Source organism: Panthera onca, chromosome A1 (assembly GCF_046562875.1).
Source record: "Panthera onca isolate mPanOnc1 chromosome A1, mPanOnc1 haplotype 2, whole genome shotgun sequence".
Taxonomy (NCBI): Eukaryota; Metazoa; Chordata; class Mammalia; order Carnivora; family Felidae; genus Panthera; species Panthera onca.
This window is the reverse complement of record NC_138339.1, coordinates 117,723,452-117,968,095: the sequence shown is the minus strand read 5'-3', so window position 1 is coordinate 117,968,095 and position 244,644 is coordinate 117,723,452. Positions and strand designations below refer to the sequence as shown.

Sequence of the window (244,644 nt, the reverse complement as noted above, 5' to 3'; positions counted from 1 at the left end):
CTCCAAAAGATGAAAGGGGAAGGTGTTTATCCATAGATTCCCCATTATTCAAGGGTGGTCCACACTTCTGGATCATGCATATGTGGGTGTATAGCAAGCTCCTGAGGGTATCCCATAGAGCAGCATCAGGGAAGCAGCAGGGCAGGAGGCAAGAGATGTATGGCAGGGTCCTGAGCAAAGACACTTCCAGGTAGCATATACCCGAATCTGAAAAATTTCTTAGACTAAGAGATGAGCCTAACAATATTCCAAGTGGCTCCCCAGAGGTGTCCAAGGTAAAACAATTATCAACAGTTTGGTGCGGGCACTTGGCTGGCTCAGTCAGTAGAGCACGTGACTCCTGGTTGTGACTCTGAGCCCCACACTGGGCGTGGAGCCTAGTCAGACAAACAAACAAACACAAAAACCAGTTTGTTGTACATCTGTCCAGACACGTTTTTTTTTTTTTTTTTGAGAATACCATTCATTCATTAATAAACCATTCAAAAACATTTATTAAACAACCACGTGCCAGTCACTGTGTTAGGTTTGAGGGAAAGAGCAGTGACAAGACACATAAGTGCCTTGCTTTCTTGGAGCTTGTCTGTTTGGGGAATCAGGCATTAAATCATTAAAGCATAATTACCAAATTACGATTGTGATAACTGCTATGAAGGACAAGTACAGGATGATAAACTCTCTAGTCATGAGAATCAAGGAAGGCTTCCCTGAGGAAGTGGCATTTAAGCTAAAACTTGCAGAGGAGGGGGTAAAAAAGCAAAGGGTGGGGGAGAGTAAGTAGGAAGAGAGGAAGAGTGTAACTAGAAACTGAATCACAGAGAAAGAAGAGCACAACAAATACCTCATGGCAGAAAAACTTGAACTCCTCAGTAAAGAGAGAAAGCCAGTGGGACTGGTGTGTGTGAGTGAAGGAGAGATGTGGGGTAAGTTGAGGCAGGAGAGGTAGGCAGGAGCCAGATTACACCAGAAAAGGGATTTGGGTATTACCTAAAGTCAGTGGGAACCTACTAAAAGGTTGTGAACAGGGTAGCAGTATGATCAGATTGGCTTTCTTTCTTTCTTTCTTTTTTTTTTTTTTTCACATAAATGGACATATACTTGTAAATATAAGCAGCAAGAAAACTCCTAAACATATCACACAGGTATTTTAAAAGTACAGCCTGTACGCATTATGTAACAGTATAAATATAAAAAGGAGTGTTGATGGGATGGGAGCAGTGGAGGTGGTGGCCTGAGCCTGGAGTCTGGGAAGGCAGGCATCATTCACCTTTCTGTTTATTTTGGGGAACTACTTGTTCATCTGATTTGACGCCAAGGTAGTATTTGGGTAAGCCAGGATGAAATCCCCATTTAAAAGTCTCCCCTTTCTTCAAAAGCTTCTAAAGTTTCTACCGAGATAACCCCATGGGTGGTTTAGGGGACCACCTACAGGGTTTGATTTGAGAGGTGCTAAACGACCACTCCTGCTCAGTGTAAACTTTGTCTGTCCTTCACTAGTGCCTGACATTTTCCCATCACGTTGCTATTCTGCTGAATCATCAACTGCCAGATAAGCTAACGCAGAACAGCCTACTGGATCTATCCCGCCTTCCTGGAATGGAACTGGGTTTTTGAGTTTTGTCAGGGCTGGGAGGGTTTGAAGTTACTTGAGACCACTGACTATGTAGTCGCATAGAGGAGCCATGAGACTGGACAGGTTATATCATTTTGGCTTAGGGTGGATCTGAGATCAGCTGATACGTACAGTCTGGACATATGTATAGATGTGTATGGATTTAAACAGTAAAGATGTACCAGTATACTTGCGGCATGCACATAACTTTATAGGCCCTGGGATTGGGCCAACCTGAGTTCAGATCGTAAGCTCTGCAATCTTGGCAAAGTTACAGCACCTATCTCATTGGGTGGTTGGGAGGATTTAATGAGCAATCTGTTTGAAGGCTTAGCGCTGGTCCATGGCATACAGCAAGTGCTTCATAAAAGTTACTGTTAAGATTATATGTATGTTTATGCAAGTATGTGTGTACATGTGCTTGTAGGTGCAGGTACGGACATCTAAGGGAGGTGGAGTGTTTAAGAACAAGAGAGGGAAGGAGGGAAAATGTTGCCCACCCCTGCAGCAGGAGTTCTGGCACTGGAGCAGACCTTTCTAGAGGGTGAGGCCACTGTGAGGCAGCTCACAGAGCAGAGGGCCCAGCTTTACCAAGTGGGAAAAAGAGCAAGGAACAAGGGTGTCAGACTACAAGGGGCTTCCTGATGAGCACAGAACCTATAAAAGTGGAAATTATTGAAGGAGACAGGCAACAGAATGGGATTTGATGTCACTGAAGCCCAAAAAACCTTCATAAAAGAGAGATGAAAAAAGACTCGAAAATGGTCTCTGAAATTGACACGTACTCAAATCTGGTGTCTGTGCTCAGAAGACATGTGACTTTGCTCCATCCTAAAGCCCCCTCCTGTTTTGAGCTCCATGCATCTTTGCTTTTTCAGAAATAACATGGAAGAACTTTGTAAAACATGTAATCCTTCGCCATCCGTTCTCAGGCCTCTTGGTCCCCTCTTAAGATTTTCCCATGGAGTTGTGGCTAAGTGCTTTCCGCATAGTAAAGAACTGTCATCCTTAAGTTGAGAGAGAAGATATAGTCTTAAAAAAAAACAAACACCAGTTTCTTCTCTCAGCTCTACCTAACTTACTGGGCAACTTCAAGGAATCTCTTGATCTCTGTGGGCATAGCTGTCTCACCTGCAAAAGCAGTTGATTGGTCAGTTTGGGTCATTATCTTTTGACTTCCTGCCATCTCAGATGAGGTTTAGCTCCCTTCAACCATCTCTCCTCCCCTTAAAGCTGTATCACCATATGACATGGTAGTAAAAAGCACAGAACACCTGTCTCTTGCTAGCTGTGACTCCTGGAATGAGTTATTTAACCTCTCTGTGTCTCAGTTTCCTCTTTTGCAAATGAGGGTAAAGAAGAGTATAGTGAATTACCAGGTTGCTAAAAGGATTAAATGAGTTAATACAGGTAAAGGTAGAACAGTGCTTAGTGAAGATAAGGGCTACTGTGGTGTTCAGTAATATTATTATTATTATTATTATTATTATGTACTTTATTGAATACCTCTGTGACTTTATTATTGGTAAATCAAGAAACAAAAATATAAGTATTATGTGGTGCTGCGAAAAGATCCCAATAGGCACTGGCAGGGAGAGAGTCTGGAACCATTGCTTTTCCTTTTTCAAAGCCTTTCTGTGCATTGATTTTTCAAAGAGGTGTATGTACTACCATAACGCGATTTTTTAAAAAAAATTTATTTAAAGAGATTGAGCAAAAAGACCACTGAAGTCCGTCTCACATCCACACATTCAAGTACTGACTCTGGTTTTTAAGGAGCAGTACTTTTTAGGTGACTGGCTTATCTTTGTTATAGCTGCCATTAATATGTTTGACCTTTTCAGCAAATCCTTATAAAGGTTTAAAATAAACACAATCACCCCGGCATGTTTATAACTGAGCTGTGTTTCAACTTCTTGGATAAGAGAGACAATGAGAAAAGTGAAAATATAAACTGTAAATACTTAGCCTTGGGGGCTGGCTTATATTTTGTCCCCTGCAATCTTTTCCCAGAAATCAACTCAGTTACATGAAGGAAGGATCAGTCAGCAGAGTGAAGTCAGAAATTGCTGCTAGCTGCCAGGCGGTGAAAGGGTTAACAAAGGCTGAGTAAGGCGATCCTTGAAATGAGTAAGACTCAGAGTTGTTAAAGTTTTCAAAGCGTGGCAGCCGCTCTTGGGGGAAAGGAAGCCAGTTGGAGGAAGCCTGGCCAAGCAGAGGATCAGAGGATTGTGCTGAGCTGCACACAGCTGGGGTTACAAGCTCAAGGTTAGTGGCCCCCCGCACGTCTCCCCAGAGCTGACATCTTTGGAGAGTTGTCTCAGGAGGGCACGGCGCCATCTCTCATCCCCGTAAGTCATGTCTGCTTCCCTTACTGGTGGGGCCACCCACCCTCCGGCCAAACCTCCTGGGCATTGTGCTCACCCAAAATTTGGCACTTGTGAGGGACAGGTGACCTCTTCCGGGGAGACTTATCTCAACTGGAGACTTCTTTTCAGACATTTAAAAGGAAATTGTTACTGGAGTAAGGATGTTTTCAGACCACACACGCACACCTGTATACACTGCTCTGTCTGGATTTTTGCAGGTTGTGACCACAATCCAGAATTCCTATCTGCTTCAGGTGGAACTGAGAACAATTGTCCAAGAAACTAAACAGGCTGTGTGACGTCGTCTTGTGGGTGGAATATCGTCTCTGAGGCTAGAATAATCAGGGAAGAAAGAAGGGAGGGAGGGAGGGAGAAAAAAAGGAAGAAAGGGAAGGAGGGAGTGAGAGAAGGAGAAAAAAAGAAAAAAAGCTTCCAAGCACCCTGGCCTGTACTTAAGGCAAACAATTTGAAAATGCGTTTCTAGTAAGAATTTTTCTTGTGCAGTGCTAGAACAAAATAATGGGGGAAGGTGCCCTGTGAAGGAAATAATTCTACATCTGCAGGAGGTTCAGATAAACTTATCTACACAACTTGTCTGCATGTGCTGCAGATAACAGATAAAAGTAGGGGAAGAAGGAGGAATAGATAGCTTCACAGAAATTGTGTTCCATGGGGGTCTTGCTGTGGGAACTGAAATTGACTGTCTGCGGGTGGGGGGGGGGGTGGAGAAGGACCCCCTTCGAGGCCGAGAAGGCTCTTCTGCAGGGCTGTTTTGTCTCTGCTCTTGTTTGCACGCCGCCAAGAGGCAATGAGTAAGTAGTCGGTCACCATGCTGAATGCTCCCGCAGATCCTTCAGCAGGCAGGAGTTGAGCCTTATACCTGCTAGCACTGAATCAGAATGAGTCATTTGAAACTTGGGTGCTGGAACAAAGTGCTTGCAAACTGCCTTATGAGACACTGCCTCCATGTAGGTGGGATATACCTCTCTGAGCAGTCACATTTTTTTCCTCTCTTCCTTTCTCATTCAAACAGGCAGGAATTCTGAAGCTCCCGATAGGATAGACCCGGATCTGCCCCCTCGGCTCAGCTCACCCTACCATGCGGACTTTGCCCCTCCAGGTCAAGAGTGGAGTGTTAAAATAAAATGGATGATTTGACGTTACTTGATCTTCTGGAGTGTCCCGTGTGCTTTGAAAAGCTCGATGTCACGGCCAAAGTCCTCCCTTGCCAGCACACCTTCTGCAAACCATGTCTCCAGAGGATTTTCAAGGCCCACAAGGAGCTGAGGTGCCCGGAATGCAGGACCCTGGTGTTTTGCAGCATCGAGGCACTGCCGGCCAACCTGCTGCTCGTGCGTCTTCTAGACGGTGTGCGCTCGGGGCAGAGCTTGGGGAGAGGGGGCTCCTTCCGCAGGCCTGGCGTGCTGACCGCGCAGGACGGCAGGAGAGGCAAGAGTAACCCCAGAGCTCTACAGTCCAGCTCTTTCCGGCTGGTGCCTAATATCAGAATCCACATGGATGGGGTAAGAGAGATCATATTTGTTCATTTCGTGTCCATTTGGAGGTTGGGTCTGTGTATACCAGCAGTTAGGGAACATCTTCCTTTCTTTAGTTACATTTCAAAGAGGTCTGCCAGTGATTCCCCAGAGGTAAGTTTCTGTGGGCAGTGGCCATTTTACGGAAACTCGGTGGAATCCTGAGCCTATCTAATCCATCCAGGAATTCTTAGAATTGTTAAAAGTCTCCCAGGTTGTCTCCCTTGTCTAGAAGGTAACAGTACAAAGAAAGCCTTCGTGATTATTCTTCATCTTTCACTTCTGCTGTTTGAAGCCAAACCAGAGGATGGGGAAAAGAGAGAAAACAAATCCAGCTGCTTTTTGCTTTTGAGATCTTGGAGGAGTTTGCAAATGTCAGGTTTTGTTTCAGTTCTACCCATCTCCCATCTTCCCACCCCAAGTCCTAAAGCGCTATTATGACAGTGCTCATTCATGATCCGTTCAAAGCTATTCTGATACTTGATGCCCAAAGACTGTGCAGGAGGAAAGCGTGTCTGTGGGTGGACTGACTGACAGGAAGGCTGGGCTGTGAAGTAGAACCCATGTGTACAGGAGCCCTACAGGTGTCTTCATTTACAAAATGAATCAAACATACATAAAATGCACCTGAAAGGCTGCCATAAAACCAAAGGACCCGGTAGTGGCACGCAGGAGATCACACTAATGCTTTTGGTATCTGGATAATGCGAATCACTCTGGCCAACCATGCAAATGGATCCTGAGGACTGTGTCTGACCTGGCTGCAAACCTTTTGTGGGAGGCTGTGTTAAGGGCACATCTCGAGAGGATGATGCAGTCCTTGTGAGTCCAGCGAGATTTTGTGCACTGTCACCCCACGAGTCATCATGTCAAAGTAGACACGGGAAGCTGCGACCTGGGTCGCTGGCATACTTAGAAAGTCAAGGCTGCATTCTGTGAAGTTCTTACCTAAAGCTAACTTCTTTAAAGATGACAGCAGAGTCTCTCAACTCCATTGTGAAGAGTAACAGTGGGTGGGAGGGTCTTCTGCGCATTCCTTTCCGCACAGCAGAATAGGCTTATGATGTGCATTCAGGACACTTTTCTAAACTATTCCTTCCAGGGCCTCACCCCTCTTTCCAGTCACTGCACCTCCAAGTTGCCCATGCAGCAAGGGAAAGTGGAAACAGTCAAAAAGGAGAGCAGGAAGACGTGGGCATTGGTGTGAGTTCTTCACTTCAGACTTTTTATTGCCATTGTGCTTGTATGTGTGACCACATTCCAGAATAGGGCTTGGCGCCCTCCTTTCAGGCTTCCCATTAGCCCAAGGTCTAGTCATCAATCAGAATCCACACACCTGGAGAAGGCAGGGTGGGGGTAGGGCAGCAAACTTATCTCAAGTGTCTTGTTTGTAGAGAGTAGGGCTCTATCTGGGGTCAGCAAATCCCCCTGTGAATTCCTAAGACCCAGCAGCCTGTTTCCTCCCCGACCCAGCAAAGTCTGACTTGCCTCCCGGTGGAGTATCATCACTCACTAAGAAAGCATTGCCAGACCGGCAGGAGGCAAGTCTCTAACATCTTCATATATTTTCATTCATGTTTTCATCTTTTTCGATGTGGCTATGTTGCTAAGAAAAGGTGCAGCAAATGTATCCCCAGCTACCAAGTTTTGGAACACAGAAGATTCCCAGGCCCCTCCTAGCATAGGGAGCTGTGTGATTGAGAGCTGATAATATGTAAGAGACAGCTGGTAAGATACTGCATGTCCCTGGAACTCTTTCACAAGGACTTGTAACATCAGACGAAGGTGCCAGTGACGGGGTTGTGCCCATCATCCAAGCTGCACCGGACCAAGTCCTGTCGTGAGGCTGAAACACAGAAGAAGGCTGTTGAAGGCTACTGCTTTCAGGCAGGCCCTGGGTTGGTAAAGATGTTTCTGCAAGAGAGCGGTGCTGGCAGCCTCCCTCAGCCACCCCCGTTCCCTTCATTTTCCAAGCCATCCTTACTTGAAGTGGTTCATCTCCTCCCTTTTGCCTCTCTCACCGGGACTATGAACAAACCCGTTCCTGGATGTAAATATGGCTGTCATTCTGCAACCTGTCTCTGCTTCCACGAATGTAGCTATCTTTCCCGTAAGGGCAAAAGCAGGCATGCACCCCTCAGTTCAGAGAATTGAGTATTGTCTGGGACGCTGCAGTGCCCTGAGAGTCAGAGGAGGCACTCGTATCCTCGGTCTAATCCTTACCAAGTTACTTACCCTCCCTGCCTCCTCAGTTTACCCAATTTAGTCAACAGCTAATAATACTTGCTACCCACCTTCCTCTGGGATGGTGTGAAAATTATCTTTGCAACATACTCTTATTGCCTTAGAAAACATATGCCGTGTGAATGCAAAGCATCATCATTATCATTAATTTAAACCTGCTGTATGACTTTGGACAAGCCACTTAAGATTGCTGGGTCTCAATTTAAAATTCTATAAAATAGGAAAATGTATTGTAAAAACAGAGAGCCATTGTGAGGCTTAACTAATTGGTGTTTACCTAGCACTTTGGGATCCTCAGATGAAAGGCATTTGGAAGATCATTATCATAGTAAACATTATTATTGACTGTTTATTGTGCCCTGTTGTGCATGAGGAATTCTACAAAACGCAGAAGGAGTGATAGCCCTTGCAGGAGAGTGTAATAGGTATTATTACTGAACTTGAGTCTGTGATGAGTCCAGCCCAGGATAATACTAAGTATAAAGTACTGCCCTAAGAGGGCATAAATAACCTGTTGTCCCAGGGTACCATTTTGTAAAACACCTCTTCCAGAGAACCCGATGTTAACCTGGCCCTCTGAAAGAGTTCATTTAACCTCCTGCCTGTGAGTTTGTTAAGCCCGAAGACTGTTGTGCTCACCTAGGCTCATCTAATAAACGGGCTCATCGAGAATTTTTTGTTGGCTCAAAGAGGCCGGGTGCTCCCTGTGCCAGCCAGCATGCCAGGGTGGAGCCAACAGTCACACCTCATGGTGCCAGCCCAAGAGAGAAAAAATAGTCCATTGTGCCTACCTGCCTGAAACCCTCCCAAGCCTACTGGGTAAAAAGAAAGCTTGGGAAATGGCTGTAGATTTCTACAGCGTGCAATTATTTCAAACCAACAGGTGAGATCGAAAGACTCTTGGACGGCCCCTGGCTGTGCAAATCCCACAGGTTCTTACTCCTTCCCTTACAGCAGTCAAGCCAAAGGATTTTGGCAAGTATTCCAGAAGATTACAGGTTCCTGAATAATTGATCTCTCCTCCTCGCTGTGTTAATTTTTAGAAATATTTCTGAATTAAGACAGGCAGTAAAGCAGCGAAGCTTGCGAACTTAGGTTTGAAAAATAGAAGAATTCAAATCCTGCTTGTGCTGCTCAGTTGTTGTATACTGTGGGTGAGTCACTTAAACTTGAGGGCCTCCAAGTCCCGATCTGTGAATTGGAGGTAACAGTAGTACCTACTTCAGAGGGTTGTTGCAAGAAAGAAATGAAATGATTCATGCCAATTAGCTCTCAGCACAGGGACTGGCTCATAATAAGTGCTCAGTAAATGTTGTTGTTATTGAAGTGACTTAATATTTTTTACTCTAAATGGCACATCCTCTTTCACTGGCTTGTTAATGGAGTGTCATCCAAAGATGGCCCTTGGTACCCTGATTTCCAGCCTGTTTGATTTTTCTCCAAATGACCTATGGCTGTGATTCAGATGTGTGATTCTCCCCAACTTGTGCTGGCTCGACAGCACATTTCCAAGACTCTAAAGGAGGCAGGAACTGATTCAAGAAGGTAACTTGCTAGCAAACTTCACTTCCCCAAATAACAAGCTCAAATGAACACATATGCAGGGCAAGAACCTTCCACTTCCCGGCATCTCCAACTTCTTCATTAACTTCTCTCTCTGTTTTTTATTCTCCTGTCTCTTTATCCCCAACACAAATGTTGCTGCCCCAGGTCTTGCAAGGCTGGACTTTCTCCCTTCTTTGTTACACATCATGCCAACCACATACATTTCTGTCTCACTTGCCCCAGCTCAGCGAGAACACACTTGCCACCTCCAGCACACAGACCAGGTGACTGTGTCCTGGAAACCTTTTCAGCTGGTGTTGCAAGCCCCCGAGGGGGTGGGGAATCAGGTCAGAAAACACATGAGGGAATTGAGGCTGAGTAGAAACCAGAAGGCATCCAAGTCCTTTCCTGGGTCTCAGCTGCTGTGTCCTGTGACACAGACAGTGCTTTCTGCTGAGTTTGCAAGGGGAGTGAGACTGTCTGAAGCCCCTGAAAACAGCAAGCAGATGCCACCTGGGTCAGCCAGGACCACATGTGACAGGTGGAGGAACACATAAAGGCAGGAGCTGAGGTTGAGAAGTCAGAAGACCCAGATGGTTCTCCACCTTCACACACATTTTGCAAATCTTTCAAAAAACCATATGGCACCAAATTGGCTCTGCCCTCAACCTCTCTCTGTGTACCTCCTTCCGAGTCACAATCCCTTCCCTTTTATTGCTTACCATAATGTTAAGGATATGTCGTCAGATGGAGCTGGGTTTGTGCTGGGATTCAATTATTTGCCTTAGGCAGGGTCACTTAACCTCTCTTACCCTCAGTTTCCATATTTGTACGGTGGAGATAATAATGGCATGCGTATATCATCAGGCTCTTGTAAGATTAAAATGAGATAATGTATGTAAAAAGCTTAGCACAGATGCCTGGCACATCACAGATGCTAATAAATGTTAGCAACAGAAAATAACAAAACAATAACTGTAAAGGAGACAGTCTGCTGGCATGGGATCTGGAGTTCTTTGCACTCACACTTAAACATGCATGAAGCAAAAGGGAGAGCAAAAGGAAAGGGAGTTTTCAAAAAGACAGAACTACAGTGATGGAAAATAATTCTCAGTGGTTGGCAGAGGTTATGGTGTGAGAGAGGATGTGACTATAAAGGGATAGCACAAGAGAGTTTGGTTGGGTGAGGGAACCGTTGTGTACCCAGACAGCAGTGGCAGCTATAGGAGTCTATATATCTGTTAAAATTCATAGGCATATATACCAGGAGAAAAAAAGTCTGTTTTGCTGCCTAATGATGTTTAAAATATTTTTCAAAACAGAAAGGGAGCTAGCTCTTGTACGCTTCTTTTAGTCTCTGCCTGACTTCACCTAGCCCACTCTGATTTCCTTTCATCTCTTTATATATTGGGCTAGTGCTGGTTTTGAGAAGGACTTTGCCATCATTTGAATGATCAGGAAAATTCCTGCCGGTGGGCTTCTCTGTGTTTCAGTGAGCCATTCTATTACCTCTTTCAGGTTTTCTTATCAGTTAAAGCTGTTTGGCCCAAGCGTGGACAAACCCAACAGCTCAGTCCCCACAGGATGGCCCGAGCAAAGGGGTGGGGCAGCTCTCCTTATGCAACCTCAATTATCCACCTCACCTAAGGGATTAGCCAATGCCTATTTTTCTGTTGTTTTCCTTTCCTCTTAGGAAAGGTTGCCTGCCCACATGTCCCTTCATAGGATAAAGAGAGATTATGAGCACAGAGAGTGCTTATTCAGCCCTTTTACTCACAAAAAGCATCCTCATCTGTCCCATTCCAGATGCCACTACATAGCTTTAGGCTTACGTGGGACCAGCTCAAATACAGCTCTTCTCGATTTCCTTGTCTTCTCTCTTTCTCATTAAAAAAAAAAAAAAATCATGCATATATATTAGAGAAGTCTTTCATAAGGTATATTCTGCAAACTACGAAGGGATGTTCCACAGAGCTCCAGGGTCAAACAAACCTAAGCTTAAAACATAGCCGAACATTGCTTCTATGCGACAACACTTCTCAGAATTTTTAGCAAGCTAATGAATTGTGAGTCTCTAAGTGGTAAATTACAGTAAGAAATGCTCCCCAGATTTCTGTGGTAGTGGCATGCCCCTCTCCTCCCTTTTATTACTACCTTGGATAATATTGATTGTCCATGCAACAAATTTTAGAAAATGTCTCATATTAATGCAAAGGCAGCTGAGCCCCCAAAGAGAACCCCTATGGCAGTTAGGACTACTAACTCTTTCCAAGAAGAGTTTTAGGCAAGTCCTTGCCATTAGAAGATATTTTAGGAGTGCTATTTAAAACTCACCATCACCACCTTCTATACTGTTTATTTAGCTCCTATTGATGTCCAGCTATAAGTACTATGGGAACACAGCAAAGTCAAGATTCTCACCTTCCCAGTGCTTACTCTCTAGGTGTAAAACCAACTAGTCTGTATACATGTAAATACGCTTACGTATACATGTACACACATATATATCCCCGATTTAATGATATTACCCATTAGAAGATACGTTATCATTTTAGTTATATCTCCTAAGGGAAAAAGGAAACAGTACCATGTTAGATGTTCATTTTAAGATACATCCAATTTTAGAAATGTTAAGATATGAAAAAAGGAGTGTCTTACTGTCTGATTTAATTTATATAAAATTCTAGAAATGGCAAAACTATCAACTATAGTGATTTGGGGGATGATGCAGATGTTTTGTATGATGGTGTATAGGTTTGTCTAAATTCATCAAACTGTACTTAAAAATGTACTTAAAAAAGAGTGCATTTTTTTTCTGTATAAATTATAACCCAGTAAAGTCAATTAAGATACAGAAGTCTTAGACTCAAGAAATGATGGCTTTTGAAAATGTCAGGCAGTGAGGTGGTTCATTCTGAAGGAAATGAAGTTTAGCCAATAAGAAGAATCTTCCTAGGAAAAAAATAGGTGTTTTAATCATCAAGAAAAACATGGCCAAGGGGTGAAAAGGCAGCATCTGTTCTGCGCATGTGGGTACTAGGAAAGGCAGGATGGGACAGGGATATCTCAAATAGAATCAAAGTTGGAGGAGAGAGAGAAGGAAACAGATGGAGAAGAGACCAGGTGAGTGGATCCCTAGCCTCAAACCACCACTGAGAAGACACATGTCGGGGACTCTGTACTAGTCTCCCCGCAGCCACACCGGTTCCATGTCATTTCACAGCCTATGGGCTGTATCTGCCTAATGGATTCAGTGCAGCCGGACAATGCTCCAAGGGGATGGCTGAGCTTACTGGCCAAGTGAGGAGCAGCCTCCACTTCACTGATAGAGACAAAGCCATTTTTTTCCCGTAGACATGTTTGGGGTACCCGATACCCCTATCAGGTAGGAATGCCAGCCCGCGCATACAAAGGAAGTGGTAGAACACAGGCAAGGAAAGACAGACAAGCCCATTTGTCATGAGCAGCTTCCTGCAACTTGCGTCTTTTTCAGCCCCAGGGTCAAACAACTCCAGATCCCCACGCTCAGAGGCCAGGACATTTAACAGACTGCTCCTAAGTGCCTGCTCTGTACCAGGCTCAGTCTTGAAAGCTCACACCATCGAAACCTCATACCGGAGGTGCTCATGGACTCAGACCGCAGGACTCAAATAGTAGCTGAGTTCCCCTCCCATCTCTGTCACTGCTCCAGTCTTTCACGCAAGGGACAAGGAGAACGAGCGACTTGTTTTATGTCTCCATACTGTGCTCAGAGCACCCAGCCTACAGCCTGACCCATATTAGGAACCCCCGGATATTTTGTGGATGAGTGAATAAATAAATAAATACATTCACGTCTATGGTAGAGCTCATGAAATCACGAAATAACTCCTAATGATGCAGAAATGAATTCTTCATGGATCAAGCCATTAGAGAGCTATGTGAGGAATGAGCAGCACATTATATTAGGCGTAAAGTCATGCAGTGACTGAAACCTCGTAGAGGTGAATCACTTCATGAAATACGTTTTTGGGTGACAGACAGCACTGTCCAGAAAACAGTGTCCAAGTTCAAAACCACTTGGCTCCATAAGAGACTGTTAAAAACTGAGAACAAACTGAGGGTGGATGGGGGGTGGGAGGGAGGGCAGGGTAGGTGATGGGTATTGAGGAGGGCACCTTTTGGGATGAGCACTGGGTGTTGTATGGAAACCAATTTGACAGTAAATTTCATATATTAAAAAATTAAAAAAAAATAATAAAAAAAATAAAAAAAAAATAAAAACCACTTGGCTCATGAATTGCTAACCCTGAGAACATAGGAAATGCCACTCCACATATGGCTAAACTTTCATGTCAGATATCACAAATTTTATGTGCTCCTTTGATCTTGGGAGAAACGTTATCTGGAGTTCATTGACACTGAGTCACAGAGATACCAGTGACAGAAAGGCAGAGCCTCTAAAAGACTTTGTCACTGTAGTTATGACCTGAATTGACCTGGCCCCCAATATGAAGGGAAGGCAGCATTTCAAGTAGGAACATGGCCCTTGTACCTTTCATGCTGCTAAACCTACATCGTGCATATATGAAACATGCATAAGATTTACCATTTCCGTCATTTTAGGTGTGCTACCATTAATACATTGATAATTAATACATTATTGTGCAACCGTTGCCACTGTTGGTCTCCAGAAGTCGTTCATCATTCTTTACTGAAATGTACCGATTAAGTGGTAACTCTACGTTGCCCTCAGTACGTATTTATGTATTTTTTTTTTTTAACTTCTTTCTCAGGACACCTGGGTGGCTCAGTTGGTTAAGCATCTGACTCTTGGTTTCGGCTCAGGTCGTGATCTCACAGTTCATGAGGTTGAGCCCTGCATGGGGCTGTGCGCTGACAGCACAGAGCCTGCTTGGGATTCTCTCTCCCTCTCCTTCTCTCTCTCAAAATAAATAAATAAACTTAAAAAAAAAAAAAAACAAAAAACTTCTTTGCAAGTAAGAGAAATAGGCATTTTAGTATCATTTTTAAAATATGTATTTCAATTTTCTGTTGCTTCTGACCTTAGTCTTCCAATAAAAATAAGTAAATAAGACAGTGCTGTGATTCAGGACAACGGCTCTCTACTCATGTACTGGCTGTGTGCTTCTGGACAAGTTACTTAGTGACTCCAGGCATCGTTGCTATAAAACAGAAACAGTCAGCTCACTTCACAGGGTTATCGGGAGGATTTAACAAGGTGATATCTATAATGTGCTTAGCCAGGGTCTGGACAAAGAAAGGTTCTAGTAAAGGTTAACTGTCCGCTTGCACTCTCTTTTAAAGTACTACCACACTTCCTGCATTTGGACTGCTTTTTTACTGCATGTAAACACAGAGCAACAGCAATCAGGGAATCACTTGGAGGATAAATCAAGATCCTTCGTGTAAAGTTCTTAGCACAGGACATGACACATGGTAAACCCAGTGACAGTGAATATGAGGAACTGTTGTTACTGTTTCCCATTCATTCGACAGACACGTACGGAATGCTTTTATGAATACGACTCTTGGCTGGGCTCTAGTGATGAACAGAAATAAATAAGATATGATCCTTGTCCTCAAAGAACTTAAGATCTTTTGAGAGAGCCATGCAAAGTAATCATTATGATGCAGTTAATAAATCTTAAAGGACTTATTATGGGTCAGACACTCGGTGAAGCATTTTGACTTAACAGAATCTCACTCTGTTCGCTATCTATAAGGCAGTGAGATGGGTGCTACTGTTGTCTCTATTTTCTCATAAGAGATCTGTGCTCAGTACAAGTTCGTGTAAGACAAAAAAAAAAAAGGGTAGAAAATGGTTACAGATAAAAATTTACAGCATCCTCTCTTTGGTTTGGGGGCAGTTATGGAGGTTGCAGATGGTCTAATCCTAAGTGCCCAAGCATTTACAGAAACCCATGACACTGAGGATTACAACCCTCAGAATAAGTGAGAGGCACATACACTGGGTGGTGAGTTCTGGCGTCACAGTCCTGATGCTGCTGGTTTTGGAAAATGGGCCTGTCAGCCATCATTCACAGACACAGCATAGAAAGCCAAGAGAAGCGCTGGGAGAACGTGGACTATTCACCATTACCCTTCCCCGAGAGGCTAATGGGAAAACTTTAGCCTGGAGATCAGGAGAAATAAGGCACATACTCCTGGGGTGCCTGAAACAGATCACCCAAGCTCAGGGCTTCAGCCAAACTACCAGTGTTAGAGAAGACAAGAATGAAACTGTCTGGCAGTCAGGAAACCTGGCCCATGTGGCCACTGCAGCCCATCCTTAGGTCTCAGTGTAGCTGGCCATAGGTTGCTCCTCAAGTCCCCAGAGTCCCCAGTGCTGTCGTCCCCTGGCCTCCACAGCACGCATCAGACTATATGGCGTTTTCCACTCACTTCTCTTTCCTACTGGACCATAAGCCCCATGTGGTTAAGGAGGTATGTTGTCTCCTCTGTAGCTCGCACAGTGCATGAAATGCAAACAGCATTCAGTAAGTATTTAATTACTGAATGCATACTGCTTGCCATGTTGCAAGAAACTGCAATTAGATTCAGCAGCTTCGTGGCTGAGGAGCTCCTGGTGTCTTCCCCTGAGGCTAGAGGAGAGGGGATATACCAGCCATTTTGTCCCCAGGATCCTCTCCAGCCCCTGACTCATTGACAAGGGTGTTTCTTGATGTCAAGCCAGGTGTGTTAGGAATGGCACATAGGTGCTTTCAGGGGTTTCAGAGGTAATTGGGAGGTGAAAAAAGAAGTCCAGCCAGGATGGAGCCAGGTAGGAACACCAACGGAAGGATGTGCCACAAACCTCTGAGCAAGTTGCCCTGGTTTTACAGAATTAAAGATGATATTGGTGCATATAGTATTTTAACTGGTTGCCAAGGCAATGCAGCAGAATCAGTGGGCATGGGGCAGGAATAGAACTCTGCAGAGCTGTGTTCAGGAGGGATGTTTGTGATATTAACAAGCTGCGTGGAGCTGAGAAAGGCAAGGCTGCAATAAATCTTATCTGGGACGTTTGCTTAATAAACAAGAATGGCAGAGAAAAGGAGGGGCAGAGGAGAAATCTTCCCTTGCTGGCTCTCTGGAGAAGCAGGAAAGACAGTCTTCTGGATTTCAAATTTCTCCTTGGACTGGTAAATTCCCATAGATGAGGAAAATCCAAGTAGATTGGTTCCATGCAATTGGTTCCATGGGAGGGGGAATAGGGTGATTGAAGAATGGAAGGAGATGGCCATGTTCTCTTCCTCTTGAGAGATCCTAAAAGGATCCAGGATCCAGGAGCCTGCATTTTAACAGAAAGAACATGTCCCATCCCCTCCTTTGGTATTAGAGAATTTCTGATTAAATATCTTTTTATTGTTTTATTTTTGTTTTCTGAAGATTTTGAAACACTAGGATTTTTTTTTTCATTATCGTAAAACATGTTCTGGGTTTCCTAACTTGGCCATTCTAGCTGCTATCCCACGGCCTAGCGAATCCAGCAGACTTCATCGTGTGGAGTGACTATCCTGATTGCTTGGGCAAGGAGTGATGGACCAGGGAGGAGAGAAGCCAGAGAGGAGGTGGAAATAGATACTAGCGCCTTAATAACAACATCCATCACATCATTTACACCATGTGCCAGACACTGTGCGAAATAAACATGGTTTTCCTTGAATCCTCCTAACAACCCATGCAAGTCAGTGGTATTTTCCCACTTAATAGATGAGGAAACTGTTAGGAAGTGTAAGAAACAGGATATGAACCAGGTCTGCCTGCATCCAAGGACTGGGCTCTTAACCAGATCAGTCCAGGTGACCAAGACTGGTTGCCCAAGTATGGCTGTTCCCTTGGAGCTCCACACAGCTTTGCACTCTCTACCACAGCTGGTTGGCACCTGTTGGCACCAAAAGTACCATTCTAATGTTGCTGATAAGCTTTCAGAGCATGATGTAATCTGTGGCCAACCCAGTTCCACGTTAATGATATGCTGTGTCTTAACTGGGTGCTGCTTGGTCAGAAATTTAAGGTTTTAAGTGGTAGATATGAGTTAAGGTGAACAGAGACGGAAATGAGAGGGAGGGAATGGAGTCAGAGAAAAGAGGAGGGTAGAGAAGAGAAAGGCAGAAAAGTTTGCATCTGTGATCTACACTGGGGCAACAAAAACCAACGAGGGAGAAGGAGAAAAGGGAGGAAAGCTGATCAAGGGACCACATGCACAAGGGCAGAATACTTGGAGAGATATGTTATCAGGAGTTAGGACAAGCTCTGATCCAGAACCGGTCTGCTTTGCCTAGAAATGCAAACAGAGTCAGAACAAATATTTATGTTCTGTTCCTTTTGGAAACCTGTCATCTGGATTGGCAAAATGGTCCTAGGTGGGGACAAATAGAGCCTGAAATTCAGGAAAGTCAGCTTCTAATCCTGCCTTAGCTGAAAACCAACCATGTGACATGAAATGTACCTGAGCGCTTAACGTGTGAGAAATTACTGTACTTACAGGAAAAGTCCCAGATTCTTTAAATCTCAAGATTCTAGCGTCTCAAATTTAAAACTTATCCTTTTTATATTTTACAGATTATACAAACGATACACAAGAATCAGAATTTAAAGAAATAAAATATAAAGGTTTTCAGAAAAATAGGTACAGTTTTTGAGGTACCGTCTTCAGGGGCTGTGCTAAATACTTTACCCGCAAAGGCTTTTAAATCCACAGAGCAACAGATAAGGAAACTGAGGCTCAGAAATACTGAGTAGCTTGCCCACAGTTACTCACATAGATTAAGTGCACGCCCACATTCTTGACCACTCTTGACATTATACTGGTTAATCGTGCAGCAACAGTAACTCTCCCTCTCTTGCTCAAGGAGTATATCTAGAACATACTTCTGTAACTTATTAACGTGGCTTTTATAAGTTTCTCCAAGTCATGTTACCTTTGTAAATGTTGTCACTCTAGAACTACATAGTACCAGCCACATGTACAAGGATTGAGTGAGCCCTCTGATTCCTTTAATATTCTAGAATCACATGCCTGAAAGAGATCTTAAAAGTCCTCCGAGCCAACCATTTCTCCTATGCTTCAGTCCTCTCTTGGACTTCCCACATAACCGGTGCATTTAAATCTCCAGTATGGGAGAGTTTTCTGTGCCTGAACCCACTCTTATTACCCCAACCTCTAGGCAGCAGTATTAGAAAAGTCTTCCTGCAATTGAGTCAACAAGACACAGCTATCCTTTCTTTGGATAGGGGGACCAAAGGTCATTGAAGGCAACTTAGAAAATGTGCATTTTATTCTTATGTCTTATTTTCTCCAGGCTGAAGTACTTCACTTAGTTCACCTGGTGAGCAGGTTTTAAGTCACCTGGTGAGCTGGTCTTAACCCAGGGGGTAAGATCCAAGAAGAGGATCAGGGGCTATGAAGTCATAATAGTTGATTGAAAATCCCAGCTCTACCTCTTGTTAGTTGTGTGACCTTGTGCAAGTCATTTAATCCCCCTTAGCCCTGATCTCTTCCTCTGAAAATGGGGTAACAGTACCTGCCATATGCGTTCGTTCTGAAGATTAAATGAGATAGTACATGTGACACATTCAAGGACTGATCCATAAATGCATACTTAAGACATGTTAATAATTTTTATTATTCTTCACTATTATTATTGCCAGTCTCTCTGCATCGGTACCCATCTTATTTCACGGAGGGCACCTGCTCCAGAGTCCAGTTGCTGTCTGTTTAAACTGCCCACAAAGAAACGTAACAGAGTTTCGTCCTATGAAAGATCTCCAAATTAACTCCACACTAGCTTTCAGGTAGCTTCAGGAACAACTGCCACACTCCTCAAGAGTCTCTCTTGGGATCTCTTCCTGGTAGAGAGCCTCTAGCTATAACAAGCCTTGCTACAACAACAGTATTATAGGAACGTTACTCTTAAAAACACCGTAGAAAATACCTTTTTCATCATGCTCTAAGTTGTGGAGGGCACATTTAACCTTTCTGTGGTGCATGGTAGGTTACTGGTATAAAATAAACTCAATAAAAGGAAGAAATTGTGCACTGAAATAATAATACCACTAGTATTAACTCATTACATAAATATATATTGAGTGCTTAACTAGGTACCAGACACTACACTAGGCACTACAATATAACCATAAGCAAGACAGACCTATAATATACACTCTTCCGGGGTAGAGAAAAAGAACCAAGACCCCCATGGTCTTAGGTCCCCCCAGAATCAGACGCTATCATGAACACTGAGTGCTTACAGATTATTTGGGAAGTATAATGACATTGGCAGGAGAGTGGGGATATCATACAAAGGAGGGATGGTGGCTGGTGTTATGAAGCCATTTATCACAGAGGATGACTAGAGCTCAATCCTTCAGGAAAGCTCTGGGAAACAGTGTAAAACTCAGACCCCAGAATCATCCTGGCCAACAGATGAAAGACCTGGGGTATTGTTGCCCATGTGCCTGTCACTCATTGGCTAAGAACTCATGGGCCAAAATAGTTTCTAGAAGCTCAAGGGAAGGCTTCCTACAAAATTGTAGATGTTGACCATTGGAAGTGAGGCTGGATTACACAGAAATGGTAAAGGGATCTGAAAAGATGAGGGTAGAGTACCATCAGCATCATGCACACACACCAAATTACCAAAATACTCACAAATTGTGATCAGTTTACTGAATAAACTAACTCTACACAAAGGTATAAAATAAAGGGTGAAAGGGAAGGCTTCTGACCAGAGTAGTCAAAGAATGCCTTGTTAAGAGGAGGCATTTTTGCTGAGACCTGAAGAATGAGAGGAAGACAGTTCCATGAAGGGCAGAGAATTGGGGTACAGCTCTGGAGAACATCTTGAGCTCTGTTCCCAGAGGGCAGAGGGAGCTTAGTGAGTCTAGGGAACTGACTGGAGACCCAGATGGCTACAGGAGAAGGTCTAGAGGACCAAGGTGCTGTGGTGATAAAAGAGATTGGATCCTACTGGCAATCAGAAAGATCAAAGATGGGAAGTAATTTGACCTGATTTTCAGTTTAATATTTACTTTGGCTCCTGTGTGAGAAATTAACATCTGCGGGACAAGAATGGTAGCAGAAGACCAATTCTAGTCTTCTCGATGGGTGGCCCGGACTAAGATGGTGGCAGTGATGGAGAGAAGTGGATGGATATGAGAGCAAATCTGGACGTAGAAACAGGAGAACTTGCTGCAATCTGGACTCTAAGCGTCATTAACTTTTACTGTGCTAATAAGCACTTCCATTTGACTCTTGCAACCGCTGCATGAGGTATTACCTTCATTCCCATTTTACAGATGGGAAGACCGAGGTTCAGAAAGATTAATTTGCTGGAGGTCACACCAAGAATAAGAAACAAAGGTGGATGCAGCCAAAGCTGATGCTCTTAAAGAGCTCTCTGGTAGCACTAAAACAGAGAGGTGGGGTCAGCTGCATGTCCCCTTCTCGGAATGTGCACATCACCATTCACTTCACTGGCAGCACTTGTAGGATGTCTATGAGGCAGAGGAACAATCATAGGCATTAAAAACAGAAGACATGGGTTTGAATCCCAGCTCTCTCACTTTCTGACTATCATAATAACTCTTGGCCTCAGTTTCCTTCCCAATAAAGTCACATTAACACCTACTTCAAATGGTTATTCTTGAGATTAAGTGGTACGTTGTAAAGCTCAATCAGTAGGGTATCCCAGCATCAATTCAGACCGTGTCCCCAGGTGCCCCCACCTGGGAGCAGAACTGGGGCCACGTCAGGCTCCCTCCCTTAGGAGTTGGTTCAGAAGACTTGACTGTGCAGACTCGGGGATGGGTTCCTTCAAAGGGGAACTCATCTAAGCAAATTTCTCCCACAACTCTGTCTGCGGCCTGACCTAGACTGGGTACTGCATAAAGGCACTCCTGAACCAAGTTCATCTCAGGCTTTTTTGAAAAATGCCACCTTATAAGGGATCATAAAGCATAGATGCTGAGAGCTACCAAGGACTGTAAAAAACATCTAGTCCAATGTCTCACATAAACGTGGAGTCTAAGGCTTAGTGAGAGGAGTAGACTTTCCAAGACCTCACATTTGCCAGTAAATAGGCACAAGGACCAGAGTCCAGGTCTCCTGAATCTCAGTCCGAGCACCTTGTATTTTACCAAACTGCCTTGCATCTTGCCGTGTCATTGTAATTAGTTTGCTGGGCTTGGGTCAGAGGCCTCCAAACCAGATTTCAGCATAAAGAATATTTTTAGAAACATGAACACATTCAGATCATGTCTAGTGTTTTGCAGCGTGGCCTCTTCAGGGCACTTTCAGACCTCTGGCGCCCACTGCAATTTGGTTTGAGAAGCAAATAACCATTTACGTAGCCTCACAGTTTATGCCAATTTTAAGCCTCAAAAAGGCAGTTTCCAAAGACTCAGGGGATAGAAAAAGGGAGACGCAATACAGAGAGACAGAGAATAAAACTAAGTGGCAATGAAAACATGTTTCAAATGAAAAGCAAAAGGTCTGAAAACGGTACATGTGGAATTGGCAGCAAATGCCTCCGACCTCACGGACACCGTTATGTAAAAATCACTTTTGTCAGCAACCTTTTGCCTAATCCCAACTCTTTTAGTGTTGCTTTTTAACATTCAAAATTATTTCCAAAGAATGGAAGTGATTACTGGGTCACAGGGGATGATATTTGTGAGGCTCCCTTACATAATATTAATTTGCTTTCATCTGTGTTCACAAAACTCTTTCAATCACAAGTCACAGAAACCCACCTCAAACCAGCTCAACTACAAGTGTGGATGTGTTAGCTCAAAGAATGGGAACCAAAGGGCCTCTTAAAGACCCAGATTGTCCTGTCAGATCACTTTCCTCTGTCTTGATTCCACCTCTTTCTACATATTGGCATCATTCACTCCAAGTGCAAAGGCCATTTTCCATGATGCACATAGAAGAAGGTGCATCCTCCCAGGTACGTAGTGACAAACAATAGAATCTACTGCAAAAACAGATTTAAGAGACAGGATTTGTTTAAAAAAAAAAAAAGAGGATATGAAGTAGTTCAAAGAACTTCTAGGAGGGCCGCAAAGCCTGATTTGAGGCCACCTTGCCAGGAACAATGCCCCCCCAGTGATCAAAGGCTGACCTCCAGGGCTGACTTGACTGGCCCTGAACACTGAGGCCCTTCCCAGCCCTGCTCCTAATACTGCAGCTGGAGGTCACCCTGGCTTTAGCAAACTCTGCCACCGTCCCACAGAGTGGAGGCAAATCTACCCTGGTCCCCTCTTCATGTCACAAGCTCCCACTTCAAATTCAAGTCAGGTCTCTGCAACTGACAAAGCCTAAACCCCCGAGTCCAAGCCATACCGATAAAGCAGGCATCTTCACTTCTCAATTTTGAGGCAGTTTCTGCCACCCACCAAGATTTATAAGGTAGGCGTCTTCCCAAACATAGAAAGGGGGTTCAGATACAGGCATTCAAAGGAATCACAAATACGTACTATAAGAAACATAGCAACAGCTCAGATTTACATTGCTCCACCCCTACAATGCCAGGACAGAAGGAAGGTCTCTTTCAGCGCCACCTAGATCAGTGCCTAGCAATTAGTAAATATGTGCCTGTTTGAAATGACCCAGAAGCTTTAACAAATAAAGCCTGATTCCAAATCCTAAGACTCCTTTGTGTCTGATGCTGACGAGACTAAGATGGAATTAAAGTCATCTGTTCTCTTCATTTCCCTGTGTCTGAAAGATTTGTTCCCTGACCTTTAGTTTAAGATGGCCAGGTTGACCTACCTCACTTGGTCTAACTTTTATGGCTGTTTAATTTCTTCTTTGGAGGTAGGGGGAAGGGACATAGTATTTCTGACAAATGGAAATCTGGCATTTTTACCAATGGCAGTCTACTGAAATAGAAAATGAGACTCTTACCTAGGAAGAATATTAACAGGATGTAAAATTGCTATTGGCACTTCAAGATACATTAGCAGGGTCAAAACTGGGATCAAAAAGAACTCAATAGGCAAGGCAGATGGCACATACAATTCTCAGTTTCATTGAAAACAGGGCAGGAAGTTAAAATGCAATCCCTCAAAGAGCTTTCACAGGTAGTGTGATATTTGATAGCAGCAAGCAACTGATGGAAATTTTTATACAGATGCTGAAATTAGCTTTGCTAACACATATTCCTGTGGTGAGCACTACCCAACCTTGACTCTTGCAAAGTTGCCCACAGAGATAAAATGAAGAGGGCTAACTGATAACATTTTCTGAAGACAAGAGGATTTTTCAGGGACCACTGCATTCCTGCCTCTATCCTCCCCTCTCCCCCGTCATGTCAGTTCAAAAGAGTTTGTAGTGGGGAAAAGTCCCGAGGGGGTCATCTTTAGATGTCACTTGTGACAGTTTGCCTAATTTGGTAGTAAACATAAGAACATATTGAGTCATGAGAATTTTCTCATTTCTCAGTAAAGCACATTCTTCGACTCCTCTCCAGACTACTCCTGACTCTGGCCTGGGGAAGGGGAGAGAGCCCACGAGAGAGAACATTGCAGAGGCAGATGCCGTCATGCTCAGTATTCTAGGTGCAGACAGGGAACTATTTCAGGATTCTCTGGAATGAAAGGACTCCAATTTCTGAAATATAGGAAATAATCATTGTGATTGGTGGTGACAAGAATTTTTTTTTTAGCTTTGATCTAAAAATAGAAGGAGTCTGGGCATCCACTTGGGCACATGCACTGTAACCACAGTGGTTTTGTCATTTTAAGTGAAGTTGCTGACTGAGGCTGTCAATTCAGCAAGAAAGAGAAGTTGGCCAAGCCAGAGTCGTTAACCTCAAGTGTCGAATTTTATTGATACTGTTTAGACCAATGTATCCAAGGAAATTTCCTCTGCATCAGCCCAGTTTATCAGCTGTATGTATGAGGGCCTTTTCAGTTGTAATTTGAAAAATTCCTTGCCAAACTAACTTGAAAAAAAAAAAAATGGGAGATGGTTTCGTGGAGATGTGACAAGTGGATCTTAGGCATGGCAGTATCTAGGAGTTCACAGTCATCTGAATTCTGTATGTAACTCTCTGGCTCTCACCTCTGCCTACTGCAGCTTTCTTCATTCTCAGGAAAGTTCTTTCCTGGAGAAAGATATTGGCAGCCAAAGTCTATGTCATTCTTAAAGCTCTTAATCTTAGACAAATTGAGGGTTTCTTCTTCCATGACAGCTCTATCAAGGAGACTCCAATTAGCTTACCTTGGTCTCCAGTGCTTCTCTAAGAGCGATTGAGGTGAATAGGATAGAAGGAATACTCTGATTGGTCAGGACTAGGTCACATGGCCAACTCTGAAGCCAGAGGGCAGAACAGGGTCAGCCCACCTAAACACCTCAGGGACTGAGCAGAATTACTAGGGAGTAAAGGAGAGTTAGTTCACGAGAGAAGAGAGTCTGTGCAGACCAATGTCTCAGTAAGAATACATTTAAATCCTGGGTACATTTTTAGGTTATTAACTTTTTATGCACAGAAGTTAAAAGCAAAAAGAACCAAAATTCAAAGTAACCCACCAACACCTTATTATTTCCCCGAACTTTCTCATTTTCCATCCAGCCTCTTCACCACTGCACAAATCAGTCTATCAAAATCCTGCTCAAACTTTCTAAGGTCCTGTTCCAATGCTGCCTCTTTAGAAAATCTTCTCAGTTGGTCCCGTGAGACTCTGTCTCCCTGCTCTGTTCCTGTATGAACTGGCACTACCTTGCCCTGCCTTCATATGTATTATATATGCATGGTTTTGCCTTATGCCCTCTGCCCCCCGCACTCAGAGGATACTTTTTTATTTTTTCAGAAAGAGAGAGGGTGCAAGTGAGCAAAGGGCAGAGAGACAGAGAGAGAGAGAGAGAGAGAGAGAGAGAGAGAGAGAGAGAGAATTCCAGGAGGGGCAGAAGGGGAGGAGAGGGGGAGAGAAAGAGAGAGAGAAGAGGGGCTCACCCAAAGCAGGCTCATTCTTGCCTGGAGTGGGGCTCAAGCTCACCCAATGGGGGACTCAAATTCATGAACCATGAGATCATGACATGAACCAAAGTCAGATGCTTAATGACTGAGCTACCCAGGTGCCCCAGAAAATTCTTTAAAAAGAAACAGAAATAAGGGGGCAAGTGAAGGAGGAAAAAAAGAGGCTGAGTATTTCTTGTCTGTTTCTCCTCCTGGACTCAGTTCTTAGTGGGGCAATGATTCTGCGTTGTTCAACTCTTCCTTTTTTTATAGCTTGCACAAAATAAATACTGAGTACATGGATGAATGGATGGAGGGAGGGAGGGAGGGAGGGAGGGATGGGTGGAGGGACGGATGGCTGGAGGGAAGGATGGAAGGAGGGAGGGAAGGAGGGAGGGAGGGAGGGAGGGATAAGTGGAAGACTCTTGGGGTTAATCGTAGGCTGGCATAAGCCTTCCCACTGTACTAATAAGAAAGAGTTCCAAAGAATGAAGGGATTAAGATCAGCTGAGTGAGCAACCAAAAATTGTATAGTACCAAGTGTCGTAACCACACTGAGACAAATAGGACATAATGCATTTAAATTATTGCAAAAGAGAATTTGTTTTAACATGACAAACTACCCTCCTGTCAGGCTGATTAAATACGAGAACCCCTCCTACCATCACTTGTAATTACTTTCCAAGTTTCCTGACAACAGGGACTGGAGTAAATATTATCAAGTGACCTGTAACCATGTCCCTCACCCCCAGTTCTTTGATCCCTTGGAGTTCCCCCTAACTGTTGGGGTTTTTTTTGGTTTTGTTTGTTTGTTTGTTTGTTTTTATTGCAGCATCTCTGTATCACCAGAACATCCAAAAAGTGCAGTTTCGGTTAAGTTCTGCTTACAGAAAAAGAAGTAAGCAGATTGTAGAGACTTGCCCTTGTCAGTTTTGACTGTGGATCCTTGAGTGATCCACGTCAGGGCTCCACGTAGTTTCCATGAAAAATGCTTCAGTAGAAAAACACATTTTTTTGTAGGTTCTGAGAACAATTAAACGAAGTAGTAAACTCGGTTTTGAGGGTTTGTTATTTGTGTGACAAGGCCGTTCAGAAAGCAAAAATTAGAAGACCCTGTTTCAGCCATTTGCAGCTTTTCAGTTTTTCTCCTAGAAATAGCACTGCCCTGTTTTTTCCGTGGTGTTTACCCTCAGGCTATATCTGATTCTGTAAGTGGCCATCAAATGAAGATTGATGTGAGTTCACTGTTTATCTGGGGCTATATTAGCCCCATGGTCAACAGTCAGTTCACACACTGTGTTTCAAATCACTGTAAAGCTGTCCCGAGCAATCATCATTTTACTATCTAGAGCCATCATCATTTTGGATGAGGGTGATGGCAGTCTTCTGTGAAACTAAGACAAGAAAAAGAAAGTTGAAGTTCAGTTGTAATCATTTCAACAAACATTGCCTTTTGCACAGAAAGCAGTAGACTGTGCATTGTGGGGCTTTTAAAGCTGAAAAGAACTAATACAGTCAGTGTTTACATGAACTACGCTAAGTGTCATTCATCCTTTCAACAAATATTTATTTATCAGCCGCCACCATATGGCAGACAGATTGCTAGGCTGGGGGGGTTGGTGGGGAGGAGATACAGTGGAGAAAAGTGTAGATGCAATTAGTTACCTCTGTTACAGAGCGTGCAGTCTGGAGTTAGGTAGTGAAACACACAAATGAATATATAATTTTAAGGTGTGATTTAAGGTGTAATTGGTCATAAGAAAGAAAAGTCTTGAAAGCTGTGGCTTACTCTAGGGGAGGGATATTTGGACAATATTTGAGGAGGAAGACATAATTAAAATGAGGATCAGAGACCATAAAAGGTACTTCCTGAGGAAGTAAAGGCTGAGTAGGGATGAGCCAATTGAAGAGGTGGGCAAGGGTATTTGAAACAAAGAGAATAGCTTGTGCAGCTGAGGAGGGGATAATGAACTGGTAGAGGACAGGACCCAGGCCTTGTAAAGAAGGGGAAAGGAGTCACAGGGGAGGGAAGAAAGCAGCAGGGACCCAGTCAGATTTTAAGGACCATGGGAAGCCACTGACATTTTAGATAAGAACAGTATGATCCAGTTTACATTTTCTCAAGATCATTCTGGCTGCCTTGGTGAGAAGGACTGGCTGAGGGCAAAATGGAAATAGGGAGACCTATTAGGAGAACATGGTATAGGGAGATGGGGTGGCAGCAGAGACAGAGAGCAGTGACATCTTTGAGATCCATTTTAGAGACTTGGCTCCCTCAGCTGTAGTCAAGAAGTCATATCATGAGGTTGTGAGAATCAAGGAAGACCATGTATGTGATGAGTTTATAATGATGCTTGACACATTGTAAGTGTTCAGTAAATGTTAGCTATTGTCATTATTTTGACCAATGGGAATGCTTTGACTAAAAATTCCCTTTTCTGTTAAGAACCATCTAGACAGGGGTTCTAGTTTATGAGAATTAAAATATACATTCTATGTCCAGCACTGTACCAAACACTTGGAGGAACCCAAGAAAGATGAAATAGGGTTCCGACACTGAGAACAATCTAAATTTTATAGGTGGGAATGAAGAGATGTAAGACAGAAACTCATGACACAAACAGGAGTAATTATAAGTAGACCCTTCAAGGGAATAAGAACCATTTAGCTTTTACACTTTAGGTTAAAACCTGCCAACAAGAGCAATGATAATGAAATAGAAGTCCAGATATAAGTTGAATACTGTTTAAGGTTCTGACTTAGGCAGCTGCTTCAAAACAAGAGTTTTATTGGAGACAAGGCTCCCGGTGTTTAAGTAAACTCTAAATAGATATCAGTTGACTCTCCTAATTTGCCCTTTTAGCACTCCTGCCCAAGTTAGTTAGTGACCAGTGGCTGGGCACTGAAAGCCGTCTGTTAGCTCTATCAGTGGAACAAGGTGCCTTAAGTTAAAGTCATTCCACAGAAGTGCCAAAAATAAAGTAATATTTATTTTACTACGTGCCAAGTGCCAGACCCCATAGGTAGGCACTATTCCTCTGCTTTGTGGGGGAAGAAGCTGAGGTTTATTGAGTTTAAGGGATGTTCCTGTGGTTTCAGAGATTAAAAGTGGCAGAAGGGGGATTTGAACACAGGTCTATCTAATGCCAGGGTGCAGAATGACCACTCTGTAGGATTATCTGCTGACTACTTTGTAGCGCTCTCTCTCTCTCTCTCTCTCTCTCGCTCTCTCTCATAGTCAACAATGAGGACACTTAGGAGCTGAATTTGTGGTGAATTATTTCCCTAGAAATGGACTTCTCAACTTTAATTTCAGGGGATCTGTGAATTCTTGACATCTTACAAAAAACCATAAGGATGTGTGCCTCTGTGATATTTCCTGAGCAAGAGACCATACATAGCCTTCTTCAGATTGTCCAAAAGTTCATGACCCTACAAAATGTTAACATTTTTCCTCATCTATCAAAATTTAAGATGTATGTACTCATTAATTTAATAATTTCACTTGTGGAACACTAGCAAAATGCTTAACAATATTTGTGCACACATTCTCAAACATTGCATCGTTGTTTCTAAAAGAAAACACTGGAAACAACCCCAAATCCCATAGGTAGGGACATAACAAAACAACGATACATTATAGATATTATAGCCATTTTGAAAAACAAGGTAGCTCTACATATACTAATAAAACATGTCCATAAACTACAACTAAATGAGAAAAATGAGTTGCAGAACATATCTACATGTGTTATATATGTATATTTGTTTAAAATTATGTTTCATATGTGTTTGTGCATGTATGCAGGTTTGTATATGCATAGCACTAAATCTATAACATCATTTTCCAATATAAATACTATGTGAGCTACACATCTAATTTAAAAATTTTAGTAGCCACGTTAAATAAGACAAAGGTGATAGTAATCCTAAAAATATTTTTCATTTGGTCCAGTATATCAAAATATTATCATTTGACCAAGTAATCAGTATAAAAATTATTGAGATAATTTACATTCTTTCTTCCTAAGTTTTTTTTTTAATCCAGTGTGCAGTTTTCACTTACAGCACATTATAATTTAACTATCTCCATTTTAAGCCCTTTATACTCACATGTGGCTAGTGGCTTCCATATTAGATAGAGAAAACCTTGAAGCTTATTTGCCAGACTATAGATGGAAGTTATCTTGATCAAGAAGTAGGATTCAAGAGAGAGCAAAAAAGGGGAGCTGTATTTTCTTTATACATTTTATAGTGCCGATATTTCTTTATAGGGAAGAAAATTTTCTTTTTTACATATATTTTATATAACTGTCAGGAGGAACATATAGGTACATGAATTTGCTTCTCAGGTCTAATCAGATAACCCACCCAGGCTAATAATATGAAGGATTCATTAGCAAGGGTATGTAAATATGTGTACATCTATACCTATACCTATACATATGCATACACATATACATATATACATCTCCAAAAAAATAAATCAAGCTATCAAGTGTTTATTAAAAATTTACAGTGTGAAAAGAATCACACTGAGAGCTAGACCCCATGGAGGTTATGAAGAAGCAGAAGGCAGAATTCCTGCCTTTGAATTTAGAATTTTGATGGAAGAAAGGCCTATTTATGGAAAAATTAGAGAAAAAACTCAAGGCTGAATGTCATCATCAAGTAGGTCTGACAGTGCAATGGGAATTCAAAGAAAGGGGGTTTGGTGGGAGGTGGGAGGAAAGGAAGAAAGGGAGAAGGGAGAGGAGAAACAAAAGATATTCACTATGTGCATCCTGGGGCAGGTTGAGTCCAGGTTCCCCTGTGTCACTGAGTGGTGATGGAAAAGGCACAGAGGGCAGATTCCAACACTTCCTGACTGTCTACCTGTGGATGGAGTAGCTACAGAAGAGAGAGAGCAAAGCAGGTTAGAGTAAAGGAGACCCAAGCCATTCATTGATAAAGTGGACCAAGTACTTCAGACTGGGGGTGGTCAGTACACAGTCTAACATTGTTGTGTGGTTCCTAGGATTCTCAATGACCAAGGTCACGTGGTGGCATTGCACATCATGAGCATATATGCTGTTATTCTCTCCCCATCCCTTTAATCTGAACATTTTCCACTTTACCAAGAAATTTTTTTTAACATTTATTCATTCTTGAGAGACAGAGAGACAGAGTATGAGTGGGGGATGGGCAGAGAGAGAGAGAGAGAGAGAGGGAGACATAGAATCCGAAGTAGGCTCCAGGCTCCGAGCTGTCAGCATAGAGCCCGACGTGGGGCTCGAACCACAAACTGTGAGATCATGACCTGAGCCAAAATCCGACGCCCAACCGACTGAGCCACCCAGGTGCCCCATCCACTTTACCAAGAAAGAAGAGATTCCAGTGCAAAAGAAATCTGCTCATATTGCCAAATAATAATAATAATGGCTAACTGTGACCTAGCCCTTACTCACCTTGGCCTTACATGCATTAACTCATTTAATCCTCACAGAAACCCTTGGCAGATGTACCATCATTATGCCATTTTAGGTTTTAGGAAACTTAGACTCAGGAACACTAAGTGGCTTGGTTGCCCAAATTCCTACTGCCAGCAAGAGCTGGAGCCGGTATTTGATAAAATCTACACCCAAACCAGTCCTCCTCACCACTCTGCTATATCTGCTTTCCTTTTCTATTGGGTATTCACTGTCTCCCGTCTTACCCTAATAAAATGAAAAGACAGTATAAGAAAAATAAATATTCTTTCAGTTTTCTCTGCCCACTGGAAACTACTTGAGTTCAGAGCTTTGAGAACTTTTTTTTTTTAGAGAGGGAAGTGAACTTTATAGACTTGATGTATATCAGATGTTCTAATAATTAATGAACACCCAGTTTTGAATGACAGGACTAGAAATACAATTTTATCTCCATACTATTCTCAGAGCATTTGGGAAAAAAGGGGGGAGGGGCAACCTCTTTATGTAGCTTTTTTGAGTCATTTTTTGAGCCATAAGTAATATTAATGGGACCTGGTTCCAAGGACTTCTAAACCTCAACAGCCTCTAGCCTAGAGGTTTCCTTTGCATTGGGCTGGTTCTCCTTAGGCCAGGGCTCTGTTTTCTCTTGTAAGAACTGAGAAATCCAGCCCTAAACAATCTGTGAATATTACCTGCATGGCTGCGTCTGAACTTGACAGCTCTGCAAGAAGCCATATTTGTTCCATCTACAAACTGAGCCCTTGGGCTTGGAAACTTTTCCTACCTGCCAAAAGCTGATGAGCAGGCTTTATTGGTTTGTAAGTAAATGAAGCAATAAGCCAGTAAGCAATAGTCTGCCTCTCTCCTTCACCATGGATCCAGGCATGAGAAGGTGACTGTGTAGTCACAGGAGATGGTTGAGGGAAGAGGAGGAAGGACCATCACATACAGTTCTCCTCACATGTGTCATTTCACCTTCACAGTGACTGTACAAGGTGGGGGTTATTATTTCCACTTGACTAGTATAGACAGTGGAGCTTGGAAGACATAGGTTATTTTTCCAAAGTCTCCTACCTGGCAAATGTCCCCAGAACCTGTTTATTCCTCAATACTGTGCTGTTTTCTAGGACAAGGGAGGCCAAGCAGGAAGACAAAGCATCCAAGCCAAAGTCAGAATGAAAGAAACTCAGTCATTCTATCAGTCCACAAGGCCTGCTGTGGCCAGCTATGTGCTAGGTGTTATGGTGGGTGCCAGGAAGAAAACTGCATGGTCCTAGCTGACTCCAGCAGTGATAAACAAGACTGCCAACTCTGGAATGGCCAGACTAAGATCAGTCCCGAAGGTTAGGACTTAAGATGAAACATCAGGCTTGAAATAGTCAAGAAGTAATAATAATAATGATAATGGGTAACAATTTTGAGCATTTACCAAGCTCAGAGCATTGTATATAGACCAGCTCATTTAGTCCCACAAAAATTGTATGAGGTTGATGGCATTATCATCCTCATTTTATTTTTTGGTTCTTAAGAGAGAGAGCACAAGCTGGGAAGGGGCAGAGAGAGGGGAACAGAGGATCCAAAGTAGACTGCTCTGACAGCAGCAAGCCCAATGTCAGGCTCGAACTCAGGAACCGGGAGATCATGACCTCAGCTGAATCAGACACTCAACTTAGCCATTCAGGTGCCCCTATCATCCTCATTTTAAAGAGGGCCTGGGGCCAAGGTCACCCAACTAGAAGTGGAAAAGGTCTGTCTTCACAGAATACATTTCTTTGATTCAGAACCAAATAGATTTTGTTCAAATCCTTACTGTACCACTCATTATCTGATGACTCTGAGAATGTTATTTAACTTATCTTGCATCAATCCATCTAGAAAATAAAATAAAATAAACCTAATAATACAAAAAGTTGGTTAAACATCCAACTTTTTACTTCAGCTCAGGTCATGATCTCATGGTTCACGAGTTCAAGCCCTGCGTTGGGCTCTGCACTGAGAGCAGGGAGCCTGCTTGGGATTCTGTCTCCTCTTTCTGTCCTCCTCCCCCACTTGTTCTTTCTCTCTCTCTCTCTTTCTCACTCTCTCTCAAAAATAAACTTCAAAAAGAGGAAGGGAGGGAGGAAGGAAAAGAAAGAAACAAAAGAAAAAGGAAAGGAAAGGAAAGAAAAAAGAAAGAAAACAGAATGATCATGTTAATTATATAAACTAGGTAGAGAGGACAAAGTGTATTTTTGCATCCCATCAGAATAGCAGAGGCTCTGTTTCTATTTGTCTTCAGGACAAATTGGTTTGCTGCCTCCTAAAGAAGTGAGCGCAGAGCAAAGTCATTAGAAAGATACAGAACCCACCCCCACCCCACCCTACCACCATCATTACCACTACCCACCGTGATACTTGGCCTGCTCCCTGTAGATTAGGTTCCAGAGTGCCATTCACATGGCAATCACTAGTGATGGCCTAGAGCCACAGGAGGGGCAATGGACTGGACACGAAGTCCTCTCCCAACCTGAGCACTGCCTCAAGGGCTGGGTGTCACAGGAAGCACAAGTATCTGCTGGGCCATGTCACCCCCACAGGTAGGCATCTTCTCTGCAATTTCTCCTACATTCTTTGCACCTTTGCACCTTTGCAGGATATTACGGCATGTATTATCTTTACCACTAATGGTATACCATCATGGAAGCTACTTGGTCTATTTGATAGAGGGTTGTTGAGGCCAAAGTGAGTTTGGACTGGTAATGTATGTTAGTCTAGTCCTAGTTTGAGCTGTAAGGGGGTAGGACTTTGTCCTGTTTGTTGCCTTATTCATACCACCAGGCACACAGTTAGGCATGCAGGATACAAGAGGAACCAAGTATGAACCCTGCCCTTAAGGGTCTCATGGTTTGCTGGAGTGAGACAGACATGTAAACATGCAAGCAAAATGCATTGTAATGAGGGCTGTGATTTGAGAAGTACAAGGCCCCAAGGAGAGACACCTGATTTTGTGCTTAGGCGTCAAGAAAGGCCTTCTGGAGTGAATAACCTCTCAACTGGAACTTGAAAGAGTGGTAAGAGTGGAGGAACAGCATGTGCAAAAGTTCTGAAATGAGAGAACTCAGAACATCAGAGGAAGAAAGAAGAACAATGAAGCTAAAGAAGTTGACATTGGCCTTTAAGACATATTAAGGAGTGCCAACTCTATCTTGGGGGCAATGAGGAGACTGCTAAGGAATTCTGATCAAAAAAAGTGATATGACCATTTAGGAATTGGACATTTTTCAATATTATCTTCCACACCATCCAAGAAAGAAAGTGGATATGAAAGCATTTGAGATTCTCTCCAAAATAAGTCTTTCAAATCTCTTTCAAACTTTTCGTTACGTGTGTAGTAGTTGTTGAAGTGTCTGAAAATAGATGCATCATTTTGAGAAAGATGAGAAATTGCTGAAATCTCTAGAGACCCATATAGGAGGAAAGAGATGCCACTTTTATTATGTCATAAAAATAACTCAGCTTCTCTAGGTCTTTCTGCAAGGATACTTGACTCATTTAACCCAACTCAGTTTGTTCTTTGTTTTTGTTTGGGTTGTTTTTGTTTGTTTGGTTTTGACTTTAAGACAAAATTGTGTTCTCCTAAATACTTCAGCAAGAGATATACACACTGTGGTAGATATACTACCACATTTTCTACTTAAGGCTTATATGTAGCAATTATGAAAGTTTTGAAGTAGTGAAGACAGAAATAATTGCAAAAGAATACGTATTTTTATGCTATGTAACAAATTCCTACACCTTAGAGGCATAAAAAATACACACTTACCTCACCATTTCAGTGAGTCAGCTGATCCACAACCAGCTGGATCCTTTGCAATGAAGGGGTTGGCCAGGGCTGGGTTCTCATCTGGAGGCTTGACTGAGGAAGGATCTACTTACAAGCTCACAGAGGTTGTTGTCTGAATTCATTTCCTTGGCTCTAAGAATAAGGGCCCAGGCTTCTTGCTGGCTGTTGGCCAAAGACTGCCTTTAGCTCCTACATAGTAACCACCCCTGGCTCCTTGCCATACGGACCCATTAACATGGCTACTTACTTCTGTAAAACCAGCAAAAGAGAGAATCTGTAGCAAGATGGAAAGTTGTGCAAAGCAATCACAGTTGGCACTTTTTATCACCTTTGCCATGTTCTCTTAGAAGTAAGTCACAGATCCCACCTGCACTCAAAGGAAGGAGATTACACAAAGGCATGAACACCCATGTTCATGGTGCAAGACCACAGGGTCATTTTCAAGTCTGTCTGCCACAGATGGATAAGGGAAGGAAGGAAAAAGAGCAAGGAGAAGAAAAGAAAATGGAAGGATAAGAAAAATGTATCTATGTATATGTAATATTTATTAACTATGAATTATGTGCAAGGTACTATGCCAGTTATCTTTAGGCATTTTGTAATTTAATCTTCCTCTGAACCCTGTGTGGTACGTGTTACTATTATCTCTGTTTTACAAAAAAGAAAACTAGAGTTCAGAGAAGTGAGTTTCTCAAGTTCACATAGTGTAAAAAGTAGAGCCAGAATTCATACTCATTTCTATTAGATTCCACAGCCTCAGCTTGTAACTACTATAAGAGAGCAGGGAGAGATTTAAAGAAGATAAAAGAGAGAATGGAGAAATAAGAGAGAACATAGTTTCCAAACAAATGCAAATTTGTTCCTAAAAGAGTTGGCAATCAGTAAGGAAACCTGTAGGTCTACAATACTGGCTTGGTTTCAGCAGGAAGCAGCCAATTAGAAAAACATTCTCTTGAGCTAAAGCCAGTGGGCCTATAGATGGAGTCTCATGCTTCTGCACCCTTTGCTGACCCACCTGAGTTTTTCAGAATCTAGAACTAAACACTACAGCCAAGCTGTACCCAGGACCTCGGAAATGCCTGGCTTATCCAGGCAGCAACTATATCCGTATTCTGCCAAATGTCTGCAGGAGCACATCTGGGCCCAGGCGACTGAGCGGGGCCTGGGCTTGTTTTTCACGGCTCATTTGCAATGTCCCGTTCTATTCCTGGACACTCCGTCCTTCCCAACTGACACTGGAGTCAGTTTCCCAATAGCCACTTTAACTAGATGGCTCCAAAAGTGCTGCTCAGGGTCAAGCCCTTGGAAACTAGCATGTTCCCACACTTGCTCTAAGAAGAATGGCTGAACATGGCCTACCCCTGATGCACCTCTTAGTGTCTTAAAGGGGTGGCAGCTGCAGGCACCACGGGAACCCTCCTCATTCAATACAAGGTGACTCACTGTAGTGTAGTGCAAAGGAAGGGCTTAGAAATTGGATCCCTCTTGTACCAATTCAGAGCAGGCAGTTTGGCTAATCCCAGCCCCCATCCTGGCTGTCTGGGTTATATGACTTGACAAAGCCCTCCGGCTGGTTCCCACCTGCCCAGAGCAAGATGAGTAAAACCACTGATCTCATGTTTTAAGGTCAACCCTGCCGGAGTCCCATCAAGCCATAAACTTACTTTAAATTCAAACCTTATGCAAAGCCCTAGACCCTTGGTGGAGAGTCAGAGGCAACAGAGAACATGCATTCTCCTACCTGGGACGGCACGTGGCCCTGCGATTTGCAAGTTGTGGGCTGTACATTGATCCCTGCTCTGTGCCTCACACCCCTTATCTGAAAGTGGGGATAATAAAAGACCAACCTCACAGACTTTTGTGAGGCTTACATGAGCTACTGCATTAGAAGACAGGACTAGTTGACCAATAAATGTAATTTGTAAGAGGCTGTCAGTAAGGAATGAATGGTGTTGATTTTTTTAAATGTTCAACGTCTGCAACAAACAGCATGCATAAATACATAATTATGCAGCTCTAGTAAGATAGTAAAAGGTCACACACACACCAGTAAAGACTCTTGCTTTGCACTTGGTGATTTTTAGTGTATATTTGTGGAACATGAATTGACCTGGAATATTAAGCAACTACAACAGATAAGCCACTCTTATAATGCCACATGGAAGGAGATCATTAATAAATGCAGGATGCTGCAGAGGAAGGAGGCCAGTCTTATCCTCAGACTCCACCACTTACTTATCAGCTATGTGACCCGCAGCAGCTTTCTTCCGTCTGAATCGCAAATTTCTTCGCCTGTAAAATAACAGTAATACCTGCCTCATAGAATGCTTGTGAGGATTGAATGAGATATTCAATCTAGATATATATTGGCCCAGTTCCTGACCCACAGTAAGCACTTACTTAATAAATGATGGCTCTCGTTAGCTGTCTTACAGACTCATGGACTTAAGGAGGGAAAACAAAAAGGGATTTTCTGAAATGCACTTGCCTAAAGGCCAAAATCGCTAAGTGCTTAGAAACAACCTTGCATTCCCCAAATTGGGACAAAGAATGCCTCATTCATGTGCCTGAATGGGAATGTAAAGAGTCATGTTCTAACTGGAAAAGTCAGTGAGAAATAGAAGATATTAGTCACTGATTGATAGAATATCTGAGCCGGATAGAATCTTAGACCAAATTAGCCAGAAGTGATGTAGCCACTGTCACCCAGTTAGCCAAAGCAAGCCTAGAACATGAAACAGAATCTCACATGCCCAAGCTATCTACTTTGCAGCCAGGCTCTCTAGCCAGTTCCCTCCATGGTTCTCCAAGTTAAAGGCCATTTGAAACCATCCAGAACTGACCCACTATGTGATGCTGGGCAAGTTCTGTCATCTCAATTAGTGCTTTATAACCAAGCATGTTGGAACAGAAAGTCCCTCTAAGGCTTGCTCACCCACTCACCACTTGCGTGAGTCTGGCTCCTACCTCTCTTTGTCTGTACGCACACTAGGCAAAGTAAGAACTTGTTAGAGTGAAATACATTCATGTGATAACACCTGCAAGTGACCTAGGCCAACCCACACCCTCATCTTATTTACACATGAGAGAAATGGGGTTTGGTAAAGGTCTGGGCTGGGCAATTAGAGGCAATGGCTGGGTGAGCTGGGGCCAGAACTCAAGTCTTCTGATTGCCGGCCTGGGGCTCTTTTTTTTTTTTTTTTTTTTTTTTTAGGTCAAACTGTCTCCTGCACTTGCAGAAAAGACAATGTAGCTAATGGGTGCCCATCACCTGCACTTTGTTGTGACCTGTACGCCTACCATTTCTCCACAGCCTAAGAGGGAGGGAACTGACAACTACCGTCCACCAGCTATACACAGCTGATGCCTTGCTTGCATTCAATTCTCACTACACGCCTACAATCATAAAAGCTGGTATTTACTGATTACTTACTATGTGCTGGGTGCTGTTCTAGGGACTTTACATGTATTTGCACAAGGTACCCGGCCAAGGATGTACACTGGAGGCTGAATGCAGCATACATGTACTAAGCCCTGAAATGGGACCACATCAGCCTTGTGGTAGGAGTGCCTCTTTGTGTGACTCATCTGCCCAACGAGATGTCCTTTCCAAAGATACACAGAGGCACACAGGGAGGTATGGTGGAAGTCTTGACGGCATCCTCATGTGGCTGCTCCTGTTGCCATTCACTTGCTGATCTGTCATAGCTAGACAGTGGTAGAGGCAGGATTTCAATCCAGGTATTCTGACTCTAATCCCACAAATGGCCTTTTGAGAGCAGCTTGAGATAAGCTTTAATATTACATATACCTTGAGGACAGAAATTCCGTATGCCTTATTCACTGACGTCGTCCTAGTATCCAGAACAGGGTCAGTGCACACAGGCACTAGTAAATTTTGTTAACTAACCAACCCCCTCAATGGCTTGCTTAAGGTCACGCAGATAGTAGGAGATAACTGCTGGGATTTGAATGCAAACCACTCTGACTTGAAAGCTCTTGTTCAGGGGCGCCTGGGTGGCTCAGTCGGTTGATTGTCTGATTTCAGCTCAGGTCATGATCTGCTGTTTGTGGGTTCAAACCCTGCATCGGGTTCTATACTGACAGCTCAGAGCCTGGAGCCTGCTTCAGATTCTGTGTCTCCCTCTCTCTTTGCCTCTTTCTCTATCAAAAATAAATAAACATTAAAATTTTTTAGAAAAAAAGCTCTTTTTCTTTCCAAAATAACATTCTGTCAGTGTTAGCCATTTGTTGAACTTATTGATCTCTAATTATGTGCTCAGGAATCTGGGGCTACAAAGATGAATAAGGTTTAGTTCCTACTCTCAAAAAGATGGGATAGCAATTGTCTGCAAGAATCCATATTCCTGGAATCATATTCCCTTATTTGTTCACACACCACAAGTCCAAATGATAGAAGCCCATGGTACATTTTAAGCCAAGAGTGCCTGTCCTGTCTGCCAAACCCAGGATTATAAAAGTGGCCCACCAAGGTCCGCTGGCCTCGTTTATTGCCTTGCATACACCATTTGCTGGGTGTATTCATAGAACACTGTTGTGGAGAGAATAATTTAAATCTGTGCAAACTTGGATAGTCAGATCCCTATGCTAGCTTCTCTAGATTCCTTTGAAGTGATGGCCACAGGCCAGTTTTTATAAGGACCTCCATGCCTTCCTACCTTCTCCCCTGTCTAAAGGTTTACAAAAAGTGAGAAACTTAAGTTAGAAAACTCAGCTGGGAAAGTTGCTCCTAAAAGCAGAGGCCAGGTTCTGATGAGAAACATTAATTCAGGGTTTAACTCATTTTCCTTCCTGGTTTTGTTTCTATAATATTTAGGAGGCAGGAGGTAGTTCGAAGAGAAGCGTGTTTAAAACAAAAATCTCCAAATTCATTCGCCGAATTCCACGGTACTGTGTGAGCAATCTCTTAATAATCCTACATCAATAGGAGAGAAGTTGTAACTAGTTCACTTCATGTAATTATAGGGCAGCTTTCTGCCAGGCTTTAAAGATAGACTTTGAAATGTTGCTTTTTTCATTTGCCTCCTGCTGTGTGTGGGGAGTGGCTGAGGCTCCTGGGACACAGGCCAGAGCTAAATGGGGGCCAACTAGAGAGGGAGGCACCAAGCTTTGGTTCCTGTTTTCCTGCGCTCACGCTGCTGGGAACACAAATATCTTACCAAAATGGTCTCCTGTGGGAAGCTCAGGGCCTAGAACTACTACCTAAATCCTCTCATCTTGAGATCAGATAAGAATTGAGAAAGCCAAGGTCCCAATAAGCTTACGGCAAGATGTACAGCAGAAAGCTTCAGATTTCCTACTAGACAGTAGTTCTCCAAGTATGGTCCCTGACCAGCAGCATGAGTACCGCCTGGGAGCTGGTTAGAAATGCAAGTTATTGAAGCCGGCCCCACAAAAAACCTAATTCTGGGGACAGGCCCCAGCGATCTGTGCTGCAAAAAGGCTTGATGCACCCGAAAATTTGGGAACTGCTTCTAGGGGCATGATGTTGAAGAGCATTATCCTACTTAGCTTTGTCCAGGTGAGAGTCCTAACTTTTAAAGAGAGATTTATTCAAACGATGCATATCTAAACACTAAGACCTCTGGAGTTGAGCAGAGAGCGATTTAGATTCAGGCTCTTCCACTCAGGAGCCATGGAGCCCTGGACAAGTTATTGAACCTCTCTGAGCAGCAATGTGCTAGCAGCTGGTTAACGAACAGCTCTCTGTGGGAAGTAGAGTGTTTGCCCATCGCCATGGTGTGAATACTCCCATCTTGGCTAATTTCAGGCTACCTGCGTGATGGTCAGTCAAGTCAAAAAATTCATGAAAATTGAACAGTGAGCTCTACCCATGTGAGCTGCTGTCAGCACACCACTGTCTCTAGGACTCAGTTTCTTCATCTGTCATAGGGATGAAATGTCATATTTACCTCATAGGGTTGTTGGAATGTGGAAGTGGAAACATAATGACATTGGGCTTTTCTTGAGCACTTACCATGTGCTAAGCACTGAATATGCACTATCTCATAACCATGAGATAGCAGCTCTTATTCCTAACATTTTATTTATGGGGAAACAGCTGAAGTCACATGTCCAAAGGGACAAAGCCACCAAGTGGGAGAGTCTCAGCTTGATTCCAGAGCCTATGGGTGAGAGACATGTGCACAGACTTCTTAGCACAGTGATTGGCACCGGGCATCACTCAGTAAGTGGTAGCTATTTGATAGAAATGAACTTCCTGAATGCCCCTATTCTTTCGGAAGGAAGGATCAAGAGTTCATGCTAAATGTATTTTCTCAGTCACAGAAGCCACATTCATTTTCTTCCGAGAGGAAGCACCAGTGTCTTAGTTCATTTGGGCCACTCTAACAAATACCACACACAAAGTAGGTGGCTTATAAGTAGCAGAAATGTATTTCTCACAGTTATGAGTGCTGGCAAGTCCAAGATCAAGGCACCAGCAGGGTCAAGTTCTGCTGAGAGCCATCTTCTTGGTTCAAAAACAGTGTCTTCTCACATGATGGAAGAGCTAGGCATCTCTGTGGGGTCTCTTTTATAAAAATACTAACCCCGTTTTTAAAGGCTCCACCCTTATGACCTAAGCACCTCCCTAACGCCCCACCTCCTAAGAACATAATCTTTGGGGGTCAGGATTTGAATATAGGAATTTGGGGGGACACACAATATTCAGACCATGTCAGCCAGTTTGCCTGATGGGAGAACCGGCTGTTGATTATTCATAAAACAGAGGATGAGCGCCTAATAGTCACAGAGAATACAGCAACTCAGACTCATCTTGATAGAGGTATAAGCTCCTCTTCCTGTCCCCATATCAATTTGATATATGTTTTTTTCCAAGTTTTATCTGTGCCTATATACCAACATATGTACACATACTCATAGGTAGTTTCTTACTGAGACATAGTAGCACGTTTTTTTTACAATTTGCTTTTCTTGTTAACATAAGAATACATCATGGACATCTTTCTGATGGCAGTCCACAGTGATATATCTCATTCTCTTAAATCTGCTTAGCGTTCCACAGTAGTAACACACCATCATTTATCTAAACAATCCTGCACTTGACAATCTTTTATATAGATTCCTGCAAAGATCTGTAGGAGAAATTTCTAAAACTACCATTCCTGAGTCAAAAAGAAAATACAGTTTAAATCTTGATGAATATACCCAAATTGCCTTCTCAAAGTAAAATTTTAAGCTCCCAACATTCAAGAAGGGAAGTGTCTTGTTTGTCCATCCTCTCATGGACATTGGCATTCCTCTGATGATTTTTTAAAACTTTTCATTATGAAAATGTGTACACATAAAATATAGAGGAGTCGATAGTACTGAATCACTGTGTACCCATCATGTGGCTTCCACAACAATGAACATAGGGCCAATCTTATTTCATCTAAACCTCACTCACCTTCTCCCTCAAAGTTAAATTGAGACAAAGCCCATGTGTTCTTCTCTTTGATCTATAAACAACTCAGTGAGCACCTTTAAAAGGTAGGGACTCTACCTGTTTTGGTTTTTTTTTTTAACATTTATTTATTTTTGAGACAGAGAGCATGAACAGGGGAGGGTCAGAGAAAGAGGGAGGCACAGAATCTGAAACAGGCTCCAGGCTCTGAGCTGTCAGCACAGAGCCCGACGCGGGGCTCGAACCCATGGACCGCGAGATCATGACCTGAGCTGAAGTCGGATGCTTAACCGACTGAGCCACCCAGGCACCCCTCTACCTGTTTTTTTTTTTTTGAGAGAGAGAAAGAGAGTGCACACCCGCCAACTGGGGAGAGGTGCAGAGGGGGACAAAGAGAGAAAGAGAACCTCCAGCACGTTCCACACTCAGCCCAGAGCCCCACGTGGAGTTCAATTCCAAGACCCTGGGATCATGACCTGAGCTGAAATCAAGAGTCAGACACTCAATGGACTGAGCCACCCAGGCACCCCAGAACTCTATTTTTTTAAACTTAGCCTCAGTACCATTATTGCATCTAAAAATTCATTGATACCATCAAAGATCCAGTTGGTTTTCAAATTTTCCCAATTAGCTCATGATTTTTTAATAATTGGTTTGTTTGAATCAAGATCCACCAAGGTCCATATGTTGCATTTGGTTGATATGCCTCTTAAGTGTCTTAATCTGTAGGTTTCAAACACACACATACCCTCTTCTTTTTTTTCTTGTAATATATGAGAGGAATTGGGTCATCTTGTCATGTAGTTTCCCATTTTGTGAATTTTTCTTGTTGTATCCCTCTGGTCTCATTTAATATGTTCTTCAATCCTCTCTATTTCCTATAACTGATCATTAGATCTAGAGTTACGCTGTCCAATATACGAGTCACAAGTCACATGCGGCCATTTTACTTTAACTTTAAATTAATTAAAGTAAATAAAACCTAAAGTCCAGTTTCTCAGTCACATTAGCCACATGACAAGTGCTAAGTAACCACATATGGCTAGTGGCTACTGTATTAGTACAGAATAGCACATTTCCATCATCACAGAAAGTTCTATTAGACAGAATGCTTCTAAAGGCATCATGGGATTCTATGGTGACTGGTAAATTATGTTTTTTCTCATATATGCTTAAGAGCAAAGATGAACACCCTGGAGTCTGCATTACTAGGCAGTCTCAGGTAATATAAGGGAAGTATCTTATGTGTGCCAGACTCTACTCCGCCTGTTTTAAGTGGCAGCTGGCTGTGTTTTCAGAAGATGATTAGATGTTTATAATGAGTGCCTCAGGTATGTATGAGATTCTGTGGTGTCAGAGGTCAGCAGCTCCCCGGCATGCAAGCAGCCTTGATCCTTTCCCGCCTCCTTGGAGGGAAATTGAGGGTATCAGTGCAAATCTATGAGGGCTTAGTCTTGCAATTATTTCAAGACACGCTGGTTCCTGGATATTCCTAAACATTTCTCCTTTGTCAGAGGTGCAGGTGCTTCTGGCTGGAGCCTTCTTTCTGAATTGTGCCTTTGTCTTGGCATGTGGGTAATGAGCATATCCCATAGCATACCAGACAGGTTTCTTAACTTGCTTCTGTGATATTTTGCAGTCTAGAGGGGCCATGGGGATGTAGGGGAGGTCAGCTGCAACTGACAATGGAGAAATCTGACTGGCTGTGCATTTTAGCAGGGGCCTCCACAGGTATCCAATAAAACATTAACAAAACTATGAGGACATGGATGCTTCTGAGTCCATAGGAGATAGTATAGAAAACAAAGCATTTAGTGAGGGTTAGGAGACCATCATTCATGGATTCATTCATTCTGGAAGTACTCATTGGGCCAGACTTGGCACTTGACACTAGGATCAGTGGTGAGCTAGATTAAAGTTTCTGCCCTCATAAAATCTCCAGACTGCTGAAGAAGACAGATCAGTACTTTAACACCCCCTGACAGATACCATGATCAAGATGCTAGAGAGTGTCATAAAACATAAAACTGGGAGAGATCCCTGACCCTGCCATGAATGTGGAGGGACATGAAGTTGAAGCTGAGACCTAGAAGACAAGTAGGAATTGGACAGAAGGAGAGGGTGGAGTGCAGGAAGAATGTTCTGGGAAGAACTTAAGAGGTGAGCATGCATGAGGCACTGGCAGAAGACAAAGTATGGTTTGGCTGCAGCAGGCAGTGTGAGAGGAGAATGGCCAGAGTCAAGAGTAGAGAGATAATCCGTGGACTGATGAATGGAAAAGATGTTATACACACACACACACACACACACACACACACACACACACAGGAATATTATTCAGCCATAAAAAGGAATTAAATCTTGGCATTTGTAATGACATGGATGGATCTAGAGAGTATAACGCTAAGTGAAATAAGTTAGTCAGAAAAGACAAATACCATATGATTTCACTTATATGAGGAATTTTTTTTAATTTTTTTTTAACGTTTTATTTATTTTTGAGACAGAGAGAGACACAGCATGAACGGGGGAGGGGCAGAGAGAGAGGGAGACACAGAATCGGAAGCAGGCTCCAGGCTCTGAGCCATCAGCCCAAAGCCCGACGCGGGGCTCGAACTCACGGACTGTGAGATCGTGACCTGAGCCGAAGTCGGAAGCCCAACCGACTGAGCCACCCAGGCGCCCCTATGAGGAATTTTTTTTAATTTATATTTTATTTTATTTTATTTTATTTCAATATATGAAGTTTATTGTCAAATTGGTTTCCATACAACACCCAGTGCTCATCCCAAAAGGTGCCCTCCTCAATACCCATCACCCACCCTCCCCTCCCTCCCACCCCCCACCAACCCTCAGTTTGTTCTCAGTTTTTAAGAGTCTCTTATGTTTGGCTCTCTTCCACTCTAACCTCTTTTTTTTTTTTCCTTCCCCTCCCCCATGGGTTTCTGTTAAGTTTCTCAGGATTCTAATATGAGGAATTTAAGAAACAAAACAAACAAGCAAATGGAATAAAATAAGGGAGAGAGAAGGCAAGAAACAGACAAGTATAGAGAACAAAATGATGCTTACCAGAGGCTAATATCATGGAAGGGTGGGTTAAGTAGGTGATGAGGATTAAGGAGTGCACTTGTCATGATGAGCACAGGGTGATGTGTGGATCTGTTGAATTACTGTATTATATACCTGAAACTAATATGTATGTTAACTAACTGGAATTATAATAAAAACTTAAACAAAAAGAGTAGATAGCTAAGAACTGAGTAAATCCCACAATGTAAGTCATATCTTCCTGTGCCTCGGTTTATTCCTCCACCAAACAGGCATAATAATGACCATCCAATGTTGTGGGTAGAGCCCAATGACATAGCAAATGCAAAAGTATTTTCCAAACTATATCCTAAAATCCCAGTTATAGAAAGACAAGAGGTTCTAATATAGTCCAATTTCACCTCTGGAGCATGGGTGAATTAGGGAGCTGTGTAATAGTGTTGGAACAAGCTACTGCTGGTTCACAAAATGCAATAATGCACGTCTTAAGTCCTCCCAACTTCATATTCAGTAACGTCAGGTTGGTAGCCAAGGTAGGAGTATTTACACCATGAAAACTGGCAAACGCTGCACATCAGAGCCTTTTGCTTGCTTTTGAGAGCTGGTTTACCAGCACACCACTCAGTGAAGGTGAAAGTAATGAAATGAATAAGAACCTGCCCAGCAATTACCAAGGAATGTCCATCCACAACAAAAAAAATAGTTATGAAAGAGTGACTCTTTTCATACTTTCTGCTACCTACAACAGGCCTACCCAACACCAGCCCTTAGGAAAGAGAACGGGAGAGCCACTCCTTCATGCCAACCCATTCCCAGACGTGACCAAGGAGTATCAGTGACACCCAGGTCACAGAAGTGAGATTGGAGCCTCTCAGATCAACAGCTGCTGAGAGCTGCTTTCTTTGGCTCATGTGGCCAATGATAAATTGGATTTCAATGTTCTGAATAGGCGGAAAAAGATATCTCCTTGCTCCCCTCTGCTCCCTTTCCTGGAGCTGCCAGCTGGTATTTCTTGTCACTCATCATGGTTGCTTGCAGTGGAGATTATACACTTGGTGAAGAGAACATGTGGGAAAGAAAGAGTCTTCAACAGTGGGAGGGTCTAAGGCAGGTATCTGCTGGAAAAACCGGGACATGGATATAGCTCAAAGCACATTTGAAACAATGGGACCTTTCTAAAGGGTGACCTAGAAAAATACTATATTTATCTGTGGATATCTGAGGCTAACACACTTGCACACTCCCAATCCTGGAGAAATAACTAGCTGAGCATGTTAGCAATTTACCTGAGGACCAGAGATGGCAAAAGACGAAGTTGGAATCAGTTCAAATGACATGGTGTAGCATATTATTTATTTGTTTGTTTCATTTATATATTCAACAAATACTTATTGGGCTTTCTGGGTGCTCTGAGAATGTAAACTCTATGCCACAAAGGCAGAGAGTGCGCCTATCTTATATACTGTAGGCGTGTCCATACATTTCTGTTGGAGGAATGCATGGATGGCATCACTTTGCCAGTAGTCACGGGTATAGAGATGAACAAGCCATAGGCCCTGATGCTACAGAGTTCAATGTCTGGAGCACAGACAGACAAGGAAACCAGCAATTACACCACAGGGTGAAGAGTGCTGTGACAGGGGGACTGGCAGGGTTGCTGGGTGCAATGGCTCACAAGAAAAGGAGACCCAACTCAGCCTTGGGGGAGGAGACAGTGAAGGCTTTCTGAAAACAGAGATACAAAACCAAAGATTTTGGCACCTATCTGGATATGACTTTATGGGAAAAAAAGAAAACTTTTCCCGTAATTTGCAGTATCTTGTATTCCTAGGAGGACTACAGGCTCTATCTTAGAATGAAAAATGATTGCAAATAACTTCCAGAATACTTCTGTAGCTTAATCATCAGAGACATCTTTGATTTCTCAGGGACTTTCGAAAAGTTTTCCTAAATTCTGGATTTCTACTTAAATGACCCTGTGCCCAGTGCGAGAGATGACATGAAGGTCTCCAGCGTCACTCACTCCCCACATGGGGACCAGCTCCATAGGCAGGCAGGTACTTCTTCTCCCAGGTCATGTCTGTCCCAGTGGTATAAATGAGAGGAATGCTCTAAATTTTCATTTGACAGAGGCAGACAAACTACAGATTTGCAGAAGGTCCTTATGATGAAAATCTTGACTTCAAGGACAGCTGAACTGAAAGAAAAGATTTCTAACCTCCCAGAGCTTGCTGTTTTCAACAGGGGTCATGCGGGCTTTTTTCTTTGGTATCACCAAATTAAAGGGCTAATAGGTGTAAATACACACGCACACACACACACACAACATGCAAGTCTTATGGGATTGAGATGAACTAAAAAGCAAACTGAAATCAAGATGTAACTTGTGACAGTAGAGGGCAAGCACAGCCACCTCAGTGTTTGTCTTCAAAGTCCTTTTCGCCGAGGGTCTGGGAGCACTCCGCATCACTTCATGCCTCACCACAACAGCCTATCCTGCTAGTGGCACCTTGACTTCACTGGCAAACCTAAGAAGGACCACGTACACGGATGTAGAGAGATCAGTAGCATAATAAATCACGTTTTTTCCATGACTCATATGTCAACAGTTAACAACATTTTGCTCATTTGGTTTGGTCTCATACATCACCTTTATTTCTGGAATGTTTTAAAGATGTCCCTGGAGCTTTGACCATTCACCTTAGTATCCTATTGCGTTTAGAGTGAGAAGGAATAGTAAGAATTACTGTCTTTGCTTTGAAGTTGAGGAAACTGAGGCTCAGAGAGGTTCAGGGCGTCACTCACGGACACAAATTTATAAGTTATGTATCACGTTCTAGGCATTACCTCCAGCCCCCAACCATATTGCCTTGTCATGAGAAATGTCTGCTGTTGCCTGGGTCATACTGTCCCTGGCCATTCCTCCTTCAGCTGCAGAAATCTTCACGTGGAGGTGGAAGAGAGAAAAGGCTTGGGAGAAGAAGCCAGTGTACATGTAACCAGAGCTTTTTACTATTTTTTCCTAAGCCAGGGAAGGTAGTGATGGTGGGACAGTCATTTGAATCATCTTTCCTCCCTGTGCATGTTGGATTTGGCTCAGACTCTCAGAGCATATGGAAAGAGACTCATTCACCACGTGCCACACCAATTGGAAAAGCTCACTATGGAAATGAGGATAATGGAAGGGAGCAGAATCGCCTCCCAGGATGTGAGAAAACTAACCCCCCACCCTTGTCTCTTAGGCTCCCATGTACCTCTGGAGCCTCCTCACAGGTGCCTATGCCCTCCTAGAAGAAGAGATTACAATGGAAATGCTTTGATTCCCTGAAGAATTCAGTGCTATCCCATTGAACAGCTCTGGGACCTGGCACCCAGCCCATTTCAAAAACAATCCCAAGCTATTTACTAAGAACCAGCTTATGTTAGGAGTCAGGGATATAGCTATGAACATGTCTGGGATTACCTCCTATGATAGGGGAATGAGATCACCCCAAAGCAATCTCAAAGAAATATTTGCAGGGAAAAATGAAAGCATGCTAAGGGTGACCCTAAAATGGGGCTAAGAATTGTGAATGGTTCTTTCTCTGTCCCCTGGCATAGACTCCTGCCTCTTGCACTTTTTCCTGCTCTAAGACCCTTGATAATCCAGAAAAGAGGCAGGAAGAACCAAGGGAAAGAAGCTTGGCATACTTGATTGATATTTGATTGATAGAAGAAGGCAGGAATGCCATGCCCACTGATTAAAAGTAGCAAGAGATAGATAACAAAGGAAACTGTCAAGCTGCAGTGTCCCAGCTCTGTACCTAGGACTGGAAGAAGAGAGGTCTGGGACAAAGGACTAAAGGAAGATGATATAAAGAGAAAGCTATATGACAAAAGTCACAGAAGAGAATGGACTTTTAGATGGAGATACAGGGCCACTAAAAAGAACCTTCCTTACATTGGTTCCTTTCCCATCTCTCATCACCCTATTCTTTTCCTCCATAACACTTACTCCAAATTGTAATTATATCTTTACTTATAAATTTAATCTTTGTTTCTACAACTAGACAATACCTGGCATAGTTGTCCCTCAAAAATCCATTTACTGAAAGACTGAGTGACTGACAAGTAGGACTGGAAAAGTCAGGCCAGAAGATGTAACAACAAGCTTATTACTCCTCTCTCCTCCTTTGGGCGAAAAATCCTTATTTATTGAACACTTACTATTTGCCAAGCATCCTACGAGTACTTTATGTGATTTATTTCATTAGTCCTCCTAGCAAACCCATGAGGAAGTGTGTTCATAGGTCCCCAAGACCCCCCTCAGATTCAGTGATTCACTAGAAGGCCTCACAGAATTCAGCAAGCTGTTACAGTCACAGTTAACAGTTTATGGCAGTGATAGAATACAGATTAAAGTCCGAATCAAACACACACACACACACACACACACACACACACACAGGGCAGAGTCCAGAAAGGACCAGTCACAAACTTTCGGTTGTCCTCTCCCCGAAGAGTTGCACAGACAACACTTAACTTCACTCAGCGACAATGCATGACAGCACCCGTGAAGTAGTGCCAACCAGGGAAGCTCCCCCAAGACTTGACGTCTGGGGTTTTTATTGGAAGCCAGTCAGGTAGGCATGACCGACCTCCTGTGTGGGTGACTTTAGTCTCCAGCTTCTCCAGAGGTCAAGGTTCTACCAGCACATGGCTCCAGGCTCCCACCATAAATCACATTATTAGTTTAGACTCTCTGGTGTGACCCAAGGCCCCCAGTATACAAAGTCTCTCTTAAACAGGCAGGATATTCCTAGGGCTTAGAGGCTATCTCCCACGTCAGCTGCCAAACGTTTTGCTGGAACAGGCAGGGTTTGAATACCCTAGACTTGCTGTGTACTGCACACAGAGGTATGGTATTAGTCCTAATTTGTGGATGATCTAAACCAAGGATCATGAAGGCTAAGTGATCTGGTCAAAGTAACAAAAGCCACAATGCAAAAAGACATCCTACTTGAATGTAACATCTATGTTCTGTTGTGCCCTCGTGTCTCCCTTAAAGAAATAAAGTTCTCTATGAAGAAAAGTAACTCACATAGAGTATCTCATAAGCCTGGCCTCAAATATGAATGCCCAGATTCAGGGATTTCCACTTAGGAAGAGCATAATACTGTGAACCTTCTGGTGATCTCAAGTCCCCAACTAGCAGATGGTCTTGATCCTATTGGGCACTGGCATGTTCTCCCTTCTCACCAGAGGAGACAAAACGTGTGCACAAGGGCCAACCAGCACTTTCTAACATACACTCCAATGCCCAAAATCTGCTCCAAAAGGATGATCATGGTGAGGGAGGGTGGTAGGGTGGCCCAACTGGCTAAGCAGCAACTAGGAAGTTAAGATCGAGGACAGTCAGTTGACTCTTTTCTCACCAGTAGAGTAAAATCACATTTATCTTATCCATCATTCCCACGGCCTGTTCTGCTAATCCGGCAGAGTGGTCCAGATGCAAATGCAAAATCACATTAGCAGATAAAGCTTCTGAGAAGCCAGTCAGCAAAGAAATCTATGTGACTTTGTTTAACTCAGTGTTTCCTGAACTTGAGTATAGAACACTTTTTCGAGCATGTGTAGGACCAAATTATTAAAATTCAGGACAATTTGGAAAATATGGCCCAAATTCTCTTTTTTTTTTTGTTTCCCAGCTTATGCCAATAAACCTACTTTCAAATTGTTATTATCAGTCATATTGATTCACCTGGCACATACCCATTTCTTCCAGGAATGACAATTTCTGGATATTTCTTGATTAGTTCACAAATTCATTCATTCTTCAAGCATTTATCAAATACCTGCTTGTATCCAGGTCTCAGAGACAGAGATACAGAGGTGCTTTACACACACATTCTGAACTCTTCAGCAGAGAATTCGTAGCCTAGTGAATAATAACTTGAGCCAAAGGCCAGGATGGTTTTTCTTGGCTCCACTCTCCAGTGATGGGCGATCTCATAACCAGCTCAGGAAGGTAAGCACTTAGCTCCGCATGTTGATTTTGGCCCCACCTGATTCCAGGAATAGAGGGAAGCAGGCCAAACCCTTTCTAAACCAGTGGGGAGTGTCACCAGTGCACAGTGAAGAGCTCAGTACATAGTAGCAGATGGAGTTCTCATCCCGACTCGGCCTTTTCCTTTCTACTGTGGTGATTCTGTTGCACTTGGGCTCCTTTTCTCTGACCCTGTTACCAGTCCACATGACTCCTTCCGTATTTTCAAATTGGAAATAAGCTCAGAGCTCAATGGCAACAATGTGGTACTGCATTACAGTACCACAGCAGCTCATCCTGCTGTTTCTGGATTCTACTATTTGGCTATTTCATTGTTATGCAGTCTTATTGTTTCCGGGTTTTTAATATGTCCTAGTCCGGACTTGTACAGTGTCAGGTGTCAGAAAGCAAGTCCCAAGTAGTTTAAGTAATAAACAAAACATTGCAGATAAGTAAGTTGATCTTATTTAACTAAGTATCCTTCAAGCACAGCTGGACCTAGGCATTCAAATTTTATTGTCAAGTCTCTTGTCTGTCTAGTTCTCTTATCTATCCATATCTCTATTTCTGCTGCCTCCTGTGTCTTCATTCAGGAAGATGTGTCTTTTGGTCGGGAAATATCACCACTAGTACTCCAAGGCTTACCTCCTCAAGGCACATGATTCAAGAGAGCATCTATATATCAAACCTCTGAGAAGATTATAGTTGGCCCTGTTTGTGGCAGATGACTGCTCTGTACAAAGCACTATGCTAGGGGGATTTGGGTTCCCTGGCTGGCCTGGGCCACATAGCCCTGTGTGTGTGATATGACCAGAGTGAATGCTATGCCATTCAGAAGATGAGAGCAAACAGGTGGTTCCTCAAAGAAGGAATGCTCGCCATAATTTTATTACTAACATTCATTACTACAACATACTTTTTTTAAAATATAATTTATCATCAAGTTAGCTAGCATGCAGTGTATATGGTGTGCTCTTGCCTTCGGGAGTAGATTCCCGTGATTCATCACTTCCATACAACACCCCGTGCTCATCCGAACAAGTTCCCTCCTCCTTTTACTACTAATGTCTCTGCATGACCGTGTTTCCGTGTTTCCTTGTTTCTTGGTTCCATGTATTATTCCTCCATCAAAAGCATGGCCCTCATGGCTCTCAGGCCCTACTGCGTTGACAAATGAATAGACAAATTACAGGACCATAGAAGTCGTGAGCCTTTTGAATCTCAGAGAAGGAAAGCTTTGGGGGTACATGCGAGCTTCCATTGGATCATCTGGCTTTCTGAAAATCACCAGGAAAAAGGGTTTGGTAATGGCTTGGCTTTGAGACCTCCACACCCACTTTATCCCCATTCCCCTCCCACCCACACCTGTAGAGACAGAAAACAATTGTGGGTGATAAAACCCATTACCAACAATGTGACGGGTGATAGCTGATGTGGAACGCAGAGTCATTTTCCCCTGAGAGAACAGTTGAGAACCGGATAGAATCAACCAGCTGAGTCTCTTCAGGTGCTTAACTTTTATGTGAGGGCTCTGGAGTTCAATAATTCATGCTAATGCAGCCAGCAGCAAGCAAATTGCATTCACACTCTATTCAGATTTTGATTATAAAACAGAGACCCAAATGAGTTTTATGATGGAAAAACATACTTGGTGACTTCAGCTGGATGAAAGAGCATGAGGATGATAGAAACACCAGGCCTTGAGGTCAAAAGAGCCTAAGTCAGTCTTGGGGCTGCCACACGCTGGCTGTGTGACCTTGCGCGATAACACTGAATGTCTCAGAACTTCTGTTTCTTCATCAGTACAATGGGGTGACACCACCGACTTCATAGGATTTTGAGATGATGTAAATGACAATACATGAAGAGTGCAGTAAAGCGGTAATGTGAGACAAATTTCTGTGGCCTGCCAGTACCACAATAAACGTTAATTTCCTTCCTTTCTTCAAATTCTCTCCTTCTGTCTGCACCTACCCGCCCCACCGACCTTTTTTCAGCAGGAAGTCCGTAGTTCCTATAAGTGTGAATGTAGAACTGAGAATGCCAGGGGAGGTTGAAGAGTAAGAAGACGTTAAGAATGGATTGACAGTTCGCTCCCACAAAGATGAAGGTGGCCAGGCAACTAGAACTATCTCAGGGTTTCAACGTACATACATCTTCAAAAAGATGTAAGCACTCTGTGCAATTTCAGTTTTAATATACTTGCTTACTAATCATTAAAATATGTAGCCACTTGCACTGGAGTATCTTCCAGAAAAGAAAGAAAAAAGGCAGCTTAGCCATTTACAAAGCCTACATCAAAACTCCATTGCTCCCGTTTTAGTCAGAATAAGATGTAACTCAGACCAGGGCATCAAACTTGGATGCTGGGGAGCTTGATAACAAAGTAGCTACTCGAATCACACTCCAAGAGATTCTGGTCAAATAGATCAGGGATGTGGTCCAGGAGTCTGATACAGGTGAACCACAAACTTCATTTTGAAAAACACTGGCTTGGGCTCTTCGGGACAGATAAACTCGACCTCAGATCCTGAACCCACCACTTCCTACCTTCACGAACTTGGGCAACTTTGTAACTTCTGATACATGGGAGTCTAATCACAGGTTGGCATGAGATTAAATAAGATATATTGAGATATATTGTGGAGTACTGAGCACAACGCCTGGCCCGTAGGAAGGAGCACTCAATAAATGTTAATTATTGACACTATCATGATTATGCAAAGTCAAAGAAAAGGGCTTCGGTTCTTTATTTTCTTAATTTTTTTCATTCTTCCTCCCTTTTCTTTTACAAATCCATACTAACAGTGCATTAAGCAAGACGGAAGTTTATTTAGCTTCCAGATGAAAGTCTGGAAGTCAAAGTAGTTCAAGACTTGTGTGACAGCTCTGCAACCCAGACTACTTCCTTCCCTCTTTCAGTGTGACCCTCATCCTCACTGTTCAAGATGGCAGCTGGAACTCCAGCAGTCATGTCTGCATTCCACATGGCAAAGTGGAGGAAAGGAAAGAGAAAATCGATCTCTCTCAGTAACGACACTTCCTAAAATTCACTTTTACCCCATTGGCGAAAACTTAGCTGTCCGGAGAGGCTGGCAAATGTGATCGGCGTTCCAGGTGGCCATGTACCCCCCAAAATGTGATTTATTTTACAATGGAAAATTGGGAGAAAAAATATGGAGGGACAACTGTTGTTCCCTGCTATACCCAGCCCGGGGAGTCTAACAGATTCAAATCATTCTTCAGAAATCCTCTGCTCTCATTCTGCTTCCATCTGCTTATTTCTCAGATAAGAAACTTCTCCAAAGAGGTAGTTGCATAATCTGTGGATCCTACTCAGCTTGGCTTATTTTCTTCCTAAATTGCTCTCATACCTTTTACTTTTCATTCCCCAGTTTCATTCATTTTATTTCTTTTTTTTTTTTTTCTTTTTTTTTTTTTTTTAATTTTTTTTTCAACGTTTTTTATTTATTTTTGGACAGAGAGAGACAGAGCATGAACGGGGGAGGGGCAGAGAGAGAGGGAGACACAGAATCGGAAACAGGCTCCAGGCTCCGAGCCATCAGCCCAGAGCCTGACGCGGGGCTCGAACTCACGGACCGCGAGATCGTGACCTGGCTGAAGTCGGACGCTTAACCGACTGCGCCACCCAGGCGCCCCTCATTCATTTTATTTCTACTATCCAATTTTTTTCAATTTTCTTTTTTACATAATCTCCATACCCAACATGGGGCTCAAACTCACAACCCAGAGATCAAGAGCCAAATGGTCTATTGTCTAAGCTAGCCAGGCACCCCTCTACTGTTCAATTTTAATAGACAATACAATTATTTCATTGTAGACTAGTTAGAAAGCATGGCTAAGCACTTAGAAAAACAATTTTTTAACTTTCAAAAATATCACTGCTTAGAAATAATCACTCTTAAAATGCTGGTCTGGCCATCCAGCATTTTCTCAAGGTAAAAATATATGTATGTGTTTACAAGGAAAGCCTAGTTTTCATTTATAATGAAAACATAACTGTTTTTAACCTCTTCTATTAAATTTAGTATATATCAGGAGTAATTCTCATATAGATTCTCTCATCAATTTTAATGACTGCAGGGTTTTCCACTGTGTGGGTGTATCATAATTTATTCAACCAGTTCCGTTTATAATCTCCATAACGCTGTGCTAAACCTCCTAGCCCACGCATCTTTGCTCACATGTCCCCAAGTTTCCCGAGGATGAGCTGTGTTCCTGTGGTTTTCTTTTTCCCTAGGCTCCCTTTACTGTATCCAGGGACCAGCAGAAAAGCACTTCTCTATCATCCCGTCAGCAAGGGACTATTCAGATCTTGTCTCTACCCCTAAACTGCTTGAAATTCCTTTTCAAGTAACATTGCGGTCTCGGAAGTTTCCTGGAGAACTGGAACACTGCCTGCTTACACCCCCTTATGAGTAGCAAGACCACCCCCCGAGAAAGGGGACTACATCACCCCACTGCTGAGGAAAGCACAAAGTAAAATACAATGCAGGTGACCCTGAAGGGCTATTAAACATGTTATTAGAACCTTTAGTTTGCCAAACTGACTCCAAGCCAGATGAGAGTGAGGTGTTTCTCTGTGTAGAAACCAGTTTCAATTAGAAAAAAATGCACTTCACTAAAATAATTATTTGGATAGACAAGTAAGTTGACAGTTCTTTAGCTGATTTTTTTTAAAGTGCTGACTGATCTCTGACTAAATGTTTCTTTGTCTCAATGCTCCCTAATGATGCAAGCCCTCACAAGGTTTACACTTTCTAGACAAGGCTGAGGACAAATCATGCTGCAATCACTCTCATATAGCACTTTGTCTCTCTCTCTTTTTTAAAGCTTGGTTTTAGTAATTTCCACACCCAACATAGGGCTCAGACTCACAACCCTGAGATCAAGAATCTCATGTTTCTGGGGCACTTGGGTAGCTCAGTAGGTTAAGCGTCTGACTTTGGCTCAGGTCATGATCTCACGGCTCGTGGGTTCGAGCCCCCCAAAGGGCTCTGTGCTGACAGCTCGGAGCCTGCAGCCTGCTTGGGATTCTGTGTCTCCCTCTCTCTCTGCCCCTCCCCTGCTCACACTCTATCTCTCTCTCTTTCAAAAATAAATATGTAAAAAAAAAAAAAAATCTCATGCTTCTCCAAATGAGGCAGCCAGATGCCCTTCATACAGCACTTTGTATTTTCAGGGACTTCTCACCTCTGTTGTCTCCCCGTCAACACTGAGGAGTAGGTAGAACTGATATTATTAACCTTTCCCTACAGACGATGATTATAAAAGATGCCATTTAGGGACGCCTAGGTGGCTCAGTCAGTTGAGAGTCTGACTTGAGCTCAGGTCATGATCTCATGGTTCTTGAGTTTGAGCCCCGCATCGAGCTCTGTGCTGACAGATCAGAGCCTGGAGCCTGCTTCGGGTTCTATGTCTCCCTCTCTCTGCCCCCCCCCCCCACTCACGCTCTGTCTCTCTCTGCCTCTCAAAAATAAAGAAATGTAATTAAAAAAATTTATAAGAGATGCCATTTATGGAGTATGCACTATGTATCAAGCAATATGCTAAATACATTGTGAATATTATGTAGTCCCCACAACTGCCCTGATAAAGCACATATTCTATTATCCCATTTTATAAATGGATAGATTTATGAATGATTAAATGACTTGATCATGGTCACATGACAGGAAAGAGGTCAAGCCAGAATTCAAAATCAATATTCAGGCCCCAGAAAGAGTCAATGACTCACTCAAGTTCACAGAGTTGTGGCCAAAATCCTGTTCCCTGCAGAGTGATTAAGAACAGGGCCTCTAAAGTCAGATAGTCTGCGTTCAGACCCACTATCTGCCTTTTCCCAGCTGTGTCCCCTTAGGCAAGGTACTAACCCACTCTGTGCCTCAGGTGCCCTACTTAGATATGGACTAATAAGAATGTCTATCTCAAAGGTTAAAGAAGATGATCTACATCCAGCACTTAGCACATAGGGAGTGCTCAGTAATCAGTTAATAATGCTATACATACTTCTGTCCCTCCAGTCTGTAAGCTAAGTACATATTTCACTGGTCTGTGCCACTGCAGGTGCCAAGAGCAAAGGCCTTATGCAACTACCGAGGACAGAATCCTGGTGACCTGAGGTTTAATAAGGGAGATGTCATCCTTCTGCGGAGACAGCTGGATGAGAACTGGTACCAGGGGGAGATCAATGGAATCAGTGGGATCTTCCCAGCCAGCTCCGTGGAAGTCATCAAGCAGCTGCCCCAGCCACCCCCGCTCTGCCGGGCCCTCTACAATTTTGACCTACGAGACAAAGACAAGAGTGAGAGCCAGGACTGCCTGAGCTTCCTCAAGGTACAATTCTAGGCAGCCGTGGAGGTCACCAGCAACCACACAGATACTGTGCCACAACCTGGAGTTTTTAACACTTGCTAATTTTTAAAACATATATATTTTACACAGAAATGTTTATATATGAGTGTGTGTGTGTGTGTGCATATGTATGTAAAGTATGTGTGTGTATAATTCAAAACTGAATGGAAGTTGCCAGAGAAATCTACTAAAGAGTTTGATGCAAATCCTTAAACCTTTTCTATTGCAATTACAAAAATAGGTATTCACACATTCATTCATTCATTCATTCATTCATTCTAGTCACTCTTGAACACCTCTTTGCAGGCCCTGGAGATGCAGCCTGAACAAGTCCCAGTCTCTGCCCATAGGCAGAGTAGTGGGACAGACAGATATGTGGACAACAGCTTACAAATACATTTTGACAGTGTGCTGTGCAAAACTACAAATCTTACCTCTTTACCCTTTTATCTAAGGACATTCTTGCTGACCAAGTTCTGAGCATCTAATTTTACTCTTTACAACATTCTATTTTATACTAAACATTGTATTCAAAACATTCCAAGCACATTCAATAACATAATTATACCTTTATATGTAACTAACCTCTTACAAGTTGTATTTTCCAAGCACATTAATTAAGATTTTTTTCTGCCTTTTTTTTTATCAGATAATTCTTCACATGTGCAAGTAACAACACTTCTACTAAAGTCTAGACTGCTTTAATTCTCTGTATTCGGTATTTATGATTCCTTAAACAGTCAAATTCTCTCACAGAAGCCAAAGTTGAGGTGATTTTCACTCTTCGCTGCTTACGAGAAGTACATCAATACTAGAAGTGTCACTGGTATAGTAGCTCAGGAAAGGTCTTTTCTTTTGCAAAACATTTTTATTCCACCACTACCAGAAATGAGATTTGCTGCAGATTGCCTCAGTCTCGATAACCTCACTGTACCCCATATTTTGAAATACTGATCATTGTTACCTTGGCACCTCAGAGTGAGTCCTCTTTTTTAAGTGTATTTATTTATTTTGTGAGAGAGAGGGAGACAGAGTGTGCGCACACACGCAGGAGACGGACAGAGAGAGACAATCCCAGTCAGCGTGCCAGCCCAGTGAGGGGCTTGATTCCACGACCCATGAGATCAAGACCTGAGCCGAAATCAAGAGTCCGACACTCAACACTGAGCCCCCTCAGCATGAGCCCCTTAAAGAAGGCCATTCTGTAGCCCAAGCTGCAAAGTCTGTGTTTCAATCACACTTAGAGGAAGGGGAGTTCAATCCCACAGACATTTATTGAGTATTTACTTTGGGCCAGGCATTAAACGCCGAGCCCTGGGGACACTGCCGGAAGAAGGCAGAGGCAGGAAGCGTCATCTTCCTTTTTTGCCCCTTTGTGGGACTTTGCAAACTGGGACACTTACTCCACCTGCTTGTTCATTCATTGAGCTCATCCATGTGCCAAGCTGCCTGCTGGATTAAAGTGATGAATCATTGTTCCTACCTTCAGAGAGCTGACAGACTAGTGGAAAGAACAGACATGGGAATGGAAAATTATGATAAAGGAACCAGAAGAGAAGATTTGATCCATTCTGGAAGCTATGAAAGGCTTAGGCTACACTGGGAAATTTCATGGTCTTCCTAAACTCAGCGTGTCTAAATTAAACCAAAAATCTTCCCTCCCAAAGCTGCTCTTTTCCTAGTGTTTTTCTATCTCAGTAAATTATACAATTTACTCACACAGTGACTTATTCATGCATGCACACATTCATTTAGAAATTTATTGAATGACTACTAAATGGGAACCACTGTATTGGGTGCTAGGGACACAGAAAGGAACAGAACAGACACAGGCCCTGAACACATGGAGTTTATAGTCTGAGGGGGTAGACAGGCATTAAAGAAATCATAACCTATAAATGGATAATTGTAAATTGTGATAGGGGCAGAGAAAGGTAAGAAAAGGTATAATACAGTAATGAACTTAGATTCTGATTCATCTAAATTGCTGAGGGGCATGGATCAGAAGGCCAGAGCAATCAGTGGATGGATATTCAGATTTGGATTGATGAACATGTATGGATATGGAAAGGTGTTCCTGATATGGTATACAGAGTAAAGTGTGTATTACATGACTCCTTTTGTATGAAATATAAGGAAAGGCAGAATGAGTGTATATGCTAGGAGTCAGAATAGTGCTTACTTCTTGCTAGGCAATAGGAAAGGGCACAAAGGAGCCTTGTGGGTGCTGGAAATGTTCTATATCTCTTGATCTGGATGGGGGTTTCGTGGGTATAGTTAGTGTTAACATTCATCAAGCTTTACCTCTAAACTTTATGAACTTTATTGTATATATGTATGTATGTTTTCATCAAAGTTTTTAAAAATCAATGTATATATATATGTACACTTGGGTATGTTTTATCCTCAGAGAGAAGACTCCGGCTGGGAAATGTGCTAATCAGGATGTTAACAATGAGTGTATATATACTGTGGTAGAATTCTTTGTTTCGCATACTATATTTTCAAATGTTTCTACAAATCTTCATATAACCTTTTTTAAATGTTTATTTATTTATCTCGGAGAGGGGAGGGACAGAGAGAGAAGGAGAGAGAGAATCCCAAGCAGCATCTGTGCTATCAGCACAGAGCCCAATGCAGGGCTCGATCCCGCAAACCGTGAGGTTGTGACCTGAGTCAAAATCAAGAGTTGGATGCTTAACCAACTGAACCACCCAGGTACCCCATAACCTTTTATAATAGGAAAATTTTGAATAAAAAGCCACCTCACATTTTATACATTAAAAATTGAATAGGTTCTGAAAATTCTTCAAAATTAGAATGAAATTTGTTCTTGATTTTGCTAAGCTAAAGATCTGTCTCCCTGTGGCTCCCATATTGATTTCTCCATCTGATTAATATAAATGAAAGCTCAGAATCTGCTGGTGATTGAAAATTAGAAACATTTCCAAATTTTCTATTGGATTCCACTGGTCCTCCAAATTATTTCTACTCCTCCTGTGGTCTTGGTGGCCCAATACTTATGCCCTTTATGGAAGAAGATTTTACAAATAAATTATGAAAGAGTTACGTTTCTTGTACCTTACACCATCTGGGATTCCAAACTGCTCTCCACTAAAAGCTTTCACCACCTGAAAACTGAGAGCAAATGCTGACCATGAGACTTTCTCTCTTTCAGGACGATATCATCACCGTGATCAGCCGAGTGGATGAGAACTGGGCAGAAGGCAAGTTAGGAGATAAAGTCGGCATCTTCCCAATCTTGTTTGTAGAGGTACGTGAGTATCAAGTCTACATCTGATTCACGCCCACTCAGAAGTATATATGTGCCACCGGGATGCCTGAGAGAAATTCCTTTTTGATATGAGGTTTATTTCAGAAGTAACTAAAGTCTCCAAGGAAAAGATTCCAGAAGATAACATTCAGTTCTGGCAAGTGTGTGGTGAAATGGACCTTTTTATTCTGATGGGAGTGTAAATAGTGCAGTGTCTCATACCCAAACTCAAAGAAACCCATGTCAATAACACTAAAAACCTACATCTCCTCTGATTCAGCAGTTGCATCAATCTGACAGTTTATTGTAAAGAAATATTCAAACAAGTACACAAAGATATATGTGTTCACCATGGCGTTGTGTGTAATGGTGAAAAGCCAGAAGTAATCTAAACATCCGACAATAAGGATTTCGTTGTTTTAAATTACGGTGAGGAAAAAATATATATACCCATTAAACATAATGTTAAAGAAAATTCAGTATTTTTGAGTATTTGGTATATTATGAAAAGACGTTTATAATGTGTTATTAAGTAAAGTTTAATGGGCATAGAGTTTCAGATTTAGAAAGTGAAGAAGTCCTAGAGATCTGTTTCACAACAATATGAACATACTCAACACTACTGAATTGTACACTTTACAATGGCTGTTATGGTAAATTTTCTGTTACATGTTTTTTGCCACAATTAACAAATGGAGCTATATTAAACTAGCTTCATAAATACGTGTGTATATAAATGGACAGGGGGTGGAACGATATGTACAAAACTGTTAACAGTGGTGATCACCAGATAGTGAGATTCTAGATAATTTTCATTTTCTTCTGCTGCCCTGTATTTTGTAAATCTTCTGAAATAAGCATATATTACTTCTGGAGGTTTTTTAAGCTCCCTTAAAAAAGAAGAGCACATACTAGACCCTATCTGCCTATTTCTCAAGTATAATACTATAACCTGGAGTTCCCAACCTCTCTAGCCTTGAGCCTCACCCTAGCTTGAGGCAGGTCATTACAAATTTAAGAGAGGCTTCATTGTTTAACTGCATTAATTGGATGCTTACCAGGCATAAAGCATTAAAAGTGAGCACTGGGGAGCTATGAAAGAAGGAAAAGGCATGTTTTCCACCCTCTAGGAAGGCAGGGTGAAAATAGAATGGGGCAGAGTTGGAGAAAAAGGGCCAGTTCTTTCATTCATAAGAGCCAAAGCAGATTCTAAGCTTTCAAGGCTGTCTATAGCTCTTCTAACTTGATGCTGAAGGGATGAAAAATAGAAAGGAAGGATAGAGGAAGGGTCCACAGAGTCTGGTCGTCTTATCATCTCTAGTCAACAGTATCCTCATTACTAGTCCTTTTATCTTGCTGAGGCCCCTTTCAGGTACACACACCCAATTCTCTCTACCTGTTCAAATTTCACTCATTTTACAAGGCTCAACTAGAAACCTGCTTTCTCCATAAAATTTCTGACCACTAGTTGAACACTCAGTTGTCTCTTTCTTCTCCAAACACCTGAGGGGTGTATTGCTTATTCCTCACAGGCTAGCCTGACACAGAAAGGCTCTCTGTAAAAAAAAAAAAAAAAAAAAAAAAAAAAAAAAAAAAGCTTAAAAAGTGAATGAAGAGAAAAAAGGTAGAAAAAAGTGAATGAAGAGAAAAAAATTAGAAAACAAACCATTCAGGATAAAGAAATTGTGGTTTATATACACAATGGAGTACTATGTGGCAATGAGAAAGAATGAAATCTTTTATAGCAACGTGGATGGAACTGGAGGGTGTTATGCTAAGTGAAGTAAGCCATACAGAGAAAGACAGATACCATATGGTTTCACTCTTATGTGGATCCTGAGAAACTTAACAGGAACCCATGGGGGAGGGGAAGGAAAAAAAAAAAGAGGTTAGAGTGGGAGAGAGCCAAAGCATAAGAGACTCTTAAAAACTGAAAAACTGAGGGTTGATGGGGGGTGGGAGGGAGGGGAGGGTGGGTGATGGGTATTGAGGAGGGCACCTTTTGGGATGAGCACTGGGTGTTGTATGGAAACCAATTTGACAATAAATTTCATATATTAAAAAAAAAAAAAAGAAAAGAAAAGAAACCATTCAGTGTGACCCTGTCCTGTACACATATATTCAATCATTCAACTAATGTTTCACTGAGTACCTGCTAAGTCAGGTCCTATGCTAAGTTCTAAAGATACAAAGAGATAATGGGTTCCTACTTGCAGGGACTATAAACTCAGACATTAATCAAGTAATTTTTAAGTGTGATGAATGATGCAAAGAATCAAAGGGAGGGAAATAAATGGGGGGAGGAGGGAATGATGTACAACTGACCTGGGAAAGAGGTCAGTGAATACCTTGTATGCCAAGATCACCCAGATGGATAGGAGTTATGTAGGTAAGCACGGAGAGAAGAGTGTTTTAGGGAGTGGAGGTAACATATACCAAAGTCTGACAGGTTGAGGAAGTGTAGTGTATCCACAGGACCAAAAGAATACTAGAGCTGGAGCTTAGAAAGTAAGACAGTAACCTGACACGCCAGGGAAGTGAGTGGGAGACAGGTCACTGAGGGCTTTATAAATCATCCTGTATTCGTCAGGATGAACTAGGTTATGCTATGGTAATAAATAGCCCCAAACTGCCAGTGACTTAGCAAGGAAAAACTTACTTCTCACCCACATTACATGTTTGGCACGGAACAGTGAGAAGCTGTGCTCACATAGTCACTCTAGAAACCCACACTGAGGCTGGGCCACCTTGTAGTTGCCATCTGGAGCACATGGACTTCCCCAGTCTTCATAGCAGGGGAGGAGTAAGGAGGATTGAGTTGTGCATCAGCAAATGCCTCAGCTCAAAACTGACACTTGTCACTCCACTCATGGCCCGTGGGCCTGAACCAGTCCCCTAGCCCCTCCTGTCTTCAAGGCAGCTGAGAAGTACAGGGGAGCACGAGGAACATCTGATAAGTATGGTGGTCTGTGCCACATGGTAAGAAGTTTGGGCTTGATCCAGAAGTCAGTAGACACCACTGGAAGATTCTAAGGGACACAGTAACTCCATCAGACCTGGGTTTCTTTTTGTTGTTGTTGTATATTTATTTTTGAGAGAAAGACTGGGGGACGGGCAGAGAGAGAGGGAGACACAGAATCCGAAGCAGGCTCCAGGCTCTGAGCTGTCAGCACACAGCCCGACACGGGGCTCGAACTCACAGACCTCCAGACCATGACCTGAGCCAAAGTCAGATGCTTAACCCACTGAGCCACCCAGGTGCCCCCAGACTTGGATTTCTTAAAGTCTGCTCTTCCGGCTATAGTAAGAAGAATAATTTGAGGAGGAGAGAGGAAAAAGCAGGAAGACCAGTTAGGAGGCTGGCTCATGGCTCCGTTGGAAGATGACTGTGGCTTGGGCCAGGAAATTGGAAACAAGTAGACAGATTCAAACACCATTTAGGAGGTAGATCCACAGGGCTTGGAGGTTGACAAAAGTGAGGAACAGGGGAGAGGGAGTGGTCAAGAATGCATGCCCCACTTTCTGCTTTATGTGCCTAGGTTAGTGGTGGAGCCGCTACCAAAGAGGGACAATTACAGAGATGGGGAGACGGTGGTTAAATTTCCAAGGACAGACATCAGCTACAATCAATACCAAATTGGATACATAGGAGGTGCTTACATTTTTGCATTTTAGAGCTTGCGTGGTCCCCTGCATAATTTCAAGAAGCTTCTCCATAGCTCTGGGGGGAAAAAAGCACCATTGATTTTATTACCCATTTTTGGTACTCTTTTTTCGAAAACTTCTACATTTAATGATTATTCATTTGGACACTCTTCCCACCCCTTCACCTCTAAAATTAGTGATTACGAGAACCCTCAAGATTATCATCAAACTAGCCATTGCTTCGTTTGTTCTCCTAATTGCTAGGAGGGGAAAAAGATAATCAAGTGGTTGCTCTAATCTGGAAACCTGATTTTCAAAAATTACTTGAAATCTAAATTGAGCTTTTTAAAGCAGTACTTAAATTTTGACTCCAGTCATTTCATTAAGACTAGCACTTGCTAAGAACTCTTTAAACAAGTTTTGAATTATCAGTGCCATGCAAAGCAACTGAAAAAAAAGGAAGGCTTTCTGGTAAGAGTGGCATGGGTTGGTTTTTTTTTTCTTTTCTGCATAAACAGGATTTTTCTTGTTAATGCATCACTTGATTTATTGAATTACACCTGAATAAAAAGGTGGTAAAACAAATGCTGAGCTTATACCCATTCTTGTCAGGACTTCTCCAGTGAGGCCTGCCTGGGTTATGTGAACCTTGCTCAGCCCAATGAACCTCAAGGATATTGTTTCAAATGAGTGGGTACAAATTTAAGAGATGTGCAGTCTTTCCCCAACCGCGCTATTAATCACGTTGGCAGAACACAGGCAGACCAAGAGTCACACAAAGCCTTTTGTCAGTGTTGCTGATGAAAACACTGAAGGTGTTGCTCACCAGGGGAAAAAGAACAATTAGGAAGCAGGAGAAAAAAATTAATTGATTTCATTCTAGCTGTGAATGACCATAAAGAACTTTACTCATTCAACTCAAAGAGTATATGTTGCCCTCTTACTAAATCAACAATGGAGGGATAGGTGCTCTGGGTAATGTAGACATTGTCCCGAGCCCACACTGCCATCAGAGCTTGCCGACACAACTTCTGTAACTTCCTAGGTAGTCTCCCTACTTCTATGCTGGTACTTCTGAACAAAAAAAAAATAAAAACAAATACAGAAAAGTCTAAACTTTTATGTATTTGTTTTTATTTGCATATGGCAAAATTTACTCTTTTTGGGTCCACTTCTATACATTTTGGTAAATGCATCCAGTATACCCACATGACCATCAAGATATAGAATAGTTCCAGGGTGCCTGAGTGGTTCAGTCGGTTAAGCGTCCAACTTCAGCTCAGGTCATGGTCTCACACAGTTCATGAGTTGAGCCCCGAATTGGGCTGTCTGCTGTCAGTGCGGAACCTGCTTCGGATCCTCTCTGTCTCCCTGTCTCTCTCTGCACCCCACCTCTCTCAAAAATAAATAAACATTAAAAAAAAAGATCTAGAATAGTTCCAACATCCCCAAAAGGTGCAACAACATGCTGACTCTTTGTAGTCAGCCCCTTCCTGACTCCCAATAGCAGGCAATCACTGATCTGGTTTCTGCTCCTATAGTTTTCCTTTTCCTGAATGTCATAGCAATGGAATCCTGCAAAATGTAGCCTTGGAGTCTGGCGTCTTTCACTTATCACAAAGCATTGGAGATTCATCCATGTAGTTAGGTATATCAGCAGCTCTTCCCTTTTAATTGCTAAGCCGCATTCCACTGCATGGATGTGCCAGAGTCTGTTTGTCCGTGCACCAGGTGAAAGACAATGCGTTGTTTCTAGTTGTCGGCAGCTACGAGTGAAGCTGCCATAAACATTTGCATACCGATTTTTGAGCAGGCATAAGTTTTCCTGTCTCTTCAGTAATTACCTAGGAGTGAGATGGCTGGGTCAGATGCCAAGTGTGGGTTTAGCTTTGTAAGAAACTGCCAAAGCGGGGCGCCTGGGTGGCGTAGTTGGTTAAGCGTCCGACTTCAGCCAGGTCACGATCTCGCGGTCCGTGAGTTCGAGCCCCGCGTCAGGCTCTGGGCTGATGGCTCGGAGCCTGGAGCCTGTTTCCGACTCTGTGTCTCCCTCTCTCTCTGCCCCTCCCTCGTTCATGCTCTGTCTCTCTCTGTCCCAAAAATAAATAAAAAACGTTGAAAAAAAATTAAAAAAAAAAAAAAAAAAAAGAAACTGCCAAAGCAAAGCATGAGCTTTTAAAAGCAGAAATCAGATTGTGTCACTCCTCTACCTAATCCTGCCAAAGGCTTCCTTTACACTTAGAATAAACTTGAGCCTCCCAGGACCTTTGTGACCCTGCCCCTGCCTGTCTCTGTGGTCTCTTTACCACCTGCTCCTCACTCCATTCCAGCTTCTGTTTCTTGCTTTTTTCTCAGACTGTTTTTCCCCCTCCTTAGGATCTTTTTACTTGATTATAATCCCTCTGCCTGGCATGTTCTTACCCCCATCTTTACACAGCTAGTTCCTTCTTTTTTTTTTTTTTTTTTTTTTTCATTGGGTGAGGGGTGTTTATTTTTTTTTTTTATTTTATTTTATTTTATTTTTTAATATATGAAATTTACTGTCAAATTGGTTTCCATACAACACCCAGTGCTCATCCCAAAAGGTGCCCTCCTCAATACCCATCACCCACCCTGCCCTCCCTCCCACCCCCCATCAACCCTCAGTTTGTTCTCAGTTTTTAACAGTCTCTAATGCTTTGGCTCTCTCCCACTCTAACCTCTTTTTTTTTTTTTTTTTTTTTTTTTTCCTTCCCCTCCCCCATGGGTTTCTGTTATGTTTCTCAGGATCCACATAAGAGTGAAACCATATGGTATCTGTCTTTCTCTGTATGGCTTATTTCACTTAGCATCACACTCTCCAGTTCCATCCATGTTGCTACAAAAGGCCATATTTCATTTTTTCTCATTGCCACGTAGTATTCCATTGTGTATATAAACCACAATTTCTTTATCCATTCATCAGTTGATGGACATTTAGGCTCTTTCCATAATTTGGCTATTGTTGAGAGTGCCGCTATAAACATTGGGGTACAGGTGCCCCTATGCATCAGTACTCCTGTATCCCTTGGATAAATTCCTAGCAGTGCTATTGCTGGGTCATAGGGTAGGTCTATTTTTAATTTTCTGAGGAACCTCCACACTGCTTTCCAGAGCGGCTGCACCAATTTGCATTCCCACCAACAGTGCAAGAGGGTTCCTGTTTCTCCACATCCTCTCCAGCATCTATAGTCTCCTGATTTCTTCATTTTGGCCACTCTGACTGGCGTGAGGTGGTATCTGAGTGTGGTTTTGATTTGTATTTCCCTGATAAGGAGCGACGTTGAACATCTTTTCATGTGCCTGTTGGCCATCCGGATGTCTTCTTTAGAGAAGTGTCTATTCATGTTTTCTGCCCATTTCTTCACTGGGTTATTTGTTTTTCGGGTGTGGAGTTTGATGAGCTCTTTATAGATTTTGGATACTAGCCCTTTGTCCGATGTGTCATTTGCAAATATCTTTTCCCATTCCGTTGGTTGCCTTTTAGTTTTGTTGGTTGTTTCCTTTGCTGTGCAGAAGCTTTTTATCTTCATAAGGTCCCAGTAATTCACTTTTGCTTTTAATTCCCTTGCCTTTGGGGATGTGCCGAGTAAGAGATTGCTACGGCTGAGGTCAGAGAGGTCTTTTCCTGCTTTCTCCTCTAAGGTTTTGATGGTTTCCTGTCTCACATTCAGGTCCTTTATCCATTTTGAGTTTATTTTTGTGAATGGTGTGAGAAAGTGGTCTAGTTTCAACCTTCTGCACAGCTAGTTCCTTCTTGTCATCTGTGTCTCGGTTAAATGCCACCTTCTCAGGGGGACTTCCTTGACCCACCCCACCCCCCCATCTAAAGTAGGCGCCTCCCCCAACCCGTCTTTATCACGTCAAAGCACTTACTTCTGTCTGATATTTTCTTGTTTGGTTGTCTGTTTGCTGGCTGTGCCATTTATAAGTCACCCCTTCGGGCCACAGCCCTTTTATCTTTAAAGTGGGCATAATAGGGGCACCTGGGTGGCTCAGTCAGTTAAGCATCTGACTTCAGCCATGCTCATGATTTCATGGTCTGTGAGTTCAAGCTCTGCGTTGGGCTCTGTGCTGATAGCTCAGAGCCTGGAGCCTGACTCAGATTCTGTGTCTTCCTCTATCTCTGCCCCTCCCCAACTTGGGCTCTGTCTCTCTGTCTCTCTCTCTCAAAGATAAACATACATACATACATACATACATACATACATAAGATGGACATAATAGGGGCACCTGGGTGGCTCATTAAGTTAAGTGTCCAACTTCAGCTCAGATCATGATCTCACAGCTTGTAAATTCGAGCCCCCCATCAGCCTCTGAGTGGGCTCTGTACGGGCAGCTCGGAGCCTGGAGCCTGCTTCAGATTCTGTGTCTCCATTTCTCTCTCTGCCCCTCCCCCACTCACGCTCTGTCTCTCTCTCTCCTTCAAAAATAAATAAATATTTTTAAAAATTTTTTAAATAAATAAAATAAACTGGACATAGTAATGCCCCTTCCCCTACTCAATGATTCTTTTGCACAGTATTACAAGCTTTGTGAGGTAGAAATTGTATCTTCTTTAAAAACTTTCTATCTTGGGGGACGCCTGGGGTGGCTCAATCAGTTGAACATCTGACTTAGGCTCAGGTCATGATCTCATGGTTTGTGAGTTTAAGCCCACATGGGGCCGGCTGCTGTCAGCACACAGCCCACTTTGGATCCTCTGTCCCTTTCTCTCTGCCCCTCCCCTCCCCTTCTCTTTCCCTCTCTCTCAAAAATGAATAAACATTTAAAAATAAAATAAAATTTTCTATCTTGGCTATGTTAATCATCTGCATATTGTCATTAAAACCTTCTTAAATGGGAAAATTCCCTTTTATCTTTATAGTTGAATCTGTAAAGTGGAATGAGACACATGGCTTTGGAGGACAACTCTGTCCATGTATTCCAGCCTTCCAAAGGAATTGAACCCAAAATATAACACAGCTGGTGGCTGTGCTAGACCTAGCTGGTACTAGATTGTCAGAGCTGGTTTTTATATTTTCAGAAATTTTGCTAGCTAGTTGTTAAACCATTGGTAGGTATTTGCACCGTAGAAATTGGGAAACTCTACAAATCAGGGCTTGCACTTATGTTTTTTCTTCTCTTTTCTTTTCTTTCTCCATACACCAGCATATTAGAGACTAAGAGTCATGGAACAAGAGAGAAATGTGAGGAGTTAAAAGTGTTTAAAGAAAGTAGTAAAAGTAGCATAAAGATTCAAAGTCCCAAATACATTTACATTATGGTTCAAATGCTTATAAGATGAGAAAACTTGACCAAGTCCATCCATGTGTGATTCCACAAGCACTCACTGAGCATCCGCTGTGGGACAGGGCCGAGACGAACATGTATGAGCTCGCTGCCATCAGGTAGCTAACAGTCCAGTGGGGGAAGGAAAAGATTGCAGTGTGTTGTGTCAAGTGCCATGGTGGAAAAGTATAGAAGCTGCAGCCCACGCAGTGGCATTCAGGAGTGGCTGAAGGAGGAAAAGGGGAGGGTGTGCCTGGGAGAAATGGGTAAAGGAAGAGTGCTCCCGATCAGGAAAGAGTATCATGACTTATTTTTAACCCCTGGAGACCTCAGTGAGGAAGGAGAGCAATATCTACTTTGCAAGAGACTTGTCAAAATTTCTTGATGCAGCCAAGTAGCTGGGACATATCGATAAAAGGAGGAAGCTGACCAAAGAGTGATGGCTGAGGTGGCGGCATCCGAACTCGCTTCAGACTAGCCTGGGTAGGACTTAGCTGCTCACACCAGATCAGGAAGACTAACCTCTCATGGACCTTCTGTGTTTTCAGCCCAACCTCACTGCAAGACACCTCCTAGAGAAGAACAAAGGCCGTCAATCGGTCCGCACAAAGAACCTGTCTCTGGTACCCTCATCCTCCCGAGGCAAAGCAACCACCACGTCCACCCTCCGCAGGGGCCCTGGGTCCAGGAGGAAGGGGCCCGGGCAGTTCTCCATCACAACAGCTTTGAACACTCTCAACAGGATGGTCCATTCTCCCTCGGGGCGCCATATGGTGGAGATCAGCACCCCAGTGCTCATCAGCTCCAGCAACCCCTCTGTGATCACCCAGCACATGGAAAAAGGAGATGTTCCTCCCAGCTCTGTGGGGCAGGTAGGAAACAAACCCCTGGGATAAGGGCACTTTGGAGTCAGGCAGGTGATGTCATGTCATAAACAGTATTGGATATTTAGTACCTGCTGAGCATCCATAATGCACTAATAACAACTAATGTGTATATTATATGTCAGAGCTGTAGACACATGATTCCATGTCATCCTTGAACCAGCCTCTTGAGTTAGGTACTATTACTGTTCTCTCCATTTTATAGATAAGAAAACTGAGGCCAAGAGGAGTTAAACAACTTGCGAGATCTTCACAGACACTGTGCTTTCCCATGATGAAAGCCATGACATAGTTCCCGTCCCATAAAGAACTTCTCTCCCAGGAGACAATAGCACCCATTTCCTAGAGAGAGTTTTGGCATCATGATTAGAGATTCACTGTTCCATTCTATCCTCTGACAATGTCTTAGGCATCATGTGGAAAGGAAGGAAAAGAGGGAAAGAGAAATTGTGGGTTACTGGGTGTTTTCAGGACTGGCTACATAATTTGCAGGGCCCAGTGAAATGTGAAAATGCAGGCCCCTTGCTCAAAAATGACTAAGAATTTCAAGGGGCCCCTGGGTGGCTCAGTTGGTTGAGGGTCCGACTTCAGCTCAGGTCATGGTCTTTCTGTTCGAGAGTTCGAGCCCCACGTCAGGCTCTGTGCTAACAAACAGCTCGGAGCCTGGAGCCTGCTTCACATTCTGTATCTCTCTCTCTCTCTCCCCCTCCCCTGCTCATGCTCTGCCTCTCTCTGTCTCTCAAAAATAAATAAATGTTAAAAAAAATTTTTTAAAGAATTTTGATACATCAACAGCAGAGCATTAAACCGAGTGAAGAGCCCTTCTCAATACAGAGCCCCATGTGACTATACGTGTCACATGGACACACACACACACACACACACACACACACATAGCCAGCCCTGCGTGTTGTTATATGGAGTACCTAATAAGATAATACAGGAAAGTGCTCAGTGCCAGTGCTTGGCACATGCTAAGCCCCCAGTAAGCATTAGCTGTTAATACTATTATTATTCAGCCCAATCACTGAATTGCCAAATGAAGAGAGATACACCAAGGGGCGATTGTGGCAATCCAGAAACAGAAGTACTTCTAACAGCATGTGGCTATTTAGGTTGGAGGGTACTTTGAAAGATGAAGGACTGGAGGTATGAGGCAAAGTAATTAAGAACAACTGCATGTTGGGGATTCTGCTGAAAACACTCTTTGGAACCGGGCAGGTGGCAGCTTGAAAGGACAAACTTCAACTTGCACTGATGTATTTTTTTAAAGCTGTAAATCTTGTTTTTAAACATGAATCTCTACCTTGGGATTAAAGGACTTAATTGGACTCTAATCCCTTTTTAACAAGACAAGGAGGAGGAGAAAGTCAAGGGCTTCTCAAAGACCTGTATGCTGGTCGAAAATGAAAACAATCACCATCAACAACATTTTCTATCTCATACCACTGTCTGGATCTCCAAGAGGCTGATTCTTCACGTGCCTCAGCCCACCACCTGCACTACATGCCCACACACACACATGCACACACACGCACACACACATACACATTTTCCCCTCCACATACTCTCTCCTTACATAAAAAACTATAACGTTCCCTTCCTACACACACATTCCAAATGCTTTTTTACAAGTACATACACGCTTTGTGCTCAGAGTTCTCCCTCCACCACACACACGCGTGTGCACACACACACACACACACACACACTCTCTCTCTCTCTCTACAATGAGGGGCCTAGTGACTCACAATTAAGCCAAAGACTAACAGAATTTTTCTAAAGCCGTTTTTATATATAAAGAGAGATAGGTAGATATTTATAAAGTACAGCCCACACTCAGAAGATCTAAGCAACCTCACTCAGCTGTAAGTTGGTTTCCCAAGAGATTTAGCCAAGAGTCATTTTTCATGTGCCTTTTAAATTCTTTCCAGTCATTTACCTCATCCATAGAGAGGCTAGAGCAGAGTGGAGAATCCTAGCAGGATTTAAAGTAAATAGTATTTTTTTTAATTTAATTAAAAAATATAAAGTAAAATAGTGTTTCTTCCTAGTTTTCACAGAGGTGAGAATTCCAAAATTTGGCATTTGCATATCCTATTCCCAGGGAACCTTTGCACGGTATTGATAATAGCCTTTCTCAATTCAGATGGCCGTGGATTTTAAGTGTTTCTACATGTTTGCCCAAGTGTTGTCAAAAATGCTCTTAAAATACTTCATTTACAAGCTACATCTAAAGATGGGTAAAACATTGAGCAAATGACAAGTTCTTTTGCTTCCTTTTTCCTCTAACATCCTTGAGAGCTGAGGTTGGATCTAACTTTTCAGGTTTCCCCTCTATTCCCCATCCCAGCACCCTGCACAGTGTCTACTCTGTAATAGGCACTCAGTAAATCAGGAAATCAAGACTTTTGACTTAAACATCTGGGCAGATAGTGGTGATGTATACTCAGACAGGAAAGCCTGGAGGAGGAATAATTTCCTGTAGAGATCTCACAGGTCAGTGTAACTTTTTCAACCAATAAACATCTGTTGGGTGCTTACAGTGTGCTCGTAACCATAGTGACTACTGGGGATTCTACTACCAAAACAACAGGAACAATAGTCATCTTGAACACTTACTGAGACTAATATGATTGATGGATAGAGAAATAGAGAGATAGGATGATATACTCTGATAGCAAAGTCTTTATTTGCTAGTCTCCTAAGTCCTGCCCTCTATCCTGAAAGATGATAAGAGCCTTTGTAAGGGAGATATTATCACTACTTTAGGTAGTTACTAAAGTACTTTAGTACTTCACTACTTTAAGGTAATTAAGCCGCCCCCCCAAAAAAATAGTTTTTCCGTAGTTCACGTAATTAGTAAACAATCAGAGTCTGGATTAACCCTAGAATTGTGTGATGCTGGAACATACGCTCTTGTCACTACACTATGCCATCAACAGAGACCTCATCAAGCAACAGTGTTATGTCAGTGCAGTTCATATCGGGTGTCTGTAGCCTCTATTCTTTCAGACTTGTCACCTGACTCCCTTTAGACGCCGAGGCCCTCCAGCATTCTCTTCCCTGCCCACCCCCTTCTCCAGTAAAGAATTTGCCCGGGGCGCCTGGGTGGCTCAGTCGGTTAAGCGGCCGACTTCGGCTCAGGTCATGATCTCACAGTTTGTGAGTTCGAGCCCCGCGTCAGGCTCTGTGCTGGCAGCTCAGAGCCTGGAGCCTGCTTCAGATTCTGTGTCCCTCTCTCACTCTGCCCCTCCCCTGCTCAGGCTCTGTCTCTCTCTCTCTGTGTCAAAAATAAATAAACATTAAAAAAATTTAAAAAAAAAAAAAAAAAAAGAATTTGCCCTAAGTCTTTTACATCTAAACGTTTTTGTTTACTATCATTTTGTTCCTTTATGAACTACCAACTGTGTCCAGCCATTGTGTATGCTGATGAGGTACCAAGAGTAAACTCTCACCATCAAGGAACGCCCTCTGGCAGGGACACAAAAAAATAAATGATTGCCTATAGTGGAGTGAGGGCTTCCTAACATGGGTTGAGGACCTGCTGGCACCCGCACTGACTTAAGCAGTACAGAGACTCAGAATTTAACCACACAGAACTGTAGACTGAGAAAGTCATTTCCTTTCCAATTTTCCCCAAGCCCATTGATGATATCGAGAAGGTCCCAATTTGGTACTGACACTTGACAGTCTGCCTTGGTAAGGAAGAGAGAGCAAGGCCTGGGGCCCAGGGCTTCTGGCAAGTTCTTGCCCATCTCTGAACTGAACAACACTGTATGTTTTTATTATGTGGTCTGATGGTTATCTTCCATATAAGTGGTATCAGTTTTATGTTCACAGCGGTATATGAAAAGAGAAGCCAGAGTAAGGAATTTTGTTTTCCTGTTGTCTTTGTGTCTTCTCACCTGTGGGAAACCACCTGACACATTTGGCTAGAACATCAGGAAATGGCCTCAAAGATGAACTTTGCACTAAATACAACTGTACTCGTAAATAATTCAGGATTAGACCTGAAGAGGCTGAGTAGATTCCCTGGGAAATTGTGGTGAGAAGGTTAAGTAGGAGGATTGGAACTCATGTAGGTGGCCTCTGGGAGAGTCCTGAAGATGATCTCTCGAGGTCTACACTGAGAAGGGACGCCTTAGAAGGAGTAAGTCAAGTGCATGGGGCACGCATTAGAAAGATGTCCTTGAGCAGTTGAAGTCACAACTGCCAGGCCCACCCTAGAGATTCTAAAATTCACTTGTTCACGATGTGGAGGCTGCCTGCCCACTGTCTCCCACACTCACAGAACAATGAGGCATTCTTGTTTTCTCTAATGCTGGGCTTCCTAAGAGGTTCTGCTCCCTCAGTATACCCCCTATCTCCTACCCTCACCTGCCACCCCCCTACTAATCCCCTAAACCCCCACCTTCAGCCTGCCCCTCCTCTTGTATCACAGATGCAGGTTAGTGGAACTGCTAAACAACTAGAAAGCCTGTCATCATTCCAGAGTTTTGTCTTTCCCTCACCTCTTACATCAGTTAGTCAGCAAGCTCATTTTCCCACCTGAATTGTCATGGGTTCTGTCCATTCCATCCCAGTACCTTACTTTTGGTCCTCATCTCTTGCCGAGACTGTTGCTTCAGCCTCCTTCTTGGTCTCACAGAGCTCATGCTCAATCACTACACCTCACCCCACCCACCCCTTCACCCCCATGCATTCTTCCAGCCATGGCCTCTATCACAATGTCTTGAAAGCCCAAATCCATGAAGCTGCTTCTCTTGCCCAAACTGCCAGTGGTTCCCTATAGTCCACAGAAGAAGTGATACCTGCCGTTTATTGAATGGCCACTAAATGCCAGCATCTATACTGATAACTTACAGACATTATGACTAGCCTCACAACTGTTCGTAGTAGGCACTGGTATGCCCATTTTACCAAATAGGAAAACTCGGGGACAGAAAGATTAGGTAACTTGTCCAAAGTCTCAAAGTTAGAAACAGAGTCAGGATTTGAGGACAGACTAAAGTTTATTTATTTACTTTGAGAGACAGAGAAAGAGAGCATGAGCAGAGGAGGGGACAGAGAGAAATAATCCCAAGCAGGCTCTGTACTGTCAGCACAGAGTCCAATGAAGGGCTCGAACTCATACACTGTGAGATAATGACCTGATCCAGACACTCAACCGACCCAGGCGGCCTGATCTACTTGACATTTTTAAGCACAGTACATCTATTCTAGGCCACCTCTCTGCTTTTTGTCCTTGTACCCAGCATGGTGCCTGCATTATTATGAGCAATGAACAAAAGGCTGTTTCTCTTGGAATTTATTTTTGGTGCATTCACCTGTCACAATCATATCCACACCCCAAGCCCTATATGCATATCATTTCTGCAAGGAACCTTTTGCCAGTTCTCCCCTGCAAAATTAATATCTCCCCTTGTGTTCACAGCACATTGTTTTTACTCAAGTTATAACACATTCTTCTTTGTATTGTCAATACCCCACATATATCTTCTCACCAAGCTCACGAATATTGAATACTTCCTAAGGGAGGAGATGGTGTTTTATTCATTTATGTTACTGTTCACTTTCCAAAACCCCATCAAAGGTTTCTAATAACATGTTTTGCCTCAAGAATTAAAAACAAAGTCAGAGACCTCTGACTTTTTAAAATAATTACCACATTAAAAAATTTTTTTTTAAAAACAGAAGGTGCCTGGGTGGCTCAGTCGGTTGAGCATCTGACTTCGGCTCAGGTCATGATCTCGCAGACTGTGAGCTCGAGCCCCGTGTCAGGCTCTGTGCTGACAGCTCAGAACCTGGAGCCTGCTTCGGATTCTGTGTCTCCCTCTCTCTTTCTGCCCCTCCCCCGCTCATGCTCTGTCTCTCTCTCTCTCTGTCAAAAAGAAATAAACATTAAAAACAAATCTTTAAATAATTACCAATCCCCATCCCTCCTTCTGATTAAAGAAAGGACAAAGGCAGATCAGTAAAGTGTAATTCCATTCCCCACACCTCTTCCATCCCATTGATAATGACAAGTCCAAGCATCTTTCCTGGCCTCCTGGGGAGATGAGCTGTGACACATCTTGGGGAATTCTGAAGTCTGTAAAGCTAGCTTTCCATTCAATACCATATTTGAAATATTCTGGATAAAGTAACTTTCAACATCTTGAACTATAAGTCCGGACCCTCACCTTTTCTCTCTTTGATGGGAGTTTCTCAGCCCAAATTCGTGGTACTCAGGACTACCATGAGAGATGGTTTTGACTTAGTAATAAGATAATTTCTTTCCTTTGGACACCGTCTCAATGCAAATTTATGCTTAAGATTCTAACTAACCCTCCTTCTAAGGTAGTTTACAGAAACAGATTGATCCTATGCTTCTAGTCTTATGTTAATATCTCCCAATATAAATGTTCCATCTTCACAATTTTCACTCAGTAAACCCCTATTTATAAATTAAGTTATCCTAGCACTCTTGAACTGATGGAATGGTCCCCAAGGGTCGTGGGTAAAAATTGGGAAGGCTCCATTTTATTGATACCTGTCCCCTCAAACCGTTTTGTTCCACATCATCTTTATCTGCCCCAAAGTGCCTTGTGTGGAGTCTAACAGGTGCTTGAAATTTGTTAAAATTTCAAGAGTATATCCCTGGCTGGAGACAGCCCCTTAAACTGTTCTCATAAATTATCAGTAATGCCTTAGCAGGAGTTCCCTGGTGGACATCTGAAAGCAAAAACGGACACAGGTTGGGACCACAGGGCATCTACTGCCCTCTACTCTGCCAGATCCCAGCCCCCCTCCCCGGGAAAGAACCATCAGGAGCCACCTAGGCAAGGAGTGTTTTGTGCTGGAGAACCTCCTCTGGCCTTGAACCCAGAAAGGGTTTCCTACCTCGAAAGGTTGTTGGGAAAATCAGAAGATGCAAAGTGGATGTAAAGTGCTTGGTTAGCATTTGGATTGTTGTGATTATTACTAAAAATTTTAGCAGTCAAAATTTCTTAGAGGTCAAGTTTTAGATTTCTCTTCAATCACTATGCTGTACATTTTTTTTTGAACTTTTTTGTAATGGAAAATTTTAAACATTGTAAAAGAAGAAGGAAGAGTATAATGAAGCCTCATATACATAACACCAAGTCTCAACAATTATCCACTCATGGGCCAGTCTTATTTTAAGTTATATCCCCACTCACGAACCTGCTCCCCAACTGGGTTATTTTGAAGCATAGCTCAGACATCCTATCACTTCATCCACACATATCTCAGCATCTCTTTACACATTTTAGTCAGTATTTATTTCTAAGAATTTAACATAACCATGATCCCATTATCACACATTAGAAAATGGGCAATGATTTCTTTTGGGTTTCTTTTTAATGTTTATTTACTTATTTTTGAGAGCACTTGCCCCAATTTCTTTATTTAGCCAGTGTTCACATGTCCATATTTGCCTTATAATTTTTTTTACAGTTGGTTTGTTTAAATGACATCCAAATGAGGTAAACACTTTGAATTGGGTTGATATGTCTCTTAGATTTCTTTTATTCCACAAGCTCCCTCTCTCTCCTTGTCTTGTCCTTGGCCATGCATGTGTTACAGAAGCCAAGTTGTGTGTCTTGTTGGATTTTTGCATTCTGGGTATTGCTAGTTGCCTCTTTGCAGCATTTTTTAACACATGCCTCTCTCCCCTGTGCTTTCTGTAAACTGGTAGCTACACCTAGGGGCTTAATCAGCTTCAGACTTGGTTTTTGGCAAGAATACCTCATGGATAGTGCTAAGTACTTCTTTTGTGGTTTTTGTCTTGTTTTGTTTAAGGGCACAATTCACTGACTTTTAATATATCCAGACGTTATGCATCCATTACCATAATGTAAAACATTTTCATTATTCCAAAAAGAAACCTCACACCTCTTAACCATCACCCCAAGTTCCCCATTTCCCGCCACCCCCACCTCAGCCCCAGGAAACACCAATTTACTTTCTGTCTCTATAGATTTGCCTGTTCATTTGATTTCAGTGGAGTCACACAGTTTTTGGTCCTTTGTGGCTGGCTTCTTTCACTTAGCATTATGTTTCCAAGTGCATCTGTTAGAGCAGGTTTCAGTACCTCATTCCTTTTTACGATTGATAACATTCCCTTGTATAGACTATTGTGTGGATATACCACATTTTGTTTACCTACTCATCAGTTGATGGACATCTGGAGTTTTTTTGCCTTTTAGTATTATAAATAATCCTGCTGTGAACAGTCATGTACAGGTTTTTTGTGGGAACGTGTTTTCATATGGTTATACAACTAGGAGTGGAATTACTCGATCATATGGTAACTTTATTAACTGTTTGAAGAACTGCCAACTGTTTTCCAAAGTGATTACACTATTTTACATCCTTACCAATGGTTTATGAGAGTTCCAATTTCTCCACATCTTCACCAACACTTGTTTTATTATCTTCCTTTTCTATTATAGCCATCTTAATGGGTATGAAGTGGTATCCATTGTGGTTTTGGTTTGCATTTCCTTGATGGCTAAGCATCTGTTCATGTGTTTATTGGATATGCATTCTTTAGAGGACTGTCTATTTGTATCCTTTGCTATATTTTTAATGGGTCATTTACCTTATAACTGAGTTTAAGAATGCTGTACCTATGGGGGCACCTGGGTGGCTGAGTTAGTTAAGTGTCCGATTTCAGCTCAGGTCATGATCTCACGATTTGTGAGGTAGAGCCCCACAACAGACTCTGCACTGACAATCCTGAGACTGCTTGGAATTCTCTCTCTCCCTCTCTCTCTGCCATCTGTCTCAAAATAAATAAATAACCCTGCCCCCCAAAAAAATAATTCTGTATCTATGTACATATATGCTAGGTGCATGTCCCTTATCAAATATATGACTTACAAAAATGTTCTCCTGTTCTCTGGTTGCCTTTTCATGTTCTTGGTGGTATCCTTTGAGGCACAAAAGTTTTAATTAGATGGTAGCCACTCTATCTATTCTTTCCTTTGTTGCTTGTACTTTTGGTGTCATATCTTAGAATCCATTGCTTAATCCAGGTCCACAAGATTTACCCCTATGTTTTCATCTAAGAATTTTATAGTTTTACATTTGGGTATGATACATTTGGAGTTAATTTTTGTATGTGTTGTGAGGTAGGGGTCCAAATTCATTCTTTTACATGTAAAAAGAATGTCTCTCATTTTGCATTAAAGTTTATTTAGATTCAGGTGTTGTCAGCCTTCTCCACCCATTATAAGGTTCCCCATCAGCCTTTCATCTAATGGTTTGAGGTGCCATTCATGAACATTCATTTGGGGTTGCAAATGGTGACATTCCAAATCTATCATTCCTCCTAAATTTTTTTAAGCTACAATTCTTCTACAAGATTGACGACTACTTTCTAAGAGCTAATATGTGCAAGATGTTATACTGTGAGTTGTACCTAAATTATTCCACAGTGATTTCCAAACCTATATATCATAGGTGCTCAGCATATACTGAGGAAGCCAAAGTTCATGCCTCAACCACTATATCCCCTCTATCTCTGTCTCTCTTTGTTTCTCTCTCTCTGTCTTTCTTGTTTGTTTGTTCCTGGGCGTTTCCCTAGCTCAAAGACAGGACTCACTTCTCACCACCTTCTGGCTTGGAGTGTTTACCATCCCTAAACTGCTCCCCTTTTTCCACTGACCGCTGCCAGCGGAGCTAATCTCCCGCTGCCTGCCTGTGCCAGTCTTCTTGTTTACATCCTTATCACTGCCCTCAGGCCAGCCTCAGCATCCTGGCCTCCTCAGCCACATGGTCACCCTTCTGCCCCTCCTGATATCTGGATCCCACCCCTGGGCTAAGGCCAGGAGAAAAGGACTAGGCTTCTCCAGCCTGAAGAAGAAAGGGCTTCAGGACTCATGTGGGAATGAGTGTTGATTTTGTTTTTCCAAACTTAGGTTTATGTACTGGTTTTAAACTCCTGGGGTCCAGAAGAGGAACAGAACATAAATCAGAACATGAAGGACTTCACGAGTTCCAAGGAAAAACTTTTCCTACCACACAGATTGTGAGAAAGTAAATAGTGAAAATGCTGAAGGAGCTTATGGAACCTAATACTGCTGGGTTTTGGTTTGGTTTTTATTTGTCCCTACAGAGGAAGGAAGCTTAGTACAAATAAGAAGGCTCTGAGTCAGGCAAAGCTGCATGCCACAGCTTTGCCATCTAATACCGAAGTAACCACGAACTGAGTACCTTACCCCACTGATCCTAGGTGTCCTCATCTGCAAAAGGGGTAGGTCCTTCCATGCAGGGTTACTGCTACTACCTATAGCCATTGCTACTACCTACTTTCCTCCAAGCAGAGTTTTTAGAATATATCATCATTTGTGTGACTGAGCAGAACCCCTGACTTAAAGCAGGCAACGAGCCAAACATCTTCAAGAACGTAGGTGTCCTTTTCCACTTGACTTTCCTAAAGTACATTTGCAACTACTAGCAGATACGGGGGGATGAGAGAGGTTCTTGTCTCATTTTATACAAAAGAAAACTGGCAGAGAAAGGTATTTCTATGACAGATTCAAGGTCTTCCAAAAAAAGCAATTACAATTTAAGACAGAATTAGGAGTCCTTACGACATATCATTTAATGTCTCATCCTTGAGTCATATAGTCCCAGGTTGCAGTAGCCATTATTAGCACAAGGCAGGTGCCATCATCATCTGACATGCCATTATGTCACCAGGGAGGCCAAAGAGAATCTGATCTGAGTACTCCCACCCATTAGCTGCACGGCCTCTCCAGATCCTAGTTTTCTTGTTATTGAGATGGAATGATACAACTCATCTGATAGAGAATTATGTTGCTTAATTAGTTAACAGTGCATTCTAAAGCTAGGTAACACAGTGAAAACCTGTTCCTGTTATTAGTTAATGACAGTCATTGCTGCAGTCCCTCCTTGCGCTCAGGCACACCATCACATAAGAGACCTGCTTTCTCTCTGGCTACTGCAAAGTTTTCTCAGCCCCATCAGGTATCAGGTAGAGTTCTTTGAGGCAAAGAGCTTTTTTAACAATGTTTCTCAGCACAGGCAGTATAGTGAGAAATCATGGGATTGGGGAGCCCCCAAATCTGGGATGAAACTCTCACTCTGCTTCTTACTGAGCAGTATAATTTGGGGCAAGTTATATAATCTCTCTGGGCCTCCATTTTTCCATCTGTGAAATGGAGCTGATGGTAATTTTTTTTTTTAACCTCATAAGATTGCTATGAGGATAAAACAAGGCAATACATGTACATGAGATAATGGCTCGGGTTTGGCAGTGGTAAATAGCTCAACAAATGTTCACTCTGCTATTAATGTTAGGTCAAGTCAGGAAGCTATCACCATCCCCCATCCCGAGGCCTTGCTGAGAATAACATTCATGAGCCACATACTTCAGAAGGATGATCTGCCTCACAGTGCAGACACTTCCAAAAGCCCCTATGCTCCCTTGATAAGCAGTGACAATTTCGAAGTGGGGAAGGGCATGACTTTTGGCTTCTATCTAGGGGACTCCTGGGGCAGTTTTCCTTGCTAGGCTCAGACCCTCAGCTGTAATCCCAAGGGGGAACCCACGGGAAGGAAGCCAAGAATGACTCCAGGAAGAATGGCTTGGGATGAGAGACCAGGTGAAGATTGAGGCAGGGCCACCTGTCCACCATTTTCTGCATATACCTTTCAGCTTTCTGTGTGGGCCCCGTCCTCCCCTGTGTGGTTGCCCAAGCTCCTCACACCCATCAGTGAAGCAGCCAACAAAGAAATTTCTGGGTGCCCCCCATGCACTAGGCACGCGTGAGGCAGTGGACAAGACAGACGTGGTCCCTGTACTTATGAGCCTGCAGGCTCACAGGGAAGAGCAATAGGAAACAAAGTATTGTACGTACATGATTCCAAGACTGTGAATGTGTGAAATGCTGTGAGCTAAGGATGAGGAACGAAAGGAGTTTGTTAGAGAGCGCCCACTTCATCTGGGAGGTGGGAGAAACCCGCCTGACAAAAGGATCTCCAGGTAGAGACTGAAGGATGACAGAAGGCAGCTAGGTTTAAAGAACAAAAAACAAACAAAAACAGGTGAAGCGGGGCACCTGGCTGGCTCTGTCAGTAGAGCATGTGACTCTTGATCTTGGGATTATGAGTTCGAGCCCCACAATGGGCACGAAACTCACTAAAACAAACAAGCAGAAACACAGGTGAAGCAAGGCCTCACGAGTACCTCCCCTTAGCTCCGGCAGTCCAGTTGCCTTTATCCTGAAGTCTTGCCGGCAAATGCCAACACTCCCGGTCCACCTGCCACACCTGCACTTGGATCCCAACCCCGCCCAAGCTCCCTCAGGTCCTCTGGGGAGAAGCTTCTCTGGTTTCTGGTGACCAAAGCAGGTTCACTAATTAACCTTGCTGCTCAGCTTGCTTCCTTGATTCAGCATGTCTCCAATGAGAAGTTGAACTTTACATCATCACTTTCCTAATTAATCCCAGCAGGTGAGCCACTCAGGAGACCTGCCCCTGCCCAGGTGAAAGACAGAGCGGCCAAGCTTGTACCTCAGGAATTTTAGCATAGACTCTTCAGCTCTGGGAGCCAGAAGCAGGGGTAATTGATATCCAAGGCCACTGGGGCTTCAACACATGTGCATGCACACCCCCTTGCTCGCTCTCCCCCTCCCCTTCCCAAAATCAGAAAACTAAAAGGGCAAGAAAAAGAGAGCTGTACAGGGCAACAGTCAGGAGACAAGGAGGACAGTATACAGGAACACATGGGGCAGTGTTATCCTTTAATGGCACAATGACCTTGGCCGTGTGGCTCGACACTGCAAAGCCTCGGTTTCTTCATCTTAAACTGGTAAAACTACTAGCATCTTTCACATAGACCTATTAGAGAATTGAGTGAGATACTCACATACGAGATTTCTCAGCCTCTGCAATGTTGATACTTTGGGCCACATAATTCTGCATGGCGGGAGTGACCTGTGCTTGGTCAGGTGTTTAGCAGCAGCCCTGGTCTCCACCCACTAGATGCCAATAGCACCCACCACTCAGTTGTGGCAATAAAAAAATGTCTCCAGACATTGTCAAATATTCCCCAGGGTCAAAACCAGCCACAGTTGGGAACCACTGACGTAATGGACATAGGGCAGGGCCTGGCATATAGTAAATGCAGAACGGATGGCAGCTAACATCAGGCTTGTGCAAGGGAAATGCCCTTTCTGGGTAGCCACATCAGACCCTTCTTTCCAAACACAAGCCAAGATTATAAAGGCCTTGGAGAAAGCTGGAACTTTCCAAAGGTGGGATGGGTAGATTTGCCAGTGCTGTCATTGAAATGTGCAGAGATTAATGTGTCCCTGGCTGGAGAAGTTGGAGGGAGCTATATATTGAGTAGGTTGTTGGAACAAGCCCACTTTCCACTCTGCTCAAGGAGCTAATTTTACATCATGGGTAGCAGGTACCAGACCCAGTGCCAGGGTCTTACGTACATCTTGGCGTCCGAGTATTATGAATAGATGTTATTATTTCCATTTTAGATGGAAGAACAAAGACTCAGAGAGGCTAAGTAACTAACTCACAGTTACTCAGAAGTTACATTTTAGGATTGGGTCAGAACCTGGGCCTGACTGTCCTCCAAGCCCATGCTCTTTCCCCACTCAAGCGGCTAGAGTGGGGCTTCTCACATTCTGACTTAACTTAGGAGCAGTTCTGGGACAGGAACCAGGCTTACTAGGAAGAATGATGGGATTGAGTAGCAGTGTCTGTTATGGGCCCAGGAAGAGGAAATGGAGGTACATGTGCCATGAGTTTGCCATCCATGTACAGGCCCATAATCCATAATTCAGTGATTCTATACCTTCCTCTTTGGCGTTATCTGGGGACTACACTGAGCTAAGGGCGCATCCCTGGGTTTATTCAGCAAAAAAGCTACTTTGCTATATATACTTTCTCAAGGCATAAGCTGAAAAACAGGTCTTTTTCACAGGTGAGGATTTCTACAGAAGGCACAAAAGGGCCATGTTCTTAGATAATTTCCATGCAAAAGCAAGTTAGGAGCTCCTATCACAACCTTTTGTTAATGCTTCATGAATTTTGTTTTTGATGAGGAACAGTGTTTTCAAAAAAGAAAAGAAAAAGGAAACTTCCAAGGAAATGGTCCATTTTCTTTCAGAGAAAAAAGTGTTTATTATATTTCAAAGCATAAGCTTTGGGGCATATAATATCCATCCTTCATCCTCTCTTCCCACTCCAAAACAATCAAGCCCTGGTGGAAAATTGCACAACTAGATACATAATAAAACCTGCTTACATATGCAGAGACTATTGCAAACACCATTCTGTCTGCAGACACTTGGGCTAGGGAAGGTGTGCTTTCTCACAGCCGCGTCTGGGGCCACCCTGAGGACACAGAGGGCAGAGTCAGAAATGTGAATAAATCATCCCCACTCGCTGGGCTCAGCTCAGTCTACCTAACTGAGCTCTTAGGCCTTTCTCTGCCACCTCAGCCTTGACCTGAGCTGACACAGATTACAGAAGTCTCACCTCCCTTGTGGTCCCGTTCATAAGCATAGTGTAACTGCCACATGCCAGGCATTCAAGATTTACTGAGTCCCTATTATGTGCCAAGTTCTAGGCAAGCAGTAGGAGACAAACCCTAAACATGTGAACCAGCATGCACTGGGTCATGGAGAGAGTTCATTATTTCAGTCATTCTCCTGGGTCACTTTCAAGTGGGCCGGCCATTAATGAGGTTGGAGAATACCTATCCCATTATTTTCAAAGCCACGTTCCCTATGCCTGGAATCAAGGGCTCGCTAGGCTCTCATCTCTCTACATAAGCAGAGAAGGTGGCCACCAGGAGAAGGACTACCCATCCCAAACTGTTTGCACCAGTGGCACCTGAAAATTATCCTTGTACATTCATTTCTTTAAGCTAACAGGAGATCGGCAAACTACAGCCCATAGGCCAAGTGCAGTCCATAGCCTGGTTTTGTATGGCCCACCATCTAAGAACGTTTTACTTTTTTTTTTTTTTAAGATTTTATTTTTTAAGTCATCTCTACACACAACATGGGGCTCGGACGCACAGCCCCAAGATCAAGAGTCGCACACTCCACCGACTGAGCCAGCCAGGTGCCCTGGTATTTACAGTTTTATATAGGGGGAAATGAAAAGAAGAATAATTCTCCATGACATGCAAAAATTGTATGTAATTCCATTTTCCATGTCCAAAAATGAACTTTCGTTGGCCCACAGCCATGTTCATTCTTTATGACTTGTCTGTGGCTGCTTTGGTACTACAGTGGCAACACTGAGTAGTTGTGACAGAGACCCACACAGCTGAAAGTATTTAGTATCTGACCCTCTACAGAGAGAGCATACCGACCCCTGGGCTGAAACATTGCCCCCTCTTTCCTCCTCTAAAATGCAAATACCCACTGGTCTAGCAACTTTTGAAGCCCTTAATGCCTTTGTGATACCACGTGTATCTGGTCATTTCTGGCATTGCAGGGAAGAAGAATCACCTGAGAGGGCACCACCCAAACCCCCACAATAAGTGGTCTTTGCCTCCAGATGCACATCTGTCATTTCACACCTCATTTTGGCATTTATCTAAATGCTGCTTTATTGCCAAGAACTCCGTAAGGACAGCATAAGTGGTGCCTCCTGGCCCCTCCGGGGTTAAGCCCAGTTGAGCTTGACACGAGAGATGTTTAGTAAATGTCAGGAGAATGTTTGAGTGAGGAAGAGAGCAAAACCCAGTGAATGTATATGTACCAATGTATGTGAGTCCATAAACATAAACAGGAAACTCAATACATGTGTGAATTAACGAATGATTAAGTGACTAAGGGACTGGATGAAAGAAGACAGAAATGAGTGTATGAGTGAGGGGATTCTCGTAAAAGTGAGAAGTTGAACAAAGAAATAGGTATGTAAGTGAATGTAGGAAGGAGAGATCTGTGGGACAGATGGGTGAGCAAGTGAGCGCAGGCTACTGGGTCTCTACAGATGTCACATAACAAGGACGCGGGGTGTCACTGCCAAGTTCTGCTGTCACTCTGCCTGGCTTGTTCATACCCTGCCAGCCATGGGGTTTTGAACTTAATCAATGCTCTCCCTTGCTGAGGGTGTGCCCATACTTTACAGCTTCAGTGTCTGGGGCTTTTGTCAGAAGGACAAAAACACCCGCACCCATGGGCTGGAAGTCAGACAGCCCTGCCTTTGAGACTACAGTCTCCCTCCCATATGTGGAAAAAATAAGCCTTTAGCTGATGCATCCTCAGGCCCCTCTCTGCCATGTGCTGCAGGGTGAACAGGACCTACCCCAAAAGCTGAGTGCCCCACAAAGGCACACTTTCCAGGTACAAGGGATGGGCAACATGTTGATTTTGGGTGAAGTTCATGGCCAAGGTCATCCTAACAAGGTGGGAAAATGTGGATTCAAAAACACCCTATCTAAAGCAGGTCCCTACAGTTAACTCTGTGGCCTCTAGAGTGCGTACTTTGTCTGTTTTCTTGCTTTTTGTTTTGTGTGTTTTTGTTGTGTTGCCTGCTCCCTCGCTACCATGTAAGCTCCATGAGGACAGAGACAGGTACATGGAAATCTCAATAAATATTTGGGGAAGGTGAGTGAAAAATTGTCTGGAAAACAAGTAAACCAACCCCTTGAACCAGCTACCCAAACATGACTCCCTCTCCCAGTGATGGGCCTGACCTAACTCTACCACCAACTGGTACGTGTGACCTTCAGCACTCCATTTGCCCTCTCTGAGGCTCAGGGGACCAAATGAGATTATCTTCAGGGTCACTTTCAGCTCCCACATACTAGGGTTCTAAAGCCAAGGGAGGGGCCTTTGGATTTTTTAAGATTCACATGGTTAGTACGAACCTGAGTGCCCTGGCCTCAGCACTTAAGAAAAAAAAGTTTGCTTATTAAAGGGACAGCCAGCCTGTGATGGGGTAAAGTGACCCTGGGTGTGGTGACATCTCTGTTTTGGCCAGTGGCCATCTGAGCATCATGTGTGACTATCCAAAGGTAGTCAGTCCTCTCTCTAAGGCTTTGCCTAGCCTCTGCACAGGGCCAAAGCCCACCCTGAGATCCTGCTGCCCATGCCTCTAGAAAGCTGTAAAAGGATGCCATAAAACCTCCATGGCTGATTTACAACAACATGGATGGAACTAGAGGGTATTATGCTAAGCAAAGTAAGTCAGCCAGAGAAAGACAGATATATGATTTCACTCATACATGGAATTTGAGAAACTCAACAGATGAACATAGGGGAAGGGAAGGAAAAATAAGATAAAAACAGAAAGAGACACACCATAAGAAACTCTTAAATATAGAGAACAAACTGAAGGTTGCTGGAAGGCAGGGTCTATGGGAAGATGGGTTAAATGGATGATGGGCATTAAGGAGGGCACTTTTTGGGATGAGCACTGGGTGTCATATGTAAGTGATGAATCAATGGGTTCTACTCCTGAAGCCAGACTACACTGCATGTTAACTAACATGAATATAAATAAAAAAGAAAGAAAGAAGAAAAGAGAAAAGAAAAGAAATGAAAAGAAAAAAGAAAAGGAAAAGAAAAGAAAAGAAAAGAAAAGAAAAGAAAAGACAAGACAAGACAAGACAAGACAAGACAAGACAAGACACCATGGCTGGGAAATCTCTTCTCAGACATTTTTGTAGAGTTTCCAGAAACCGTACACACTCTTCCTGACTCAGCCCAGCAAATGAGGTACAGGGAGCTAAAGAGGGCTCATCTGGGGGTTTCAGCCCTCAATGTCTCCTGAACCCTGAGAACCCTCCTGCCCTCGCAGTCAGAGCCACTTGGTCCAACCTCCAAAGTACACACACTGCTTTGCATACTGAAGGGACCCCTAAGAGGTCTGGCTCTCAACTCAGGATTTTTAGGTTTGACTCCCAGCTCAGCCTACTTTGCTGGCTCTATGGCCTTGGGAAAATTACTTGAGTATGTTTTACACTTTGAGGTTGTGTGATTTCCAAAATCTGTTTGGGTGTTCCCACTTTATCTCAGTGAGATTATATACCTCTTAAGGGCAGCAACTATGCCTTCTTTTCGACCTTGACCTCATGCTCACCTTGCCTCATCTTGGGATCAGAACACTCAGGATGCTTCTTGAGTGGAGGGCATCAGACATTCACAAATCGCTGCTCTCCAAATGTTGATGGAGGTCTGTGAGTCAAACTCAACAATGGCACACAGCCTTCTTTTGAGACAAATGACATCCACATTTTGTGGAAAACCGTTGTGGGGAGAAGAGGCTGAGTTAGGAAACATCTAGGGAAGGTAAAGAACAAGGAGTAAAACTTCTCCCAAAAAATACACCTTGATTGTTTGATGTTAGCAAATTCTTACCACCAGCAGAAGAGAGAATTAGGAGAAGGGATAGGTCTCCTCACATCTGCCCCAGAGGGTTTAGACACTGACCTTCTTTATTGAGTGCTGAGGTACTGTTTGAAAGACTGGGGATACAAATACTTCTAGTGTTGCTCTAAAGACGAAGACAGGACAGGACAAAATTAGGGATCCCGTTCTGAATCCAAGTCCGTGTCTTCATCCCTTTTTACCATGTATCATGACACCTGGAAAGGTTTTACTCTCTCTTTATTTCCTGTCAGATGCAGTGCCCTGGAAGGTGAGATGCATCAATTATACAAACAGTCTGGGGCCCTGGGCTTGTGTGGTTCACTCAGGAAGGGAGAAGACAGCAGAGTGCTCACCCAAAGGGTAGTCAGCCTCTTCAGTACCACAGGCTGGGCCCCCTGGGGAGGAGTAGTGGTCTGCAGTGGCAGCCAATCAAAGCTTTTTAAATCTAATTTGATACATGAGAGGACCAGCTTCTCCTGATGACAGCAGAATCACAAAGACAACAAGCACACTATCCAGAGGGGGCTTTAAAGCACTGGCTTGGAAAATGTCACATGTCCTTTTCACTCATTGTAGATCCCTGAGCTTGTCTTTAGAAAGGACTTTGTAGCCACATTCTATCAATCCCATGAGAAGGAAAAATTGTCACATGACCAACCACATCAGAGGCCTTAGCTTCTGTATGGGGTGCTTTCCCAAGTGTCACCTATGATAGCGAGGCAGAAGAAAGGCAGACTTGCCAACAAAAGGGTATCAGCCTAAGAGAGCTCCAGATTCTGTAGTCTCTAAGATCATAAATCCTTCATTTATTGAAGGGACTTACTTACTCAAAGGGAGCAAGGACAACTGCTTTGATAATGTGGTGGGCCAGTGAGCAATTCTCTTTTTTCTCTTTTTAAAAATGTCCATGGTGGGGTGACTGGGTGGCTCAGTCAGTTAAGCGTCTGACTTTGACTCAGGTCATAATCTCGTGGTTCGTGGGTTCAAGCCCCGCATAGAGCTCTGTGCTGACAGCTCAGAGCCTGGAGCCTGCTTAGGATTCTGTGTCTCCCTCTCTCTCTGCCCTCCCTCACTCACACAATGTCTCTCTGTCTCTCAAAAATAAACATTAAAAAAAATTTTTTTAAATAAAAATGTCCATTGTGGTTGTGGTGATATCCATTGAGAAAGTTTAAAAAATATTAAGAGACAGCAAACACATGGCAAGAAGTTAACTTTCTGAAGATACCAAGTGAATTTGACATTGTCAAATGATTTCCAACCTTCCTCAATTCTTTGGAAGGGATTTTTAAAATTAATTCTTAGTCCTACTTCAGTTGGCCTGTCTAACTATCTCCCCCAAAGTCCCGTAAAAATTGACAAGTCCTTGGAGGAAAACCTAGCAAACTTAGCCTAAACCAGATGAAGGAATTTAGGCATGGGCAGGTTCGAAGGCTTGCCCAGGGTTCCTCAGCAAAAGAGTAACAAAGTGGGAGCCAGACCCAGGGAAGTCTGAATGCAGCACCCCAGTTCCTTACAATTATGCTATATTGTCTCCTGGCTGATTTTGGTCCACTACTGTCCCTATCCAGCTCTCCCTGTGGGTCCATTTTCCTTAGCCCAGGAAAGAATTGTCAGCCCCACTCTCTCCATTGTGAAAAGCTACTTTCTAAAGACTATGTGCAGCCTATCAGAAGTGAGTAGAGTATTTCTAAATTTCTAAATATTCAGAGACTGCTCTTCTTTGGGATGCTCTTATCTGGCAAATGTGAGGGCAGGACCTTGGTGTAGGACAGATAGAAGATTTCTTGCACAGTCTGCACTCTCCTGGTAAGCACGGCACTCGGTACTTAGTAGCTACGTAACAAGCATCTTCTGCAAATAAATGCCATGAAAGGACCCACACCAAATTTAAGAGGAACTTTGCTTCTTTAAATTTTTATGACCTTTAATGAAGCCCAATGAGAAGATTTAATTATAATTATTGCTATGCAGTTCCTTCTCAAGTGGACTGTTATGACTAGGAGGGCAAGGGTCATAATTAAGGTTTGGATATACTCTAGCATTTGAACAAGCCCTAATAGTATGTACCCCTTCAGACTCTGCTTTGGTACTAAAACCTACCAGCAGGCTTCTAAGCTCAGGAAAGCATGACGTAGAAAAATGGAAAGGGGAGTGGTGGGGCCAGGATCACTGTGCCCAACCAAAAGACCCAGCTTAAAGAAGAAGATTTTGGGGGGTACCTGGGTGGCTCAGTCAGTTAAGTGTCTGACTCTTGGTTTTGGTTCAGTTCATGATCTCATGGTTCATGGATTCAAGCCCTGCGTTGGGCTCCATGTTGACAGTGCAGAGCCTGCTTGGGATTTGTTTTTCTGCCTGTCTCTCTGTCCCTCCCCTGCTCACACACTCTCTCTCAAAAATAGATAAACTTAAACAAACAAAGAAAAAGAGTATTTTGTCTTTGTGGTTTAAGTGTGGGTCGCATTTTCATCTTTGTCCCAAGAAGCCAGTGCAGGGGCGCCTGGGTGGCTCAGTGGGTTGATCATCTGGCTTCGGCTCAGACCATGATCTCACAGTTTGTGGGTTCAAGCCCTGCATCAGGCTCTGTGCTGACAGCTCAGAGCCTGGAGCCTGCGTCGGATTCTGTGTCTCCCTCCCTCTCTGCCCCTCCCCTGCTCACTCTCTCTGTCTCAAAAATAAATAAACATGAAGAAGAAGAAGAAGAAGAAGAAGAAGAAGAAGAAGAAGAAGAGGAGGAGGAGGAGGAGGAGGAGGAAGAGGAGGAGGAGGAGGAGGAGGAGGAGGAAGAAGAAGAAGAAGAAGAAGAAGAAGAAGAAGAAGAGGAGGAGGAGGAGGAGGAGGAGGAGGAGGAGGAGGAGGAGGAGGAGGAGGAGGAAGGAGAAGCTGCCGATGCAGAGCACAGCTACATAGAGGTGCCAGACCTTACCTTTCTTTGGAAGCCTTAGGATGCTTGCGATTAGCCCAATCCAGTGTCAGGAAAGAGACTCTTAAATTCCTGTCCCACACACACAGTCACCTGTCACCTAGTCTTCCTCAAAGGGAATCTGCACTATCGTGACTGGCCCTTGTGTCCTAGAGAATGAATATTCCTTCTTACATCCAGTCCCAGTAAGAAAGTCCTATCACTGCCCTCCTCTGACAAATCGGTCTTGTCTGCTTCCCATCACATCATAGTTACAATGGCAACTGTCTATTGGGTACTTCTACCAGCCGGACGTTGTGCAAAGTACTTTGCATGCATGTTCTGAATGAATGGTCACAAGAATGCTATGAGGTAGCTATGACTACTGCCCCTTTCATAGATGAGGATACTATGGCTCAGAGGAATTAAGTCTGAGCTTCACGCAGCCAGTATGTTACAGTGCCAGAATTCAAACTCACTTCAGACAGCCCAATAGTTCATTCTCTTAGCCATGGCTGCATAGTGTCTCGTGGAGTTACAGAAATCCCTCTAATCAGTGACTGTCTCATAGGGTTTTTCTTGACTAAAAGAGCAGGATTCCGTAGACTCTAGACTTGAACTGGCATTATGGGGATCCATGGTGGCTGGGATTTCCAAGCTTCTATGCAGATATTCCAAGCACCACCGTTTTTCCCCAACAGAAGTCTTCCAGGGGAATAAGTTAATCAGGAACTTATCTTCAGCAAACAGGATTTATGAAAAACATTTGACATCTGGTAAACAGCCATCAGCAGCCCTTTGGGATAGTATTATAACCCATAAAAAGTTTAAAATCTTCCCACAAAGAAACCCCAGATTCTGACAGGTTTACAGGTGAGCTCTTTGACTCTTTACAAACTCTCCCAAAGAATGGAAGAAGACATTCCCCAACTCATTTCATGAGGCTAAAGTAGCCTTAATATCAAAACCAGAAAACAATGTAAGAAAGGAAAATTTGAATTCTACCTCACTCTTAAACATAGATGCAAAACCCTCAAGTGTATATTAGCAAACCAAACCTGGAAGGTATGAAAATAATATACATCATGATTAATGTAGATTTTTCCCAAGATTGAAAGGTTGGTTTAACTTTCCAAAATTAATCGATATAATTTATCACATTAACAGATGGAAAAAACCATGTGATCTTTTCTATAGCTATAGAAAAAAAAATGTTTGAAAAAATTCTATATCCATTCATTATATAGATATATATATATTTTAACCTTAGCAAAACTCAAATAAAAACGAACTTCCTTAACATGATAAATGGTATTTATAAAAATACACGGCAAACATCGTATTTAATATTGCAGTGTTAAAGGCATTCCCCTTTAGATTCCGAAAAAGAACATAATGAATGCCTATTGTGTTTTTGCTCAACACTGTCCCTTCTGGCGTACTTGGCCAATATAGTAAAAGCAAGAAAAAGAAGTAAATGGTTAAGTGTTTGAAAAGAAGAAATGTAGCTGTCACTAGTTATGAATGATATCATCTATAGAGAGAACACAGAAGAATCTGGAAAAATATATTAGGAATAAATACGAGTTTAGCAAGGTTACTAGATACAAATCAATACAATAAAGTTAATTACATTTCTGTACTCTAAAAAGAAAACACACAGAAAAATGTTTTCTTAAAAAGATACCATTTAAAACAGCAACCAAATTTTTTAAATCTCTAGGAATAAATCTAACAAGAGACCTGCAAGCCCTTTGTGGGAAAAATTTGTGGAACATTACTGAAAGACATTAAAGAAGACCTAAAATAAATGAAGAATTGTGCCATGTTCTTGAGTAAGAAGACTCAGTAATCTTAAGGATGTTGGTTCTGCTCAGATTTATCTATAAATTCAAGTCCCAGTGAGTTGTTTGTTTGGAACTTAAAGGGTAATTCTAAAATTCAAATGGAAGGAAAGACAATAGCCAAGATGTTTCTAAAGAAGAAGATGGAATTTGGTTGTGGTAAGGACCTACCCTATCAACTACCAAATTTTATTTCAAAGCTGTACTAATTAAGATGGCATGGATTTAGCATAGAGATTCTATTAAACCAATGGAAAATACTGGAGAGCCCAGAAATAGACATACACGGAGACTTGATTTATGGCAGAGCAGGCTTTGCAGATCAGAAGGGAAGGATGAACTATGGCATTGGGCTAATTGGGTATCCATGTGGAAAAAGATGAAATTGGATTCCTCCCTTGTCAAAAATCAATTCCAGGTGGATTAAAGACTTAAATTTGAAAGGCAAAACTATAAAACTTTTAGAAGACTATAGAGAAGTACATCTTTATGACCTTGGGACAAAAAAAATCATATTCAAGATTTTTAAAAGTATAAACCATAAAGGAATATATTGTAAATTTGACTATATTAAAAATAAGAACTTCAGTTTATCAAAAGACACCACAGAGTAAAAATACAAGCTACAAAGGATTCATGTCCAAAATATTAGAACTCTATAACTTAATAAGAAAATAATAAATAACCCAAAAGAGGGCAAAAAATAGACAAAGGATATGAACAAGAATTTCATACAAGACACAAGAATGGCCCATAAATGTTTGAAAAGAAACTCAAGCTCCTTAGTACTCAGAGAAATTAATTTGAAACCACAGTGAGATATTTCACACCCATCATAGACAGGTATTAAAAAGCTGGGCACTGCCACATGTTGGCAAGATTATGGGGTAACAGAAATTGCCATTTGCTGCAGGTGGAAGTGTAAATTGTTACAGCCACACCGGGAAACAATTTGTTATTACCTAATAAAACTTAGCAGGCTCACACCCTATGGCCCATCAATTCTACTTGTCGGTATATATCGTGGAGAAACTCTTGCACAGGGGCCCAGGGGACATATACAAGACTGTTCATAGCAACATCGTTCATAACAGCCCCAAACTGAAAATCACCCAAATGACACATAAATGATAGAATGGTTAAAAGGTGGCATATGCATACAATGAAATACATGACAGCGGTGAAAATCAACCACAAAAACTTAGGATTGAGCCAAAGGTGCAACTCGCAGAAGAATACGCTCAATGTGAATGCATTCATACTGTGTTCTAAAACAGGCAAATCTAAACAACATGTTGCTTAGGGATGTATGCCAAGGTGGTAAAATTACAGAGAAAAGCACTGGGATGATGAGCACCAATTTCAACCCTGTGGTTACAGGGGCCAGAGGGAGGGGATCTGATTATGGAGGAATATGCAGAAGGCAGTATTCAATTTCTATTTTTATTCTGGTTCTTACGTTGGGCGGTATGTATACAGGTGTTAGTTTTATTCTTCTCCTTTCAATGATACATAAAATTATATGCACTTATTTGTGTGCATAATGTAATTTAAATTTTCCATAACAAAGGGAAATAACAGAGATGGGGGAGGGGAGGCACACAAAAATCAGGGGCAGCAGAAAGTGTGACCTGCTCAGAGAACAGAGAAAAGACTCTAAGGCTGAAGGAGGTGAAAAAGTAAGTGGCAGAGTGTAGGAAGGTGAGGCTGGAGAGAAAAGCAGGAGCCAGATCACAGGGGATATTCTAAGCTTTGATGACTACCTCGAAGATGTAAAATTAGTGGTCTTCACAGGTACTTTGCTGACCTATGTTCTTAAGATTTTTTTTTTTTTGAGGTAGATCTAAAGGGACTGCTGCCAACTCACAAATGAGCTCTCTTTCTCAGATGGTGTTTTCACTCACAGGACAGATATGTAGCACTAGGTGGCCACTCTTTACTCATTGGGCTGGGTTGCCTCTGAGATAGGTTAAGACGGGAAGGAAGGGGAGAGCGGTCTGGCAGAAGGAGCCCTAACTCTGTTGGGGCCTTGGTTCTGCCAGAGAAGGAAGAAAAAAAACAAACAACCATTATTCTACCTGCTGTCAGATCTATTCCACATTACATGGGGCCTTGGGCATGGATGGAAGTCATCATGAATAGAAGAGATCTATGAGCATAAAAACAGAACACTGAATTTGACTGGGTGGCTTTTTTCTAGGATATACAAATCTGCCTCATACATATGACCCCATTAGCCATGTTGAGATCTAGAAATGTTAACCTTGGTGTCCTACAGAACACCCTCTGAGCATGGGGTTCTTCCTGGCTACCCATTTGCTGGCCACCTCCACAAAATCATGGAATCTTTTTATCTCAGTTTCCTCATTGGGAAAAATGGGGATAATGACAATGAGAATGTTATGTAAGTTAGCATTGGAATCATAGGGTGTGAGAGTGAAATACCTCTTGGAGATCAAGGCAAGCCTCTCCTGGCAGTGCCCAGAGCACCTTGAACTTCCCCTACCCCAGCACACGTCATGCTTATATACTTATGGATTTCACTGTCTTCCCTGGTATACATGGTGAATTGCACATGAGGAAGGAGCCCCATGTGTCTCATTCACTGCATTAACCCCAGTGCTAGAACCATATAAGGTCCACACAAGGCAAGTGCTGAATGTGACTCTTAAGACTCCTTTAATCTGTAGAGGGGAATGGGTTTTTAACTTTATGAAGCTTGATGTCCAACTTTGGATTATCCATGGTGGTGGGTACAAAAACTATCATATAATACCTAATTTTCTGTCTTGAAAATGCAGCCCTTCTCCTAACCCTGAGTGAACCCTCTGTAGGTTCGAGGCCCTTGTTAGCTCCTGGGAATACTGAGATACAGAAACACAACAGGCTCCAGAGTAGTTTACACTGGAGGAAGACAGTCACCCTGTGCCCACTAAGTTACTGAAAGGCATGAACCCGGGAGGAAATAGCTGAGTGCCACCATATGAGTTGGAGAGAGACAGCAAACTTGCATTTCGGAGAGCTGGGGACACTGTCCTCCAGAAGAATAGGGTTGCTTCTTCCTATCCCCCATCACATTCTCGGGTCCCACTTTCAGGCCAGATGTTGCAGAGCTGTTGCATAAAAGGAGATGGATGTTCCATCCTCACCCTGTGCAGTAGCTAATCTCTTTCCAGATGGAAATAAGTAATATTTATTGAGCTCTTACAGTATGCTAAATAACTTACATTGATTACTTCACTTAGTCCTCCTAACAACTCCGACAGAAATACCATTATTGCCCTCATTTTATAGATGAGGAAGTGGAGGGGCGCCTGGGTGACTCAGTCGGTTAAGCGTCTGACTTTGGCTCAGGTCATGATCTTGCGGTTTGTTGAGTTCGAGCCCTGAGTTGGGCTCTGGAGCCTGCTTCAGGTTCTGTGTCTCCCTCTGTCTCTGCCCCTCCCCCACTTGTGCTCTGTCTCTGTCTCTCAAAAATGAATAAATGTAAAAAAAAAATTTATAGATGAGTAAGTGGAGGACCCTCCGAAGAGAGTCACTTGCCCAAATCACAAACCCTAGTAAATGCTAGAACCACATGGCTGAATACTAAGCTAGACTTCCCCTCCAGATTCTGAGATAGTGCCACATCCCGCACTCCCTGTATGGCTGATGGTGAAGGTGCAGGGCCAACAGAACATTGCCACAACTCTGCAGGCTGCAGGCCTGTTTCCTCCCCCATTTAATACCCCAGAACCCGAAAACGCCCAGAAGCCACACAGCTGTGGATTCTTCTGCTACTGATAAAGACTTCTTTTAAATGAGTCATTTCCTTCAAAAAAGAGGAAAAACTGTTTTCACATTGTAGAAATATCCACCCCCACCCTCAAATACACATCCTGTCTGACGCTGCTCAAGCCCCCAAACACTATGCCAGGAAGCACCAGTTGCTGGAGGGCCTTGCATCTGGCCTTAGGTTCCTTGTTGATATAGGGACCTGAGATCACAACTGACCGCAGGGAACCACCTGCCAGAGGCCTGTTCACTTAGTCTGGTGGAACATACATGCCTCCTCAGAAGTTGGCCATCCACCTGGTTGTCCCCCATTTTTCCAGTGGGGCCTTCATTTCTGTCTTGTTCTGTCTGTCCTCCTTCCCTACCAGGCTCTCTCTTCTCTGCCCTTAGTTATGTTGCTCTTTCCCTTATCACCTCTTTTATTCTTCCTTCATTCTTGTTCATTTTCATTTGCACCTTATTTATTGAGCTTGTGTCTGATACATAGGTTTCCATTCTTCATTTCTCTCCTATTCAGGTGGCCCTCTGCTATGAGGGTTGCTTGCTAGCTGCCCAGTAATAAGCTGAACCATCCCTGTGCCCTCCTCTGACCAATCCCAGAGCTTGGGCTGGGTCAAGCTCAGGCTCCTTGGATTTTCCTGCCAACTAGATAATATATTCCTATTTTTTATCAGCTTTATTGAGCATAGTCACATCCAATAAAGTTCAGCAATTTTAAGTACACAGTTCAGTGACTTTTGGCAAATGCATAAATGCATATGATGACTACCAAAATCAAGACATAGAACACTTCCATCACCCCAGAAAGTTTTTTGCCATCAGTCATTCCTCTCCCCTCACCCCTGGCCATTGGCAGTCCTCCATCTGTTTTCTGTCACTAGTTTGGGTATTTTTAAGAATGTCCTACAAATAGCAAAGTAGAATATGTAGTCTTATGTGTCCTGCCTCTTTTACTTAGGATGATGTTAAGATTTATCCATGCCATTGCATGCATTGCTGAGGAATATTACCCTGTGGTTTTACCGCAATTTGTTTATTCATTCACCAGTTGACTGGCATTTGGGTTGTTTCCAGTTCAGGGCTAAAATGAAGAAAGCCGCTAAGAACATTCATGTCAAGTCTTTGTACAGACGTATGTTTTCACTTTACTTTGATAACTGCTTGTGAGTAGGGTTGCTGAGTAGTGCATAAGTGTATATTTAACTTTATAACAAACAGCCAACTTGTTTTCCAAAGCAGTGGCGCCATTTTACCTTCCCACCAGCAGCATGTAAGAGTCACAGTTGCTCCACATTCTCACCAACAGTTGGTATGGTCAGTCGTTTTCATTTTAGCCATTTTCTTTTTTTTTAATTTTTTTTTAACGTTTATTTATTTTTGAGACAGAGAGAGACAGAGCATGAACAGGGGAGGGGCAGAGAGAGAGGGAGACACAGAATCCGAAACAGGCTCCAGGCTCTGAGCTGTCAGCACAGAGCCCGACGCGGGGCTCGAACTCACGGACCGCGAGATCATGACCTGAGCCGAAGTCGGCCGCTTAACTGACCGAGCCACCCAGGCGCCCCTTAGCCATTTTCCTAGATGTGTAGTGGTATCTCATGGTAGTTGTAACTCGCATTTTCCTGATAATCACTGGTGTTGAGCATCTTTTCATGTGCTTCTTGGCCACTCAATCTCCTTTTGTGGTATCTTTTACCCATTTTTTTATTGGATTGTCGTTTTCTCTGTGGGTTTTAAGAGTTTTCTGATATTTTTTCATCTGCCTTTTCTTCTTTCTTCCTCATTCTATCCCTCTGGCTCTGTTTTTTTCTCCCACTGTGTCCCAGTCCCAGTTTCTGACACCTCCCCCACCCCCAGAGCCGTCCACTATCTCCCCTTCTCTCCTCCCTCCTTCTTGGCCTCTTTCCTCCTTGTTCATGGATGTTCTCCCTTCACCTCCAAGACATCTCAAAACCTGAGAATCTGGCCTCACTTCCTCTTCCATATTAGAAAGAACCCCCTAAACACAAGCCCACTGATTTCAGTCCTGGCTAGGTTCAGTGTTCCAAACAGGAGGAAGGACTCCCTGCCCCCAACCCTCCAAATGAAGACCTAGAGAAGTAAAAAGACATAGCCTAGTGTAATGGAGGGATGGCTTTGCATTCTGACATCTTTCTCTTCCCTAAATGATTAATAGTGTTTATAGATAGAAGGGCTTATTCTACTCAAGCCTAACACTGGAAAGCCATGGGTGTTAAGTGCATCCTGCTTAATCAGTGGTCCAACAGTCTCCACAAACATAAGATTAATTGTTCTCATAACAAGGCTCTCCCTTGGCACAAGTCCCAAGCCCAGCAGGGATTTGTTTTGTCGAGTCACAGGGAAGGAATAGCCCAGCCCAAAGCTGGCAAACTTTTCTTCTCTCTTCAAGAGAACTGGTGTGACAATATTTGATTGCAAAGCACAAAGCACTTTACACAGTGATAGAGAACACAGGATGGGTGACTGTAGAATTTTTTTTAAGAGCTTGCTGAGATATGCCTCACAGGCCTTGCAGTTCACTCATTTTAAGGTGTACAGTTCAGGGGCACCTGGCTGGCTTAGTCAGAAGAGTGTGCAACTCTTGGTCTCGGGGTCATGAGTTTGAGCTCCACATTGGGTGTGGAGATTACTTTAAAAAGTGTATAATTCTGTGGGGTTTTTTTTATATTTTTATTTATTTTTGAGAGAGAGAGAGAGACAGTGCGCGAGTCGGGGAGGGGCAGAGAGAAAGGGAGACACAAGATCCGAGGCAGGCTCCAGGCTCCGAACTGTCAGCACAGAGCCCAATGCGGGGCCCGAACCCGGGAACCTCAAGATCATGACCTGAGCCAAAGTCGGACACCCAACTGACTGAGCCACCCAGGCGCCCCCGTGTTTTTTTAAATATAGTCACAGGTATGTGCAACCATTACCACAACTTTATATCATTTCCTCACCTCCAAAAGAAATCCTGTACTCTGTGACCAGCACTCCAAAACCCTTTTCATCCCCAACCCCTAATCTACTTTCTATCTTTACAGATTTGTCTATTCTGGACATTTCACATAACTGGAATTATATAACACTGTCTTTTGTACCTGGCTCCTTTCATTTGGTGTAATGTTTTCCAGGTTTATGCATGTTCTAGCACGTCTCAATACTTCATTCCTGTTATGGCCGAATAACATGCTACTATACAGATACACCACGTTTTGTTTGTCCATTCGTCAGTCAATGGACGTTGGGGTTATTTCCACCCTTTGGCTATTATGAATAATGCTGCTCTAAACATTTGTGTACTAGTTTTCACGTAGACGTATGTTTTCATTTCTCCTGGGTATGAACTAGGAGTAGACTTACTGCATCATATGCTACTTCTGGTTAATCATTCAAGGAACCAGCAGACTATTTTCCAAAGGAGCTGCACCCTATTACCTTCCCACCAGCAACTGCATCAAAGTTTCAGTTTTCTACACTCTCATCAACACTTGTTATCTGTTTGGAATGGTTTTTTGATCCTGCAACCATAGCTTCAAAACGTCAAACATACATGCACAGCACACATATAGACAATCATCACCAGAGAACACACACAAAACTACCAAGTCATGCATACCGGCATATACCAGCACATACCTCTAGAGTTCACATATGTATACATAGAACCCCGCATAGACATTTACAATCACAAGCTCATGTACAGTCACAGTGCACATGCCTGTCAGTGCATAGACTCACATGTAGGAATATAATCAGATGTACAGTAGACCAGTGCTGTCACACATGTGCATACGATTGTCATGGGTTGTGAACAAGCATGCACACAGAACCAGAGACACGTGCACTCAATAACGCATTCACTCTTGCCTGAACACACATATACAAATGACAGTTGTGCCCACAAAAGCAGAGTCCTAAAAAAGCCACACATATATAGTTATCATCACTTACGGGGGTGGTAACTGAACATAAATTGAGTGTATTTACTCTGGATGACAAGGAGATGATTGAGATTACCTTAGTCCTTGGTGTACTGGGTAGGAAGATGTTTTCATTCATTTATTTGTTCTTTAAGCTACAAGTATGTATTGGGCACATAGAAAACACAGTGATGAACAAGACATAGTCCCAGCCCTCATGGAACTTATAGTCTAGTGGTGGGGCAGTCAACTGTGGTGTGTGTCAAGAAGGAAATAAATAAGGTAATATGATAAATAGGCAAGGTGCCAGGATAGTAGTTTCCAAGTATTTTTAGCAGTGTTGCTCGCTCTTTCATCCTGGCGAAGTGAACACTATTCAGATTCACCTTCCATAAGTCACTGGATAAACTGGTGTGTGTGTGTGTGTGTGTGTGTGTGTGTGTGTGTGTGTGTGTATTAATACTAGCATTATTAAGAGTGTGGGCTCAGGACCTAGACTACCCTGGTTTAAAATTTGGTTTCTTTCAAATTGGGTGATCCGCAAATTCTCATCCGCAATTAGGGATGCCCATAGTACCTTTAGTAAGGATTAAATTAGCTGATACTTGTAAAGCACTTAAAAGTGCCTAGCCAGTGTCAAGTTCTCATTAGTAGCCATGATATCATTTTCTGAGTGTAGGTTTCCATAGAGGGAGCAAGTGCACTGGGAGGTGGGTCGGGAGAGGCTGGGGGAATAGATCAAGGAGCCTAGTAGTGTCCTGTTGACCAGCTACTGGATGAGTCTTCATCTTCTACCATGTTGGATCAGTTGTTGGGAAGGCAGCCCTGGCATGCCACCCTGGCAGGCCATAAACCAGTCCATCCCCACCTCACTGCCTCCAGCCACAAACCACAGAGAAGATGCATGATGCGTGGCACTGGGCAAGGCTCTTGGTTTTCAGCTGCATCGGGCCTTTCTGCAGCAGCTCTGCTGTGGGCCTGGCGTGTAGCATTCACTGGTTCTGCTTGGCTGTCTTTTCTGTGTAGGTCAGCACTTACCATCCCATACCTGGCTCCCCAGGACATTCCGCAGCCATCGTCAATCTGTCCAGCTCCCAGCAACATCTCTCAGCAAACATGTGAGTAACAAGCTCAGCTCTCCACTCCCGGGTCCTGGCCAGAGAGGCCGCTTTTGCCACCCCTCTGCCTTCAAGCATCACCACTCCCAGACCATCCCATACAGAGAGACAACAAATCCCTTCCTTTATATCCTTCAAAGGAAATAATGCTGAAAAACAGATTGGCAAGCCACATCATCCTAGCTCATTATTTTACAAAAGTAGAAAGGAACTGGAAGACTAGACACCAAAACATTGCTGGGAGATTGGATACTGAGCAATTTCTGTTGTCTTCTTCTAGATTCAAAATGTTGGGTCATAAATAGATGTTGAAATATAGCATTTTGGTGGAGGGAAACCCTGTAGAAGAGAACACCCTGCCCAGCCCCTTTGATAAAACCTTCCAGTGTCTCATAGTCCTTGGAGTCTAGAGGGACTTCTTGATGTCCAGCCTGAGGCCATACATTGGTAACCTGAATCTGGCAAGCCCACATGGGTTACTTTTAATGCTTTTAGTCACTTCCACACCCTCGCTGTGTCTTCACCCCTGGCTTATAACTAGATGTTATCTGCCTGACGCCTGTGTAGACTGCAAACTGGAAAGTCACGACTCTAACCCAAGGACATTTTGCGATGTTACAAACCCATCATCGCCCTCCATCCCGCCATGCAGCCAGCATTCCACTGTCTGCTAACAAACTAAAATCAACTCCTACCTCCCCTCCCCAATGTCTGCTTCCCTGCCTACATTAAGCTAGCTCCTCTGGCCATTCCTGGGAATCAAATATGCCCCCACTCTCAGCAGAGGGAACAGATCAGAGAGTCTTCTGTTCTGACCTCTCCTTTCCCTTCACTTGCTGGCTGCAAACATGTTCTGGGGTGATACATTAAGCAGTATGAAAAAGCATCCTGGGCAGAGCCATAACTTCTAGGTTTGAGACCAGGCTCTGCCACTGATTCTGGGTCACCAACTCCTTTCTCTATCCTAGTCCAGTTTCCCCATTGTCAAAACGCCAAGGTGGCCTAAATTAGTGATCTGAAGCTGTGTGGCACTCTGTGGAAGAGCAGGGATGTTGGCCCGTCCAGTGCTACTTCTATCACTATAGGTCCTATCACTATCACCTGCCTTCCATACCGACATTTCACCATGAAGAAGTTAGTTATTTCTAACCACTGGGTCAGTGGTTCCATTTCCCTTCACTCTTTGCTGGCTCCATGCCCTCCTCCAGGCACGTTCCCCTTCTTCACCCAGTTCCCTTGTCTCCCCAGGTTTGTGGCCCTGCACTCCTACTCAGCCCATGGACCCGATGAGCTGGACCTACAGAAGGGAGAAGGCATCAGGGTCCTGGGCAAGTACCCAGACGGCTGGCTCAGGGGCGTCTCCTTGGTCACTGGGCGGGTTGGCACCTTCCCCAACAACTATGTCATCCCCATTTTCAGGTGTGTGCCCTCTATTCTCAGGCAGCAGAGGTCGGGTCCACTAGGCCCGGGGCCATGTGTGGTTTCACTGCTCAAGGACTCAGTGCTCCTTCGGAGCATAGGCCAAGAAATGGCCTTAGTAACCCCCTAACACTTTTTTCTTTAATTGTAGAAAGTTATCTTTTTTAGAGTTCTTCACATTTTACAAGCACTTTCACATCTTTTAACTCACTGGATATGTTCAAGAGTCCCTCCTGTTAAGGGAGATGTGATTTTACAGATGAGGAAAGTGATGTACAGAGTTAAGCAACCTGCTCAAGAGCTGGGTTTCAGGTTTTCTATAGTACGAACCCCCAAAATTCCATTCATATCCTGCACCCCAACTCTCCTGTATAGCCGAATAATGGGAGCCTGTGATAATCAGAAGACCCCTCAGAGCACCTCAGGAAACTTCCTAAGACACTAGGCCAGTAGGCAGAGTTTCCATGACTCAGACCACGACCTGTCCATCCACACCCCAGGCCAAAGGCTGGTTACCCTGTAGGTCCCCGTCCCTAACAGCGTTCCCAACTTTTTTCATTCTCCAGCACACCTGACCCTTTCACTTAAACCACCACCACAGATCCCTGCACTGCCCATGGCTCCGCCTTCCTCCTCCCCACATCCACCCAGGCACAGCCTGTCACAAGGCAGTGAGGCCATCCCCACACATCAAACACTGTCTCTATGACATAACTCCAAGGAAAGTGACAATCCATTGTACTCTCTGGGGAGGGTCAGAGCTGAAGTCCTATGTCCAGTTTGGGGGAGCTTCATAAAGGTGGGGCACAGTGTCCGGAGGAGGGCCACAAAGATGGTGAGGAGACAGAACACTACACCACAGTAGACAGTCATAGAAACACTAGGATAAAGCTACAGAAGACAGGGTCAGAGGGACCATAACAAGCCGTGGAGACAGGAAATCTGTTCCATGAGGGGAAAGTGAACCAGTGGATACAACTTAGAAGTTGGATCCGTAAAAGTTTGCACATTCTAACGCATAGATTTTTTTCCAATAAGGTTGGCTGGTGAGGTGGAGGACCCCCTTTCTAGGAAGAGTACAGGCAAAGTCTGGGTTTCCATAGATCCAGGCTTAGATAAAAAGATTTCTTCACATGGCAGAAAGTTGAACCGGAAGTTATCTCCTTCAGTGGAAGGTTCTTGGAATTTGTTAGAAAGTTGCAAAATCTCCAAAGGCAAACTAAGGGTGTCTATAACTGATGCTGTAGTCAACAAATATTTATCAAGCATAAACTATGTGTCAGGCACCTTTTTAGACACAGGAGAAACACCAGTGGACAAAACACACAAAATCTCTGCCCACCAGAAGTTACATTCTAGTGGTACAGACAGATAATAAACAAGGTATATAAGTAATGTAAATGGTGTGTTAATGGTAAAGGCCAAGAAGAAAAACAAGAAAAGGATAGAATTAGTAGAGGTGGTGATTAAAATTTTAATAGGTTGGTCAGGGATGGCCTTACTGAGAAGAAGGAAATGAGGCAGGTGTATTCCAGACCAAGGAACAGCAAGTACAATTGCCCTGAAGTAGGAGTGAGCCTGACATGAAGACCAGTAGGACTGGTTTAGAGCAAGTCAGGGGGATGTTAGCAGGAAATGAGGTCAGAATGGTAACAGGTGAGCCAGATCATATAGAATTTCCTAGGTCATAATGAGGAATTGGCTTTAACGCTATGGCAAGGTTTTGAGTGTAAGAGTGACATGATTTAACTTACATTTTAACCAAAATCCCTGTAGTTGCTGGGTTGAGAGTAAGCTGTAGAAAGGAAATATGGAAGCAGAGAAACTAATTAAGAAGATACTGTAATACTCTGGGGGAGAAGTGATGGTGCATGGAGCCAAGGCATTAGCCAAGGAGGCAGGGAGAGGTGGTTAGATTCTGGATATACTCTGAAGGTAGACACTGCAGGATTTTCTGACAAATCAAATATCAGGTGTGAAAGAATAGAGGAGTAAGGTGAGTCCTAGTTTTTTGCCCCAAGTAACTGGAAAATGGAGTTGCCTTTTACTGAGCTAGAGGGGGAAACCAAGAGGAATGGGTTCTGAGATGTGAGGGGAAGCAAAAGCTCAGTTTGCAGCAGATTAAGTCTTAGATGCCTGTTAGCAATCCTGGTAGAGATGTTGGCAAATGGTTGAGTATACAAGCCCAGCATTTAAGGAAGAAAGTCCAGGCTTGAGAACGTATTTAAAACCCTAGGACTAGATGAGACCATTGTGGTAGGATCAATTGCATTAGAGAGAATGACAGTGAGCCAGAAGCCAAATTGTGTGTGTGTGTGTGTGTGTGTGTGTGTGTGTGTGTGCGTGTATATAATTTACTGTCAAGTTAGCTAACATACAGCGTATGCAGCATGCTCTTGGCTTCAGGATTAGATTCCCTTGTTCATTGCTTACATATAACACCCAGGTCCCAACAAATGCCCTCCTCAATGCCCATCACCCATTTTCCCCTCCCCCCCCACCCCCATCAACCCTCAGTTTGTTCTCTGTATATTTAAGAGTCTCTTATGTTTTGCCTCCCTCTCTGTTTGTAACTATTTTTTTCTTCCCTTCCCCCATGGCCAGAGGGTAAAATATTCATGGAATGAGTGGAGAGGCTGAGAGAGGAAATGGTGACAAAGTGATGCGAGAGGTGGTCAAGTCTGATACTATGAGTCAAAGCTGGGAAGGATTGAGGAGGGTGGGGGAATGGTCTAGAGGTGCCAATGAAGAGCAAGAAGGATATCTACCCTAACTCAGGAACACTTTCTTCCATGGGATCTGACATCAATTCTGTAAGGCCCATGTCTGCTACTAAAGCATTTGCTTATGCATCACGCCTTAGCCCAGTGTCCTGGTTATTCCATGAAAACACCATTAGAATAAGTGTGACCATATAATTTATCATCCAAACTAGGACACTTTTTTTAATCTTTTTTAATCTTTTATTTTTGAGAGAGAGAGAGAGAGAGAGAGGAAGAGAGACAGAAGGAGACACAGAATCCAAAGCAGGCTCCAGGCTCTGAGCTGTCAGCACAGAGCCCAACACGGGGCTTGAACTCATGAACCACGAGATCATGACCTGAGCCAAAGTCAGATGCTTAACTGATTGAACCAACCAGTCACCCCCAAACTAGGACACTTTTAAGAAAAGAAGGGGAGACACACACACACACACACACACACACTTTTAATACACCAGGAGAGCAGGTATAAACTAAGACTCTCCTAGGAAAATCTGGACAAATGGTTACCCTTACTAGAATCCATGGAGGATTCCATTCCAGTGTATTCCAAGGCTCCAGCTTCCCTTTCTCTCCTTGGCTTTTCTCCTAGGTACATGTATTGTGTCCTTAGGCAAGCCATGAGCCATCTAGACTCGTCTGTTCAGAGACAGCCACATCAGACAGTGGATGGAGTTTCAGCCATAGGTTGCCATTGAATCTGTCCCTCCCCTCCAGTTGATAGAATCCTGAACATATGTGTATACTGAGGTGCTACTTACGTGGATGTGGGTTTTGCTTCTAGGGAACCAACATTTCCAAAAAGAGCAAATCCCTGTCAGAGTATATTCTCCTGACTGCTGTTAAGTGACAGAGGATTGGTGCTCTCTCTGTGTGAAGTTCTCCTTGATGGTCCTCTGATGCAAAGGAAGGTCCCATCACCAGTAATCTTAGACATGGGTCTACGATGCCCGATTTATCTACCTGGGAGCAGCTCATCCTTGTTGTTAGCCACCCTCTCCTTTTGCTTCTTGGGGCTGAATGATGTGGTCCTTTGTCAGCTTAGTTTCCACTCCTTTTAGCAGGCTGTGTTAGGACTGAGTGGGTTGGACTACATGTGCAAGGCCCCTTTCTGCTCTTTGGTTCTGCATGTGTGTGAGGTTTTCTTCCCATCTCTGTTTTCTGTTTGCAGCGATGCCTCTCACCACCAGCAGCCCCCTTGGGCTAGAACGCAGCCTTTTATAAAAGAGCCAGGGCTCGAAAGTATGAGGTCCCCCTGAGCACTGGAACCTTTGCTTTATTAGCATTATGCCCCAATGAACTGGGCCTGCCAGAGCTTGGGGACTAACTCTTTAGAAAGACTAGTGCTGACCCAAATGCCAGGGTTTTAAGATTCAGCAAGTGAGCCTTTTAATTCCCAAGAGAATAAAAGGCAGCTGTGCCCTCCAGAGCGCCAGCCCTCTCTCAATGCTAGATAGTGACACCCACCTGTCCAGCCGAGTTGACCACAAGTAAATCTCTGCCATCGTGACATGCTTTCCCAGGCCCTGGAGGCAGCCACAGGCTCAGACTGTGCAGAACGTTTGTCAAGTTTCCATCTAAATACCCTCTGACTAGCGTCAACATACTTTTCCTCCTTCAGGCATAGTCTTGGTGGGAGGCACAAGTTTCCTCTCTTTTCAGAGGCTTAAGAAACTAGCTCCTCCTCCTCATGTCCCCCTCCTCCTCCTCTCTATCCTGCTTTTCCTCCTATCCTCCCTCTCCTCCTCCTCCCATCACCCCAGCTAAGAAACAGGCTCAGCCCATCTGAGGCTCTCTCTTAGGGCTTGGAAGCTTGAACCAGAGAGGAAAGAATGTGGTTGCAGTTGAAGACCTTTCATGGCAAGAACACAATCAGCAACGTCTGATCAGACCCCTGCCCCCTATCTCAGATATCTGCTGCCAGACTCTCAGCAGCCTCCCTCAGTTCCTGTTTCCAAGGCCTCTCTGCCCCTCATGTTCTCCCAACACAGTCCCTTCTGTCCAGTAGCCAGGATATTCCTCTTTCTTAACAACCTTCACCAGGCACATGCGCCCCCCTGGTGCCTTATGGATGGAAAAAGCAATACAGGGGCCAACACTCGGTTCTTTGAACTTTCTATACAGAACTATATAAAGTTGCCAGGGTGCAAGCTTTCCCTTACCAGGAGGCTGCTGCCAGTGGTGAGTACAGTAGAGCTGCAAATGCCCCTTCACGTATGGCGGGGGGAGGAGGCTAGGTCTTATGGGTTCCTATCACAGACAGGAAAGGGGACACAGACCTGCACACTCAAAGCAGCACAATGGAGCAAGTTGGAGGCAATAGCACTCCTTCCTCCCCAAACCCCTCTTTCAGTCTCTCCATCTGGAAAACAAGGATCAGAATGTTTGCAGGTCTGGAGTGTAATGGGGATTAATTAATATATGTTCACAAAGTACTTTGATATTAGAAGAAAGCGCTGGGTAAGTGCTGAGCTTTTTGCCAAAAGATAGAGAGGGACTCCTGTTGGAAGGAGGACTTTGGATTTAAGAGTTTTTGGAACCTGACCTAGTGCTGGGCTCAGAAAAATCAGGTTGCAGCTCGGTCTATCAACAGTCATTCAGTGAAGAGACTTGTGGAATAAGGCTGGCTTGGGCCTAATTAACTGTATTCTGTGCTTGCTGCTGCTGGGAATGGTTATGGAACCTGTCTTTCCTGTGGCCAGCCCATTTTACAGCATCCAACACCTTGAGGCCCCCCCATTCAAAAAACAGGCAGATATAGCACATGACCATGGAGGCCAAGGCCAAGGATTTCTCTCCACTGCCAGCCCTTAGCTCCAGAATGGAGTGAGAGCTCTTACTGGCAGGAAGCCTGCACCCCTTTACTGACGACATCATTAGGGACCAGAGGCAGGTTGATGGCTGTGGATAGAAGTCCCATCACTGTAAGCATCATTCCTGGGCATTTGGCTGCATATGCTTCTTGGGCAGAGTTGGTCACGTTAAATAACGCCTTACCTATCTTTGTACCACTGGCTGGCTCGTTGTTAAGCTCCATATCACTTTTTTCAGCCAAAGAAGGAGAGAAAAGGAGGAGAAGAAATAAAGGGAAATGACTGTAGGCATTAAAGGGAAGGCCATCAGGGAGGGCATCTCTGAGCCAGGGTCTTGGTTGAGTTGGTTGTTCCCAGGGAGGTTATTTCATCATCCGAGTGACAAGCTGATCGATGGACTACTCAATAGGGGCTGTGATTTTGGGGTAGGATTGGTAAAAGGGCAAGAAGGGCATGTAAAATGGCAGCCATTCCCCATAGGGTTCAGGGAGTAGCAATCTGGAAGCGAGTGACTGGAGATTGGTGTTTTATAAAACTTTAATACTAGTCTTAAAAGCCAGAACCCAAGGCTGAAAAGGGAGGGTCTTCCAAAGGCATGTGTAGGGCCTCCCCACTGCTTCAGTTTGTTTCTTTCAAGCAGGATTCAGGGCTTACCTTGCTACCTAAACGATGAACACTCTCCCTAGCCAGGAGGGAGTGTGCTCAGTGGTAAGACAGTGATCTTTTCAGTGGTAGAGGAGAGGGCCAGCCTGGACCTGGGTTCAAATCTCAGGTCTTATAGCTGCTTGGCCAAGTAACTGTAAGCCTCTATTTTCTTATCCATAAAATAGTGGCACTTGAGGTGCCTGGGTGGCTCAGTTGGTTGAGCGTCCAACTTCGGCTCAGGTCATGATCTCGTGGTTCACGAGTTTGAGCCCTGCATCAGGCTCTGTACTGACAGCTCAAAGCCTGGAGCCTGCTTCAGATTCTGTGTCTCCCTCTCTCTCTGCCCCTCACCTGCTCATACTCAGTGTCTGTCTGTCTCTCTCTCTCTCAAAAATAAAAACATTTTTAAAAATTAAAACAAAAATAGTAGCACTAATAGTACGTACCTCAGAAGGCTGTTGTGAAGAACCCACAAGATAATGGGGGCAAAGCACTGCCCAATGCCCAGCATACAGTAAGTGCTCAACATGTGTTAGCCCAAACAACTGGCATCAGTGCTGAAAGCATCATGGAAATCATTCAACAAACTTTTGATAAGCAACAGATGCAGAACACAAAGCATATAAAATAAGGCATAAAATATCTCTGCCTTCCCTGAGTTTAGAATCAAAGGGGAAAGTCACAGAATGAATAGGAAATCAGAACCACAAAATGAGTTGAACATGTACAAGACCTTGTGCTCCAAACTCTTGGGGTTAGGAGTGATTAGAACTGGAATGAAAGATGACCTAAGTCAAGTGTTCTCGTTCCAATGGGGCCTCAGTATGAGCCCCTCTCCCTGCCCTCTGCACACCTGCACAGTTGCCCAGCTGTAAATTGTGAGACCCACATGATCAAGCCTGTGTGGTTAATAAAGGGAGCATATATGATAGGAAGGGGGTGAAGAGAGACCACATTCAGTATATGGTTGAGAGCTTTTTTAAATAGGACTCATAACTGAACGTTTTCTTTATTTCTTCTCTTTAAAACACTTGCAACAACCAGAAAGACATCTAGTTTTCCAGATTCTCGGAGTCCTGGTCTCTACGCCACATGGACGTTATCCAACTCCTCTGTGTCCTCCCAAGGCAGCATTTCAGAAGGTGATCCCCGGCAGAACCGTCCCTTCAAGTCCGTCTTTGTGCCCACCGCCATAGTCAACCCCGTGAGGAGCACAACCAGCCCGGGGACTTTAGGACAGGGCTCTCTTCGGAGATCCGGGAGGAGCAGCATGAGAAAGAGTAAGTGGTGGCAGAGAGGTACGTGCCTACAGCTAAGTGATGGGGGAATCTGGCTCTGGGGTAGACAGAGTACATTTTGCAAAAGGAGGATACTGGCTTTAAAACAAGCCTCTGTAAAGAGTGCTTTTAATTCCCAAATAGTGACTGGTCTTATTGGATGAAGCCAGACCGACTTAAGGTCACTGCCCTTGGTCACTCCACACATGTATACTGAATGGTGGGGATGGTAGCAGCCCAGAGTGCCAGCATATAATTAGAACACAGCCAAGGTGGATGCTGGCTGTAGTTAAGACAGAAAGAGCAAAGTACTTGCTGGATCAGGGCTTCTCTGCTCCAGGGAACCCCGCAGGGGTGCTAAAAGGGAAACACGGGAAATATCGGGGAGGTGGGCGGGGAAGAGGGGGGTAAAGAGGGTTGAAGAGTCAATGCTGAGAGTCCCCAAATCTTGCTTTGTTATTTGACTAATATATACATGAGGTTAAAAGCATTTTTATTGTACAAAAGGAAGTCTCCTTCATATCCATAACCCCTGTCCCCAGTGCTCTTCTGTGTATATAAATAGTATTTCATAATCATACCCACCACATGCACTGTTCTGCAGCTTGCTGTTATTTTACCTGTGTAACATCCACACTGCTCACATGGCAATGCTTTCATCCCCTAAAATATTGAACCACTACATAAGACCTCATTTTCAGGCACTTTAAAAAGGGTTTGGAACCCATTGTTCTACAAAACACGAAGGTTCTATATTTGCATACCTCTCTAAAAGACCACGAGCCAAGCCAAGTAAATTTGATTTATTCTACATTTTCTGATTTAAATTGGGCTCCACAGTCTATCTTAAAAAATGATTCAATATGAAAATGCAGTATGACCACTCAAAGCAAGAGGGTAACATGTGGGTCAGTATGCCACACAGGAAAAGGTCCCAAGAAAATTAAAATAGGTATCTTAGTCCTGCCCTCTCCCGGGGCTCTCACCTGACCACCTGCCCCACCACCATGTACTTGACCTCCCACTGTGTTGCCTCTACCCAGCTGCCCCTCCTCCCTCTTCCCTGCTGACCTTCCACCTCCTTCTCCCTGCCCACATGCAAACGCCTCCTAAATAATCCCACCACAGAAGCCTGGGGCAAGTGACTGGACCTCATCAGCCTCCAGTTTTCTCATTTGCAAAATGGAAATAAAAATAATACCTGCCTGGGCGCCTGGGTGGCTCAGTCATTTAACAATCCAACTATTGACTTCAGCTCAGGTCATGATCTCACAGTTGTGAGATCGAGCCCCTGCTTCGGGCTCTACGCTGGCAGAATGGAGGCTACTTAGGGTCTTCTCTCCCCCTCTCTCCCTGCCTCTCCCCTACTCACACTCTGCCTGTCTGTCTGTCTGTCTCTCTGCGTCTCTCAAAATAAATAAACAAACATTAAAATCAGGGTATTGTGTGAATTTAATAAAAGAATCCATGTGAGACTGATGGCACCATGCCTGGCACATAATAAGGCTCAAGAAATAATAGCTGTTTTTATAGAGTGATCATTTTATCAGTACTATCATTGCTACTACAACTAAGCAGGTCCTCTTTGGCCCATCCAGTGTGTGAGTGACTCAGTGTTGAAACGTTCACACTCAGTCCACACCACTTATGAGTGCTGAGGCCTGTACCCCATTGGCAACCACTCACACTTCCTTTCACACACTGCCTCTACCTTTGCAAAGATCTTGCCGGACTTGGAGTTGTGACTGCACTGTATGCACGTGTAAATAAGAAAGCATTAAATCTCTTGGTGATAAGAACTGACAAGATAAACAGATGAGGCATAAAACCGATTTTTCACACGTTTCCAGGAGCCTAAGGACAGGCCTACACAGCGCTGCTTTGACTTTCTCAAGTCCTGGAGGCTTTCTCTCCCCCTTTTCCCCAAGGTGAGGCTGGTCCAGCTATCAATCTCACCACAGCAAAGACACATGACAGGAGAATTGACTGTGCACCCCATAGGGCTGTCAGTGGAAAAATAAATGTCTACATTGAAAGGGCAGACTTGTGTAAATGGCGCCTGGCTTGCTCACGGCAGCTGAGAACACCGACTGCGTTTAGTGAGCCTTCTGCTTTTCATGTTCACATCTGGCTTGAAGACGAGGCGTGACGCAGAACATGGTGTTGGCTCAGGCCCTCTGTGCTGGACACAAATGTCTGTGATTCACACACGTGTCCAGAGGCTATCACAAAGGACTAACAACTCTGACCGGACGTCACTGATGCTCCCTAAATGCTGGGAGACCCTTACGGAGAAGTGGACTGAGGTGCTTCCCAGGGGTGTGCCTCCTGTCTCCCCACAGAGTGCACTGAAGTCCCTATCACGTACGGGACACGTGCCCGAGAGATGAAAACAACGTATGTCCTGTCTTCCAGAGAATTTGAGGGGGAGGAATGGCTTCCTTTTACTGAGGGAAGATCATCTCCGTTAACAACAAAAACAGAACAAAACAAACAAAAAAAGCCCAAGGAAGGGATAAAAACATAGTCCTGGACCTTATATTTTTCGGATTTGTTGTCCTTTACCAAAAACAGTGAGAGTTAGAAACATGGGGCATTTATTATGTTCCAGGCACTGTCCTAACACTTTGCACACATCGTAAAATGTCGGCCTCCCAGCAGCCCTGTCAGGTGCTGGGTTTACACACGAGGGGCTGAGATGCAGAGAAGGAATGTGGCTGATCTGTCCCAGGCTCCCTGAGAGGAAGTCTGATTCCAGAACCTCTGTCATGGGACTTTGCAAAGCTCATCCATGCACAGCCCTCACTCTGGAACAGTCTTTCCAAATTTGCTTCCGTGTGGTGTCACGTTTGCCTGCACACTCTCTCCCTTAATTCCATTTGCCCTTCCGCCCCCAGCAAGGGCAATCCTGCCGCCCTATGCCTACCGCTCCTGTTAGAATAGTCTTCAAGTAGCTGGTCAGAGCCCCCTCCTGCCCTCTCTACTTCCCTCTTTCCCACCCTCTCATCCCTCCCAGTTGACTGACTCTTCTGTTTTCAATTCCTTCCATCTCTTTCTTTTGTTTCCTCTTTGGTTTGCACCCCTCTGTTTGCTTCTCACTGTGAAGCTGTCCCCTCAGGTTTGTGTTCTTCACTTTAAAACTTATAGGCCCCGAAGTGAGAGAGTAGGTGTGTGTGTGTGTGTGTGTGTGTGTGTGTGTGTGTGTGTGCGTGAGAGAGAGAGAGAGAGAGAGAGAAGGCAAATGGAAGTAATAGACCTTATGACACTACCCCCCCCCGGCCCCCCGCCAAACATTCAGCTAGCCAGTTATTTCCTGCCAGCATCAGCAAACAGCACTAAAAAAAGAATAAGGTCACCTTTGAAAGACCCTGCGAGAATGTGAGCACACTCAAATGGGGAAAGTACTTAACTATTCTGGGCTATCAGGACACACGGCCCACACAAGACCAAGCGAAGCCACTGTCAGCAGCCCCCGGTGCTGATATCTGTGTCCTGTAATTCCTCAGATGGATCCTTGCAGAGGCCCGTCCAGTCAGGGATCCCCGCCCTGGTGATGGGCTCCCTCAGACGCAGCCCCACCATGGTGGTACGGCCTCAGCAGTTCCCGTTCTACCAGCCGCAGGGGGTCCCCCCTGCCCCCTCCACGGTGGTGGCGGCAGAACTGGGACCGCAGCCCGCTCCCACCGGGGAGCCTGCCCTCACGTGTGTCAGCAGAGGCGGCGACACCAGGACCCGCTCAGCCGCCAGTTCCCTCATCATGGAAGGCAAGGAAATCCCCGTCAAGAGCGAGCCTCTACCTAAACCACCTGCATCCGCCCCACCATCCATCCTAGTGAAACCAGAAAACTCCAGAAATGGCAGCGAAAAGGTAGGAGTGAGGTGACATGAGGGGTGGGGCGTATGGAGTCTTTATATCCCTAACTTGACACAGCGTCCCAGCTCCCGAGGTTTGTTTTACCTGGACGAGGTATCAAAATTGCCTCAAAAGAATCCTCACACACAGTGTCCCCCCACACACCCCTCAGGCCACTGACACCCTCGGCAGATGTGTTACTGTATTCTCCTTCATGCCTCCTGAACATTTCGTACGTGTGTCTTTCGAGGCCCAGAGGTAAGTTGGAAAAACGTGGCTTTGTCATCAGCCTTCTCTTGATTTGAATTCCAGATCAGCTGCTTGCTGTCTGGTGTCTTAGCCAAAACACTTCACCTTTCTCAGACTCTTTTTGCTTAATCTGTAAAATAGCAGTACGAACGGGAACAGCCTCCTAGGACTGATGCAGAGATGAAACGAGATGAGATGTGTAAAGTACTTAAACGGGGCTTGATCATAAGCATTCATGATATAGAAGAGGCCACTGAGACACAGGAGAAATTTAAGGAATTTATCAAAGTCACACCAAATTATAATGATTCCAACAACTAACTTTTACTGTAACCTCTATGGCAGAGTTCAGATCTTTTAACTTCTAGTCCAGGGCTTTTCCCACTAGAAGCCATGGGTTTTTATAAAAGTTTTATGTTCTCAATAATATCCTTTTAAGGCAGGAGGAACAGCGAGATAGAGGAGGTGACATTAAGGAAATTAGGTGACTGTTATCTTTTAGTTTACTGACCATCACCTCCACCACCAGCCCCACCATGACCCATTCCAGGCCAAAAGGAAAGATGATGTGGTCTCCTCCTCTTTGCTAAGCATTTACTGAATGCTAACAACTTGGCAGGCACCGTGCTGACTACTGTGCATGCCTTATCTCATTTAATCCTGACAATAACCCTCTGAAGTGGTTATTTTAATTCTCAACAACCCCCTCTAGTAGATATTATTATTGTCGTCCTCGTTTTAAAATGAGGAAAGGAAGCTTGAGGAGTTAAAGTGCTTTACCAAAAGACACACAGCTGACACATGTGTCTGGAGTAGAATCCAGATCTGATACAAAAACTCATGTTCTTAACACTAAGCTGTAAGCTTGTAAGGAAAAGCATTTGTAAAAAAAATGTTGACTGATATCAATGTTGGGAGTTCTTTTTCTGGATTTTAGCGTTCAAATAATTCAGAGTTTTCTAGGCCCCAGTTGCCTTTTACCCCAAGCTGTTAGACACAGCCCTCACATTGTCAGCATTTAAGAAGTGCCCAGACCTCTGTGAGATGTGGTGAGGGTCAAAAGTATGAAGAAACTTGGATTTTCAGTGGGGGACACTAGGATCCAATGTCATAGGAAAGAAAAAGAAAGAAAGAAAGAAAGAAAGAAAGAAAGAAAGAAAGAAAGAAAGAAAGAAAGAAGAAAGAAGGGAAAGAAAGAAGGAAGGAAGGAAGGAAGGAAGGAAGGAAGGAAGAAATTTCTAAGCAGTAGCACAGAACACTATCAAGCCCTAAATCAGGGCTGCGCTAAAGAAGTATCTGTTGGTACAAGGTAGCTCTATAAGAGACAAGGAGAGGTGAAAGAAAGAGGGAGGAAAAAATCTTTAAAAATTAAAAAAATAAAATAAAAAGGAGGGAGGGAGAGAAGGGGCTTGGGCAACAGGAGACCATGCCTCCCCTATGAAGGAGTCCTGCTCATCAGCTCCAGACAGGTATTGCCAGAATGGGGCACAGGCCTCAATGTACCAGCTTTGATTTTTTAAGAGACATATGAAATTCTAATTTTTATATGCAATCTCCCAATTTTATGTGTTGGCAACTAAATCAGACTCTCAAACATGCTGCAGACTAAATTCAAACAGCAGGAGTCCACTTTGCAACCTCTGCTCTGAGGATATAAGGCCATCATGAGACTTTTGAGTTGGAAGTCAGCAGGTGGGGGGCCTCAAGGAAGAGGTGGGCCTGGAGATAGGCCTGAAGGGCAGATGGTGTGGAGAGAGAGAAGGTGAACCTCTTGTACTTTCTGGAAGGAGCCATAACCTCTTGCCTCAGCCCTTTTCTCAAGTGACTGCCTCTCCCATTTCTCCTAGGTAATTTCTAATCGTTCTTCAGTTCTCAATTTAAATAGCTGTGGCTCTCGGAGGCCTTCCTCAGATGCCCCACTGCTGCTAGATAGGCCCCTGCACTCCCCTAGAGGCTTCCGCACGTGTTACCACTGCCTGTCAGGGCAGTCTTGTTCCCTCTTGGGTCCGCAGCACCTAACAGCGCGGTGCATCCGAGACCCTCAGAGTAGACACAGGCATTTGCGAGGGAACACAGAAATGAGGTGTTTTAAGTAGGGATATGTGTGGAGAAGCAGCAGGACTCAAGTCCCAGGGAAAACCTCCCAGCTCCTGCCTCACCTGGGCCCCTGTGCTCTCCTTTCTCTTGCAGCAAGTCAAAACTGTGCGATTTCAGAATTACAGCCCTCCTCCGGCCAAACAGTACACCTCCCACCCCACGTCAGGAAAGCCTGAACAGCCTGCCATCCCCAAGGGGTCCCAGCCTGAAGCCGCCCCCTCAGGCCCAGAGATGACCGTCCTATTCGCCCACCGAAGCGGCTGCCATTCCGGACAGCAGACAGACCTCCGGAGGAAGTCGACTTTGGGCAAGACCACCACCCCAGTGTCCACTGCTTCGGCCACACAGACCGTGTTTCCCAGCAAATGAATCTACGGGTGGCTTTTCCCAGACCCCAAAGAGGTGAATTGCATTTAAATACAGTCTGCCTCCACTGGTGGCATCCTGCCATTCTTTGGGTTCTTGAGCTCGGGTCCTTGTTCTGCCAGCAGGTGGGAGAGGAAAGGCCGGGAGCAGGGTTCCTGCCCTGGGTGGGAAGATAGAGTGCATGGCCTTCTACACGTAATGCGTGATGCAACAAGGCTGCTACTCAGACCAAGGAGTGGGAGACAGTCTTGCCCACCCTGTTCCCTCATCCCTTGTGTTCCGTGTAGCATTTCTATGGCGCTCTCAAAGGGGCTTCACAATGGTGGGAATGTTGGCATTGCTTCTTTGACCTCATCACCATGTTCTCAACGAGCATTAGGACAGCTTCTGCCATCTTTGGGGCCTGTACGCTGACTGCTAGTGGCTGCCATACGTTGTTCCCTCCACAGAGTCATCATCCTGGCTGCCAAGGGAAAATTGGGGGAAGGAAGTGTGGTGGATACTCTGATCTTCTGAGAACCCTCTAAAACCAAAGGGAGTCAGCTTAGTGGATTTGGTCCAAACAAGAAGGTCAGAGAGAAAGTGATGATCGATCACAATTTAAGCCTCTCGATCTGTTTCCCTACGTATAATCCTACACGACACATAAAGCAGGAAGCACAGAGCTGGGGGGTAGGGTCCTGTGTGGAATTATGGATAGTTCATTCTTCCTGGCTCCAGCCTGACTTCCCCAAGGAAACACGGCATGCTTAAAAAGAATTCCCTAAGGGGCTTGAGTTTAGATATGTATTCCATTTGCATGACAGCATTCTTTACCTTCTCCGATTTGTTCCCGTTTGGGGTAGACTAGCTGTTTCACTGGGTTGTGGGATAAGGCAGCAGGGTCAGTGAGGAGATGCCAGTCCAAAGCTGGAGTGGAGACATTCCCCAGAGAACAGCTGCTGTCAAAGGGACCCAGCAGAGAAGGTGGGAGAGGAAAGGGGGAACAGAGGAAGAAAGGGTGAGGCACAAACAAAAGCAGTCAGAGAAAAGGTGGGGGTGGTGAATAGAACAGAGGAAGATAGATTGGGTGGATCTGTCAGGGAAGAAGGGAAAAGGGGAAGAGCGGCTTTGACACTCATGACAACTGGGAACAGAAGGGTGGAGTCTGCAAAAGCAGATGACCGCATTGAGACGGGACTGAAGCGAAAGCCTTACAAACAGGGCTGAGGGGGCACCCCAGAGAGCTGAGGCAATGTTGTAAGACAACCCATTAATTCTCATTAGACTTAACTGTTGTGATTTAACATTTATTGCTTGCCCATCAATGTGGGCACCTTAGTACATAAATGCCATTTGCCACTAAGGCTGGGTGTCGTTAAAAAAAACAAGGCTGGTCTAATTAGACCTTTTCCCTGGACAGTTCTTGAAATCCTGGGATTAAAAACATTTATCTTTCACATAACCCCCCCCCAACACACACACACACACACACACACACACACACACACAGCCAACTGAATTGTCCACATACTTTTGCAGATATTAATAAAGCAAAAACAAAACCATAATCCTGCCAAGGATACTGCACGTATGTCACACCTATGGAGTTGGTAGAGCCAACCTGGTGACACACTCTAGTGTTTCTGTGAGATGTGACCCTTGCCTACTTTGCAGAAGCAACACGAACGACTCCTTACCTCACTGAGCTGAAAAATAATCCACATGGAGAATTGGGAGAAGGTCACAAGGACAGGGAGGCATCCTGTGATTTGTCAAAATTTAAGTACCTAAGCTGCTTCTCTATTCAAAAGAACACCCTCAATGAGTTTAGCGATGAGTTTAGCAAGCTGCTCTACTACCAGGGTGGCAGGTATATGAGATGACCAGCCAATAAAGTATTTATTCTGTGCCTCAGTAACAATGGATCCAGTTAATTTTTAACTGTTGTGGCTGACAAGCAGGTTGTACAGGAGTAGTGGAGACACGATCCTTGACTTCCAAATGAAAAAGAATATTCTTCCAATTGTGCGCTCTCTGTAGAGGGTTGCCTTTCTGAGAAATGTGAACAACTCCAAAAGTTTGATACCCCCATTCCATCCAGGCTCTTCACCAATACCCAACATCCCACTTCCTCCCTCCCAAACTAAACCCCGTGTCTGTAGTGTTATATGAGGATTTGAAAGGAGCAGGAGAGTGTCATTTCCAAGTAAAAGGTGAACCCGCTGGCACCTCCAATCACTTATTCCACCAATGTGTTTCAGACATTTACTGTGAGCAGGGCACTACAGTGAGAACAACAGATACATCCTCTCCTATAATGTCTGCTGTAACCTTATAAGGCAACTGTAAGTGTCCCAGTGCAGAGCCAAGGAAACCAAGGCTTAAAGGGTAACCACAGATTGTAGCAGAGTGATTTTGACAGCTGCCCACACCCTTGAGTTCAAGGTCTATGATTTCAAAGCCCAACGTGGGACTATGATTTATGAACTAAGAGACCATCCTTGGCCTCAGGCCACTGACTTCAGGCTGCAGGGACATGACATAGTACAGTGGTTACAAATGTAGGCTCTGCTACACAAAGAATAATTTCAGATCCAATTCCCAATTACCACTTACTAGCCATGTAATGTTGGGCAAGTTACTTAATCTCTCTGAGCCTTGTTTTCCTACCTATGAATGATAATAGTGCCAAACTCATTGGGCTATTGTAAGGATTAACTGACATAATATTATAAAGTGACATCGTGCACACCCCACACATGTCAAACTTGGATGTTTTTAAGGGAGCGGGCCCCTGAAATTCCAGGTGAGAAAATCTAAAGGGCATGGCCAGGGTGAAGGTGCTAGAAGGAAACCAGTGTAGCCCCATCATGGAGGTCAGAACATAGACTAGACTAAGTCCTGAAGGGCATATAGGAGTCAGAAAAAAGCGTGGGGAGAATGGCATCCCAAGCAGAGATAGAAGCATTTGACATCTGGATTTAAATGTATTAATCAAGCCAAGTTCTCTTAGAGGAATCCATTTCTTTGTGGAACATTCCAGGGATCCTAGGTAGAAACAAGCACTTCACATCAAGCATCCCATCCTGTGCGAGCTCCACCCCTGAGCTAAGGCTCAGAGTGGCTAGGAAAGTGCCCCTTCACCTCATAAGAAGCTCGCATCTCAGTGCTAGGAAAGCTGCTGAGGGTAGGCTCTGACTGGGGAGGACAGGGTCGGGGGACATCTGAGAGGTGATGGAGGGGCACAAGCAGCTGAGGACAGACTCTCAGGGCCACACTTGAGGAAATGGTCTCCTTAAGCAGCATCAGGACCCTCACCTAGACCTTGTCTCCTTTCCTTTCTCATGTGGGACCAGTGACACCTCCTCTATCCTCCACCCTCCACAGATAGGGCTTTTGGAGCAGCAAGAGTTTAAAACAATGCCCCATCTGTGGGTTGGTGAGGTTCAGGACTGACTCAACACATGGTCTGTCCGTGTCAGGCCAGCATTCCAGAGCAGCAGCGATCCAGGGGTGCTGGGTCAGGGTCGAGCTTTAGTTAGACAGACATGGACTCTTCAATTTGTCCCATCCCCAACAACCTGCTTCACTCACTCACATGACCTACACTTGAACGAGGTGTGTTCTCCTAGAGTCCTAGAGTGAGCTGGACTTCACTTCAGAATCTTCAGTGATGCACTGATCATTAGAGCTGGACCCTTAGAGATCAGCTGACTCGGGCACTCAGGTCTCATGGCCTGACAGGGCTCAACAGTTTTGAGGCGGGGACTAGACACCTGTGTTTTCAACGTTCTTTCCAGGTGATTCTGATGTACAAGAATCAAATCCACCTTCCTCATACCATATAGTCAGACGGGAATGTGGCCACATTGGTGGCTAATATATTGAACTCTGCCTATAGTGACAGGTGAACAGGGGCCCTGAGCTCCCCAAGGCCTCTCCCCACTCCTGCCCTTTCTCGCCATTTTCCCCATAGTCCAGCCGCTAAAGGGCTCAGGCCAGGTGCAGCTAAGACCTTCAGCGATAAAGGCCTTTTTCACTCTCATTGGCTAGTGACTACACCATACTGGCTGTTATGTATCTCCACTGTTACCCTGTTATACAGAAAGAACATGGCCCAGAGAGGTCCCTCAGATATTGGGAGCACTCTTTCCTCCCCAAATCCTAGCCACTGTCCAGCTCCCTGACAATCACTTCCATCAAGGCCGTTGGCTTAGGAAAGGCACAGACTTAGAGGGCAGGCAGTTCCTTGCTCACCGCTCTACCTTTTTCGCCAAACATCTTCATAGGTACAAGCAATGCTCGTTAGCTTCCCAGCTCCTCTGGCATCAACCGGGCAGTCAGGGAAGTCATTTGTTTCAGTACGATGAGCAGACATGATCCTCATCCGCTCGCTCGCCTCTGCCCATACAGACCAGCCTCACAGACCCTGGACTCCCTTCCCAGGAAGTAAATAGCTGTGGCAGGCAGGGGAGCGGCGTCCTATCAAGTCTCCCCACTAGGAGCAAGTGCTGAGCAAGCTAGGCTATCCCAGGGCCGGCAGCTGCTGCCACGGGTGCTTCTCTTGTTTTGTCTTGACAGTCAAGACCCCAGTTGTGCGTTTGGCGAAGAGAAGGGAGTGTTAGCACTTCCAGCAACCTCGCAGGTGACCATGAATGACAGTCACTGGGGGAATGCATCTGGCAGGCAAGACCAAATCAGAGGAGTTAACTCCAAAGATCCTTTCCAGCGGGTTGGTGTCCCTGAGAATAAATCTTACAAGGACATTCTGCTTGAAATAGAACAATGTTAAATGAGCAAGCCATCTGTTTGCCAGGCCATAGTATTGTGTCCTAGACCAGAGCAGAAACAAAATGTTCTCAGGAAGCCCTTTTGCTTACTGACCTCCACTTTGACAAATAAAACGCAGCAGAGGTGGGACCAAAGGTGACAAGGGTGGGGGGGGCGGGAGAGGGAGCGCTGCAGATTCACCTGTTCATTCATTCAGTAACAGTCATCCACCACTCACTCTGAGTCAGGCTCTGTGAAACACAGTGGGGATTCAGGGGTTCAAAAGAGAGAGAAAATATATGTGGGCCTCACAGAGTGCTGTTTCTTATTAATTTTACTGGGTTTGAGGACTCCTTTCTGCCTTCTCCCTTTATTAAATTAAATGGTATGTGTGTGTGTCTCTCTCTCATACACACACACACACACACACACACACACACATACATATAAATGACTGATCATAAAACAGATAACCATATACCTACCATCAACTTTTGTAAAAAAAAAAAAAAAATCATTATCAATCCCATTGAAGCCTGCTGTGTGCTTCATCTAACCTCACTCCTTCTTCCCCTCCTCCCCACTTCTATCACAACCACTATCCAGAACTCGGAGCTCATCTTTCCTTTGGGAGCTTTCCACACGTGTACCATATGGAATTTTCAGTGCCGCTCATAGATCTGCTCAGTAAACACTAGTCATAGCGGTTATTACAACCTGAGGCCACAGATACCCTGCTGAATATTTGAACTCCCATCTGGCTTCTGTCACTAGGATTCTAAGGCTTTGGGTCATGGCTGGGAATTGAGATTTTGATGTACAGCATGTCAGGTTTTAAGAAGTTCTAGTTTAGAGGGATTTTTATAAGAACTGTTCCCAGTACAGCTGTTTACAGAGAGACCTTGCTGCACCCGAATAGAGAAAATATGGGTTGTGGCTGTGGCCAAATGGTTTGAGTACAGGACTTTCCAGGCAGCTCTCCTCCGGGCCCTGCCTGGCACCTCTGGGGAGCCACCTGCAGAAACCAGAAGCAGGTCCTCAGAGTCTGATACTAAAACAGATCTGGCTGCTCCTGCTGCTGCTGCTGAAAAACCCTCACAACCACTTTGTGAAGTCTACAGGGAAAAGCTATTTGTGTCCCCTGACTACAGATCAAGAAACTGAGACTCAGAATGTTTCGATGCTGTAAGGTTGCATAATTAGTTTAGGATAGGAGGGAGACCAAAAAAAAAAAAAAAAGTGTCTATGACTTTCCATTCAGCAATAATTGTCACCATTTACTGAGCACCTACTATGTATCAAGAACTTTACATGCTTTATACCATGTAATTCCATCCAACCCTATGAGGGGAGGTGTTGCATTATCCCATCTTAGAGATTACCATTAAGGCTCAGAGGTCAAATGACCCGTCCAAGGCAAAAAGGACTGGAACCCAGCACTCTAATCCCAAACCTTAATCTTAAATCACCACGTCCCTCTTATTCAGTGGCAACAAGTAGCACACAACATGGATGAGACTGGAGAGGATGGACAAATGGGCATGTGCTTCTGAAAAATGGGGATGAGGATAGGGTCGGGGTCAGGGTCAGGGGATAGCTTAACTCAGAAGGTCAGGCCCTCCAAGAGAAAAACTGTAAGGGTCTTGCCATCAAGAAGCAGGGGTGGGAAGGAAGGTAACTGAGGGTGTTCTGAACAGAATATCCAAGAAGCAAATGTACCCCTGCTACAAGGGCAGCCAGATACAGCCAAACAACTTTAAAAGAACCGAAGCTTACAATGTGGTTCTGCATCGTTGACGTCAAAACATGATAATCATTTTGCATCCCCTAGACCCCTCCCTCTTCATGAGTTTATTTCTGGTTTTGCCTGTCCTCAGTCTAAATGGCACAAGCAGAGACCCTAAAGATGGGGGTATGACCTCCAAAATGATCTTCCACTTCCACCTGCTCTATGGGAACAAGAAGGCTCCAAAGCAAGAACATCTTCCAGCCCTCCATGCTGGTATTCATCCAAAGTTCAAAGGCGATCGCTTTCAGGGGTAAATACACACCCACAGATGCAAGCTAATTATGCAAATAGGGTCGCTGCTGGATGGACAAGAACTACAGCCCAGTAAGAACTAAAAGGATGCTAGCCAAGACCCAGGGAGAAAGGCAAAGGGCATTTGCAAAAGCCATTTTGTGTGTCCTCCATTAATGGTATTAGAATCAATGGTAGCTTGACCGACCGGCTTGATGAAGGACATTTGTGATGTCAGAGTTCGATTGCTATAGGTCACAAATGCCCTGGAGGTCAGAGCCATCCTGATGCCACCGCCATGAAAACAGTGACTCCCTGCACCACCCAAGAGGATCGTGACAGCTAGTGGCATTCAGCAGACTGCATCTAAAAATAAGGAGGCAGCAAAAATACGTGGGGGGGGCCAAAGAGAAATTCAAATATGGTCTTCAGAGGGTTGTACCTGCCCCTGATTCCTGACCCTTCCCTATTCCCAGTTTCTTGGGGAGATGTTTTGCATCTCTGTCAAGAAAAAAGTGGAAAAAATTTCACTGCATGAAGAGGACATGTCAGGCACAGCTCAAGAGAGAGAAGCACCAGCTTCCATGACGAGGAACAGAGCAGTCAGAGGTTGGAAGGGAGTTTCAGATATCAGAACCACATTTCCAAATAGCCCATTCTGCACATTCTATTTATAAACTGAGTTCTTTTTTAAGCGTACACTGTTTTTACATGTTGGCAATTTGAGAACCTAGGTTTCTTTATCATGGAAACTTCATACAAAGGACTAGATTTTAAAGCTTTGGTCAACCAGGATTTGGGAGTAGCTATACCAGCTATGTTCCCAATCCACTAGAACTTTTACAAGATATGGAAAATCATATAATAGCTCACGTGATGGGTTCTGGAATCAAATCCTAAGGGGTTTCATCCCAGCTTTGTCCCTTTCCAGTTATGTTTCCTTTGGCAAATGACTAAACAAAGTTGGACAGTTATGACATCTCCCCAAACCTGTTTGCTTGCCTGTGAAATGGGGATCAGAACCTCCACCTCGTGGGGTTCTCAGCAGGATTAAATGAAATCATGCACTGATCATGGTATGGGGTACACTGAAGTGTTTAATAAGCAGCGGGAAGTCCCGAGAAATGGATATGGAGGCACAACCCCACATCAGAGAGCACAGGAAAAAATGAGGCTCGAAAGTACAGACACAAGTGGGAGGGGGGCAACCAGGGCAGGTTTCGGACATCGCGGAGCTTCAGTGAGGAGAAACACATTCTGAGAGATGCTAGCACCGAGGAGTGTCATGTGCAGAGAAAACATCTGGGCTCTGGAATCCCAAGTCCCTGTGTTCAAGTCCCGGTCTCCTTGGCTCTCTGATCTGGGACCAAGCTAACTAACCCCTGAAGAGTGGAAACAACCATCAGCACTTCAGAGGGTTACTGGCAACGTCGATTGAGCCGGGGAGGCCAGATGCTGGCGTGCACAAGGAACCCTACAAGTGGTGGTTGCTGGAGGAGTTTGCAGGCTTGAAAGCAGGGGAGCAGGAGAAATGCTAAGTGTAAGACAGAATCTCATGAGCTGCCGTTCATTATATGTGTACTGAATGCCAGGTACTAAGCTAACCCCTCAGAGGGTGACTTACAAGGGCAGTTAAGAGCCCAGCAAGTTAGGTGCCCCGGATTCAAATCTAGGCTCTGTGTTTCCTCCCTGTGTCACTGTGGGCAAGACACTGAATCTCGCCAGCCTTTAGTCCCCTTGCTCGTAAAGGGCAGGCGGCAAGGGTGCGTTCCCTGAGCAGTGTGGCGAGGAGCAAACGGGAGAATGGACACAAGTCACGAGCACAGGGCCCGACACATAGTGCTTGTGGTGTTAGCTGTCATTAGTATTGACATGTGTGTGGCTCACGTAGCCCTCACAACAGTTCAGGAGCTAAGTGTTAGTATCTTCTGTTCACTCAAACAGCTGAGGCTCAGAGGGTAAATCACTTGGCTAAGGTCACAGTAAGGAAGCCACGGGACTGGTTTCGTAAAACTAGAAAGCCCGGATTTTTGTTCTCTTTTTAGGTAAGCTGGTAAATGGCCCAGGGTTGAGGCAATATGACAGTTACTTTAAATGCACCTTATGCCATAACCCTCATCAGTCTTTTTTCTTCTGATTGCCCCCCATGACCTCACCTCCTCACCTGGAGACGGTGTAAGGTGTAGGGTCCTCTGTGACCCCAAGCACAGCCAGTGGAAGCATCTGTGGGGAACTGCAGGTTCACGAGGTGGCCAGGGTTTATGAAATGTCCATTCTGATTTGCAAGTAGGTCTGACACAGACATGCTTCCAGCTGGCTGTGATTTCGATAAAAACCCCTCCTCCTTGGTGCCAATTAGCAGACATGAAATGTCCCTGGCACACTTTGTAATTCAGAAAATGTATGTGCTGATTAGTTAATCTCCTGCTGGACACACCATTATGACCAAGGGGCTGCAGGCCAGCATCCTGCCCTCGCCCCATCTCCATTTAAAGGCACAGAATGTTTTCCTCCTGAGTAGAAATCACTGTCCCCTCATTCATTTATTTCCATCCAACAAATATTGAATGGGTACCTACCATGTGCAGTTTTGTTCCATACAGTTGGGATATGGCAGTGAACGGTGCAAGGAAAGTCCCTGCCTTCGCGAAGGGGAGTGAATGATAAACAACTAAATACACAGGACTGCTTCCATAGCACAGATGTTATGAAGGACACAAAATGATCCGACAAAGAACAGCTGAGAGGGACAAGCTACATTAGGTAGAGTGGCCAGGAAAGATTTCTCCAAGGAGGTGACATGGGAGCTGAGACTGAAGGCTAAGAAGGATCCAGACACACAGTGTGGCAATAAATGTGCCTCGAACCAACAATGGAAGAATAGATACTTCCTCTTTGTTCCTGCCAAGAAGGACCCTCACAGGAAGGTTGAACTCAGTGAGATGCCACAATCATAGAGGCAAGTGCCGGCCTCTCTAAGCCCTGTGCCCCATCTCGAAGATGGGGTGCTGGGCCTGTACACTACATTGCAGGACTACAGGATCAGAACACCTTCCAAGGGGCCTCGCACTCGCAGCTCTTTAAGCAATGACCACACAGCAAGCAAAAGCAATCTGTCATTTTTTTTAGAAGCAGTCAGAATGGCTGTTTGGAATTGTGTAGTCCAGGCCTGTCATCTGCTTTGTTATCATTAGGACATTCTGACTGAATTTCCACGTCCACTTACTCAGAAAATATTGCTCTGTTGTGAGTGTCCCTCCCCACTGCCACCACCTCCTTCCTCTGCTCCTCCCCCACTCCAACCCCAATCTTGCTCAGACAGAGCAGTTAAGAGCTCAGGCTATACTTCCAAACGTGGGAGACAATCCATCACCCACAACCCCGCAGAGAGAGAGAAAGAGAGAGAAAAGAACCATTGGCTCAGTTGTGATCATGTGATGTTGGGCATCACATTCTACTCCTATTACAAGACATACCTCGTTTGTCAAATTAAAATTTATTAGAAAGGTTTGCTTGTCTTGCAGAACACTCGCAGAACAAGTTACACACAATCCAGGGTTTTACTGTACATTCTTTGCATTAAAGGACTCTCCTTACGACCCACTCAAGAACACACTATGGCTCACTGACTGTGAGATCACATCCTGGATCAGATCCAACTTCTGTACCTGAATTTCCTCACTAAAAGGAGGATCACACAGTGAAAACCAAACAAACAAACAAGCCCAGGCTATAGGACTGGAACACTTGAGTCGTATCTCAGGTGTGACTGTGTGACTTTGGGCAAGTGGCTTCACTTCTCAGAGTCTTAATTTTCTCATCTATATGATGGAGGCCATCTCACCAACAACCAGATAAAGTAAACACTAAGCTATTATTATCCTTATTTTTCGAAAGTGTGTAAAACCCTAACAACTCGACTTAGAGAATGGAGATTTAAGTCTTTAAGGCAAAAGAAACTCAAGCAATGAGCGGAGCAAGGAGCCAGTTTAATGATCTGTATCCACCTGTGGCGTTTTCCGTTCTTTGGGATAAGAAGCAGCATCACAATCAACAGCGTTCAAGAGGGCCCTTAATTTATAATAATACTTTGGTGCCAATAATCATAGAACACCTGCTACGTGCCAGACACTGTTCTACGTGCTTTACTTACATGTTCCGATTTAAACACCCCACTACGACCGTACAATGTAAGCACTATTACTACCCCCATTTTACAGATAAAGAAACTAAGACCTAGAGACAATAAGTAACTTCCACAGGGCCACAGAGCTAGGAATCTGTGGGGTTCAGGAATAAACCCAGGCAGCCTGACTCCAGTCTCTTCTGCTTACAGCTTGCCACCTCATTTAAGATGAAACCCCAAAGCCTTCCTAAAGACATCAGGGTTTTCTACTTCAAATAGATTTGTCTTCTGAGTGCTCAGTCCACAAAGAATTATTATTACCTGCCTAATCCTGAAACCCCAGGCCTGTAGACACAGCACTAATAAGAGCTCCCACCCAGTGCTACACAACGCCAGCCATAGGTACATTCACACCTCCTACCACTTGATGGGATTTTCGGGTGCCTGTTAAAATGTCAGTGGATCTTAGAGTTGAAGTCCTTTCCACATCATTTACCACAACCTGGAAGGTCAGATTCACATGGCAGTCAGCCTTCCCTTGGCAGTTACCTTCCTCAGCCCGGGAGGGCCCCGCACTCCCTCTCGGAAATGCTACGTCACAATAAATGTACTCAAAAGAGCAGACAAAGCACCACTACTCCCTTGGGACCCAGATGCGGTTATCTCAAATAACCTTACCTTCAGTCTCCGAGGGACAGACTCCAGCTGCTGACTCTGGGCCGATCTGCAGATGAGACCGTCCATTTCCAGACCCAAGTGATATTAACGCATCTCCAAAGGCATGTGCCCAGCACTAGCGCTGGCACCAATTTAGGCAGAGGGAAGACAAGCAGGATATATCCAACACAGGTGCCTTCTCTTTTAAGGGCTAACAGTCATGAAGGGCAGGATAAAACTGCCTACGTTTGGTGGTATAGAGTGAAGAGAGCCTAATTCGAAATCCGGGGGAATTTACTGGTATGGTGGGGTGCAGAAAGCATCCTAGTAATCGCCAACTTTGTGTTCATGCCTGCTTCTCCTGCTGAACGGAAACAGACACCTGGAGACTCCCACAGCTCCTACTTGCTGTTGTGCTGAACGGAGCACGTCAGCAAACGAGGAAGCGCCACGTTCCTTTTTGCAGGCCCTGAGAGCTCAGAGCAGCTCGGTGTTGAACCCAAGCGTGACTGCCTGCTGGAAAGCTCGGGGTTCTTCAGTGCTGACTCTGTAGCGATGGATCAGAACTCTGCCTTTGGAGAGTGAGGGTTAGGGGAAGACTCCCCAAAATCAGTGTTTCCCATAAACCCCTCGCAAGATCAGTCCCACACCCTCCTGCAAAGAATGAGGCTGGGATCATCATGAAAGTTTCCCCAAAGAGAAAACTGGTCTGTTAAATGAGCTCGAGTCCTCGGAGAGGAAAGAAATCAGGCCCCAGATGAAAGAAATTGGCCAAGAGATGGAAAAGTCTCTCTCCTGCTCCTTTCCTGTTTTACTGGATTTTCATAGGAACTCACTCACGGACAAAGCGTGAGGCTGTCTTTCAGAACGCAAGTCTTTCTAAATGTTATTGGACCAATTTCCCATCATCCTTTTGGCTTTCTCCTGCCCCCTTCAGCAGGATCAGCTGGGACTTCATCTGCACCCAGGAGGGCCAGGAGCCAGTTCCTGGGATGAGCATTCAAACCACCTGCACAGGGGCAGCCCGGGGTGTTGCCCAGGTGCCCCACATTTCTCGTCGCTTTCTTTTAATCTGGAGCAGTTCTTCAAGATTCACCACCTTCTGGTGCGCCTGGGTGGTTCAGTGAGCTGAGCGTCTTGATTCTTGATTTCAGCTCAGGTTGTTATCTCATAGTTTGTGGGATCAAGCCCCACCTCAGGCTCCATGCTAGCAGCACAGAAGCTACTTGGGATTCTGTCTCCCCCTCTCTCTGTCCATCCCTCACTCATGCTCTCAGTCTCTCAAAATAAATAAATGAACTTAAGAAAAATTCACTGCCTTTCATGCCCTTGGCATTTTTAAGAATAGAGGCCTTTTATTCTATAGAATATCTCTGAGTTGGGGTTTGTCTGATATTCCTCCATCATTAGACTCAGATTATTCATTTTTGTCAGTAACAAAATAATCCTCAGCATCAGACAGAAATGCCTGAGTCCATGCTATATAAACATAAGGAAAAGCTCTTCCTTACAGTAGAGTGCCAACTACTAAATGTAAAAGGAGTGATGGAATTTTTTACAAAAATTACCATTTGGCAACCACCACACTAATAATTGGTTCAGGTAAGAAACATCAACAGGTATTAAAATCAGTGGATGAAAGCTTGAAGAACTCAGAGTATTTCCTCACATGATACTTACTAATCACAGAGGGGAAAAGAGCAACTTCATAGTGGAGAAACCTGGTAGAGAACCACTGTAACCAAAAGACCCCAGTTAGCATCTCCAGTAGTGGGGAAATAGACACCATGTACCTCCCAATACGATGAACTGAAGACACAACACCTCTTCTGGGAAATGACAAGACAGATTTCTGTCCAAAAGGCTTAAGAATTTTAAAGAACTATCATTCTCTCCAGGGTCCATTCACACACAATACATTCTGAAATCTTTTTCACCTTCACAGACCCGGTCTTGGTCATCTTCCCAGGAGGAGCTAGCAACAACCGGGATGCTGAAGAGCACAAATGATCTGCTGGGATGGAAACTGCTCAGTGGAGAGTTTGTGGACCACGTGATATTCCTTGGACATCAGGGATGGTACCGGAATACCAACAGGCTGGCCTCTGGGACAGAAGGGCAATAGGAGAAAGAACAAATCTGTCTTCATCCAGAGTATCCGTGGGTGGTGAGCCAGGATGGGGAACAGCACATGAGCCATGTTCTGTTCCAGGTTACAGCAGACTCCCACCTCTCCTGGTAGTCTGTTCTGTTGTCAAATCCAAGGTTTGTCTTGCCAGTTTCTCACACCTTGGCACCTCACTGACAAATGAGAAGACTAGACTTCAGGTTCCTTCCAGCTCTGTGACTGGCCTGTCTGTGCAGCTCACATTTGGAGCAGTGCAGGTAGGGGATGGTATCACATTCTCCTCTTGGATATTCAAGCCAGAGAAGCCAATGCTTCTTCACAATACCCCTAGCCTTCACCCCCTCTCCTGACTCCCACCAAGCTTCCTGTGTCCATCCACCACATCTTTGTTCTTTTCCATTCCAATTCCATGCTGTCTTTTCCCCCTGACACTCTCTGGTCCAGAGGATTTCTGTTCCAACATACTGATCAAAGAAATGAGGAATTGGTACATAAGGAATCTCAGAAGAAAATGATGATGTAATAATAGAGATACCACAGATTACAGTGCTCACAGTGAGGCTATTTCAAGTCTAAAGATATAAAAATCAATTATAACCATTCATTCTTTTCTGTTCCGAGTAAGTCATCCTAAAGGGCAAGTCACTAGAAGATCTTCTATGCCTGGTTTAAAAAAAAAAAAACTCTAAAATACAAATTTTACATCCAATGTGGAGCTCGAACTCAAAACCCTGAGGTCAAGAGTTGTATGGTCTGTCTACTGACTCCTCCAGCCAGGCACCCTGACCCTAAAATACAAATTTTAAATTGTCTCTGTTAACTGGAGAGAGACATGGCACAGATAAATGCAATTTGGAAATACCCTGAGACTCTGAGCTGTGCATTTTCATCTTCTCCTCTATCTTAAGACATCAGTGAGAATTTCTTCAAAGCACATTCTGCCCTGATTTTTAAAGACAATGACAAGAGCACAGCAGTATTTGGATATGTTGGTTGTTTTAGAGTTCAGAATTATTATGTTGCACTGAAACAGCTGAGTCTTTCATCCAGCCCTGCTGGTAAGCAGGAGCAAGCATCAGCCAAACCGTGAGCAGAGTAAGGGATAGATTTTGTGGTTACAGAAATGGTTTCTTCTATGTGAAGGTGCCACATGGAGGACTCAACCTAGCACCCATCTCCTAATTAAATGAATAACTTGGACTTTTTACCACAACCTACTCTCAGCCCTGGTGGAAAGTGGTAATAAGCAACAACATGCCCTGCTGTGTTGGCAGTATCTGCGAGGTGGTGAGTCAGAAGGCAAGAAGTAGGGAGAGACCACAGAGAGAATAGTACAGTGATGACATTGCCTTTCATACATGGTCAGTGATGCTGTTGCCAATTGTCCATCATTCCTTGTCTCCTAACTGCTATGACTAAATGTTAGTTCCATTTCCTCTGGAATGAGTTCAGGTTTGGTTGGCCCCTCTTTAGCCTCAGCAGCAAAGAATATAGAGATGCCACCTTCATATTCTGGAACTGACTTGTTACTACCATGAGGCCTTATAGCCCACGTATAAATAGGTTTCAGTGACTTCATTTTCCAAGAAAGTCATAGACTGTCAGAGTTAGAAGGAATTTTACTTTCATAGATGATGTATGAAAAGGGAAGTATAGGCAAGCAGCCCATACGAAAACAAGCTGCATAAACTGGGGGGTGGAGCGGGGTGGGGGGGGGGGGGAGAGGTGAACACACAGCATTACTCCTAATCCCCAGAAACCATTAGACCACATCAGCTCATTAAAGCCTTGTGTTCAGGAGCCTCTCATTCCTGTTTTCTTCTTACATTTTCCTTCTTCCTCCTCTCACGTTAACAGTGACAGGAAATCACCACTCCTAGTTTTTACACTGGTTGTTTTTTTAAGACTCTGGGAACTTTCCGTGACTTATCAAGTGGAGGGTTTCATGAAAATTTAGCTCTTCCTCTGAACCTGCTTAGCCAATAGACCAAATACTTTTTTATTTTTATTTATTTTTATTTTTTTTAACGTTTATTTACTTTTGAGACAGAGAGAGACAGAGCATGAATGGGGGAGGGTCAAAGAGAGAGAGGGAGACACAGAATCTGAAACAGGCTCCAGGCTCTGAGCAGTCAGCACAGAGCGGGGCTCGAACTCACAAACCGTGAGATCATGACCTGAGCTGAAGTCGGACGCTTAACCGACTGAGCCACCCAGGCGCCCCGACCAAATACTTTTTTAAAACATCAAACAACAAATCTGATTTGTTCCCAGCCAAACCCAGAAGCTTAAGAAAAGTACCACTGCCCTCCTGTCCCCCATTTCCTAAAGTTTTCATCTCTAGACTGTCAATCCCACTATATAGATTCCAAATAGTCATGGGCTGAAAAGCAGCATAAGGGATGGGGGAGGAGGTGAGGATGATTTAGGATGGTCAGAATGAGGTCAGCCCGGAAATTGACCCTCAAATAGTTTACTAACCACAGAGTCTGCGTTTCTTGTTTCTTATTACTATACATGGGTCCGGGGAGAGGGTATCATTTAGGGGAAAAAGCAGAAAGAAAAAATGGGAGAAAAATTCACTCCTCCATGGAAATATAAGCAGAAAAGCTATAGACTCTTGTGTCTCTTGGGTTTTTTTAGTATTTTTAATGGACCAAAAGAGAATCTTTATGTGGTAATACGTATGTGAATGATGTTTATAAAATAAGGTGTAATATCTTAGCTATTATGGGCTATTGTGTAAATAAATCTTAGATATATAAAATACATAATCTTATAAAAAATTATTTTATGGAGCAGTGGACACTTAAACTTCCAAAGTTTCATATCTTTGTTCCAAAAAATAGAAAGCTCCAATGCTGGCAGCTTATTTCCTTAGTATATTCCACTGTAAAGGCAACAAGTTTGGTGGCGTTTTATGTGTTTTCTAGCTCTGTAATTTATAATAATCCGTATGGATTACTTTGAAATGTCTATTACTTGTGTGTTGGTGTTCTTTGCCCATGCGGAGTCATCAGAGATCTGTTCCACGCTTTGCATCTTGGAAAACCAAAAAGAATTTTCTAGTGAGATGAAAAATACCTAGAACATGCCTTCACTGTTGGGAAAACCTCAGATTTATACCACTGGTAGCTTTTTGCAAGTCTGAGGAAATGGGAAGTTTAAAACCAAAGTTATTGTCTCTCACTTAAATATTGGGTGTTGGTTAACTTTTCTCCTGGGAAGGAAGCACATATTTTTGTTAAGTCCTTTTTTCTTGGACATGACATGTTCCGGAGGAAACCGGAAGACAGGGCCCTAAGCTGCCTTGCTTCAGGATGACTCTCCACCATCAGTTTCCAAAGAACTGTCCACATATTAATTCTGTTCTGTGATTCGGTGGTAGATTCAATGACTTTCAGAGCTCAGAGTTTTGTTTGGGTTTGTGGCTCTAGTGAAGTGCTGAGTTTACTCTTTATAGCCAGACTGAGGAGAAGAAGCAAAGGCAACAGGGGCCCCCTTGCTGGACAGGTCCGTTTGCACCTCCCACTGACACAGGAGATCCACACCAGAAACCAGGGCCCACACTGCCGTCTGCTCTCCACGCAGGGAGGGGCCCATCATATGCCAAAGTGGGGACATTCCCCAACTCTCCGTCGTCAGAGATGCATATTGTTCCCAGCTGTAAGCTTGTGAAGCCCAATGTGTGTTTTAGCATGGAACAATAAAACCGGTTTAGTCGTCCCTCAGGTCTGGTTCTTTCAGTAGCTGGCTTGGAGGGGGAGCATTTTATCACAGATTAAACGTCAACATTGAGCATTTAATTTTCCCAAAGGGCATTGGTTCCTGGCAGCTGCTCTGGACATCCAAAAGGGAGGGCTGAGAGGAGAGGAAGGTATCACTTTGTCAGACGGCCACTGCTTAGGATGGGTGGGGATGACCCCCGCGACCTCTCAGCACTCGCCAGGCCAGCTCATCTCTGCAGAGCAAACTTCCAGTTTGTACAACCACGTGGGCCCAGGAAGGCCTCTTGGCCAGAAACCATCTCTGCTCGAGTCAGAATGCAGAGGTCAAGAGCACAGCCTCAAGAACCTAAACTGCCAGTCACCTAGCAGCTATGTGGCCTTGGGCAAGTCACTTAACCTCTCTGTGGCTCAGCTTCCTTTTCTGGAGAATGGAGCTACAATAGCATCTTCTTGAGGGACGTATGGTTTAAATGCCTTAAAACGTGTAGAGCACTCTGAACATACACAAGTAGTCAAGAAAATGTGCCTTACCACCTTCAAAATGTTTGCCACATCCACCAACCATCCAGATTATTATTTACTTAATATTATTTTAATGGATTCAATTTTAATCTAAAATTTAATTAAAAAGATAATTGTAGATCTCAATTGTAAATGGAAAACCAGCATAATTTGCTGTGAATCTGAAGTAGCATCTAAACAGGTGTAACCGCTTATGTTTACAGAGTCCTTGCGCCTTGCCAGGCACCACGCTAAGAGTCCTGACTTGTTAGAATCCTCACAGCCTTGTGAGGTCAGCATTACCATTTTACCACTGAGGCACGGACATTGCGCCCATCGTGACACAATTAGCAAATGCAGGAGGTAGTCTGGGCTTCAGAACCTGGACTTCCCAGCCCTGTTCCATGCTGCTGCCCTAACAGAAGCAGGAGTGTGCCATTCACGTGGCAGACAGCTGGTGTGGCAGCTTCCCGGGACCGCAGTAACAAAGGGCCACAAACAGAGTAGCTCAGAACAACTGAAACTCGCTCTGTCCAGGTTGTGGAGGCTAGAAGTCCAAAATCAAGGTGTGGGCAGGGAGCTCTAGGGGAGGATCCTGTCTTGCTTCTTCTCGCTGCCCGTCGCCCACAGCGCTCCTTGGCTTGTGGCCGCATCTCTTCAATCTCTTTCCGCCACCTTCAGCTCTGCAGAAGCTTCCCTCTGTGCATCTATGTTTGCGTGTCTCCTCCTCCTCTTGTGAGGACAGCAGTCATACTGGAGTGCGGCCCACCCTAATGACATCAACTTAACTTAATTACATCTCCAAGACCCTATTTCCAAATAAGGTTTCATTCACAGATCCCAGGAATTAGGACTTCAACAGATCTTTTTTTTTTTTTTTTAAATCCAAGCGAGTTAACATATAGGTATATTAATAATGATTTCAGGAGTAGAATTTAGTGGTTCATCACTTACATATAACACCCAGTGCCTGTCCCCACAAGTGTCCTCCTTAATGCCCATCACCCATTTAGCCCATCCCCTCATCCACCTCCCCTCCAGCAACCTTTAGTTTATTCTTCTGTATTTAAGAGTCTCTTATGGTTTGCCTCCCTCTGTTTTTACCTTATTTTTCCTTCCGTTTTCTATGATTATCTATTGAGTTTCTCAAATATCACATATGAGTAAAATCAAACACATCTTTTTTTGGGGGGGTTGCGGATGGGGCAGACACAATTCAGTTGCCCACCTAAAACTTCAAGCCTGAGGCCGAAGATCTGCCGGTGGTGGGGAGGCGTTCAAGAGCAGCAACAACCTGAGACGGTCTCCTTTGCACCGTGGGGACTGAAGGGGTCAGGACAAGGGAGAGACAATGCTTCTCTGCTTTAGTGACAGCGTCCAGTCCGGGTGCTAAGATTAACCATCTCCTGCCCCACTGCTGGTGCTCTGGGAACAGGGGGTGAGCAAAAGAAAGCTTCCCGTGAAAGGATGGTAGAAGGAAGACCGGGGGGAAATGCCACCTTCTCAAACTCCAGGCGGGTGTGGAAGGCACAGACTCACCTCTGGAAGTTGCCTTATGTGGAGAGGCTGGAAGAGCAAATCCAGACAAATGACAGAGAGACTTCCCCGGAGGTGCGTGTAAAGAGAGAACAACAGGAAAGACAGTAGGGGAGAAATCCTTTATTTTCATATTACGTCAGTGAAAAGAACTCTCTCTTCTAAGAGGGGTTTGAGAGGAGGGCGGGGGTGGGGGCGGTGGTGAGGAGGAAGAGTTTTCTGGCTCTGTCAGATAAAGTTGTCCTTGGTTGACGGAGCCACACAGATTTCATAGAGTTGGGAGGCCCTCATCTTGAGTTCCCGGGCCACCTGACAGATGGAAAAGGGCCAACAGCAGTGCACCGCCAGCCAGTCCTCACACAGTGTGCCCTAGGGCGAGACCCAGGTCTCCGTTGTGGCCCAACCACACAGACTCATGACCATTACCCAGGGGCCTCTACGATATTTCCTGAAGGCCTAGCCCATCCATGGCTTCCAAGATCCACCAAGTCAATACCCTAAATCCATGCCCAGGGACACTGACCCACCAGGATACCCAAGTGCCAAGCAGCTCAACCGCTTATCCATCCTTGCACTTCAGAGACCGGTCCTTACTTAGGGCTTCTGATATAGACTTCATACTGGAAGCCACTGGTTTCTCTGTCCATGTCATTTTTTTTTTTTCTGTTAGGACTTAATATGTATAATTATTTATTTCTTTGGAGTGGGTAATAAGTACATATGGTTCAAAATTCTCACAGTAAGAAGGCACAGGAAGTAAAAAGAACATCCTCCTCCACAGCTGTCCCCAGCCACCCAGTGAACTTGCCTGGGGGTAACTTTTGTTGGCAGGTTTTTATATGCACTTCCACATAAATTCAGTGTCTACACAAGTATATATAGAGTCCTTTTATGTAAATAGTTGCGTACTTCTGTGCCTTGTACTTTTTTTTTCACTTCAAAATATATTTTAGGGATCATTCCACATGAATATATAAGGAGATGTCTTTTTTATCTTTAACTGTCCACATCTTGGTAGGTCTGATCTGTCTGGGCTCAGTCTCTCACTGTGCCTCAGTCTCAGCTGCCCTGGAAATTGATGGACTCTGAAGCATCCCCCAGGAACCCCCAAAGCGAATTCTGCATATGCCACATAGTCTTCATTTGAAGTCAGACCATCCCAAGTATATCCTCCAAATTTGGTGCAATTCTACCCATCACCTTCTCTTGATGCAGTAAGAGAAAGAGAAACAGAAGTAGCCCAGTGACTGGTAATCAGCATTATAATAGGTGCCACTTGAAGTACCCTTCATAATGTGGCATTTGGTTAACATACATCCTCGTAATGAATGAAATCAGAAATTTCTTCCCTTTCCTTTCCCAAAGTCTTCCACTAAGTGTGGTGTTTTTAAGCATCCTCATCCAGACCTTTTTTTTTTTTTTTTTTGAAACTCGCAGGTTTGAAAGACATCCAGGTTCTTATAGAGATCCAAGTTCACATATACTTTCAAACACACTTACCCGTATTTTATGTCTCTCTCTGGTGCCAACTCTCAGTGCAAAGGTGGACCCAGGTAACAATGGCCAACAAAGGCACTCTCCGTGATGCCTGGCGATGTCACACTCGAGGCACATTGGACAAAACAGACCACAGAAACCTGTCAATAACCACATAAAAGAAAACCAAGGTTCTCAGATGTGCTCAGAGCAACTCCACATCTCAAAGAGCATTTACAACCCCGTGCCATCAATTTAATGCTACACTGCCTCCCTGCAATCAGGGACTGTGAATGAATAACCAATTGTCAAAACTCAGTGTATGAAAATTGCCATAACTGAGCCACATCAAAATTGTCTTCTTTTGTTAAACACTGGCAAAGCTGAACCTGATACAATTCTGTTAGCGTTCATGATGGTAATTGTTTTTTCCTGTCAAGAGAAAAGCATTAAATAATTTTTTACAGTTGAATTGTAGCTGTTGCTTCTATTATGTTCATCTATCTATTTTCAATATTTAAAATAGACCCAGTATACGATACTTTTGAATAACAGGCATCTTTTTCTGTCAATGTGATTGAAAGATCTTTTATGCTGCATGGATTCTGTCTGCTGTTCTCATCAGGACTGTATTCTATTTCTCAGGCCAGAAGGTTACTCTAATTTTTGCTAGTTTCATGGAGCCACCGACATCTGCCAGTTTTAATCTGTAAACTATTAGAGGCTTGGTTCCTTTAGCATCAACTGGAAACAGTCTCTCATTTATTCAGCCACTGGTCTTTAACTCCTGATACTGTTTCCTACATATTCTGCATGAAACATCTAACACAGAGGTTCTGTTTTAAATATGTTTTGGGTCACAGACCCTTTTAAGAATATGATGATAACTGTGAAGTCACTCCTCAAGGGAAAAGAAGGATACCCAGACATGCAAAATTGTGCATTCAGTTTTGTGGGGTCCAAGGATCCACTGAAAGCTATCAACAAACTGCAGGTTAAGAATCCCAGATACACAGTTAAGATGTTAAGTCATCCAGCATCGCAAAAGAGGACGACCTTGAAGAATACAAATAATTAGGACTATGAAACAGCAAAAAAATAGCAGTAATAATAACAAACAATTAAATACCAAAAAGCTAGTCATAACCTTTAAAGCATGGATGTAATAAATGTTATTCAGACATAATTTATACACAAGAAAATGCACAGGAGCACTTGGGTGGCTCAGTCCGTTAAGTATCTGACTCTTGGTTTCAGCTCAGATCGTGATCTGATCATGATCAGATCATGTGGATTCGAACCCTGCATCAGGCTCTATGGTGACAACATAGAGCCTGCTTGGAATTCTCTCCCTGTCTCTCTGTTCCATCACAGCTCACACATCTGCGTGCTCTTCTCTCTCTCTCTCTCTCAAAATAAATAAATAATTTTTTTTTAAAAAAAAAATCAGAGGGCCCCACTGAGCACTGACCCCTGGCATGAACAGCCCAGAGGACAGATGGCCCAGTAAACTTACTGTGAGTTCACAGTAGTCACGTTGTATGCAACCCTGAATTAGGAGACTTGGAAATCAATGGCACATTAAAAAAAAAATCAATCAAATCTCATTTTATGCATGGATTATAAAATAGTGTAAATGCCTGCAAATAAAAAATTAATCAAAATTGTATAATTATAAAGCTGGCAAACTAAGTGAATAATAAATTGTGTTTACACAATTGCCCAAGCTGTACCACTTTAATTGGAAAAGAGAAATGCCCACCATCCTCAGTAAATATATTGTAAAGAAGCTCTTTTGTCCATTGGAATTCCTATACCTTACCTTTGTGACTATTAAGTCTTTTTAAAAAATACGTGCCGTTATTAAAAAAAAAAAAAAAAAAAAAAAAAATACGTGCCGTTATTTTTATTTTTAATCCTTTCCATCATATAACCATGTTGTCTAAGTGTTCATTAGGGTGCAGTACTCGATGCTGAAGGCAACACAACAAAACACACATCCAATTACCTCGGTACACAAGACAGATATGACCAAAAACAATATGAAAGCCAAATTCTTATTATGTAATAGCTAATATTAGACCTCACCATGTGCCACACCTTGCTAAAAATACTTTGCATTCATTAACTCACTTAATACTCACAATAATCCTATAATATAGATACTCATTATATCCATTTTAATGGATAAGCAAACTGATGGCAAGAGGACTTAAGTAATTCACCCAAGCGGTTTAATATTCACAAATCAATCAATATTATATACCACATTAATAAAAGCAAGGATTAGAACCATATAATCCTGTCAATAGATGCAGAAAAAGCATTTGACAAAATACAGCATCCATTCTTGATAAAAACCCTCAGCAAAGTAAGGAAAGATAGAACATACGTCAACATCATAAAGGCCATATATGAAAGACCCACAGCTAATATCATCCTCAATGGGGAAAAACTGAGAGCCTTTCCCCTATGTTCAGGAACAAGACAAGGATGTCCACTCTCACCATTACTACTTAACATCATACTGGAAGTCTTAGCCTCAGCAATCAAACCAAAAGAAATAAAAGGCATCTAAATTGGCAAGGAAGAAGTGACACTTTCACTATTTGCAGATGATATATTACTGTATGTAGAACACCTGAAAGACTTCACCAAAAAATTGCTCGAACTAATATGTGAATTCAGCAAAGTCACAGGATATAAAAATCGACATATAGAAATCAGTTGCATTTCTATACACCAATAATGAAGCAGCAGAAAGATAAATCAAGGAATTGATCCCATTTACAATTGCACCAAAAACCGTAAGATACCTAGGAATAAACCTAACCAAAGAGATGAAAGATCTGTACTCTGAAAACTATAAACACTTATGAAAGAACATGAAGAGGACATAAAGAAATGGAAAAACATCCCATGCTCATGGATTGGAAGAATAAACGCTGTTAAAATGTGTATACTACCAAAGCCATCTACACATTCAATGCAATCTCTATCAAAATACCACCAGCACTTTTCACAGAGCTAGACCAAACAATCCTAAAATTTGTATGGAACAACAAAAGACCCTAAATAGCTGAAGCAATCCTGAAAAAGAAAAGTAAAACTGGATACATCATGATTCTAGACTTCAAGTTATATTACAAAGCTGTAGTCATCAAGACAGTATGGTACGGGCACAAAAACCAACACATAGATTAGTGGAACAGGATAGAAAACCCAGAAATGGACTCATAGCTATATAGGATCAATTCATCTTCAACAAAGCAGGAAAGAATGCCCAAAGGGAAAAAGACAGTCTCTTCAACAAATGGTGTTGGGAAAACCGGACAGCAACATGCAGAAGAATGAAGCTGAACCACTGTCTTACACCATATTTAAAAATAAATTCAAAATGGATGAAAGACCTAAATGTGAGACAGAAAACCATCAAAATCCTAGAGGAGAACACAGGCAGCAACCTCTTTGACATCAGCCAGAGCAACTTCTTACTAGACATGTTGCCAGAGGCAAGGGAAACAAAAGTAAAAATGAACTATTGGGACTTAGTCAAGATAAAAAGTTTCTGCACAGCAAAGGAAACAATTAACAAAACTAAAAAGTAGCCTACGGGATGGGAGAAGATATTTGCAAATGATATAGCGGATACAGGGTTAGTATCCAAAATCTATAAAGAACTTAGGAAACTCAACACCCAAAAAAACAAATAATCCAGTGAAGAAATGGGCAGAGAACATGAACAGACACTTTTCCAAAGAAGACATCCAGATGGCTAATAGACACATAAAAAGATGTTCAACATCACCCATCATCAGGGAAATACAAATCAAAACCATGATGAGATACCACCTCCCACCTGTCAGATGGCTAAAATTAACAAGACAAGAAACAACAGGTGTTGGCAAAGATGCAGAGAGAGGGGAGACCTGTTGCACTGTTGGTGGGAAGGTACACTAGTGCAGTCACTCTGGAGAACCATGTGGAGCTTCCTCATCAAGTTTAAAATAGAACTACCTTATAATGCAGCAATTGCACTCCTATGTATTTACCCAAAGGATACAAAAGTACAGATTCAAAGGGGTACATGCATCCCAATGTTTATAGCAGCATTATCAACAATGGACAAAGTATGGAAAGAACCCAAATTTCCATCAGCTTATGAATTGATAAAGAAGATGTGGTTTATATACACACATACATACACACACAAACACACACACACACACACACACACACACACACACACAATGGAATAGTATACGGCCATCAAAAAGAATGAAATCTTGCCATTTGCAACAATGTGGATGGAGCTAGAGTGTATTATGCTAAGCAAAATAATTTAGTCAGGGAAAGACAAATACCATATGATTTCACTCATATGTGGAATTTAAGAAACAAAATACCATAAGAGACTCCTAATGATAGAGGACAAACTAGGGTTGATGGAGGGAGGTGGATGAGGGAGGGGCTAGTTGGCTGATAGGCATTAAAGAAGGCACTTGTTGGGATGAGCACTGGGTGTTGTAAGTGATGAATCACTGAACTCTACTCCTGAAACCAATATTGCACTCTATGTTAACTAACTAGAATTTAAATAAAAATTTGAAAAGAAAAAAAAGTAATTCACCCAAGTCCATACATTTATTAGGAATAGACAGGGATACCTGGGTGGTACAGTCTGTTAAGCATCCAGCTCTGGATTTTGGCTCAGGTCATGATATCACGGGGTCATGATCTCACGGTTCGTGAGATCGAGCACCGCACTGGGCTCCGTGCTGTCAGCACAGAACCTGCTTAGGATTCACTCTCTTCCTTTCTCTATACTCATTCCTTGCCCATGCTCTCTCCCTCCCTCTCTCTGTCAAAATAAATAAATAAACTTCAAAAAAAAGGGAAAGAGCACATGCCTGATTTGAACTCAGGCAGTCTGGCCCCAAAGTTTTAACCACTACACATAACACCACATGTCCTCATGTTTTGTGTACATAGTTTGCCACAGTGCTTGTTGCTCCAAGACAGAATCCTTACTACCACTACTTTGTATTTATTCCTGGGCAACACTCTTACACCATGCAACTTTAGGAAACTTCCTTCTTGTCAGATGTTACTGCTCCAGTGTGATGGAGTGAGCAGGACACACACTCTTGGCTCACACCTTGAGGTTGGAAGATGGAACCCTGTCCCATAGAGTCTGTAGGAGAAAATTTTGCAACATACATCACAGGCCAAGGGTGAGTATCCAGAACATGCAAAGAACTCCTACCCATCAATAGATAAAGAACTAAACAAAGAAGAAGAAGAAGAAGAAGAAGAAGAAGAAGAAGAAGAAAGCAAGAAAGCAAGAAAGCAAGAAAGCAAGAAAGAGGGAGAAAGGAAGGGAGAAAGGAAGGAAGAAAATGGGCACAGGACATGAGCAAGTAATTCACCAAAGAGGAAACACAAACAGCCAATAACAAGACACGAAAAGCTACTCATTGTTGGTAGTAATCAATGAAATGCATGTTAAGACAGATTGGAAACTCATAAGCATGCCAAATGTTTCTAAATTTGTAAATTGTTGAGAACCATAGAGAACAGGGACCCTCTGGAAGCAGGAATGGGCACAATCACTTTGGAAGGCAATTGGGTGAATCTAGTAAAATTTTAAGCACTCTAGGATCTTGTAATTCTACTTAGGGGTATCTACCCTAGAGTAATGTTTACACGTGCACACAAAGAGGGAACACAGGGATGTCCACTGCAGCATTATCTGCAGCTTGAAATTTAAAACTTAAATGTGCACTAATAGATGAGAGTGTAAATAGGCCATGATGGTATAAATCCTACTATGGAATAATTAAGAGTTCAGGGGAAGATTCAGAACCAACAGAGTTAAATCTCTAAGACATATTTTGAGTTAAGAAAAATAAAAGTGGGGGTACCTGGATGGCTTAGTCGGTTGAGCCGACTTTGGCCCAGGTCATGATCTCACAGTTCGTGGGTTCGAGCCCTGCATCAGGCTCTGTGCTGACACCTCAGAGCCTGGAATCTCCTCGGATTCTGTGTCTCCCTCTCTCTCTGTCCCTCCCCCACTCACGCTCTGTCTCTGTCTCAAAAATAAATAAAAATAAAATAAAAATTTTAAAAATCAAAGTTCATTATGATATGTACAGCATAATACCATTGATGCTTTGTTTAAAGAGTTACAAAACAATAGTATATACTACTCATGGATACATATATAAATAGAGAAAAATATCTGGAAGGAAACCCTCCAAACTGATTTAATAAAAAAGAGGAGACATGGTTTCCTGTTCTGTAATGTTCCATTTTTTTTTATAAGGTGAACACACTCACGTGTTGTGTATATACATATATGTAAAGATGTATTGTTTTACATATATGTATTGTTTAAAGGAGCTCAGGCTCAAAAGGGGATTTGAACCATAAATTTGGCCTCTTCTTCTTATGTTACACCCAAAGGCCTGGTAGTTATGTAAGTACCCACAGCTTAAATGTTCCTGGCTTGTCCTCCTAGATGGGCTCCACCCTCATGCACGAAATGTGGTTCGTTATTCACCCTCCTAACTCACAGGGGAGGCAAGATAAAAAGAAAAAGCCTACACAAAACCGGAGTGCGGAGCCACAGAGAGCAAAGGTAGGGAAGGTGGGAGGAAGCTGCAGCGAAGCAATAGTTCAGATCAATTATTACAAAAAGTCAGAACCATCTAACAGTAAGAGATGCTCAAAAAAGAAATGGGGCACACTCATACAATGTGGGCGGGAGTGTACATTAGTACAACTTCCAAATGGAGACTCAGTTGGCAGCAACTATCAAGATTTAAAATGGTACATACTATTTGGCCAGCAGGTTTATTCCTCAGCAATTATCCAACAGGTAAACTCACACACATGCAAAAGTGACATCTGTACGAAGACATTCACGGAGCATTGGTGTGAATAGCAAAAAGTCTGGAGTCCCCATGAAGGTGCACCAATGGGGATTTCTGGATAAATAAATCATGGTACATTCATACAAGGGAATCTATGCAGCAATTTAAAATATTAGCTCCAGAAGTGCCTATACGGTCTGATACCCTGGATATACCGTTAAATTGAAAACAAAGGTGCAGAATGGTGTGTGTTTACAATTCTACTATTTGTGGAAATTATACACAGACACATTCAGCAAAACTTCTGGAAGGACAGATACCAAAATATTAACAATGATTATCTCTGACAGCTGGGATTACAGGATCCTGCTTTTTTCATTTATAAGCCTTGTGTGTTTTCCTTTTTTATGATGAGTACATGATAGCTTTATAACAAAAAGATTAATCTATTTTCATTTAAAACTATTTTATATCTTTACAAGCATATAGACTCTACCTGGCCTCAAGTAAGAGCAGGTGCCTCCGGTGGAAACTGGGTGGACAGATGGCAAATATATCAAAGGCATAGGTACTTTTGAATTTTGCATCATGTGCAGGCAAACCTATTCAAAATCTTCTCTTTTTTTTTTTTCTCCTTTCTTTTCTTTTTTTCTTTCAAAACACTGAGTTGGCTCCAAAGGAGAGAAGCCCTCCTTCCTGGAAATGTTCAGAAAGCCAAACTTGTCAGGTTCTTCTCGCCAGGCATAAGGCAGAGGATATTTAACCAAGCAGGTGAGGGGCCAGACCAGCTGACTCCAACAGCCCTTCCAACTCAGAGGATTTATTATACTTTCAATGAAGGGCAAGAAAGAAAGAATTGAGAATACAGGTTAAGATTCATTCATTGATGGAATGTCCGGGAAATAGTTCTTCGTGCCTCCTGTGGGCCAGGTGCTCTGCTGGGCACCGGAGTGGTAAGCAAGACAACAGTGATCCCTGCCTTCAGGGAGTGTATGGTTTACCCAAGATACAGTTCAGGGACACAAATCCCAGGCTGAAGGCTTTTCAATGCCTTTTCCTCTTCTAGGGCACAAAAAATCCTGGCCCTCTTCATTCTCCCCATCTTGGGCATCTGATGGTTACCAGTCACACCAAGTTCTTTACCCCCTGGTGCTTATGGTGCCCTCCACAGGGAGGTTGCCTGAGTAGCTGCTTTCTTCCCATCTTTCAGGAATCAGCTTAAGTCAGTTCCTCGAAGAGGCCAACCTTGACCCCACTCCGCTATGGATTCCTTCCATAGCACCCTATTTATTTCCTTCATGGCACTTATCACAACTGCCATGCTTTTATTTATTGATTTACATGCTTATTGTCTATCTGCAAAACCATCTCTGTCTTATTCACTATTACGTCTGTAACACCCACCATCTGTCTGCACGCAGGTAGGAGCTCAGTAAACAGAGGTTGAATGACAAACCAATGTTGATTACACCTTCTATATAAACCTTCTCTGGGGCAACATCACAAACATTCCCAACGCTGGGACACTTCACCTTCTACTCACAATGCCATTTAGCAGCCATGCATTCCCCCTCAACTTTATCTTCACAGCTGAGCTTTCAGAAACCCCATCTTCAAGAACGCAGAAGCACCCATTTGCCAATCGCAGCGCACTGTGAATTCACATAAAAGCACCAAGGTGGGGAGAGAGAGGCCATTTAAAAAAAAAAAAGTAATTGCAATAAAATGAAGAAGCAAAATGTCAAAAAGAAATGGAAATCGTTGCTGTTCATAATGTACCCTTTGTCTAATGGAGGACAAATTGTAGCAATAATTCTCAAAATTCAATGGAAAACTGTCCCAGGATGGGAATCTGGCATGGACAAGTTCATGGAAAGCAGCTCTCCTTTTTGTTCCCAAGTTTGTTAACTATTTTCACAGTGGTTTGCTCGAATCGGAATTCTGTGGATAAAGCAGCCCTTTTTAACAACGAAGAAAAGAAACCCGGGATGCATAGCCCTCTTACTCCACCCATGTCCTGGGAATCACAGTGCAGTGTACGAGGGTGGAAAGTGATATTATCTTTAAGTTTTCTTCTGAGACAGTCAGATTAGAGACACACTGCGCAGTCATAAAATGGAGGCCCATCCAGGTTACAACAATTGGAACGTAGAACATTCGAGAGCACCTTGTACTGTATATCCTGGGCCTCTTCTCCACGGATCATGCCAAAATGTAAAGAATATTCTATTTCTCCGCATTTTCTCCCTTCTCACCTTGCCCCCAGAAAGGGCTCTCAAACGAACAGGCTAGGACTCCTCAGGAGATCTAGTGCAGTTGGTTGGAACATTAATGAGTATGGAGAACAGAGCTAAGCAGTGAAGCAACATTTAAGGCAGAGGGGATGGTGAGGATGGTCATTGCTTTAGCCAAGTTTTTAGGTGCCCTTGGGATTGAGTACAAATCATGGTGCAGCAGCCAGTTGAAGTCTCCTGACTCTACTCTTTGCTCCCAAAACGGCGGAGAATAGTAACAATTTACAGGAACGATAATATTAACACCTTAGATTCACTAAGTTCATTGGGTATTTGTTGGGCATTTCCTGTTAACAGTACCCCGACAATAATTTTGGGAAATTATCCCTTCATTACTGTGGGCAATACTGATGGGACTGCCCTTCCAAATGACCTAAGCCCGGCAAATTCCACTCCATCTGATCCATCAATTCTCAGACAGGAAGTTTTTGTCCCTTTTATTCTCAAAGGGATCAAAATGTTTGGAATTAACCAGACAGTCGGCTAGCTCCTGATAATGCAGGTTGTCTGTTCTGAGCTTAGTTTTTAGTTGATTTTTTTATTTTGTGAGCTACCCAACGCCTTCTAATGAAGTCCAATGTTTGTAAATTAGTTTCCTAGCACTGCCATCACAAAATACCACAAACGGGGCCTCTTTAAGAGATAGAAATTATTCTCTCATAAACTGATGGTTACTAGAGAAGGGGTGAGTGGGGGGATGAGTAAACTAGGTGATGGGGATTAAGGAATGCACTTGTGATGAGCACTGGGTGATGTATGGAATTGTTAGATCACTATATGATACACATGAAACTAATATTAAACTGTATGTTAACTCACTGGAATTTAAATAAAAATTTTAAAAAGAAATTATTCTCCAGGTGCCTGGGTGGCTCGGTCGGTTAATCGTCTGACTTTGGCTCAGGTCGTGATCTCGTGGTCCATGAGTTCAAGCTCCACGTCGGGCTCTGTGCTGACAGCTCGGAGCCTGGAGCCTGCTTCGGATTCTGTGTCAACCTCTCTCTCTGCCTCTCCCCTGCTCATGCTCTGTCTCTCTCTTTCAAAAATAAATAAACATTAAAAAAAATTTTTTTAACTATTCTCACTGGAGAATTCTGGAGGCTGGAAGTATGAAATCAAGGTGTTAGCAGGATTAATTCTTTCCAGAAGTTCCTCCTCCAGGAGGAAGAGTCTGGTCCATGCCTCTCTCCAAGCTTTTGGTGATGCTAGCAATCTTTGGCATTCTTTGGCTTGGGGATGCATTATCCCAATCTCTGCCTCTGTTCTTCCCCTGGCTTTCTCTTCTGAGTGTTTGTGTCCAAATTTCCTGCTTCTTATGAGAACATCAGCCATTGGATTAGGTTCCACCCTAATCAACTATAACCTCTTTTTAACTAGACTACATTGCAGAGACCCTATTTCCAAATAAGGTCACATTCAGAAGCTGTAGGTAGACATGAATTTTGAAAGGACTATTCAAAGATACCATGCGACCCAAAAAACTCTGATTCAGTTAAGTTCCAAGGCAGTGTTTATAAGTTCCAGACATTATGTTTTAATCTTAACAACAACCCCTGAGGTAAGCACCTTTATTATCCTCACTTTAGAGGTGGCAAATTCCAGAGAATTTGTTCAAGGCCAAATAACCGGTAAGAGGCAGAGTTAAGATCTCTATCTGGCAAGGTCTATCTCATATAATCATGTTCTCCTCACCACTACAGTATATTTGAGGCTTTGTCCCACTAGAAAATGCACTGGTGGTCCCCCAACTACCACCTACAAGCTAGGAAAGGAAAATGGTCCACTTCCCAATTCAATGCTATGTCTCCACATGGCTATTCTGTCTTCTCTGTACCTCAGTACTGGGGGACAGCCAAAGTCAGAGTATCTGGAAGAGAACAAAGAAGAATGCTGAGAGAATCAGAGAATGGCTGCCATCATTATCTGGTCAGAAGTCCACACAGATAGCAGAGGCAGGAAGAAGCCTGCTGAGCTCTGGGTCAGATGGACAAAGGAACAGGATGGAGGGCAAGGTTTTGTACTGGGCAGTCTTTCCTCTGTGAGGCCCAGGCAGATGGTGAAGGGCTCAAGGCTGGATGACCAGAGCACCAAAACATGGTGGGAGAGCTTTGGTCTCAGCAAGACTCGGCTGAATAAGGATGTGGACCACGAAACGGCTGAGATCAATTGCTGATTGATCAACTCTGTGAGGCTTTAGAAACAAATTCAGACCTTCTCAGAAACCTGCAATGGGCACAGAAAGCCATATTCTTCCAAAATATTAGATCCAGGGTCTGTTGGATTTTCAACATTAGTAGCTAATGCTTATCCAACAAAGGGACTCCCCACACACACCTCACCCCAACATATACAAGAAAGACCCTGTGACCGAGTTGCTCCCTAGGGCAAAGGTAGGACCTGGAAGGGAATGCTGACATGTGGTACCAGAGACACATCAGAATGTCCTAAGATAAAAATGAAATCAATGTGCTTTGAACTTTCATTCCCAGAGGAAAATCACATAGCTGGTGGACAGTGTTATTGGTACATCTTTATAGCTGAACAAGCATATGAAAATATTTCAGTCAACAAAGGGGGCTTCTTTTGTGATTATTCTTGTTCTTATAAGAGTACCACACATTCCTCATAGAAATACTAGTAAGGGATAAGCAAAAAAAAAGGAAATAAAAATGATTCATTAGCCTACCATCTGGAGACATGTCATAAACTTTTGTATTTGTATCCCGCCTGGCATTTTTCAAGTATGGCCCCCACCCTTCCACAAATGGTATTTACCATGCTTGGCTTTATAGTCTGCTTCTTAAACTTAAAAAATACCAAGACATCTTTCATCCCATTAAATGTCATTCTACGACATGACTTTTCATGGCTGTATAATAATTCCTTGTATGCATGCCCCCATCAAACATTTTAGGTTGTTCCAGACTGTTGCTGTGATATCCGATGCCGCAAAATTTAATGTTGCTAAATCTTTGCACATGGATTTATTTCCTTAGACTAAACGCCTAAAAATGTAATTACTGGGTCAAACACTATGTAACACTTGAGGTTCTTTTTATATGTATTGCTAAGCCATCCGGCAGGAAGGTTATACCAATTTAAACTCCCACCAGCAGCAGATGGGGGGGGGGGGGGGGGGCCACTAAGGCATCTTTGCCAACAGTGAATTTTGTCATTTAAAAAAAATCTCTGAAGTCACCACTGACTCTATAAAAGCATTCCCATCCCTGAAAAGCAGGATTTTTCCTGCCAATAAGTGCATATGAGTCACTACAAGATCAGTCCAGTTATTCTAAAAACATTATATTTCTGTCCTTGTGCCTGACGTAGCTTTTGCACCCATCTGATGCCTGGGGAAAGAAAATAGTAAAGAAGAACTCAAAATGAAAAGGAAAAACATACAAATTCTCTTGTCCCTGCAGACACTGAAGAGGCCAGTGCTCCAGTCTCCACCTGTCGGGACAATCGTGATTGTGGTCCTGCCGGTATCTCCCCGGACAGGCTGCTTTGTCACAGCCTGGGCTGGTGCATGGCTCCTGGAGAGTCAAAAATGATGATTAACTTGAAAACAAAGATAATGGTTCAGAAGGATAACCATTAAGCCAAGACAGAGTGATAAAGAGGAGAAAGGGACCCAAGAATGCCAAGTGATTCTTACTTCATAGCCCAAGCTCCTCACCATGTACTCCCCTCCTACTTCATCACTCCTTCTCCACTGACTGTGCCCTATCTCTGTTAATGGCATGATTATTCCAGATCCTGTCACTCCACCTTAATGCCCAGCCTATTTCCTCAGTGTTTCCTAATAGCTAAATTCACAATTTGGAACCAAGAGGCTTCAGTTCAAATCCCAGCATGCCACTTCCAGGAAAAGTGACCTTGGTGAAGTCGCTTAACCTGTTTCTGTTTGTCCAAATATGAGATAAAGAAAAATGACCTCATAGGGTTATTATGTCAAATGAAGGACATATAGTTAGTTTGCTATGCCCAGAGAGTATGTAACAAGGTGACCTGAGTGAGGCTACATACACCCCAAGGGTTTTGAGCCTTTGTTGAAGAGATTAATAAGGAATCAGACATGGAAATCGGGACTAGGCTATGGAAGTTGAGCATGCAGTGTCATTTAAGTGAACAACCAAGACTTCAGAAGATGTCTTGAGGGGCGCCTGGGTGGCTCAGTCGGTTAAGTGTCTGACTCTTGATTTCAGCTCAAGTCTGATCAGGTTCAACTCAGGTTCGTGAGTTCAAGCCCCACATGCGGTTCTATGCCGACAGCGCGGAGCCTGGCTGGGATTCTCTCCCTCCCTCTCTCTCTGTCCCTCCCCGGCTTGCTCTCTCTCAAAATATATAAATAAACTTAAAAACAATTTTAATAAAATAAAAAGAAGATGTCTTGATATCAGAGTACTGTTAAGATTGTCCTACTGGGCCCACAAAGTACAATTTGGGTTCGTTTTCACTGAAGGGAATAGATATTCTACTCTATCATTCTGAAGTAGGAAATATGGGCCCAGGGGATGGGCTTTATTTTTTTTTTAATACGAAATTTATTGTCAAATTGGTTTCCATACAACACCCAGTGCTCATCCCAACAGGTGGGGATGGGCTTTAAAAGTGAGGTGGAAAAACGTCTTTCTCTTTCTGGAGACAGTTTGACCTGAGCTCCTACCATAGGGATACCTGGGGCAAGCCCCACAGTGAAGGCTAAGTTGTACCTAGCCTTACGGAAGGGGCAGATGGAGAGGAGGGGGCCTGTACATGGTAGTAATTATTCTAGATTGTGCTTCCCTTTTGGCAAGCCTCATTAACAGTTTGTACCTGTCTCTGGTGTGCTGTGAAGAATTAAAGAGGCTGCCTCATCCTTGAGACAAAATAAACAAGAGACAGCAGAATTTCTTCCCATAACAGCTGTCGTTGCGGTACTAGTCACCAACGCTCAGCACCTGGGACCTAGGGCCTGGAGGCCAGAGTGGAACATTCCTGGGCACCCTTAAGGCAACACCCTCAGGGCATCTTGGAAACAGCAGAAGGGCCCTCTGAGAATCTCTAAACTGGGGCAATAAATGCAATGGGGGTGCACTGTTCTTGTTAAGATCTATATCTCTGTTTCATTCCACCAACGCTACCCACGTCCACACCTTCCCAAATCTGGTGTGCTTTTTAATAAGCACATGAGCTTGCTAAAAACACAAATGCCCAAGTCTCGCCCCAAGCCAACAGCACAGGTCTCCAGACATGAGGTACAGAAATCAGTACTCATAACAGAGTTGCCAGGCAATACCTATGCAGTCTTCCTGACACCATCCTGAAACCTGATACAGGTGGATATGGAGATCACTGATGATGACCGCGGGAACCTCTGAGTCTCCCACTAGGTGGGTGGTGATGTCAACGTAACAGAGATGGAAAGGAACACTGAATAGGAGGTAGGCTGGCGGGGAAGAGGACGGTTGGAACAGAGCCAGTCTTCAGGGCCCGTGAGACACGAGCTGGGAGAGGCATGAGAGCCTGGAAGAGAGCTTAAGGTCCGGAGCTCCCTGGCTAGAAGCCCCTTTATCCCTTAGGTATTTATAGGCAATGCTTAGAGCCTAACACACTTTCCAAGAGCCTGCAAAAGTATTTGAGACCTGGAAAAAAATAGTGGCTCCAAAATATAAAAACTACAAGACAGACCGCAAAATTAGCTAATGCTCAACTAAACACAAAAATCTAGCATTATGCCGATCTCATTAACCGTCAAATTTACAAACCCACAAATATTACACTGAGAAACAATTTAGAATTCTCATTTTGCAGAAAATCCCAAGTATGAATGATTACTAAGAAACAAGTGCCAATCATAAAATGAATTAATTACTGCTAGCTGAATAATTTCAGAAGTAATTATAAAAATCCTTTCACTTACTGGACAGTAAAAAAAAAAAAAATGTGGATGTGGATATAACCTATGGTATGAGTTACATTTTAAAACATCTTAATGATGTGGGTTAGGGCCTGTGGTATATGAACTGTGTTCCCCCAAAGTCCTATGTTGAAGCCCTAGCCCCAGTGTGACTGTTTGGAGAAGGCTTTTAGGAGGTAATTAAGGTTCAGTGAGGAATAGGGGTAGGATCCTAGTCAGATTGAAGTGCCATGTCAAGAGTCCACGTTAAGTACCCAGCGAGAAGGATACAAGCCAGGTAGAGAGCCCTCCCCAGAAGCTGAGCTTGCTGGCACCTTACCCTTGGACTTCCTGCCTCCAGAACTGTGAGAAAATGCATCTCTGTCCACTAGACCACCCAGTCTATGGTATTGTGATATGGAAGCCCAAGCAGATTAAGACAACCATGAAGATTTCAAATTGGCCCCGAGGAAACCACCTTTATAGTTTATTATTACTTCCTCTGCCTCCGTGTGAGCTTCTTGGGGTCAGCAGGGACTTCCTGCTTCTCCATATAAGCCCAGAATCCAGCACACGACCTTGACGCCTAAGGGCCATGTGGTTGGTTATTTGTTGAACCGGACCAAACTGAATGCTCATGTCTCTTTGAGTCCTCCTCAAATCTAGTTATAAATCATGTGATCTTAACTGTGTTTCCTTCTCTAGCAAATGTACAACTCTCAGGTGTTGAAAGAGGAAATAAAAGCAGAGACTGGCCTAAGAGCTCCCCGCATCCCTGTATACAGTCCAAGGCATTTATCTCTCAATGTGACGCTCACAACTTGGGGCTTCTGTCCATATACTGGGAGCTTCCAATTATCTCTGATATTAGTAAAGGAATTTCATAGGTCTGAGCCTCTGGATTAGATTTTTCCCTGAAACGAACCATTTACAGCTTTCAGCCCTAGAAAACAATTTCTGCTTCCATCTCAGCATTCTGTGTGTAACAGCTTTTATGATGGCAAGGAAGGCTGTCCTCTATTCCAAAACAAACAGCAAACAGAGCAAGCACCTTCTCTGTGGTGGGGGAAAAAAAGTTGTTTTTTGTGTGTTTGCCTAATTCTGAATTCAGCAAGTGTATTACTGAGTATCTTAATACCCTGAATCCTTGGTGATTTTAATATTAAAATGCTTGAATTGATATTCATTCACTAAAAAGTTGCAGCTCAAGATTATAGCTCATGTGTCATAATTAAAACAACAAGCATAGCTTCCCTTCACTGAGCACCTTCTATGTGCCAGGCACTTAGTAGGTCCTTTAAAAACTGAATAATTAATCAGGGGCTGCTACAAGTATCAGAATAAGGCACCTACTGTAGCTTCCTGCACATCTCTGAGCTCCACGCATATCCCGGGGAATCTTCGACTACCATTAAGAACAGGAAAGAGTTTGGAAACAGTAGATGAGGCCGATGGTCACAGAGCTTTGCTAGATCAGAGCAGCAGTCCATTTGCCATCAAATTGAGCAAGTTCTTTATTTAGTGGAAGAGGACAGGTTTTAGACCCAGGCACCCTAAAATTCAAATGTGGCTCAGCTGCTTTCTAGTTGTTTGACCTCGGAAAACACACCCTGTCAGAGCCCTCAGCTCTGGCCTCTCTTCCATAAAACTGGATTGAAAACATCCCACCTCCCCAGTTGCCTGGAGGATGAAACAAGATCAGGCACTTGGCACATAGTAGGCATGCAGTTTATGGCAGTTGTTGTTATTATTGTCACTTAGTGATCCTGCACTTAGCCAAGGGCATTCTGTACCCTTTTCTGAGAAACAAAGAACAGAGGGAAGAGAACTGGGGCAGTTTCCCAGGTGTCATGTGTGCTGCCCAAATACCTAAAACTTCAGCCACGGTGACCCATCATCCCAGTTTTCCCAGGATGGAGAACTTCCAGTGCGAACCTCAGGACAGTCCCAGGAGAACCAAGCAGTGTGGTCACCCTAAGAGACAGAAGCAGAGGGAGGCTTCATCTGGTGGGAGGCAGGACACTGACTCAAGTTATTCCAGTTCTCTGCTCCTACTGAAGGTGCACACGCTTCCCCCTTTCTGACCTCACTCTGTCCTTCTCTTCTCGAAGCAGAGCGCATTCCCCAGGCCATGGCCCTACTTGCCTGGTGCTCCTGCCTGAGGGGGGTTTCCTGTCACTCTCTCTCTCCCTTGATGAAACTTGCAATTCTAAGTTTTCATTCCACCTTCCATTCAGGCCTCCTTGATTACTTCAAATTTAACTGAAGCCAAAGCCCTCGAGTTTTTATGTCAAAAGGGTAGAAATTACTAGCAGCCACCAGAAATAAAGTTTCACTTGGTCAGGGTTCGACATTGTAACTTAAGGGTAAAGAGACACTCTTTCACCCAAGCCAGCCCTTCTCTTTTCACTAGCCAAGCACAGCCCAAAGGAACTCATCGGTTGTCCCTTTTCAAGTACCCATAGAAAAGGATAGCAACTACTTTCTTCTCAAGCCCAGTTTTCTTCCCTCTGGGTCCTTATAAGAAGAGACTGATTGTTAAAGAGATTGAGAGAGAGAGAGAGAGATTTGACATGCTACCCAAAGAGAAAAACCTAGAAGAAAACGGTATCACCAAACTCTCTACCTCGTGCTGGAAATAAAATGTTGCTCATCTTCGGATGATCTGAGTGAAAGCAACAGAGGTGAGTGTATGTTGAGTAAGGAAACATCCTCAGGAAATCTAGAGAAGTAATTTCCAAACCAGTTCATAGTGGAGTGTTTTCCTGTCACCGGGATTAACCTTCTCCCCTTGACAATAGGCTGATTCCAAACGTAGACTTAATCCAAAGTGAAACATCCCTTCTAAAGAATGTTGCACTGATATTCTGGAACCTGAGGTCATAGCACTGTAACAACAGACATCTTATTTCTTTAAAGACAGGTACACATCTAAGTGGACATGTCCACGTTCAGGGTATTTAAGAGTCTCCGAAGTAAGCCTCTGAGACATGCCTCATGGAGGTGTGGACCCCAGCAATGCTGGGGAAATGTCCAGAGAGAAAAGAAAATTAGAAAAAAGTGCAGTTGAGGGAAAAGGTCTACAATCATAGTTCAGCGTTACATTAGAAAGACAACAGGAGGGAACTGCCAGCTCTGCTATATACCCTTCTCATCAAACCCATGGAGAATGACTGTTGCAGGTTCTGAATTTCAAAGCATTTAAGCAGGGTTGTGAGGCAAAGCCTCTATAACACCTCCCGAATCAAGATGCTGCAGAGACAGCTTCCTACTCGCCTTCACTCACTGAGTTCTGGGCAATTCTGTCTCCTGATCTGGAAGGATGCATCCTCCACGAAGGACAGCCACGCTTCTTCTGCTAACCACTCCACTCTAAATGCTTAACACAGTGTCTGCAACATAATAAGCATTCAACAATTTGTTGAATAAATGTGTTATACATGAAAATTAAAGTTTGTAAGGATAGCAGAAATTAATGGGTGATTACTAGCTTTGCAAAAAAAGACTTACAATAAGGTTCCTTTAATTTTTTTTTTAACGTTTATTTATTTTTGAGACAGAGAGAGACAGAGCATGAATGGGGGAGGGGCAGAGAGAGAGGGAGACACAGAACTGGAAGCAGGCTCCAGGCTCTGAGCCATCAGCCCAGAGTCCGACACGGGGCTCAAACCCACGGTCCGCGAGATCATGACCTGACAACCATTGTATGTGTAAGCTGATTCCATATTTTATATTTAAAAAAATTTTTTAATGTTTATTTATTTTTGAGAAACAGAGAGAGCATGAGCGGGGCAGAGAGAGAGGGGGACACAGAATCTGAAGCAGGCTCCAGGCTCCGAGCTGTCAGCACGGAGCCCAACACGGGACTCGAACCCACAAGCCGTGAGATCATGGCCTGAGCCGAACTCAGATCTTTAACCAACTGAGCCACCCAGGTGCCCCTGATTCCGTATTTTAAAATTTCACTTGTCCTTTCATCAGTTGATGGGCATTTAGGCTCTTTCCATAATTTGGCTACAGTTGAAAGTGCTGCTATAAACATTGGGGTACATGTGCCTGCAATGAGAAAGAATGAAATCATGCCATTTGTAGCAATATGGATGGAACTGGAGGGTGTTATGCTAAGTGAAATAAGTCAGTCAGAGGAAGACAGATACCATATGTTTTCACTCATCTGTGGATCTTGAGAAACTTAACAGTAGACCAGGGGAGAAGGGGAAGGGGGAAAAAAAGTTACAGAGAGGGAAGGGAAGGAGGCAAACCATAAGAGACTCTTAAATACAGAGAACAAACTGAGGGTGGATGGGGCCTGGGGGAGAGAGGAACGTGGGTGATGGGCAATGAGGAGGGCACCTGTTGGGATGAGCACTGGGTGTTGTATGTAAGCCAATTTGACAATAAATTATATTAAAGAAAAATTTCACTTGTACCTAACTTTTCTAATCAAACATCGATTATATGAAGTGACTAATCCACATGCCACATAACTGGTTCACCAAAAAATAAAATGAAAAAAAGAAAAAGGAGTCTTCTTTACAGAAGAATGAGAACTGTTTATGAAAAAGAAATAATAGCATTTAAAAACTCACCATTTTGAACAGCTTCTAACATAACTTATTCAGGAAAGGATCTTCAAGGGGTACTAAAACCACTAGGTAAAAAAGAATGGAAACAGGATGTTCCCAAGGTGCCAAAATGTCACTCCACAGATTTCTAATTGCAAAAGAAAATAGCGTATCTTAACACTGGAGAGTCCAGAAATACTCAAAATCTATCTTTAAAATGGAAAGTTCTGAGTGTTGCTTTTTTTTTTTTAGTATCATTACAACAAAAATTCTGGAAGTGGTTTAAAATATATATACCTTTAAAATGGAAAGTTCTGAAAGTTATCAAAATGTGTCTTTATAATGGAGAGTTTGGAAAAATACCAAATTTAGTATTACTAAGAGTGGAACAAGCTCATCCTATGTACCACTTGATATGATGCAATATGATGTAATGTTTACCCTAAATTTCATCAAGTTACTAGACCACACTCTCCAATAGAAATATAATGCAAGCCACATATGCAATTTTACATTTCTTAGTAGCCATGTTTTTAAAAAAGTAAAAACAAAAAATATGAAATTAATTTCAATGTATTTTTAAGTTTATTTATTTAGAGAGAGACAGCACGAGCAGGGGAGGGGCAGAAAGAGGGAGACAGAATCCCAAATAGGTTCCATGCTGTCAGGGCAGAGCCCGACCTGGAGCTTGATCTCACCAACTGCAAGATCATGACCTGAGCTGAAACCCAGAGTCGGACGCTTAACTGACTGAGCCACCCAGGCGTCCCTTAATGTATTTTTAACACAATATACCCAAAGCATTGTCTCAGCACATAATTGATATCAAAGGAAATTATTACAGAGACATTTTATATTCTCTTTGTCATACTAAGTCTGTGAAATGGAAAGCATGTTCTACACTTTTAGAGCACACCTCAGTTCAGACCAGCAACCTTCCAAGTACTCTAGACACACGTGGTTAGTAGCTCAACTACTGCACAGGACAGCTCTAAACAGGACCCAGGATAAGGAGAATGAGGGACAGAAGAACAAATGCCACCTGCTCCTCCAAAGTGAAAATGCAGTACATTCCTTAAGCCCTTAGGAGCAAGGATCACGTCCTAGCCTGTTTTTTTTTTTGTTTTTTTTTTTTTTTGGAAGTTAGAGAAGGGGTTCCCACCTTATAACCAATCGAGCTGTAAGCCTAATAGTGGGCAATTAGAAAACTTAATTGATGCTGCAAGTCTTAGGTGGCCTCTGAGTCTTTTTTTTTTCCTTTTTTTAATTTATTTTGAGAGGAGAGAACAGGGGAAGGGGAGAGAGAGAGGGGAGAGCTGGGAGAGAAACAATCCCAAGCAGCCTCCATGTTGACACGGGCTCGATCTCAGAACCGTGAGATCATGGCCTGAGCCAAAATCAAGAGTTGGACATTTAACTGAGCCACCCAGGCACCCCTGATGTGAAGTTATGTCCAAATACATCAAGGAGAGAAAACAATGTGACGAAGTATCAGCTAACAATGAGACCCTACCAGAGCCAGGCACATAGATGTCTCCTAAATAATCATTACAACAACTAAATGAATGAATTTTTCACGGTGAAAAGAGATGGACAAAACGACCACAAACTAGAGAAGACACTTATCACCTCATCCACACATCAAAAAGTGGCAGTAATTCTCCAGACAAATCAGCTTCAAATTTCATCCTGGAATCTGAAAATCTTTATAATACGGCCCAGTTTACTCACCTGTTTCCAGTTTTCTTCTCATTCCTCTCAGATAAAGATTCCACTCCTGGCATTACCTCCAAGCCCTTATCTACACTTAGTTCTAATAGTTAGGAATATGGCCCTGCTCTGCTTCAACTGTTACTCCAATCTTAAACATTATGTTCTGCCTCATCTCTGGAGTCTTACTGGACTCTGGTCCATATAAACTTCTCTCCACTCTTCCCTGATAGCCCTGACAACACGAGCTCTGGTCAAATACATTCCTGTTTTGCACGCATGTGTTCTTTGTTTAGTAAGTGCGTTGCAGGGCACCTGGGTGGCTCAGTCAGTTCAGCATCTAACTTCAGCTCAGGTCATGATCTCGGGGTCTGTGGGTTTGAGCCTCACGTCGGGCTCTGTGCTGACAGCTCGGAGCCTGGAGCCTGCTTTGGATTCTGTGTCTCCCGCTCTCTGCCCCTCCTCTGCTCTCTCTTGGTCTCTCTCTCAAAAATAAACAAACATTAAAAAAACAAACAAACAAAATAAGTGTGTTGCAATATGGAAGCCAGGGCCCCAGTTGAGCTCTGCCACTGGTGCAAAGATCTTCAGCAGGTCACTTTTCATCCCTGTTGCTTCATGGGGACTCTGCCTATTCCCTCAGCACAGCAGCTACATGCCCCTGCCTCAGAGCCTTTATACCTGCTGTAACTTCTGCCTAAAATGCCTTTTTGCCCGGATTATAGGCTAACAAAACTATATATGCATTTACCCTTGGACTTACAAGCTCACTTCTAGAAATTTACTCTTAAACAGACATTTTTTTAAGTTCACTTATTTATTTTGAGAGGGGGGAGGGCAGAGAGAGAGGGAGAAAGAGAATCGCAAGCAGGCTCTGTGCTGTCAAAATAGAGCCCAACATGGGGCAAGTTCTCATGAACCTTAAGATCATGACCTGAGCCAAAATCAAGAGTCAGAGGCTAGCAAGCCACCCAGGCGCCCCTAGAAAGCTACTCTTAAGATATCCCTCCATAAGGGTACCTGGCTGGCTCAGTTGGTGAAGTGTGCAACTCTTGATCTCGGGGTTGAGTTTGAGCCTCACGTTGGGTGAAGAGATTACTTAAAAATAATCTTAAAAAAAAAATAGACCTCCACAAATATAAAACTATGTATTCTCAAAGTTACTCACTATATAATTCTATACAAAGTTTATAAAATAGCAAAAGCTTAGAAACAATCTAAACGCCCAACCATAGATTAGTTGAATAAATTGTGGTACACCTTTACAATAGTATGACACAAGGGCAGGGGGAGACGGAGGCGGGGAGAGAGGAAAGGGAGGAGGAGAAGGAAAGAAAAAGATCGCTATGAACTGAAGTGAAAAACTATCCAAGCTATGTTAACTTAAAAATGCAAGGTGTAAAATACTTATATATAACATGCTGCTTTTGCATGAGAAAAGAGAAAATAAAGTACATATATGGAGAGGACACACTGGTGGCTGCCGGAGGGAAAAGGATTGGGGGGTGGGCAAAGTGAATGGAGGGGAGTGGGAGGTGCAGGCTTCCAGTTATGGAATGAATGCATTATGGGAATGAAAGGCACAGCATAGGGAAGACAGTCAGTGGGACTGTAACAGTGTTGTACGGTCAGGGACAGTAGCTACATTTGTGAGCAGAGCCTAACACAAAGACTTGCTGAATCACTCTATTATACACGTAAAACTAGTGTAACATTGTGTGTCAACTCTACCGCAGTTTTTAAAAAGTGCATATAAACACGTGCTTATTTTTGGAAAAAGAAACACAGGAAAGACAATGCAGAAACTAATGAGAATGGTTAGCTGGGAATATGGTTCAACCAGAGTAAAAATTCTCTAAGTGGATCAAGTTTTGACTTTTCGAAACTTCTATTTTACTTACTCAAAAAAACCTGGCCTCTACTTAGTAGATGTGTTGTCAACAGTGGTTATTGGACTGGTAATTCTGAAATGAGTAAATGTATTGAGATTACAGCATATATGAACAGAAAGAGTCCATCAGTACATAGTGATTTGAAAAGAATGATGAAAGAAAAAAATTGAGAGCAAAAGGGAAGACTCTTCTTTACAGAAGAACAATATCTAATAAATGTAAAAGAAATGGCAAAATTAAGTATTCACCTTACTGGGGCGCCTAGGTGGCTCAGTTGGTTAAGCGTCTGACTCTTCATTTCAGCTCAGGTCATGATCTCAAGATCGAGCCCAGCGTCAGGCTCTGCACTGACAGTACACAGCCTGCTTGGGATTCTCTCTCTCTGCCCCTCCCGTTTGTATTCTCTCTCCCTCTCTCTCCTTGTCAAAATAAGTAAACATTAAAAAAAAAAAAAAAAGAATCAACTTATTACAACTACCAATGTAATAATAAATGGCAGAAAACATGACCAATGAATGCTACCATTCCATGCAAGTTTGCAGGTAAACAGGATATTCATGTAAGTCTCAAAATATCACCTTACTCATTATAAAAAGGAAAAGGTATCTTTTCAATGGAGAAACCTGAAAACACCACTTTAACCAGTAATGGAAACACACCAATGTATCAATATAGCCATCCTGATGTGATACAATGGGAAATGTCACCCAGGTAGTCGGTCTTGCCAAAAATTTTAAATCTGAATCTAATAATGAGAAAATAGTCAAATCCAGATTGTGAGACAAAGTACTAATAACTGCCACAGTCTTCAAATATGCTAGTCATGAAAGACCAAAGAAGAAAAGCTGAGAAATTTTCTTAGTTTGAAGGAGGTCAAGAGACATGATCACAAAATGTAATGCTTGATCTTTAATTAGATCCTAAGAGTTTTAAAAAAATTATTAATGAGTTATCAGGAAATTTTATTACTTCATTTTTATTAAGAAAGCTTATTACCTAAAATTATTGCATCACATTAAATTTCTTGAGCAAAATATATGTATGTGTGTGTATATATAGTGATTATACAGGAGATTGTCTTAGTTCTTAGGAGTTACGTGCTAAAGTATCGAAAAGTAAAGTGTCATGGTGTGTGCAACTTAGTGTCAAATGGTTCAGAATTTTTTAAAAGTATATTCTAAATGCAAAATGGTATCCTGGGTTGGATCCTATAATAGCAAAATGCTATCAGTCGAAAAACTGCTGAAATCCAAATAAAGCCTATAATGTAGTTAATAGTAAAATACCAATGCTAATTATTCACCTCTGACAACAGAACCAAAGTTATTATATGAGATGTCTGTTAACATGAGAAGAAACTGATTGAAGCGTGTACAGGAACACTCTGTTTAATAGATGTAACTTTTCTGTAAATCTAAAAGTATCCCAAAATAAAAGCTTTATATAAAAATGCATATTTAGGGGCGCCTGGGTGGCTCAGTCGTTTAAGCATCTGACTTCGGCTCAGGTCATGATCTCACAGTCTGTGAGTTCAAGCCCCACGTCAGGCTCTGTGCTGACAGCTCAGAGCCTGGAGCCTGCTTCAGATTCTGTGTCTCCCTCTCTGTGACCCTCCCCCATTCATGCTCTGTCTCTCTCTGTCTCAAAAATAAATAAACATTTAAAAAAAAATTTTTTTTAATAAAAAATAAATAAATAAAAATGCATATTTAGAGGAGCACCTGGGTGGCTCAGTCGGTTAAGCATCCAGCTGCTGATTTTCCCTCGGGTCGTGGTCTCATGTCTCATGAGTTCGAGCCCTGCACTGGGCTCAGTGCTGACAGAGTGGAGCCTGCTTGGGATTCTATTTCTATCTCTGTGCCCTTCCCCTGCTCATGCTCTGTCTCTCTCAAAATAAATAAATAAACTTTAAAAACTGCATATGTAGAGAGAGAGAAAGCAAAGGTGGCAAAATGTTAGCAACTGGTAAATCTAGGTAACAGGTATATGGCTGCTTGTTGGTCAATCTTTCCACTTTTCTGTACGTTTAAAATTTGTCAAAATAAAATGTTAAAATAAAATAAAGCTACAGAAGGTTAAAAGGATGGAGAAAGATATTCCACTGGAACACTAACCAAAAGGGAACTGATGTTATTATGATAATATCATAGCCTTTAGGCAAAAAACTTCTAAAAACAGAGGAACACTTCCTAAAAGTTTGGGGTGCTTGGGTGGCTCAGCTGGTTAAGCGTGTGACTCTTGGTTTTGGTGCAGGTCATGATTTCACAGTTCATGAGATCAAGCCCCAGACTGGGGTCTGTGCTGGCAGCTGTCTCTTCACTCTCTGCCCCTCCCCCACTTGTACACGCGCTCTCTCGCGCTCTCTCTCCCTCTCTCTCAAAAAAAATAAACATTTAAAAAAGGAAAAAGGCCAATTTACCAGGAAGATAACAATTTAAATTGATACACACCTAATGACACAGCATCAAAATATATGAAACGAAAACTATGTGAACTGTAAGGAGGAAAATGTAAATCCATGATCTTGGTAGATTTTAGTACCCTTCTCAAAACCAAAGCATGAAAACTGTAGGATACACATTTGAACAGTTCAGTCTGCAACTATGACCTGAAGGACATATACAGAACTCTATAACTGCAGAATAGACACTGTTTTCACGTTCACATAGAACATGTATAGAAACGATTGTATACTGAATGGGACGCAAGCTTGTCTTTACGCGAGAAGGCACTCGGTAGGCTTTTGAAGTGCCAGCGTTGTGCTGTTCTTTGAGTGGTGATTATATAGGTTTTTGCTCTATTGGCAGACCGGTTTGCTATTGCTAATATATTTGTGAATTTAACTTTTACTGTTTTTAATATTTTGTGTGTATATGAAATATTTCTTATCGTTATTCAGTTTTTGTGTCTGGGCATATTTCACAACTTAAAAAGAATTAAAATCCTTTAGGAAGGTATCAATTTCCTATCAACGCCATTAGCCCAAAGCAACCTGTTTTTCCTTTGGCATTTCAACTAATTGCTGTTCCTTCAGTGGAGCACCAGGTGAAGCAATGGGCTTATGCTTAAAGGCTTCCTTGTACGAAACTTAGATATCTTTAAACACAAGAAGCATGTTCAGCCCAGCAAGATGCTCATTCTAAGAGAGACCAAGGAAATGAACTTGCAGGAACAGAGGATCCATGAATCCCAACTCACACTTAATCCAAGGCAACACAAGTTCACAGGCTCATTTTATAAAATAGGCATAATCATGCACAATATTAAAATTATTTTCCTTCCTCATTTGCTTTTTGATTTTTTGCCAAGCACATATAGTTTAATTTGCCTATAAGTTAAGTTAAACTTAACTTAGCTTTAAGTTAAGTGAGTTTGTATTTAGGCACCAGGAAAGATTACTTGAGGAATAATTTCTCGGGGAATAATCAAGGTTGTGCAGATTGAGAGCAGCAAAAGAATCTAAAGGAGGACAAACAACACGATGGTGGCCTCACAGAAACCAATACTAAGGACATGATTATAGCTGAGAGTAATCTTAAGCCAATATATCCTGGGGCTTTTTTAAAATTAATTATTAATAAGTAACACCTACTGAAAGCTTACCATTCGCCAGGTACTATGCTATATACAGGATTTTCTAAGATTGTTTCACCTAAATATCTCACAATAAGACTAGAAAGTAGACACATTATTACTTCCATTTTACAGATGAGGAAACTGAGGCTGAGTAACTGGACAAGATCCCCAAGAAGCAAATGGAAAAACTGGAAAACTAACCTGGTTTATCTAGCTTGACAGTATGTAAGCTTACCTGCCAGGCTATGCTGCCAGGCTTCAGCAGATAAATAATGACTTACACTTGATCTCTGAGGGATCTTTCAGTTCTAACACTCTATGACTTACTTCAATGACTCTATGACACAGCATTCATTTTGGCCCAGTGATGTCAAAATGTTGCAAAATAAAGAAGTTCAGTAAAATCTCTTGACATACCCTGAAGATTAGAATTCAGGTTTCTTAGGGTTATCAGAATTGGTCTCTGCACAAATTGAGCCCTTCAAGAAATGGAAATGTTTTTCTCCAATGTCATTCAATACCTAATATTTTTTCCTCATATGACAAGGAACGGCACAGACAATAATATGAAAAGACATTCCAGCGAGAGTAAAGGAATAAATCTGCAATACAGTGGGCATGATCTTTAAACACAATTGGACTCGAGACAAATTTGATAAATGAAGATTTCTGGGGGGAAAATCCTTCTTAAAATGCCTAAATTTCGGGGCACCTGCATGGCTCAGTCAGTTAAACGTCTGACTCTTGATATCAGCTCAGGTGTTGATCTCAAGGTTGTGAGGTCAAGCCCTACATTGGTTTCTGTGCTGGGCGTGGAGCCTACTTAAAAAAAAATATATTAAAATACCTAAATTTAGTGTAGATGGTTACATAAACTGCTTCTGAACCATTGATATTAGCCTTGAAAAAAATATTATTGGTGGTTAATCGAATATATTAAAGTTAAAAAAAATCCTTATAAATACAAGACCTATTTATTCTTTATACAAAATACTTAGTGATCATAATTAAGTCAAAATATTCTCATGTGTTTTTTTTAAATCATCATGAGTTCTGTTTTTTTTAAAACAGTAAAACAAGCTAATTCACTTTTTTCTTTACCGCTAACTCCATAATGGATATAATATGAAAAGTTGCTAGATAAAGTACCCTTCATGAAAGAAACATACTGACACTTTTGTGTTAATCTGAAAGACTAGAAGTTTCTGGGGGCACCTGGGTGGTTCAGCTGGTTAAGTGTCTGACTCTTGGTCTCAGCGCAGGTCATGAGCTCACAGATGGTGAGTCACACCAGGCTTTGCACTGAAAGTGTGGAGCCTGCTTGGGATTCTCTCTCTCCCTCTCTCGGCCCCTTTCCCAGTTGCTCTCTGTCTCTGTCTCTGTCTCTCAAAATAAATAAATAAACTTAAAAAAGGAAGCTTCTAGGAAATAGCAGTAATTTGTTAAAAGACCAAAAAATAAAAAAATAAAAAATAAAAAATGATACAAACTACTTCTCTCAGAAGTCCCAAGGAGGAAAAAAATAATTTATTAGGTCTAGGAACCCAAGATGACTTGGTGTAATTATGAATACATGCAGAATTTGATCATTAGAAATGAAGTCTATCAAGGTTCAGTCTTAGGTTCTCATAGCCAATCTGTAGACACAGAATAGTCATATCTCCAGAAACCAGAATATATCTCCAATTTGCATGAGTTTAATGAACCAAATAAACAATTGTATCACCAATATCTGCCCCTAGCCCATTTTCAGTGAGATGAATTTTCTTGCTCATGAGGTCCACGTGGAAAACAGCATGCTCAGAAATGGGGGTCTTCCCAGTGTGCTCTTTTCCCAGGACAGGAACTCGCCGAGGCCCCAAGAGTGGATCATCAAATCTCATCAGCTTCACTTTAGAAAGGTCTACAGCAAAAAAAAAAAAAAAAAAAAAAAAAAAAAAAAGATCAATTTGAGCATTTAATTACCGTCACTGACTCAAACCCATGCCTAAACCTGACAATTCATGTTTTAAACACATTGGTTGTTTACCTAAAAGATATTTGTATGAGATTATTAAATAAGACTCCATCTCAGAAAGCCAAGCTAAATCTAACACATCTCCATCCTGTCAGCTTCTACTCAGATCAAAGATTCAGAGATACAGAGATTCTACATAACACATCTCAAATTACAAACCAAGAGGAAGGATGGAGTATATTTTTGAGCACTATCCTATATGGTTTCTCAAATCACTTTTTATATGCTTCAATTAACCATTTTTCAAAATATCAATCAGTCCAAAACTTATTTCTCTTTCTTGTCTTGCTCCTGGGATACATTAAAACTGCAAGCGTTGTAGCTTTTTTGGAAAGATACTTTTAGAGGAAGAATTACCACTCTAAGAAATAGCATTACCAGTTTCTTGTTTTGCTCAAAGGATGAAAAGTGTTTGTATTACCAAGCTGATGAGAGACAAGGAGAGACGGGGAAGGACAGGGGAAAGGGCACAGCTCTCAGAAGTTTGAGCTTCTGGATGAGCTCCAGCCCTACCCTGCTTGCGATTTTCCTGATCTGCTCTTATGCAAGCTGATAAGATGGCTCCTGGCAAAGAACGCACTTGTCCCTCGAACAAATTTATGATCCAAAAATCCTGCCAACAACTGAGCCTGAAAAAAAATTTATTTCAGCAATTCTGAGATGTCCCAACATCAAATGCTTTTATTTTATATAGTGGGAAAACATCACAAATGACTACAAATGCTGATTGTGCGTTTATATCTCATTCTAAGTGTAGCATGGCTAGTTATACTTAACCCGATCAACAGAAATAGAAGATATTTTCTGATTTACTTCCTACCCCTCTCTAAAGCAGATTACTAGGTGGTCTGAGAGCTACACTTTCTCATGTTGCTTTGAGAGTATGAAGCTTAGCATGAGAGGGATAAGAGATAAAAGCAGACATTAATGCAGCTGGTGGCTATGCCAGGAGTACAAGTTATCCAGGCATTATGTTTTCTTTGGGAGACAAAGACTGAAAGGCGGCAAGTTTAGCATAGGGAGAGTGAAGCTTACAGAACAATTACCTCAGACTACCACGAAGGCAAACCCTGCCTGCAAGTCCTATTTGGGGGAGAGAGTACAATTTATCTTAACAGCTATTACAATTCAACATGCACATTGATACTAAATATTTTGCTACAGATGTGGTGAGAAGTTCTACCAGCAGGTTTTATGCATGAAGCATAAAATACATGAAATACTGTAGGTCTGCACCCCCACCTCTCGCTCTCACTTTTTCCCTCTCCCCTGCCCTTCACTATCCTCCTCCTCCTCCTCCTCCTCCTCCCTCCTCCTCTCTCCTCCTCCTCCTTCTCTCTCTCTCCCTTCCTCTCTGAAACAGACCTCCCTTATCATTCCAAGCAATTCTGAATCAAACTATTTCAAAGAAACCTTAATACTCAATCCGGCATCTAAGTGACAAAACATTATTTTCTTTGATGTTTCACCATGCAGCTCATTACTGCCAATAATTCTTGGAGCGGTTTTACTATCTTTTCTTATCCCAGACTTCTCTCGTCATTGCAAATGTAGAAATTTAAGTCTGCAACTACACAAGAATTAAGGCACTTAGAGAAAAGATGAGAGTGATTGAAAGTCCCTAGGGACTGATAATGTGAAATGGAGCCTTTCACCTCCATGGTATCAGTTCATATGGGGCATGGGCTGGGAGTGATTTAAAGTCATTATCCTCAAATAGTTGCTCAGTGGCCTTTGTGGACAGAAATGATGGTTTTACTCCAGTTCTTCCTGGACCTAGATTATAATCACCCTCAATGCAATTGGCACTAATTGGACAACTTACTGGCTATGCAGCAAACAGAGTGAGAAATACGTTATTGAATTTCACTCCCTTCCCATCTCATACACTCAATATACTCAGCTCCTTTGGGTATCAAAGCATCCTGAGGGCTCCTGGAAAAGTCTCAAGGTTAGAGCTCTTCTACAGATACTTGAAGGAATATCCATTTCTAACTCCACCCTAACGTTTCTATCCATTTTCGAAAATTCACAGCAGCTACAAACATCAAACTTAAAGTACTTTATGATAATATTATTCACAGCCAGTATGACAAAGGATATAAGAATCATGCCAGAGGCCCAGCGAGAAGAAGCAAGATATAGAAAACACGTTTCAGCACAATGCTGAAGAAACTAGTCAGCCCTGTATCTGAGCATATTTTAAAGGGAGGCAATTTTAACATTACAAAACACAATGTTCAATAGAGGAATACATCCTCTCACACAGTACAACTTCAGAGTAATCCTATCACATGGGTCCCCACAGCTATTTTCTTTAAATGCCATCATATTATTCTTCAAAGATAAGAGTTATGCCTTTCCCCAAATCTTCTCGTGACTGAATATATGCAACACAAAACAGCCAAATGGAAGGCCACAGGAAGGCTCCCAAGACGTTAACATTGCACAGTTTTCAAGTTCTGCATTTTGTGGCCCGTGAGTTCTACGGATGGCACTGCCTGGTTTACTGAGGGAATGTGATAAATGTCTGTAACAACATGAACGATCCCTGACATTTTGCTAAGTGAAATAAACCACCTCTTCACACCGTTGTAGGATCCCACTTCTACAAGGTACCTAGAACGGTGGAATGCAAAGAGACAGGACAGCAGTGGTTACCAAGAAGTAGAGAGAGGTAGAACGGGGAGTTCCTGTTTAACAGGTACAGGGTGTCAGTGTGGATGATGGAAAAGTTCTGGAGATGAACAGTGTGACGGTTGCACAACAATGTAAGTAAACTTGATGCCACTGAACTGTACGTTCAAAAAGCACAAAAACAGCCAATTTTATGTTATGGATATTTCACCACAATTTTTTTAAATGTTTACAAATGAAAACTCCCTAGCCCTAACACACTGCCGCTATACAGGCAGACATTAGTGTTTCCCTCCTGCTGGCATGCCCTTTCCCCTCGCCCTCTTGGATGTAACCTCCAAGGTCCCATCTAAACAGTGTTTTCTCTGTAAATTCATCCCTGATCACCAGAGCTGGAAATAATCTCACTGTTTTCTGTGCTATAAACTTTATCTACACCTCCCTTATGGTATGCAGCAGTTTGTCCTTAGGTTATGATCATGTATGTGAATAACTTCGCACCCTGCTCCTTCACTAGACACAGCCGCCTAACAAGCAGCACTCTGTGGGCTCCCCAAAGCCCCAGGTACACACACACGAGCCGCCACATGTATACTGCATACACTCTACTCATAGTCTCTCAAGAAATGTCCACAGAAGATGAATAAATGACCTCCAAAGAACAAAAAATACGTGTAGGATGAATTCCAAAGAGCTATTTTAAGTCTTCTATGTTAATGTGATATGGCTGACCTGAATATCGTTCCATAAATTAGGTCATTGTCTTAGATTTCGAAATCTTTTCAGAAAATTTCTATACTGATAGAATGTAACCCAATCAACTCTTGATTGCCATCAAGAAGAGAGAGTGAGAATGCAAAATAGGGAATCTGGAGATTAATTTGTCTTTATAATTTAGAAGAAAAATAATGGAAAGACACACTAACTCCCTTCACACTGCTCCCCCTTAAACGTGGTTGAGTGATAGAAAAAGAATATATAATATAATATATATAATATATTAACATATTATATATAATATATATAATATAATATAGTATTATATAATATATAATATAATTTTATTATATTATTTATTATATATTATATATATTATATATTATTTATTATATATATTTATTATATTAAATCTAATCATAGAAGATCTAGACTTAATCTTGGTAAGAAATTAAGATTAATTACATATTTTAACTGGAAGCATATTGTTTAGAAGAAAGAATACAAGCTATGGAGTCAAACAGACCTGAGTTTGGATTCCAACTCGAGGATATACTACCTTAATGAAACTGCAAGTTATTTAGCCTTTCGGAACTCTATCTCATCATCTGCAAAAAGGGAATAATAATACCCTCTACATTCTACGGCAGTAAAAGGATTAAATGGCTAATACATGGAATATGCTCAATAAGTTTCACTCTGTTTCTCTTCCTTCCCCAGGAACAGACCTAGTAAGCAGGTTAATTTGAAATATTACGTGTATGTACACCTTCTGTCTGAAAACATTTAAGAGAAGGAAATTGCTTGCTACAATTCTAAAGCTAGGCAGAGTCTTGGAAAACTATCTAATCCAACTGTCCTCTTTTTACTAAAAAAGAGGTCAGTTTAGAGTTTAAGTGACATGGCCAAGTCACCAAGCTGCATAGCCACAACATCCCAAAGAGAATAGAGGCTTCCTGATTTTGAGCCCAATACTCTTTGCATAACATGCCACTGCTGTCCCTCAGCAGACCAGATGCTCCTTTCTCCCCTCTGCTTAGAACTCATCATGTCCAGGGGCGCCTGGGTGGCTCAGTCTGTCAAGTGCCCAACTTCGGCTCAGGTCATGATCTCGCAATTCGTGGGCTCGAGCCCGGTGTCAGGCTCTGTGCTGACAGCTCAGAGCCTGGAGCCTGCTTCAGATTCTGTGTCTCCCTCTCTCTCTGCCCCTCCCCCACTCAGGCTCCGTCTCTCTCTCTCTTTCTCAAAAATAAATAAACATTAAAAAACCTTTAAAAAAAAAAAAAAACTCATGTCTGCAAACTACTGCCAAATGTGCATTTCAGGAAAACCATTTACCTTTGATTCCTCGGTCCATTTTCATTAAACGCCTGATTATGGAATCGCGGTTATCTCCTTGCCTGATTTCAATTTTGGTTGAGAAGTGGCCATTGGATGGCTGGGGGTTTACTAAGGAAACTGACACACCAGGCTAGGAAAATAAAGAGAAAATGATTGTTTTACAAAATCAAACTTGAATACTGCTGAGGGAGGGAAAATCTCTATAAAAGTTTTAATGCTCAATGAAAAATTTAATTCTGGTAGTCTAATATCAAGACCAAGCGATACTCAAATATGAAATAAAAGATGTACAAAAGCTCATGCTTACAACCAAATGCTTAGATGAAAATGACTGACTGACTGACTATATATATCAATACTGATGATGGAGAACAACAATAATTATATTTTCTTTTCTTTTAACTCCCATCATTTACTGAATTTCTACTATGTACCAGGTACTGTACTAAGCATTTTATAGACATGATTCCTATAAGCTGAAAGGTAGTTCTTTAAAACCTCTTTTCACAGATAAGAGCTGAGAACCAGAAACATTAACAAGGTTACAGAGCTAGTAAGAAGCAGAGCCCGGATTAAACCCCATCATATACCATACTATTTCCTACATTATATAAGCTATATAGCCAAAGACTTTGCTCATTATTTTAAGTGGAAAAAGTCAACTGAGTCTTAGGAAAAACTTAAAGACATAGTAGCTTAAGGGAACGCTTGAAAGTAGCTTGACAGAAACATATTTGTAAAGGGAACTCTATTTCATGTACCTATCCAATGGGCCAAAGGACTACACTTTAAAAAAAAATTTTTTTTTAACGTTTATTTATTTTTGAGACAGCACGAACGGGGGAGGGTCAGAGAGAGGGAGACACAGAATCTGAAACAGGCTCCAGGCTCTGAGCTGTCAGCACAGAGCCCGACGCAGGGCTCGAACTCGCGGACCGCGAAATCATGACCCGAGGCGAAGTCGGCCGCTTAACTGACTGAGCCACCCAGGCGCCCCGAAAGGACTACACTTTAAAAAGCAACAATAGGGGCGCCTAGGTGGCTCAGTCAGTTGGTTGAGCGGCCGACTTCGCCTCGGGTCATGATTTCGCGGTCCGCGAGTTCGAGCCCTGCGTCGGGCTCTGTGCTGACAGCTCAGAGCCTGGAGCCTGTTTCAGATTCTGTGTCTCCCTCTCTCTGACCCTCCCCCGTTCGTGCTCTGTCTCTCCCTGTCTCAAAAATAAATAAAACGTTAAAAAAAAATTTTTTTTTTAAATAAAAAGCAACAATAGGGGCACCTCAGTGGCTCAGTCGCGTAAGCATCCAACTTTGATTCAGGTCATGATTTCATGGTTCACAGGATCAAGCCCCATATCGGGCTCTGCACTGATGGTGCGGAGCCTGCTTGGGATGCTCTATCTCCCTCTCTCTCTCTGCCCCTCCCCTACTCCCTCTCTCTCAAAATAAATAAACAAACTTAAAAAAGAAAAAAACCTTTAAAATAAATAAATGAATAAATAAATAACCACATATTTTTAATGTAATGAGGCCTTCATTCTTTCAAATAGGCTTTTTGTCTTTGTTGCATTTTCAATTAAATGTGGTAAAAGTAACAGGATACTTATCAAGAAAAGTAGGGCATTTTATGGACTCCCACAGTTGCACTCCACCAGGCAATGGATTGAGAGCAAATAAACAGAATCTCCCAAAACTCTAAAACCTGCTTATCTTCACCAATACTGGCCAAAAACTAAGGGGAAAAAAGTTATTTCTAGTATAATGTAAGATGATTCATCAATCTGGTTTATGCCAGAAGCTAAAAAATCTTAAATAACCTTATCGAACCAAGACTCATCTAAAGTAAGAAAGCTCCTTTTCACTATTTAAAAAATCTTATATATCAATTTCCACTTTATTTTTTAATAAAAGTCAGGTGTTGACACAAAAATAAACTCAAAATGGATTAAAGACCTAAATGTGAGACTTGAAAGCATAAAAATCCTGGAAGAGAGCAGAGGCAGCACTTTCTCTGACATCGGTCATAACGATATTTTTCTAGGTATGTCTCCTGAGACAGGGGAAACAAAAGCAAATGTAAACTCTTGGGACTATATCAAAATAAAAAGTTCCTGCACAGAGAAGGAAACAGCAAAACTAAAAGGCAACCTACTGAATGGGAGAAGATATTTGCAAATGACATATGCGATAAAGGGTTAGTATCTAAAATATGTAAAGTACTGACACAAGTCAACACCCAAAACACAAATAATCCAATTAAAAAATGGGCAGGAGAGCCTGGGTGGCTCGGTCCGTTAAGCCTCCCACTTCGGTTCAGGTCATGATCTCACAGTTCATGAGTTCGAGCCCTGCATCAGGCTCTATGCTGACAGCCTGCTTTCGGATTCTGTGTCTCCTTCTCTCTCTGCCCCTCCCTCACTCAGTCTCGGTCTCCGCCCCCCACCTTGAAAATAAATAAACATAAAAAAAAAACCAAACTTTTTTTAATGGGCAGAAGATGTGAACAGACATTCTCCAAAGAAGATGCAGAGATAGCCAACAGACACATGGAAAGACACTCAACATCACTCATTATCAGGAAAATGCAAATCAAAACCACAATGAGAACACCTCACACCTGTCAGAATGGCTAAAAATTAACAACATAAGAAACAACAGGTGTTGGCAAGGACATGGAGAAAAAGGGACCCTCATGCACTGTTGGTGGGAATGCAAACTGTTGCAGTCACTCTGGAAGACAACATGAAAGTTCCTCAAAAAGTTGAAAATAGAACTACCATATGATCCAGTAATTCCACTACTGGGTATTTACACAAAGAATAGGAAAACACTAATTTAAATGGATACATACACCCATATGTTTATTCAGCATTATTTACAATAGCCAAATTATGGAAACAGCCCAAATGTCCACCAATTGATAAATAAAGAAGATGTGGGGTGTCTGTGTATGTGTATAAATAGAAATATATAAATATATATAGAATGGACTATTACTCAGCCATAAAAGAGAATGAAATCTTGCCATTTGCAACAACATGCACAGATCTAGGGATTATACTGCTAAGTGAAATAAGTCGGTCAGAGAAATACCATACTGATTGCACTCACCTGTGGAATTTAAGAAACGAAACAAACGAACAAAGCAAAAAGAGACAAACACAAAAACAGACTCTTAACTATAGAGAACAAACTGATGGCTACCAGAGGGGAGGTGGCTGGGGGGGATGGTTGAAATAGGTGATGGGGATTAAGAGTACATTTATCATGGCAAGTACTGAGTAATCTACAGAATTGTTGAATCACTGTATTGCACACCTGAAACTAATATAACACTGTATGTTAACTATACTGGAATTAAAATTAATAAAAAAAAGAAAAAGAAAAAAAAGGTTAAAAAAATCAGGTTTTGAAAATCCTATTTTGAAGGGCACATGCACCCCAATGTTTACAGCAATGCTATCAAAAGAGCCAAAGTATGGAAAGAGCCCCAATATTCATCAATGGATGAATGGATAAAGAAGATGTGGTGTATGTTAGGATGTCCTTGGAACCACAGTAGAGGGGACGGCCATCTTGCCAGCGCAACTCAAAGAAAAGTTGCCAGAACGAACTGGAGGTCAACCAATCACCAAGCGACAGCACAACCTGATTCAAATAAGGCCCACCCGGACCTAAACCCGGAACCGCTGCAGCTTAAAAACCCCACCCCACCACACCTGGGTGGGACTTCCCTGACTCCTCTCTCTCTCTCTCCCTGAGTCACGGAACCTCACCCGAGACCTTAGTTCCCAAATAAAGCCTTTGACTGCTAAAATTTTTTAGCCTCTGACTCCTATCTTTACCCTGCCTTACGCCTGACCCTAACAGTTATATATATACAATGGTTATTACTCAGCAATCAAAGAGAATAAAATCTTGCCATTTCCAACTACGTGGATGGAACTGGAGGGTATTAGCTAAGCGAAATTAGTCAGAGAAAGACAGCTATCATATGGCTTTACTCATATGAGTAATTTAAGATACAAAACAGATGAACATAAGGGAAGGGAAGCAAAAATAATATAAAAACAGGGAGGGGGACAAACACATAAGAGACTCTTAAATACAGAGAACAAACAGAGGGGTTGCTGGAGGGGTTGTGGGAGGTGGGATGGGCTAAATGGGTAAAGGGCAGTAAGGAATCTACTCCTGAAATCACTGTTGCACTATAAACTAACTTGCATGTAAATTTGAAAAATAATTAAAAAAAAAAAAAGAAAATCACATTTTGATTTTTAAACCCACACGTAACATCTGATGCCACCCATAAGAGCAGAGTGAAGGAAAGTGAGCGCAGCATCAACCAGGGAATTAGAAGAGCTCAAATCCAGCCTCATTTCTAACAACCTGTGGCTTAGACCAAAGCAATCACTTTGCATCTCTGCACCTCATTTCCTTCCATCTTTCAATGATGAGCTTGGATATAATATCTAAGGTCTCTTCTAGCTCTAAAATACAATGATTCAGTGAAATCATTTCAACTTACTTCTGTTCTAAAAACATTAAGTGGTTTCCCAGGACAGCAATCTTCCCTGATTTTATCTTCTGCTTCGGAGGCAAACTTGACTTCTATGTGTTCTAGCTAAATACAAGGAGGGAAAATGAAAGTCATTAGTATCACTTAATATGACTGCAATTAATCATCACCTCATTTCACCAAAGAGGAAAACTAGCTTCTCCACTTAACATGAAATGGTCTGTGTATTCCTCAGGAAGCCAGCCAAGCACAGGACAGGACTAAGAGACCCCTCTGAAACTCAGGTCAAATGCTCTCACAGGTAACATTGTTTCAAATGCAAAAGACTATGGGGCGCCTGCGTGGCTCAGTCAGGTAAGTGTCCAACTTCAGCTCAGGTCATGATCTCATGGCTTGTGAGTTTCAGCCTGGAGTCAGGCTCTGTGCTGACAGCTCAGAGCCTGGAGCCTGCTTGGGATTCTGTGTCTCCCTCTCTCTCTGCCCCTCCACTGCTCACACTCTCTCTCTAAAATAAATAAACATTAAAAAAAAGAAAGAAAGAAAAATAAAAGAAAAAGACTAAATCATTTTTATGTCCATCAAAAAAATTTTTTTCTTAAGAACATGGTCTTTAATTATTAGACCATTAGACTTTATTAATTTCAAATGAACATTAAATGACATCTATAATCTATAATCAATTATTTAACTCTTCTTAAATGTCTCATGGTATTATTGACATAGTCATGTTTACCATTTTCTATAGTGAAATCTAGCATCTACCTGCTATATCAGAGAAAATGAAAAACAGGACAAAAGACAGAGGTTTCTGGAAAACCTCAGAAATGTAGTATAATGTATATGCCTGAATATAAGATGACCTTCAATATAACCTGTCCCCATTGTCCCAATGAAAAAAATCCAAGAACTTTTTTGACCTCCAGGTATATGAACATTTAGAAATATGCACAAAATAAATGACTACCATTATTAATTAATTATTAACTCATTTGTAATTAAATGACATAAAGTGCTTATTTAGAAATAACTTTATTACCATATTTCATGGAACAATTTCATTCAAAATCTACACTTGCATGTTTTAACTCAAATGTCTTCATTATCACTAGAAGCACTTTTTTGAGTCCTCTAACACAGTTTTCTAGGGCAAATTATCTTTCCTTCTGCCTAAGTTGCCTGAGAGAGAGCATTTTTAGAAACTATATATGAAGTGACTGGGGCAGAAAGGTGGAATGGGGAGAAACTCACAATTAGGTGAAAGCTATTGGTAGTGTTTTAGTTCCTGAGTTGAGGAGTAAATTCAGGAATATTCATTACATTATTAACTTTAAAACAATCCAAAACAGGACCAGGCATGGACCTTGATACTATCTCATGGACAAAGGATTCTAATTAAGCCAATTCTGTAAATTGGAGGTCTCAATGGGAGAGGGGAAAAAAAAGAAGCAATTCAGTGTGTCTCATAATATGAGAGACTTTGAAAGCATTTAAATATAAACATAAGGTCTCCCCTCATTTTTTTAAGGAGAATTGTGGGAGGAAAAACCAGGCACATACAATTAGTATTTTATGTATAAATTAATTGATAGGGGCACCTGGGAGGTTCCATCAGTTGCGCAAACGACTACTGATTTCAGCTGGAGTTGTGATCCTGGAGTCGTGGGGTCAAGCCCCACACTGGGCTCTGCACTGAATGTGTAGCCTGCTTGACATTTTCTCTCTCTTCCTCTGCCTCTCCCCCACTCTTGCTCTTTCTCTTTCTCTCTCCCTCTCTCTCTCTCTCTCTCTCTCAATAAGTAAGTAAATAAATAAATTAAAAATAAAGTAACTGATAAACGGAATAAGATCACAATCATTTTTTAATTCCTGCAACTTCTATACCCATCCATTCTCCTCCCTCCAAAAATATTTTTGACAGGTATATTTGGCAAAGGTACTAAACACAGAAGATGTTTATAAAAAGGTTTATTATAAAACAAAAGATGGGGTGCCTCGGTGGCTCAGTTGGTTAAGCATCCGACTTTGGCTCAGGTCATGATCTCTCAGTCTGTGAGTTTGAGCTTCGCATCGGGCTCTGTGCTGACAGCTCAGCGCCTGGAGCCTGCTCCGGATTCTGTGTCTCCCTCTCTGTCTGACCCACCCCCACTTGTACTCTGTCTCTCTCTCTCTCTCTCTCTCTCTCTCAAAATTAAACATTAAAAATATATATATAAAACAAAAATGGACTATATTTACTACAGTGAACTAGTTGTTACAATCCCTGGCCCCTTGTACCTCCAGGGAGTTGGTCAGGTAGACTATATTCTCCATCAGCACTGCCTGTTCATCAAACTCTAATTGCAAATCCAGAACACGAGGTCCCATCTTCTCCAGATTTTCCTAATAGCCAAAACAGTTTTGAAAAACAAAAATCACATTAAGAATACGTTGAAATGAATACATTTCCTCCAAAGCAATCATTCTTCTCTCAACTGATAAAATCTTCAAATTTGAACAGTTGAAGGAAAGGCCTTGGACTCATGGTTTCCCTTATCTATGTTTGTTCGTTAATGAAATTATTGGCTCAGAATAATTATCATTTGAGGTATGATAAGACTAAGGCAACACCGAAAAGCCTGGAGGGACAAGGTTTTCAGATTTATAAAAGAAATAACATTTTATCATTGTTTATTTAGAATGACTTAATATGCAAGCCCAAAGAATTCACTTTGACAAGGAATCAAACAAATGTGTGGAAATATCCCTTCAGGTAACCGAAAAGAAAAAAAAAAAATCTTTTTTTAATTTTCTAAGATAATACATCTTTAAAGCTAGTTCAGAGAATAGTGAATTAATAATAAACAAACAAAAAATTTCTACAAATTAAAAAAAAATTTAGGTTATATTGGTACTGAGATAATCTGATAGCACATGAAAAACAATTTATTCTTAATTTTCTTGAACATGAAACAAAATATCTGCCACTCAAAATATAACCTTCGAGAGCCAAGCTTATATCCACAAGTATAGCTAACTGCCTAGAACATGCTGCACTAAATGAAAGCAACCTGACAAGATTCCTAATACTCATTGTTTTCACTTACTGTCCAACCTGTTTCTTGTCCTGTGAAAAAGTGCTAGAAGCCATTTTCTTATTCTCAGATTTACAAAACGCTTTTCGAAAAAGTTTCAAACCATTAATTTGTCTGGCAAGTCCCCAATATTACTGAAAAAAAAAATATTACTACTGAAACAATCTAACACTGGTTTTCTGAAAAGCCACCTCTTGGATCTAGTATCATTTAACTACAGAACTTGTCAAATGAGTTCCACCGGATTCTTTAAAGTACATCATCAAACTTAATTGCCTTTGCAATCAATAATGAAATATTTTGTTGGATCCACGTATTGACAACGGATCTGGCATTTTGACCGGTGGCACTAGCTAAGTAGGGAACCAATGAATTAGGGACATATCAGCATATATATTATAACTTGATTGGTGTAGGTCAAACCAAAATTCTAAATTATTTCTGAAACTTCAAAGACCATAGGCTTAGAGAGTTGATTTTGGTCTAGGAGAATGAAAAGGCTTTCCTAAGAATACGATCTACTCCAATACAGGACAATCTAGAATTTTGGTCTCCATCACGCAGGCATCTGTAGCCTAGAAGATTAAAGAATTAATCTAAGCTATAAGAATAACCACCATGTTCCTAGCAGAGTGAAATATACTAATTTACATTAAAAAAATTTACTAGCCTACCTTTTGACAGAAAGTATTAAAGTGTGTTGAGTATATTATTTCATGTATTCCTCACAGCATTCCTAAAATGTAGGTTTTATTAATTTCCTCATTTTACAGATGAAAAACCATGTGGCCCAGAGAATTTAAGTGATTTATCTAAGGTCTCAAAACTAAGAAGTGATGGACAAAAAGGATTTGGACCAAGATCTATCTGATCCCAGAGCCTGAGATCAGCAGCAACATACAGCCATCTGTTTCTCTTTAAGAAATGCAATAAATCAAGGGCGCCTGGGTGGCTCAGTCGGTTGGTTAAACGTCCAACTTCAGCTCAGATCATGATCTCGCAGTCTGTGAGTTCGAGCTGCCTGTTGGGCTCTGTGCTGACAGCTCAGAGCCTGGAGCCTGCTTCTGATTCTGTGTCTCCCACTTTCTCTGCCCCTCCCCCACTCACTCTCTGTCTCTCTCACTCTCAAAAATGAATAAATGTTTAAAAAAAAATTTTTTAATGCAATAAATCAGTTATTTCTCTGAAGAAAGCTAAGAGTCTAATGCAATGATTTCTCAACAGGAGAGGTGGGGGGGGGAGCATATGATGTCCCCAAGAGTCATTTGGCAATGTCTCGAGACATTTTGGGGTCCAAACTTGAGCAGGTGAGGAGGATGTTCTATTGCCATCTAGTGGGTAGAAGCCAAAAATACTGCAAAACATCCTATAATGCTCAGGATAGCCTCCCACAACAGAGAACTATCAGCCCACAGTATCAACAGACCACTGTTGAGAAACTCTGGTCTAACCACTATAATCAATGTTTATCCTCTTAAGCAAAACCTATCCAAATGTACTACCTTGGTTCCAGCAAAAGGAGCTAACAAAAACACCCTAATGTAAGCCAAAAACAATATGGTTCCCACCTAAACAGAAAAGAAGGTAGAACACGAAGAGAATCATTTAGTGTAACAATTCTAAACTAGTTTTTCTTCCACAATGCATATTTTCATATACTCAGCAATTGTACAGATAAACCCCCAAAATGATCGCTCATTTGTCACAACCACTGATTGAAAAGTGCTATTTTAGCAGATTTCCTGGGAAAGACTATACTCAAAGTTCCCCCTTCCTTCTACCATCTAACCATTACTCACATAGTCACTGCTACATGAGGTCCACAGCTTACCTTAATCATGGCAACAAATGGCATCACTTTCTTCATATATTTCTTCAATTCTGGCAAACTGCCCAGTTCGCTAGCAATGATTTTGTTATCAGGCAATTTTCTGCTGTTGCCCTAAAAAAATAGGTTGGAGAGGAACGTGGAGAAAAGTATTTTTTAAATAATGCGAAATAGTACATGTACCTGCAGGAAGTCGGCCATAGAATGGTGGCCTCTACTAGTCTGTTAGAATACAGTAGAAAATGGTGCAGCCCCAAGCATCATGGGGAAATGAAACATGAATGTATAATATGGAAGGGAGTCTTCTATTCCCTCTAAATTTAAAGGATATATGTTTTTTGGGAAGGCAAAGAAAATAGGTGCATCCTGTTGAACATTTAATTTTCCCTTACACTAAAAACACCTCCATGATTGTAACTTTAGATCTTATCTGGTGAGAAAACAAAATAGTCTTATAAAGATCTTGTTTGTCTCCAAACCTGTAAAAACATGTCATTAGTCATATCAAAATGAAAACTGCACAACCATTATACAAGATTTATATAATGTCTGCTTTTCAACACTCCTTATAAATTGTTACCACAAATGTGAAAAAAAAATAAAATCCTTGGCTATCAACCTATTAAAAAGACTATCATTTCAGCAAAAGGAAATGATATTTGGCTATTGGCTATCAACCTATTAAAAATAGTATCAGGCATGTCAAATGAGTTCCACCGGATTCTTTAAAGTACATCATCAAACTTAATTGCCTTTGCAATTGGCTATCAACCTATTAAAAATAGTATCATTGGCTATCAACCTATTAAAAATAGTATCATTTCAGTTAAGCGTCCGACTCTTGATTTTGGTTCAGGTTGTGATCTCTCACACTGACAGCACAGAGCCTGCTTGGGATTCCCTCTCTTCCTCTTTCTCTGCCCTTCCCCTGCCTGCACGCTCCCATGCTTGATCTCTTTCTCTCTCTCTCTCTCTCTAACTAAATAAACTTTAAAAATAGTATCATTTCGAACTACTGGGACCTTATGAAGATAAAAAGCTTCTGCACAGCAAAGGAAACAACCAACAAAATTAAAAGGCAACCAACGGAATGGGAAAAGATATTTGCAAATGACATATTGGACAAATATCGGACTCAGATATCACCTTACGCCAGTCAGAGTGGCCAAAATGAACAAATCAGGAGACAATATATGCTGGAGAGGATATGGAGAAACGGGAACCCTCTTGCACTGTTGGTGGGAATGCAAACTGGTGTAGCTGCTCTGGAAAACAGTGTGGAGGTTCCTCAAAAAATTAAAAATAGACCTACCTATGACCCAGTAATAGCACTGCTAGGAATTTACCCAAGGGATACAGGAGTACTGATGCATAGGGGCACTTGTACCCCAATGTTTATAGCAGCACTTTCAACAATAGCCAAATTATGGAAAGAGCCTAAATGTCCATCAACTGATGAATGGATAAAGAAATTCTGGTTTATATACACAATGGAGTACTACGTGGCAATGAGAAAGAATGAAATATGGCCCTTTGTAGCAACGTGGATGGAACTGGAGAGTGTGATGCTGAGTGAAATAAGCCATACAGAGAAAGACAGATACCATATGTTTTCACTCTTATGTGGATCCTGAGAAACTTAACAGAAACCCATGGGGGAGGGGAAGGAAAGAAAAAAAAAAAAAGAGGTTAGAGTGGGAGAGAGCCAAAGCATAAGAGACTCTTAAAAACTGAGAACAAACTGAGGGTTGATGGGGGGTGGGAGGGAGGGGAGGGTGGGTGATGGGTATTGAGGAGGGCACCTTTTGGGATGAGCACTGGGTGTTGTATGGAAACCAATTTGACAATAAACTTCATATATTGAAAAAATAAATAAATAAATAAAAATAAAAACAGTATCATTTCTATCTACTTACAAATAAATGCCTATATCATATATCACTAATAAGCAGAGTCCCAAATGTGCTGTCTGAATTTCATTTCATTTCTGCAAACACAAGTAGCCCCTTCTACAGAATGAGAAATGAAGGAAGTAGCCTTTTCAGAATTTTCGGTGACCTATTTTTTCCTTATTCTAAAAGCATGGCATCAAAACCAAGGTTTGGGAATGAATCTAAATGAAAAGTAGTGTATAGTAAAATTTCTGATAATCTATTTACTTTCAACTCTAACCTTTACTAAGGTACAGGGGGAAAAAAACTTTCTCCACTTGTCAATGTGCTGTTTTAAAATACGTACGGAAGAGAAAAGAGGATACGAAACACTCCTTTCCCTTATGTCATCAAAATGGTACCGTATACAACATAAGGACATCCTTCTTTATTATAAAAACTAACATTTAGCTCTTTTGGATGAAAACAAGCAAACATTTTTTAAAAAGCTGACCATTCCAAATAATGCCCAAAGATGATGAAACCATATGATATCTAGTCACTGATTACTACATAAAAATTTTAACCTCTCAAAGAATAGCAGTTTTTAATAAAAGATGCATTTTTAAATATCTGCAACATTACATTCTGCATTTGGCTCTCCTCCTGCCTCCTTGAAAATGCTGGTATGAATATGTAACCCACTGGGTGCAATTTCATTTCTCTACCTACCAAAATGGCTTTTACTTTTTTAGTTAGCGTAAGTCAAAATCTGCAAGCAATTCTACAGACCACGTTCTATTTCCATTACACACAATCAAATGAAGAGGCAGCTCTCCATAAAAATAGGCTCACAAGGAGTACAAAAACACTTGCTCTTCTCTTTCCATCAAATTTTACAAATTTTTAATTAAGTATGGAAATTTCTGAAATAAAAGCTCAAAAAAATTCTCAAAAATTAAAGCTAAGAATTTTCCCTTCATGTTACTGCTTTATGCTTTGGCCATAATCACTATTTTGTCTCTTCTTTAAGTGTACCTTCACAGTCTGTGTCTATCAATAACTGTTCCTGAGCAAAACTTCAACAACATATACTTAGTTTCTATTTTTCCAATGTGAAAGAAAAAAGACAGATGAACTTTTTTCTTTAGGGAAACTTAGAACTAAGTGTTAAGTGTTGAGTTTCCTTTAAATTCGACAATCATATTTAATAGCTATTTACCGGACGGAGCCAAAAACAACGAGCTCTCCATTTCTACGAGTAATTAGCAAATTGACCATTCTGTTTTAAATTACTCAAGAGCCAAGCTTCAGATTTTTTTTAAAACATAACTCGGGGCGCCTGGGTGGCTCAGTCGGTTGAGCATCCGACTTCGGCTCAGGTCATGATCTCACAGCTTGTGAGTTCGAGCCCCATGTCGGGCTCTGTGCTGATGGCTCGGAGCCTGGAGCCTCTTCAGATTCTGTGTCTTTCTCTCTCCTTCTCTGACCCTCTCCCACTCACACTCTGTCTCTCTCTCTCTCAAAAATAAACATTAAAAATTAAAAAAAAAACACATAACTAAGTTAAGGCTTCATGAATCCCAGGGTTCAAGCCACAATCAACTCCAAAGGCAAACTCAGTCCTTTGGCTTCATAATTTTAACCACATATGAGAAAGTCTCATTATCTTTTAATTACATATGACTAGATCCAATGTGTTTTTGTAAGAAAGCTTCAGAAATGATAAAAAAAAAAAAAAGTAACTTTTCCCTCAGGATCCACTTAAGAGCCAGCAAGGCTAACAAAAAACTTTCCGTGCCTAAAGACAACTAGACAAAGTCGCCCGTCTTCCTTCTCCCGGACATTGTCAGCACCCTCCAAACAAAACAGCACAGGCAGTACCCAACAATGTAGGGGGAAAGTCTGCAGAGAGCATCACCTCAAAGTGATTACGGAGCACTGACAGGGTGATATGTTGCCAAGGAGGATAGCTCTTCGCCACGTAGATGGTGCAATGTGAAGGCTTCTGAAGCGGTTGCTTGTCAGTCTTCTACGGGGCAAAAGAAAGGGAAGAGAACATTTCATCACTTTTGTATAAATCAAAGATGAGAGAACCCTCTCCTGGTACATACCACTACTGCCTCGGACGTTAACAAGCACACACGTACTACAAAACGGACTTGGCAGTAAAGATATCCTGACACATTTGAACAATAATTGTCTTACGTTCCATTCATAGCAAATGTTACTGAACTAATAACTTTTAAAGAACAATCTTTAAAAAAAAAAAAAAAAAATGACTTCACCTTCCCCTTAGCAGGCATCATATAGTTCTTGAGTCGCAATCTAAGGTCATGTGCTACTTCCATGAGATACTGTGAGGAACGTATTAAGGCTTCATCCACAGGACCCACCAGAGGCCATGAAGCATTCATAATTGAGTCAGGCTTTAAGAAAAAAACAAAAAAACAAAAAAAAACAGTTCAGTGGGATTAAACAACACAACTATTTTATGGTTCTTGATTACATTTCCATACCAAGGCTACCATCTGTAATTGCGTGCTCAAAGTTCAAATCTTGCTACCCATAACACACTTCCACAGCCCCTGATCTAATGTTCCCTAGAATTCAAGCTGTGAAGTCTGACTCTACATTCTTAATTAGCCTCCATTTGTACAAGCGTATTAATACCCACACACAGATGCTCACTTTCAAAGAAAATTATGTAATGCTAATTTGCCTAAATTTAATCTTTATTACATAAATTATACAAACTCTCAGTTTTTATCCTATTAATACATCCAGTTTTGAAAGCATGGCTATTCAGGATATATATCATGAGCACATTTTTGCATTGTTCATGCATTAGAAAAATACAAAGGAGTTTGGCTCATAAAGTTGAAAAGGAATTATTAAACCATCCAATCGGTTTATCTGCAAGCCTAGGAGAAATAATTGAATTTACCTTCACAGTAAGTAAGGATGCTAATATAAAGCCCTAAATATGCAGCCCTACATATGCCAGAAATTTTATATAAAACAAAAATATTTATGCAAAGAGACACTTCCACCTTGTTAAAAGCTGCTCATAACAGTCATTTATATATATTTCTCAGGATTTTCACCTTTTAACAGTTGGAAAAAACAGAATTAGTTATCTATGTATTCAAATTAAATGTATTTTTAAAATATATTAAAATGTATTTTCCTAACAAGAATTAGGTGATAACAAGAATTTCCTAACAAGAATTAGGTGATAAGATGCGTAGTCCCATGTTTTTAAAATATACACACTGCGTGTATATAAATAAAGGCACATATATGATGTATTTGTCTAAACAGAAGGTAGCTTGGGTTTAATTTGCTATAATGATTACAAGATGATGAGTCCAACATTAGCCTTGAAATATTCTTTTTCAGTCTTCTCCTCTTAAGTAACATTATTCTGTATTTATTTAATAAGGGCCAAATCAAAACTGCCCAAATCTTAAATGTATACAGATACCTTTCCCAGGAGTGTCCAGATGTGCTCACAGAGATGTGGACAGAATGGAGCCAAGAGAAGGGTCTGAACTTCAATAAAGCGGAACACGAGGTCTCTGTGCATCCCTTCGATGGCTAATTCACGGTATTTATCTTTGGCAGCCTACAAAATTTGAAATTATTTATCATTTTCTCCCCATACTTCGTTAAAAAAAAACAATAAAAGAAAAAATGCAGTACCTCTATTTTAATGCATTTTTAAGCTTTTAGTCTTTCCAAATTCCATAATGAATTTTCATAAAAGTTTCACTTCATTTTTTTAAAGAAATCTCTACACCCAATGTGGGGTTCAAACCCACGACCCTGAGATCAAGAGTCACAAGCTCTACCAACTGAGCCAGCCAGGCACCCCAGTTTTACTACATTTCTAACACCTTGCAATTAAATGTGTACCAATCATTGTCAAAAAATATTATGGTTTTATATTAATGATTCTCAAAAAAAATTTTTTAAGACATTTTAAAAATACATTAACAGACATAAAGGCTGCACAATTTAAACTGCATATTAAGGGCTGACGATGTTCTGAATAGCCTATAAGAAAAGATATTAAGTATCAAAAATGGCTATAAATATGACACACTGCTATGTTCAGCACTTATCCTTATTTAACCACATCTATGAAAAGCAAGTTACATAAATCCCAATGTGATATTTTACAAAACTGATTGAGGAAACCTACATTTTTACTTTAAGCACTTGAACTGCCAAACTTGAGGAAATACTGACACCTTGTGGAAAATATCAGAACACGCTTGTTTTCAAACCAATGGCAATTAGTTACAATTTTGCCTTTATGTTTTATCAATTTAAAATGTTCTCCTGCAAAATGTGGCTGGTTTTTATACTTAACCTCTTAACTCACAGCTCTACTAGAAACAGAAATACTTATATTACATGAACACAACCGAAAGAATATCAAAGAGAAATATTTAAAATCACAATTACTTAGGAATTTAAAAACTGCTTGGGAACAATTTCAGTCTCCATTCATTCATTTTTGAGAGACAGAGAGAGAGAGAGACAGAGCGTGAACAGGGGAGGGACAGAGAGAGAGGGAGACACAGAATCCGAAAAAGGCTCCAGACTCTGAGCTGTCAGCACAAGAGTCCGACATGGGGTTCGAACTCATGAACTGTGAGATCATGACCTGAGCCAAAGTCAGATGCATTTGACTGAGCCACGCAGGCACCCCGTCAATCTCTACTTTAGTTATTATGTTATAGCAGGAGGGAAAAAGGGTGAAATACATCATATTCATACTAACACAGCTTACAGCTACTAAAAGAAAGGCCTACCTGAAATTCAAAAAACCCTGTTTTCAAAGCTTCTTTAAACATCATCTTTTCATAATTTTGATCTGTTTTTATAATTCCTGCATTCATCTCACTATTGAATAGGGGAAAAAAGATGACTGAGTTTAAATGACATATTTTAAATGCAAGCACACAAAAATATAAATAACTGCTGCATATACTAATAAGCATTATAATGAGAACGCCTGAAACATTTAAGACCACTCAACCACAAAACCAGTTAACAACAGTTAGTGATGGCCTTGTTTAACAATTTCTTGATGGAAACTTTATCATGAACCCCAAAATACAATATGAAAACAGCTTAACAATTTTGCCTTTATGTTTTATATTACTTGCTGCATTTTAAACAACATTGGCTGTTAAAATTTTTCTCATGCTACCTATGGCCCTCCTTTTTTTTTTTTTTTTTTTGACTTTTGTGTAATTATTTTTTTTTATTAACTTGTTTTATTTTTTTTTAATTTACACCCAAATTAGTTAGCATATAGTGCAACAGTGATTTCAGGAGTAGATTCCTTAGTGCACCTTACCCCTTTAGCCCATCCCCCCTCCCACAACCCCTCCCATAACCCTCAGTTTGTTCTCCATATTTATGAGTCTCTTCTGTTTTGTCCCCCTCCCTGTTTTTATATTATTTTTGTTTCCCTTCCTTTAGGTTCATCTGTTTTGTCTCTTAAAGTCCTCATATGAGTGAAGTCATGACTTTTGTCTTTCTCTGACTAATTTCACTTAGCATAATACCCTCCAGTTCCATCCATGTAGTTGCAAATGGCAAGATTTCATTCTTTTTGATTGCCAAGTCATACTCCATTGTATAGATATACCACATCTTCTTTATCCATTCATCCATTGATGGACATTTGGACTCTTTCCATACTTTGGCTATTGTCGATAGTGCTGCTATAAACAGGGGGGTGCATGTGTCCCTTCAAAACAGCACACCTGTATCCCTTGGATAAATGCCTAGTAGTATAATTGCTGGGTCGTAGGGTAATTCTATTTCTTAGTTTTTTGAGGAACCTCCATACTGTTTTCCAGAGTGGATGCACCAGCTTGCATTCCCATACCTATGGCCCTTCTTAATTTAGCCTAATCTGGCCCCAACTTGTTTGATCTTCTACTCTCCCCCCATATATGGTGCTTCACATAAATACCACGCTCTCCATGGCTTTCTCCTCTCTGTAAAAATCCATATAGTTTTCAAGAAACCCAGAACTCACAAGCCATCTCCTCTGAATTCCCTCTATCTATATTATCGCACTTGTAATGTGTTGGATATATGTTTTCTTCTCCTGCTAGACTACAGTGAAGGGTCAAGTCCTATTCAACTTTGTAACACCAGTTCTTAAGATGGCTCCTGATGCAAAGATGATGATAAATGCTTTTACAAAGAAAAAAAAAAATGACATTCTCTTACCGTTTTAATCTACTTTTCATTTAACCATTCTGTCCTACTCTAATGCCAAGACAGCATGGTAAAATGGTAATGAGAATGAGCTCTGGAGAAAGAAGCAAATTCATATCCTCCATCTGAAACTATTAGTTTTGAGGCACTTAATAAAATACTTAATTTTTCTAAGCTTCGATTTCTTTAAAATAGAGCTAGTAATATCTTTATCACATAAGGTTGCTGTGAGGGTAAAATCAGATAATGGATGTGAAGAGCTTAGCAGAGTACCTAGAACAAGTAAGCTTTCAGTGAATAGTAGCTATTATTAACATCTAATTTATTTTAGGAGAGGAAAAAAAAAGAAAACTTAAAAATGCACAAGGACTAAGCAACTCTGAAGTACAAAGTGGCCAGAGTCCACAAATTACCTGGCGAAAACTCTATCATTGAAGGTGCTGGCAGGCCCGCTTCGGAGGCTGTCCCAGTTGGCAACCATTTCTTTTACCCACTCTACCCAGGTGTACAGACGGAGAATACCTGCATCTGCCATGGCTTCCACAAAGTTAGCATCTTCAACAGTATCACCAGCATCAGCCAGAGCCAAACGCATTCCTGCAAGAGGAGGAAAAAGAAAAAGAAGGAAGATCACTGATGATTTTAAAATGTGGTTGGTGAGGACCTGGGTGACTCAGTCACTTAAGCGTCTGACTCTTGACTTTGGCTCCAGTCGTGATCTTGCTGTTCCTGAGACTGAGCCTCAAGCGGGGCTTGGGATTCTCTCTCTCTGCCCCTCCCATGCTCACGCTCTGTGTGTGTCTCTGTGTGTAAATAAATAGACTTTTAAAAAATAATTTAAAAACAAAATATGGTTACTAAATATCAACAATGTATCCAATTCGGTATACTGCAAACCTACATATAAATTAAGAAATAGCAGATGCTTTAAAGGACTGCATGGGGACGCCTGGGTGGCTCAGTCGGTTAAGCTTCCAAGTGTTGATTTCAGCTCAGGTCATGATCTCATAGTTTGTGAGATCAAGCCCCACATCGGGCTCTTGGTTCACAGTGCAGAGCCTACTTGGGATTCTCTCTCCTCTCTCTGCCCTTTCCCTGATTGTGCCCTCTCTCTCTCTCTCCCTCTCTCTCTCTCTCTCTCTCTCTTTATAAATAAACTTTATAAAATTAAAAAAATATAAAAAATTTAAAAAATAATAAAGGATTGCCATGGATCTAAAACAAAAATAAAAATCACCAAAAGTAGGATCCACAATGTTGTTCAAATATTTGAATCACATGTATTTATTTGCATACACTTAGCATCAATAGCTGTTTTTTCTCAGGCATGCTGAGTTAATGAGATGAAGTGGTCTTTAATGAAGCAGGGGAAAAAAATGATAAACTGGCAATAGGGATTCCTATCAGCAACTAAGCCTCATTTAGAGGGAGCAAAACACTATATTTTAATGCATGAGTACATACACTGGTGCCTTCCATGTACAAAAATATATTTAATTTCTTATTTCTAAAAGCGATTCTTCTAAGCTTTCTAACAAAATTTTGCTTTCCAACCAGAATCTTTATGCTAAAATATTGAAAAAAAAAAAACATTAATAACAGCCTAATTAAGTTACAGGATATCCTTGTACAATGGAATACTATAATGCTGCAAAAGAGTGAGGAAACTCAATATGTATCTATATGGAATGATCTCAAATATGAACAATTAAGAGAAAAAGTACAAGTTCAGAAGAGTAGGTATTGCTTTCTACCATCTATGCCTACAAGGGAGATGAGAACATGTCACATTAAGTTATGTAAGCATTAAATATACATTATAATACACAAGAAGCTCTAAACTTTTAACTTTTTATTTCAAATAATTTTACACTTAAAGAAAAGGTGCAAGAGAATAGACATAAACATTAGACATTTAACAGGCTCCCCTAACATTAACAACCTACCTAACCATAGTTTCAAACCCAGGAAGTTAACATTAGTACGATAGTATTAACGAAACTACAGATCTTATTCAAATTTCACCAGTTTTTCTTCTAATATTCTATTTCTGCTGCGGGATCCAATCTGGAAAAACACATTGCATTTAATCATTTTACCTCCTTGGTCTCCTCATATCTGTGACAGTTTCTTAGTCTTTGTCTTTCATGACCCTGACATTTTTGATGAGTACTCATCAGTTACTTAATAGAATTTCTCTCAACTTGGTTTGTCTGATGTTTTCTCATGATTAGACTGAGCTTATACACCTCTGGCAGAAGCGATGTTATGTGTCTTCTCAGTGCATCACTATCAGGGAGGTGCAAGATACTGATACGACTTTTTACTGGTGTTGCAAGCTTTCATCACTGACGTAGTGTCTGCCGACTTTTCTCCACTATAGACTTAATCGTTTTTCCTTTTGTGATTAAAAAATATCTTGGTGGGGTACCTGGGTGGCTCAGTTGGTTAAGCGTCCATCTAACTCATGATTTCAGCTCAGGTCATGATCTCACGTTTCTGAGACTGGGCCCTACATCAGGCTCCGTGCTCACAGCACAGAGCCAGCTTGGGATTTTCCCTCTCTCCCTCCCTCTCTCTGCTCCTCCCCTGCTTTCCCTGCCCCTCCCCTGCTTGCGCTCTCCCTCAAAATGAATAAACATTTTTTTTTTAATAAAATAAAATCTTTGAATAAATAAATGGTAAAATTCGCCCCTGAAGACATCTGGTTCTGGACTTTTATTTTTTGGGAGTTTTTTGATTACTGATTCAATTTCTTTGCTGGTAATCAGTCTGTTCAAATATTCTATTTCTTCCTGTTTCAGCTTTTGGAGGTTATATGTTTCTAGAAATTTATCCATTTCTTCTAGGTTGCCTAATTTGTTGGCATATAGTTTTGCATAATATTCTAATTGTTTGTATTTCTGTGGTGTTTGTTATTTCTCCTCTCTCATTTATGATTTTATTTATTTGGGTCCTTTCTATTTTTTTTCTTGATGAGTCTACTTAGAAGTTTATCAATTTTATTGATTTTTTTCCAAGAACCAGCTCCTAGTTTCATTGATCTGTTTCACTGGGGTTTTTGTTTTTGTTTTAGTTTCTATATCATTTATTTCTACTCTGATCTTTATTACTTCCTAACCTCTGCTGGTTTTAGGTTTTGCTTCTTGCTCTTTGTTTAGCTCCTTTAGGTGTAATGTTAGATTGTTTGAGATTTTTTTTTGCTTCTTGAGGTAGAACTGGATTGTTATAAACTTCTCTCAGAACTGCTTTCACTGTGTCCCAAAGGTTTTGGACCATTCTATTTCCATTTTCATTTGTTTCCATGTACTTTTTTATTTCTCCTTTTATTTCCTGGTTGGTCTATTCAATGTTTTGGGGTTTTTTTGTTTTTTTTTGTTTTTTAGGTTTATTTATTTTGAGAAAGAGGTGTGGGGAGGGGCAGAGAGAGAATCTCAAGCAGGCTCCAAACTGTCAGTGCAGAGCCCAATGTGGTGCTCAAACCCAAGAACTGTGAGATCATGACCTGAGCCAAAATGGAGAGTGGGACACTTAACTGACTGAGCCACGCAGGCACCCCAGGGCCCATTCCAAGTTTAATAGCATGGTATTTAATCACCATGTATTTGTGGTCTTTCCAGATTTTTTCTTGTGGTTAACTTCTAATTTCATAATGTTGTGATCAGAAAAGATGCATGTTACGACTTGGATCTTTTTAAATTTGTTAAGGCTTGTTTTGTGGCGTAATATGTGATCCATTCTAGAGAATGTTCCATGTGCACTTGAAAAGAATGTGTATTGTGCTGTTTTACAAAGGAATGTTCTAAATATATCTGTTAAATCCATCTGGTCCAGTGTGTCATTCAAAGCCATTGTTTCCTGGTTGATTTTCTGTTTAGACGACCTGTTCATTAATGTAAGTGGGGTGTTAAAGTCCGCTACTGTTACTGTATTATTATCGATCAGTTCCTTTATGTTTGCCATTAACTGTTTTATGTATTTGGGTGCAGATATAATGGTTATATCTTCCTGTTGGACTGTCCCCTTTATTATTGCACAGTGTCCTTCTTTACCTCTTGTTATAGTCTTTGTTTTACAGTCTATTTTGTCCAATATAAGTACTGCTACTCTGGCTTTCTTCTGACATCCATTTGCAAGAGATGTTTCTCTATCCCCTTACTTTCAATCTGCAGGTGCCTTTAAGTCTAAAATGAGTCTCTTGTAGGGGGTGCCTGGCTGGCTCAGTCAGTGGAGCGTGCAGCTCTTGATATCAGGTTTGTGATTTGGGGCCCCACCTTCAGTGTAGAGATTATTTAAAAATAGAATCTTAAAAAAAATGAGTTTCTTGTAGGCAGCATATAAATGGCTCTTGCTGTTTTTATTCATTATGTCATGCGGCATCTTTTGATTGGAGTGTGTAGTCCATTTACATTCAAGGTAATTATTGATAGATATGTATTTCTTGTCATTTTATTACTTGTTTTGTGTTGTTTCTGAAAATTTTCTCTGATCGTTTCTTGTCTTACTCTCTTTCATGGTTTGTTGGTTTCCTTTAGTGATATATTTTGATTTCTTTCTCTTCATTCTTTGTATATTTATTAGTATTCTATTTGTGGTTACCATTAGATTTATACATAACATCTTATGCATATCATGGTCTGTATTGTATTAAGTTGATGGTCATTTAAGTTTAAACCCATTCTTCACTTCCATCCCTCCCCATGTTTTAGGTATATGATGTTTTACATCCTTTTATTTTGTGAATTCCTTGACTGTTTTTTTTACAGATATATTCATTTTTTATTGCTTTTGTGTTTGCTACCCCCATACTGTCATTTTTGGTCTTTCCTTTCCACTCAGAGTCCTCTAATATTTCTTACAGGGCTGGTTTACTAGTCATGAACTCCTTTAGTTTTTGTCTGGAAAGCTCTTTATCTATTCTTCCATTCTGAATGATAGCCTTGATGGACAGAGTATTCTTGGTTGCAGGTTTTTCCCATTTAGCACTTTGAATATATCATGTCACTCCTTTCTAGCTTGGAAAGTTTCTGCTAAAAAATCTGTTGATCAACTTATGGGGTTTCCTTTGTATGTAACCATCTTCTTTTGTCTTGCTGTTTTTTAATGTTTATTTATTTATTTTTGAGAGAGAGAGAGAGAGAGAGAGAGAGAGAGAACATGAGCAGGGGAAAGGCAGAGAAAGCAGAAAGAGAATCCCAAGCAGGCTCTGCATATCAGCACAAAGCCCAATGCAGGGCTCAAACCCACAAACCATGAGATCAGGACACGAGTCAAAATCAAGAGTGGGACGCTTAACCAAATGACCCACCCAGGCACCCCTTGTCTTGATACTTTTAATATTTTTTCCTTATCACTATATTTTGCCATTTTAACTACAATATGTCTTGGAATGGGTCTGCTTTTGTTAATTTTGTTGGAGATTCTCTGTGTTTCCTAGATCTGGCTATCTGTTTCCTTCTCCAGATTAGGTAAGTTTTCAGCTATTATGTCTTCAAATACATTCTCTGCCTGCTTTTCTCTCTTCTTCTTCTGGGACTCTATAATACGATTGTTACTATGTTTGATGGAGTCACTGAGTTCCTTAAGTCTACTCTCACTTTGCAGAATTCTTTTTTCTCTCTTTTGTTCAGTTTGATTACTTTCTATTACTCTGTCATCTAGTAATTAATTCATTCCTCTGCTTCTTCCAGCCTGCTGTTCATTTCGAGTGTGTTTCGCACTTTGTCTACTGAGCCCATTATCTCTGCTGTTATTCCTTATCTCTGTGTTGATGGTCCCAATGATGTTCTCTACTCTTTTCTCAAATCCAGTGAGTATCCTTATGATCGGTGCTTTAAATTCTTAATCAGGCATGTTATTTATATCTGTTTTGCTTAGATCTCCAGCCATGGCCTTGTCTTATTCTTTCATTTGGGACAAATTATGTCTTCTCATTTTGTCCAAATCTCTGTGTCTGTTTCTGTGCATTAGGAAAGTCAGCTAATGTCTCCTGTTCTTGAAGGTAAAGGCTTTATGAAGAAAAGCCTATAGTGTCCTACTGTGTAGTATCCCCATTTCCCCAGGACCTGCTGCTCCCAGGAATATCTCCAATGTATGCTGCGTGTGCTCTGCTGTTTTTCCTGGCTGCTTTATCTTTCAGGCCAGTCATCTACAGATGCTCTCTTTGCCTGTTGTGGGCAGTGTTTGGTCCCTGAATGTGGTGCACTTAAACTAGGTGTGCTCTGGTCTGCTTGTGAAATGAAACCTGGTGCTGCCAGCACTAAGGCCTCATAAAATTCTCAGTTCGAGAGACATGGTGTGGGCAGGGGTTTGAGCCAGTCTTCTGGGGAAGGGGGCCTGCTGCACTGGGACTGAGGCAAGCATAACCAGGAGGTGTGGTTCCACCAAAATGCAGAGTGGTGGGGCTTGATGTAAGCAAGTTAGGTGGCAAATATCAGCACTGCACTAGTTCCTACTGGCGGCCCTGTGTTTATGCTGAAGGATAAGGAAGGGAATGGCACCTGCCAATTCCTTTGTTCCTGGAGGGGTCCCTCTGTGAATGCTGCCACTCCGGAACATGCTATGAGATGAGCAACTAACTTCTCCACTGTGTGTCCCGGGTGCTCTTCAGATCACTGTTTCCCTGCCATATGTCTGCATGATGTTTGCTTGCCTTCTCTCCAAACACAGCCCCAATGTCCTCCAGGCTATTCCAGAGCCAAGCACAGTGACCTTTAAAACTCCAAACTTTAATTAAGCCCCACTGGATACAAGTACTCAAAAATTGAGGCTCTCTCGCTTTCCAAGCCCTTTGCTATAGGGATTTGTTTTCCCCATGTGCTCCCCTGTGTGCTAGTTTGTGTCTTGTTCTTTTCCATGACTGCAGCTCCCTCTCCCCAACAGCGGTCATGATCTGTTTCTTTCCCAAACCATGTCTCCACACTTCCTACCTTCTTCAATATGGCCCCTTCTCTATCTTTAGTTGTAGAGTGTGTTCTGCCAGTCTTCATAGAGATTTCTGGGCTATTTAAGATGATCTGATAGTTATTTAGCTGTATTCATGGGACAAGGCAAGTGAGAATCCTCCTACTCTGCTGCCACCTTCTGTCTTCAGTACCTGTGTGCCCTTCAAATGTCCCCATCCTTATTGAAACATTCCCTTATTTTCTGGAACAATGTGTTCCATGCTCATCTTGTTATTTTCCCTACTCCAGCCTGCAAATCGGTCACTTCTCCTAGGCACCCCAGTTCCACTTATCAGAAAACTGTAGTTAGAAACCAAGATCTGAATGCCAGGTGTGCATCTGCCACTGGGGTGTCACTGCTCATAAGCCCTCTTGGCACACACAGCTAGGGAAATGTGTGCACATGCACTAACCCACTGCACACACCAAAGTTAATTTTTGCATTAATCTATCTATATATAAAATTAAAACCATTAGATATTGCCAATTCCAATCCAACACCACAGGGTGCCTTCTAGCATTCCCCCTTTATTATTTCCATCTTCTTTGACAGTGAGCTCTCATCTACAATAGATATATTTGTTCAATCCCAGCACTCACTGCTAACCTATACCTCACGCATGAAATAGTCTTACCAATTACAGTACTGATGTGCAGTTCTTTTTGGTTTACAGTGTCCAGTCAAAGCAATGTTTCTCCAAGTTAGTTAGGTTAGTTCTTTCCATTCCCATCAGTATGGCCTCAAACTGTGCTAGCCATGATGAGAAGAAACAAGTGCCATGATGACCAAAGTAATGAATGGTTCCTTCAGGTTACACAGTGCATGTCTTCCCTTGACAAAGTAATGATCAAATGGAACAGTACTGAGGCCAAGGAGAAAAGACTGTTCTAAAAAATGAATGCTCCCAGGTTTAAGTGACCCATATTTATATCAAGTACGAAGCAAATACTTTGGAAAAGCTTCACAGTCAACATCTCTACAAACCGATTCTTTCATCTTTCAAGTAGTAAGAAATTAGAAGCAAGCCGGGTAGCAATTACAGTGAGTTTCTTTTTTAAAAAAGACTCTAATAGTCTTAGTTCAAATCTGTTCCTAAAAAGATCATGTCAGCAATTCTTACATTTTAAATATTACATTGCTTGTACACAAAGAAAACACGAGTATTTTAAACTACTGTAAAAGCAAAAAAGAAAAAAAAAAAAAGGGCAGTAAAACTGAAACAATTTTAACTTGTTTTCTATAATCTGAAGAGAATCAGACCCTATATAACAGCAATAATAAAAAAGCATACTCACCATCTGCTGAAAATTTGTCGATAGCTTGGGTCAAAGTGAGGAAGTTGCCTGTGGATTTTGACATCTGAAATAAAAGTCAATGACTAGGCATTATTAAGCATATAAGTAAAATAAACCAAATCAGCCAAATCAAAATACATGGGTTAGCCACAATCAGATAAACACAGACAAAAAATATTACAAAGAGGGAATGGAAAAGATACCTTGCACTAATTTTCCAGACATAGAAACTAAAGTCCGGTTACTAAGTGACTTCATTTCAGCTGGTTATAAAGAAGAGCTTTACAGCAATGAGACTCCTTCAGAAATGAAAGGACTAGTGTATGAGGTCAGAGTTAGGCTTTTAGGGAACTTCCTGTCAACGGCGTCACAATAATTGTTTGTTCAAGCTGTGCTCTACCTGAGGGCACCACATCAAAGGAGGCACTGTGCACAGCCTATCAATCTTTACTATTTAAGAATGTTATATCTTTATCATAACTTTCTGATACCAAACAGAGGTGATTATCCAGTTTTATGCTACATGGCAATAAAGTATCTAGTTCTAAGAAATTCAGTACAGTGTAGAGTACAACAATGTTGAGACCAAAGAGAATGTCATGATATACCACAATTTACATTCATATACATATATACACATATATACATACATATAAATATATGACATACATAGTGTCACTTTGACTTACAAAGTAAAAATGAATTTAAGAATTAAAAGTCCTTGTTGATCTAACAAACTCTATAAATAGCCCAGGCTTTTTTTTTTTTTTTTTTTAGTAGGCTCCACATCCAATATAAGGATTGAATTCATAACCCTGAGATTAAGGGTCACATGCTTTACCAACTAAGCCAGCCAGGCGCATCCAATAGCCCATGTTTCTAATCAAAGAGCTGTTTTTCGGCCTAATATAGAGATTATTTTAAATGAACTTTTTTATTCCCTTTCAATATTAGAACCCTGGTTAAATGATGTTTCATTTTGCAATTCAGACCATCTATTATTTGTTTAAATGTATGTCTATTCTCATTATGACATATTTATAGCAAAGAATACTGTTTTACCATTAATATTCCAACAGGAGCAGCAAAATTCACTAACTGTAACAAATCCAACTTGCTACAATTGTCATTATTAAGAAATAACATAGTAACTTAATTTCAGGTTTGGTTGAGGAGGGGTACCCCTTTCTAATGTGCACAAAAGCATCACAAGAGCAAACAAGGGCTTGGTTATGAGGTTTGCATAACCTCCTGTTGAAGATATTGATTAATGAGACATAAAGTCTTACGTAGCCTATTAAAAATCATATATACTAAGAGTTTTAACAATACTGGAAGCAGTACTAGTATAAACAGAAATATTACATTGCCTGGGAAGAAACATTACATGACTGTTAAGAATCCTAGCAATTCCAAAATTCTGTTATTATAATTCAGTGGCTGGTCATAGTATAAAACAAATCCCACCAAATGATCTTCTCAACTTAATGAGAAAGATATTCTAGGGTCACAATGCTAGGATCTTTATGTTTCTTATCTATCTCTCTCTCCTCTAGTCATAATTTGTGTTACCTTCTGTCATTCTAACCACAAATGTTAAAATAAGTAAGTTTTGGGGCACCTGAGTGGCTCAGTCGGTTGAGTACCCAACTCTTGATTTTGGCTCAGGTCATGATCCCAGTTGGGTCATGGGATGCAGCCCCGCATCAGGTACCATGCTGAGCGTGGAGCCTGCTTAAGGGTTTAAGATTCTCTCTCTCTCTCCCTCCCTCTGCCTCTCTTCCCTGCTCACGTTCTCTCTCCTTCTCTCTAACATATCATAATGTAACATAACAAAACATAACAAATTTTCCCACTCCCTCCCCTCAGTTAATACTATTCACTCTACTCCCTAATTTATGTTGGAAGTCCTATATATTTTAAATGGAAGACTAACTCTCTGATTTTTATACTCTTTATTTCTTTAAGAAATACAACTTCCTGTATCTGAAAAGTTTTCTGCAGAATTTTAAACTTTCGAGAGGCCAAAAGCCTTACTTACTTTCTCAGAGTTGAGGAGGAGATGTCCATTTGCTCTCACAGCTGCAGGCCATTTGTCACTTTACAGGTAAATGTTCAAAGACAGAAAATACAACATAAACATTCTAGTTTAAGCTTAAAAAGTTGAGGTAAATGCTAAAAGATCTGTAAAAATTTGCAAAGACAAATGTACAAGGATATTTATTGAGTGCTGTTCATAACGAAAAAAATAAAAACAAGTAAAGTGTGCGTTAAGTGAAGGACTGGTTACATAAACTATGATGCAGGCATACACTGAAATACTATGTAGTAACTATTTTAAAAATACAGGGGCGCCTGGGTGACTCAGTCGGTTAGACGTCTGACTTCAGCCCAGGTCACGATCTCGCGGTCCGTGAGTTCGAGCCCCGCGTCGGGCTCTGGGCTGATGGCTCAGAGCCTGGAGCCTGCTTCTGATTCTATGTCTCCCTCTCTCTCTGCCCCTGCCCCCTTCATGCTCTGTCTCTCTCTGTCTCAAAAATGAATAAACGTTAAAAAATAAAAAATTAAAAAAAAAAAATACAGGCAGGGCTAGAAGTGTGGCTATAAAAAGATCTCAGAGGGACGCCTGGGTGGCTCAGTCGGTTAAGCGTCCAACTTCAGCTCAGGTCACGATCTCGTGGTCCGTGAGTTCGAGCCCCGCGTCGGGCTCTGGGCTGATGGCTCAGAATCGGAGTCTGCTTCCGATTCTGTGTCTCCCTCTCTCTCTGCCTCTCCCCCGTTCATGCTCTGTCTCTCTCTCTATCTCAAAAATAAGTAAACGTTAAATAAATAAATAAATAAATAAATAAGAAGATCTTAGAAATATACTACTAGGAGGGAAAAAAACTGTACCATGGCATCTTGGTATAAATTAAAAAATAAGTAAGGAGAGACATCTGATACTGGTTTACCTATAAATATTTTATCCAGAAGAAATCACAAGAAAGCAGCAGCCAGGATGGCCTATGGGAAGTAGAGTGATGAGGGGACAAGGGTAAAAGTTCGCTTTTTACTTTTAGGAACCGCTGGGTTTTGTTTTTCAATGTTCATATTAGTTTTGACAGAATGGAGCAGGGGAGGGGCAGAGAGAGAGAGGGGGACAGCAGATCCAAAGCGGGCTCTGTGTTGACAGCAGAGAGCCCAATGTGGGTCTTAAATTCACGAACCCTGAGACATGACCTGAGCCAAAGTCAGATGCTTAACCAAATGAGCCACCCAGGCGCCTCGCTTGGATGTTTGAACTATGTACGTATCATTCACTCATTCTAACACTGAGATGATACGGGGATAGTGGTTGAGAGCAAGAGTTCTGGAGCCAAAATGCTAGGGTTTGCATCCTCGTTCTGCCATTGCTGAGTAACTCTGGGTGAATTATTTGAGCTCTCTATACCTCGGTCTTGTTCCTTGCCTGGAAAACGAGGATATTGCAGACCTTCCTCAAAAAGTTGTAGTGAAGGGGCGCCTGGGTGGCTCAGTTAAGCGTCCGACTTCGACTCAGGTCACGATCTCATGGTCCATGAGTTCGAGCCCCGCGTCAGGCTCTGGGCTGATGGCTCAGAGCCTGGAGCCTGCTTCGGATTCTGTGTCTCCCTCTCTCTCTCTGCCCCTCCCCCATTCATGCTCTGTCTCTCTCTGTCTCAAAAATAAATAAACGTTAAAAAAATTAAAAAAAGGGGCGCCTGGGTGGCGCAGTCGGTTAAGCCTCCGACTTCAGCCAGGTCACGATCTCGCGGTCCGTGAGTTCGAGCCCCGCGTCGGGCTCTGGGCTGATGGCTCGGAGCCTGGAGCCTGTTTCCGATTCTGTGTCTCCCTCTCTCTCTGCCCCTCCCCCTTTCATGCTCTGTCTCTCTCTGTCCCAAAAATAAATTTAAAAAAACGTTGAAAAAAAAAAAAAAAATTAAAAAAAAAAAAAAAAAAAAAATTAAAAAAAAAAAAGTTGTAGTGAAAATTAAGTGAGTTACTAGAATTGATTAGAAGAGTGCCTGGTGTTACCTATGTTATTACTTATAAGCACCTGATATTACTTACCTGTAATCTTTAAAACCTAATACATGTCAAAAACTTGATGCAAAGGGATTAAGACTCCGCTATATTACCAACAAATACTCCTGAGATACCTAATTTCTCCAAAACTACATTTTAAACAAAATAATTGGATAACAAGAGCCACATCAGATTTATTTTATTCTTCTACTTCCAATTTCCCTTTTATTCTTGAGAAAAGAAAACGCAATCTCATCCTAAATACATGAAATCACATGAGATAGTTTTGGTTATAGGAAATAAAATCTGAACAGAGGGAGGGGTTGTTTCTTCAGCCATTGAGACTGGAAGGAGAGGCAGAGAGACATGTCTGGGTCAAGAGAAAGATGATAGAAGGATTATTTTTGAGCACAGGATATTAAAAATGCCTCTTAGGGGCACCTGGGTGGCTAAGCCAGTTAAACATCCGACTTTTGATTTTGGCTCAAGTTAGGATCTCACCTTTTGTGAGATCGAGCCCTGCACTGGGCTCTGCACTGACAGCACAGAGCCTGCTTGAGCTTCTCTCTCTCTCTCTCCCTCTCTCTCTCTCCCTCTCTCTCATTTGCTCTCTCTGCCCTCCCCTACTCACATACGCACGCTTGTTGTCTCTCTCAAAACAAACAAATAAACTTTTTAAAAAATGCCTCTTAGATTCAGACTCTAGTCAGAATACCGCTACCAAACAATACTATAACCTTAGGGATCTCAGCTCTAAAGGGATGTTTCCTTCCAATTCTAAAGTTCTAAGCTCTGTCTTAAATCACCTCTATTCCTCCACCTATGAGGTCAAATGAGTCACAAAACAGGTCAAGTGAAGTACTCAAAGGCTGTCCGGGTACCTGAAATGTGACGTGTTTCGTGAGCCTAAGGGATGCACTTTGTGAGCCTAAAGTAAGTAGGAGGATTTCCGAATGTACTAGATAGGAGAAGGTGTGCTTTATGCTTCAGTATGCATTTAATAGAAGAAAAAAAGTAACTGGCAAATCTATACCTTGCACGATAACTTCTTAAATACTTGAAGCCACAAGGCATAAGTTTAGTCTGCATCCTTTTTAGCACTCACCTTTGTTCTGGCCACATAGCCACATGATTATAAAGGTAATATGAAAGATGATTTGGAACAAGATCCTTGCCAGAGACTCGGAGATCCACAGGATACCAGAACTCAAATTCCTGCTTTAATTGATCTAACTTTTCCTTTGGGATCTGAGTCTTAGGAAATGGAGCCTCCTTGAAGAAAACATAATCCCAAACCTCCTTGGTCATCTGTTGTGGTCTGTAATTAAAATAAAAACAAACAAACAAACAAAAAAACCACCATCAAAAATATATATTTTTCCATGAAAGAATCAGTATTTTCATCTAACCATGAAGTAGATATTTCTGTCTTAATGTAGTTACCATAACAAATGACAATAGATTCCCCTAAGAATAAAGAACAGTAACAATAATAGAGGGACGATTACTTTTTCTCAGTTCAACAGCAAAAAGCAACAACATCATTAGCAAAATTCTGCTAAATGAATTCTTATGAAAACTAAATATTAAAAAAAAAAAAAAAAAAAGGAACTTTTGTGGCTCCTGGGTGGATCAGTCAGTTGAGCATCCGACTCTTGGTTTCAGCTCAGGTCATGATCTCACAGTTCGTGAGATGGTGCCCCAGGTCAGGCTCCATGATGACAGCACAGAGTCTGCTTGGGATTCTCTGTCTCCCTCTCTACCTTTTACCCGCTTGCAGTGTCTCTGTCTCTCTCAAAATAAATAAACTTAAAAAACAAAAAAATAACTCAGTCAGTTAAGCATGTGACTTCAGCTCAGGTCATAATCTCACGGTTCATGAGTTCAAGCCCCACATTAGGCCCTGTGCTGACAATGCAGAGCCTGCTTAGAATATTTTCTCTCTTCCTCTCTCTCTCTCTCTCTCTCTCTCTCTGCCCCTGTCCCATTCACATACTCTCTGTCTCAAAATTAAATAAATAAATAAATAAATAAATATTAAAAAATAAAGGGATGCCTGGGTGACTCAGTCAGTTAAGCGTCCGACTTTGGCTCAGGTCATTATCTCATGGTTTGTGGGTTCGAGCCCTGCATTGGGCTCTGTGCTGACAGCTCAGACCCTGCAGCCTGCTTCAGATTCTGTGTCTCCCTCTCTGCCCCTCCCAGTCTCAAGTTCTGTCTCTCTCTCTCTCTCTCTCTCAAAAATAAACATTATAGGGGCGCCTGGGTGGCTCAACTCAGTGAAGTTGAGCGTCCGACTTCAGCTCAGGTCACGATCTCACGGTTCGTGAGTTCGAGCCCCTCGTCGGGCTCTGGGCTGATGGCTCAGAGCCTGGAGCCTGCTTCCGATTCTGTGTCTCCCTCTCTCTCTGCCCCTCCCCCGTTCATGCTCTGTCTCTCTCTGTCTCAAAAATAAATAAATATTAAAAAAAAATAATAATTAAAAAAAAATAAACATTATAAAAAGTTTTAAAAAATAAATAAAATAATAAAATAATTTTAAAAAAGGAACTTTCAATGTGTAAATCAAAAGATCACACCTCCTGCTAATAAACTACATTTCTTTGCCGCATCCATTCACCAACCTGATGCCCAGCGGAGACTCTGCCTGTCCTCGCAAGTTACCCCCCTGCAGCAGGTGTGCCACTGTGTAAAATGCCATGTAAATAGTGGAATCAGACAGCGATTCAATCAGCCACTGCTCATCCCATGGCAGACGAGTACCTGCAAGATAAAAAGAAGAAAATTAACTCATGAGGAACTTAAAAGAGATACTTCATCTGGAGAATCCATATCTTCAAGGTCTATAGCATTTACAAAGCTACTTATTTAAGAAGGTCTTAAATTTGCTTAAATAATTAACAAAATGAACTAGTAAATATAAAGCCAAATGGGGACACTGGGGTGGCTCAGTCAGTTGAGTGTCCGACTCTTGATCTCGGCTCCGGTCGTGATCTCACAGGTCGTGAGATAGAACCTCGCATCCGGCTCCACGCTGACCGTGCAGAGCCTGCTTGGGATTCTCTCCCTCCCTCCCTCTCTGCCCGCCTCCTCCCTGCTTGAAAATAAATAAATAAACATTTTTTAAAAAGGCAAAATGGTTGAAGCACTACAAAGTTTCTATTAAAAAAAAATCCATAAAGCTATGTGGGTTTGAGAGGTCATACTCTACCAGCAGGTAGATACACGGTAGGGCACCACACCCCAGTTTCCCTCACCCTCAAACCAAAACCTCTCAATTCAGAAAAATACTAGGAGAGACAGAGAAAAAGTAAAAGGGTTAATGTGCCAGGTAACTGGCCAAGTCATTCAAACAGAAGAATCTGAAACATGCTTACCTAAACCGTAAGTTCTCGAGCAAGCATGCTCTTGTAGCCAACCTAGGGTAGCTTCAAAATTCCTCCTGGTCTCCTCACAGAATCTGGAGAGAGTAAAAGGTACAGTGTCTCTCTTCATCCTCACTGTCTTCCATGTTTCTGATCTCCTTTCCCTTCCCTCATCACTTTTTTCCCTTCTTACGTTTCCAGGTTCTTCAAGCACTGGGATGTCTGTTGTTTCCAGTTCTCTTCTCCATAATCCAAGTACCTGGTAGCGGACAAATTGATTTAAAAAAAACATAAAATTCAAAAGGATAAGTAAAATGACTGAAGGAAATGTCTTGCTGTACAAGAGACTAACCACTGGTCACACAAGGCCACGACACATTCATCTGAAGACCTGGACATAACTTGTTTTTCTGGTTCCATGTAAATAAAGGCATCTCCCTACATGAAAGCAAATAAAAATATATCAGATATTATGTCAAGTCAATCTCTATTCCTCAGGGACAATAAAAAAACAACTTTAAAAAAAAATGTTACACCACCAATAACAAAAACCCCACATCTTCAGTATGTCTTCCCAGTATAAGTTATCTGCCATTCTCTTTTTTTTTTTAATTTTTTTTAATCTTTATTTATTTTTGAGAAAGAGACAGAGTGCAAGCAGGGGAGGAACAGAGGGAGACGGAGACACAGAATCCAAAGCAGGCTCCAGGCTCCAAGCTGTCAGCACAGAGACTGACGCGGGGCTCAAACTCACAAGCCATGAGATCACGACCCGTGAGATCATGACCTGAGCTGAAGTCAGCCACTTAACCAACTGAGCCACCCAGGCGGCCCTGCCATTCTTTCTATACATCATTTGCTTTTGAAAAGGTGTGTATCTCTGTCAAATGGATCATCTTTCCTAGGTATAGATTATTCCTTTTCAGTGGAACATGAATGATGTTCAATACTTTCTAATTCTATGGTTTGAAGGTTAGATTGCCTATGGAAGCCCTTTACCCTTATTATTTTTGTTTTAAGTTTATTTACTTATTTTGAGAGAGAGAGAGAGAAAGAGAGAGAGCAAGGAGGGGATGGGCAGAGAGAAAGGGAGAGAGAGAATACCAAGCAGGCTCCGAACTATAAGCATGGAGCCCGACTCGGGACTTGAACTCTTAAACCAAGAGATCATGACCTGCACTGAAATCAAGAGTCTAATGCTTAACTAACCGAGCCACCCAGGCATCCCTATCCTTGTTATAGTAAGAATATAAAGAGGGGGAGATGTGAGCGTTGTCAGCACAGACCCTGCTTGGGATTCTCTCTCTCTCCTCTCTCTGCCTCTCTCCCCACTCATGCTCGATCTCTCTCTCTAAAAAATAAAAAAAAAGAATATAAAGAAAATATGAAGTTAAACGCATAGAACCACTGCTTTTAAAAAACTAGATGCACAAAAACTAAACATGAAAAACATTGTTGCTAAAGATTTATAGTGTCATGAAAAACGTCCACTAGAAAACTAACCGTGAATGTAACTGTTTACCAAATATAAATACCTCTTAATGTATTATGGTCCCACACTTGTCAGGCTATTTTTTAAGATAAAATTCAACATAATTATTCATAAAATGATTCATTGTTCTTTGTTTTTAATGCAATTCTTCATACTGAACTTAAATAGCTAGGACTTTGGTATAAAGAAGGGAAATTAAAAACAGACATCGAACTCTGCTGAAAAGAGGACTAACTGAAGTTTCTAAAGAAGAGGTCAGAACCCCAGATACCCTAATCCCATCCTATGCAGACAGGCAAATGCCCCTCCCTATGCCAGGAGAACAATGAAGGTTTATGCTCTGGAGAGGATACAAAAGTCACTCAACCAAAGACAGAGTTAAGGATATGGGTATCACAGTGGGAAGAGACAGATTCAGTGGAGAGTCAGCACAGTGGGTTTTGGTATTCCCCCTAGCAATTTTTTCAGCTCCCAGTTAGCTTAGACTTCTCAAGCTAGAAAGTGGAAGAATCTTCTAGGAGGAAGCTAATAAATCCAAGAAGCTCTAACTAACTGACATCAGGGCTAATATAAAGGCTTCCCCAAGACGCAAAAAGCTCTTCTAGATCTCCCCCAATGAAGCCCTACTCACATCCAAAAAGGTTCCAATCATCTTTCTGTACCTACTCTTAAATATCAACAATCTTCCTCAGAGAAATAAAAGATTAGGATTTCACATTCATGAAACAACAGCATCCTATAAAAAAGGCCCTGTGTTGATGGAAAAAAGACAGTCTCTTTAACAAATGGTGCTGGGAGAACTGGACAGCAACATGCAGAAGATTGATACTAGACCACTTTCTCACACCATTCACAAAAATAAACTCAAAATGGATAAAGGACCTAAATGTGAGACAGGAAACCATCAAAACCCTAGAGGAGAAAGCAGGAAAAGACCTCTCTGACCTCAGATGTAGCAATGTCTTACTTGACACATCCCCAATGGCAAGGGAATTAAAAGCAAAAATGAACTACTGGGACCTTATGAAGATGAAAAACTTCTGCACAGCAAAGGAAACAACCAACAAAACTAAAAGGCAACCAACGGAATGGGAAAAGATATTTGCAAATGACATATCGGACAAAGGGCTAGTATCCAAAATCTATAAAGAGCTCACCAAACTCCACACCCGAAAAACAAATAACCCAGTGAAGAAATGGGCAGAAAACATGAACAGACACTTCTCTAAAGAAGACATCCGGATGGCCAACAGGCACATGAAAAGATGCTCAACGTCGCTCCTCATCAGGGAAATACAAATCAAAACCACACTCAGATATCACCTCACGCCAGTCAGAGTGGCCAAAATGAACAAATCAGGAGACTATAGATGCTGGAGAGGATGTGGAGAAACGGGAACCCTCTTGCACTGTTGGTGGGAATGCAAATTGGTGCAGCCGCTCTGGAAAACAGTGTGGAGGTTCCTCAAAAAATTAAAAACAGACCTACCCTATGACCCAGCAATAGCACTACTAGGTATTTACCCAAGGGATACAGCAGTACTGATGCATAGGGGCACTTGTACCCCAATGTTTATAGCAGCACTCTCAACAATAGCCAAATTATGGAAAGAGCCTAAATGTCCATCAACTGATGAATGGATAAAGAAATTGTGGTTTATATATACAATGGAGTACTACATGGCAATGAGAAAGAATGAAATATGGCCCTTTGTAGCAACGTGGATGGAACTGGAGAGTGTGATGCTAAGTGAAATAAGCCATACAGAGAAAGACAGATACCATATGGTTTCACTCATATGTGGATCCTGAGAAACTTAACAGAAACCCATGGAGGAGGGGAAGGGGGAAAAAAAAAAAAGAGGTTAGAGTGGGAGAGAGCCAAAGCATAGGAGACTCTTAAAAACTAAGAACAAACTGAGGGTTGATAGGGGGTGGGAAGGAGGGGAGGGTGGGTGATGAGTATTGAGGAGGGCACCTTTTGGGATGAGCACTGGGTGTTGTATGGAAACCAATTTGACAATAAACTTCATATATTGAAAAAAAAAAAAAAAAAGGTCCTGCGTTGGTAACGATGAAGCTGGATAATAAGTATACAGGAATTCAACACACTACTCTTCACTTTTTTAATTTGAAATTTTCCATACCAAAAATAATTTTTTTACACATACACACAAATAGCAGATATAAAAAATGCACAATAAACAAACAAAATCTCAGGAAGAAAAAGTTGAGGGACTCTCCCAGAAAGAAAAAGACTTCCAGAGTCTAAGAGAACCCATAATTGAATAAGAATTCAGGAAGCAACAAATAAGGAAAGGAAGAGATGAAACAACCAAAGAAAAAGTCAAGAAATTTTCCCAAAATTAAAGCATCTAAGTCTTCAGGCTGAAGGAGCCCACTAAGCACTCAGAAAAATGAATGAAAATTGACCTACACCACAGTAAATCACGAAATTTCGTAACATCAGGAAGAAAGACAAGATTCTATACAAAGAGAAGGAGAGGGGGAAAAACAGGGCATTTATAAAAAAAATGAGTTATTACCAAAATGGTTTCAGACTTCACAACAGCATTCTGAACCAGAGCACCATGGGTAATGTCCATGAAATTCTAAGGCAAAACTACTTTCAAACTAGAATTCTGTCCCCAGGCAACCAAGTACGAAGATAGACAAGATATTTCACACATGGAAGCTTACAAAAATTTACCTTCCAGGTACCGTTTTTTAGGAAAGCTACTAGAGTAAGAGCTTAACCCAAATGAGAGAGGTAATAATTAAGCAGCGGCCATGGGATCAAGGAAACAAGAGATCCAACTCAAGAGAAGCAAAGAAAATTCTTAGTAATGGAAGAAGATCCCAGATATTTGTGCACTAGGACAGTAAGTAACCAGTCCAGACTAAAACAGGCCAGAAGGCGGGGGAAGAGCTTTCTCCAAGAAGGAACCAACAGCATGACGTGTTAAAGTAGTGAAAGAAGAAATAAAGAGTTGGGACAGAGTTTGGGAATACAGCATTGTATTTAAAGTAAGGAATTTAAAAAAGGAATTAAAAAACAAGAAGGACAATTATTAACACCAGGGAAAAACAAAAGCTGGGGAAGAAAAGTTCTCATTGTACATCAGTGATGTCTCAAAAATGTATACAATGGGGGCACCTGGTGGCTCACTTGGCTTTGGTTCAGGTCGTGATCTCATGGTTTGTGAGCTTGAGCCCCATATCGGACTCTGTACTGACGGTGCAAAGCCTGCCTGGGATTCTCTCTGTCTGCCCCTCTCCCACTTGCGCTCGCTCTCTCTCTCTCTCTCTCTCTCAAAAATAAATTAAAAGACTTAAAAAAAGAGATTAGCAAATTGAACATGGAAATCCCACATTAACATATGAAAAGAAATATTTTTTTTAATGTACACAATTACTGCTCTCATATAAGTTATAATGTACCTATACTAAAAAGATGGGAGGTAGAGAAGGGCACACAAATGTGGTGAGGTCAGAAAGACACAAGGTAGAAAAAAGAGTTAAATCTTGATTTTCCAAGGTAGAAAGTCAATGGCTAATGTCTAAAACTGAAAATCAAAATTTAAAAATTACTCTATGAGCATTTACATTAGAGATCTGAGAGATGGAGGTTAATATTAAAAGAAATAACCAAAATAGCTGAAAGTAATCCTGTCCAAGGAAGAGAAACTGAAGAGAATGTGGGAAGGATGAAGAGGAAACTGCTGGTTTTTTATTTTAGTAAGCTTTACACACCACAGTCTCTCTGTATTAAAGCCATATATAACTGTCAGAAATCAAAATTTAGTTTAGGGGCACTCTTGATCTCAGATCAGGTCTTGATCTCAAGGCTGTGACTTTAAACCCCGCTTTGGGCTCTGGGCTGCACATGAAGCCTACTTTAAAAAAAAAAAAAAAAAAAAAAAAGGATGCTTGGGTAGCTCATTCCGTTAGGTGTCTGACTTCGGCTCACGTCATGATCTCACGGTTTGTGGGTCTGAGTCCCGCATCGGGCTCTGTGCTGAACGCTTGCTCAGAGCCTGGATCCTGCTTCAGACTCTCTGTCTCCTTCTCTCTCTGCCCCTCCTCAGCTCATGTTCTGTCTCACTCTGTCTCTCAAAAATAAATAAATGGAAAGAAAGAAAGAAAAAGAAAGAAAGAAATTTTAAAAAAGGGTTTTCTCCTAAAACAGCCTTCAGAGGATGGCCTATCACATACAGTGTCAATCATCTTTTTCTGAATAGTCTTCTTTACATCTTGGACCTTCTGTCCTTTAAATCCATCCACCAACATTACCTAAAAGGATGAGAAGTGGGGGGACAAAACACAGACAAAACAATTAAAATTTGCCTCGCGTTCCCTCCAAATTTTTCCCTAACTAAATTTACTTCCATCCACAACTAAGATATTTTTAGTGTGAAATCTATCACATTTGTAATCTTAAGTTTTTATTTTGCCAGAGCTTGGGTGATTAATATATACAACACACTTGGTTTTTCTTTTGCCATGACTAGAATGGCTATCACGAACAAGATGAGGAAGGATCCCTCATGACCCTCCCACTTCTCAGATTTCCATGGGGAGAGAATTTCAATAGGCTCACTCAGTTCATTCCTGAAGGAAGGCTTTGGGAAAATGAACGGAGCTCACACAGCTCAGCCCCAGTTAGACTTCTGTTTCCAATTCTGCCTGTTGCCAGCAAGCATTTTTCTTAGTGTGGCCATGTGATAAACCTGGCCCTTATAGGAAGGCTGGTTTTTCAACTCTGCCTTTAACGTAGTGAGGAAATTTAATCCTAGGGCTAGGTATTAGCTTGCCCATTGTTGTCACAGATCCACACAGTCCCCTTCCAGCTCATATTTTGACCTCCAGCTATGTGACTCCTGTTTCTCTCTGAAATAGTTTCTATCTTAAATGGAAAAGAAAGATGTTTTCTGACCTTCCAATCCTCTAACATGCTCAAGTGCTTTATATCAATTTAATTGACCACTATAAAATTATACTTATAGATCACGTTAGTAAAGTGGTTAAGAGCACAAACCCTGGAGCCAAGCTCCCCAGGTAGACCAGTTCTGCCACTGGCTACCTATCTGCTGATCTTGGGTAAATTACTTAATGTCTCAGTGCCTCAATTTCCTCATCTGTAAAACAGGAATGATAGTGCCTACTTCACGAGGTTATTTTGAGATTTAAATAAGTTAACATTTAAGTGCTATCTGTATAAATGGTAGCTTTTGTTACCACCCAAAATGTGTAAGTCACTTAAAAAAAAGACACATAACCAATTGTTGGTTATCCAGAACGATGAAAGTGAAGGTAAAAATAAAGAATTCCATTTATAGCCTTAAAAATCTTCATTTTAACCTCAAGTCACTAGCAACTTGGCTTGATTTTTACTTTCTCTAGCCTAACCCTCTTTCCAAGGAAATGTGTAAGCCACATTAACACATGCATAATTAAGGAGAAAAGAGAGGTTCCAAACATGTCTGTTGCACTCCCCTGGCATTTAGTGGACATTAGCAACTAAATGAGAAAAACTGCTTATTTAAAATATGAACTGCTCAATTAAAAGAGCAAAAGGGACCAGGTATTGTCCATGCAATAAACCTATGAAATTGACTCCAATTAACATGAACTAACTTTAAATAATCTTCTCAAGAAACTCATTTCTTAGACATTCCTAAAAGACACAAATATATAATTTCTATAAGTGCCATTGAACAAAAAATAAATAAATTTGGAAACAGAAGAACACAATCTCATATTATCTCTCAAATCAGTATGTAGGTGAAACTATATTGAATCTTTCTATTTTCTTCTAAATCATTGAAAAATATATAGAGCAAAACTAAAAAATTATAACTTACACCATCATAAAACCCTTTTAGATATAACTTCTCCTTAGCTTCTGCAAGTTTTTCTCGGTCATTCTGGCTTTGAACTTTCAACTCATCACAAATGGTTACAGCGGAAAGATTTCCAAAACCTGGGATTTCAATGATTGGCACCTGTAAAGAACAGCAATTTCAGGACCTTATTCACACTGAATGATCATAAAAACGCCCTATGGTGCATAATTCATTTTCCTCTACTGTCCAATGAAGTCATTTCAGATTGTATACATCATTACAAGAGCACCACACATTAGGTAATCACTGTGACTAACATCCAGATGTGAATTTGTCTTCTTACTCTCCTCCACAGGAACTACCCAAATTCTCTGCACCAACCCCTAAATTGTCCCTCCCTCACTATATAACACACCTTCTCCAGCTCACAACCCTGTACTGGCATATAATTCTAAAACTAGCAAAACAATATAAAAAACTAAATCTAAGGATGGTCTTACTTCTGGCTTATAAAAAGTCTTCTAGATTCTTCATGAAAGTTATTTGCTAGTAACTAAATTTTTTTTTTCTTCACCAGGCACTAATATGAAAACATAAACATTCATGGCTAACATGGCAAAATTTTGTCTTTAGAAGCTTGGAAATTGGCCCTACTAGCAAAATAAGCTACTATAAAACTGGTGATGCTAAAAACATTGTTTGTTTCAGAACTGCAGGTGCCAGGTGCTAAGAAAATACTTACTCTTGGTCTTTCTCTCACTCTTAAGTGCCACAACAGATAGCAAATTAAAGTAAATAAACTCTAAGCAAACTCCCTCTTATTTTTATATCCACTAATTATTTAATTTTGTTACAAGGAAAATGCTAGCTCTTTTTTTCAATGACAAAGAGATGGGTATGAATATTCTGAGTCCTCAGTGTACTCACCGGCTCAAATGGCAAGACCATGTCATCTCTAATTCCATACTTTGCTCGTAAGGCCTACAAAAAAATTTTACAAATTAACACTAATGATCAACACTTTATTGGCATAATCATTGAGAGAACAAACTCCAAAACTTTTTAAAAAATATTTGTTCTCCTAAATAAACAAATAGAATTTAAAATATAAACTATTTGTTCTCCCTTTCGTATGGAAATTTTTTAATTTTACCAAATATCTCAAGAAGAGATCTATGTCACTAAAAAACTCAACAGTTTAAATTACAGTGAATTGCTTAAATGATGAAATAGTAAGCCAAATGGGGCGCTTGGGTGGCTCAGTCAGTTAAGCGTCCAACTTCGGCTCAGGTCATGATCTCATGGTCTGTGAGCTCAAGCCCCGCGTAGGGCTCTGTGCTGCCTGACAGAACAGACTGACAATCTGTGCTTCAGATTCTGTGTGTCCCTCTCTCTCTGCCCTTCCCCCACTCATGCTATGTCTCTCTCTCAGAAAAAAATAAAATAAAAACATTTTAAAAAATTAAAAAGAAATAGCAAGCCAATAGCAAAAATTCACACACACACACACACACACCACTGAAAATGAGGTTCATATTCTAGGTTGCAATGAAAATGTGAATATGAATATTACAACTTTTTCTAAAGTTTTATGGAATCCAGCAAAACATTAAAAAAGAAAAATCACATGATCCTATTAAGAGATGCAAGAAAAGCATTTGAAAAAAATCCAACACCCATTCCTGATAAGGAATCCTAGTAAACTGGAATAGATGCAGACCTTCTAAAACTTGATAGACTATCTACAAAAAACCCATAGCTAATATCACACTTAAGGATGAGAAATTCAAAGTATTCCCACTAAGATCAGGTATGAAGCCAGGATGTTCCTCTCATCACTTCCTTTCAATATCGTTCTGAATGCCCTTGCTAATGCAATAAGGGAAGAAAATAAAATAAAAGGTATACAGATTGGGAAGGAAGGCATAAAACTGTCTTTGTTCATAGATGGAATGATCATCTGCGTAGGAAAATCCAAAAGAATGAAGGGAAAAAAACTCCTGGAACTAACAGGCAATTGTAGCAAAGTTGCAGGATACAAGGTTAATATACCAAAGTTCATTGCATTCCAGGGGTACCTCAGATGACTGAGTCAATTAAAACCAACTCTCGATTTGAGCTCAGTTCATGGTCTCGAAGTCTGTGAGCCTGAGCCCCACATCAAGCTCTGCACTGACAGCACAGAGCCTGCTTAGGATTCTCTCTCGGTCCCTTGCTCTCTCTGCCCCTCCCCCACTCGCATTCTCTCTCTCTCTCTCTCTCTCTCTCTCTCTCCCTCCCCCTCGCTCAAAATAAGTAAATAAACTTAAAAAAAAAAAAAAGTTAATTGCACTCCAATATACTAAAAATGAACAAGTGGAATTCAAAACTAAAAACACAGTACCACTGATATTAGCGTCCCCTCCAAAATCAAATACTTAGGTACAAAAGTAGCAAAACATACATAAGATCTACGTGAGAAAAACTACAAACTCTATGAAGAGAATCAAAGAACTAAATAAATGGAGAGATACTTCATGTTCATGGACTGAAAGATTCAGTATTGCCAAGATGTCAATTCTTACCAATTCCAATTTAACCTACAGATTCAGCACAATCTCAATGAAAATCCCAACAAGTTATTTTATGAATATCAACAAATTGATCGCAAAGCTTTATACAGAAGCAAGAGATCCAGAATAGTGAACTCAGTACTAAAAAAAAAAAAAAAAAAATCGGAGGACAGACACTATCTGACTTCAAGAGTTACTATAAAGTTACAGTAATCAAGACAGTGTAGTGCTGGAAAGAAGAGACAAATAGTTCAGTGCACCAAAATAGTGAGCGCATAAAGAGAGTCAACTGATCTCTGACAAAGGAGCAAAGGCAATACAATAACTCAAAGATTTCAACAAATGTTACTGGAATAACTAGACACCCAGGTGCAAAAAAAAAAAAAAAAAATGAATCTAGACATAGTGCTTACACTGTCATAAAAATTAACTCAAAATGTATCACAGACCTAGATGTAAAACATAAAATTATAAAATTCCTAGAAGCTAACGTAGGTGAAAACTTAAATGACCATGGGTATGGTGGTGCCTTTTTAGATACAACATCAAAGACCTAATCCGTGAAAGAAATAACAATCAAACTTCATTAAAGTTAAAAGCTGCTCTGCAAAAGACAGTACCAAGAATTAAGAGACATTGGGCACCGAGGTGGCTCAGTCAGTTAAGCATCCGACTCTTGATTTCAGCTCAGGTCATGATCTCATGGTTTGTGAGATCGAGCCCACATGGGGCTCTGCACTGACAGCATGGTCACAGGGGAGAGAGATGAACAAAAAGAGCACACAGGACTTTTAGGGCAGCGAAAATACTCTATATGATATAATAATGATGAATCTATGTCATTATACAGTTGTCCAAACCCAAATATACACCACCAAGAGTGAACCCTAAGGTAAACTATGGACTTTGGGGAATTATAATGCATCAACGTAGGTTGATCCGTGGTAAGAAATGCACCACTCTGGTGGGGAATGTTGATAATGGCAGAGGCTGTGCATGTGTGGGAACAAGGGGAATCTCTCTACCTTCTTCTCCAATTTATTGTAAACCTAAACTCTAGAAGTCTTAAAAATTCTGTGAAATATTATGTTTCAAATATATACACATATAGAAACAAGGTAGAGATAACAGTTCCAAGATATGATAGCTTTTTCATTTCATAGTTGGTTCAATGGTACATAATGAGATGATAAAGAATTAATAACAACATGAAACTCAGATACTCACTTGCTTTTTCTTCAAATCTCTGAGGGCAGCAAAATCATCAGGGGAGTCAGAAGGAACACTTGTGACAACACCAGTGCCTTATACAAGAAAGTATGGAATTAATTAATACAACCAGAATGCAATCACCAAAGTATTTCTAGAAAGAAAGAAAGAAACTCTTTACCTTTATCCTCCTTAATGGTGAGCATTGGAAGAACATAGATCACCTTATAAGATGTTAAAGGTGCAAAAAGCGACACACCAAGCATCTCCTGTGAAACAAAAAGATCAGCATAAAAGGTGAAAAAACTTATTTTACTCACTCAAATTTAAAAGTGTTAATATTTTTAAGCCCTGAGAAGCTAACATTCAAAAATACATGAAGTAAAACAAACTCATTCTTTTATACACACTAGACTAAAAATAGTTGTAAATAATTATAATTCCCAAACGTGATGTCATAAGGTGGTCAGGAAATTAATACACTAATACATTGCTGGTGGCATTGTACTCCTTGAGGGAAATGATGTAAGAATCATAGCGAGACACAAAAACATTCACACAACTTAGATCCAGCCAGTCCTAGGAATTTACCTCAAAAGAAAAAAACATTTTTTCTTTGAGAAGTCTACCCAATGCTGTGTTAACTACAACAGCAAAACCTGGAAACAGCTAAAATTTAAATGATAGAAAAAGCATTTAACAAAATATGAGATATAAACAAAATAAAATACTGTATATCCATTTAAAACAATGATTAGCAGGGCACCTGAGTGGCTAAGTTGGTTGAGCATCCGACTCTTGACTTCGGCTCAGGTCATGATCTCATAGTGAGTTCAAGCCCCACATAGGGCTCTGGGCTGAAAGCACAGAGCCTACTTGGGATTCTGTCTCCCTCTCTCTCTCTGCCCCTCGCCAACTTGCTCTCTAGCTCTCTCTCCAAATAAAAATAAATAAATAAACTTAAAAAAAAACAAAAACAATGATTAGGAAGACAAATTGTATGAAAAACACACATCTAGTTTCTCTTAAAATCCAAAGATTCAACAATACTGAACCCATACTCTCAAAACTAAGCTAAAGACTGCACCTCTCAATTCCACACAGTTCCCACCGGCCCGCTTTATTCAAAGAGAAACTGCTTTTATGGAACTTACAGTCACGTGGGTGAAGGCTAAATATCGTAACAGTCTTAAGGGCTAAAAGCTGTTTTTTAATTTATACCACCCATTTTCCTCACTCCAAAATCTGTTCAAATTTACAGGGAAAGAAATTGCACTAGTAACAGGAAAAATCTCTGTTATTAACACTATTCCTAAAAACTTCTCAGACACAACTCCAACAGCTGATGAGAAGTGACAGCACTGCTTGTAACAGAAAACGACAGGAATCTATTCAAATGTGCATTATAGAAAATGGTTAAATACGCTGTGGTACAGCCACACAATGGACTACTTATGTGGCTGCAAAACATAAGACATAAGGAAGCTATGCACCCACAAGGCAAATACCAAGACATAGCTAAGGAAAAGAAAAAAGAAGAAAGCAAGATGCAGAAAAATGTGATAAAGTATACTGCCATTTGTGTTTTTTGTTTTTTGGGTTTTGGGTTTTTTTGTAGTAATCTCTACCCCCCAGTGAAGAATTCAAACTCAGGACCCTGACATTAAGAGTCACACACTCTTCTGACTAAGCCAGCCAGACGCCCCAAATTATATTGCCATCTGTATATTAAAAAGAGGAAGAGGGGCACCTGGGTAGCTCAGACAACTAAGCGTCTGACTTTGGCTCAGGTCATGATCTCACGGTTCGCGTTGGGCTCCATGCTGACAGCTCAGAGCCCGAAGCCTGCTTCGGATTCTGTATGTCCCTCTCTCTCTACCCCTCCCCTGCTCACACTCTGTTTTGCCTCAAAAATAAATATTTTTTTAAAAAATCTAAAATAAACATTAAAAAAATTTGAAAATGTGATTTATCAAGATTCCTAAGATTAGCATTTATGAAAGGGTTTAATAAAATATACTCTGAAATTTTGGTAAGTAAATAAAGTGTAAGAATAAAAGCTATATAATCGTCCAGATTTAGTTACCATCAACCAAGATTCTTCAGAAAAACAAACAGCTGCAATTCTATACCAGAAACACAGGTAATCATATTCCACTGCAACCATTAAATCTCTTGGGGAGAACTGTCTATTTTTCAAGCAGATACTTACTGAACTGAAACATAAGAGTCAAAAATGCTATAGTGATATAGTCATACAAGGAATACTCCACAGCAATAAAAAAAGAACAAATCTACTACACACAACATGCATGAATTTCACAGACTTAATGTTGAGCAAAAGAAGCCAGACACAAAAGAGTACAGATTATATAATTCAATCACGTAAAGTTCAAGAACAGCAACTAATCTTTGATGACTAAAAGCAGAGTGGTGGTTACCTTTGTGGAAGAGGGGTGGGTACTGACTGCAAGATGGACGTGGGAGCACCTTCTGGACTACTGGAATTGGTCTGTATCTTGATTAGGGTGGAGTGTACACATGTAATAAAACTGCACCAAAATATTGAACTTACGATTTACACATTGCATGTATTCCTCAATTAAAATGATTTTTCCAATGCTCTTTTCTCAAGTGTCATGGATAAAATGTTCCTCTAAATTTAAGCACTAAAATTAAAAATCTGCTACCCAACTCACCTCTCCCATTAATTCCTTAACAACAGGCACCACTCCATTGTGTTTGGTAAAGCCCTGGTATGACATATTCCTGGCGGCTCTCTGGGTGCAGATGAATATATCACCATTCGCCGTCTCAAACCCAATGTACTTCATATCAGGGCGAACCCAACAGTTGGTCTGTCCAAACATGGTCTCAGGTCTGAGAGTAGCAGCTACCAAGAAGATATTTTTCCCTTTCAGGCCACTAAGAAGAAAAAAATATATGTTTACACAAAGAAGTGTTGTGGATTCTATTGCATTTATCTGTTACTTCAAAAAGATAATGCAATAACTCTGCAGCGAACCTACCTTAATTTGGATGGGTACGGCTCAAGCACTTTCAACTTGATTAAAGTATATTCCTGAGGTCCAACACCCTAAACAAATAAACAAAACCAAACCTTAAGAAGAAAAAAGACTTGAATTAAACCCACACATAGAAGTGAGAGATCAGATTCAAATTTCTTAGATGGATTCTTGCATTGTTAGAATAATTCTTTCTTACAAGGAGGAGTCAGCCAGTAGGGAGCTGACTATATTCCCATAAAGTCTAAGGTGTAAGAAGTGACTTGAAAGACCACCTTCCCACTCCACACCAAATCAGAACTGGTAAAGGAGGCCCAGACTCTACTAAGTAAGGACAATTTGCTAAGAATTCACTTGAGAGTGAAGAATGAGGGGGGAAAAAGTGACTTAGAGTAATCACCCAAAACGGTGTTTACCAAAATGGGAGTCAGAATATGTAATCAAACAATCCCCCAGAGCAGCCATCATAGAAATATACTGGACCAGGGGCCAGAGCACAAGCATTCAAAACCTAGCTTGGGCTGTTACTAATATCTTGATCCAAGGGAGACAAAGTCTGAGACTTCATTCCTTCAACTGTAATATAACCGTACTGTGACTCACACAGGACTTACCCCAAAGAACACAGAAGACAAATGAAGAGTAAAATGCTTTGAAAAACTATGGCATACTACTGGAATTTAGGATAGTGCTGGTGTTGACCATATTAAAAGTTAATACAGTCAGTAAGCTGGGTCTTCTGAATTCAAAATTTTGATCAACTCTCATTTCTGTTAGATAAGTTACACCATAATTGAAAGCAAACTTCGAAAAGTAGTCGCTAGACTACAAATGCATTCAAAGATGGTAACAAAGGAAGATGAACTCATAGGGAATCCTAAGTTCAGATGCTGGCATTGTTGTTGATTTACTGTGCCACAGGTTTAGGCAAATGATCCTGGCTTCACTCAAGTATTATAAAGAATAATGTTACTAAGGAATGTAGAATGAACTGATGTCATGCATGGCTAGAAGTACTTTAGAAATAAGCAAGCACATGATCAAAGCAAGTATAAATGGAATCTGTGTACATCAGTTAGCCACATATCTCATTACCTTGCCCCATCTCTCTTTTTAGAGCAGTGTATTCTCCAGGGAGCGCTCCTCAAACATTAGCCTACATGTGAGTCATATTGAAAGCTTATTAAAGACAGATTCCTGGGCTCCACCCTCAGAACTTCTTATTCAGCAATTTGGGGATGAGGCCCAAGAATGTGCTTTTCTCTCACAAGCAGATGAGATGCAGCTGGTCCTAGGACCACCTTTGGAGTAACAAGGTCTTAGACAAGACACAGAATCTTACAGTAACATTCTGTTTCCCTCTTCACAGCCACCAGAATACACCTCAGCACTGAAATAAAATTATTTAGGTTCCTGATCTATTCCGTAAACTCTATGGCCATAGTGAGAATTATTATAATAGCTACTCTATGTCACAAATAATTACCTCTCCAGTTTGCCTATCATGATCCATACAAGGCTGTCCATCTTTTGGAGAATAAATGGTATACCTAAAAAATAAATAGTAAGTGACAAATATTATTATAGTATACAAGTTTTATCCTAATGTATTTGCCTTTATTGCTAATATCTTACAATATTTCTTCTAAAACTTTTAACTGAACAAATGTCTACATCAATTATTTATGCTTTTATGAGTAGTGGCCAGCCTATTTAATGAAAGCTTTCTGCCTTCATTAAAGGTAATACCCCTGAAAACTATGCACCGGTCTTGGCTTTGTGGTATGAAACAGATTCGAAGTGTCTCTTTTTGTGCCGGTAGGTATGAAACAGATTCTAAAATACAAATTCAGTTATGAAGCACACATAGTTTTTAATTAATCCATAGAATCAAGGAAGAATCTTAAACAATTTATAGAAAAAGTAGATAAACTAACACATATATAAAATTATTTTTCTGCTTGACTGAAAATACTGAAAAGAATTAGGGAGATCATAACAGCCAATACTCCTATTCTCCCTCTTTTTAGCAGCTCAGACACATTAAACACTGGTAAAACACTAAAATGCTGGTAAGACAAAAAGGAAAACAAAGGAGACATGAGAACAAAAAGGAAAAAAGTTATAAGAAGAGAAAGGATAATGAAAAAAAGAAGCTAGTATCTATCGGTCACTGAATTACAATGCAGAGTGAAATTTTTCTTTATTATACTGAAGGACAACAAACTCACCGCTTCCCAAATTTTATTTTACTTCTTTCTCTTAATGTTAAGTACTGCCACCTGACAAATGAATCATAGTAAGGATTAACATCAGTGGTGATGAAGGAGCGACGCCAGTCGACCTACAGAAAAGAAAATACATGATTTTTGAGAAATGTGTATAGTTTCTATGAATAAAAACTCCCACCAATTATTTACTCTTTCACTCTTTATTTTCCAACTTAAAATTATATCAAACATTAAAAGGAGAACAATATTCAGGTTCCACCTATTAAATATATATTATAATTATATTAACTTGTAAAAGTTTTTAAGCACACATATTCATATAACAAACATATAGAAATTATAAGTTAAGAAGGAACATTTAAATAACACCTTTGTGTATTCCTAAATATACAAACTAACCTTTGCCTTCTTCATAGTCTTTGAACAGAATTCCCTTCTACTAACTGCTAACATATTAAAACATTTTCAATACAACAAATATTAAAGTACTTCGCTGCTTACATCAAGGCCCATAACAATAACAGAACTAATTCATTACTGGAATACAGGTGGAATAAATTATTCTAAATTATGAGATGGTCCAAACTCACAGAAATCACATAAATACAAATGTGTTCTTCATATTTTCTTAAACTATAGGGGTGATGGACATACCTTCAAGCCCATTCTCTTCAGATCCTCAATAGCCAGTGGTGGGAAATAATCAAGCCAATGTTCTGCTTCAGAAAATTTGACTATCTCTTCATCAGACAGACCAAGGGATTTCATAATGTTCCACTGATATTTAGAAGATCCAGCTTTAGCAGCAGCTTTACTCTGAAAATAACCAGTAAAAACAAACTCCATCAAGAACCAACCAACAAATGATTACCAAATTCTAGGACCACAATCATTTTAAGTAAATAATCCCATTTAGTAGTAATTTTTCTATTCCAAAACATACTGTTGATATGTCAGCTTACTAACGAATTGAGATGTGCTATTCTGTCTGTCAAACCGAACAGTCTGATATTAAGACCTTGACACCAGAGGTAACTAAATCGTTGAAACCATAAAGAATTATCATCAAAGAGAAGATGTCAGCACCAAGCTCGATTTCCTTCTTCCTAATGCCATATGTATCTTTTTTAGTTATGAATAAGCTACTGACAAGAGTTTTGCCCTCTTCTAATATTTACCAATATCAAAAAGGCAACCAAATGTCAGGCATTGGAGGTGGGTAAAGGAGTTGAACTATAAACCTATAAAGACAGGGAAGGAATTTGGGAGGTGATAGAACTACTCTGTATGGTACTGTGGGGTTAGAAACACGACTCCAGGGGCATCTGGGTGGCTCAGTTGGTTAAGAGTCCAGCTTCAGCTGGACCATGATCTCATGGTTTGAGCCCTGCGTCAGGCTCTGTGCTGACACCTTAGAGCCTGAAGCCTACTTTGGATTCTGTGTCTCCCTCTCTCTCTGCCCCTCCCCCACTCACACTCTGTCTCACTCTCTCAAAATTAAACAAACATTTAAAAAAAAAGTTAAAAAAAAAAAAAAGAAACACAACTCCATGTGTTTGTCAAACCAACACCACTATCTACTAAAAAGATTGAATTTTATTGTATATACATTTGTTTAAAAAATCAACCAGGATATGGGAGGAACCAAAGATGAAATGCAGACTGTGACAAATGTATCAAACAGTATTATTAATATATGATACAACCACACTTTGAAGTGAGTGGAAAAAAAAGGAGTTTTGGAAGTAACTTTGTCGGGGAGTGGGGGGCACCTGGGTGGCTCAATCGATTGAGCATCCGACGTTAGCTGAAGTCATGATCTCATGGTTCGTGGGTTCAAGCCCCACAACAGGCTCACTGTTGTCAGCACAGAGCCTACTTCAGATTCTCTGTCCCCTGCTCTTTCTGCCCCTCCCCTGCTCACACTCTCTCTCTCAAAAATAACTAATAAAGGGGCAGCTGGGTGGCTCAGTCGGTTAAGCGTCTGACTTCAGCTCAGGTCATGATTTCATAGTTCGTGGGTTCAAGCCCCACATCAGGCTCTGTGCTGACAGCTCAGAGCCTGGAGCCTGTTTCAGATTCTGTGTCTCCTTCTCTCTCTTCCCCTACCCTGCTCACTCTCTGTATCTCTGTCTCAAAAGTAAATAAACATTAAAAAAAAAAATTTGTTTTTAAAATAACTAATAAAAACAATTTAAAAAATAAATAAAAGCAACTTTGGAGGGATGCATGGCTGGCTCAGTCAATAGGACATGCGACTTGATCTCAGGGACTTTGACTTCAAGAGCCCCATGTTCAGCACGGAGCTTACTAAAAAAAAAAAAAAAAAAAAAAAAAAAAAAGTAACTTTGGAAAAGAATGTGTTGACTAGATTCTAAGAACAAAAAGTATATACAAACACTGTACTTTAATTGGTAAAACTGTTCCTCCCAGGAGTATGGGTTAAGCAGTTCTGAACTACCAGTAGACTAGGATTGAATAAATTATATACTATAAATAATGAGGGCCAGATTTCTCAATGTCAGAGAAAGAAGTCACAAATTGGCAAAGGGAGAATGTTAGAATGAGCCTTATGGTGCTAACAGGGAGCCAAAGTTATCAGTATGAACTTTTTTTTTTTTTTTTTGAAGTAAACTCTAACCCCACTGTGGGGCTCAAACTCATGACCCCAAGATCAAGAGTCACATGCTCTATCAAATAAGTCAGCCAGGTGCCTCACAGTAAGAACTTTTTAAACATATATAGAGATAAAGAACTATTATAGACAGGTGCATATATGTGGGTTACCAGGATTAATATATATATTTCCTTGCTCTTTCTACTGAAAGGAGCTACAGTGAGTATACCTAGCATTCAGAACTTAGTTTTCTAAATACCATTTCTCAACTAAAGGAAACAGGCCTCCGTGGGGATGTGGTTGATTGCAGGGCTGGCACAGGGAAAATATAAGACAAGGCTGTAGTATCTTGGCACCAGAAAATAATAAAGGGCTTCAAAAAGAAAAGAAAAAAGATGGGAGCATGTCAGAGGGCCACAGGAGCCAGCATAAAAGACTCTCAATGACCAAAATCAGAACAAGTTGAGTAATTACAATAACAACCCCCAAACACCAGAGAGTACTGGAGTATAACCCAAAGAATAAAATAAATATGCATGAATCCACACCGATATAAAAAGGGAATGAATAAATAAGTAACTGGGGAAGAGAGGACAACTATTCTTTTCAGAAGAATTCTAGGTAATAAATGGAGAAAGAATGAGGGAAATGGAAAATCACTATTAGAACAACACAGTAATAGGGTGCCTAGGTGGCACAGTCAAATAAGCATCTGACTCTTGATTTCAGCTCAGATCATGATCGCACAGTTCATGAGTTCAAGCCCCAAATCAGGCTCTGCACTGACAGTGTGGAGTCTGTTTGGAATTCTCTCTCTCCCTCTCTCAAAAATAAACAAACATTAAAAAAAAAAAAAAAAAAAAAAAAAGAACACAGTAATAACTATAGCAGGCAGGCAAGATCCACAGATGAATGCTAAAATTAATGACAAAATATTTAAAAAGAAGATATTGAGGCGCCTGGGTGGCTGTCGGTTAAGCGTCCAACTTCGGTTCAGGCCACAATCTCAGAGTTCATGGGTTCGAACCCTGCATCAGGCTCTGTGCTGACAGCCCAGAGCCTGGAGCCTGCTTAGGATTCTGTGTCTTCCCCTCTCTCTGCCCATCTCCCACTCATGATCTGTCTCTCAAAAATAAATAAACATTAGAAAGAAAGAAAGAAAGAAAGAAAGAGTACTATTTCCATAGCCTCAAAGTATCTCTCAAAATATATACAAATCAAAGGGGAAAATGGAGTCCCTACAGTAGAAAAACCTGACACACACCACCTAAACCAAATGATCAAGGTTAATATCACCAGTAATGAGATACCAATATCATACGCTCACTGATACGATGCAATGAGGAGGACATGTCACCTCTCAATCAACTCATGACTCATGAGAAAGCATTAAACAAACTCAAATTGAGGGACATTCTATAAATTATCTGACCAGCACTCTCCAGAAGTGTGAAAATCAAGGAAGACAAAGATGGAAGAGACTAAGGAGACATACTAAGGAGATGTGACAAGTAAATGCAATGTGGAATCTTGGATTAGACCTGCACAGAATAAGGGTGTTAATGAAAAAACTGTTCAAAGTCAAATGAGGTTTGTAGTTCAGTAAATAGGATTGTTCAAATGTTAATTTCTTAGCTTTCAGGGTTGTGCATGGTTATATAAGATGTAACCTTATGGGAACTTAGGGGATCATGAGGGAACTCCGCCCTACCTTGCAATTCTTCTCTAAATCTAAAATTTATTGCTGAAAAAAGCAAAAGGGGGGGAAAAGGGCCATCGAAAAGTCAGAAAAATAATTTCTGGCTTTGTTACTTTTTCAAAATTACTGAGTACTTTTTATGTGCTAAGTCCTGAAAATACAAAGATAAATTAGACAAGGCACCTGGGTGGCTCAGTCAGTTAAGCGTCTGACTCTTGATTTCGGCTTAGATTGTAATCTCATGTTTTGTGAGATCAAACCCCGCCTCAGGCTCTGTGCTCACTGCATAGAGCCTGCCTCTCTCTGCCCCTCCCCCATTTGAGAGACTCCCCCAGTCTCTCAAAGTAAATAAACATTAAAAAAAAAAAAAGACAAATATAAATTAGACAAATATAAAATTTCAACCAAAATAAATATTATTAACCACCAAACCTTTTTTCCTTTGGCTTTATCCTTAATTATTACATCTTCTGTTTTAACATTGATTTCTTCCTCTTCCTCTTCTTCATCTGGAAAATCAGGGGGGCAACCATAAAGCTCTATTTCTCTTTTCAGTTTATCAGCACATGCCTATAACAAATACAACATTAGAGTGAAGTTCAAAATTTGAGGTAGAAACAATTTGAATTTTTTGGTATTTTTACAGCCAACTAAAATTGACTCTGAAATTTTCTGCAATACACCTATACACATGTGGATCACAATAGAAAACATGATAAAATTCATGTACCTCAAAATTCACTAATTTATACATTAGTATTTTACTGCTTTTATTCAGCAAGCATTTATTCAACACTCAAAGTTTTTAATGTAGTATACTTTGTTAGACATTAAAAGTTCAAAAATACATAAGATATGAGGTGCCTGGGTGGCTCAGTCAGTTGAGCATTCGACTTCAACTCCAGTCCTGATCTGGTGGCTCACCAGTTGGAGACCTGTGTTGGGCTCTGTGCTAAAATCTCAGAGCCTGGAGTCGGCTTCTAATCTGTGTCTCCCTCTCTGCCCCTCCCCTGCTCACACTCTGTCTCTGTCTCTCTCTCAAAACTAAAATATACATGAAAAAAAAATTTTTTTAAGAGAAAAACAAGACATAGCGTTATCATTTTGAATAACAATATGAATCACAGCATTTATCAATTTAAAGATTACTATTTTATATCACCACCATCATCACAACCTTCTGAGGTAGATAGGACAGGTATTTAGTTAGAAAACACACACTTGAGAGATGAAGGGGTTTATCCAAAAGTTATAAATCTAGCAAACTACAGAGATAACACATGAACTTTGGCTTTCCACCCCAGCTCCTCTCAATTACACTATAATATCACTTATAACACATATCATACATATATATATGTATATATATTATGTACGTGTATATACACGTACATATATAGTATATGTATTATATATGTATATGTAATATATATATACACAAAGATGACACCAAGTTAAAGTTAAGAGAAAAATGCAAATATAGGATTATGACTTTTAAAAACGAAGGGGACTCTTCCATGCAGAAGAATTTCAGTTAACTAATAAGGAAAGAATGACACAACTAGAAAGTCACCATTTTATAAACACTTATTCAATAAGTGAAGCACACAAGAAGCATCAAATGATGCTAAAACCACTGGGTTATTGGATAACCAGATATTCAGAGGCTCCCAAGGTATCATCTGCAGATTACTTTTCAATAACCCACTTTCAGAATGAAATCTGACAGTTACTAGCTCAACATCATTAAAATGGGACAAAGTGCCATTCTATGCCTTTTGATGTGATACAATGGGAAGTTTACGCCTCACCAATGTAGTATTCTTGTCAAAATATTTAACCCAGATGTAATCATGAAGAAATAATCAGAAAATTCAGACTATGGACCGTTCTACAAAATAACTAGCATACACTCTTCAACGACATCAACGTCATGACAAACTACAAGAAACCGGAAAGAATTAATGACCAAATGCAACGTGTGACCGACAACACACAAAGTAAAAAAAAGGCCGGAAAGGACATTTTGGGACAACTGGAAACATCTGACTAGAGATTAGATGAAGATGCTAATATTACATCAATGTTAAATTTCTTGGAGGGGATAATGAAACTGTGATGATGTATAAAATGCCTTTGTTCTCAAAAGACACATGCTAAAGTAGTTAGAGGTAACACAGCATGATATGTGTAACTTACTTTCAGTGAGTTCACAGAAACAGAGAAAAGAAAGTATGCATGTATTACATGTGCATTAAGAGAACCAAAGGAATTATGGAAAATGTTAATATTCAGTAACTATGAGTGAAGGGTATATGGCTGTTCATTCTATCCTTTTACCTGTTCTGCAGGTTTGACATTTTTCAAAATAAAAGGTTGGAGAAGCAAAAGAAATGGGAAGTTAAATTTCCCAACCCTCTTACATTTAAGGAATCCTTTCGACAATAATTGTCTGGTCCCTTCTTTACTGAGAATTATTTCTAATATAAATTTATGACAAATGAAGACATTTGCAAACATGATCAAAATATGATACAACTAAAACAAACAGTATTATACATTTAAAAAACTGTTTATTACTCTATGTATGTCATGAATACTTGTTAATAGTTATTATCTAACTTGAAAACAGAAATATCATATGTAAGGTCACCAATAGAGATACAAAAATTACTGAGAAATCACTTAGACCTGGGGCGCCTGGGTGCCTCAGTTGGTTGAGCACCTGACTTTGGCTCAGGTCATAATCTCGCGGTTCGTGGGTTCAAGCCCCGCGTCAGGTTCTGTGCTGACAGCTCAGAGCCTGGAGCCTGCTTTGGATTCTGTGTCTCCCTCACTCTCTGCCTGTCCGTTGCTCATGCTCTGTCTCTGTCTCTCAACAATAAATAAATGTTAAAAAAATTTTTTGGGGGGCGCCTGGGTGGCTTGGTCGGTTGAGCGTCCAACTTTGGCTCAGGTCATGATCTCACGGTCTGTGAGTTCGAGCCCCGCGTCGGGCTCTGTGCTGACAGCTCAGAGCCTGGAGCCTGTTTCAGATTCTGTGTCTCCTTCTCTCTCTGCCCCTCCCCTGTTCATGCTCTGTCTCTCTCTGTCTCAAAAATAAACATTAAAAAATAATAAATAAATAAATAAAAATTAAAAAAATAAAAAATAAAATTTTTTTTGTTAAAAGAAATCACTTAGACCTTAACGTGTACCCTTTATTTAAGTACTTCTTCAAATGCCTTTTAAAATTTAATTTTCATGGGACACAGGGGTGGCTCACTCAGTTAAGCTTCCAACTTCGGCTCAAGGTCATGATCTCATAGTTCATGCATTTGAGCCCTGCATTGAGCTCTGCACTGACAGCATGGAGACTGCTTGGGATTCTCTCCCTCTCTCTCCCTGCCCCTCTTCTCCACTCATTCTCTATCTCTCTCAAAATAAATAATAAATAAACTTTTAAAAAACTGTTTCTCAGGGCGCCTGGCTGGCTCCATTGGTTGAGCGTGCAACTTCGTCTCAGGTCACAATCGCACCGTTCATGGGTTCGAGCTCTGCATCGGGCTCTGTGTTGGAAGCTCAGAGCCTGGAGCCTGCTTCGAATACTGTGTCTCTGTCTCTCTCTCTGACCCTGCCCTGCTCACACTCTCTCTCTCTCTCAAAAATAAATAAACATTAAAAAAATATTTTTTAACTGTTTCTAATTGAAAAAAAGTTTTCACTATAATGAATTTAGCTCATGCCAAGACATTGCATTATAATAAATATCTGAAAATACTATTTCAAGCTCTTAAATTGGACATTACATCTGCTTTAAGCTAAAAAGAGTAGGAACCAATCCCAAAAGCAATCTTACCTTGATAGGCATTCCAGTACAGTGTAAACCAAAGGGAAACAGACAAATTTTTCCTTTCAGTCTCTGGTATCCTACTGCAAACTACAAAAAGAAAACTAAATTTAAATTATAAGTTTAAATGCTAGATGAATACAGAATGTTGACTGTTCATGAAGATCATGGGCTCAGATTTCCTCTTCCTCTCTTGCTTTAGAAGGAAGTCATTCCCTGGAGCATCTGGGTGGCTCAGTCAGTTAAGAGTCTGACTCTTGATTTCAGCTCAGGTCATGATATCAGGTTCATGAGAACGAGCCCTACATCAGGCTCTGCATTAACAATGTGGAGCCTGCTTGGGATTCTCTGTCTCCCTCTGTCTGCCCTTCCCTGCCCCACTCAAAAATAAATAAATATTTAAAAAGAAAAAGAAAGAAAGAAAGAAAAAGAAAAGAAGGAAGTCATTCCAAAATTGTGGCCCATTGTTCTTTTTTTCTATCTTTTCACCAAAAAGGAATTACTTATGACCATGCATAAATAATTAGAACCCTGCACACATACACACAGCATATACAAATTAAATATAAGAATATTTAATATAGGTAAAAATATAAAATTTAGGCTTAAAATTAAGGAATTCTAAGTTCTCTTAACAGGAAATAAATCCCATACATGCCATTTTCTTCAAAATAGTATTTATCAAAGACCCTCAATCCCATTATGTTAACCACAGAGGAAACATTACCTCACATTTGGATAAAGAAAATGTGTGTCCCAAATGAAGGCGCCCATTCATATACGGATATGGGAAGGTTACAAAGTACTTGCCCTTGCTGCAAAACAATCATGAAAAAACAAAGTACAGAAAAGAAAATGTTAAGTTCCTTTTAAAATGAGGAGCTAGGGGGAAGGGAAAGCTTATTACAAACAACTTGTTTATATTTTATTATTTAAAAGACCTTTAAAAGTAAACATATGAATGTGGAAATTAAAAGCCCTCTGAAATTGAAACTTAATTGTGATTTAGAAAAAATAAAATGTTTATGGTTAGATATTAAAGAAATAAATATCCTTGCAGCAAATACTGGAGGTTTAACTTAAAAATGCTGAGTAAAGATAATTTACTGAGGATAATTTTAATACTCTTAGGAAACTGGATTAATTTAGTATTTTAGTGATTAAATGAGATTTGCCTTCATTTGATATATATAAAGCAATTCAAAGTCCATCAGCTATAATAAAACATCTTCAGTATTACATGACACATGGAAAATTAATTTAAGAAGTGTCTCTCTAAAGCTGTTTAATTTATTATATTATTTTTTCTTACAATCAAATGTATAACGTACCTATAAAAGTTACAAAGCACAATAAAATGAATGCCTGTAAGCATGCTATCCAAGTGATGAGCCCACTGAATCTACACTGTGTGCTCCTCAGCCCTCTCCCCGCAGAGAAAACCAGTATCTTGAAATCTACTTTTGTCATTCCCTTCATTTTGACTAGTTTATATCTCTGTCTGTGTCCTTAAACAATGTTATCACTTACTTTTGCTCACCTATGAGCTTCATTAAAAATTATACACCAGGGCACATGGCTGGCTCAGTTGGTAGAGCAAGCGACTCTAGGGTTGTGATTTCAAGCCCCATGTCGGGTGGAGATATTACTGAAAAAAACTCTTTTTTCATTCAATGTTACATTTCTAAGTTCCCTCACTTCATTTTCTTTCATGGAACAAAGTTTTCAGTTCACTCACGATAACTTTACCTGAAGTTGGCCAAAATTCTAGAAACAACAAAAGCTATAAAGTATAACATCAAAGACTTTATATTACAGCAACACTCTTAATTTCTTTAAAAAAAAAAAAAAAAAAAAAAAAAAAAGTCCAAATTCAGAGTTGCCTGAGTGGCTCAGTCAGTTAAGTGTTTGACTTCAGATCAGGTTGTGATCTTGCAGTTTGTACCTTTGACCTCAGCATCGGGTTCTCTGCTGTCAACACAGAGCCTGCTTTAGATCCTCTGTCCTCCTCTCTCTCTGTACCCCCCTGCACATGCACGCTTTCTCTCTCTTTCTCAAAAATAAACATAAAAAAATTCCACTAGCATGTTGCTTAGTAGCAAGGAAAGTACCTTTTGAAATCAGAATGTCCTAAAAAGTAGTCCAGGCCCTGTCAATTCCTAGCTATGCAACCTGGAACTGGTTACTTAGCCTCCCTGTACCTCAGTATCCTCATCTATAAAATGGGAATAGGGGCACCTGGGTGGCCCAGTCAGTTGAGCATCTGACTTTGGCTCAGGTCAAGATTTCACGGTTTGTGGGTTTGAGCCCCATGTTGGGCTCTGTGCTGACAGCTCAGAGCCTGGAGCCTGCTTCAAATTCTGTGTCTCCCTCTCTCTCTGCCCTTCCTCTGCTTGTGCTCTGACTCTGTCTCTCAAAAATAAATAAATGCTTAAAAAATATATTAATAAAGAAATAAAATAAGGATAAAAATACTGCTAACCTTAAAGTGTTATTAAAAAGATTAAATGATAATAGGCATACTAAAAATGGAATATTTCCTAAGCCTTTGCATAACAACCAATAAGTCTTCAAGATTAGCTACTATTTTAATTATTGTCAATGTATTTCGTCATTGTAACAAGAACATTTTTCTACATTTCAACATATCTGAAATTGAGATGCTCCTATAATTGATGCATACATTTATTACACTACTGTTTGGGGGCAGTTATTTTGTTTTTATTTTTCCCTAGTACCGTATCATTACCTGTGGCTTGTCTTATAATTGATGCTTAAAACCAAGGCAATACAGTATTTATGAAATAAGATCTTAAAATACAGAAACCCTTGAAAAAAAATTTTTAAAGAGTTGGGTTGTTTTTTTTTTTTGTTTTGTTTTTTAGCATTTATTTATTTCTGAGAGAGAGAGAACACACCCAAGCTAGCAAGCAAGGGAAGGGCAAAGAGAGGGAGACAGAGGATCTGAACAGGGCTCCACCCTGACAGCAGAGAGACCGATGTGGGGCTCCAACTCATGAACCACAAGATCATGACCTGAGCCAAAGTCAGAAGCTTAACTGACTAAGCCACCAAGGTGCCCCTGAAACCCTTCAAAATTTAATACTTGGTGTCTTTGGACATAATTAGCACCATAATATGAATCTCTACTAGAATAATCTCATTTTATCAGTTAGGAAAGACAAAACTTCAAAACATTCTCTTTTGTCTAAATATGAAAAATATTAGTTAAAAAAAAAGCTATGTAGAAAAAGTCCTTTAAGAATTCTATAGGAGGAGCATCTAGCTCACTCAGAGAGCATGCAACTCTTGATCCCAGGGTCGTGAATTCAAGTCCCACACTAGGCACAGAGCTCACTTAAAAAAAAAAAAAAAAAAAAAAAAAGAATTCTATTGGAAAGAAAATCCTACTTTGAAATCGAGAAAATAAAAGTTACCTTCTTCAGCCCATTTCAGACATTATAAGTACAATCTGCCTTATCCTTTCCACAAAGCAGTTTCTGTAGCCAACAGTCTTGGGAACACAAGATGTAGAACTTCATAAAGTACTACTCACCTAGTCTGGTTCTCCACATTAGATGCATTAACCTCAAACACTTTCTCAGTATCCCATTTCTGTTGGATTTCTTTCTCAATCTTCTTCAAAAAGTCCACTTTTGCTGTTCCTTTTCTTTCCTGTTGGACACAAAAGAGATACAACAATCCACTCTATACTTGGACAGTCTTGCTTTAAAAAAAGAAAAAAAAATACGTTCACATAGAACAAGCTGTTTACTTATAGGCAATTTTTCCATGGTTGTCATGAACTTTAAACAAACAAGATTAAAAATTTGCGCTATCACAATCTGTTTACTTTAAACACCAAAGGGATAGTTAATGAATTACTAAAATATATAAAGGGCTTTGAAATACTTCTATTAAATGAGACACTAAAACAGATACTGTTCCTATTTAGTTAAGATGCACAAATACTTAGAAAAGTACAAGATGGCCAAGCTGCAATAATGCTCAATCAAAGGATGCTGAGACCCGATGGGAAGAGGCTGAGGAAGGGTTAGTTATCTACATGTTTTTTTTCAAGGCAACTGATGAAGAACTCCTCTCCAAAATGGTTAACAGACTATTAACATGAAATTTAAATGAAACAGAATGGCAAGCATGTCTCTAATATATCAGATGTACCAGCAACATTGCCATCCTTCCATAAGCTGCCTGTGGATGAAAGTGAAAGCAAAAAAACAAGCATGATCATTCTACCTCTGAAAAAGGAAGCGTTAGAGCTTCCTTCTCAGTTTGTGACTGTGTGAAAAACAGATGCTAAAAGCAGGTAAGTCAAAGCTGGCGTGGAATGAAACACAGAGCAGACAAGTATGAAAGCTGGATACTAATGGACCATACACAAATCTAATTCTGTTTTGAAATTTAGTATTAGTCTCTAAAATATATTTTCTGGTATAGTTATCTGAACTGAAATTGGATTTTACCCCCTTCTTATGTGCAAACATTCCCAGATTGTGCAGCATTTTCAAATGAGAAAATACCTGGGCTCTATTCATACCTTTTTTTTTAAGATTTTTTTTTTTAAGTAATCTCTACACCCAACATGAGGCTCAAACTTACAACCCCAAGATCAAGAGTCACATGTTCTACCAAGTGAGCCAGCCAGGTGCCTCTGGGTTCTACTCATACTTTTACAACCTACTACACAAGACGACCTTGCCAAGTTACCTAAAGACTGCAACTCAGTCTCCTTTAAGAGTGCCTCTCTCTGTCCTTTCACCCAACAATTTAAAAAATGCTTTCCATTGGGGCGACTGGCTGGCTCAGTCCAGGGAGCACACAACTCTTGATCTTGGGTACGTGAGTTCAAGCCCACATTGGGCATATAATTCACTTAAAAATATGTATTTAGGGGTGCCTGGGTGGCTCTGCCAGCTGAGCGTCCAACTTCAGCTCAGGTCATGATCTCACAGCTTGTGAGTTCAAGCCTCATGTCGGGCTCTGTGCTGACAGTGTGGAGCCTGCTTGGGATTCTCTCCCTTTCCCTCTCTCCCTGTCCCCTCCCCACATGCTCTCTCTCTTCTCTTTCTCAGATAAACTTTAAATAGATACACAATGTATATACACACATATGTATATACGTGAGATCAGGTCAAGATCTCAGTTTGTGAGTTTGAGACCTGCGCTGGGCTCTGTGCTGACAGCTCAGAGCCTCGAGCCTGCTTCAGATTCTGTGTCTCCCTCCCTTCCCCTGCTCACCCTCTGTCCCTCTCTCTCATGAATAATCAAACATTAAAAAAATTTTTTTTTAATTTTAAATTTAAAAAAAGTATGCTCTCTCTCTCCAAAATAAACAAACATTTAAAAAACATTGGGGCACCTGAGTGGCTCAGTCGAATGAGCATCTAACTTCAGCTCAGGTCATCATCTCCCAGTTCATGAATTTGAGCCCTGCATCAAGCTCATTGCTGTGGTGCAGACACTGCTTCAGATCCTCTGCCCACCTCTCTTTGCCCCTCTCCCACCGGCGTTCTCTCAAAAATAAACATTTTTTTTAATTTACAAATAAAAAAAATTTTTTTTAATTTTTAAAAAAGGGGCGCCTTGGTGGCTCAGTTGGTTAAGCATCCGACTTTGGCTCAGGTCATGATCTCACAGCTTGTGGGTTTGAGCTCCACACTGGGCTCTGTGCTGATAGCTCAGAGCCTGGAGTCTGCTTCGGATTCTCTGTCTCCCCCTTCGCTCGCTCTGTCTCTCTCTCAAAAATAGACATTAAAAAAATTAATACATATATACACACACACACACATATATTTTATACTACTTTTTAAAAAAGTGGACCGCCTGGTGGCCTCGGTCAGTAGAGCATGTGACTCCTGACCTCTGTGTTGTGAGTTGAAGCCCCACATTGTATGTAGAGCTTACAAAAACTACTTTTGGGGCAGCTGGGTGGTCAGTTGGTTTAGCACCTGACTCCTGATTTCAACTTAGGTGATGATCTCATGGTTCATGGGATCAAACCCCATATCAGGCTCTGTGCTGAGTGTGGAGCCTGCCTGGAATTCTCTCTCCCTCTCTCTCTCTGACCATCCCCAGCTGACACTCTCGCTCTCTCTCAATCAATGAATCTATCAATCAATAAGCTTTCTATTTGTATCACAAATATACTGGACTTTTAAATGGTTACACAAATTTGAACACTTGCAAAGAGGAATTATGTGCAATAAAAAAACCCCAAACTTAACATTATTTTTCCAATAACTATCTTAAATATACTTTGTGTATTAAGTAATAAAATAACAAACACTATTAAAATTAAGATTTAATACAAATCTACTAAAAGGTATCAGCTCTGTTGTACTATTTTCAGTTTTCTATATTTTAAACCAAAGAACGGTTTCCTATTTTTTAACGTAGTTAAACGTAGTTTTAACGTCGTTAAAAAACAGGAGACAAAGACAAGCAACAGAAAGATGAAATATCAGCTTACAAGGAGGAGGTAAATGATGGATTAAAGGAAGAACCTTGCCAGAGAGGCAGAGAAGAAATGAGAAAGAATTCCCTACTTTGAAAAGTCCTGGGGACACCTGGCTGACTCAGTCAGTAGAGCACACAACTCTTGACCTTGGGGTTGTGAGTTCTAGCCCTGTGCTGGGTGTAGAGATTACTTAAAATCTTAAAGGGGCACCTGGGTGCCTCAGTCGGTTGAGTGTCCGACTTTGGCTCAGGTCATGATCTCATGGTTTGTGAGTTCAAGCCCTATGTCGGGCTCTGTGCCGACAGCTCAAAGCCTGGAGCCTGCTTCGGATTCTGTGTCTCCCTCTCTCTCTGCCCCTCCCCCGCTCATGCTCTGTCTCTGTCTCTCAAAAATGAATAAACATTAAAAAAAATTTTTTTAATAAATAAATAAAATCTTAAAGGGGCACCTGGGTAGCTCAGTCAGTTAAGCATGGGACTTCAGCTCAAGTCATGATCTTGCAGTTCATGGGTTCAAGCCCCGCACCACACTGGGCTCTGTGCTGACAGCTCAGAGCCTGGAGCCTGTTTCAGTTTCTGTGTCTCCCTCTCTCGCTGCCCCTCTCCTGCTCAAACTGTGACTCTCTCTCTCTCAAAAATTAGCATTAAAAAAAAAGTTTGAATAAATAAATAAACTCTTTGAAAAAAAGAGACAGAAAAAAGAAAAAGAAAAATCATGGACATAACAAGTTCCTCCAGTAATTAAAGGAAAATAAAAGTGACAAGGAAATATTTTGTTTCTATAAATCCTTACAGGATTGCTGAGTGGAAATGATATCAAAACACAAATATAATCAAGTCAATTCCTTTTCAGAGGATCTCTATAGCGGTCAGGATAGAGTCTATACTGTTAAACCTGGCACTTAAGGCCCTTCTTGTCTCATTTCTGCCAAGTCCCTCCCTCCTTCCTTTTTTATATATTTTTTTAGTGTTTATTTATTTTTCAGAGAGAGCGTGCACGCAAGCATGCACAAGCAAGGGAGGGGCAGAGAGAGAGGGAGACACAGAATCTGAAGCAGGCTCCAGTCTCTGAACGGTCAGCACAGAGCCGGACATGGGGCTCGAACTCACAAACTGCGAGATCATGACCTGAGCCGAACTCACAGGCTTAACTGACTGAGCCATCCAGGCACCACTCAGGTCACCCACTGTAAAGGACATGAAAGAAACAGTCTTCACAAATTACTAAGAACTATGGTTTTTTTCACTGTTATTGAGCACATTAAATGCACAAAATCTCTTCTTTGAGGTTTCTGCTTCTCAGAAAAACTTGTCCATCAAAACATCCAAGGTCAATTGTAATGAAACCTGATATTGGCCCCACCACCAACTGTTGTTGGACCTTGAGAAGCGACTTGATCAATCTGAGCCTTAATTTCTTCACTGGTTATTTAACTAGACAATTGGTTATAATAATTAGTTAAAAGGTTATTTGACAAGTCAGAGGTTCAAAACTTTGGCATTTTTGACAGTTTAGGTTAAATAATTTTTTGTGTTTTGTCTTGTGCATTGTAAGAGGCTTAGAAGCATCCCTGGCTTCTGCCCACTAGATGCCAGGAGAATCCCCTAGTTGTGACAACCAAACAGTCTCCAGACCAAATGTTCTCAGGAGGACAAGATCATCCCCAGTAAAGAACCACTAAAAAAGATAACAAGCTCTTCCATATATTCATAATATTCTGCAGTTCTTGAAACTTTTATGAACATTAACTTTTTGCATCTTAACAATAACCCTAAGAAGGAGGCAGACCAGTGATTACCATTTCAAAGATGATAAATGATAAATCTGAAGTTCGGAGATCATTGTGGCAGCAAAAAGTCAAGGTGGACAAAAATGTTCATCTTCTGGCTTCTATTTCTGCTTCCTCCTAGTACTCTAGCCATGTCCTAGCTGCCACCACTTACTAGCTGTAGAACCTTAGACAAATTCCTTAAGCTTTCTAAGCTTCTATTTCTTTATCTTTAAATGAGAATAAAAATTATACTAACATTATAGTATTAGTATGAAAATTAAAAGAGTTAAGGGGCTCCTAGGTGTCTCGGTTAAGTGTTTGACTTTGGCTCAGGTCATGATCTCACAGTTTGTGAGTTCGAGCCCCACATTGGGCTGTGTGCTGACAGCTCAGAGTCTGGAACCTGCTTCAGATTCTGTGTCTCCCTCTCTCTCTGCCCCTCCTCCACTTATGCTGTCTCTCTCTCAAAAATAAACAAACATTAAAAAGAAAGAGTTAATACAGACAAAGGACTTAACCTTGGGCTGGACCCATGGTAAATGCACGATAATGTTAACCAATATCACAAAGAGACATCTAGACATCATGTGATTTTATTAGGTATGAAAATGGCATTGGGATTATGTTTTAAGAGAAGTTATCATTACATTAAAAAATATTAAAATATGTATCGATGTAAAAACTTATACTAAACTATGTCAAATATGTATGTACAGTGCCTGGAATCTGCTTAAAATGAATCCCGAGGGGTGGAGGGGCAGGGTCCCAGGAAGGGATATATGAAACAAAATAGTCCTGAACTGCCAATTATTGAAGTTGGGTGATGGGTACACGGAAGTACATAATACTATTATCTTTATTTTGCTGACTATTTAAATTTTCCAAATGAAAGTTTAAAAACAATATTTTTTTTAGATTGGCGATTATGTTCATTATATCACATCCCCAGATCCCCTCTAAAAGTCTGATATGTAACTAGAAGAGATTAAAACTGTCAAAAGCTTGGGGCGCTTGGGTGGCTTCATCATTTAAGTGTCCAACTCTTGGTTTCAGCTCAGGTCATAATCTAATGGCTTGACCTTGAGCCGCTGGTTGGGATTCTGTCTCCGTCCCTCTCTACCTCTCTCTCCCACTCGAGATCTCTCTCTCTCTCTCATTCTCACTCTCTCCCTCTCTCTCAAAAATACACAAATAAAAATTTTAAATACACAAAAATAAAAATAGAACTGTCAAAAGCTCTAAAAAATAAATACTATGCTGGGTGGCTCAGTTGGTTAAGCATCCAACTTCAGCTCAGGTAATGATCTCATGGTCTGTGAGTTTGAGCCCCACATCGGGCTCTGTGCTGACAGCTAAGAGCCTGGAGCCTGCTTCAGATCTGTGTCTCCCTCTCTCTCTGCCCCTCCCCAGCTTGCATTCTGTCTCTGTCTCTTTCTCTCTCTCTCAAAAATAAACATTAAACAATTTTTTTAAAATAAATACTACTCTGATATGAAGAAAATTTTAGTTTATTATTTATAAATTCAATTATAAAATAAAAACTAATATCCTATCCATGCTATCACATGTTCATTGTCTTACACACTTCATTATTGATAAGATTTCCTCTGGAAACAGAAAACTTTCTTTATGGAAGATGTTTGCAAAAGAAATTTCCTAATTTGGCAAAAGACATGAATAGACACTTCTCCAAAGAAGATATCCAGATGGCCAACCGACACATGAAAAAATGCTCCACATCACTCATCATCAGGGAAATACAAATAAAAACCACAATGAGATACCACCTCACACCTGTCAGAATGGCTATCATTAACAACTCAGGCAACAACAGATATTGGTGAGGATGCAAAGAAAGAGGATCTCTTTTGCACTGCTGGTGGGAATGCAAACTGGTGCAGCCACTCTGGAAAACAGTATGGAGGTTCCTCAAAAAACTAAAAATAGAACTACCCTACGACCCAGCAATTGCACTACTAGGCATTTATCCACGGGATACAGATGTGCTGTTTCAAAGGAACACATGCACCCCCATGTTTATAGCAGCACTATTGACAATAGCCAAAGTAAGGAAAGAGTCCAAATGTCCATCAATGGATGAATGGATAAAGATGTGGTATATCTATACAATGGAGTATTACTCGGCAATCAAAAAGAATGAAATCTTGCCATTTGCAACTACATGGATGGAACTAGAAGCTATTATGTTAAGTGAAATTAGTCAGAGAAAGACAAAAATCACATGACTTCACTCATATGAGGACTTTAAGAGACAAAACAGATGAACATAAGGGAAGGGAAACAAAAATAATATAAAAACAGGGAGGGGGACAAAACAGAAGAGACTCATAAATATGGAGAACAAACTGAGGGTTACAGGAGGGGTTGTGGGAGGGGGGATGGGCTAAATAGGTAAGGAGCACCAAGGAATCTACTCCTGAAATCATTGTTGTACTATATGCTAACTAATTTGGATGTAAATTTTAAAATATATAAAAAATAAAACAAGTTATTAAAAAAAAAAAAAGAAATATCCTAATTAGCTTGCAATTGGGGGTAACACAATGATTAACAGAATGAACTCCAGTGTGGGACCAAATGAATTCTAATTCTTCCTCTGAGTAGACCTGATGCCTTATTTTCCCCATCAATAAAATGGGGATAAAGCACCCACTTTTATAGGGTTGTTCAGATGAAAACTTTTGTAAAACACTAATGCATGGCACAGAATAATCGGTACATTTAAAACACACAATAAAATCGGTACATTTTATTATTTTTATTGTTACTTGTTCTTTCTAAAGGGAGTTCTTACTGGATTCTTCCAATGAAACTAACTTTAATGTCAGCCCAGTACCATGACAGTGTAAAACATGAATATTTGCAGAGGCCAAGAAGTGAATAAAGTAAAACAATCAGATCTACCAGAAATATTGCCAGTTTCCTTATACAAAACATAAAAAGAATAAAAATGTACTAAAGTCTTCCAAACTGAAAAAACTCATTCCCATTAACACCAAAAAGAAGAAAAAAGAAAGAAAGACCTGCAAATTCCACATCAGCTAAGGATATCATCATGGGGGAGAGGGGTTGGTGGGGAGGCAATGAGCAACTTGGGACAGAAGAAAAAGCTCTGGACCAGGAGTCGGAAGGCATGTGTTTTCCTGGGAAGCAGGACGGCATAGTGACTGAAAAATGAATCAATCCCTTTGAGTCCTGATCACTTTCATCCTGTCCTAGTTATAAGAAATCAGACCTGTTAGATAAGCTCTCTAAGCATGGGGTTCTTCATCTGTAAACTGCAAATAAGAGTGCCTAACTCAAATAGATTAGCGTGAACACTCAATAAGACAATTCAAATAAAATGCTAAACAAAAAGCATGACACATAAGAAATGTTAGTTATTGGTATTATTGATTCTAACTCTGCTAGAATTCCAACTCTAATAATTCCTCAACCCCATTGGGTCCTACTGATCATGACCTTTTTTCACTAATCTTTAGGCACCTACCACCCCGTGTCCTCATTTCTGTCCTGTAAATCCATCTGTATAATTCTTCGGTTTTCCCTTTACCATTCTTGCCTGGCAAAACTCCATCCATCTGTCCCATCCAACTGCTCTGTTCCTTCACCTAGGCAGCTGAAAGTGTCAAGAGATAAGCACTCAACCATGCTGACTGGCCTCCATTTAAATTCATGTCCATTAATATCAAGTGATGCCCAGCCACACTACTAATTTCTGAAATCCACTTCGTTACTCCTTCTCCTAGACTAGTGCTTCTCAACTTTAATGTGTATACTGTGCAATACAGTAGCCACTAGCCACACATGACTTGTTAATTTTAAAGTTATATTAAAATTCAGTCCTTCAACTGCACTGGCCACATTTCAAGGGCTCAGTTGCCACATGTGGCTAGTGGCTCCCAAATTAGTGCAAACATAAAAAGTTCTATTGACGGCAATGTCCTAGATAATTGTTTTATGCTTTCTCCTCTCTCCTCAATCCTCCAACAATTCCTCTTCCATCCTCATTTCTAGCTGTTAATCTTGGTTCTTAATTGAATTAGAAACCAGAAGTGAACAGAAAATTTTCACAGCCTCCCTCATCACATCTACCTACCCACATGCCTGTGTACCTATATAGTCTGTCTTCTTTCCTGTTACTATTAACCCTTCCACTGATGCACTGGATCTCATGCCTTCTGTTCTATTCAGGAACAGCACTTCAGCAATCATCCCTTTTCCACATCAATGTTTCCTTTCTACAGGGTAATTCCCATGAGCATACAAGTGTTGGTAATTTCTTCTACGTTTAAAAAAAGAAAAGAGGGGCGCCTGGGTGGCTCAGTCGGTTAAGCGGCCGACTTCGGCTCAGGTCATGATCTCGCGGTCCGTGAGTTCAAGCCCCGCGTCGGGCTCTGTGCTGATAGCTCAGAGCCTGGAGCCTGTTTCAGATTCTGTGTCTCCCTCTCTCTGACCCTCCCCCGTTCATGCTCTGTCTCTCTCTGTCTCAAAAATAAATAAACGTTAAAAAAAAAATTTTTTTAAATAAAAAAAATAAAAAAAGAAAAGAAAGTCCTCTTTTGACTTTCATCTATTACCCCAATTCTCTGCTCTCCTTTATAAAATTCCTCAAGAGTTATCCATACTCATGATCTCCAGTCCATCTCTTCCCATTCTTTCTTGAACCCAGCAGCCTTACATGACCTACATCCATCCACCCATCAATACCCATCACATACACTATCATCATTTCCAGTATCACTGTCCTTTGGATATACAACCCTCCTTGCTTTTCTCTCAGTGTGGCTTCTGCCTAGATATCGTCTCCTCCATATAGCTGCATGGCTTGCTCCCTTACCTCCTTTTTGCCACAATGCCACCTTCTTAGAAAAGCCTTTGTTGATCACAGGTTTGTTTTTTTTTTTAAACAAACGTTTTTTTAATCTTTATTTTTGAGAGAGAGAGAGAGAGAGACAGAGTGAGAGCAGGGGAGGAACAGAGAGAGAGGGAGACGCAGAATCCGAAGCAGGCTCCAGGCTCCAAGCTGTCAGCACAGAGCCCATCGCGGGGCTGGAACGCACAAACCGTGAGATCATGACCTGAGCCGAAGTCGGATGCTTATCCGACTGAGCCACCCAGGCGCCCCTTGATCACAGTTTTAAAACTGCAACCCTACCCCACCTCACACTTAAGAGTCTCCCCTTCCTGCTCTATTTTTGTCAATAGGACTTACTGGCACCAGACATATTTTACCAAATATTTTAGCATGTAACTCTCTCATACACACACACGTAAACACCATGAATGTAGAGATTTTTGTCTGTTTAAAAAACTTTTTTTTGTTAAAAGAAGGAACAAAGGGGGCGCCTGGGTGGCTCAGTGGGTTGAGCATCGACCTGGGCTCAGGTCATGATCTCACCACTCGTGAGTTCAAGCCCCACACTGGGCTCTGGGCTCTGTGGGCTCTATGCTGACAGCTCAGAGGCTGGAGCCTGCTTGGGATTCCGTGTCTCCCTCTCTCTCTTTACCCCTCCCTTGCTCATGCTCTGTCTCTGTCTCTCAAAAATATATAAACATTAAAAAAAAACAAAACTTTTTTTAAAGGAGGAACAAGGTTACCTACTTCCCTCTCTCCAAATGGGTTTTAGACACGTCGTGAAATTAACACACGTAACATTAAGTAGTGTGTAAAGTTAAAGATACCAGTTCCGGGCTCAACAGATAGCAAGAAAACGCGCATCCTCACAACATCCACACCTTTAATGTGGGGGTCAAGGCATTCCCTGTGTTTAGATAAGGATTTTTCCTTTCAGGACAACGGCTACCACATGGAGACCCCAGCTTCTGGCAAAAGCAAACAGATCAGCCGGGTTATAGGGCCGGGCAGAGCGGACTCTCTTCCCGGCAGAACTCACCGCCATGGCACCGCCCAACCAATTCTGCAACCCACGACAGTGACCTCGGCGATCCTCTCAAAGCAGTGATCCCAACCTTTCCCTTCCGTCTGGGGGTAGCCAGGCCTCCCAATACACTGAAGCACACACTTTACACCTGATGAGGCAATCGCCCGCTCACAGCTAACTACTGCCTTGTGCATCCCGTAGCCCGCCGGGAATTGTAGTTTCCAGACCACTAGAGCCCAAGTCTAGCAGTCACTTATTGACTACAACTCCCATAGAGCAACAGGCTACCGGAAATTGAACCTCTAGGTCACGCGGTGGTGACACCGGTAGTGATGTCAGGGGCATGTTGAACTACAAAGTCCATGAGGCTGTTCGAAGTCGCAGATTGCCGCGAACGCGCCTATGGTCCAGTTCCCTGGCCTTCAACCTTTTCACCCCGTGGCGCTGGGTTAGGTG

The 244,644-nt window shown here is 41.7% G+C and overlaps 3 protein-coding genes, 2 long non-coding RNA genes and 1 other non-coding gene across 10 annotated transcripts; 2 read left to right on the top strand and 4 right to left on the bottom strand.

Annotated features, from left to right (window-relative positions):
- Positions 1-3,776: 3,776 nt before the first annotated feature.
- Positions 3,777-133,155, top strand: SH3RF2 (SH3 domain containing ring finger 2). Of its 5 annotated transcripts, none has more exons than XM_060635836.3 (11): positions 3,830-3,963; positions 5,015-5,504; positions 57,136-57,405; positions 60,602-60,697; positions 70,177-70,500; positions 102,368-102,459; positions 103,708-103,878; positions 111,143-111,396; positions 114,882-115,243; positions 117,668-117,976; positions 131,441-133,155. In XM_060635836.3, exons 2-10 carry the CDS (start codon positions 5,127-5,129, stop codon positions 117,941-117,943), a joined length of 2,223 nt encoding a protein of 740 aa, XP_060491819.1. In that variant the 5' UTR covers positions 3,830-3,963; positions 5,015-5,126; the 3' UTR covers positions 117,944-117,976; positions 131,441-133,155. The 5 variants fall into 5 exon arrangements, with proteins under 5 accessions (XP_060491818.1, XP_060491819.1, XP_060491820.1 ...); XM_060635837.2 differs by lacking the exon at positions 131,441-133,155 and adding an exon at positions 122,504-122,708; XM_060635835.2 differs by lacking the exon at positions 131,441-133,155 and having other exon boundaries at positions 3,777-3,880; positions 117,668-118,013.
- LOC144616922 (uncharacterized) lies at positions 123,196-131,434 on the bottom strand. The gene is made up of 2 exons (XR_013556796.2): positions 126,877-131,434; positions 123,196-126,246 (listed from the first exon to the last, which is right to left on the bottom strand). It is a non-coding gene; the product is annotated as an uncharacterized LOC144616922 (long non-coding RNA).
- Positions 133,156-137,496: 4,341 nt separating the features above from the next.
- On the bottom strand, positions 137,497-156,896 carry PLAC8L1 (PLAC8 like 1). Its single transcript, XM_060635833.2, has 4 exons — positions 156,541-156,896; positions 151,436-151,569; positions 138,889-139,025; positions 137,497-137,757 (listed from the first exon to the last, which is right to left on the bottom strand). Exons 1-4 carry the CDS (start codon positions 156,663-156,665, stop codon positions 137,617-137,619), a joined length of 537 nt encoding a protein of 178 aa, XP_060491816.1. The 5' UTR covers positions 156,666-156,896; the 3' UTR covers positions 137,497-137,616.
- A 10,273-nt stretch (positions 156,897-167,169) lies between these two features.
- Positions 167,170-244,380, bottom strand: LARS1 (leucyl-tRNA synthetase 1). Its single transcript, XM_060635831.3, has 32 exons — positions 244,201-244,380; positions 233,590-233,708; positions 230,761-230,848; positions 230,043-230,123; positions 226,637-226,774; positions 222,543-222,704; positions 221,889-222,001; positions 221,144-221,207; positions 219,661-219,728; positions 219,331-219,556; positions 216,813-216,900; positions 216,650-216,726; positions 213,798-213,851; positions 212,889-213,029; positions 211,240-211,317; positions 205,885-205,970; positions 205,726-205,791; positions 205,545-205,627; positions 204,792-204,930; positions 203,273-203,485; positions 200,186-200,243; positions 198,145-198,208; positions 190,318-190,501; positions 188,479-188,569; positions 187,143-187,283; positions 185,944-186,084; positions 185,577-185,687; positions 181,788-181,898; positions 179,160-179,264; positions 176,895-176,990; positions 172,367-172,499; positions 167,170-167,560 (listed from the first exon to the last, which is right to left on the bottom strand). Exons 1-32 carry the CDS (start codon positions 244,204-244,206, stop codon positions 167,355-167,357), a joined length of 3,531 nt encoding a protein of 1,176 aa, XP_060491814.1. The 5' UTR covers positions 244,207-244,380; the 3' UTR covers positions 167,170-167,354.
- Positions 187,455-187,527, bottom strand: TRNAK-CUU (transfer RNA lysine (anticodon CUU)). The gene has a single exon. It is a non-coding gene; the product is annotated as a tRNA-Lys (tRNA).
- LOC144616919 (uncharacterized) lies at positions 193,713-221,504 on the top strand. Its single transcript, XR_013556777.2, has 3 exons — positions 193,713-193,799; positions 200,113-200,251; positions 221,400-221,504. It is a non-coding gene; the product is annotated as an uncharacterized LOC144616919 (long non-coding RNA).
- Positions 244,381-244,644: the final 264 nt, after the last annotated feature.

Excerpts from the sequence above, each read along its gene's own strand:
- PLAC8L1 (XM_060635833.2), bottom strand. The coding sequence starts at position 156,665 with ATGAACTGGTTTGGAAATTACTTCTCTAGATTTCCTGAGGATGTTTCC. Across the intron at positions 139,026-151,435 it reads CTGCAGGGACAAGAGAATTT|GTTTCTGTGGTCTGTTTTGT; the intron begins GTATGTTTTTCC and ends GGTTATTGACAG. Across the intron at positions 137,758-138,888 it reads GAGAGAGACATAAAATACGG|GGCACACTGTGTGAGGACTG; the intron begins GTAAGTGTGTTT and ends GTCTCGCCCTAG.
- LARS1 (XM_060635831.3), bottom strand. Across the intron at positions 222,705-226,636 it reads ATAAAGCCAAAGGAAAAAAG|AGTAAAGCTGCTGCTAAAGC; the intron begins GTTTGGTGGTTA and ends GGTTATTTTCAG. Across the intron at positions 213,852-216,649 it reads GAGATTTGAAGAAAAAGCAA|GCCTTACGAGCAAAGTATGG; the intron begins GTGAGTATCTGA and ends ATTTTTTTGTAG.
- SH3RF2 (XM_060635836.3), top strand. The coding sequence starts at position 5,127 with ATGGATGATTTGACGTTACTTGATCTTCTGGAGTGTCCCGTGTGCTTT. Across the intron at positions 103,879-111,142 it reads TATGTCATCCCCATTTTCAG|AAAGACATCTAGTTTTCCAG; the intron begins GTGTGTGCCCTC and ends TGCAACAACCAG. Across the intron at positions 115,244-117,667 it reads CCAGAAATGGCAGCGAAAAG|CAAGTCAAAACTGTGCGATT; the intron begins GTAGGAGTGAGG and ends TTTCTCTTGCAG.